Source organism: Macaca nemestrina, chromosome 19, assembly GCF_043159975.1.
Source record: "Macaca nemestrina isolate mMacNem1 chromosome 19, mMacNem.hap1, whole genome shotgun sequence".
NCBI classification, from domain to species: Eukaryota; Metazoa; Chordata; class Mammalia; order Primates; family Cercopithecidae; genus Macaca; species Macaca nemestrina.
The window spans coordinates 11,981,987-12,270,344 of NC_092143.1; the positions used below are offsets into that span (position 1 = coordinate 11,981,987).

General features: G+C 34.8%; 3 long non-coding RNA genes across 3 annotated transcripts; 1 reads left to right on the top strand and 2 right to left on the bottom strand.

Annotated features, from left to right (window-relative positions):
- Positions 1-33,855: 33,855 nt before the first annotated feature.
- On the top strand, positions 33,856-168,362 carry LOC139359982 (uncharacterized). The gene is made up of 4 exons (XR_011616812.1): positions 33,856-34,055; positions 34,442-34,567; positions 54,584-54,644; positions 168,058-168,362. It is a non-coding gene; the product is annotated as an uncharacterized lncRNA (long non-coding RNA).
- LOC139359983 (uncharacterized) lies at positions 36,820-39,705 on the bottom strand. The gene is made up of 3 exons (XR_011616813.1): positions 39,681-39,705; positions 39,382-39,458; positions 36,820-36,946 (listed from the first exon to the last, which is right to left on the bottom strand). It is a non-coding gene; the product is annotated as an uncharacterized lncRNA (long non-coding RNA).
- LOC105476961 (uncharacterized) lies at positions 87,911-158,253 on the bottom strand. The gene is made up of 3 exons (XR_984358.1): positions 158,232-158,253; positions 91,997-92,078; positions 87,911-87,949 (listed from the first exon to the last, which is right to left on the bottom strand). It is a non-coding gene; the product is annotated as an uncharacterized lncRNA (long non-coding RNA).
- Positions 168,363-288,358: the final 119,996 nt, after the last annotated feature.

Genomic DNA, 288,358 nt, shown 5'->3' on the forward strand with positions numbered 1-288,358 from the left:
AATTCCTTGAAACAACATTCCCTTAAGTTCACAGATAAGTGATTGTGTATATATTTATAGATGAGCAATAGTTTGGCTGGATATAATTTATATTTGATCATCTTCTTTCGTTGAATGTTTTAAATATTGGTCCTTTGTGCCCCTTGCTAACACCACCCCCCAATTCTGGCATAGAAGTAACTGAGCAAAGTCTGAAAAGCATCTAATTTTTCTTCCCTTGGATATTTTGTCTGGATATCTGAGGGAAGTTTTCCATTCTTTGAAGACCAATAGCATTATTAGGATATGTATCAGTATTGTTTATTCTGGTTGTATTTTCCCAGACACACATTATTTTCCATCACTAACTAGATTTCAACATTTTGTTTTATTTCAAGAAATTTCTCATGAACTCAGAGTTCCATTTTTTGGTGTCCATCATTGCCTGTTGGAATGTTGTCATGCTTGTTCTCATCTTTGTTCTAATAATAAATCAATGTCATATTTTCTTTTTTGATGCCCATATTTAAGTAGTCAGTTTTCCTAGCCTGTTGAAGGATGTTTGGGTATGACAGTGAGGATGGGCTGGGGTATGGTTTCCTGTGGAAGAAAGGGGCCTTCTTACTGCTGGGGGGAGGGGCAATAAAGGCTACCCATGTGGTCTCCACGACACCATGGGGAGGGGCCTTATTACCAACTGGTAATGATGAAAGTCCTCGCTCCTTATTTGACCATTTCTGAACCCCCCCCCCCCGGTAGAATGTTGGACACTTCTTTATAGCTCCGCAAGGGTGGAAGTCTCCTTACTCAGTCTTTACTGCCATAAGTGAGAGCAGGACTCCAGTTTTGTCTAGCTGGAGTAGAATGGTTATTGTCTCAAAGTTTTCTGTCTTGCCAGTTTGCTCATTTCCCAGTTCTTTGGCTAGAAAAAGCAAGATTTTTCCCCTTCATACATTTGCTATCTTTCTCCTTCATGCATGTGCCGGTTTTTCTAGGTTGTCAATTTCTTCATTTCCAAGTCTAAGATATATTTTGCAAGAAGAAAATTCAGAGAACTCACCACCATGCCATTACTCAGGTTCCAGAATTGCTTTCTGGCCTGCATTCTTCTCTACACATTTTACAATCTTATATTTTATATATAATTCCCAGTGTTTTTACTCATATTCAGCAAAAGAAATAGTAAAAAACGCAACTACTCCATCTTCCCAGAAACAGAATTCTCCCCTCATTTTTTAAATAAACAACTTTGCTGGATTAAAACATAATGCCATTAGTTTAATCAATTAATAATGCCATAAACTCATTAATGTAATCAACCTCAAAGTGGAATAAATAAGTAAAACAGAATTTGAAGAAGAGACAAGAATCAACAAAAGACCAAACAAGAAGTGAACCGGGTAGAAGCAATTGATCCTGGGAACCGATCTCAAATATATTAAATATACATGAAGAATGTTTTCTGGAGAATTTGTTGTACATGTGGCACAGAATAATTTCTTAGTTTTAGAGGCAATTTTGAACAGTAGCCAAGAGTAACAAAGGTAGCTGGAAATACTGAACTAAAAATAGAAGAGATTCTACTCAGGATTAGAAAGGATTTTGTGAGACTCAGTGAAGATGCTGGAATTCACAGATGAGTGCAGGGAGAGATTCTCACTCTCCGCCATTCTGAAATCCCTCCTGCAGGATCGCCAAAGGATACGCTCTTATCTTAAAGCAGACATGTTTTCTGACTGTTTAAATAGCTAAAACAGAACAGAACAAAACAAAACAAAACCCATTGCTATATTTTTTCTCTTTATCTTCTAATATCTATTATCAGTTGAATTTAAATTTCAAAACTGTTTTCTTCCTGCCAGTATGCCTCTTATGTTTGTTAACAATTATTAATATTAACAAATGTATTATTTCTGTACTTATTTATAACTACTGGATTTGTATTCATATGCCTCTTGTTACCAAAATTGATATTATCACATTTGCTTCAATTTTCTATTTGCTGAGCGAATTTCTGGTAAAATTAGTATAAAATCATGTTTAAGTTGAGATTAATTTTATTTTTACTCACTTTTTGCATTAATGTATTTTTTAAAATAATTATTCTCTGCTTTTTTTTTTTTTTTTTGCTTGCTAGGTAAAATGATGTTTGTGCAATACAATATTTAATCTAGAAAATCATTTAGTTTTCTGTGTTAACTGATAATTAAGTGATGCTTCTATTTTCCAAAAAAACAGTATCTGGGAGGCTGAGGCAATGGTGTGAACCTGGGAGGCGGAGTTTGCAGTGAGCTGAGATTGTGCCATTGCACTCCAGCTTGGGCGACAGAGTGACACTCCGTCTCCAAAAAAAAAAAAAAAAAAAAAAAAAAAAAAAAAAAAATTTATGCGAGAAAAAATGTTTATCAAATGAGAGGAAAACAGAACTGTTCTCAGGGGCATAATAAAACATTTCTAAATGGCAGTGGAAGAGTTCAAAGACAGGTATCTTACGATTATGTCTTGCGACCATGAAACGCATTCCTTGAAATGTTTTAAAACATCTTGTAAGCATAAATTGCATTATGGTAAGAATACTGTGAGAATGAAGTTAGTAACAAATAACTCCTTCACATTATAGATTAGAAAACTACAACATACAAAGATTCAGAGTCTTGTGTCAAAGTTTTTTATGTCAGAAACAACAAACTTATAGATCTTTTTTTTTTCTAAATGATAAATCCATTAAAAAATATTTTTGTGAGGATTTAGCCAAACTCCCACAGAGATCAATACATGGACGCTCTTCCCAGCCTCTCTCATATGCACATATACACACACAAAATTGACTAAAATGACAAAGCAATTTTAGAGTGTTCACAATATTTTAATATGTTCTAATACTTGGGATCTTCAATTAAAATGCAGTACAGCAAAAAAGAAACCATAGGCTTTTGTCAAAAGAAAGGAAAGAGTTGAAATTTTCAGTCCCATAAAATACACGGCTGATTCCTCAAGATAAATTTTACCAAGTAAAAATAGTGATTTTTGGTTTTAGCTGATCTTATTGGTTTACTGTTCTTAATTATATCACCGAATCTGCAAATCACTGGTAAGATTAGAACTCTTGTCTGTGGGCATGCAGAAACCAGGTGAAAGCACTGTGGGATTTTTGTAGGCACAGAGACAGGTGCATGATGAGAATTGGATAGTCATTGAGATGAATATTGCTGAAATTCAAAGACTCTTTTTTCCTTTTCCTTTTGTTTTTAATGATATACCCTTTATGATTCAGCAACACTATCATACACACCCACCCGCCTATACACACACACACACCCCCCCTAGATTTTTCAAAGTAAATCTATCATTAAGATTAGAAAATCAATTACTTACAAAGACTCTTTATGAAGATGGAATGTTGTGCTTTAACAACCAATACTAGTAGTCACTTGTCTACAGTCTATTGAAAAATTAGCAAAAATACTTCACTGTCTTCACTTTTACCAACAGTCACAAACAAGTAAATTGTTACCTCTAAAAAATAATGCTGTAGAAGTAAAAAATAGCTTCAACCAATTTAAAATATTATTCGTTATTACATATTATTGGTAATACTAAGCACAGAAATTTCTTAGGCTTTATTTCACTAACATAAAAGATGACATGGCCCTTTCTCAGATAGTGATGACAATCATTACTATTGAAGTCTGTCTGTTTTAAAAGGGGAAATTATTTTTCACAATGGAAATATATGTATTGGGTCAAGAGTATCTTTGCTTTTTTTGCTATAAATTTCAAATGCTAACAAGATGCACGTTAAACATGAGTTTTTTTTTCCACAGTCAAGTCTATGACAGCTATTCTAACCTCTACTTTCATTTCTTTGATTTTTCATCTTCCTTCATAATTATTTCTGGGCATCATGATGTCTTCCCATCATGAGAATAAGCATTCTGAAGACAAGATACATTCCTGATTCATGTTTACATGTAATACCTATGTAGCTAAATATATGAGTGAATGAATGATACATTGATACATTGCTTTACTTTTATACTGTGTACACAAACGTACACTATCCACTTGACCATCAAAAATGTAAAATCTGGCCACGTACGGTGGTTCATGCCTGTAATCCCAGCACTTTGGGAGGCCAGGGTGGGCAGATTGCTTGAGGTCAGGAGTTCAAGAGCAGACTGGCCAACATGGTGAAACCCCATCTCTACCAAGAATACAAAAATTAGCCAGGTATGGTGGTGGGTGCCTATAGTCCCAGCTACTTGGGAGGCTAAGGCAGGAGAATCGCTTGAACCTGGGAGGTGGAGGTTGCAGTGAGCCAAGATAGTGCCACTGCACTCCAACCTGGGTAACAGTGAGACTCCGTCTCAAAAAACAAAAACACTCACACAAAAAATGTAAAATTCATTCATTGTATCCCCTCAGTAGGTGAGGGGCACAAGACCCAGAGCGTTAAGTGCCCCTCAGCTTGCAATAGGCCAATTTAGTAAAGTATTCACTCAGATTTCATAAAGTTTAATCTATGTTCTTCTCTTCTGTCTGTCTGAGGCAGAGAATTGCTTGAACCAAGGAGCTGGAGATCACGCCACTGCGCTCCAGCCTGGGCAATAGAGTAAGACTCCATCTCAAAAGAAAAAGAAATATTAGCCACTTTCTGTCATGGAACAGACAGCTAGGTCTGAAGAAAATATAGAAATCATCACATTTCACCTACCAACTAGAAACATGTCCTCTGTAGATGAGGAGTGGTCACATCCAAAGCAGAGTAAGAGACTGCATTGTCAAACTAAATATTCAAACTTGTTATTTTTCAATTTAAGGCAGAGAATTTAACACCAATTCTAATATCAAACAGTAATGAGGTTAAATCTCTGTTTCAACCGGTTACCGATGTGTGACTTTGACCCAGTGAGCTAACTTCCCTAAGCTTCAGTTTTCTCATCTGCAAAATGTGAATAATTATACTAATTTCTCAACGTTGTTGTAAAGGTATCTCCCTCATTTTCTAGCTCTATCCAGACACTTACATTAAACTGTTTTATTTCATGCAACACTGATCTTCTACATGTCAAGGATTCTACCTTTAGTTAGGTAGAAGTAGAGACTAAAAATGCCTCAAACTATTGACAAAGTGGAAGTCCATTTCAGAAGTGAGGATAGCCTGGGGTGTGAACACACGGCATTCTCCTGGCTCATAGGAGGGAACAGATGGAAACTATTAATGCAGCAATGAGAAGAAAAACTCATGTGGATTATTGTATGGATAAAGAACTGGCCCACTTAAGAAGAGAGGAATAAACTGTCTCAAACACCCTCATCCACCTGTATCCCATTCTACTGCCTCTTTGGGAAAGGGCATGGCCATCTTTCTTAATTCTCCATTCTAACCCTTGCTAAGATATATTAGCTCTTTGGCCTAATACTTTCCAAGCCTTCCCCTTTGAGTTTCAAAGTTCCAAACCTGTTGTAAGACAAGGCAAGAAAAACTAAAATTCTCAATTGTCTTTTTCTTTTTTGAATTCCTCCTCTAAAAATCCAAAATCTTATTCAGGCTTTGTGGGTACCTCTTATCAGGAAAGGTTGTTTTTTTTTTTTTCTAATTCCATAAGGCATTAGCTCAATATAAAACCTCATTCTGAGCATTTGCCTCCTCTGTACACCCTCTCTCCATGTTTTAAAAAAAAATTTTTTTGTTTCTCCTTCCAGTGTTTATTTTTTCAAATATTATAAACACTGTCCTGTCCTTTGTTGTTTTTTCTTACTCAAAAGTACAATCCAAAGATTACTCCCTATCAGTACACAGACATTTTCTTCTTTTTGAGGCTACACAGTATTCAGTTTTATAGATGTCTCATATTGTATTCAACCTTTCCCCTGTTGATGAACATTTTACTTTTTTTAAGGGTTTGCTTTTGGAAATAATGTCATATAAAGGCTTTATTATTTTACACTTCAGCCTTGTTTGGAACTGTTGGCAAACATTTGAAATCTACTTATTGATAAACATTTAAAATCTATTGTCTTAATTTTTCAGAATACAATATATTGCTCTTAACTACAGTCACCAGTGGTAAATCCACACGTTCATCTTTCTCATGCTGTATCTCACAGTTTCTTCACATATGCTTTTATGCTTGAACAAGTAAAACAATGTTTTGTTTTACTTGCTTTGATATTTATTAATAAAGAATATCAAATTGATTTAAATATTTTAAGACATGAATAAAACTCATTTTTCTAGAGTAGCTGTTTTTAGTACTCTGAAATACTGTTTCTATGAACATTGCTGTGCCTGTGTCCTGGTATGTATATGCAAAAGTTATTTTATGGATATCTGTGTATACATGTGCGTATGCAGGTATATGTGTATATATAACATATATAGATATATATGTATTAATAAAGTATTACTAGGTTTTAGGCTGTATGAATGCTCAATTTCAATATCTAATGTCAAAATGTTTGTCAAAGTGGTTGTAAATTTAATCCACAATTAATTTTCCTATTGATAAACATTCTCTCCAATACTGGAAATATTAACATTTCCTGACATTTTTCCAATAAAATTGGCATATAATGACAATGTTTCACTGTAGTCTCAAATATATTTATCAAATTATTAAGGAGAAGAGATCTTTATTCATGTCCTTGTTGGCCATACCATGTGAGCTTCCTCTTCTGTGAAATGTTTTTACGTCTTTTATCTAGTGTTCTACTTTGGGCTTTGTTTCAGACAGTACCTGTATTAATCCATTGTAGGTAATATGGATGTACCTTCTCCCAGTATAGTAGCCATATTTCCATTTTCACTGAATTATCTTCTGATAAAAAAGAATTTCTTGACTTTATATAATCTGCTAATAAAAATTTATCTGATGCTTTTTTATGTCTGTTTAAGAAATTTTTCTATACAGAAGAGATATTTACCTATAATTTTAACAAGTTTAACAATTTTGTTTTCGAAAATTTTGTTCTTTATCTACCTTGAATTGTTTTCTACATATTGTGTGAGATAGGGACCAAATATCCTCTTTAGAATTATAACCATTTTTCCTAACTCCACTCTTTAAAGTGCTTTTACCTTTTACCATTGGTATGCCATATGTGATCTGTGTCACATGTAAGCTGTTGTTTTTCTTTTGCAGGTAGAGTGCTGCTCATTTTGACCTATAAACTCATATTTTCCTGGGGTATTGTCTTCTCTTAAAAGGAGTGCTGAAAAAGGCCATATGCTAGATTGTTTCATGCAAGATGTATTAAAATGTATGAAGGGAGAAGAGTTCCAGAAGGAATGAACCCAGTGTAAGAATAATAAAAATTGCAAAATAATAAAATTTTATTATTATTCCTATTAACCCCCACAAAACAACTCTTTAGCACTGTAAAAAGACACTTTCTAGGTCATAATTGACAGTCCTGGAGTTTTAGAGAAAAGTTGTAGATAAACCTATGTTCGAGGTTTAGTCAGTGTGCACCTGATTTCTTTTATAAAAGAAACTTGGCGGAGCAAGATGACTGAATAGGAACAGCTCCAGTCTCCAGCTCCCAGGCTACAGTAACCAAAACAGCATGGTACTGGTAGCAAAACAGAGATATAGACCAATGGAACAGAACAGAGTCCTCAGAAATAATACCACACATCTACAGCCATCTGATCTTTGATAAACCTGACAAAAACAAGAAATGGGGAAAGGATTCCCTATTTAATAAATGGTGCTGGGAAAATTGGCTAGCCATAAGTAGAAAGCTGAAACTGGATCCTTTCCTTGCTCCTTATACGAAAATTAATTCAAGATGGATTAGAGACTTAAATGTTAGACCTAATACCATAAAAACCCTAGAAGAAAACCTAGGTAATACCATTCAGGACATAGGCATGGGCAAGGACTTCATGTCTAAAACACCAAAAGCAACGGCAACAAAAGCCAAAATTGACAAATGGGATCTAATTAAACTAAAGAGCTTCTGCACAGCAAAAGAAACTACCATCAGAGTGAACAGGCAACCTACAGAATGGGAGAAAATTTTTGCAATCTACTCATCAGACAAAGGGCTAATATCCAGAACCTACAAAGAACTCAAATTTACAAGAAAAAAACAAACAACCCCATTAAAAAGTGGGCAAAGGATATGAACAGACGTTTCTCAAAAGAGGACATTCATACAGCCAACAGACACATGAAAAAATGCTCATCGTCACTGGCCATCAGAGAAATGCAAATCAAAACCACAATGAGATACCATCTCACACCAGTTAGAATGGCGATCATTAAAAAGTCAGGAAACAACAGGTGCTAGAGAGGATGTGGAGAAATAGGAACACTTTTACACTGTTGATGGGACTGTAAACTAGTTCAACCATTATGGAAAACAGTATGGCGATTCCTCAAGGATCTAGAACTAGAAGTACCATATGACCCAGCCATCCCATTACTGGGTATATACCCAAAGGATTATAAATTATGCTGCTATAAAGACACATGCACACGTATGTTTATTGCGGCACTATTCACAATAGCAAAGACTTGGAATCAACCCACATGTCCATCAGTGACAGACTGGATTAAGAAAATGTGGCACATATACACCATGGAATACTATGCAGCCATAAAAAAGGATGAGTTTGTGTCCTTTGTAGGGACATGGATGCAGCTGGAAACCATCATTCTCAGCAAACTATCACAAGAACAGAAAACCAAACACCGCATGTTCTCACTCATAGGTGGGAACTGAGCAATGAGATCACTTGGACTCGGGAAGGGGAACATCACACACCGGGGCCTATCATGGGGAGGGGGGAAGGGGGAGGGATTGCACTGGGAGTTAAACCTGATGTAAATGACGAGTTGATGGGTGCTGACGAGTTGATGGTTGCAGCACACCAACATGGCACAAGTATACATATGTAACAAACCTGCACATTATGCACATGTACCCTAGAACTTAAAGTATAATTTAAAAAAAAAAGAAAGAAAAACTTTTGCTCTTTCCTGGTTTTACTCCTGTGGCTACTTCTCCAGAGATGTGTTCATTGGCCCCAACTTCTGCAGTGAGAGACAGTCAATGATTAAATCAAGCCACAGCTGGTGACAAGGCATGAGCAGAAATAATGATCTTCACTTATCCTCTGCCCAAACCACAGACACCCCGGAGCCCACCACCTCATACTCACAAATGCTGATTGGCCTCCTTACGGCTCCCCTATCCTTCCCCTTGCTTTGTTGTTGTTCTTTCATGGAGGTAATTTCCTAAGTCTATTTTTAAATGAATATTCCAGAGTTTTTCTTGGTGTAGGAGGCCAGTAGCATATGATTATCACTTTAGGAGTAGGATTAATCATCTTTCAAAAACTCATGAATAAAATTGTATATATTAATGCTGTACACCATATTTTGATTATATCTATATATGAAGGAACAGTTAAATCAAATTAACATATAACCTCACATATTTATCTTTTTTGGAGTGGTGAAAACATTTAAAATCTACTCTCTTAGCAATTTTCCTGAATACAATACATTGTTCTTAACTACAGTCACCACATTGCACAACAGATGTCCTGAACTTATTCTTCCTATCTAATTAAAATTTTTTATGCTTTGACCAATATCCTTCCAATCCCCTTGCCCACTTCTGTACCTGGTATCCACCATTCTACCCTCTGCCTCTGAGTCTAATTTTTTTAGATTCTATACATAAGAAAGATCATGCAGTATTTGTCTTTCTGGGCCTAGCTTATTTCACTTAATATAATATCCTCTAGTTTATATATATTGTCACAAATGATAGAATTTCTTTCCTCTTTAAGGCTGAATAATATTCCATTTTGTATACATACAACATATTATGTATCCATTCATCTGTTGATGGAAAGTTAAGTTGAATCTTTATCTTGGCTATTGTGAACAGTGCTGCAATGAAAATGAGGGTGCAGATATCTCTTAGACATGCAGATTTTATTCCGTTTAGATATATCTCCAGAAGTGAAATTAATAGATTGTGTGGTAGTTTGTTTATAATTTTTGAAGAAATCTCCATGTAGTTTTCTATAATAGCTGTACTGATTTGTACACTGAAAACTATTAAGCACTGATGAAAGAACAGCATAGCACTGTCATAAAAACAGACATAAAGACCAAGGGAAGAGAATAGGAAGCCCATAAATAAATCCATGAATGACAGTCAATTGATATTGGACAGAGATACCAAGAACACACAACGGGAAAGAATAATCTCTTCAATAAATGTAGTTTTTGGGGAAACGGCATGTCCCCATGCAGAAGAATGAAATGAGGTCCTTATCTCAAACTGTATGCAAAATGAACTCAAAATGGATTAAAGACTTAAAGACTTGAAATTGCACAACTACTAAAGAAAATGGGAGAAAGCTCCTTAATATTGGTCTGGGAAAGATTGTTTGCCTATGACCCCAAAATGACAGACAATGAAAACAAAAATAGACAAATGGGATTGCATTGAATGAAAAATGTTCTCCACAGCAAAGGAAATGATCAGTAAAATGAAGAGACAAACTAATGAATTTGGGAAAATATTTACAAACCATGCATCTGATATGGGGGTTAATTTCCAAAACATGTAAGGAACTCAAACAGCTCAACAAATAACCTGATAAAAAAGAAAAAAAGGGCAAAGAACCTGAAAAGTCATTTCTTAAATACAAATGGGCACTGCATATCGGCAAAGGTGCTGAAAACATCACTAACGATCATGTGGATGCCAATCAAAACCACAATGAAATGTCATTTTATACCTGCAATTATGGCCATTATTAAAAAGACAAGAGACAACAAGTATAGGCGAGGATGTGGAGAGTAAGGAACCCTTTTATACCTGAGATTAATGTTGTACCTCATGTTTTATTGTGTACATTTTGTATTTTAGTTTACAAAGACTCGTCTTATTTGAATTAAAAATATATTATTCCATTTAAGCTTTTTCTCTAAATTATTGAATAAAATTGACTTTCAAAAGGATGAGATAATTTCATTCTATGATTTAAAATACTGAAACTCATTACAGTAACTGCATCACCATAACTGGACTCAGTAAAGCATTAAGCCCTCAGGAGTCCTTAGTTGAAATCAGCTGATTAATGAACAGTTCTCTCCGTAAAACCACCTAGAATGTCGATGAACCGGACCAAAAAAGTGAAGTTCAGCATAGAAAGGAGAACCTAATTTCTAACCCTATGTGCATTGCTCCTTCTACCAATATAGCCCAGTCAGAAGACAGCAATCCCTCTTCTGGTGTTCTTTGGTGAATTATGTTAAAAATCGTTTATATGGACTGGACACAGTGGCTCATGCCTATAATCTCAGCACTTTGGGAGGCCGAGGTAGGTGGATCACTTGAGGTCAGGAGTTTGAGATCAACCTGACCAACATGGCCAAATCTTGTGTCTACTAAAAGACAATCTGGTGATGTACGCCTGTAATCCCAGCTACTCAGGAGGCTGAGGCACGAGAATCACCTGAACCTGGGAGCAGGAGTTTGCAGTGAGCCAAGATCGTGCCACTGCATTCTAGCCTGGGTGACAGAGCAAGACTCGGTCTCAAAATAAAATAAAAATCCTATACATGAATATAACATAAAAGAAATATTAAAATATACTTAGACATAAATTCTATTAGTACTTTAGAATATTAGATTGAACAGAGGTCTCATTGTTTATAAAGGACTACATATTACAGAAAGAAAATATGCTGTAAAAAGAATATTTTTATGATTGATAATTCTATGGTGTGCCTGGGAAAGTTTAAGGTATATACATTAATTCATTTGAGCTTCATTCCATTCTTATATTCATTCCCATTCTCTCTTAATTTTACAAATAAGAAAAATCAGGAAAGAGATTCTACATCATCACATCGTCAAGATGAGGCAAGAATTAAATGCCTTCAATTACAGGCGTTTGTCCTTCAGGTACTTCATGGATACTCTCACCTAGAAATTTTCGTAAGACTAATTGTGCTATTCATTTCTCTCAGATTTTAGTTACTCTTTGCCAATATCTTGAATTATTTGCCTTATCCCCTTTTTAATGTGAACCGTTTTTCTCTATAGCATTAAAATGTTGAATACTGACATCTGTCATACATGCATCATATCTGATGCAAAAATGACTACAACATCTATTCTCAAATTTAAGATAAAAAATCTAAAGCTACGTAAATAGGGTGACTTTCCCTCAAAACTTCAATAAATTCATCCTATTTATCATTTATAATTAAAATAATCTTCTAAATTTCTGTTGAAAAACAGCATTCCCAGCTTTTTATACAGCATGCTGAATATTTTCAACTGAAGAACTGAAATACTGCACTTCTGAGTCATTGACACATTCATAAAACACACACAATGCCTCAAGCAGAGCAAAAGTTTCCCACATCCATATTTGGTGTTCAAGTTCTGTGAACAAGTTCCCAAGGTAATGAGAGGCTGTAGAATTTGGCTTAGAAATACTTTAGAAACACATGTTCATATTCTGACAACTATTTATATACCTAGTGAATAATTGAAGAGAAAAAGCTAATAGAAGGCCCAGGAGAACATGGTTATTACAATGCAAGGATTGTTCTTGTTGAAAGCTTTGTTCCTTTAAAATTCTGGTGGCTTTCTCATCTATAGCTATCAGTCAGCCTAAGACACAAGAAAAAACCCACAACTCACCACTGTTCCCTTCTCATGTGTCCTTTGTAGAGTTCGTCAGTCATGTACTAAAGTTGATTATCAAGAGACACAGGCAAATTTTCTATTCTGGCACCACTACAAATTATATTATTAGTTTGGTGCAACAGCAATTGTGGTTTTTGCCGTTACTTTTAATGTGGTAAAAACTGCAATTACTTTTGTACCAACCTAATCAATCCAAACAGCCATACCATACTCAAGAATTTTCACTAAACTCTAGGCTACTATTTCATCCACATCTTTTCTGCTGATTTCTCCAATAAATCCTTCTGAACAAGTCAAGAAAATCTTATCGTGTAGCCCATATCTTGTGTTTCTTCAATGTTTTCAACTCTAACTTCTCATTTGCTTAAGTTAATCAGTTCAGTTTAGTTCAACTCGCCAGACATTACTGAGTGGCTGATATACATCAGACGCTCTGCTAGGTTTCAATGAAAGAGCTACACAAAAGCAAATCCCTGTATCTGAATATTCAGACATAGACAAGTGAATACATGCTTTAACTCATCTCTTCTCACTTAATTCATTGCCCCTTTTTTTCTACCACAACCTTGCTCACTTGGAGATGTATAAATGAAAGGCTTCTACACCAAATATGCAGGTCTTATGTTCCTTTATGTCCTTGAGATGTAGGGGGTTAAGTATCTTCTACATAAGATTTGATTGCAGAAGTGCATGGGGCTGTGTTTATTCATAAAGAGAAGTAGAGAGGGAGATACAAAAACCAAAGATGAACTAAACATTCATCACTGATTTCACTGGCAAGTGAAGAAAAAGTCAAGTGACTTCTGAATTGTACTAGCTACCAGTTCTGTTGGGACTCAGTCCCTGCTCTCATACCTACAAGACAATCGATAAACATGGTATTGGTGAAATAATCACGGACTGTTTGAAAAATGGCACCACCATCGCTTCTCGGCCTTTTGGCTAAGATCAAGTGAAAAACAGCACCATTGAGATCAGTGCATATCACAGAAGCCACATGCTAGAGACCAAGCCTTGACTCTTGGTCTTCCTCCTGCTGAGCTGCCTCAGTATTCCTGCATGGGATTCTTCCATCTGGAATTAGGCTGGGAGCCACATAGTCACACTGGGGTTGTGTGGCTCCACCACCCCTCACTGCTCACAAGCTACTGGTCTGTGCAGGGAACACGGGTTGGCTTCAACCCTGCCTCCTAGAAAGTTACTTTCTGGACAGCATGACCCAGAGGCTACATGTAAGATCACATGTTTTAGAAGCTCCAAGTACACTATCACTTATCTCAAATACACTATCACTAAACCATCAATGAAAAAAATATATCCTGATGAATGAGAAAACATTAAACACAGACTACTCATTATATTACTTTATGATTCACATTTACCTGTTGGCTTTTATTTCATTTTTAGGTTCTGATATGTTAGAGCTACATATTCAAGTATTAATAAAACTATATGATGTTAGGAATTTGCTTTAAAATATTCTGGTCAAAAGTAAAAGCAGGTGCTTTAGATGAAACTAGAATGGCAGAATTAACAATGATTGTAAAAGCTGTCAGGCTGGGGTGATGGATACGTAGGGGTTCAAAATCTTATTCTCCCTATTTTTGTGATATTTGAGTTTTAAAAACTAAAAAAATAAATGTCCTGATCACACCAAAAACTGCATTATATTGGGACAAAGTCTGTACTCAAGGTATGCACCAAATCTATTGGATGAGCAAGGAAAGAGTGAAGAATTCTTTTACAGAAAGCCTCGGCCAGGCACGGTGGCTCACGCCTGTAATCCCAACACTTTGGGAGGCTGAGGCAGGTGGATCACAGGGTCAGGAGATCGAGACCATCCTGGCTAACACGGTGAAACCCATCTCTACTAAAAATACCAAAAAAAACTAGCCGGGCGTGGTGGCGGGGGCCTGTGGTCCCAGCTACTCTGGAGGCTGAGGCAGGAGAATGGTGGGAACCCGGGAGGCGGAGCTCGCAGTGAGCCAAGATCACACCACTGCACTCCAGCCTGGGCGACAGAGCGAGACTCCGTCTCAAAAAAAAAACCTCAAAAAAGAGTTAATGTTTTGCACTTTTTTCTTCTCAATGTCTTCTGTACTTGCTTTGACACTAATTCTGGGGATTTTTATTACTATTTTAAAACAATGGAATTTAATTTGCTAGTACTTTACGGCCACATTGATATATGAAATTGATTTATACATGTGATTGTATTCCGTTACTGTGTGTGTCTGGGCTCTTTGTACCAAATGTATTCAGTTTTGAAACTCTAGTCTTGTAGAAAAAAAATCCTTCACATCTATATTTGGTCTCTAGAACAATTTAAAGAACATACAAATAGCATATTTGATCTTTGAGATTTAGTAGAACTCACCTGCAAGATTGTCTAAGTATTCTGCTTTTTTTCTTTTGGTAACAGATTCTGATTGTTTTATCTTACCTTTATGAATTTATTCCCTGTCTTGCTAGGGATACTGTTAACATACAGAAAGCAAATACATTTTTTGTGTGGCATCCATCTGAAATGTCATATAAATATATTCATCCAGTAGGTACTAAATAAACAATGCAGCAGTGCCAGTTTTCATTACTCACAGAAACAACTTCGATATATGTCCATGTATATGTTGCATATCTTTGTAACGTGAACTCATGATAGATATTCTTTAAAAGATAGAATGTAGATTAAAAATAAAAATCTCACACAACCTAACCTCCTGGAAATAAATTTTAATCATTTTATATATGCCCTTTCAATTACATATATTTTAACAAACTTAAAGGTCATGCTGAAATCTGTTAAAAAGCATATAGAGAGTGTATTGGGCAGAATGGTAACACTGAAAGATAAGAGGTCCTAACCCCTGAAGACTATAGATGTTACCATATAAGATAAAGTTTTTGCAGATGTGATTAAACATTTTGAGATAAAATTATGCTGGATTATGCAGGCTGTCTCAAAATGCTGTGAAACGTATCCTTATAAGACTGAAGCAGAGGGAGATTAGTCTCACACACACCCACGGCAAAGTACAGCCAGAGGCAGAGATTGGAGTAATGCGGTCACAAGTCAAGGAAGCCAAGAAATGCCGATAGCCACCAGAAGCTAGAAGAGACCAGGAACACGATTTTTTTCCTGAACTTGTCCCTACGGCCTTCAGAATGAGGCCCACAACTTGATTTCAGACTTCTGGTCTCCAGAACTGTGAGAAACTACATCTCAGTGATTTCAAATCACCAAGGTTGTGTTAATTTGTTACAGTAGCCACAAGGAAAACATACAGAGAGCAATATCTTATAACCTTAAGCTTCAAGTATATGAATAGATGTGTAATAGTCCTTCATCTGTTTTACTATATTTTATTTAATCAACAAATATTTTATTAGGCACTTAAGCTACTTAAAGTTTTTATTTAAAAAAAATTTAGATGAACAAACTTCACCTGTTCTGTATCTCATTAACACCAGCTGCACATTAGATTAAGCAGGAGACTTTAAAACAGCATTGCTGGCGGGGCATGGTGGCTCACGCCTGTAATCCCAGAACTTTGGGAGGCCAAGGTGGGCAGATCACTTGAAGTCTGGAGTCTGAGACCAGACTGGCCAACATGATGAAACCCCATCTCTACTAAAAATACAAAAAGTAGATGGGTGTCATGGCACATGCCTGTAATCCCAGCTACTCGGGAGGCTGAGGCAGGATAATCACTTGAACCTGGGAGGCGGAGGTTGCAATGAGCCAAGATTACGCCACTGCGCTCCACCCTGGGCAACAGAGTGAGACTCCGTCTCCAAACAAAACAAAACAAAAAAACAGTAGGGGTTGGCCCACACCTGCACATATTTTGACCTAAGTTCTCTGGCCTGGATCTAAAACATCAGTAATGTTAAAACTCCACAGGTGATTCTACTGAGCAGTAAGTGAGGACATCTGATCTACCTAACGATGTGTCTTGTGCTAAGGATTGTATAGAACAAAACAGGTGTTGATTGAATACTCATGACTAGCAAACCCATTCAAATTACATAAAATTTATAAATATTGTAGAACTGGATAGAAATATTAAAAATACGTGTAAGATTAACTATATAATGTGATAAACTAAAATATTTTCAAAAATTGTATGACTATGAAACAGATTCTCAAGAGAAAATGTGAGATTTGACTATTAAATTAACATGTTGGCAAATATATCCAAAAAATTACCTTTATATGCCTCATCCACCTCAAGAGTTCCTTAACTTACAGAAAGTATTGCCAAATGTTCAATTCCATATAGCTTGAAAAATCATTATACTTAACTTAGTGCTTTAAATTTTTGTACATCCCAATATTTTATACATGTGTAAACATAGTAATAAGAATAGAGTCAAAAGTGTACTTATTTAGCTATAAAAGATGTAACTACATGGAAGTAATGTTCGTCAACTTTGTAATTTCTTTTTGACAGTATCACATGCACAATTAAAATATGACACTTGGAGCCTTCTATTTCTCTCCAATTCTGGATTTACTGAGAGCAGTGATAGCATGTTCTTTCCTATGCTGGATTGTGCTCATCTGGAACACAAAGCCTAAATGTAATATGGTCAAATGTTTTACACCTCATCAAGTCAAGCATGATGCCAAGTCACTGAAAGTAACTCTTCCAATGGCAGCATCTGCCATCTTGGAACACTAGATTGACTTCCCCACGTGCATTATGTTTGTTTTTTATTCCTTCTCTTTCCTAAAGAAACAAGCATTTCCCAGTTACTTAGAACATTCCCATAAGTCTTTTAGGACCAAAAGTTTCCCATGATGATATAAGACAAGGGCTTTATAATGAACAAAATTTGAATTTCTATGTGATTCTCTCTCAAATGTTAATGTTTTAAAGAGTTTGCATTTGTTCTACAAACATGAAGTTAAAATAAATGAGTGGCTAAAACCTTTATGTTTTTGTTGGAAAAAAAACAGTGATAGAAATAATTATATTTTTGTGGTGAGAATGCTTAAAATCTACTCTTAGTAATTTTCAAGTATACATTTTTATTGATACAGTCACCATGTTTTAAATTAGTTCCCTAAAGGTCTTCTTCCTAACTGAAATTTTGTATCCTTTGATCATCATCAGCCCAATCGCCACCCTGTCTCCCAATGCCACCCTGACCTCTGGTAACCACTATTCTAAGTCTTTGTTTATATGGATTTGTCCTTGTTAGATTCCACAAGTAATAGGCTTTAAAATAGCCCAGAGTGGATTTTAGGTGTTCTCATTACACACACACACACACGATAAGAATGTGTGGTAATGCATAATTAACTTTATTTAGCCATTACACTATATATACATATATCAAAACGGAATTTTGTACTCCATAAATATACACAATTTTAATTGTCATAGAAATAAATTAGAAAAATTCCTATGACATAGCATATTAAGAGCAAATGTGAGACAAGTTGTCAGAGCCATTATAAATTTCAGAAAATTGTATTCATATACTTTTTTTTACTTTGTGGAAAGACTGCATGAAATATTAATTGCTATTTCATTAAAATAATGTAAAATAGATTGAGTTCTTGGAAGGTTGTTAGAGATATTTTCCTGTTTATATAAATCTTTGTCTATATGTATCCAACTCTGAGAATACAATTATTAAACAGTAAAACCTTGCACTGTTACAGAAAGTGGATTTTATGAGTGATATATAATAGATTTATATTTTTAGGTATAATTCTTAGGTGCAAATCCAATATATATATTTTTTATTATAGAAAATTTTAATTACCAACAATTTAAAAACTTTCATAATTCTTTTTTCCAAAAGAAATATCATGTATAGGTCACATCCAGACTGAGAGTTGTGAACTGAATCCACTGAATCCTACTCTAGGGGCAAGGCTTTTTCTCCATGTTCTGCACGTGCCTCACTTGTTCAGAGCACCCATTCCTTGTCCTCGAAATTTATCCATATGCTGGACTTCTGGCTGGATGACTGCCTACAGCAGGCTGGGCTCCATAAATGTCTTTGCAGAATTTCAGGACACACACAAACATCACTTCACACTAAATGAATGATGGCTATAGGAAATCACTATGAGTTAGTGATCCTCATCTAGGAGCAAACAATATGAACAATTCATTACTCACTCAATTCCACATACATGGCATGAGGAAAAATGACGGTTCCTCTGGCAGAGGCCCAGGCTTTTTAACCTTCATCTTCCCCTTCTAGCCTGCACATGGCTTTGTCTTATCTGGTTTCTGGGTGTAGATGTGCAACCCTGTCCTCTGTCCTCTGCCTTCTGTTTTAAACTTAGATCTGTAAACTGTGATCTTGATAGTTCAGTTTCCAGTAAATGATTTCTAATTGAGGAATTCCAACCACAAGAATATAGGAACACATGGAAGAACTTCAGGAGTGTTGGAAACAGAAGCCAACCCTTTCATATCAAAAAACTTTAGTTTCCCAAAAGTGTGAGACTTCCTTGTAACTTGTGTGAAAAATACTTTATGCATGTATGTGAATTTCTTTAAGTAGGAGAGAAAGAATTGGAGGCATAAAATAAAGATTACAGGATGTTCTTTTCATACTTGGCTAAAGAATTTCCCAATTCCTAGTAAAAATTAACATCAGGTTGGATTATCTGTGGAGTATAAAGTAAGAATACACTTTCACGTGGAGGGATTATAAATGAACGAATGTCATTTGTAGCAACAGAAGAAAAAAGGAAGGTACATTGTTGACTGAGGAACTCTAGGATAATCACTAGAATCCAGGAAAAATATGATGGCTAAATGTGACCAACCCTGGAGATCAGTGGAAGAGTGAGAGCTGTCACAGTCACAATTTCTTTTATAGCAGCTTCCCATATAGAGTTATTTAAGATACTCTCACAAAGCATATAGAGAGATGCTCCTCAACTTCTGATGCGTTACCTCCGGATAAACCCATTATTCAGTTGAAAATATCTTAAGTCAAAAGTGTATTTTTTCAGTTATTATATTTTCCACTTACGATGGGCTTATCAGGATGTAACCCCATGTAAGTTGGGGAGCACACTGAATGCCTATCACTTTCATACCATCATAAAGTAGATAAATCATAAATTAGGGATGTACATCATATTATGTATATGCATTTTATGAAACATTTGTATATGCACAAATACATATTTTAAAAGCTTCCGCAATTATATTTCTCTATCTTGCTATGTTTCCATGCAAAAACTCTAAATATAACGAAGTAACACATTGAATTCAGCAACATATTGGTGGTTCCTGGACTGACACTTGCTCCTGCAAATGCACAGTGCAAATGCACCTCTTGCAAGAAGAGCTGCAGCTCCTGCTGCCCTATGGGCTGTGCCAAGTGTGCCCAGGGCTGTGTGTGCAAAGGGGCACCAAACAAATGCAGCTGCTGCACCTGACCTGAAAGCAGTCCTGCTCCCAGATGTATACAGAGCGACCTGTAAAATCCAGAAATTGTTCTGATACAACCCTGGCCCATTTGCTACATATCTTTTTCTATGAAATACGTAAATGAAAATCGAACCCTCTGCCAGGTGCGGTGGCTCATGCCTGCAGTCCCAGCACTTTGGGAGGCTGAGGTGGAAGGATCATGAGGTCAGGAGATCAAGACCATCCTGGATAACATGGCGAAACTGTGTCTCTACTAAAAATACAAAAATTAGCTGAGCATGGTGGGGCACACCTGTAGTCCCAGCTACTTAGGAGGCTGAGGCAGGAGAAAGGAGGCGGAGGTTTCAGTGAGCTGAGATTGCACCACTGCACTCCAGCCTGGGCAAGAGCAAGACTCCGCCTCAAAAAAATAAAAGAAAATAGGACACTTGGCTTGAAAAAAAAAAATACATCAGTATTGACAGGTTAGACAAAAACACAAAGATGTTTTAAAGGATGAAAAAATATACTACTGTAATTTACTACATTAGCCAATTTTGAGGAGAATGCGTATGATGTTGTCTCTAAATGACGAGAACATCTGGCAAAATTTAACAAACATTTCTAACTAAAAAAAAATTGCACAGTTTGCTTGCCGTATCTGCCAGTTCTTCAGGTGCAAATTCAACGAATCACAGATTAAAAATATGTAGAAGCTGAGCCTGATGATGCACCTATAGTACAAGCTACTTGGCAGGATGAGGTAGGAGGATCACTTCAGCTCAGGAGTTTACTTGAGCTAAGCAGTACAAGACCCAGCCTGGGCAATATAGGGAGCCTCCATCTCTTTAAGAGAAATTCAAAATTTTTTAAAAATGCAGTACAAACACCTACACAACATTTGTATTGCATCAGGTATTATAATAGCTTAGAAATGATTCAAAGTATACAGGAAGATGTGCATGGGTTATATACAAATACTATGCTATTTTATATAATGGGCTTGAGCATCCACAAATTTTGAAGTGTGTGGGAGTCCCCAAACAAATTTCCCATGGATGCCAAAGGGACTGTATTTCCTTACTTCGATATAGGTTATATAGCAAAACTCAATCACAAATAATATAACTACTGGAGGATATTAGAATCAGTTTCATTAAAGGTAAGAAAATATTAAAAATGAGTAAATTTTCCTAGAATTCATGCAAATTCAATAACAGTATAAAAAGAAATAAAATGTAAATAATTAGAAAAAATAACCCAAACAGGCATTACTAGTAAATAATCTAATTGTTTACTTAAAAATCCGAGATAATCAACTGAGGCTATCATAAAAATCAGCACATTCAGTAAGGTGAGTACATAACAGACAAAATTATCCTATAAAATATTTAAGTGAAACATGGTGAAATTGAAATCTTAATTGATATTAAATAAATTCAATTGTACTTAGGATTGAATAAAACCAGTAATAAAAACAGCAAAATAAAATTGTCTAAGGCCTTAATAAGATAACTGTAAATCATCATTGAAAGACATTAAAGTATTGAACATAAGAAAAGACATACGGGACAGGTACGGTAGCTCACACTTGCTACCCCGGCACTTTGGGAGGCTGAGGCAGGCGATCACCTGAGGTCAGGAGTTCAAGACTAGCTTCACCAACATGGAGAAATCCCAACTCTACTAGAAATACAAAATTAGCCAGGCATGGTAGCGCACGCCTGTAATCCCAGCTACTTGGGAGGCTGAGGCAGGAGAATCACTTGAACCCAGGAGGTGGAGGTTGTGGTGAGCCAAGATCACTCCATTGCACTCCAGCCTGGGCAACAAGAGCAAAACTCCATCTCCAAATAAATAAATAAATAAATAATAAAAGAAAGAAAGAAAGAAAAGATATACTATATGTATGTGTGGATGAAAAGACTCAACCTGATGAATCTCTCAATCTTCTCTCAATTAAGTTATTCATTCAGTGAAAATTTCAATAGAATTTTTAAGCTGACAAGATGATCTCAAATTTCACTTGCAAAAATAAAAACTATAAGTGTCCTAACATTTGTTGAAATACACTAATTAAAGTTGAAGTGTAATATTGACATAAAAATACACAAAATATCAATGTAACAGAATTGAGAATACAGAAACAAGCCAAAGAAGATACAAAATGTTTTTGTAGATAAAGGTATTATTCTAAGTCAGAATACTTCAATAATGGTATTGGAACAGTTGGGGAGGGAGGAGATATATATGTATATATACATATATAAAAATCACATATATAAATGTGTATATATGTATATATGTATAATCACAGGTGCAAATTAGATCTAATTCACACCATATCCAAACAAATTCTAGTCAGAATAGAGAGTTAAAGATTTTTATGCTCTAAAAGAACTAGAAGAAAACAAACCAATACTGGTATAATCTTACATAGCAGATTGAAAGGAAAAGACATTAACAAAATATTGACAAATTTAAATATATAATATGAAACTCTCATACTACAAAAAACAGTTAAAAAAGAAAAGTACGAAGAACTGTGTGCAACATTTAACAAAACACTGTTATCTATAGTACATGAATAACCTTTAAAAATGCAGGAATGTAACAGCCATTAAGGTAGAAGATTCATAATAAGAAAGACTCAAAAAAGAAAAATTGTCTTAGTTGACAATTTTGTCAATTTTAATTTTAATTTTAATTTGAAAAAGTCTGACAATCAAAAAAATTCATATATTTTGATACACTACATTTACTTTTGGGAATCATTTCTACAAAAATACTCTATACTGTGTACAGTATCAAAAATTTTTAAAGTCATGTCTATAATTAGGAAAATCTTTACATAATATGTTGTAAGCTCTACTATGAAATATATAAAGGGAGAATTGAAATTCATCGTCTACAGCAACATAGAGGGAACTGGAAGTCATTATGTTAAGTGGGATAATTCAGACACAGAAAGACAAACATCGTATGTTCTCACGCATGTGTGGGTGCTAAAAAAGTTGAGTTCAGCGGGGTGTGGTGCCTCACACCTGTAATGCCAGCCCTTTGGGAGGCTGAGGTGGGTGAATCACCTGAGGTCAGGAGTTCAAGACCAGCCTGGCCAGGATGACAAATCCCCGTCTCTACTAAAAATACAAAAATTAGCTGGGTGCGTTAACAGTCACCTCTAATCCCAGCTACTCAGGAGGCTGAGGCAGGTGAATTCCTTGAACCTGGGAGGCAGAGGTTGCAGTGAGCTGAGATTGCACCATTGCACTCCAGCCTGGGAGACAAAGCAAGACTATCTCAAAAAAAAAAAAAAAAAGGTTGATTTCATGGAGGTAGAGAGTAGAATGATGGACACCATAGACATCATAGGCTGGGAATGATGAGAGATTAGTGGGGGGAAAGAAAATGAGTTGGTGAATGGATACAAACATGCAGTTTGATAGAAGGAATAGGTTCTAGTGTTAAATAAAATAATAGGGTGACTACAGTTAATAACATATTGTATACTTTAAAATAGCTAGAAGACAGGACTTGAAATATTCCCAACACATAGGAAGGATAAGTATTCCAGGTGATAGATACTCTAAATACCCTGACTTGGTTATTATACACTCTGTATGTAACAAAATCACATGTACCCCATAAATATATGCAAATATTATGTATCAATAAAAATGAAGAATAAAACTCATTTATATAATGATCTGTAAGATATGATGTAAAAAGTATATGTCTTATCTAGAAAAATATGATTAGTTCAAAAACATGTTAAAATATAACACATTCACTCCATCATCGCCTAATGGATACTATCTGCCCTGCTGTGATCGCTCTCAAACCTATAATATGTAGGAAAAAAATGTCATTAGAGAGGACATGAATGTGGAATTAGGGAGACATATTTTTGTACAGATTTTAAATCTACTGTTACTTACTTTGTATTAGGAACTAAGGCAAGAGAGAGTAAACAAAAATGAGTAATTAGTCATTAGTTCACTCACTAGTCCCTGTGTAGTAAAAACTTAAATTTTAAGAAAACAAAAACAGTTCACAGGTAAGTATGATATAAAGCTGCATGACATGATCTTGAGAGAGAAACCACATACAGGTGGGCTTCTTGAGGGAGATGGCATTTTAGCCAGGGCTTCAGCGATGGCTAAAAATCTGAAAGGCTAGGACAGAGCACGTACAGATTTCAGATGAAGGGAACAGGATGTGCTGAGCTGCAATGTGTCTGGTGTGTAGTTAGAACAGGGTGTTGCCTAGTCCTGCCAGACCACTGAGTATGCGAAGCAGTGGAAGGCAAAGGTACCAAAGGGAGGTTTATGTCCTCTGATATGGAGGGTCACCAGCATTGCAAACATTCACAGCTTAACACAGCAGGTGCATCTAGGAAGATGGCTGTTGTCTTAGCTTAGGATGGATTTAGCAACAGGCAGAGCTTCACCAAGTGGGAGGGAGGGACAGCACCATCAAGTAAGCAGACTCAGCATCCTTTGCCCTCCTCCCCTTCCACAGACACTATTTTTTCTAAATATTTTTCCCACTGATTTTACTTATAAGCACTTAAAAAAAAAAAAACTTCAGCTATGTTTTTCCATATTTCCCAAAAAAACACTTTGCCTATCTCTAACCAGAGTCTTTAACTACCACACAATACCTAGAATAGAATAACTATGGTTTATATGTGTTTTTTAAATAAATAAAAGCCTTAAAGATCATTCAATGCAATCCACTTCTCTTACAGATGAGGCAACTGAGGCATATTTCTTGAAAAAATGATTAGCAATGAGGGTTAACCATCGTGATTTGCCTGAGATAGCAAACAGGTGTCTAGCATTATGTGAGACAAAGTAGCGCTTTTGTTTCATAGGAATTGACTCTGAACTACAGGCAAATGGTAGCTAAGGGTGTGGATTATTTGGGGTTACTGCAATAAAATATAACATTTTGACAAGAGACTTGTTAAACTGTACTGAAACTGAACATCTTGCACCAACTGGGCTTACTAATGCACAAAATACATTGCTTTTTTGGAAGCTGGCTATTTGTAATTCTTCCTTTACATTTAACCCAGCAGATAGTTAATTCTGTAGAAGGAAGAAAAAAGATGCATGGATTATTAATGGATAAAAAGATTAACTCTGATGGCGAGTTCAGTTTCCATCTGGGAGGGCAAGAAAAGGTAAGTTAAAAATATTTATTTCATTGAAAATCAAAGTATTTTATTCAAGAAGAATGGCTTTGTATTAGACTGGCAAAGAATAAAGGATGAGAGGCAATGTATGGTAGCAGGTTTGAATTACAATAAAAATTTCTCAGCTAGATTCACTAGGGAAGTTTTACTTCTTTCAAGAATTTTTAAAATCTTGAACTTGAAAGAATATCAGCTTTTCTTTTTTAAACTATTCATCTTTATGCCCATACCATGCCAAGAAAATCCAATAATTAAGCCCATAGAGGTAATACAATACAAAATCAGAGATTATGCAGACAATGGGTTTGACAACTGAACATTCCATCAGACACATAGTTTGCCTTATCTATTCCCATTCCAAAGCCCAAGGGTTACATGGCCTTGTACAGACACAGGAAGTCAGGACTGTACCCCATCCACTTCACTATGCATAATTGAAATCACACTGCAATATATAAAGAAACTGACAGCTCTGTCTTCTCTACAGATCAGTACACATTTTGAGAATTCTAGTGTTCTTTTGCAGACAATTTCCCCAAAATATAAAATAACTTTGGAATTATAATCCTTAAAATACGAAACTATAAATTGTCATCAAACTAATGGCAAAGATAGACTCATAAAAATTATTCAATGTGCTTTATCATAAATATCTATTTATTAGCAATTACCCCACCTGATTTCAAATAGAATTCAAGGTATTTTATTTATAATAACAACCACACACACATACTGTATGGAAAAGTGCTCCTGCAAATGGAAACATTAACAGAATACAGTAAGATATAATTAAACTACATACATTAACATCGGCAGCTCAAGTAAATGAAAACTGAAAGCACGTAACACTGGTATCAGTAGCTTTGTTTTCCAAGGACTTAGAGTTGCTCTCTATCCAAACAGAAGTTAAATTCTAAATAAGCTAAAAGGACAAACATCTCCTGGGAAGTTGTATAGCATGAAAATGACAGATCCAGAAAAGCTTGTCTATACTTTAGAAAGTATCTGCGTATATCAATTCTATTTTATCTAATGCTATAATTCTTCAGGAAGTTTATATAGATAAACATTCATTTTCTAAGTATTTAACAAGTAAGTACTATGTGTTAGCCAAGACTTAATACATGAAGGGGAAAGGGGTTCAGACACAGAAATAAATCTCAGTTGTAAACACAAGTCCAGGCATCAATGCATTCAACTTCCTTCTCATGCACTATTATTCTTCCATCTTTGATACCCAAGAAACCCAGTAGAATACAGAAGGAAGTCAATTTTTTTTTTGGCAAACATGCTTTCTAAAAAGGCAAAAAATGAAGTAATTTAAGAATAACATTATATTGAAAAATTATTGTAAATGATGACTCTACCTGATTGTTTCCATCTTCAGCTTGTTCCTTAGCTGATCAGTGAGTTATCTCAAATAATATTACACATTCTTTGCAGAATTTGTGGGAATCAAACTTACCCAGAAGGAGGTGGCATCCCAGTTGATGGAGTGGATGCTCCACGTGTGCTGGGGTCCGGGACAAGGAAGCTTCGCAGTCTGAAGTAAAAAGAAAACAGGGAACGTCAAGTCTGCCTTCCTCCTACATTAACCATTAACTACTAATTATCTAACAACCAAAAACCAGCTTGCAAAATTCCTGATAGTTTAAGACCCAGGACGGGTAATTTGTAAAGGAAAAAGGTTAATTGACTCACAGTTCCACATGGTTGGGGAGGCCTCACCATCAAGGCAGAAAGTACAGGGGAAGCAAGTTACATCTTACACGGGAGCAGGCAAGAGAGGGTTTGTACAGGGGAACTCCCATTTAAAAAACCTTCAGATCTCGTGAGACTTATTCACTACCAGGAGAACAGTAGAGAGGAAGCTGCCCTCATTATTCAATGATCTCCACCTGGTCTCACTCTTGACAGGTGGAGATCATTGCAACTCAAGGTGAGATTTGGGTGAGGGAACAGCCTAACCAATCAACCACTGGGCTGTTCTCCAAGGTTGATTTTTGAATCAAGCAATGCTTCCCCAAACTCTACTCTCTGGTGCTGACTCCTTATATCTTTTGTGCCTTTATATGGGTGACACTGGAGGCTGACATTGGAAAGGAAATCTAGTACATTATTTAGAGGTGAAATGCTAACTAGGCATACCTGGAGTTCCTCAGTCAGAAAGATCTTTGCTAACACACTCCTAAGATGTGATGACTGAGACGCTAGCCTCCACTGTCATGACACTCATCACAGAAAATTTCAACTGCATTCTAGGTAGAATAGAGTCTTGGGACAACATAGCCAGGAATTCCCAAGTATCCATAAATATAAAACAAGAAAGAATATCATACTAACAGGACGTGGGCTTTCTGTGTTCTACAAAACAAAATAAAATGGGTCTAATCCTTTAATTCAAACATGGACATGTAATTCTGTTCTTTTTAAATATGTTTATATTTTTGGATCGATTTTTGGCAGAAACATAATTTTGTCAGTCTATGTATAAGCCATTAAAACTAAAGGGGTAGAAAACAGTGATATTACCTTGACTTCTGTTAACAGAATAAAGTGTTTTAGCACATTTTAAAAATAAATGTTATCACTTTTGATAATTTCTGTGTAACCCATTTGGCTTCTATTTTATCCTTGAGAGGTTTTCTGGTACAAATTTATGAGGTACGTGTGCAATTTTGTTACATGCATGGATTGGATAATGGTCAAGTCTGAGCTTTGATCGTATCCATCACCCTCATAACGTACATTGTACCTGTTAACTAATTTTCATCATCCGTCTCTCACTGCAACCACAATTCAGCAATTTTTTTTTTTTTTAAATGGAGTCACCCAGGCTGGAGTGCAGTGGCACAATCTTGGCTCATTGCAATCTCATCTCCCAGGTTCAAGTGATTATCCTGCCTCAGCCTCCTGAGTGGTTAAGATTACAGGCGTGCGCCACCACGCCCAGCTAATTTTTGTATTATTAGTAGAGATGGGGTTTCACGTGTTGGCCAGGCTGGTCTCGAACTCTTGACCTCGTGATCTTTCCACCTCAGCCTCCCAAAGTGCTGGGATTACAGGCGCGAGCCACTGCACGCAGTTGGCTTAGCACTTTTAAGAAAAAATTTTCCTTTAGATTTTTAAAAATTCTAATATACAACAAACACTCATGCTATCTCTGTAAGTCCCAGTAATAGCAGTAAGACACACCACATAAGCTACTGTGAATCAAAGATTCATATCATAATTTTGGGATTTTCTATCTTTATCCTTTTGTGGTAATCAAGTTTTCTGGGCGTAAAATTTAGTTCTTATTTTCAAGTGGTTTTCTGTTAATTTGGAGGATCACTAAACTTCAGATTACTTTTATTTTTTCCTGTTATTTTAAACTTACACAGAGAACACTTTTACTGGGGTTCTGGAACTTGTTTGTACTGGCTGGTAAGAGATGATTATTAAATTATCAGGAATTTTGCGAGCTGGTTGTTAGATACTTAGTAGCTGAAATTGGCCATGAGGGGAGTACCGATATCACAGAAATCAGCAAATCTATAAATTAGGGCCCTCCCCACCCCCCATGGTGCTTAAACATGTACTAGCATGTCACTGACCAATTCATTCCTTATGTGAGATGTTTCATCCAGGCACATCCCTGGAGTAGGAGTTCAGCACAGACTATCAGAATGACCTGCACTCAGGCGCTACCGCTGTAGTACAGGCCACTTTCCTTCCCACAGATACACTGACTCCTCAACAAACTTCTGTATTAGTTTGTTCTCACACTGCTAAGTCCCAGTAATAGCAGTGTACAATAGCAATAGTACATGTTTAAGCACCACCAGGTGAGGGGAGGCTCCAATTCGTAGATTTCCTAATTTGCTAATTTCTGTGATATCAATACTCCCCTCAGGACCAATTCCAACTACTCAGTATCTAACAACCAGCTTGCAAAATTCCTGATAATTTAAGACCTAGGACTGGGTAATTTGTAATGGGAAGAGATTTAATTGACTCACAATTCCACATGGATGATGAGGCCTCTCAATCACAGAAGAAAGTGCAGGCGAAGTAAGTCACATCTTACACGGGAGCAGGCAAGAGAGGGTTTGTACAGGGGAACTCCCATTTATAAAGCCATCAGATCTCGTGAGACTTACTCACTACCAGGAGAACAGTAAAAAGGAAACTGCCCTCATTATTCAATGATCTCCACCTGGCCTCACCCTTGACAGGTGGAGATCATTGCAACTCAAGGTGAGATTTGGGTGAGGGAACAGCCTAACCAATCAACCACTGGGCTGTTCTCCAAGGTTGATTTTGAATCAAGCAATGCTTCCCCAAACTCTACTCTCTGGTGCTGACTCCTTATATCTTTTGTGCCTTTATATGGGTGACACTGGAGGCTGACATTGGAAAGGAAATCTAGTACATTATTTAGAGGTGAAATGCTAACTAGGCATACCTGGAGTTCCTCAGTCAGAAAGATCTTTGCTAACACACTCCTAAGATGTGATGCCTCAGACATTAGCTTCCACTGTCATGATACTCATCACAGAAAATTTCAACTGCATTCTAGGTAGAATAGAGTCTTGGGACAACATAGCCAGGAATTCCCAAGTGTCCATAAATATAAACAAGAAAGAGTATCATACTAACAGGACTTGGGTTTTCTGTATTCTACAAAATAAAATAAAATGGGTCTAATCCTTTAATTCAAACATGGACATGTAATTCTGTTTTTAAATATGTTTATACTTTTGGATCGATTTTTGGCAGAAACATAATTTTGTCAGTCTATGTATAAGCCATTAAAACTAAAGGGGTAGAAAACAGTGATATTTATTACCTTGACTTCTGTTAACAGAATAAAGTGTTTTAGCACATTTTAAAAATAAATGTTATCACTTTTGATAATTTCTGTGTAACCCATTTGGCTTCTATTTTATCCTTGAGAGGTTTTCCGGTACAAATTTATGAGGTACGTGTGCAATTTTGTTACATGCATGGATTGGATAATGGTCAAGTCTGAGCTTTGATCGTATCCATCACCCTCATAACGTACATTGTACCTGTTAACTAATTTTCATCATCCGTCTCTCACTGCAACCACAATTCAGCAATTTTTTTTTTTTTTTTTTTTAAATGGAGTCACCCAGGCTGGAGTGCAGTGGCACAATCTTGGCTCATTGCAACCTCATCTCCCAGGTTCAAGTGATTATCCTGCCTCAGCCTCCTGAGTGGGTAAGATTACAGGTGTGCGCCACCATGCCCAGCTAATTTTTGTATTATTAGTAGAGATGGGGTTTCACGTGTTGGCCAGGCTGGTCTCGAACTCTTGACCTCATGATCTTTCCACCTCAGCCTCCCAAAGTGCTGGGATTACAGGCGCGAGCCACTGCACGCAGTTGGCTTAGCACTTTTTTTTTTTTTTTTTTTTTTTTTTGAGACGGAGTCTTGCTCTGTCGCCCAGGCTGGGGTGCAGTGGCCGGATCTCAGCTCACTGCAAGCTCCACCTCCCAGGTTTACGCCATTCTCCTGCCTCAGCCTCCTGAGTAGCTGGGACTACAGGCGCCCGCCACCTCGCCCGGCTAGTTTTTTGTATTTTTTAGTAGAGATGGGGTTTCACCGTGTTAGCCAGGATGGTCTCGATCTCCTGACCTCGTGATCCACCCGTCTAGCCTCCCAAAGTGCTGGGATTACAGGCTTGAGCCACCGCGCCCGGCCAAGCTTAGCACTTTTAAGAAAAAATTTTCCTTTAGATTTTTAAAAATTCTAATATACAACAAACACTCATGCTATCTCTGTAAGTCCCAGTAATAGCAGTAAGGCACACCACATAAGCTACTGTGAATCAAAGATTCATATCATAATTTTGGGATTTTCTATCTTTATCCTTTTGTGGTAATCAAGTTTTCTGGGCGTAAAATTTAGTTCTTATTTTCAAGTGGTTTTCTGTTAATTTGGAGGATCACTAAACTTCAGATTACTTTTATTTTTTCCTGTTATTTTAAACTTACACAGAGAACACTTTTACTGGGGTTCTGGAACTTGTTTGTACTGGCTGGTAAGAGATGATTATTAAACTATCAGGAATTTTGCGAGCTGGTTGTTAGATACTTAGTAGCTGAAATTGGCCTGAGGGGAGTACTGATATCACAGAAATCAGCAAATCTATAAATTAGAGTCCTCCCCACCGCCCATGGTGCTTAAACATGTACTAGCATGTCACTGACCAATTCATTCCCTATGTGAGATGTTTCATCCAGGCACATCCCTGGAGTAGTTCAGCACAGACTATCAGAATGACCTGCACTTAGGCGCTACCGCTGTAGTACAGGCCACTTTCCTTCCCACAGATACACTGACTCCTCAATAAGCTTCTTTATTAGTTTGTTCTCACACTGCTAATAAGTTCCAGTAATAGCAGTGTACAATAGCAATAGTACATATTTAAGCACCACCAGGTGAGGGGAGGCTCCAATTCGTAGATTTCCTAATTTGCTAATTTCTGTGATATCAATACTCCCCTCAGGACCAATTTCAACTACTAATTATCTAACAACCAGCTTGCAAAAATCCTGATAATTTAAGACCTAAGACTGGGTAATTTGTAATGGAAAGAGGTTTAATTGACTCACAATTCCACATGGATGATGAGGCCTCTCAATCACGGAAGAAAGTGCAGGGAAAGCAAGTCACATCTTACACGGGAGCAGGCAAGAAAGGGTTTGTACAGGGGAACTCCCATTTATAAAACCATCAAATCTCGTGAGACTTACTCACTACCAGGAGAACAGTATGGGGGAAACTGCCCTCATCATTCAATTATCTCCACCTCGCCTCACCTTTGTCAGGGGGAGATTATTACAATTCAAGATGAGATTTGGGTGGGGACACCATATCAGCTTCTTGACATTGTTTGTCAGCTTTTGCAGGACTTAAGAAAAACAATGTGCCTTAAAATCAACTCAAAACATGAGTTGGGACAAATTAAAGGAGGACTAACTTTCCATCTATCAGTCACAAATCTATTATTCTTGCTTCTGCAATAAGATTTAATACAACCATTTGCTCCTGATGGTGTATAAGGCTCCATATTTTCACAAAATACCTTCTCAGTGTACAAATAAATGGAATCATGTTCAATGTCATTTCAGTATTATTTGTATTTTATTGTATGTTTTTGCCAAACACTTATGCATGAACAGTATATGTTAAAATTTAATCACAGATAACTGCTGGATGTATTGAACACAGAAAAAGAAATCATTTTAAGTACATGAAAGATTTACTACCTAGAAAAAAAATGAGGAAAATGGTAGTTTTTCCTGTCCTTTTTTTTCTGGTTTCAAGATGATGTGAGGATGCTAAATTAGGCTTGAGCATTCTATGGTGTAGTTCTGCTTTTCAAAGGTCAGTAATGATTTCTGCCGTGTAAGTAGAGGAGATGACTGAATTCATGTCAACACTTTCCTAGTTCCTGGAAGAAGGTGTAAGTTAATAACCACATACAACCAAACACACACACCCAGAGGAGTCAGGAGCTGGAAATATGTTACTTGTTAGCAGGGGTGTTTAATGACAAGGTCACATAAAAAGTCGAGATTTATATTCCTGTGAGTTTGTGGTAGGAGTCACTTAACTTGGTGATAAAATTAAAATAATGGATACCAACTAATCTCGAGGGTGTTTTATTCCCCAAGTAGTAAATATTTATAAAGGCCTGGGGATCCCTTATTATGAGAAAGGAACTAACAATTATTTATTTTTTCATATCAAGGTGTTCTCTCCATAACAGATATAGCTAAACAAGAAACCACAAGTATTTTATTATTATATACTTGCCTAAAAATAAGTGACATTATAGACAATGAATAATTTTCTTACAACTGAATTTATAATTCTGCTATGCAAATAGGACTGTGTAACAAGAGTAGTCCCAGATTGAATTGTGTTGTCGTTTTTGACTCGGAAAGAAAAAAGCAGCCCCGACCTCCACGAACTGATCTGATTCTCACAGCTAAGTCATGCTGTCTTTTATTGCACATAAATAATCTCACAGAACACCCACTTCAGTCAAGGGCACTGTGAAACTCATAACAACCAAATATCTCCTCTCACACTAAATGAGTGGCAGCTACTTCTTTATCAATCACATCAGTTGCCTCTGCCCTTCCTATAGATAAGATGTATAGAAATGCTCAATCATATTTTTCTGACAACACCCAATCCAGAATGAATTTCCACTTACATGACCCTCTCAAATCACGCAGGCTAGCCCAAATGTGATAAGAAGTGCTTTCTCATGCCCTCTTACTGAGACACCCGATGATTCCCCACGGTGTGTGTTCTTTCTACCTGCAAGGAGCACTGACCCAACTTATCCAACCAAAGGTATATCCTAGTGGTCTTTAGCTGGAAAGCATTGACAGTATTCCTATATATTATTTGGGTGAGGGAGAAGGGACAAAATGGAGGAAGGTGAACAAGACGGCAGTCCCGATTGCTTCCGGGTTCTTCATCACCAACTTTCCCGCGCCGGGGAAAGTGCAGGACAACCGAGCATGCGCCAGGTGACGTCAATCCGAAGAGATGGAAACTTACCCCGCCACGCCTATGGAGACGCCCCTATCACGCCCTTATCCCGCCCACTGCCCTCCTACTTCCAGTACCAATGCATAAAAGTCCGCCGTGGCCGGTATGACTTCCTGGCACCTCTTACTTGTGGACTAGAGAACCTCATCTGAGAGCGCCGGCACGACTTCCCTGGCCCTTTCCCGCGGACCAGTGAACCTCGCCTGAGGGTGTGTACATATTTGCAATAAAAGGCTGCCGCTTTCTTATGTACTTTGGCCTCAAGTTTAATTATTTAGCTCTCCTAAGTTTAATTAAGACATATATAATCCTCATCCAGGTGCCAACAGTTTTCTTCACACTGAGAACATAACGGAAGTGCTTCTGTCATATTAATAAATACAATAATTTCCCTCATTTTCTTATGACAAGAGGACAGGGGTGTGGATATTTGGTTCCAACTTTTGCAAATACAAGCGTCCATTTAAACCTAGATGACGGGTTGATAGGTGCCGCAAACCACCATGGCACATGAATACCTATGTAACAAACTTGCATGTTCTGCACATGTATCCCAGAACTTAAGTTTCTTTCTTTCTTTTTTTTTTTTTTTAAGTCCATTTACAATTTTAGATGCTGAGATGTCCAAAATAGAACCCTCCAGGGATTGTCCTCTCCGCTGGAACACCTAATCAAACAACTATCCACATAAGAAAGGATCTTCATAAGAGCCAAAAATTAGGTGAGCTACCACAGTACCTGCTTTTAACGTCAAAGCAAGGGAAAAGGCACTGAAGAAGGTAATTATGACACCTCCCTTCCCCCTCACCAGCAGTGGCCACATGGTGCAGAGAGAGAATCTATGTGCTCAGGAGGGTGCAGTGATTGTGGGACTTTGCATTAGAACTCAATGCTGTAGCATCACAGTGGAAAGCAACACAGGGCGGAACTCAGCCAGCACTCACAGAGGGATCATTTAGACCAGCCCTAGCCAGAAGGAAATCGTCCATTCCAGCGGTTGGAATCTGAGTTCCAGCAAACCATGCCACCACAGGCTAAAGTGCGCTGGGGTTCTAAATAAACGTGAAAAGCAATCTAGGCCACAAAGACTGCAATGAATGGGCAAGTCCTGGTGTTGTGCTGGTCTTTGAGCCAATGGACTTGGGGTGCATGTGACTTAGTGACACACCGGCTGGGGCAACTAAGGGAATGCTTGTGTCTCTCCCCCCACAACTCCAGGCAGGGTAGCTCCAGGAGAGATTCCCTCCCTCTGCTTGAGGAGAGGAGACGGGAGAGTAAAGAGGACTTTGTCTTATAACTTGGATACCAGCTCATCCACAGTAGAATAGGGTAACAGGTAGAGTTCTGAGGCCCCCATTTCAAACTCTAGCATCTGGAAAACATTTCTAGACACACCATGGCCCAGAAGGGAGCCCACTGCTTTGTTTTTTGTTTGTTTGTTTTTTGCTTTTGTTTTTTTGAGGTAGAGTCTTGCTCTATTGCCCAGGCCGGAGTGTAGTGGTGCGATCTTGGCTCCCTGCAACCTCTGCCTCCTGAGTTCAAGCAATTCTCCTGCCTCAGCCTCCTGAGGCAGGAGAATTATAGCTGAGACTACAGGTATGTGCCACCATGCCTGGCTAATTTTTGTGTTTTTAGTAGAGGTGGGGTTTCACTATGTTGGACAGGCTGGTCTCAAACTCCTGACCTCATGATCTGCCCGCCTCGGCCTCCCAAAGTGCTGGGATTACAGGCACGAGCCACTGCACTCGGCCAGGAGCCCATTACTTTGAATGGAAGGCCTCAGTCCTGGCAGGATTCATCATCTCCTAAATAAAGAGCCCATGGGCCCTGAATAAATATCAGCGACACCCAGGCAGTAGTAGCCATGGGCCTTGGGTAAGACCCAGGGCCATGCTGAATTCAGGTGTGACCCAGCACTTTCCCAGCTATGGTGGCCATAGGGGGAAACTCCTCCTGGTTGAAGAAAGAAGAGAGAAGAGTGGGAAGGATTTTGTTCTGTGGCTTGGGTGCCAGCTCAGCCACAGAAGAATAGAATACCAAGTAGATACCTAAGGTTCCTGAATCCAGGCCCTGGATCCCAGGTGGCATTTCTGGACCCACTCAGAGTTCTAGGGGAGCTCATTGCCCTAAAGGGAAGGGCACAAGTCTGGCTGGATTTGCCAAATGCTGGTTAAAGAGCTCTTGGACCTTGAACGAATATTTGTGGTAGCCAGGCAGTGGTTGTCATGGGTCTGGAGTAAGAGCCAGTGCTGTGCTGGCTTCAGGTCTGAACCAGCACAGTCCCAGTGGTGGTGGCCACACAGGTGCTTGTGTCATCCCTCCGCCAGCTCCAGGCAACTCAGCACAGAGAGGGAGACTTTTTAGTTTGGAAAGTAAGGGAATAGAACAGAGTCTGTCCTGGTAACCCTGGGAACCCTCCCAGATTCTACCCAAGATCACCAAGGCAGTATCACTATGAGTCTGCAAGAGTCACAGCATTACTGAGCTTGAGGTGTCCATAGTGCAGATACAGCTTCACTGAACAAAGATTTAGATCATAACATTCAATTCCCTTTGAATACTTAGAAAGCCTTCCCAAGAAGGATGAATATAAATAAGCCTAGAGTGTGATGACTACAATAATACCTCACTCTTCAATACCCAGACAGTGACAAACATCTGCAAGTGTCAAGACTATCCAGGAAAACATGACCTCACCAAATGAACTAAACAAGGCACCCATGACCCTACCCTGGGGTGACAGAGATAAGTGACCTTTCAGACAGAGTTCAAAATATCTGTTTCACACAGAATAAAGAATTGCTTTGAGCCGTCCACACAGAGGCATGAGGTCTGAAACTGGAAGACAGCAGTCTATTGTGACTGATGTAAAACAAACAGAATCTAGGGGGAAACAATATCAAGACAGTGTTTTGATTCCGGATTTATTTTAACCATTGTGCACATCACCGATTTTCAAAGGGTGGTCCTCACAGGTGGCGCTGGCATCCCCCGAGCTTGTGAGGTATGTAAATAAATGGGTGCCTCGCTGACCTACTTCATCAGAATCTCAGGGGACGGGGCTCCGGAACTGTGCTTCAGCTACTTCTCCAGGTGATGCCTATGCATGTAAAAGTTTGAAAATACGGTATAGACGTGGCTTGAATCTCTCAAAACTTAGAAATCACTTAAAGTCTGCCTCAGATCAATGTATCTACAGTACTTTGTGTACATATCTGAAGTGCCATCAGAGCAGCTAGCTCTCTCTCTCTCTCTCTCTCTCTCTTTCCTCTTTAAATATACCTCAACTGGAAAATATTGAAAAAGTAGCAGATAGCACTGAGTTCTTGATAATGTCATTCTATATTTTTATCTAATTATTTCCTTGCTTAAAAATGAACTATAAAACAAAGGAAAAAATGAGAAACAAATATAAACATATTGTTTACAAAGAAGGTAAATATAAACATATTTTACTTGAAAAGGTAAAGCCTTTACGGCATTTGTTATTTTAAAAAAATCTAAAAATAAAAATGCTAGTGAGAATGATATACCCCCACCTCAGAGAATGGTTTCTCCTGGAAGCAAGAAAAAGAAAAAGAAGTAGAGGATAAGGTTTCAGTTGCATTAGTAACATTTTATTTTTAAAGAAAACACTATGTAAATCAACGTGAAAAAATATTACTTCTGATAAAGTCTAAAAAGTGGGCAGATAAGAAAATGCTGTATCATACTCCAAATTCTTGAAGTATTACGATAATAAACTCAGTATTTTAAAATCCAAAATAAAATATAATTTCCAAATTTAAAAAAAATGTTTATTTTTTAGGACAATGATAAAGTAAACATAAGGAGTCAAACATTTTTAGACACTACTGGTAAGAGTATTAATTGGTAATGCATATTCTGTAAGAAACTATAGTTGGAATCATACAGACATTCCAGAATAGCTTCTTTCACCTACCAATATGCATTTGGGGTTTCTCCATTTCTTTTCATGGCTTGATAACTCACTTGCTTTTAGGACAGAATAATATTCCATTGCAGAATTACCACAATTTATCTATGCATTCACCTGTTATAGGACATCTTGGTTGCTTCCACATTTTGGCAATTATAATTAAAGCTGAAATAAACTTCTGTGCACAGGTTTCTGGGTGGCCATGTATTTTCAACTTCTTGTCAATATTTTGTGTTGTCGGTGTTTTGGATTCAGGCCATACGAACAGGTGTGTGGTGGTATGTCATTGCTCACATTTGCAATTCCCTAATGGCACATGACGTTGAGAGTCTTGACTGACTTGCCTACCATTGTCAATTTTTTTTAACCTTGTCAAATTTCCCTCTTTCAAACATTGCTCTCCCCTGTATGGAAATATTTTCTCCTGAGGTTTGGGTAACTAAATGAGGAAGATAAGAGGAGATCTTATAATGAGAAATTTAAGTAAATGTGCTTGAGAGTATGGAATGGAATGCCATATCATAACAGTTTATGTAATTTAATAAATATAGTTTATGTGCTCTTTTAGGCGTTAAATTCATATACAGAGATTCATTCATTAAGCATTTCTCCCCTGCCTTACCTGAAAACATCATCGATTAAATGTTAGAGCCAAATATCACCCTGTGGGAAACTAACTGTAGTTTGAGAGGTTGTGTTTTTGGCGTTTTGTTTGTTTGTTTGTTTGTTTGTTTTTTGTTTTTGGGAGAAACAAAGAGAGTTACCAAAAAAAATAGGAAGGAGAAACTCAGTGTTAGGTGTATTGTCCACGAAACAAATATATGTGAAGAGTATCTTGTTCTGGTTTCAGTAATTTCATTGTATTTTGCACTAGAAATGGATACCTTCCCGCATGTTCATGGCTTTCAAATAAAAACTACATTTCTTTAACTTATTTGATGATGTATTAGAAACAGGCACATCTGACGTCTTAGAAATATAAGAGAAAATATTTCTTGTTTTTCTACAAATACCTCATCTTTTATCTGAACCCCAAGGTGTAAAGAGGATGAGAAGTCTCCCAGGCACTGACCTGTCTATGCTCACGGCACAACACTGGCACCTCCATATGGACTCTAACCTAGAGACTGATTTGGACTGATTGGGTGGCAACTCATGTGTGTTACTGCAGCAATTCAAGCCTGTGCTTTAACAAAAAGAAAGCTAAACTCAGTACCATTGGATTCACTAAGACTTGATCCTTTTCAAAAAATGAAATGTGTAAAACTAAACAGATAGTATTTCTCTTTGAAATATCAAGGCTCGAAGCAACTTCAACACTCAACACTGATGGGATCAGGAATGATTGACCGTTTTCATGGAAGATAATGACATACATTACTTATTTTCATTGGAGGAATTTATGAAGTGTGGAAAGATTGCTTATCCATAGGCATGTAGGACAGACATAAAGAGAAAAAGACACAGAAGAAAATTGCCTTCTTAGAGGATGGCTATAGGCATTATCAAGAGGATGTTTGCATTCTCAAAGAGCTGAGGGACTGCAGACATTAGCTAGGATTATCATGATGATAATGATTATAATAATTACTTACATTATCTTTAACTGTTGGCACAATTCTTCCCCAGACATTTTCAGATTGAGAAAATCAGAGTATGGGAACATTTCTCCCTGAAAAATGAATGCAACCAAGAAAAATTTCAACTATCTCTAAAATAAATATAGACTTGCCTTGGCTCTCAGCCCACTTCCAGTTGGAAATAAACAAAATTCAAAAACTATTTGACTCCGAATCAGCCTATTTATACCATACCTATCATGTTGGTTGTTTGTTTGTTTGTTTGTTTGTTTTTTGTAATTTTCAGAGTAATTTAATCCCACTCTTCTACTTACATACAGGAAAAGAAACACTTTCTGGGGAAAGGAACCACCTATTTGCCACAATGAAATACTTGCTGTGACTGATACATAGTATATATGGAATAAATATTTGCTAAGTATTACAAAGAGATAAAAAAACACAATGAAACCATGGCTGTATCTGCCAAGTTTGTATAACTTGTCTGTATGTAGACAGGGGAATTCTTACCTGCTCATCTGAAGTGTTCAGGTGAATGCCAGTAGTATACGGAAATTCTCATATTCTGCTGTAGGCATTGTGACATAAGTAAACTCCAATATACTTATGAGTGTTTTTGGATGTGTTGAGAGAAGCATCCAGCTCCAGTTGAAACATTGGAACATCACTCAGTGCTTTTTATCAACTGGGACCATGTCCCCTGACTCTCGGAATATTTTCCCTTTTTCTTCTTGCCTTCCTTCTGAAGGGGTGGCCTGCCCCTCCACACCTGTGGGCGTTTCTCGTTAGGTGGAATGACAGACTTGAGAAAAGAAATGAGACACAGAGACAAAGTATAGAGAAAGAAAAAGTGGGCCCAGGGGACCCGCACTCAGCATACAGAGGACCCGCGCCGGTGAAAGGACACAAAGATAGATGTGTACCCGCCCCCCACCCGCTACACCCTTGTTCTGCTCTCTAATCTTTGCACATACCAGAGATTTCGTAAGTTCTGTGAGTACCTGGTTTTCTGCACGTACCAGAGATTTTGTTTTGCACATACCAGAGATTTTGTAAGTTCTGAGGCAAGGTCACAAGACGTGTTTAAGTAAGATAAACTCTTGCTGCCATAAACCTGCTCTCCCGCCTCAAAGTTTGAACCAAAATATCAGAAATGGCGGGAACCAATCATAGTTAGCCAAATCGCCTTGTTGAAACACTAGCCAATCATATATCTGATTTGTATAATAACTCTATGCCCACTTTTCTTAGACTATATAACACTGCTTGGAGCTCAGTGGGGGAGCTCTCCTGCCCGTCTCGTTTCACGAGCGAGGGAGAGTTCCAGGTTCGAACCTGTAATAAAGATCCTTGCTGCTTAGCTTTGACTCTGGACTCTGGTGGTCTTCTTCGGGGAATAAACGGTCTGGGCATAACACCGGCACCAGTCTCTGAGTTCCCTCGGTATTTATTGATCATTATCTTTACCATCTTAGAAAAAGGGAAGTGGCAGGATAATAGGATCATCCTAGGGAGAAGGTCAGCAGTAAGACATATGAATAAAGATCTCTGTGACATGAATAAGTTTAAGGAAAAGTACTGTGCCTTGATATGCATATGCAAACATCTCCATAAACCTTTTTAGTGCATAAAGAGCAGTACTGCTAGCAAGTCCCACCTTTCGCCCTAAGGCAGTTTTCTCCCATCTTAGTAAATAGAACATACCGGATTTTACACCGAGATGTTCCATTGCCCAGGGACAGGCGGGAGACAGATGCTTTTCTCTATCTCAACTGCCAAGAGGCCTTCTTTCCTCTTATATGAATCCTCCTCAGTACAGACCCTTCATGGGTGTCAGACTGGGGGATGATCAGATCTTTCCCTTCTCACGAGGGCATATTTCAGACTATTACATGAGGAGAAACCTTGGACAATACCTAGCTTTCCTAGGCAGAGGTCCCTGCTACCTCCCGCAGTGTGTGTGTCCCGGGGTACTTGAGATTAAGAGAATGGTGATGACTTTTCACAAGCATATTGCCTTCAGGCACTTGTTTAACAAAGCACATCCTGCACAGCCCAAAATCCGTTAAACCTTGTGTCACCACAGCACATGTCTCCTGCAAAGACAGGGTTGGGGGTAGGGTCACAGATAAACAGCATCTCAATACAGAACAAAATGGAGTCTCTTATGTCTACTTCTTTCTATATAGACACAGTAGCAGTCTGATCTTTCTTTTCCCCACACAGATGTAATAAAGATTAATGATTAGAGTTGGGAATATTATTCTAGAGTATCCCTGAGGGCCCAATCTAATCACATGAGTCCCTAAAAGTGGAAGATGAAGGTAAAAGAGTGATTAGAGAGATGAGATGGAAGAAGAGCAGAGACAGCTTAGCGTCAGAGGAACTCAACTTACGATTACTGGCTTTGGAGATGGAGGTACGTGACCATGAACCCAGGAATGCAGACAGCCTCTAGAAGATTGGATCCACCTCACAGCTGACAGCCAGCAAGGAAATGGGACTTCGGTCATACAACCATATATAAATGAGTTTAGCCAACAATCTAAATGAGCTTAGAATCAGATTCTCTCTTAGAGCTTCCAGGAAAGAATGCAGTCCTAGTCCTAGCTAGAGCAATTGGACGAGAGACAGAAATAAAGAATATCCAAATTGGAAAGAAATCAAATTACCCTTCTTTGCAGATAATATGATCTTATATTTGGAAAACTGTAGATATTCCACCAAAAAATTATTTGAACTGATAAATATACTCAGTAAAGTGGCAGGATAGAAAATCCACAAACATCAAACAGTAGCATTTATATATGCCAATAGTGAACAATTTAAAAAAGAAGTAAAAATAATAATGACATCTACTATAGCTACAAAAAAATTAAATACTTAGGAAGTAACTTAACCAAAAAGTGGAACCTCTGTATAATTAAAACTATGAAACACTGATGAAATAAATTAAAGAGACACCACAAAAATGGAAAAATATAATCATGTTCGTGGATTGGAAGAATCAATATTGTTAAAATGTTTGTGCAATACAAGTAGTCTATAGATTCAATTCAATCTTTACCAAAATACCAATGACATTCTTCACAGAAATAGGAAAAAACTTCTAAACTTTATACGGAATCACAAAGACCCATATAATCAAAGCTATCCTAAACAAAAATAACAAAACTGGAGGAATCATATTACCTGACTCCAAATTATACTACAGGGCTGGAATAACCAAAGCAGCATGGTACTGGCATAAAAACAGACACATAGACCAATGGGACAGAATAGAGAACCCAGAAATAAATCCACACATGTACAATGAACTCATTTTTGACAAACGTCTCAAACACATACACTGGAGAAAGGACAGTATCTTCAATAAATGGTGCTGGAAAAAAAATAGATCTCCATATGCAGAGGAATGAATCTAGATCCCTCTCTTTTGCCACAAACAAAAAAAATGCAAATCAAAACCACAATGAGATACCATCTCACACCAGTTAGAATGGTATTATTAAAAAGTCAGGAAACAACAGGTGCTGGAGAGGATGTGGAGAAATAGGAACACTTTTACACTGTTGGTGGGACTGTAAACTAGTTCAACCATTGTGGAAAACAGTGTGGTGATTCCTCAAGGATCTAGAACTAGAAATACCATTTGACCCAGCCATCCCATTACTGGGTATATACCCAAAGGATTATAAATCATGCTGCTATAAAGACACATGCACACATATGTTTATTGTGGCACTATTCACAATAGCAAAGACTTGGAATCAACCCAAATGTCCATCAATCATAGACTGAATTAAGAAAATGTGGCACATATACACCATGGAATACTATGCAGCCATAAAAAAGGATGAGTTCGTGCCCTTTGTAGGGACATGGATGCAGTTGGAAACCATCATTCTCAGCAAACTATCACAAGAACAGAAAACCAAACACCGCATGTTCTCACTCATAGGTGGGAATTGAACAATGAGATCTCTTGGACACAGGAAGGGGAACATCACACACCGGGGCCTATTGTGGAGAGGGGGGAGCGGGGAGGGATAGCATTAGGAGATATACCTAATGTAAATGACGAGTTAATGGGTGCAGCACACCAACATGGCACATGTATACAAATGTAACAAACTGGCATGTTGTGGTAATGTACCCTAGAATTTAAAGTATTAAAACAAACAAACAAATGAACAAAAAACGAATTAAAGACTTAAATCCAAGACCTCAAACTATGCAACTACTACAAGTAAACATTAGGGAAAATCTGCAAGACATGATTCTGGGCAAAAATTTCTTGAGCAATACCTTGCAAACATAGGCAACCAAAGCAAAAATGGACAAATGAGATCACATCAAGTTAAAAAACTTCTGCACAGCAAAGGAAACAATCAATGAAGTAAAGAGAGAACTCACAGAATGGGAGAAAATATTTACAAACTACTCATCTGACAAGGGATTAATAACCAGAATATACAAGGAGCTCAAATAACTCTATAGGAAATAAATATATAATAATTCAATCAAAAATAGGCAAAAGATGTGAATAGACTTTTCTCAAAAGAAGACATTCAGATGGCAAGCATGACTATGAAAAGGTGCTCAACATTGATCAAATGAAATGAAGATCAAAACTACAGTGAGATATCATCTCACCTCAGTTTCAATGGCTTATATCCAAAAGACAAGCGAAACAAATGCTGGCAAGGATGTAGAGAAAAAGGAACCCTTATTCACTGGAATGCAAATAAGTAAAATCACTGTATATGGAGAACAGTTTGGAGGTTCCTCAAAAAACTAAAAATTCAGCTACCATATGATCCAGCAATGCCACTCCTGGATATATACCTCAAAGAAAAGAAATTAATATATCGAAGAGCTAGTGGTGCTCCGATGTTTGTTGTGGCACTGTTCGCAATAGCAGAGATCTGGAAATAACCGAAGTATCCATCAACAGATGAATGAATAAGGAAAATGTGAGTACGTATACAGAATGGAGTACTATTCAGCCATAAGGAAAATGAGATTCTGTCCTTTGCAACATGGATGGAACTGGAAGTCATTATGTTAAGTGAAATAAGCCAGGCACAGAAAGACAAACATCACATGTTCTCACTTCACTTATTTGTGGAATCTAAAAACCAAAAAATTGGACTCATGGACATAGAGAGCAGAAGGATGGTTACCAGAGGCTGGGAAGGGTAGTGGGGGGATGCGAGGCAGTGGGGATGGTGAATGGGTATAAAATATAGAAAGAATGAATAAGACCTACTATCGGATAGCACAACAGGGTAACTGCAGTCAATACTAATTTAATTGTACATTTTAAAATAACTAAAAGAGTGTAATGAGATTGTTTGTAAAACAAAGGATAAATGCTTGAGGGGGTGGATACCCCATTTTCCATGATGTGATAATTTCACAATGCATGCCTGTTTCAAAACATCTCATGTACCCCATAAATATATACACCTATTATGTATCCACAAAAATTAATTTTTTTGAAAAAGTATGCAGCCCTGGCAACACCTTGATTATAATAATCTGGTGAGACCCGAATAGCACTTATGACTATTCGGGCTGTTTAAGCCACATAATCTTAGGTTGTTACGGCAGGAGTAGAAACCAAATATAGTAGGGAAAAAGGAGTCTATTAAATGCTAAAATGACAAATGTTACAATATTATTTTGAGTTTAATCGTCAGATTATACTTCAAAATTTAACACCAGTGATCAGATTCCATTTTTGTGAGGAACTGATTTCCATGTCACAATTCTATTCTTTCACTTGTATATAACTCTTCATCAAATTAAAATTTAATAGTTGTGAAATACATTAGGAAAACATCTGCATACTGGCATTCTGAAACCTCTATAGTATACTTACAAAATAGTTTGTGGATATATGTCCTGTGCATATATCCACAAATTATCTATCACTTATTTGTGGGCTCCGAAATAAATGATAGATGCAAATAAATGCAGATATTTTGTGTCTGTAGTTTATATACACAGTATATAATTTACATACATAAAGTGCTTATAAAGATGAAGTCAATTATCAGCTGTTGGGACTATGTAGAAATAAATTATGATCTGAAATTGCGTGAGAGCTGCATATCAGTGTGTGGTCTTTGTTTTAATTCTCTGGAAGTCAAAGTAGCTGATACGCTCTCTAAACAATGAAATTTTTCTTCTCTGTATCATGCTCTGAGAATTAGGTTTATTCTTCACCAGTGACATAATTTGGAGACAGAGCGATCGATTTTTTTTTCTGTTTGTAGATGTTGAATCATTCTTAAATAGAGTGGAATTATTCATCAAGCTTTCTTTTTCATTTCTGCACACTCTGGGATTTAAGTTTCGGAATATCTCACTTCTATTGTATGTAAACGACATTCTGGATTTGCGCTGTCACTAAACTCAATTGTGCTTGCTAATAGCTAGAATGCAGCTGCTAAAAACAATAAACTGAGCATAGTCAACTTGAGAAGGAACAAACATATTTTATTTCTTTAAATTAATGTTCTTTCTTAAAAGTGATCCATATTTATCTAACATTTTAATAATAAATACAGTTTTACATTAGCTGCAATTATTATAATATGCATGCATGATTATATTTAAGGTAAGTAAATAATGTAATAGGCTAAAAGAAATAAATTTTGAGTGTTTAAGAACTTAAATTTCATCACTTTTTAGCTTTTCCCCTTCTTTTGAGAAATTTTGACTCCACTTTATAGATACTTAAAAGTGAAATTATTTCATTAAATAGTTATAGAGTGAAGGGTTCTTACTGTACCTTTTTCATTTATCATCAGACCAGAGATTCTGGCCAGTACAAGGCATGGAAAGAAATGAAGGGATAATAACAACTGGAAGAGAATCAAAACTTTCATTACTCATGGATGTCATCATTGCCTATGTAGAAAACTCAAAAGTAACTACGGACAAAGTTTTAGAAATAATAAATTCAGCCATTTTTCTAAGGACGAGGTCAATATACAAAATTTAAGTGTATTTCTATATGCTAATGGGAAACAGATTTTAAAAAACCAGTATCTCACAAATAGAATTCATTAATATCAAAGACTTGGGCATGAATTTAACAAAAGATGTACAAAACCTCTATGTTAAAAAAAATCACACAACATTTGTGAAAGATATTAAAGGAGATCTAACTTAATGGAAGAAAATATATATTCAAAGGTTGACAGACTAAATATTTTAAAGATGTAACTAATAGTTATATATTAGTTATAATAGATTATCCCCCAAGTTAATCTATAGGTCCAAACAATCTCAGGCAAAATCCTAGGAGTTCTTTGGGAGATAAGATCACAGTTAAAAAAAAAATTCTAAATAAGTAAGGAAAAACTTACATTCAACAGTAGCCATGGCAATTTGCTAGAATAAAATGGAAACATTTATACTATGCTCTTGGACTCTATCAATATTAATATCTATTGGGCAGATTTGGCAGGAAGACAGACTAAGAGATGAATACACAGTTAGAGTCCAGAAGCACACATATTCCATTAGATTATTTATGACAAAGTTGACATTGCAGTGCAGTGAGGAAAGTGTGATAATTTCAATAGTTGATGACGGATCACTTTCCCAAATATTTCTTGGACCAGTAACTTATACCCTAACTAAAAATACATTCCTAATAAACTGCAGAACTAAGTACACTGCCAGTACATGTATTTTCAAGATATTTTAAACCTTCCAATAGATGTCTCACATTTAATTTTAGTATTAATTATTTCCCTAATGACAAATTACATTTAGCATATTTTCATGTGCTGATTTGTCATTGATTTATCTTGGTTATGTGAAATGTGGTTTTTTTTTTCTTTATTTTTATCCTTCTCTTTATTTCAGAATCTCTGTCTCTGATTGACAACAAACCCAAATTTTACATTTACTTTTGATGGGGAATGTCTAGTACATTTCCCATACATGTCTAGTACATTTCTTTTCCTGTTTATATGACTTGGTGTTATCTGAGTATAAGCCAGTTTAGAGAAAACAGTCTGTTGCAGTACTCTTTCCTACTGTGTACTCAAGAGGCAAAGTCTTAGCTGCATTGTATATAAGCACCAGACCACATTCTCTAATCTTCTCTGCCTTCTTGCCCAAAGGCAATGGAAACTTCATTGCTAATGGAATAACTTAGTGTAAGATAATCAGGCAGTTTTGGAATGGTAGGGATTACATATTTTGGGGCTAGACGGGGATGTTTAGTTTTTTCCAAAATAAAATTTGGACACTTAATCCTCATTTAATTTGGAAAGAGATTATTCAAATGCAGTCAATTTTATGATTATGCTAAGCCTAACATGCTACCAGATCATCTCGAGCCTTTCTTTTCCCTTCTTCTGCCTATGCTTTCTGTTTCACTGCTCATTATCTTCATCAGTATGTAGACAGAAAGGTCATGGTGATATATAAGTCAATCCCTTCTGTTTTATTTTTGTATCTCTGCAAAAGATTTGGAAGGAGAATAAGCTGAAACACATATGAGACCTAAGGATCACCTGGGAATTTTAATTAGCTGTGTGCTTTTTAAAAAATTATTATACTTTAAGTTCTAGCGTAAGTGTGTACAACATGCAGGTTTGTTACGTATGTATACATGTGTCATGTTGGTGTGCTGCAGCCATTAACTTGTCATTTACATTAGGTGTCTCTCCTTATGCTATCCCTCCCCTCACCCGCCACCCCACAACAGGCCTCAGTGTGTGATGTTCCCCTTCCTGTGTTCAAGTGATCTCATTGTTCAATTTCCATCTGTGAGTGAGAACATGAGTTGTTTGGTTTTCTGTCCTTGTGATAGTTTGCTCAAAATGATGGTTTCCAGCTTCATCCATGTCCCTACAAAGGACATGAACTCATCCTTTTTTATGGCTGCATAGTATTCCATGGTGTATATGTGCCACATTTTCTTAATCCATTCTATCATTGATGGACATTTGGGTTGGTTCCAAGTCTTTGCTATTGTGAATAGTCCTGCAATAAACATACGTGTGCATGTGTCTTTATAGCAGCATGATTTATAATCCTTTGGGTATATATCCAGTAAAGGGGATTGCTGGGTCAAATAGTATTTCTAGTTCTAGATCCTTGAGGAATCACCACACTGTCTTCCACAATGGTTGAGCTAGAAAAAATGCTCATCACACTGGCCATCAGAGAAATGCAAATCAAAATCACAATGAGATACCATCTCACACAAGATAGAATGGCAATCATTAAAAAGTCAGGAAGCGACAGGTGCTGGAGACGATGTTGAGAAACAGGAACACTTTTACACTGTTGGTGGGATTGTAAAATGTCTTAAAAGAAAACCTTCACCAGTTCTTTTTTAGATTCAATCATGTGTTCTCTCATTTTTATGATTAGAAATATATATATATATATGTGTGTGTGTGTGTGAGTGTCTGTGTGTGTGTGTGTGTATTTGGACACAAGTTCTTTAAAATCTCTATGATTTACACATATTTTATTCCAAGTATAGCTTGACTTTTTATTATATTACAATGTCTGACACAACACAAACTTTTTAAATGTGCCTAAGTAAAAGTTATAGATTTATTTCTTTTATAGACCATGTTTATGACATACTGAAGAATTATTTTCCTAAGGCAACATCACGAAGATCATCTCCTATTTATTTTTGTATTTTATAGTTTTACATTTTGTATTTAAGTCTATTACCTACTTGAGTTAACTTTGTGTATGAAGTGTGAGAAATAGCTCCAGGTTCATTGTTTTTCATCTGATGTCCATCATTTCCAGTACTATTTACTGAAAAAAGAAATATTTTAGGCCATTGAATCTTCTTTACACATTTTTCAAATGTCAGTTGGCCATGTTTAGGTGGATCCATTTTTGGATGTTTTATTTATTTACATTGATCTTCATTGATCTGTGTATCTATTCCTTCATCAATACTATGATGTTATGATTACTGTAATTTTATAGTAAAAGTTGAAATTAGCTAATATGAGTGCTCTGATTAACACATGTACCCTATAAATATATACAGTAATTATGTATCAATTAAAAAATTGTTTGGCTGTTCAAGTATTTTGCTCTCTTCACATAAATTAAAAAATCAAGTTTTTCAGATTTGGGTTATGCTGAGTCTAATTTCGAAGAGATGAGAAGTGAAAAAACAAAGATAAAAGAGGCTTACCTGTCATATTCGAATTTTGATTTACCTGACAAATCGATCAGCTATTATTTACTTTTCAATGAATTCAGAGAGCTGCCTTATGCATTCTCTCCAGGGTTTTTACTTGTAATCGGTGGAAAGGATTGAGTGGAGGGTATTTACTTCATCTTAACTGAAACCTGAATTCCTTAACCGGAACTGGAAACTCTTACCACATCTGAGCGACATTACTCAGAACTGATTGCTAGTACGTTTTAATACCACAATAGGCTATAGTTGTTAAAATTAACTTTGTAGGAGGTAGAATTGGATGTGATTATATACTCTTTCTTTATCTATAGTCTTGAAAAACATTATTTGATATCTTTAAGATAATGTAATTAACATTTTCCACTCTGAAATATTTGGCTAATAATTCTTGATTGAATAAAGTTTAAAGAATAAACAGAGCACATGAAATGTCTGGATAATAGGAAGAAATAAAAGGATAGCCAATTTAAATTATGTGTATTATACATACTTATCAAAACCGTCAAAATATATATGAAAAAGTTCTTTATTCTCACTTATTTAACATGTCCCTTCACCAACTGGAGTAACTAAAGTTAAATACTTGATATTGCTCCTTAATTTGTCCCATATCATACAAGTAAAAATTTAAGTACAGTACAATTGGAACAGCTTACATTATTTTAATAATTAAAAATTTTTAATGTGAAATTCTCTATCAACAGTTTGATATAATAGCAGTTTAAATGTCATAATTTTAAAATAAATGATAGAAATTCTATCTTGGTTTTAATGTTCTTAAACAAATTTATTTTAATATATTTTTCTGTACAATAGAAAATCAATAATGGAAGACAGAGGCAAATGTAATTTATAATTTTTAAAATGATAATTGATAATTCAAGATTATATAAGCAACTCATTTACTCTCAATTTTGTATCTAAATCATCTTTAACAGTGGATTCCATTATTTGTTTATTTGTGGTTGTTACTATGCTCATCTTGAACATAAAATTGATATTTCGTTGTGGCTTAAATTTTCATTTAAAAAATTCATAACATGAATAATTATTTCATATGCTTATAGAAATAATTATTTCATATGGCAATTTACTTTTTGGTGGATTCCTATTTGCATCTTCTATTACTTTTTTAATCAAATTGTTGACATTATTCCTTTCTACTACCTAAGGTTTGTACAAATCACAGCGATGAGCCTTTTGCTCATCTTTTATGTAATAAACAATAGTTTCCCATCCATATAAATTTTAATTGTTTATAGTGTCCTGTGAATGAATGTTGTCATATAAGCCCATATATTTTTAAATATTTTCTGGGTTTTTTTTTTTTCTGAATTTGGAAATGGTATTCCTCTCAAATCCAGGGGTATATAATTAGTCTCCATATGAATTATTCTCTTTATGAATATAATGCTTTATTTTGTAATAGAAAGGATTCAAAATTTAAATTTAAAAATAACTGGTTTGGCTTCTTGCCACATGAGTTAATAACTGTGAGATCTTGGGTAAATCACATAGATACTTGGCAGGCAAGTTCCCTCACTCAGCAAACATTTATTGAGTGCCAACCATGTTCCATAGACAGCTCTAGAGTTTCAAGATAAAACAGAGCAACAAATAGACAAGAATTCCTGCCCTTGAAATGCTTCCATGAGTGAATGAATGCCTTTGATATGAAATGGTTATAATAATAGCTATTTAATAGAGATGATATGAGTCATAGATGACAGAAATGAAATCTTTTTTTTTTTTTTTTTAGAAAATAAAGGCATAAGCAGCTGGGCGCGGTGGCTCACACCTGTAATCCCAGCACTTTGGGAGGCCGAGATGGGTGGATCATGAGGTCGGGAGTTTGAGACCAGCCTGACCAACATGGACAAACCCTGTCTCTACTAAAAATACAAAAAATTGTCCAGGCGTGGTGGCTCATGACTGTAATCTCAGCTATTTGAGAGGCTGAGGCAGAAGAATCGCTTGATCCCAGGAGGTGGACGTTGCAATGAGCTGAGATTGCGCCATTGTACTCCAGCCCGGGCAACAAGAGTAAAACTCTGTCTCAAAAAAAAAAAAAAAAAGAAAGAAAGAAAAGAAGGTAAAGCCATACAAGCAGCCTTCCTTTTCTATCCAGAGTGGCCCATTGGTGGGTGGAAGTGGTGTCTTGCCCCTCGTTATCATAAGCTGCTCATAATTTGGTAAAAAATATACTGGGATATTCGTGGCTCTTTAACCTGCAAGTTAAGAATCAATAATAGTAGCATTAATAAAGACTAGTTGTTGTTGTTGTTGTTATAATTACTCATCCCTTTCTAAACTGAAACAGGAGTCTGAAGACCGGCATTAGCTTTGTTCTTCATTGTTCCTATTCGGGGAGTATTAACAAACACAACATGCATGTTTATGGTGGTTTAAGGCTTCCCTTCACCCACTCTTCCTAAAGGTTTCAGTGGATTTCAGGATTTCAAGCAGTCTTTATAATTTGTTAAGGCTAATAATGTCGCACAAGTAGGAGCTGCAGTTTCTAATCAGTGTTTAGAAACCAATAAAAATGTGCCAATACTAATGAAGTGGACTTATGGAAGAACACAACTTCTCAGTTATTAAGAGAACAACACTTAACACTAACAGTGAATGTTCTGCTGGGGTTCAAACAATGCTTTTTGAAGTCTAGTAAAAAGCAGCCAATTCACTATGTGGCTTTTAGTATCTTGCATCAGTACTGATTGAACTTTCATTGGTGTTTTCTTTATACGAGTTGGTGTGTTTATAGCTTTAAAACAAAAAGTATTGGTATACAGCAAAGGCATCTGCATTATTTTTCATTCTGCCTCTTTGAATGGGGGAATAGCTTCTGATCATTAAAATATAAACCTATTTACATACTAAATATTATTTCATTTAATTACCTGAATCTACATTTTATTGTTTCATATCAATTTTAAACATTACCAGTAAAGAACAAAGCAAAGCATTATGTGTTTAGATCATCACGAAAACTTGAACAATATATATCCTAAATTATTCTTTCTCTGTTTCATTTTTGTTGTTATTACAAATGCAATATATGTTCACTATAGGGGAAAACAGAAAATACAAATAAGCTAAAATAAAATAACATAAAATGTCATCCCTTGAATACATTTTTAATGTATTAGTGTATGTTTTTTAAGCTGTCAACACATGACACAAGGACAAAGTTGCTCTTTCTAAAGTTAGGATTGAAGGAAGTAGGGCCTTCAATTCCCAATTCCCAAGTTGAAGGACATTTTATTATTTTTGATATTTGGTATGAATAAAGTGTCTGTAAACATTTATGTTCAGTTTTTGTATGAATATGGGTTACCATTCCACTTGGGTAAATACTTTCAAGTGGGATTATTTGATTGTATATTAAGTGTATGATTAACTTGATGATTAACTGCCAGGTTCTTTTCCAAAAAGGCTGTACATTTTGCATTTCAACCAACAAGGCAGGAGAGTTCCTGTTTGTCTACATATTCAGAAGCTGTCATTGTCAGTTTTTTGACTTTTTTTCTTGTAATTTCTTTACATTTTAATCCTTCTTTTAGGTTTGTAGTGGCATCTTGTCATTTAAGTTTCATTTGCTTAATGACAATGGTGTTAGTTATTATCTGTGTCTCTTCTTTGGTGCAATGTTTGTTGAAATCTTTTGCCCACTTTAAACTGTATTTTCTCTTTTCTTATTATTGAGTTATGAGGGTACTTTCCATACTGTAGACCAACTCTTTATCACATCTGTGATTTGCAAGTATTTTCTTGAAGTACTTTAGTCCTTTTATTTTGTTAAATATTTTGAACAACAAAAAAAGGTAGTTTTAATCTCTGCCTACATTAAGGGTAAAATACGTTTTCCTGAAAGATTTATAGTTATCAGATTTTGCATTTAGATCTATAATCCATTGAATGTTTGTGTTTATGGTGTGAATATAATTTGTTTTATTTTTTACATGTGAATTTTCAATTATTCCAGCACCATTTAATTATTATTCTAGACTTTATCCATTGAATTGTCTTGGCATCTTTGTCAAAATAAATGAACTTTACCTGTGTAAGTTTATTTCTGGACTCTCTCTTGTCTTAAATTGGGTCAACCTGCCCATCCTTTTGGCACTGCCATACTGTCTTAGTTAGCATGGCTTTATAAAAATCTTGATATCAGGAGGCAGTTTAAGTTCTGCAGTTTTAATCCTGTGTTCCAAGTTTGTTTTCGTCTTTATATTTATTTACTGCACTTTATAATTTTGACATCAGAAAGTCAACTTCTACAAAGAAAACCTGTGGGGACTTTAGAAATACATTGAATCTGTAGATCACTTTGGGTAGAATCAACACTTTAACAGTAATGTATTTTCCAATCCATGAATATTTATTGATAAACTGTTATTTCTCTTATCAATGTTTACTAGTATTCAGCTTTCAAACATTTCACATATTTTGTTAGGTTTATCTCTATGTATTTGCTTTTTTGTCATTGCAATGGTACTTAAATACATAGTTTGTTAATTTCTGCATTTTTTCTACAATTCGAGCTATATACATTTATTGCCCTGAAAATGGTAGTTGTTTGGCAGATAACAAGGAATATGTTATAGATTTACAGTAACAAGTTATTTCCATTGAAACATGGACACCGGTTTGTCCTGTTATAAAGATTTGTCTTCTCTTTTATTTAGGAAGAGTTAAATATCTTCCCTTTTTTACATTCTCAGAGTTATAGTCTCATGTTATTTTTTGATGGCTTGTCTAAAATGTATTATGGGAGGCCTTTCCTTCTTGGAAAATTCAACGTAAGAGCAATAAGAAAGAAGGCACAGAGGATTTTCAAGTTAACCTATAAATTCGGTATCACATATGTTTTCTCTCCAGCAAGTCTTAAGTGTAGCTTACATTCCTGAGTGGGATAACAGACTTCACTTCAACTATTGACTGTTGTATATTAACCTTGTATTTTGCAACCTTCATATACCTGTTTTTTTTTTTTTCCAGGAGTTTCTGTCATTTTATTTGGGATTTTCTACATGGACCAGCGTGTCATCTGCAAACAAAGGTAATATTATTTCTTTCTTGCCTAACACTCAATTTTAGTGAAAACCCCTCCAATTTCTCAACAATAAGTATAAGGTAAGTTGTAGTTGTTTAGGTTTTTTTTATTATTTTATAAATCATGCTTTCCTCATTTTGTTTTGCTTATCTGTTTGCAAATTGAAAATGTTTCGTTCTACTTCAAGTTGTTGGGAGTTTTTATCATTAATTAGTTTTGGATTATTTTATTCTTTTACTGTACTAATTAATATGATCATCTTATTTTCCTTCTTTAGTCTGTTGATATAACTGATTACATTGATTAATTTTTTGAATGTGGAACTATCCTTGCATACCTAGAATATAAATTTCACTTGTTTGTGGTTGGTGCACAATGTTTTTATACATTCTTGGATTCACTTTTATAAATATTTTGTAAGGACTTTTGCACTTATGTTTATGAGAGGTATTAGTCTGTAGTTTTCTTTTATTGTATTTATTTGGTTTTGATTGTAGGGTAACTCTAGTCTCAAAAATTTAGTTAGAAAATGTTTGTTCTGCATCTGTTTACTGGTAGAGTTTAATACTTGGAACAATTTCTTACTGAACTATTTTGAATAATTTATAAGTAAAATAATCTGGATTTGGTAATACTCTTTTTGGAAAGGCAATATTATTTCAATTTTTTAATATACAAATATATAATTACTCAGGTTATCTATTTCTCTTGCGTGAGTTTTGGTAGTTGTACATTTTCCTTTCAAGAAAGTAATCTATTTCATCCAAATTATTTAAATTATTGACGTGTGTTGTTAGTAGTATTTTCTTGTTATCCTTTTAATGTCCTTGAGATCAGTAGAGATTATTGATATGGTTTGGCTGTGTCCCCACCCAAATATCATCTTGAATTGTAGCTCCCATTATCCCATGTGTCATGGGAGTGACCGTGTAGGAAGTAATTGAATCATGAGGGTGGGTTTTTCCCATGCAATAAGTCTCATGAGATCTGATGGTTTTTATAAAGGGTACTTCCCCTGCACACGCTCTCTTGCCTGCCACCATGTAAGATGTGCCTTTGTTCCTCCTTCAATTTCTGCCACGGTTGTGAGACCTCCCCAACCATGTGGAACCATCAGTCCATTAAACCTCTTCTTTATAAATTACCCAGTCTCGGATATTTCTTCATAGCAGTATGAAAATGGACTAAGAAAATGATCCTCTTTCATTGCTGATTATGGTAATTTGTGTCATCTCTATTTTGTGGGAAATAGTCAAGTGCTTTTTTTCATAAGATTGAAGCTTAGATTATTGATTTTAGCTCTTCTTTGTTTGTATTCTATACATTTAATTCTATAAATTTTCCTGTACCCCTTTCACTGGATCTCACAATTTTTATTTTTATTTTTTTATTTTCATTCATTTCATCATTTAAAAAATGAAACATCTTTGATCCATGTGTTATTTAGAAGTATGTTGTTAACTTTCAAATATTTTGGTATTATCTAGCTGTATTTATGTTTTTAATGTCCATTTCATTTCCATTGTTTTCTGAAAACTTACTTTTAATAATTTTTGTTATTTTGTATTTGTTAAGATGTTTTATGCTAATAATGGGATCTATCCTGATGAATGTTTTATACAAGTTTGAGCAGAATCTACATGTTGCTGATATTGAATGTACTATCCTACAAATGGTCATTAGATTAAGTTGATTGACAGTGCTGTCCCATTCATCTATACCATTATGTTTAAGTTAGCATTTCCTTTTGATTTGATTTTAGAGTTTCCATTTCCTTGCTTACCTCACCTGTTAGTTCTTATGGCTTATCAATTTTTTTTTCCATTAACAACTTTAACATATTATTTGTAATTACTTAAAATTCACTGATAATCCCAATGTCTGTGCCATATCACTGTCTGTTTTTGATATTTGCTTCGTCTCTCTAGACTGCTTTTTCTTGCATGTGGTGTGCCTTGTATGTTTGGTTGTGTTGTTCTGTATGTGTCATATTGGGTAATATTCTGAGTAAATAGGCCTCTAATGTGAGGATTTATTTTAATCTGGCTAGGAGTTGTGTTTTGCTTCATGATTTTTGTAGTTCTAGATGCCAGACCAAATTTCTTTAGTCTTCTTGTGTTTGGTATTCTCCCTTGAATTTGAACTTCCCTAATTTCTTATTCACAGAGTCTGCATCTTTCCTACTAGTTTATACTCAGCCTTCAACAATTTGTCAAAATTACTATTTAAATGTTATTACCAATTAATTCGCAGATTCATTGCTTCTGCTCTAGTTAAGAATATCTTCATTCCATCTTTTGGAAATTGTCTTTCCAGATCCCCAGTGGTGGTTTGCCCTGCAAACTTAGTTCTCTGGTGAATCCAAGAAAAGTCACTGATTTTTATTTATCCAAGTTTTTCTTGTTTTATGTATGTTACTGACAATTTTTAAGCTGTTTACATCTCTGAGTTGCTATCAAATTCTCCATAGACTTTAGTTGCTTTGTAGCTTATTGTAGGTGAACCACACAGAGTCTAAAGCAGTATACCAGATATTTCAGCCTCTTTAAAGTCTAATCTGTTCCTTCCATGTGCAGAACTAAGAGTGAGCTCTTTTTACTTCTGTCCAAGTGTGTCCTAGCCCAGTGGAAACTAAATGTTACAAATTTTACACTACATAGGATATATCTTAGTGTGCCCAAGTAACAAAGCTAGACTATTTTAAAAATTTAGGCTGAATACAGATATCAAAATAACAACAGCATTCAGACAGTTATAAGATGGTGGTTGAAGAAACTAGTAGCAGATAATTATTTAAATTTATGTCATGAAAAATCAATTAACTCTTAAATTCAACTTGACATTTCGAAATAAAGTAGACTGTTTTACTTTAGTAAAGTTGCATCACCTTACTGATAACAGAACTTTACAGACTTTAATAAATTTATTAAATAATCTGGTAAGCAAAGGAAAAATATTTGTCTATAGACTCTGAGCCAGAAATGAGCATTTCCCCAAAATCACAACCAAAACAAGTACATACATTTTTTGTACCAAAAATATAAGTGTCTCAGCATCATATTCTGAATAGAATATATTTTGTCTAATTGCAAAATCTGTGTTCATTATGTGACATAATTTTATAAAAACTGGAATTTATATCAAAGCTCCTCATTAAACTACTAGCATGGTAGTTATTTTTATAATTCATTATTTTGATGGTGGAACAAGTCTTATTACTCAATTGTTTTCAAAATATTTTGTATCTACCCTAATATTTTTTAAGAGGGAAACTTTAGAGACATTCTTTCAAATTTAAATAAAATTATATTGGAAGTACATTGAATTTGGATTAAAGAAGAATTGTTATTTTAACAATATTGGAACTTTCTCTTCTAAAAAAATAAATCTCTTTCTTCACTCAACTCTTTTCTGAAGATTTTTAAGTGCATAGGTCCTGCCTCTGTTTATTATGTTAGCTCTTGATCTATATTTTGATAAGTTCAACCTTCCTATAATTTGTCGCTGAGTAAATACATTCTTTAGGCTGAAATTCATAGCAACTGCATTTTATCTATTTGTGGCTTTGTTCAGTCATAGGTAAAATACAAATTCCATATGTGTGTGTGTGTATATATATACACACATGTATATATGTGTGTGTGCGTATATATACACACACACTTTATATATATTTTTTCTATTATTAGAAGCCTATACTGGTTTTACCTTATAATCTGTGGCATAATACAGTCTATATAACAGTTCTGTTTTTTCCTATTGTTACATTTTGACCCCTTCTTTTTTCTTTTTCTTTTGCTAGGATTTGAAATCCATCAGTAGCAATCTGTCAATATTATTTTCCTTGGTGTTTTTGCCCTATGAATATGTCTTAATCCTCAATCCTCACACTCTTTTCTCTTGTGAACTTCAGATAAAGTCTTACTAAATATTGACTATGTAATTTTTTTTTTTCTAAAAGATTTATCTGTTTCCCGCTGTGCTCTTTCTGATTGTATTTTTCTTTCACAGGCATACAAGTCAATTTTCTCGAGAGTCAGAAATGGTTTCAAATATTAGAACTACTTCCAAGGCTCTTAACCTTGGGCACATTTCCTAATCTTTCTCGTGATGATTTTCTTATTTATCCTTCCTCTTGTAACTTGTAGGTTCATTACTTTAAAATAGTTAGATATAATTTTACCTGTTATATTTGTAAAAAGCAAATGAGGCACCAACATTTTGTTCAAGAATGTTATGCCTCATTAAAATTACTTAGCATTGTAAAAAACTGCATTCAATCATTTTTATACATAATAATACTCAGGAAAAATAATATCTTAGAATTATTTTATTTATAATGTTAATTAATAATGTTATTGAGTTTGTGTATGTTCTAAAGTGTTTCTATTTTAGAGATAAGTGAAAATGACAGTGACTGTTATACACAAGTATAGGACAAAGTTGTGACGTAAAATTATACAATCAAATAAATTAATATATTATTAATATATCACAACCACTGCAGTGACTTTTATTTCTTTTCTCCAAAGTGGTGAGAGAGTTCAATATCAAGTCACAAATATATGATTTTCTAATTATAGAATTATTTTGTAATGACAAAATGACAAAAAAGTTACATATTTTGTCTATATAAGTAGAATCTTGTTTTCATCATGCAATATATTTTTACATGAACTTAGTGTCTTCTAGGCTCTTCATTTATATATCATCTTGCTCAGTTGTCATTTTTATAATCTATTAGTTTAGGACCAAATTTCATATCTCCCTCCGCTCATTGGATTTCAGTGCCACAATAGCAGGGTCTGATGCCAGTTCTGCTCCTTTTTTTAAAATTTTTTTATTTTGCCTGAAGTCAAAAAAGCATTTTGGTCAGCACAAGGAAGCTGCCTGAAAACCTGGGAAAATTAAGACTCCCAGAGGCAATGATCAGTTAAATGGAATGGGTATTAATGGGTAAACTTCTCACTAATCTTTCAGAGTAAAAATGTTAAGATGCCTCTTGTATTAATACTTAGAGGATCCCTCACAGGAATGGGTGCCATTTGCCCACAGTGGTGGCAAATCAATAACATGCTTTAGCATCTTTTCATCCTGCCCCGTTTCACTTGCCCCATGGTCTCCTCCGGTTCCTGAAATTACCTCCCAAATATTAGACTTGAAACTAAATCCTTGTTTTACACTCTGTTTCTGGGTGAATCAAATATATGATTGTTATAATGGAAGTGGCCCAAGAAAGCCATTTATTGGGTGGAATTCTGGACCTGGATGACTCAGAACCTGCCAGACAAAGAAGACAATTGACTCGTGGTACCAAAGGTGGTGTAAACTGTGGTGCGCTGTAACAACACAAATGTGATGACTTTCCCTATGCTGAATCAGGAGTAGATATAGGTAGAAGAGGAAGCTGTGGCTTATGTGGTTGCTCTAGCACTTGAATGCCATGGAGGTCACAGTAGTTATTAACATTGTAAAGCTGGGTTCTTTATCAACTGCCCTAGAAGCCTTGAAAAACAAAAATATCAGGTTAAAGCCAACAACTATCAACCCTGTGGACACTGTGAAAACCAGAAGGTCTTCATGTAACTTATTTATAGAGACCCTCAGCTCTTGCAGATAGAGAGTAAACAGTGAGGAAGATCAAGCCTAGGATTTAAGTACAAGGATAGAAGAACCTCAAGGGTGAATAAATGTACAGTCTCCAAAAGTCTTCTGCACAAAAATTAGAGCCCTAATATGAAATGAGAAGAAACTTCAGTGTCGGGATGGAAACAGATGGGGGAATTAATCTGAATCCAGATGTACTCTTTAAAATCCTTGGAAAGCCAAAATAAATCCTTCTGCACTGCTAGGGCCAAGAGGGTTCTCATTGCTTGGAGGCTAAAATGCATTCCTCGCAAGATAACACTTGTTTTCCTCAGGATTCTTGCCTGGCCATCATGATTATTTCAGATCAATAACTAGAGTAAGGTTTATGGATAGCTGCATCCAAGAAATACTATCATTGATACAAAAGAAAATAACAATTTATTGATAGATTTTCAGAATTTTCCCCATACATAATGGCATTACTCAGCTTACAGATATTCCAGTGGCAGTTGAAGGTATTAGGCCAGGCCATTGGGGAGAGTTGGGGCTGAGTGCATTAGAAGGCTAAATAGAGAATAATTTATTGTGACAGAGGCTCTCTCCTGTGACTCGAAATTTAACATCCTGAGAAAGACATGTTAACCTAGTTATAATATTACAAAATGGGAATTTGCAAGGTAGAGTACTGATAAGGGGCACCAGAATCTTTGAGAAGTCCAGTAATGGCTGTCCTCTGTAGGCCAGGGTTTCACTGTAGCAGATTCTGATAAAGAACTGGACCTGCTAAGGTCGGTGAAAATGAAAGAATGCTAAATGAGCAGAGTCCAGGTGGTGGCACTTACCTGTCAGAGGCATGGTGGACATAATTACTGACATTGTCAACAAGGTTGGAGTGGCAATGAGTGTGGTCTGCAGGGATCCACGGTGATCTCTAACAGACCTTGGTGTTCCTAGAGGTGATGTAGATAAGCAGCGGAATGGGATGCTCCTTACCTTGTACAAGTAGAACAAAGTAAGTACTGCTACGTAGAACACTTACGTCAAAGTTGTGATTCCCTGCCTGGTTTCTAGACTATCTCAGATGTCAGATTCATGGATCATTGATTGTGACTTGGCTGGTTCCTTTTGAAAAAGGAAACCGAAATACCATTACAAATATAAACAATAGATATTCCTCCAAATGTGACCTAAATTTATGTGTGCACATTTGTCAGCTTGGCTGTACACATGGGGAAAAAGGAAGGCCAGGCTTTTTTGAGGGCAACTGATACAGATAGAAGGGGGCCCCAAGTGCCAGCATGACCATCAAGCTGGAGTGGAATCTTAGGGAGCCCATGTATAAATGGAGTACTGGCTGGAGCCTGACTCACAGCGATACACTCATGATTGCTCTGGTGCTCAAGTGCATAATTGGGATAAGTATACTTAGCAGCTGGCAGGGCTGTTAAGTTAATTTCTTTTCATGTAGAGAGGAGTTGTCATCATAGAACAGGCCAGTTGGATGTCCCAGAAACTGCCCTCTCATGATGGTAAATCAGAGCAATTCCTCATTCCGAGTGGAAATGCTGATAGTGACACTCTCAGAGATAGATTGTTCCTTTTATATCACTCATGTGGCCCCTGCAACTACCAAATGGATTTTGGTATAAGTCCACGAACTGCTGTAATCTTAACCAAGTGGTTGCGCTAATTGCAATCATGGGGCTGGATACATCTTTCCTACTGAGATGAGCACAGCTTCTGGCACTGGACACACAAGTTGATGTGGCAAATGTATTCTTTCAAATCCCTTCAGAAAATAGAATAATCATTTGCCTTCCTGTGGGAAGTACAGCAAGGATATTTTTATCTTTTCTGCTCCTTGTGACAGAATTGTCCATAGGATCTTTGATTGTCTTGAAATTTTGAAGAGCATTGTGAAATCAAGCCAATTGTACCTGCTGAACAGAATTCCCCTTATCCTAGGGAAACACATTCTGGTGGCACTGGTGTCTGAAGGGTGTTTAGTTAGGCTAATTCTGCAAGTCATAGAATAACTACAGATACCAGATGTTACAGACTGAAATGGCTTCCAGGGTGTAACTACAGCCTCTTGTGCCATCTTCCCCATCCGGCCTTATAATGCCCCTTCAGTAGTCTTACTGGCAGAGGCTAACGAGAAGCAAACTGACAAGACAGAAATGTGGATTTGTCCCCAGTTATAGTGGAGTCCCACTATAGTATGCAATAGTGGACTTGGATTTGAGAGAGATTAGCTTAATACTTGACATAACCACGCTGCTGGCTAACTCAATGATGAATACTTTATAGGCTTTATCTGCTTTACTGACACTGTCCCTGTCTTTGTATTCTGGCCTCCTGTATTACCCCCCAAATAACTACCTGTACCCAAGGCCTTGCATTAGTATCTGTTTGCAAGATGGAATGCCAATTAATAAAATAAAGCATAGTACTGAATTCATAACTAAAACACACATACACAATTGCACCATTCATATAAACAAAAATCACAATGAAAAATGCAGTTTTTAGAAAATCACATTTTCCTTATATAATCTTTCATCAATTGTGCCTTAGGTCAATAGTCATTGTTTGGTTTACTTAAACTGTAGTGTGTCTAAAGAGATTTGTTGAAACGCAGTCTTACAGGATATTGAAACTTGTTCCTTGTGAATTGTAATTGAATTGATCAATGATTTTGTCAATTTTAAGATGCATTGAAATGATGACAAATATTAACCTTGTAATTATTGAGTCAATATATAACTCTGAGCTCAGCAAATATTTATAGCAATGCAGAAAGCTACTTCTGAACTTTATCTTTTTCGTATTATCATGTAATTATAAATAATCTATTAAGATATTTATTTACTACAAACTTTCTGAAGAACAAAAATATAAGTAGAAAGCAAAAGTACTTGTGATATACCTAATTTTATGTCATAATTGCTTTTACTATTACAAATGGCCACTGTCTTCCTTATGAATTTGCAATTCAGTAGCTCAAGACTCTCAATATGAAATAGTCTTCTTTGAATCGGTTTTAGCTTTTGAGTAACTTGGACTGATTTTAAAAATGAAGCTAAATTCCTACATTCTGCAATTAAAATTGAATTTTCCTCTTTGAGCTTTAACAATACCACTTAGTAAATTGAAATCTCCAGAGTTTATCATAGTTTTACCAATTTGGCCTTTTTAATGGTGTATTATTTATGCAATTATAGTTAAAAGTTGAGTGGTAAAATAATCAATCACTCAAAAAATATTTATTAAGTGCCTGTCTCCAAAGGCTTATATTCTAGGTCTACCCTAATATTCTCTGTTGGCCAAATGTTTACTTTCATGATGACTGTGATCTGATCTTTAAAAATAATTTTATAAACAAGAGACTGAAATTTTCCATTTGAATGGTTCAGCAATATTTAAAAACACAATATAAATTTCAAGTATTTATCATAACTTAGTATTTAGTAGTTTTATTAAGTCCTCAGTAACTAATATTCTATCAATAAAGATATTTTTGTCTGTGATTTGCTGTTGTATTTCCAGCATGTAGAATGAGACACAGCACACATTGGGAGCTTAATAAACATAAATTTAATAAATAAATCAACACCACTTGGCTTATAAATGAAAATTATTTTTATAAAAAACTGTAGGAGGTGGTCGAAATAATCACATTCCTACATTTTTGTCCCGTTATATCGACCCTGAAACATTGCTTTCTCTTTTTACTTAACAACTTATTCACACATATATAATTAACTTAATATATTTGTTTAATATGTATCTTTTGTTTTTATTCATTTTTGTAGAAGTGTTGCATCTTTAATTTCAGTGAATCATATATGTATTATTATTTATAGAATCATATAATTTCGAAATTTATTTTTAAGGATCAGATCACAGATATGCATACGCATAAGGATTGTTTCTTTTTCACTAACACTGAACTATATCAACTCCAGCCGTGTTGCTATGTGTACATTCAATACGTTTCTGTTTCTCACTAAGTAATATGTCATATATAAGTTGTATATTCTTCCAGATGAATAGTTTGCCTCCAGCTAAGCACAACAAAAAATACAGTTGAACGGGCCGGGCACGGTGGTTCACGCGTGTAAATCCCAGTACTTTGGGAGGCCGAGGCGGGCGGATCACGAGGTCAGGAGATCGAGACCATCCTGGCTAACACGGTGAAACCCCGTCTCTACTAAAAAACACAGAAAATTAGCCGGGCGAGGTGGTGGCGCCTGTAGTCCCAGCTACTCGGGAGGCTGAGGCAGGAGAATGGCGGGAACCCGGGAGGCGGAGCTTGCAATGAACTGAGATCGCGCCACTGCACTCCAGCCTGGGCGACAGAAAGAGACTCTGTCTCAAAACAAAACAAAACAATACAAAACAAAATACAGTTGACCCTTAAACAATGAAGGGGACAGGGGTGCTAATCTCCAGGAAGTCAAAAATTTCCATAATATTTTTGACTCCCCAAAAACTTACCTACTAAGTGTCCTGTTGACCAGAAGCCTTACTGATAACAAACAGTCGATGAAACATCCTTCATATGTTCTATATGTTACACTATATACTTACAATAATGTAAGCTAGAGAAAAAAGAAATGTGATTTCAAAAAATCATAAGGAAGATAAAATACATTTACTATTAAGTGGAAGTGGATCTCATAAAAGTCATCATTCTCATCTTCACGTTGAGTAGGTTGAGGAGGAGCAGGAAGAGCAGCAGTTGGTCTTGCTGTCTCAGGGGTGGCACAGGCAGAATATTTGGAAGAGGTGGAAGGGGAGGCAGGAGAGGCAGGGACACTTGGTGCAACTTTTATTGAAAAAAATTCATGCATAAGTGGACTCGCACAGTGCAAACCCATGTTGTTTAAGGGTGCACCGTGATACTCCATAAATATTTGTATTCATGTCACTTACGGACCAATGAGAGTTTCCTTCGGTGTATTTACGCCAGACTGTAATCGCTGGATCATGGCTATGTGCATACTCAATTTGAATTGGTCATATCAAAATATGAATTCCTACAACTAGGTTTTCCTGATTAACGCTGGGTATCTGTAGATTAATGTCAATTTTCTACTTTCGAGTAGTGTGCCCACAATGTGTCTCATCAAAGTAAAACGAGGTTAGCATTGTTGCATTTTATATTTATTTGATTCTCTTTCATCTAGTTAATCTTACTCATAATGCGTTATGTCTCCTAGGAAAAAATAGACAGAAGATGTTTTAAATAGATATTCTTATCAGACTCATAAATTTCACTGATCTGAAAGTAAATATAAAATTGCTTATTATTCTTTCTTATAAAATAAGGGTAAAATTTTACTACTCGTTTAAAAACATTGTGTTTTTATTTTTTAAGTTTATATTTCTTTTATTTAATGGCTTGTGAGCAAAATAAAGCAAATATTAATGAGCAAAGCCAAGTGGCAATATTTAACTCTCTATAATACTACCAATAATATATTAAAAGTTTGTGAAATCTAATTATTTTCTTGATATTACTTCAATGTGTAAATATAATAAAATCCAGATCTTGATTCATTACTTATTATTGTGTTCTCTATTTATAATTTTTTATTTACTTTCAGTTTCTGGAAAGTGAATGAACATTTTCAAGGTTAATCAGCAGTAGTTATATCATGTATTGTTGAATGTAATATCAGCAAGTTTATGAAACATAGTTTCATAATACAGTTCCTTTTCAGCTTTTTCCTCCATGTCCTCTTTGGGATATGAAGATAATCCACTTAATCTCAGGGCATCGGTTGAAACACCTATTAAGAAGGTGTTATAAGAAATACTTGCCAAAGTCTCATTCATCTCTTACATTTCTTGCATTTCATTATATAGTGGGATTATGTAGAAATCAGTGAATTCCCCAAAAATTAATATACACTAAAATGAAACCCCAGATCTCTGGAATATAAATCCCAGCTGTAATTCATTCAATGAGGTTTTGAGTTAACACCAGGCTCAATATTAGGTGCTGTGGATTAAGAAGTACAATTTAGGCATTTTCCTTGCAGTGACTGGGGGTAAAGCACATACATGTGTATATCTGTATAACAAAGTTAAACATGTAATTATAGAAAAACACAGTTATCTACCTATTCCCAAGTTTTCAGTCTGAAGAACATTGTTTCTTGAATGATGTCAATGGGTGTGCTTTGAAAAAGAATCTATAATAAAAAATCTTGGAGGCACTAGATGAAATAGAATAAGCAAGAAGAGACCATTTTAATAGGTTAAGAGCTTGAAAGGTCATAAAATTACTTTTAGAGGCTTTACTGTACATCAGATAAACTGATTATTATTTGTCATCCTATATTCAATATGCAGGGGTTTTTTTTCTATGAAAGTAATTTAAAAATTATTCTATGTTGATAATGATCATTTTTATTAAGAACAGATAATTTATTTTCTTTCTGTTAAAAACTTAATTGTATTAACAGATAACTTTTCTGCCTAAAAATTCTCCATCTACACCAAATATTTTGTGGGCAATTATTTTCTGATAAAAGTTATAATGATTAAAACAACTGACGTGTTTAAATAATATTATTTTTGGTATCTTATTGTGAAACTTGACCTTGAAGAGCCAACCTTTCTTTCTCTATCAGGATTTTCTCTTCGATTCACTCAGGCAGTTTAATTTACTGCTGGTTATAAAGTATAAGTACATGGCAATTCTAATTAAATATAGCCTTTTATTATTTGACTTGAAAAAATAATTTGTAGGAAATAGATGCTTGGCAATAAATAATTTCTGAAAACTAGGAGACTGAAAGTTACAGTAAGAAAAATTAAGGAAGCCAGATGAAACTAATGAATTAAGCAGAAGATGGGTTTGGTTTTGAGAATGATGACTTTGATTTGCTGGTGAACTGTAACACTTGGATTTGTTTCAGAAATATTTACTGAAAGCATAAATTTAATGAGAAGATATATAAGAATAACTAAAAGTAAAATATTATAATACAGTTAATATAATTGCGTGATATATTTGGAAAGTTGGAGAAAAATGAGAAAAGACAGAATAGTCACCCTTCTTTGGATTATCAAATAAGAGGCAAACATTAGAATAATAAAATGTTATAGTTGGTAGAGATAAATATTCCAATCCTCATAATTTATAAATTAGGAAATTGGATTAATATTTTTGTTTTGTTTTGCTTTCAGTTTTCCATATAAGTACTTTTATTTCTTCCATTATATTTTAAAAATGGAAAAAGTCCAACCTTTAATTTTTTTTATTTTAACTGCTATATTAGATTTATATTGCTGCTATAACAAATTGCCAAAAATGTAGTCACTTAAAACAACATTTTCATCTTACAGCTTTGGAAGTCAGAAATCCTAAAACTGAAATTTCTGGAGGACTCTCTTTCTTCTCCAGGCTCTAGGGGGAGAGCTTTTTTCTTTCTTTCTGAGCTCCCAGATGCCCCCTACAATTCCTTTTTTCATGGCCCCAACCTCCATATTCACAGCCAGCTGTGTAGTATCTTCCAGGCCTTGTCTCTGACTTTGAACTTCCTTTCTTTCTTTATAAGGACATTTGTGATTACATGGGGTCATCAAAATAATCAAGGATATTCTCTCCATCTCAAAATACTTACTAGATACTATCTGCAAAAATCCCTTTAGCCACATAAGGCAACATATTTACCACAGTTTCAAGGAATTAGGACCTTTTTGGGTGGTCATTACTCAACTTTTTACGTCTGTAGTGGTTAGTTAGGATGCTATATAATGAACCACTGTTTATTAAATGCATATTGATTGCTCAATTTTTAATCAAAAGTCTGTTTGATCTAATAAGATCAGAGAAAGGGTAGTTTTGGAAGTGTCTGATAATAAATATTTATGAGTCTATTATGTATAGAAACTCATTTATTATTTATTGGTTCTTGTTGAGAAACTTCCTCAAATTATTTTTGAGTCGATTCATCTATTCTTGTTAATTCAATAGTTATTGAGCAATTGTTGGGTATGGTAAGGGATCCTTATGTTATTGCAAGAAAAATACAATCACGAATCAATCTTTGGGTGTCCCTGAGGCTAGAGGGAAGGGCTCCAGGTATTTTTCCACTTTTTAAATAGTAGTGCATAGTCATGTCGTTGTCTACAGTGAACTAAATCTCAAATTTCCCATGAGGAATTCACTAATATTGCTCAGTTTTGCATAATAATTTTGTGATAAAAGTGGGAATATGATCTTCCTGTCAACTCATATTGTAAACTAGAGTCTATGAAAGTCCTCACATGATCTTCTCTATTTGTAACCTCATCTCTCTTGGATTTTGCTCATCTTGCTATTCTCCAGCCATGCAGCTCTCATTGTTATTCTTCAGTCCTTCAGTCTTGCTCCAATTTCCCTTTCTCTGCCCGAAAAGCTCACGAAGCAGATATTTGAACGGCCCTCTCACATCTGGCAAATCTCTTTTCAAGAACTACGTGATTAAGCATTTCCCGCTGCCCTGGACAAATAACAACATGCAATGCCAAAGGTCCTCTGTCCTTTACTGTACCTTCAATGCTTTTTGATTAATGCCTGTGTTCATGCATCACCTACTTTCTTTATTCATCATCTGACTTTGCTTTATTCACTATTATATCTTTAATGCCTAGAAAAATGCAGAACAAATTTGAATTTAGTCATGAATTGTGTAGTTTTAATACAACTACTTATACTGTTAAAAATGCTTTAAAATATTAACTCATCCAATCCCCAAAACAACACTGTTAGTATCTCCATTTCATCAATGAGAAATAGATGGAATGTCATTATAATATTGAAACGTGTTTTCGGTAAGTCTTTTCTGGTCTGAAATCATCTCTCCATTTTCTCCTGTATCTATTTTATAATAGTTATTATTATGTAAAAAAATTATCAGAGTTTGTTTTATGATTCTCAAAATATCTTTGTGTATTTTTACAAAGTTTTTGGGATGGTGTCATCTTTAACATCTTTAGGGAGATAATCCTTGGGATGTTTGGCATTTGAGTCACTAATTATAACTTTGATTTTTAAATAGATTACTTTAAGAAGTTAAACTTGTCTTCTGTAGCATTATATTTCTTTTCAATTAATGGCCTTCGATCAAGTATTTTTGATCTTTAGGGCAGCATTTTGTAGGAGGCAGAGGTTGATTAGCATTGGCTGACAGAGGGACTTCTCCTGATTTTTAGTTAGCGGCTGTTTCCATTTTAATTGCATCCCAAACTTGCTCGATTTTCTGTTAGAATTTTTGTAAATTCATGCAACCTTTTGTCTGTTGTCAGTTACCCATGAATTTTAAACATTTAGCAGTGGCTAAATTTTGTTCAAAGCTCTTTTGGATAAAGTGCTTAAAAATAAATAGCCAACTATTTTAAATGGAATTTTGCCAGAAATTAATGTAATGAAATTAGTATGATGTTCCAGCTAGGTAACTGTGATATATCATAGTTACAAAATAGCTTGTGTCCTTCTTTTTCATGGAGTTTTTAATTACAAAGCAAAGCAAAACAAAACACACAAAAAAACAAGTGAGCTCCTTTAATGGTGTTTATAATACTGGATTAATATTACCCTCCCTCATATTCTCAAGCATCAAGGACCAGAAACACAAATGCCTAGAGATTTGAAAAAGATAACAAATAAATGAGCCAGTTTGTTGATGCAATATAATTGTGGAAAAATGAAGAATAAAATCCAGAACTCAATTATAGAAAATTATGGTATTATTAAAATATGGACCCATCAATATTGTTCAATGGGTATGAAGTTTCAGTTATACAAATGAGTAAGTTATAAGATCTGCTGTTCAACATGGTAGCTATAATTAGCAATGTGGCATTGTGCACTTTAAATTATTTTAAGGGAATAGATCTCTACTTAAGTGTTCTTTCCACAAAACAGAAACAAATGAAAACACACAAGGATGCATATGTCCCAACTCATCAAAATATAAACGTTAAATATGTGCATTTTTGTAGATCAATTATTGCTCAATTAAACTTAAAGCATAATATGAACTCAGGATTATAAGATTTTCTCATTTTTTTCAAAGAAAGCTTAAAATACAGATGTTGATGGAAAATAGTTTGCAAACTAAGAGATACCCATTGTCAAATGCTAATTAATATAATATGAATACCGTTTAAATTGAATCCACTGAGATAAAAAGTAAAAATTATCCTGCAGAGTGCAAAACTCTTGGTTATGTTATCCTAACCATTAGATTATTTTAAAATGTATACTTTATCTCTTTTTTTACTCTTTTCTGGAAATTATATTTTTGATAGGTTCTTATGTATATTTTATTCTATTACTTCAAAATTTTAAGCAGATATAGATGTTGACAAAGCTTCAGAATATCCATTAATTACAATATTTATTAATTACTAAGGGAAAATAGTAATTTTACAGTAGGGAAACCTGGCAGACATTAGCTCAATCCCAATGACCCAGGTTGACATCCCCAGTAATAATGAAGTATTGGCTTCATGTGCCACTAGATATGGTATACTGGAAAGTACACACTAACTCTGTGGTATTCTTCTCCAAATTACATAACCTCAATCTAATAATGAGAATACATCATACAAACTCGAACTAAGGGGTAGCTACAAAATACCCACCAGTACTATTTATACTTAACATTACTCCAAAGTGTAAAGGTCATGAAAGAGGAGGAAATACTCAGAAACTGTTACAGATTGGAGGAGAAACAATGACTAAATGTAATGTGGAACCCTGGATTGGATCCTGAAATGAAAAAAAAAAAAACCAGAGTAGAAAAAATGGTGAAATCCTACTGTAGTTTGTAGTTTAGTAATTAAATAGTACTCTATCAATGTTAATTTTTTTAAGTTTTGATCACTGTACCATGGTTTTATAAGCAGCTAATGTTAGATGATTTGAGTAAGGGGTACACAGAAACACTTTGTAATTATTTCTGAAATTATTTCAAAATAAAAAGTGAAAATAACTTACAGAGCTATTTAAGTAGATATTAATATATTTCCATTCTAAAAGCAAAGTTAAAATCTCAGTGCACTTAAAATTGGCATTGAAAGGGTTTTCCCACTGCTCGTTTGGAGCATGTTTATCACTTAAATTGAATCCGAATAAAAGTCTGGGCTTTCCAAATTTACTATTAATGAGAGTAAATACACTAAATGCAGGATGCGCCATGAAGATGTAAAGGTTTCATGTCTGCTGCTTTCTTTTGTTCTATTGTGATTTCCAAAATCACTGTAGTCTGCATGCCAATAACAATTGCCTGGCTCAGTCTGGGGTAACATTTTTTTGCTTATGTTCTAGAAAACCATTGGTATTTAGTATGCAAAAAGAAAAGAAATGATCTTTGAATCAGTTCACTGGATTTTAAGAGTAGCTTTCCTCACTGGTGCACATAATTTAAGTTAACTTCCTGCCAGACCACGGTGCTTCATCTGCTTATCAGCTCTTGTGTAACTCATCTTAACAGATGGAAAATGTGGTCAAATGCAATTCATATTTCCTTGGTTAAAAATGTCTGTTAACAGCTCATTACATTTCTTTCTATCTTCACACATCACAGCTACATCCAATTTGTGGTAAATACATTTTTGTCAAAATTTCTACTGAATGTTTTACATTTGTCTGAAGCTGTAGCTGTTATACTTAATTAGGTTGCACTTTTATTGGAAGAGCTGGAGCTTAAAATCAATTTATTCCGCTCATTTAAACCTTGACCCCTTTTGCTTATAAACCAAAGACCAAAAAAACTGCATTTTCTTTGATAACTTTGCAGCTATCATATTAAATATTAATAATGTGAATTATTATGGCTCATAATGGTAAATGTACTCATAATTGGGTATAATTAATCAAATTTGCATGGTAATGGAAGACTTTCTTTAAATTCTGCATCTTTTCCTCTTAAATTATTTAAAGTATAATTGTATTTATGAATCTAAAATTTTTTTTTTCCTATTGATGAGTTAGAGTTGACTAATTTGGTGTGTTAGTTAATAACACACTCACCATAACTGTGTTATGGTTAACACAGACTATAAGGAAAATCTGTCATAGAGGATTTGGTGGCCCTTAGGAAGCACCGTATATGTCCTATTGACACTGCACCTCTGCCAGCCTCAACATCACTATCTTTTTTTTTTTTTTTTTTTCGTTTTTGAGACAAGGTCTTGCTCTGTCTCCCAGACTGGAGTGCAGTGGTGTGCTCTCAGCTCACTGCAGCCTCAGCCTTCTCCTAGGCTCAGGTAATCCTCCTTCCTCAGCCTCTCAAGTAGCTGGGACCACAGGCGGATGTCACCACACCCAGGTAATTTTTGTATTTTCGGTAGAGACAAGGTTTCACTGTGTTTTCCGGCTGGTCTCAAACTCCTAGCCTCAAGTAATTCACCCATCTTGGCCTCCTTAAGTGCTGGAATTACAGGCATGAGCCGCTGCACTCAGCCCAGCACCATGATCTTGAAACTACTAGTGCAACCAAGAGATTCTTCAAGCTTAGAGATTCTTACTGCTAAGACACTGCCTCTCCATTCACTCTACCACATATTTTTAGGTATGCCATCGTAATTTGCCTAACAGATCCTTCTTTAATAAGTTAAATGGATGTGCCCCACATTCCAAGAAGCCCTAGGATCCCAGGTTATCCCTTATCCATGCAGGCATTTATCCCATATAGCTCAGTGCCTCTCTCACTATGAGCCACTTTCACAAGCATTCCTACAACTCCAGACATTCCACAGAGTCTGCTGGAACAGTGGGTCAGTTACTCAGCAAGGTATCCTAAATTTTAATCCCTGATTGACTTTCTCAACCTCTTTTCCTACTACTATTAACACTTGGCTGTCCTCAAGGACATGACTATCCCTGTAAACATCTCCAGTGATGCTATTTTCTATCCCAAAATTCAGATTTCAAACACCTACAGATAGAAGACAGGTTTTCCTTGCACTTGCTGCATACTTAATATTATTTTTCCTCTCTCTTTTCTAAAAGTCTCCAGGGTTTTGCAGCTCCTGTCTTGCATTATATGGCTTTTCTACTTTTCTAATCAGTCTGACATAGACTGATTATTTCAAACTACTTTCCTCCTCTCTTCAAAAACATCCAATGGCTCCTTATCTGTCTCAGAGTAAAATCAAAACTAAAAGGCTTTACAGGATCATGGTCCTCACAATCCTCCGATCTGATAATATTCCCAGCAGGCCCATTCTTGGCTCAGAGCCCTGACAGTTCCCGTTCCTTTGGCCCAGATGGATCTTCCTTCAAATACCCATCTGAACAATCTCCTTGATTAATTCAGGCCTGTGTTCAATAGGTGTAATTTTCTCAGAGAATCTTCATCCTCACTGCCATCTATTGCATGCACTCCCCTCACAGTGCCTAAACCTAGACTGTAATTTCTGTGTAGGCAAGGACTAGTCTGTTTTATGTGTACTTCCGTATTTTCAGAAAGTGGCTAGAACACATTGAATGGTCAATATATATTTGTGAATTAAAAATATTATTATTTCATTGAATAGATAATTTAGGAGATATAAAAAGTAGAACTTTCTGAACTAACAACACATTTTATTTTCAGAAAAAAATCAAGATGATCATATTTTAAATAATACAAAAGCTTTTAAAAATATATACGTATTTAGAGACTCAGATAAAATAGTTAAGCCTGTGTTGAAGTATCAAAATAGACATAGTTGAAGACTGATGGTGTTTTAGAACTGGCTAGTTCAAAGATTATTTAGCCATGTAATTCCATTTTTAAGAGAAATTAATTCAGGACAAAGTATTTTGACAAACATCTGACAATGATCAAATTAAGTTGTATGTCCAACTCATTTATCTCTGTCAGAGAGCTATGGAACTTATCTGAGTAAAAATAAAAATATGATCAGCAAATAAAAGTAGGTTGCTGAGATTTCTAGTGGACCCCAGTATCACGTTCGTTCTTTTTCTATGATAATTCACCTACTATTTTTAGCTGGACGCCTTTCCCAGGTTCTTCTGCCACTTGGTGTGGCAAGGTAACTCCACGATGATGAAAATGCCATAAGTAGAATTGGATTTTGAAGCTTTGTGGACATATCCTTAAAAAAAAAAAATGGTGCTTTTTGCCCTTCTGTTTTTTAAATCTCCCTTCTGGCTAACATGTGGCTATTAACACCTGCACTGGACCAGCCAACTAGTACGATGTGTTCCCATTGGAATAGAGACATGCAATGCATGCTTGGATCCAAGTTAAAATGGAGAACCATGTTAACTTTGGGTGCTGTGTGCTTAATGTGAAATCCAAAGCAACTCCATCTTAGAAGCTAATCCACCATATTGACTTCTGATGAAACCCAGTTCTGGAAAAGACTCTAAGATTTCCAGTTTATCTACTGTTCCTTGTGTAAGGCCATATATTTATCATAAATCCTTCCCTTAGGTCAAAACAGCCTTGATGTTATCCTACTTCAATTGCCCTACACATCTCTTCTGAATCATGTATATTATTTCTCTTATATATGTAAGCCCTGGGTCTGGAAAGTAATGGTGTGGGGATCCACCATCCTGTCTCACTGACTCCCAAGACACGGACATGGACATGGTTTCTGTTTGTAAATCCCAGTTTATATATATATATATTCCCCCCCCCCCCCCCCGAAAAGCCTGATATGTCAGCCTCTTTCTTCAGCTTCTTAATTTTCTTGTTGGGGATAGTTTTACCCACTGAGAAATACTTAGACTTTCAGATGAGAAATCGTTATACTTCCCTTATTCAAACAACTGATACTTTAAATTCCATATCAATTGTAGCTAAACCTACCGCTAATGCAAGGAAAAGAGTAAAACAAAGATGTTAACATAAGCCTGAAGGTAGATATGATGTTAGGTGTATACAGAATATGAGTAATAGGAACAAGAAGTAAACTTTGTATGTTTTTGAATTGTACTTGCACTTTCAGAATTTAAGAATTATCAACTTACCAACAACAAACTGAAGAAAAATGAAGATAAATTAAGCATGTTTTTACAGTATCTTATTTATGAACTAAGAAAGGTGTGGATTCAGTTGATTGTACAAGAATTAGGAGCAATTCTAGGAAATGTGTTAAATTTTAAAAGAAGATAAGTTAGGAAAATGGGGAGAGAACACCAAAGAATGGCAATAACAAAAAAGAAAGGGAAAAATGGATATAAAAATTCTGTACATTAATGAGTCAATTCTGTGTTGATGACTTGACCTTAAGATCTTAAACATTTGTGGAATTACATAATTTTTGCCAAATGTCATAACATTAGGGGTTGGAATGTGTAATTTTTTCACCAAATTTGCCAACATTATTATAGACTATTATTTTATACAGTAAATCACTAAATTAGTTAGAACAATTTCTAACTGATAGGAGTAGGGAAGGGAATTTATCAACCTAAACTGAATGATTTTATAACTTTTTCATATTTATTACATACTATATGTTTATTAGTTTTGTCATTCACTAGCACTGATTATCAGACATATATAAGTAGTTTCTAAATGTTAAAGAAAAATTATGTGGACAATAGAGAATCTTACCTTAAGAACGTTTCTGCTGTGTAAATGTGTAAATGATTACCATTATACCTGGTTGGAAGGCGAACAGCACTGTAATCTATAACGATTATAGAACCCATGTTCCACAACAGGAGAAGTTAAAAACCAATTTTAAAAGGATTTAAATTATTTAGCCAGGAATTTTGGTTACTCTTTGAACTTCCTGTCTATTTTTGGATCTAATACTCTGAAATGACGTTGTTATTCATGAGACATTGTCGGCAAGAAATTTATTCATGCAGTTATTAAGCATTTCCTGAGTGCTTACATTGTAGGACTTATTGGAATAGAGTGAGATAGATTGGGGATACAATCCTATATTAGTCCTAAGCCTTGTTCTCAAGGTACTCAAAATGTTTTATGAGATTCATTAACAGATAATCTGAGATAAGACATGCTGAAATAGACAGCACTTTATTATTAACAAAATGAACAGAAATTAAGCAGGACATTAAATGAAGAGTTGTACAAAATTAAAAGCCATATGATTTGAGTCAAACACTTATTTGCCTTAATTTCACATTGAACAGTATTTGCAAGGTTCTGCGATGAGCTTTATAGCAGATGCAACGTATAAAACACTCATAGATATTTTAGATTTAAGGAAACATTATATGGTTTCCTTAAATGTTGGTAATACTTAATCAATTTTATGGAGAGTGAGGCTTCCAGATGAGATTTAAGGGCAAATGAGAATTGGATATAATAAAATGATCAGTAGAAAGAGAGAGCATTAAGCACAGGTTGGGAAAGCTAGGGGGAATAATGGAAAACCATGAAATTTGTAATGAATATAAAGTAAGTAGAAATGAACAGGAGAATAACCTGTGATTAATTAGCTAGGGCCAGGTCATGGAACACCTTCTATTAGTCACTGAAGAGCCACACATGCTTTTCAGCAAAAAAGTGATTTTTAAAAATACTGTTCTTCAGAAAATTAGTCTAACAACCTTTTAGAAAACAATTTTTGAAAGAATCTGAAAGTGGGATATATAGGAATGGTGATATATGCTGCTGAGGTAAAGTCAACAGAAATTGGCAATAGCTATACATATAAAAGTTACATTAATACTTAATTCATATACAGCAGGTGCTTGGTTTAACTGACACTTCTCCTCCATTTAATAAGAGTTTGCCCATAATTATTAAAATATTTTTCTTTTTAAATGCTTAACAGTTAGAGAACCAAATTCTTTGCTCATGTACAGCTCCATGACTTTGCAATTGAAAAGTTCTCACTATGTGTTTTTATTGTCACCTGTTCAAAACTAAGGCATTTTTATAAAGTAGTTTATAACAGTTAATTGCAGGGAAGAACAACCTCAAACACTGTTTCCTCCATATATTGACATTATAAACTATGAGAGAAAGTGTCTCTCAACTTGGCTGAATTTTCCAGGTTTAGGGATGTTTACTAACTTAAGTTGGTCATTGCATTTCCAAGAAGTCAGAGAGAAACACTATAAAAAATTTATGCCACCCCTTTATTGTAGTCCTGATGTTTGCACTTTCCTTACACTTCTACTTGGACTTTTGTCAATATTTTTCCATCCCTCTGCTTCCTGTTACCAAAACTTGTTGCTTGACCTTATTTTCTCATAAGATTTTAGTTCTCAATATCTATGCCCTACTACTACTTGACATTTTACTCTCTGTGACTCAGACAGCTTGCCTCCCTCCCTGACTTCCTGACCTTTGCCATGTCAAGTCTCCTTTGAAAATTGATTGAGAGTTTCTAAGAGTTTCTTCAATCTTGAAATGTTCCCTATCTTTTATTTTTTAATTTTATTCTGTATTTTGTGAAGGAAGCTCATAGCAACTGTAGACATTTTTTCTGTCTAGATTAACACTCATATGGTTTGGATCTGTGTCCCCACCCAAGTCTCCTCCGGAATTCTAATTCCCAGGTGTCAAGGGAGGGACGTGGTGGAAGGTGATTGGATCGTGGAGGCAATATCCTCCATGTTGTTCTCATGATAGAAAGCGAGTTCTCAGAAGATATAATGGTTTAAAAGCAGCAATTTCCCCAGCACTCTGTCTCTCCTGCCACCATGTGAGAAGGTGCTTGCTTCTCCTTTGCCTTCCACCATGATTGTAAGTTTCCCAAGGCCTCCCTAGCCATGCAGAGCTGTGAGTCAATTAAACCTCTATTCTTTGTAAATTACCCAGTTTGGGATAGTTCTTTATAGCAGTCTGAAAACAAATTAATACAAACATATAATGTTATTAATGATGATTAGCCAAAGTGACCACTGTTTCAATTATTTAGTCAACAGACGTCAGTTAAGCATCTTTAAAGCACATCATGGGCACTCTCAGAGCTAACGGGGATAATGACAAATGACTAACATATAACCAAATACCTCAAGTGTGACACTACGTTATAGAGTAGTTCGAAGTTTTAAATAATATATTTGAATATAAAATGTTACTTGCAAAGCAATGAATTATTGTAAGGTTTATTAGGTGCCTTCCATGATCCAAAAAATGTGTTGAATTCAGGTCAAATAAATATGAATTAGGCATCATTCATTATCCAAAGGTGCTCACATTTTGTGGAAGATACATTGGATATGATTCTCATGCTTTTATGTCAATGGGTCAAATCTCTATTTTTTTTTGAAGTTACATGATATATAGAAAATTTGTAAGGAGGTTTTCAATACACTTAGAGCGTATTAAGTAAAGCAACAGAATACGTTTTTCTTTTTTCTTTCTTTCTTTTTATTTATTTATTTTTTCTGATATAGAGTCTAACTCTGTCACCCAGGCTGGAGTGCAGTGGCGCAATCTCGGCTCACTGTAAGCTCTGCCTCCCAGGTTCAAACAATTCTCCTACCTCAGCCTCCCGAGTAGCTGGGACTACAGGCACCCACCACCACGCTCAGCTAATTTTTCTTTTTTGTATTTTTAGTGGAGACAGGGATTCACCATGTTAGCTAGGATGGTCTCGATCTCCTGACCTCATGATCTGCCTGTCTTGGCCTCCCAAAATGCTGGGATTACAGACGTGAGCCACCACGCCTGGCCAACAGAATATGTTTTTAGGTGGTTTAGTTTCGCCTTATAAGCTTGATTTTCTTTTGTTATAAGAAAGTTTCATTAAATGTCTAACTTGTTTTATGTAGTTGTATTTAAACAGATATATCTAAGCTAAAAAGCAATATTCTATAATAGAGTGTTTTCTTATAGTTGTAAATAAAACCAGAAATAAATGGCTTTCAGAAAAAGAGAGAAGGCAAAATCTTGCACACATTTTTATTAGATTTATTCCTGAAAGTTCCATGTGCTTTGATCATGTTATAATGTTACTTTTAAAATTTGGTTGTCAAGTTATTTATTGATAGTATAGGTAAAATACAGTTGGTTTAAATTTGTTGTGTGTATTGCAAATTTTCTAGACTCACCTAATTCTGCAAGTTTTATGGTATATTCTTCTGGATCTTCTATGTAGGCAATCATGCTAATTGCACTTAAAAATCATTTCATGCCTTTTTTTCTAATCCGTAAGCCAACTGTCTTGGCATTCTTATTCTAAGTATGTGTGTGTTGGGCAAAAACTTGAAGAACTTTTGTTTCTTAAATATTTGAAAACTTGAGAAACATGTTGAAATTATCATCAATTAAGGATAAAACCCATCTTTCTACTTTTATATTTTATGACTTGGAGAACTCCACTTTCTTAAATATTCATAAAAACTGATATTCAACATTTTTATTCTCAATTAAGTGGAATTAAAAAACATTAAAACAATTATCAATCAGGGCTAAAATAGCAAATTACCATATAGTTGATCCAATAGAGTTAAAAGTTGGATTCAAATATGTCTGGAAATACTGAACCAGTGAACAGAGTCAAAAGGTGATACTTTGGCTAAGAGATTGTGGCTGGCCAGGTGATTGCAATTGAGTAGATACTGTCTTAGACTGGACAAAGGAACACTCATCAGAGTCAAATGGCAAAATCTGTTGGAGGAAGCCTAGGACTCTGTAAGACACTGGGCATAAGCAGCTGCTTCAGGACTAAGGAACTACCACCCATAGTGGATATAAAAGCAGGACACAGCATGGGTCAGGACACTGTGGACCAGAAATAAATCAGTTCTGCTTTCACTTCTGGGACTTTCCACCATGGGAAAACCGAACCGTTGCTTTTATTCTCAGAGCAATGAGCCCAGTATTAAGTGATTGTACCTCAGTGACTTCCTGGGCATCAGAGGAGCTGGAGCTGAGGGGTATTTAAAGGTGCTTTATGATTTTCTCTAACTACCAGATAGCTTGATACAATTTCATCTTAAAAGGCCAGAATATTTGTGCTATTCTTATGAAATAAGGAAATTTTAGTTATTACTATAAACATAACAATATTTTGACCTTTACTCTGGTAAGCTTGGGGGAAACTTCACCAAGTTTTTAGGAGTTTGGTGTCCCTGTTTAGAGGAATGTGGGGCCCCATCTTGCCTACATGGTTTCCACATTATATAACTAGAAAGTGCTTTAGTGCTTTAGAGTTTCAACCTTCAGCTATAGTGGTCACAAAAGAGCTCACGGTATTCTTATATACTGCTCCTGATGGTACACATTTTTTTTGGTACTTCCAGGTGAATGTGGCTTAAATCAATTGAAGAAGATTAAAAAAATGAGGGAAGGCAATGCCTGCTTTTCCAACCACTCCCAGTCCCACCCCCAGGCCTGAGCATGGATGGGTTTTAGAAATATCATGCGTAAGGGAGGTCTGGGAATGGTGGAGTAATGGCACACTCCCATGAACGTGTCAGAAGAAATCTGTAGGAGGAACACAAGAGACCTCTCTAACCAAGTGAGGAAAGAAATGATGTTGCAGAGATGTTTACTAAAGTTGAACAGAATAATACTCATAGCGTTTCCTGATTCCCTGTGGCCAACTCATAGTGCCCTGAGATATCAACATTTTGGCACCCTCTGAGTCACAGCTTTACGGTTCTGAGAAGATCAGTCTGCTGGTACAGTGATGAAACTGGGAAGAATCTACAGTGTCTGGGAACTTTGAGATCAGTAGCAATTGATGAGAAAGCAAATTCTAGCAGTGAGTACCACAAGATTGTACCTTCCTCTCCAAAAACGTTTTATATATGCAGTCAAATCTTGGTGGCCACCAGATCTTGGAGCCAACTAATGAGGAGCTAGTGGAAAACATGAACTGAGGACACGTGCTTTTTCCTCACTCTGAAGTCACACCTGTATTTTGGAACACTACCTTAAAGACAGACACTAAAGCATATGGGAGCCTGAAACAGAATTTATGCAAGTTTGTCAAATAAGAGTGATATATACCTTTAGGGACCATTGAAAATTTTGGACGTGATCAAAATTAACTGATTAGAATAAACACATATATTTTAGTTGTTGCTTTCTTTCTTCACTAATTAATAGGATTGAGACAAAAAATAACATCAGATTTCTGAGAAGTAAAACACAGAAAAAACAAACAAATAAACAAAAAGACGAAAACCACAGGAAATACAGGATCTATAAAGTATTTACATAATTGAAAATACTAGCCTAAACAATATAGGGAGATCCCATTTCTAGATTTTTTTTTTTTTTTTTTAATTAGCCAGACATGGTGGCACAACCTCTACTCCCAGTGACTAGGGAGGCTGAGGCAGGAGAATCACTTGAGCCCGGGACGTTGAGGCAGCAGTGAGCCATGATAATACCACTGCACTCAAGCCTGGATGGCAGAGCACGACCCTGTTTCAAAATAAATAAATAAATAAATAAATAAATAAATAAATAAATAAATAAAATACTGTGCAAATATTTTGACATATTATAAAATAAGCAAATTGCATCAACTAGTCTGTATTTTTTTTCCCTTTAGAAGTAATCAGAGGGTGCTTTTCTTACCAAAACTTGAAACTTGCATCACCCAATCGAATATTTACTAAATAAGAAACACAGTCTGTATGTTCATGAAGTTTATGCAGTAGGGAATAAGTATAAAATTTATTTTAGTCTGGCATCCTTTTAATAAGTTAATATAAAGAAAGTCAATATCACCTAATAGCCAATGCTATATTCTTTGTGTCTTAAACTGACTTTTCTAAAAAACTAAACATTTAGATTTAAGGTGGAATAAAATATGAATGACCATTTTAAAATAAAGCATTTTTAGTTGTAAGCATTTTAAATCAGCATACTTTATTGAAGAAAGGTTATATGTGCAATCTGTGAGAAGGTAGAGTTTTCCTAGTACTAAAGATATTGATACACTGTAGCATCTTTCCACTGTCTAAGAGACTTCACCAATTACATTAATTATAAAGGTCACTGGGTGGTTCCATCCTCAGTTCAGGCAGTATAAGTATCCTAGCACCATTCTGTTTAACACTGTTAGTCTCTGAAGTATTATAAATTTTATTTTATTTAAAAAAGAATAGTATATTGAGAATGCCTTTTGAACATAGAGAATGTGCATCTTTAAAATGCACATTGAAGTGTATGATTAAGGTACATGAGGTATAGAATGAAAATTTCCCCAAAGATCTATATAATAGATGTTAATTATTAATGTCAGTTGAAAATAAATATCACTTTGTAACATAGTTATTCATGTTTAATTATTTCTTTCATACTAAATTTTATCCTCCACTTTATCCAGATAATTAGAGAAATAAGCTGAAGAAATAGTTTAGATACCTATTAAATAGAGCAATTAAACTTACTTACTTTGATAAAACCTTATCTCTTGAGTAACTCAGGCTTGCAGTGGAACATAGCATTTAATACATCAACACGCAGCAAAGATATTATACAGGGTTTTAGCATTTAGTTAGCATCAAACTTTAAACTGTAATTTTTTTTCCCTACAAATGCTTTACTTTTACAGCACATTACCTCATTTTATGGAAACTGATCAAATTGAGTGCTATCTATTTCCATTAAGTGAGATAATGTCCCTTAAAATGATAGTCAAATAGTTTTTTATAGATGAATTTTTTTTTCTTTGCTGCCTTTTGTTTGCAATCCCCTTTTAAGACTTTAAATGGGATTTTGTTCCTTACTAATTTTATCATTATCAATTGGAAAACAGTAGCTTTTCCCCACCCTGTGTTTCTAATGGAGCTTGAAATTAACATTGTGTTTTTGTTGTAATTTACTTTTTATGTTTGTGGTGCTGAAAATTGGGAAATGTCCATAGGTTTTTTAAAGAAAACATTGCTCAGTGTTTAAGTATGTCAACTAAATGAGAGACTTTTTTTTTAAATGCTAAACATGGTGGGTAGATTCTGATTTCGATTTATCAAAGTTATTTGAATTGGTTTCCCCATAAATGAAATGTAAATGATAACCAGAAAAACATGAATAGATTGGTCACATTAATCTCTGGGTGAATTCTTCATTAACTTGAAGAACACGGACTCCCTTAAATTAAAAGGAAAATGGCCCCATTGCCATTCCTCTGTTCAGTCAGTCTGCTTATATCTGGCCTAATATGAACATTAACCTTCAGAAGCTAATTTTCTACACTGGCTGTGTTAAGGCTGCTGGTTATAGGATTTTGATTGGTGTGTACTTAGTTTGTGCAGAGGAGAGGAGTCCGCACATTACTGAGTAGATTTAATACTAAATCTACTCCCTTTTCATTTTCTTTCACCTGTTGACCTCCTAACCACTCAGTTTCTTCAACTGCCTTACCCAAAAAGTGAATTCAAAATCATTCTCTATGATGAAGATTCTGATTTATCCTTGATAATGTATTTTTTACTTCTGGAAAATGAGATTTTAATATTTAAAACTAAAAGGATGGAAAGTAAAAAGATGTGGTATTAATGGGATATTTGTTCCTGACTTCTATTAGGTAATGCATTGTGGTCACTAAGTTTAGCCAAAGGTATTTGAGTTTAGTTTTAGTCAATCTTAAGTAATATTCTCAGTCCTGGCTGCTCATCAGATGAGATGCAGTAAATACTCACGCCAAGGTCCCAACGACTAAAAATGTAATTTGATTGATCTGAGATAGGGCGGGTTGTGGCTGACATACGTCCATCCAGCTGTTATCACTACCATGCAGAAAGTTGTGAGAACCTCTATCATAAAATACTAACAACTGTTCTTAGCATCTAAAACAATTGTACTGAATACTTGGCTCAATGTCCATGGATCTTGGTGGTGCAAGGTCAGAGACCTCCATTTGATGGTTTAGGGCCATTTTGGAAAATCTTTCTTTACTATTCTGGCCTTTTTTAAGTTAGAGTGGCCATGACTCTCCTTGACTTGAAATGGGTACGAGGTTTCTAAAGGATGGTAGTTTGATCCATGATACTTTCAAATTGGCCATCAGTTCCTGTTATAATTACACCATCCCCAGCAAGACTAAAACGATGACTTTTGCCCTTTAAATTTATTTTAAGTGTTTACCCAGAGAAGACCTTTATCTGAAGCACTTTGTATACTTTACGGATTGATAGAATGTCATTTGCACATAATGTCATTTGAAGCCTTAAATGAGGCTAATTTTTCAGGCAGATTTTTTGCCTAATGGTTTTAACAGCTGCCCACTCATTACCGACATAGTGTAAGTATACAGGGAGGTGATGATCGATGAGGTAATTAGAGTGAGGGTGCAGCAGTTTCCAAGCTAAAGTAGGTGTCCTGACGAGACCCAAATTGTAGTTAATTACTCCGACCCATCTCAATATGCTAAGTAAGTGAAAATTGATCAAGTGTCCTGTTCCTCTGCTAGTATGCTTGTGCTGTATTGGCAGGGGTAAGGGTAGGGAAGGGCATCTGATGGGTGAAGAGAAAGAGCAAGCAGATCATTAGATAAAACATGAATATGCATATATGATATGGCACACATTATCATGGTTTCTTCTTTAGTAGGAATACCTACCTCCTTTTCAGCCATTCTTGATCATTCTTTGCTTTAATTTTTTAAAACTGTGTGAAACATTCTTTACTTCTGGATATTTTATGTTAACTCTTCTCGGCTACTTCCTTTAATTTTTCTGTTAGTTTTGGAATGTCTTCAAAAAGAATACAGCTATGTCATTCATATATAACACGCTTTTCTTTTCAGTTTTTTAAATTTAAAAATTTCTCTCTTGTCAGATGGAAGACATTTGAAAAGCCAGATTGTATTCCTTACATAAGACATAGCACATTGTCTGTAGTACATATAGATTGCTAATCAATTGGAGCATCATAGGAATACCATAGAAAGAGTGTAGGAATCTGAGGTTGAAATGCTTCTAAGTGGTTTTGTGGTCTGTATTATAGCAATGTAATATCCTCAGCCATTAGATTTCTAATTTGTAAATTAATCTCTTTAGACTCATAATACTCTATTGTGTGTTCAGAGCCACTCCTCTACGATTAGTTCCAGAGTGGCACCTTCTGGTTCTTTTGCAATTATACATTAATGCATCTATCTCAGATGTTGTCAGATGGAAGATACTTGAAAAGCCAGATTGTATTCCTTACATTAAGACACAGCACATTCTCTTCAGTTCAAATAGACTGCAAGATCCACTGGAGCATCCCCCAAATATTATAGGAGTGTAGAAATCTGAGGTTTAAGTACTTTTAAATGGTTTTCTGGTCTGTATTGTAGCAATGTATGAAATACATTAATTAATCTATAATTGCAAAAGATCTAGGAGATACTCTCTTAGAACTAATAATAGAGGAAAGGCTCTGAACACACAATAGAGTATTGTAAGTGAAGCCCATGAGGGAATAGGCATACATTTTTCTGTACAAATTCAGGTTCAAAGAATTGTTGACCCCAAAGTATACATTTTCCATGATTCTGTACTTCACAGCTTTGGTGATTATGAAGGGCATTTGACATTTTCAAACCTTTCCTAATTTATGTCTGACATATGAAGCAAAACAACACCTTTAAAATAAATTTTCACTCACATTTTTGCTAGAACTGAAGCCCTAAGTGGTACTCAAACATTTTTGACTGAGATTCTGAAAACCAACAGAACTTTCCAAAGAACATTTCTCAGGGGCTGGAGCATTCTTTGCATCTTCTCTAGTCACTGGCAGGGAATGTGTTAAGCCATAGAAGAATTTTCATTGTTCATTTGCTGCTTTTTTAAAAATTTTATTTTAGATTCAGAGTCTACATGTGCAGGTTGGTTACTGAATATATTGCATAATGAGGTTTAGGCTTCTAGTGAGCCCATCATCCAAATTGTGACCATTGTATCCAATAGGTAATTTATTAACCCTCTCTGCCGTCCCACTTCCCCTTCACCACCCCACATTGGAGTCCCCAATGTATATTTTTTCCATCTTTATGCCCATAATTACCCATCGTTTAGCTCACTTTTAAGTGAGAACCTGCAGTATTTAATTTTCTGTTTCTGAGTTATTTCACTTAAGATAATGGCCTCTAACTCCATCTATGTTGCTGTGAAGGACAATATTTCATTTATTCTTATTGCTACATAGTATAAATAGTGTATGTATATCATATTTTCTTCATCCAATCAACCATTGATGTACACTCAGATTGATTCCCTAGTTTTGCTATTATGAATACTTCAGTGATAAACATACAAGTTCAGGTTTCATTTTGATAAATATTTTCTTTGTCTTTGGATAGATTCCCAGTAGAAATGGAATGGAGAACCCAGAAATAAAGCCAAATACATATTACCAACTGATCTTTGATAATGTTGCCAAAAAGATTCCCTGTTAAATAAGTGGTGGTAGGCAAACTATCTAGCCATAAGCAGAAGAATAAAACTGAACCCCTACCTCCTACCACCTAAAAATTAACTCAATATGGATTAAAGCCTTAAATGTAAACCTGAAACTATAAAAATCCTAGAAAAAAATATAGGAAAATCTCTTCTGGACATTGGCCTAGGCAAATAATTTATGACTAAGACCTCAAAATCAAATACAACCAAAACAAAAATAGACAGATGGGACTTAAACTGAAGAGCTTTTGCATCACAAAGCAAACAGTAAAAAGAGTAAACAAACAACCTCCAGAATGGGTGAAAACATTTGCAAATATGTATCTCACAAATGACTAATATCTAGAATCTATTAGTAACTTGAACAAGTCAACAAGAGAAAAAAAGTAATCCCATTTAAAAATGGGCAAAGGACATGAACAGACTCTTATCGAAAGAAGACATAAGAGTAGTTTGAAAATCTAAAGCCATTACCTGATTCTGTCACAGCCAGACCAGTCCCACTCCATTAAGTTTGCCTGCTTTCCATGAAATGTGGTGTTTGTCGCACTCTAGCCAAAATGAAGTTCTCACAGCTTTGCTGCTTCTTCACATCACTGACCCCTCATTTGGCCTGGGCTAGACGTTGAGGGTTATGAAGAAAAAGAGTATCTGGTGTTTATTTTTATAAATGGAAAAATGAGTGAGCCAAATAAGTTTGCTGACCATGCATAGGAAAGGATTCAGATATTGGGTGACTATAATGTCCATATCACTTCCTGTAATATCCTATTTCCATCAGGAGGAAGAGTTATGTTTTCAATAATTATGTTAAAATAAAACACGTGATATTGTTTATGAATTAGTTTGTCATTCTATTAACAAAATCTCACCTACTATACTACTTTACTACTTATTTTGATGGCTGGAACAACTTAGGAAAGATTAATTATATTGAAGCAATAAACTTTTTATATCTACTTACATTTAATTAACTGGAACATTCTAAGTTGTATCATATTACTAAAAATATGTTTCTTTGTAGCAATTTAGCTTAATTTATATATATATATATATATATATATATATATATATAGCCACTCCTACAGTATCGATATTTGTCTTCCCAAACCTCATATTGAAATTTGATCCCCGGAGTTGGAGGTGGGGCCTAATGGTTGAGTCATGGGAGCACATCTCTCATGAAGAGATTAATACTCTCCTGGGTGGGGGTGAGTGAGTTCTCGCTCTGTTAGTTCCCAAGAGTTAGTTGTTTAAAAAGAGCCTGCCACTGCTCCCCTTCCACCTTCCTTGATTCCTTTCTGGCCATGTGATCTCTGCACCTGCTGGCTTCCCTTCACCTTCTGCCATGAGTGGAAGCAGCCTGGGGCCATCATCAGAAGCAAGTGCTGGTTCTATGCTTCTCGTACAGCCTGAAGAACTGTGAGCAAAATAAACCCAGCCTTACATATTCCTTTATAGCAACACAAAATGGACTAATACAGTCATCAAGCATAGTTTTTACTAAGATAAATCAAAATTGTTTGACGACATATCATTTTTCAAATAATTCTGTGCTGCTCTTTGTTTTTCCAAATATCATACTAAGGAAAAATATAAAAATGCAATACTTCACTGAACATGAAAACAGAATAACTTTAATATTTTGTGTTATATAACATTCCCCCTTATTTACAATAAAAAGATTAAACATAGCAATTTGTCAAAATATATTATTTTAGATTGAAAGAAGTATGAATTTCAAATCAAATTTCAGGCTATAATTAAAGATGGAGATTACAATATATAATGTCAAATAGTTATTCACATTATGAAGTCGATCCTTTGTTTTTATTGTTTTTACTCAGTAGAACCAGTATCACATTGCCTCTTGGAACTATTTGCACTTCTGAAATATAATGTACATGGTATTTTCTTATGAACATAAATCAGCTTGATTTAGAATGAATGTATAGTGAGTTAAGAAGCATTACTAATTTTTCTTTTGGCAAATTAATACTTTTGACATTTTCTATAAATATCATTCCATGAGGAAATCATTAGAAGTATGATTAGTGAGTAATTTATTTGATTTAAGCTCTTTTTAAAAATCCAGTCATGTATTTGAAGGCTATACAGTAATCAGAATTATTTTTTCTAAAACAAATACAAGTCAAAAAGTGTGTATCTATTTAGGGTATGCTTGAATATTTTAAATCTATGTACAGAAAGGGTATACATATATTTGGAGAATTAGTGTAGAATGAAGCTCCTTAATTTAACAATATAAATATAATTTATTAGACTTTTGCTTATAATTTAGACCCATTGTTTAACTGGCATTGTGTTTTTCTTATATCCTGTACTTCGGAAGTTTAATTGACATCTTGTTCATGTTTATGTGTTCTAGCCAATATAATAAAATATAAACTTTTTGCAGAAGAGAGCATTTTAAAATATTTCTCTTTCTATCTCCATGAGTTCAGTTGTTTTACTTTTTGTTTCCACAAATGAGTGGGAATCTGTTAAGAAGAATCTCACTGTAACACCACAGTTCATCTAAAATTATGACATAGCGTAAAGTCTCAGAGTTCCATAGTACTCTAAAAAAATGTTTACTTCAATGTTTATATTTTAACAATTAAGGCAATTTAGCAAATTGGTAAAGTAATAAATGATAAAATGTTAAATGTGCAAAGATGATAGAGTTCTAAACTTTTATATACTTAATAGCATAGCTTCAAAATAAGTAAAGCAAACATTGACAAGATGACAGGGACAATTTAAAAAATCCTGTGTGGCCTAGCATATTGGCTGGTCATGAATTATTCATTTACATTTATTCTAAATCATAGAAATGTAGCCAGACACAAGTCCTGTTCTCAATGCTGGATATTGAAGCCATTTGACTAATGATAATTGGTAACCAAATGTGAGGAGCAGTGATTTGTACTACCTCTAGGCAAATAATACAACTTCTATCATGCCTTTTCCAGCTTTCTTAAACCACAGCAAAATAGACATGCCACAGTTTCTACAAATTTTTCTGGTTCCCACAAATTCATTTTCTAATCTTTTCCTTAGGAAGGCTCATGGGTACACATATTCCTTTAAATTTTGCATATTTATAACTGATTTTATTGTGCCCTTTATTATTGAAAGACAGCCTAACTGAATCTAAAATCCTTGAGTTACATTTTTCTTTCTTTGACTATTTTGTAAATAATATTTTCTTGCCTTCTGGCATAAAATGTTTCTGTCAGAAATCTGATGACAATCTGATTTTCTTACTCTTAGGAGAAATTTGGGAAGATTTGCTGAGTCTGTGTCTTACTGTTGAATATCATGGGCTGATTTCTCATTTACACCCTCTGCCTTCTTGTATGCATGTTCAATTATTTTTGGTAAGGTTTTAGACAATTACTCTCTTAAGTGCATATTGTGTCCTAGTTCCCTGCTTTTCTGTTTTGGGGACTCCACTTATTAAAATCCATTTAGAACCAGCTTCGTGGGTGTTCAATCAATGCAATTTTTAAGAAACCCATGCTTAGAAGGACCTCGTGCTTGGCATTTGGCTGTCTTTGATGTCTTAATGATTCTGTGTTTTACTTTGTATTGAATAAGTGAAGTCAGACAGGACAATGAAGAATGTATAGGGCCCCTGAAACCTCAGTTGACTCCCTGGGATGGGTTCTTGGCCATCAGCTTCTCCATCTTGCTATTTCCCCTGCACAGCCCAGCCATCTCTACCCACACACCAAGTGACTGATGCGGTCCCAGCACTTAGCAGGGGACTAATCAGACAGAGCAGGATCAGAGAAAGTCAGCATCAGAAACATGCATCTCTGGATCTTGGAGTGTGGCAGGACCAAAAACACCATGGGGCATTGGGCAGGTGACTGGCTGGGTAAGCCTCTTGCCAACCTTCCAAGTTACCCAGTGAGTCTGGCAAGGTGGTAGCAAACTCTGCTGCCAGTTAGAATGACTGGTTATGGGGAAAAGTGATGTCAAGTTGGATTTTCACTACCCACCTAGGCAGCTTATTGGTTCAGCGACTGGAAAGCAGGGGACCCCACCCAATGGACCACTATCAACAAGGTGCCTGATGGCTGCCAGGCGCTGTGAGGGTCTGCTGTGACCTCACCGGCATCCCCATGCCCAGGGGAACATGACATTAAGTAGCAAATAAAAAACACCATCACTGATTGAGAAAGAGACCTCAAGAGAAATGGTAAAACCTTCATGTTATAATACCTGTAACGGTAATTTTTTTCCTACTTTGTGAACAAGGATGTGACATTTTTTTCCTACTTTGTGAACAAGGATGCCATATTTTCATTTTGTTTTGGGCCCCACAAATCATGTAGCCAGTCCTAATACAACCTTCTTTGGCCATCTCCTATATCACTGATTTTTCACCCTGAAGGCTTTTCATTTATTTTTTGCTCATGCTTATTTCCTCCACTTTTCTATTCTCTTTTAGATACCTCACTTTTTATGCTATAAGTTTGATCTTTATATGCCTTTTAGTTTCCACTTATGAAATGTTGAAATTTTTTCATTTCATAGCTTTTCCTCTGAGTATATCAGTTTTCCTTTAAGCATATGTTTCTTGTCTGATTTTCTCAACTCTGAGCCCTTTTGTTTTTGTTATTTGTATTATTTTTCATTTCTCTTTGCTTTTTGGTAAAATTAGTTAAACATTTCATCTGTTTGGTTTCACATTCTTCTTGTATGTTTTTATCAGCTATAGGAGGGTTATATGACAATTGTTTATCTCTTCCCATGCATTACTAGGTGCTTTTACCTGGGCAGAAGAGGAAATGTGAGAGTCTCCTGTTTCAGTGTTCATGGCTCAAGTGCTCTGTCCTCTGTTAATAAAGGCTCTACATTTGGTCTGTCTGGGTAGTCTGTTCTTTTTCTGTCAGCCCTCAGCCAGCTTCAAGGAGACTTGTCCAAGCCCCGTTTCTCCAAGAGAACCACAGTTCCTACTTTCCAAGGCACTGCTTACTTTTAGATATTTTATTTTGCCGTTCCACGACTTTCTGAGATCTTCCTCCTCTGACCTTCTCAGCCTCTACCATTTGAAGATTTTGTCTTTTTTATTCCTAGTTTACCTACTCTGTTAAATCTGGGTCTTACTGGAAAAAGATTTTCTTCAATTTAACATTGGATTATTTGAAAGGGGATATATAGTAGTTGGTTCTCAAAGTCAGATTGCATGGATTAAAAAAATTTCAAAAGAAATTGAACACCAGCATATCAATTTAATCATTAAAAATGAAATAAGCATTTAAAAATATGATTACAAACTACACTCACTACTGGTCACTTTTACAATACAAGAATACCTATGTTCTTGTTCTTCAGTCGGGGAGTGGGGAATCGTTCCCATCTGCTAAAATTATTCTGGATACTTGCAAAATAAGTAGTGTTACTAACATCAAGTTCTTTATAATTTTAAGTTAGTTCTTCAGATTCGACTTACCTCTTCGTTATTCAATATGATCTCTAGCTTGGTGCAGACAATAAAATATTCTCTGCTTGTCTCCTAACTTTCTGGCCATGATCTAAGTACAAAGTACAAAACCATGTTGAAGTTTTTGCTCCTATCCAAAACAAGAAATAAAATGAAGATAAATAACTGTTTGAGGATTATACTTTTTCTATACAATAGACCACCATCTTCACTGCTATGTTGACTTGTAATAGAACTGACTGTGGTACTGAAAAGCACAGAAGGAAGAAAGATGAAGCAATTTCTATTTAAGGGCAACAAATAGAGGAAGAAACTCTGAATTACCATCTAGATGGTGTGCTTCTTTATGGCAGCCCTTTTGCACAGTAAGAGAGATATGTAAATCTAGTGTTTTTAAGTCAGAACAAAATTTTATTCACAAAGCACATTGCTATAAAATGTGATGATAGATACAATATTTTATGTCTCAAGGTTGAACAATGTACTAACTCTTCAAAAATAAATAAAAAATTCCAGTAGTCTTATTTATTTCCTGTTCATAAGCTCTAGTTTTTTTAATCTATATTTTTAACTGACACATAATAATTACACAGACTACTGGAGTATAGTGGTATTGTGATATTGTGTACAGTGACCAGATCAGGGCAATTAACATATTCATGATCTCAAACTTTCATTATTTTTTGATTAGGAATATTTAATATCCTCTTTCTAACTACTTGAAACTATCTTTTCTGGCCTTAAACTATTTTTATATTAATATTTTGTTAATGCAAATTAATATAAGCTTGTATATTATTTAAACTTATATATATTATTTGGACATAAACACAAACCTATTTACAATTAATTATTAACAATGTTACTGACTCTAGACAACTCATACGTGCAAATAAAACTTAATGAATTATGCAGTCATAGAGACACAATGTGGTAATAACGACTGTAACACACATCCCCTTGAGTTTGATGTAACTAGGCAAATACTTCCCACTATGTTTTTTTTTTTTTGCTTGTACTGCTCAGTTTTTTAGTTCGTAGAACTCCTCTTTCTCAAGGTTTGCTCCAAGCATCTACAGAATATAAGGAGGCAGATAAGATGTAAGCTTTTAGGTTGACTCTTAAAGTCATTGTGCATATTCTCTTTGTCAGGTTAATACGTATAACTCTCTTTCCCTCATCAGTGGGAACATTTCTACGCAGTAAAGCATGCCTCAGGCATTAGGGGGATTTCTAAATCAGTATCATAAACACTGTATTAAGGAGAGAATTCTTCAATATTGTATATGGTGAATTTGTTTCTGAAATACCTAGTACAGCTATGGAATTATTTACAATCTATACGTTGTCCTGTATAATTTGTTGAAAATTTAGTGGCAGATGATTGATTATCTTATCTGAAAGTCAACTATTTTTTTATGGATTAATGTGTTTAATAATATTGGAATTAGGGAGTTTTCTGGGAAAAAGAGGTTTAATGGATATTTGTAAGGTGGAATTAGAGAATGTGCATTATCTTACGGTGGGTACCCCTGCACACATTTTGCTGTGGGAATAGAGAACAAAAACTAGTTTGAATATAGCAGGTGTATGCAAAGATAAATTTCTACTAATTTTTAAACTTTAAAGAACCAACCTTAAACCTGTACATTCAGATAAATCTTTCAGAATTCAATTCACCTCTTCTCTGAATCCTTCTCTGCCTGCCAGTTTGCAGATACCTCATCTGTATTTAGACATCTCTGTGTGCATATTATAGTCCTGAGCAAACTGAATTATAATTATTGTTTCACTTTTCTGTCTCTCTCTCTCTCTCTCTGACTAAACAAAACCTGCATCCTAGTGCTTACGCCATGCCTGGAATATAGAAATGCTCAACAGAACCTATTGATGAATAAACAAATGAATAAATTAATTATCTTGAAGTTGTTGGAACAGTGCTATCCATCCTCAACACAGTAGCAGCACATGTGACCTAGGATTAAGTGCAATTAGAAAGTGTGTTCTCAGAACCAAATAGAGGATGAACCTTAACATATGCATGAACAATAACAAATTTGGACCCTTATATATTAAAAATAAGCCCTATCTCCTGCCACTTACTCTTCTTTTCACCTCCCCTAAGACTTCCGGGTTGCTCAGGTTTCATAACCCTGTGGCCTGGTTGATGGGCTCCCAAACTGTCCTCAACTCTTTCATTCGCCTGGGGCCCTCCTCCAAACTGCCAGTCACTCCTATGAAGTAAGCACTCTTGACAAGGAGGAGAAAGAGTGGCTCAGTTCTGACCATTATAGTTTTGTCAGCCTAAGCTTCTCTCTCTTTGGCATATTCTGCCCATTTGCATTGACACAAATACATATAAAACAATAAACTGATTTGGAGCTTTAAATTATTGTTTCAGTGAAATCTTTGATGTCAAGTCTGTATACCATAATGAGGAGAAAACTAGAAATTATTTAAATTCTCCTAATGAGTCACGTAATTAAAAATACACCCAATTTAAAAAGGCAAATATTGTTTTTCTTGCACACTTGTTATAAAATAAGCAAAGATGAGACATTATCTTTTTGAAGGACTGACTGGAAATGTATTCTTGATTGCTTCAAATTTATTATCAATCACTTTAAAACAATTTTGGAGAATAGCAATATATTCAATCTTAAATTAACCACAGGAAATATGAGCATATATGCATATAAGCAACATGTAGATATAGCAATAAATAAATACAATATAATTGATATCTAAAGTCAGCTATTCTCAGCATAAAAGGCCCATAAGGATGATCCTTTGCAGATGCATAAAATTGCCTTAAAGACCTATTTGGAACTTAAATTTTTAGTCATTTTAAAAGGTTGTCACGAAGATTGTATAGCAATTTTTCAAAAGATCACCAGAAACAAAGTTAATAAGTTGCCTGAGGGGTGAGCCTCTTAATGGATGAACATTATGTGTATTCAAATCCAGAGTAGAAATAATCAGGACAATTTGGCATTTCAAAACAGACAAGCTTATTGTAACTGTAACACTGAATTCAGAATAGGAGGACAAAGCAATCTGCATTCTGCGATAATTTAGATGAAATATATATGAATATTTCTCCAGTAGAAATGACTTATAGTAAATATTGGGAATATGTTGTTGCTTTTGTTATTTTATTAACACCTGCCACAAATTAAAGATGGAATATTGCAGAAAAATTGGCACACATAATTAGGCAATGTAATATTTTTTAATAGTTACCTTAGAATTACCTTGTCAACTGTTTTGTGATTGTATTTATGTGGCATGAAATTTCAAAATGGATACCCTTCTTTTTATTGTCATCCAAAAATAACATCAGTGCTAAACCTCTGCCCCACAAAAGAAGATCCTTGCTCTTTTTAGAGACCTAAAAGGAAAAATTACTCTTAAATCAACGACTGTTCCATCAAGCATGATTGTGTGGTAGTCACCATGTGGTATATCAGACAGTTGTAATATATACTTCCTTCTGTGTTCAAGGAACTTACAATCTAGCTAATGAGCCTTATTAAGTTTACCAGAATATCAAATATTATTTGGAAAATGCTAAGTAGCCCAGGAAAAACAAATATCCTTTGATGGGAAAATTAGGCTAAACATTGTGTGACTCCCTAATACAATCACTGCAAGTATCAAGAAGCTACAGTCATATACATGTAGTAACTTTACAAAATATATGTAAAAACCTAATACTTAATATTTTAGGAATAGCATCATTGTTTAAAAAAAATTTTCAAAATATCAGCATTTTTCAATACAGAACTGATAAGAATACAATTATTTTGGTGCAATAATGATCAAGGAGTAATAAATAGTTCTTTATAGATCCAAAACATTTTATAGTCCTAAATCAGTGTTTGGAAAACTATGGCTTATAGGGGTCTCTTTTTGCAAGTAGTTTTATTTGAACACAGCCTTAATAACCTGTTTATGTTTTGTTTGTGGCTGCTTTCATGCTACCGCAGTAAAATTAAATTGTAGCAGAGATAATATAATATCACAGTGATGCCTACAATAGTTACTATCTGTGCTGTTACTTGAAAAAAAAAAAGCCTATCCCTTTTCCTTTCCTAAATCAATATAGTGTATACTAGGGGAACAAGAACAGCAAAAAGAACTAAGGTTGAATTATAATGCACTGCTGTATCCATCAAAATGTTTACAAGAATAATTTCATTTATAATTTATATTGGTTTGTAAAATTTACATTCCTACTGCAGGCTGAACATTTGTCTCTATGTGACAAGCCACTTATCAATACATTTTAGGTGTCCTTTGATTATGAAGTTTTTGGATATGTGTTGTCAAAAGTGGAGTTCTAATGCTTAAAATATATGTACTATTTGTCATTTTATCCCCCACATTGCCTTTTTTAATATACTGAAGACTTGGAATTTTATTTTAGGTGTACCTTGTGAACAATATCCTACTTTAGGAAAATGATATAAGGATCTATTCTAAAATAATAAATGATCTACTATTTTAAATTTCCTAAAGTTGCTGAAAACTGGTCTTGAGAAAATATAGAAAGTTAGAAAATACATACTAACCTTGACTAGCCATCAATGGGATTCCCTACAAACCTGTTCTCAATGGAGAAGAGATTATCATGACATACAGGAAGAAGGGTTTGATAAAGTCATACAAGATGCCCCAACACATTCTTACTCGAGTTTAAGAGTCAAAAAGAGAATTCTATGGAAAAAGCTAAAAGTGATTTATACACAGGGGAGAGGAAGAATGTGCCAGGCTGGGTATCTATAAACATGTAGTTGCTTGGTTTGGACTTTTAATGAGAAGGTTTTTCTGAGAAGAGAAAGGCAAATAAATGAAGTAAAGTAGGCAAGAAGGAAACTTCAAGAAATTCAATTATTATTAAATATAAATAAGAGAGAGACCCAGAAAGGAAAAGTGATGTGGAATCATGTGTTCTTTCGTGACGGGGGGTACATCTCGTATCTGGGGACACACAGACAGGTTTTCAACAGTAGAAAAGATTTGATTGCGGAAGAAAATGCTCAGATCTATATACATTCATGAATTTTCTCCAGCAGCACTCGGTCCGGAACTGCTACGTCTTAACAAAACCTGTGTACTCAGTGTTTACCATTTTCTTCCTGAGGTTCATCTAAAAAATTTCATTATTATTTCTAATATATATCAGAAGATTAATTTTAATTAGCCAGTTTGTATATTCTGAAATTTGCCTTCTATGAAGTTGTATTTATTAGTTATTTATTCCATTTTTATACCTTATTAAAAATCAGAAATGTTGCCCATTTTAATTGTTTTCTATGATCCTTTGGAAGTTTTAAAGTATTTCTCATTTTATTAAATGAAAGGGATGTAAATAGAGAAAGTAATAAACTCATTTAAATGATTCTTTCTAGTGTTTCAACAACCTGGCCTTCGATCACATTGTACCTAACTTTAACCTGCCCTTTGTAAATTTGAGGTAATGGCACCTTTTCCAGGAGACAGAAGCGACATGGATGGTATTAGTTGTAGCCCCAGCAAATAATGGCTCTTTTTGTTATGTAGAGGAGAGATACATGATTTTTTTTTTCTATTTCCTGTTAACTTTTCCTAAATTTCATATAATTAGTTAAGCTTTGAAAAAATAGCTCGGAATCTCTGTGCCTTATTCTTACATGTATCCATTACTCATTCTTCAATCTTCCAGTAGATTACTCAATCTGCCAGTATATTACTCAATCTGCCAGTATATTACTCAAGCTTTTAAAAAATTATAGAATCCCTTGTGTGGACTCATTGGGCTTTTCATATTCCTCTCACTTTCATTCATTACGGAGATTAATTTTGTTTGTATTTTCTGAATTTTGCTTTTTATTGTATTTGTAATTATATCTTCTGACCCTTTATTCAGTTTTAAACCGAACCATAGAGTTATTCTCATTTGTTATCTAAAGTTTTTGATACCCATTTTTCTAAATTTAAGCAAAATGTCTGACTAGACCTTGTGTTTTCTTTCTAAATTTTCATCAAATAATCATCAGTCACCGTGTGTGATTTTCTTCTTTGGGATTGAAGCACTTACGATTCTTAGAGCCTGTCTTTTCCTGTGTATGCTCCTTGTTGCTTGTTCTCAGGTCTGTACTCAAGTACACATGCTTGCCTGTTGGGCTGCTAGTGTACATGGGCTATTAGTGCACACACTCTCTTCTTTTTGTTCTTTGCCATATTCTCCCATTCTCTTGTGACGCTTACATTGCCTGATGATCCAAGTAAGTTAGTCAGGTTTGCTTACCACAGGCTTTCTAAGAACTTTTGATGTCTTCCTGTGCAAAAGGGAGCCAGCACATGACAGAGCATTTCCAAATGAATCTGAAAGGTAGTTCTCTCTGAGAGAAGCAGATTAGCTATTAGTGTTTGCCAAATTCCACTCTGAGAAAAGTGGATCTAGGTGTTTTTCTGGAGTAATCCTTCTCCTAAAGCTAATCATGGCAGATTTACTGAAATCTAAAAAGTGATCATTTAGAAAGGTTCCATTTGGGGGTCATCTTTTAGGAGCTATGTTTCATTCTTCATTATTGTGGTTTCTAAATTTCCTATGAAGTTTTTACATTAATTTTATAATTACCAAAAAAACTTGCTTTATGAACATCAAAATAACATTAGTATAAGGAAACATTTCTTTATGATTTCTTTTTCTTTGTACTTAGGATAACTTTATTATTTTCACTAAGTGTGGCGACACATTCCTAAAGGACAGCCCTCCTTCTACCAGGAGAATGTTGCATTTATACGATAAATAATGGTGATGACTTCCACAACCCATCAACTCAACTCTACAAAATGCAACTTCAGAAATTATATAACAGATCTTAATTACTTTAGAAGCCTCACTTCTTCCAGAAAACAGAAAATGAATCTGGTCACTTCAGGGTAATACACAATGAATTCATGAATTTTCTTTTCTTTTTTTAAAGTTACTGAAAGTTTAGTTATGCCAACTAGAATGTTCTCCACAATCATTCCCTTCTCGGAATTGATCCCAAGCTTCATGAGGTGGGAAAACGTAACCAATGGTTTTGAATTGCTCTGTATGTCTGCTGAGTTGTAAATTCCTGCCTTCTGAAATATCTCTGGGACTATATTCATGTGGTTCTTGCCACCAGGATTAGGTCAGCCTCTTCTGCAAACCCACCCTCACTGTACACATTAAGTCGAGTTCCACTCTTTTGATTTTTAGGAATCGATAGGTTAGTGCTCTAGCAACCATATAATCATAAATACAATCTGTTTTTATTCATGTTTATTTTAAGCTGAGAGACAAAACTGTGTGTACTTACAGAGTACAACATGAAGTTTTGAAGTGCTTAGACATTGTAGAATAGTTAAATATAGCTAATTAGAATATGCATTACTTAACATATTTTTATAATGAGAATATCACACTCTGTTCCTGAAACCCAATGGAAGAATATTCTTTTTCTTCATATTTGCCTTATTACTAGTCCCCATTCCTTCCTATGACCATCTCTCTGCACATGGTGTCTTCTGAGAATTATATTGTGTCTGGCTCTCATCATTGTTTTTAGGGATAAATGCTCTTGATTATTGTTTAGGAACTCCCAGATTGCCACTTACTGTGTGCCAACACTTTTCCCATTGACAGGGGTGTGACCCATTAATTCTATCTTTTCTCCTTTGATTTCTGCATCCTATATTTAAAGCCATGAACTCATCGGGAGATTGACTATAGAGACCATAGCCAGATCTTATAGGACAATAGATCTCTGTCACACAACCTCTGCAGCCAGACTAGGAAGCCAAACAAGACCTCAGTGACAATCAGCTCCAAATTAGCCACCAGCGCTTGAGCAAAACCGGCTAACTTTCCTAGTTGTTGCCCCCATTTCCAACTTAGCATCAGAGAAAACAAAATACACAACTCTAAACAGTCACATAATTTGGCCGGCTCCTGTTAGATAGCCCATCTCCAGCTTCCCCATGCCAACATCTTGGAATCAGGGCATGCTTAAAGCCTTCACTTTTTATTATTCACCTTTAGAACTTCCCCACTCTCCTGCCTGCCATTGGGTCTTTGTCAAACTGAAGTGATTGTGGCTAACTTCCCTGCTTTAGCAAGCTCCTAATAGATAGTCGTCACTTGTTGTCGTGTTGGTGTTCTTTGTTTACTCCCGCATCACAGTTAATATTTCAGCACCTCACAAACTGATACTAATAATGGGAAACCGTACCAGTCTAAGTAGCAGTGACTGCAAATCAGCTCCACACTGTTTTCCTAATTTACTCTCTTAGTTCCCACCTACATTTATTTGTCAAGTACTTGCTTTATAATACAGTTTTAGAAACTGTGTCTTGGTCTGAAAAGGTTGATGTTTGATTCTCTTTTATGTCCTTGTTACTTCAGGGCTGGGGTTGTGTTTTGTCTCCTTATAATCACAGGGACTGGCATTCAATCTGAGTTCTACCTCAAGTGACCATACTCAATGACCACATTTTGAAACTAGCTGCCTGATTACTTTGGATTTAGGAAATTACTTTTTGGTTTTTCCCTGGTACCTTCTATTACTAACTGCCCTCTTAACTTAGAGGTGTGGCTACATTTTGAGCATTTAGATCTGATTATCTGTTTTTCTGTTATGGATATGTATAATTTTGTACTGATTTTAAAACCAACACTTTAAGGTTTGCTCTTTAATCATTTCCATTTCCATTCCTATTTTCTGGTTTAGATTCTCAGGCAACTCTGAATATCTGCTACCTAAACAGTGACATTTTTCTGGCCATTTCTCACTCCACAAATATTTACCTGTGCAATAAAAGGCTTCAACCTGATTTTAAATATCCTAAGACCCTGTATTATTTCAGAGAATTGGTCCGTTACTTCTCAACTTTATGAGCTTATTACTCTAATACAAAACTATTCTTTCTTCATGATTAACTCTTTATAAGACACACTGTTAGTCCTTCATTCAATTACTACTATGGTAAGGCAAGCATTCTAAGTATTGAAAACTTTTTTTTTTAAACTTCAGAGTGAAGTGGCAGTTCTCATGCCAGCTATTGATGACATTCCTTATTTTTAAAAATAATTAAGTTTTTTGCTATTAGACTCCTGTCACTGAAGTTGTCATAGAAAAGCAAACTCTTTTTGAGAATTTATAATATAAACACCCCAAAGTTGTGATTTTATCAGCAAAGTCAACAAAGCTAAGTATAAATATATTCTCTGTCATTTGTCTTGCCAAGTGCTCAACATTCGTGTCTATATCACAACATAAACATGTATGAAGACAAGTATGTGGCTTTTCAGTACTGAATGTTGATTTCAGGAATAATCGCCCTAATTTGACTCCCCAAATGATTTTCTGGGTTGTGTTACAAAGTTTGTTAATGCAAAATATAAAGTTTCTGACAAATCATCTTTCTCTTAAGACAGATTGTAAAAACATAATACATTCAATTTATGATACATGTTAATAGTTATGTGGCATGGATCACCTAAACTTGGTAACTCCAGACATAAAACAATAACTATCACAATAATAATTACTTTAATATTATTATCACAAATAATGGGGATGACTCAATCATTTGGGGGTTGAGTAAACTCAATTTCTCAGTACATACAGTATCAGGAAGGGAAATTATATGAAAATAATGACCTCTTTGATTCAACACTCCCTTTCTTTTTCTCAAAGACGCCCATGTTAAGAAATTAAGCATCACCACATTATCATTAACTCATTGGAAATAGGACTTAATATGTAACTACAACTTGATACTTTGGCCAAAATTAACATTGTTGCATATCAATGGATTTTGTACATTCAAAATATATTTTAGACAATGAAAAACATTACCTAGTGATAAAGACCATAATCCAGAAAGAAGACTTCATTGTCCTAAATATATATGCACAAAACTTTGGAGCACCCAGATTCATAAAACAAGTTATTCTTGGTCAATGAAACACATATACTTACACAATAATTTTGGAAGACTTCAATACCCTATTGATAGAATTAGACAAATAATCAAGGCAGAAAACTAATGAAGAAACTCTGGATGTAAACTTGACACTTGAACAATTGGGCCAAATATACATCTACAGAACACTCCACCCAACAACTACAGAATATACATGCTTCTCATCTGCACATGGAACATATTCTAGGATCAACTACATGCCTTGTCATAAAATAAATCTACATAAATTAAAACAAATAGAAATCACACAAAGCATACAGTCGGAAGACAGTGCAATAAAAATAGAAATCAATATCAGAACGATCTCTTAAAACTATATAAATACATGGAAATAAAATAACTTGCTCCTGAATAACTCTTGAGTAAACATTAAAATTAAGGAAGGAATTTTAAAAATTCTCTGAAATACATAAAAGTAGGGACACAACTTACCAAAACTCTGCTAAAGCAGGGTTGAGAAGAAAGTTTTATAGCCCTAAACACCTTCATCAGATCAAGAAGTCAGAAAGACTTCAGATTAACAATCTAATTTTGTGCCTGTAAGCACTAGTCAAAAAAAAAAAAAAAAAAAAAAAAAGAACAAACCAACCACAAACCTACCTGAAGAAAGAGAAATCATTAAAATTAGAGAAGCACTTACAAATCTGAGATGCAAAAGACTCTTCAAAATATCAATGAATCCAAGAGCTTGTTCTCTGAACAATTAAACAAGATTAGACCTCTCAATAGATTAACAAGGCAAAAAGAATAAAAAAGAGAGAAGATCAAATAAGCACAATCAGAAATGACAATGGTGAAATTACAACTGGTCCCGTAGAAATAAAAAAGATCTTCAGAGAATATTATGAGCAACTGTATGTACACAAATTAGAAAATCCAGAGGAAGTGGATAAATTCCTGTAAACACACAATCTCTCAAGACTGAATCAGGAAGAGATTGAAAGCCTGAATAGACCAACACTGAGCTCTGAAATTGAATCAGTAATAAAACAATCTACCAACCAACAAAAAGTCTAGACAGGTAGATTCACGGTTGAATTCAAACAGAGGAATAAAGCAAAACTGGTACAATTCCTACTGAAACTATTCTAAAAAAGTTGAGATGAGACTCTTTCCTTATTTTGTGAAGCTAGTATCAGCCTAATACCAAAATCTGGGAGAGGAATGACAAAGAAAGAAAACTTCAGGCCAATATCCCCAATGAACCTAGACACAGAAATTCTCAACAAAATATTAGCAAACTGAATACAGTAGCATATCAAAAAGTTACTTCACCACAATGAAGTAGGCTTATTCCTGGGATGCAAGGTTGGTTTAATATATGGAAGTCAATACATGTGATTTACCAAATAAACAGAGTTAAAAGCAAAAACCATATGATGATCTCAATAGATGCAGAAAAAACTTTCGATAAAATTCAACATCCCTTCATGATACAAACCCTCCACAGAACAGACATTGAAAGAACATACCTCAAAATCATAAGAGCCAACAACCAGCATGTATAGAAATTAACTCGATTGATTAAATATTGAAATGTAAAACCTTGAACTATAAAATTCCAGAAAAGAAAAAACTTAGGAAATACCTTCCTTCATAATGGCCTTGACAAATAATTTTTGGCTAAATCGCCAAAAGCAATTGCAACAAAAGCAAGAATAGACAAGTGGTACCTCATTAAACTAAAGAGGTGCTGCACAGCAAAAGAAACTATCAACAGAGCAAACAGAAAACCTATAGAATGGGAGAAAATATTCCAAATTATACATCCAACAAAGGTTTTATATCCAGAATCTATAAGGAACTTAAAGAATTCAACAAGTAAAAAACAAAAAAGCCTATTAAAAATTGAGCAAAGAACATGAACAAATACTTCTCAAAAGAAGACATACAAGCAACCAACAAACATGAAAAATGCTCATCATCGTTATTCATAGGAGAAATGCAAATCAAAATACAATGAGATGTCATATCATATGAGTCAGAATGGCTCTTATTAAAAAGTCAAAAAGCAACAGATGATGGCAAAGATGCTGGAGCAAAGGGAATACTTAGGCACTATTGTTGGGAATGTAAATTAATTTACATGGAAGGCAGTTTGGAGATTTCTCAAAGAATTGAAAATGGAGCTACCATTCGACCCACCAAACCCATTACTGGGTATATGCGCAAAGGAAATGAGATCATTATACCAAAAAGACACGTGCACTCGTATGTTCATTGCAGCAATATTCACAATAGCAAACACATGGAATCAATCTAGTTGCCCAGCAATGGTGGATTGGATACAGTCCATGTGCTGCATTTACACCATGGAATATTAAGGATCCATAAAAAAGAATAAAATCATGTAATTTGCAGCAATGTACATGGAGCTGGAGGCCATAATCCTAAGCAAATTAATGCAGCAACAGAAAACTAAATACTACATGTTCTCACTTACAAATGGGAGCTAAAGTGTTCAGCAAATATGGACATAAACATGGGGACAATAGACACGGGACTACTAGAGCAGTAAGGGCAGGAGGGGCGTTCGGTCAAAAAAGTATCCATTGGGTGCATGCCTACAACCAGGATACAATACAGCTGTGAAACAAACCTGAAGATGTATTTTCTGTATCTAAAATAAAACTTGAAATTAAAAGACACACACACACACACACACACACATACATACATACATACATATACTTATTTGCTATATAGAATGCTTCCTCAAGGGCTTTCTGTGGAGGTAGTTGGGTTGGGATAAAGATTTTTTTATATCTGTAAAAACTATGTGTGTGGCTTTCGGAGATAGTGTTAATTTGTAAATCAGTTATTGCTGAATGTAAATTAAAAACCAGATTGTTGATAGTAAATTATAAAGCAGACAGCCATATGAATGCAAATGTATTTTTAAAATAATTGACATTTGGATGTAATGGAACTTATGCCTATAGACATTTATGCACATTTTTAGTTTATATCAGTTTAAAGTATCTTAGCTTGTAAATCTCTATAATTATAAATCTTGTTAAAATTAATCACCAAATTATTCTGAAATACATACTTTTTGTTAATTCCTTTTTAACAAAAGTACTGCTTTTTATCTGACGGCAAATAAGTGATTTTTCATTGAACAGTTTCTCAAATAGTATGCATTATACTCAAATATAGAAAATTACAGATGCAAATAGATTGCTTTCTTAAATACTCATTTTTTTGTTTTATATGACAGTTTCAGACTATAAAATTAGTACAGTTTGAAGTGTCTGTATTTTTTTTTTCTGAGGTTACACAGGTTTTCTGCTATGCTCATCTAGTTTTAAGTTTCCTAGATCTTAATCATGATCAAGCACCCTCATATAAATATGTTGACTTACAGGTTTTGTTTTGTTTTTTTTTTAATAAATGAGAATCTTTATGATGACATCTCAAATTCAGGCACATGGCTTGACATGGCAAATCCTAAATACATGTCTATGAAATGAAAAAAATGACATGACTCTAAAAGTAATACTTTAATATATTTTCTATTTATTTTATTAATTGCATATGATGAAATATTCCCCTATATTTATAAAGACTACCTTTTTCCTTTTATTTATATTTGCCCAGTCTGTAATTATGTGTTTTATTGGTGCATGTAAATCATTACTTAGATGCCAAGAGCACACAGAAGAAATTTCATTCAGGAAAGACACATCAACTTTGACTGTAACTTAGAAATTATACAGTAGAATTTTGCTAATAACTATAGATATAACTATATATATAACTATATATATAACTATCTATATATATATATATAAAGTTTTGTAAAGGTATAAGTAGCAGAGAGTGTTCTATTATCTGGCCCAATGTAAACAGCACGTACTTAAAAAAAATCTTGAGCTTACCATGCTGGAACAGTAACACTGAAGAGAGAAAAGGAGGGAGAGAAAGAGTAAACTCCATGGGAGGTGTCACATAAGAGCCTCCTTCTTCAGATTTGTTCCAAATTTGTCCAAAGTTCACTTTGCTATTCTTTTTTTTGGTCATAAAGCAATTTTAGACCTTAAAGACTGACATAAATTTGAATTAATAATAACTTTATACTACTTTTATTTTGCCTGACTCAAGTATCTCTAGGAGAATAAGAAAAAAATATGCTTTAGACCTTATTTTTCTAAAGATGTGTAAAGACCTAGCATCGGAAGCAGACAGGGATAGATTTGAAGCAACATGAAATAAGAATAACTAGATGTAGGAGGGAGGGGTTCAAAATTTACAAAGCAAGGAAGCAGGAACTAGAAGGACTGTGTAGAAAGAAAACACAGTTCAGATTGCAAGTTTCAGAAAAAGGTGTCATTATGGAGTAAATCACCCAAACTCCTTATGTTTTGTGATGAAATTAACTGGAAAATTACCAAAGTTCTCTTCATTTTGTTGTGGGTGTACACACATTAAGTCACTATTGGTAAACAGATCTTTTCTAAAATAACTAGAGCTCACAAGTTTAATTTATTCCTGAATAGAACAGTCTACGTCAACCTCATAAGCAGTAAAATGGCATGATTTGATTTGGTAGAAGTCAGGTAGAGAAGCCGACCTGCCCTCCCTCCAACACTATTTCTCTCTCCTTCCTCCCTCCCTCCCCCCCTCCCTCCTCCCCTCCCTCCCTCCCTCCCTCCGTCCCTCAGTTCGTTCCTTCCTTCCTTCCTTCCTTCCTTCCTTCCTTCCTTCCTTCCTTCCTTCCTTCCTTCCTTCCTTCCTTCCTTCCTTCCTTCCTTCCTTCCTCCCTCCCTCCCTCCCTTCTTCCTTCCTCCCTTCCTCCCTCCCTCACTCCCCTTGTCCTTTCCTCCTTCCCTTCCTCCCTCCCTCCCTTCCTCCTTTCCTCCCTCCCTTCCTCCCTCCCTTCCTTCTGTCTGTCTGTGCTTCCATCATTCTTTGTACTCTATCATACGAAGCGTATACTTTTGCTTGAATTGTGCACTTCAGATCACAAGACGTGGGGTATAGAGCGACCGAAATTGAGAAAAGGCATGTATGAAGAAGGTCAGAATACTACAGAAACACAGTTTGGATATTTGGCTCAGGATTTTCATCCTTTTAATCAGTGTCTTGAATTGATGGTTTTTTTCTTTCATCATATTTTATTGTTTGTTCCATTAGGTAAGTTTTCTATACATGAGGTTTTTATCTTAATCATTGTCAGGTTCCAGATATGTTTGAATTGTGTCCATAACACATCAGTGGTTTCAGGGACTACTATGTGCAAAACATTTTCCAAGGTTTTATGAGAAACAACTACAAAAAAGTGTGAAATTCTTTGAATTGTCCTTAATTTAGCAAAGGAGACAGACACAGTCATATAACACAGGTGGAAATACTTGGGAGTTACACAATTCTCTCTTTTCCCAAGGACCCTTCGAATCTTCACTGTATCTAGAAACACCCATAAAAGCCAACATTACTGTGCTGTATATTTAAAAAAATTATAGAACTGACCATCAACATAAATCTCTATGCCACAGAGCTCCTTGTAAACAGCTAATTTAAGAAAAATGCCTAAACTTTGAACCAAACCCAGCACATTATGGTACTAAGTTACTTGGTTGTGTTCTATAGATTTACACTCTGAGATCTGAGTGACAGAAAAGTACTACTTGCACCTGTAATTGCTTTTCAGAAAATGAAGAATTCATTTAAAAACATTTGTCCAGAGCTAGAACTAAATGATTCTGTTTTTGTTTTTACTTTCAGCTAAGATTAAAATGGCTTTGAGTGTAATAAAACTTTAATATTATATATCACAATGCATGACTTTAAAGCCGTGTTCAAAGTAATGAATAAACATTAAAGAATATAGACAATAAAACAGTGGAAATGTGGAACAGTAGCAATATCATTATGCTCCAGCTTTAGTCTTTGAGAAAACATAAAATAGAAAATACATGTACAACTTATTCAGAAAACCTAAATAAAAGTTTATTTTCATGTATCTTAGAAATTTTAAAATTGAATATCTAATATTTTGATAATTTCAGCTATTATATATTTATATCTTTACATCTATTTGTAATGCAGTGGCATGGATTAGGTATAAATAAAGAAGAATATTGAAAAGTGGTGTTAGTAATTTAAAATTTATATTTTGCTGAATAATAAAATTGCATAGGTAGGCAGATATGCACAATGTATTACCTTTATATTTATTTTGATTTCATTACCAGTTGCATTATGTCTCAGATCTATAATTCAATTTTTACATTAACATTTTTTTCATAAAACTAGCTATCTAGAAATAAATGCCAGAAAGACAAAATCTGTGATTTATAGAGAAACAAAAATACATCTATATTTGGCATTTATTTTCCTTTGAAGTTTCAGGTTTTGAGCTTATGACCTTTATTTTTATGCCATTTGAGATGGTTACTCTTTGAAATGTCTTGAATGAATAAAATAGTTTATTTTTAAGGGCTTTCAAAAGTGAGGCTGGACAGTGATATTTCAGAGAATATAAGTTGTATTTTATAAATGTACATTTTAAAGGTTATCTCAGCTCTAGCTTTATATCCACTCATTCAACAAGTATTTTTGATTACATAATTAATAGTAGAAGCATGCCAGTGGTGGATTCTGGATTTATGTTCCTTATGTCTCATAAAAAGAGAGGATGTACAGTAATAAAAATAACCAAAAAGGGATAAAGACCAGAAACAGAACAAGCCCTCCTTAAACTCACCCTTTATATATATGATTGTTAAATTCAGTTTCTCAGTACCGCGAGTAGCCAGATAAACTAGTAAGCTTATTCTTGTAGAAACAATATTAGGGGAACATGTCAAATTCCACACTAAATCTATCCCATTTTCCATGTGAAATATATAGATGATCTGGGATTTTTGGCAAGTCAGAAAACCCAGCTAGAAGTAGCTTGAATAAATGTACGTGTGTGTGTGTGTGTGTGTGTGTGTGTGTGTGTGTGTGTGTGTGTGTGTGTATGTATTTGTTTTGTTTTATTTTAAATAACTGATAATGGCCGTGCTGGATCTGTGAACTAATAGTATATTGTTCATTATATTCTTGTCTGGCTCTCACTCTTACTTTCTATCCCTTCAATCTAGAATCTGTCCCTGTTCCTTTCTGCAGGACGGTCTTATCCTCTCTGCAGATAAACTTTCCCAAGGTGTCAGCAAACATAATTGCAAGTTTGTTATCAAGCTGCAAGACTTCAGTGAAGACAGCTATTTTTCCACTAACCATAAAACATAAAATCCCAGAGAAAGACTCGGTGCTGACCTAGATTAAGTTATATGCTTAATTCTTTGACCAATTACTTTGGTTTATTACCTGGGATTTTATTAATGGCTAGTAATAGGCTGAGCAACCTTTCCTGTGGCCAAAGAGAATGGGAATGATGTGATTAGCAAAACAAATGACATATATGATGAATAGTTTCTCAAACAATACAGGTAATTTGTCTTATTGTGATAAAACCGTTACGTTTTAAATTGAAACCATTATAAACCGAGTCTGAGATAAGACCCCGGGACCCTAGATTTTGTCATTTATCTGGGAAAGTATTAATTAATATTTTTATCTGCAAAGGCAGATGGGCCATAACAAATTGGGCTTGTGACCAGGATGTCTAAACAACGACCAATACCACAGGTCTTTTTCCCTTGCAATTTGTGAACCTGTCCGATAGCAAGCATGAATTCTGAACTGCTGTCTACTGGGTGGAGTGTGTTTGTGCTCTGCTTTGTGATGCGTTGTTGAGTTCTACCAAGTCTCTGTTCTAGATTTAGCCAAGTGAAGTCAGCAGTTTTGATAGTTACATGTCATTTAGGTAAAAGATTATGACCAAATTGCTATAAAATAGACATCAGAGCTGCTGGAGACTCATTCACTGTGGATGCTTTAGCAACCTCATGCCTCATGATGTCCATATATTGTCCATTGGCTTCTGATACAAGAAACTTCCTTTCTTAACTCTGGCCTACACCCCATTACTGTGGCAATTGATGGCCACATCCTAGGCTTCCCTGGAAATAGAGTCTCATACAGACCCTAAGCATGTCACCCTCCATGCCCAGAAGCACATCATGCCTTTGGTCATCTAAGCAGCAACCCACAATCTCAGTACAGCTTCTGAATCCTCCTTGCCACAAGGTGGAGTGAAACCCAGGCCTTCTGGCACCCCCAGTGCACAGAATTGGTGGCCTCTTCTATCCTCAGTCCCTTGCCACAGGCTGACAAGCCACAGAACATCAACCCACTCCCCGAACCCCTGATACCAGGGGAAACCCGTGGTATCACCTGCATTGGCAGCAATGGGAGTTTATATACTTCACAGACACTGTTGTTACTACATGTTATTGAACTCAGTGGAAGCTCCATGCTTTTAATCTTTTGACCAGGATGTGCCTGATAAAGGACTGGGCCTATGGGTCAACACAGTCAGCCAACCTTCAGGCAGTCATTTCAGCACTGGATTCTTCAGTCAAGAGACAGCCCTGACTTCATTTTTGTAAGCTCTTCGGCCATTGCCCAAAAGACGTTTTCCTTCAGGGTAAAGAATTAGAAGAATATTTTTCCTCACCAATGTACAAATCGAGGTTTCACGTTTCCACATAGTATAAGGCTACAATTAAGGCTTCACCAGGTATATTAGTCCATTCTCACACTGCTATAAAAAATACCAAAGACTGTTTAATTTATAAAGGAAAGAGGTTTAATTGACTCACAGTTTTGTATGGCCAGGGAAGCATCTAGATACTTACAATTATGGCAGAAGGCACCTCTTCACAGGGTGACAGGAGAGAGCATGAGTGCCCGGCGAAGGGGAAAACCAGTTATAAAATAATCAGATCTCGGGAGAACTCACTCACTATCATGAAAACAGGATGGGGCAAACTGCTCCCATGATTCACTTTTCTCTGCCTGGTCCTTCCCATGACATGTGGGGATTATGGGAACTACAATTCAAGATGAGATTTGGGTGGGGACACAGCCAACCATATCATCAGGATAGTCCGTATCCACTCCAGATTTTCAGACATCATCGATGGTGATTGAGGCACTCATTTCACTGCATAGAATCCATACTACTGAACTTTTTTTTTTTTTTTTTTGAGACAGAGTCTCGTTCTGTTACCCAGGCTGGAGCGCAGTGGCACGGTCTCAGCTCACTGCAAGCTCTGCCTCCCAGGTTCAAGCAATCCTTCTGCCTCAATCTCCCGAGTAGTTGGGACTACAGGTACCCTCCACCACACCCAGCTAATTTTTTGTACTTTTAGTAGAGACAGGGTTTCACCGTTTTAGCCAGGACGGTCTCGATCTCCTGACCTCGTGATCTGCCCGCCTCGGCCTCCCAAACTACTGAGCTCTTGACCAAGGCATTCAATGGAACTTTCACCGGTCTTACTGGCCTCAAGATGCAGGCTGCATAAATTGCCATAGTAAATTAAATACATTCAAATGCAATGAAATACATTTTAGTGATCAAACATTAGGAGTGAATTATGATAGATTCTGACTCTCTTTTTTGATATCTAGCTGATGCCAGGTTTTAAGCCTCCTCTCTCTCACTTCTGCCCCACATCTGTGAAAGCTGGGTGCTCCTTCCTTTGGCCCCATGGGAGATTCAAATCATGCTAACCTCTGCTGCCCAGGAACTTTTACTCTGGTCTCATACCCTGGCCATGACAAAAATTCAGGCCAATTTCCCTTTTTTGCTCTCTCATGCCATTGGATTCCTACTCCAGAGATTTGCTTTGCTCTCCCCAGAAATCTCAATTCTGTAACTGTTAACCTCTCAGACCTTTTGATATGTGCGATATATCTTTATTCTTTTCTTTCTTTTTTTTTTTTTTTTAAGACAGAGTCTTGCCTGGTCACCCAGGCTGGAGTGCAATGGCACAATCTCGGCTCACTGCAACCTCTGCCTCATGGGTTCAAACGATTTTCCTTCCTCAGCCTCCTGAGTAGCTGGGATTACAGGCACCCATCACCATGCCCAGCTAATTTTTGTATTTTTAGTAATGATGGGATTTCACCATGTTGGCCAGGCTGGTCTCAAACTCCTGATCCTGTGATCTGCCCACCTTGGCCTCTCAAAGTGCTGGGATTACAGCCATGAGCCACCACACCCGGCCTTCCTTATACTTTATACCTAAACAAAACCTTATATAGAAGTCCATTGGCATATGCAGATAATTGTAACAGATAGGATCCTAGAATGTACAGGTATGGGAGTAGGAAAATGAGACAGAAAGGGAGTATAAAACATGCATGACGTGCTAATTAGCAGAATACCACTGCGGCCAACTGGATCTCTTGCTTGCTTACAACATACAGACAACCGTGCAAAGTATCCTCACAGTTGCACCAACTAAGTGTGGAAGAATCAGGGCTTTGTCCACTAACTCGAATGTGCTGTTAGGGTTGTTTTCCTAGCACTTTCAGCTTGTCCTCCACATCGGAGGAAGCATCCTTCATGACTAGAGACGGCCCTCAAGCAGAGTTGCAGATACTCCTGTCAAAGAATTTTAGTGTGCACAGGTATGGTGCATACTGAGGAGACAGAAGATGGGGTACAGCATTCTTCACAGGAAGTGATATTGGTCAAAAATAAATCAACTCCCTCTACACACACACAGTTTTACACTATATAGCTGATGTAAAGAAGAACCCAGCCGGGCGGGCATGGTGGCTCACGCCTGTAATCCCAGCACTTTGGGAGGCGGAGGTGGGCGGATCACGAGGTCAGAAGATCGAGACCATCCTGGCTAACATGGTGAAACACCATCTCAACCAAAAATACAAAAAATTAGCCGGGCGTGGTGGTGGGCGCCTGTGGTCCCAGCTACTTGGGAGGCTGAGGCAGGAGAATGGCGTGAACCTGGGAGGCAGAGCTTGCAGTGAGCTGAGATTGCGCCACTGCACTCCAGCCTGGGCGACAGAGCGAGACTCTGTCTCAAAAAAAAAAAAAAAAAAAAGAAGAACCCTTAGGAGGGAGATTTCAAATAATCTGACAGACACACATTCACATTCATAAAGTTCACTTCAGCTCACATCTTTTAAGTGTTACCAGTAAGATCCCAACAGAGTTTATCTGTTTATTATCTATGAAACATAGTTATGATTAATTGCCTCCTTGCGTTTTTTTGTTGTTGTTTGTTTATTTTTTTTTTACCAAGTATGGTCTCCTTGGCTAGCATCTAGCTCAGAATCTTTCCTTAACATACCAGTACCTCTCTGTCAAATTGAGTGTGAGGTTATTACTATCTCTAGCTAGATTACATACATTATAAAGAGATTCATTTGCATTGCAGAATTTTAGCAAAAAGTCTCCAAAGTACTTTACCCTCCCCTTACAACCATTTCGTTAATGCACAGTTCCAATGGCAACCCTCACCAACTTTAGGAAGATGAGACCTCTTCATTTTACATCCTCATAAGTTTACCCAAATTACCAAGGTTAGTGGAGTGATTCATGAATTACTTTCAAGGAACTTTGAGTATCCAGAATTTAATAATTTATTTTGGAACTAAAACTTTTATTTTAGATCTTTCTGTAGAATTAGCCACATGGCCTCTTGTGAAATCAAACCAAGGATGAACACCTTTTTTAGTGAAATGTTAGTTTATTATTTCTGTTTCCTAACGTTGACTACAGGACCTGGCTCAACAAGCTGTCATTCAATATATGATGTATAAATTTGGGGATATCTTAGGATTCTGGGTGAATCCTCAATTAAGGATAAATGCAATTAACCCATCCCAGGTGACTACTTTTGACAAATTGCTTGAAGCAAATTTATATGATTTGGTGAAAAACCGTGGCCATGAGAGATAGTTCTTGGCATAGAGTTATAAATACTTGGAGGGGAGAGCTATAAAACATTCCATGAAAGAACTCAAAGTGCTTTCTCTCCATTCTTCTAGTGTCACCAGGTTGTGCAGAGAAACTAATGGTGCATGAACCGGGAAAGGATACTCATTAGGGATAACTGCAAGGAAGAAACTGTACTTGTTACCACAGGGCTAATAATGAAGAAACCTGGTGTGAAGAGTATTTGTCCTGTAAAAATAGAATGTGACCAGAGGCTTGTGCTAGGAATTCTTACCTAACTGGGGGTATGTCAAAGCTCCTGAAAAAAATGCTCCTAAATATGCAGAAGATAAGCGTGGGGGCTAAAAGGCACCATTTTCCTGCGATGAATATTGGATCTGAGAAAACGTGTGCAAACAAAAGAAATGCTTTTTTTCTTCCTTTATCTTACTGTGCTTCATTTTGTGCATGTGTGTGTGTGTGTCTGAAGAAAATTCACCTTAAACTTTAAGGAATATACAGGTTACGGAATATATCAACATATAATAGGTTAATGCAATAGATGGACAATCCCGAAATATATTAATACATGCTTTAACTTGGAAAAATTGTGAAACATTATGCTGAGTAAATAAAGTGAGACACAAAAGGTCACATATTGTATGAGTCCATTTACATAAAATTTCCACAACAGGTAAATCCTTAGAGACAGAAAGCAAATCAGTGGTTGCCAGAGTCTAGGAGGAAGGAAGTTTGGGGAGTGAGTACTTAATGTGCATGATAATTCCTTTCGGAGGTGAACATGTTTTAAAACTACACAGAGGAGATGGTTGCACAAAACTGTACATACGTTACATGCCAATGAGTTGTACACTTTAAGGTGGTTAATTCTATGTTGTGTAATTTTTTTCCTCAAAGAAGTACAACTATCACACCTGTAATCTCAGCACTTTGGGAGGCCGAGGCGGGCGGATCACGAGGTCAGGAGATTGAGCCCATCCTGGCTAACACGGTGAAACCCCGTCTCTACTAAAAATACAAAAAGTTAGCTGGACGTGGTGGTGGGCACCTGTAGTCCCAGCTACTCTGGAGGCTGAGGCAGGAGAATGACGTGAACCCAGGAGATGGAGCTTGCAGTGAGCTGAGATCGTGCCACTGCACTCCAGCCTGAGGGACAGAATGAGACTCTGTCTCAAAATAATAATAATAATAATAAAATAAAATAAATTAAATTTTAAAAAGTACAACTAAAGAATGCAGAAGGGAGTCAATGTGTAATGGGAAGACCAACCTGCAGTAGAGAAAGTGGATGTGAATGGACACCTGTCATTAAAAATTGTAAATCTGAGTTATTTGTAAAATGATGGGTAGAGCTTCACCAATAGTAACTGCTCAAGTGTTGAATTATTACTGTGAACTTTTTAAATAAAAAGGCACTGATAGTAGTAATAACAGTTTTTCTCTGATAGCATTTCCTAAATATTCAAAATAGAAAACTTTGCCTGTTCTTTAGAATAACAAAGAATGCCAGAGTTTAGAGACCAGATGTTTGTGTTGCATCACAGAATTCTTTTTTTTTTTTTAATTTATTTATTATTATTATACTTTAAGTTGTAGGGTACATGTGCATAACGTGCAGGTTTGTTACATATGTATACTTGTGCCATGTTGGTGTGCTGCACCCATCAACTCGTCATTTACATCAGGTATAACTCCCAATGCAATCCCTCCCCCCTCCCCTCTCCCCATGATAGGCCCCGGTGTGTGATGTTCCCCTTCCCGAGTCCAAGTGATCTCATTGCTCAGTTCCCACCTATGAGTGAGAACATGCGGTGTTTGGTTTTCTGTTCTTGTGATAGTTTGCTAAGAATGATGGTTTCCAGCTGCATCCATGTCCCTACAAAGGACGCAAACTCATCCTTTTTGATGGCTGCATAGTATTCCATGGTGTATATGTGCCACATTTTCTTAATCCAATCTGTCACTGATGGACATTTGGGTTGATTCCAAGTCTTTGCTATTGTGAATAGTGCTACAATAAACATACGTGTGCATGTGTCTTTATAGCAGCATAATTTATAATCCTTTGGGTATATACCCAGTAATGGGATGGCTGGGTCATAGGGTACATCTAGTTCTAGATCCTTGAGGAATCGCCATACTGTTTTCCATAATGGTTGAACTAGTTTACAATTCCACCAACGGTGTAAAAGTGTTCCTATTTCTCCACATCCTCTCTAGCACCTGTTGTTTCCTGACTTTTTAATGATCGCCATTCTAACTGGTGTGAGATGGTATCTCATTGTGCTTTTGATTTGCATTTCTCTGATGGCCAGTGATGATGAGCATTTTTTCATGTGTCTGTTGGCTGTATGAATGTCTTCTTTTGAGAAATGTCTGTTCATATCCTTTGCCCACTTTTTGATGGGGTTGTTTGTTTTTTTCTTGTAAATTTGTTTGAGTTCTTTGTAGGTTCTGGATATTAGCCCTTTGTCAGATGAGTAGATTGCAAAAATGTTCTCCCATTCTGTAGGTTGCCTGTTCACTCTGATGGTAGTTTCTTTTGCTGTGCAGAAGCTCTTTAGTTTAATGAGATCCCATTTGTCAATTTTGGCTTTTGCTGCCGTTGCTTTTGGTGTTTTAGACATGAAGTCTTTGCCCATGCCTATGTCCTGAATGGTACTACCTAGGTTTTCCTCTAGGATTTTTATGGTATTAGGTCTAACATTTAAGTCTCTAATCCATCTTGAATTAATTTTCGTATAAGGAGTAAGGAAAGGATCCAGTTTCAGCTTTCTACTTATGGCTAGCCAATTTTCCCAGCACCATTTATTAAATAGGGAATCCTTTCCCCATTTCTTGTTTCTCTCAGGTTTGTCAAAGATCAGATGGCTGTAGATGTGTGGTATTATTTCTGAGGACTCTGTTCTGTTCCATTGGTCTATATCTCTGTTTTGGTACCAGTACCATGCTGTTTTGGTTACTGTAGCCTTGTAGTATAGTTTGAAGTCAGGTAGCGTGATGCCTCCAGCTTTGTTCTTTTGACTTAGGATTGTCTTGGAGATGCGGGCTCTTTTTTGGTTCCATATGAACTTTAAAGCAGTTTTTTCCAATTCTGTGAAGAAACTCATTGGTAGCTTGATGGGGATGGCATTGAATCTATAAATTACCTTGGGCAGTATGGCCATTTTCACGATATTGATTCTTCCTATCCATGAGCATGGTATGTTCTTCCATTTGTTTGTGTCCTCTTTTATTTCACTGAGCAGTGGTTTGTAGTTCTCCTTGAAGAGGTCCTTTACATCTCTTGTAAGTTGGATTCCTAGGTATTTTATTCTCTTTGAAGCAATTGTGAATGGAAGTTCATTCCTGATTTGGCTCTCTGTTTGTCTGTTACTGGTGTACTTAAATGGTAAAAAACATACAAGTCATTTAATCATTGTAGGCCTTTATGTCCACTTCTGTAAAGTTAAATATTGCGTTAGGGGAACAATTTGTTTTCTCCTAAAAGTAATATGATAGGATTAAATCCTATAAACTATATGGTAATTAGTTAAGGAGCAATTCCTGTGATGTAGGATTTGATTTCCTAAAAAGAAGGAAACAATCAGGGAGAGAATATTACCTTTGATGTCAGAGATTATCTGGGTTATTCAAGACAGATACAAAATAATTTGTGTCTCGTGTCCCAACTATAGTTGATAGGCAAAAGCCATTGAACCTGGAGAACTGTGCTGGGAAGGACTTTATTATGTATTTATTAATAGCAGAAATGGTGCTGTCATCAACTAGCAGTATCTGTCATGACTGGCAGAGGCAGTGAATGGGGAACAGGCTGAGAGGAACTAGCTATATGCAGGCCATATATTTGGTTTCTCTGATTGGAAAGAAAAAATGGGTGCAAGAAACATTATGTTACCTATTCACATAGATCAATCATAATATGTTGCACCTTATTCCCAAAATTCACTTTAACGAGAGTCTTATTGTGAGAAATTCTAAGACAAAACACAGATTTTCTGTTTTTATTATAGAAATGCTAGAAATTTTATCTGGTTATTGTTTTGGTTTTATCTCTAAAGAATACAAAATTTCATGCTCATCAAAATGTTCTCTCATTTCTACCACTTTAAGATTTGAATGTGAGTATGTGTGCTCGTGTGTGTAAGATTTGGATCTGATTTTTGATTTTTTTTCGCTCTTGTGAGCACAGCTTAAATCCAATAAGACTCAGCAGGCATGCCGAGTCATCTCTAGTTTTTCTTGCACAGTTTGGTGTTTAATCAAAAGGGTCGATGGCATTATGCAGATCAAAAACAATTTTGAAAATGCCATATGGCAACCCCTGCTAAATAAAGGTTTTGAACCACAATGGGTAATAGGATCTCCTCAGTCAGAAAGGAAAGAAATGTTAATCATGTTTGGGGTGATGTGAAAGTTGGGGTGCAATTAGGTGAGAAAACCAAAATGGTATAAGAGTTGGGAAGAAAGGTACAATAATTAGGGAACCTCCCAGGTGAGAAGAATTCTCTGATGTGCTACTTTTCACAAATGTTAAAGAGAGAGGTGAAATTTGTTGGTGTCACAGTAGGAGAAGGATGTGTCAAATTTTCAGGCTCTTTCTCACATCGTAATTTATAAAAGATTTAATTTTTTAAACCTAGGCAAGGTTTGGTAAATTAAGCTTTTTTTTCAGCAGTCTATTTACTTTCTTAAGGTAAAATTACATGTGATATATTTAAGTTAACAGAATAGAAGATTTAAAAGTCACTGGGGGCACCGTAAGATGCAGTTGTATCTCTACTAGACTATTAATGGTCCCCCTAACCCTGGCCTTTATTTTTGCCACAGCCAAAGTGAGATGTTCCTCCAGAGAGAAACACGAGCTCTGAATTTCTATTTCGAGCAGGGATAGAAAGAGTTTGTTTGTTTGCCTCAACCTCAGGTTTAATAATGACTTAGGAACTCATGAAGAACTTGACAGCTAATGATTGGAAACCTTTGAGCATGCTTTTGTGGCTTTAGCTTGAAACTTTGGACTATTTCCCATGCAATGTTTACTTTTTGGCAATTTGACAGCTCCAGATAAGGCATGCCTGCCTGCAGTTGTGACACCCTTTGTTAGTGGAGTCAACACTGAGGCAAGACATACTCAGTAATATTTCACATCTTTTCACATTATCTAGTAAAGTTTCAAAATCATAAAAACCAATACAAGTCAACTTTAAACAATAAATGCATACATATGTAATTAAATTGGAGCTTACCAAAATAAGAGATCTCATTTTTATATTTAAAAAATCAATTTAAATCACATCCCATCTGGGAAAAGAAATTCAACAATTCTGTTGACTCACCTACATGGTCTTGCCCACTCCACATGAGAGCAGCAGTATCCACTATGGCTGGCACGGTACTGTGGTCTGTAATCATGTCATGCTCCCCACTCTAGTGAATTTCAATGTCAAAGCCAGTCACTAGTGTTCCTGTAGTATTATTCCTTCATCTGCACATTTTCTGTTTTTAAGACGATAAATTGCATTTAAAATTTTTATTTTATTTTTTAACTAATTTCAGCAGTGTCCATTATGACTGGCATGGTGCTGTGGTCTGTAATCATGTCATGCTCCCCACTCTAGTGAATTTCAATGTCAAAGCCAGCCACTAGTGTTTTTAACACCTTTCCTGCAGTATTATTCCTTCATCGGCACATTTCTATTTTTAAGGTGATAAATTGCATTTAAAAAATTTTATTTTATTTTTTAAATAATTTCAGCTTTTATTTTAGATTGAGGGGGTACGTACGCAGGATTGTTACAAGGATACATTGTGTGATACTAAAGTTTGGATGACAAATGATGCTATTACCGAGACAGTAAGCATAGTATCCAATAGGTAGTTTTCAGTCACGGCTCCCCTCCTTCTCTTCCTCCTCTAGTAGTTTCCAGTGTCTGTTTTCCTCACCTTTATATCTTTGAGTTCCCAATGTTTAGCTCCCACTTATAAGTGAGAACATGCAGTATTCAGTTTTCTCTTTCTGTGTTAATTAACTTAGGATTACTCTAGCTGCATCCATGTTGCTGTAAGGACATGACTTCGTTCATTTTTATGGCTGTGTAGTATTCCATGGTGTATACGTGCCACACTTTCTTTATCCAATCCACCGTTGATGGGCACCTGGGCTGATTCCATGTTGTTGCTATTATAAATAGCACTACAATGAACATATGAATGCATGTGTCTTTTTGGTAGAATGATTTATTTTCCTTTGGGTATATACCCAGTAATGAGATTGCTGGGTCAAATGGTAGTTCTATTTTAAATTCTTTGAAAAATCTTCAAAGTGTATTCCACAGTGGCTGAACTAATTTACTTTCCACCAACAGTGTGTAAGCATTTCATTTGCCCCAGGATCCTCACCAGCATCTGTTACTTTTTGACATTTTAATAATAGCCATTCTGACTAGTATGAGACCATATCTCATTGGGATTTTGATTTGCGTTTCCCTGATGATTAATGAGGTTGAGCTTTTTTTTTTTTTTTTTCATATGCTTGGTGGCCATTTGTATGTCTTCCTTTGAAAATTATCAGTTCTTGTCATTTGCCTCCTTTTTAATGGGGTTATTAGTTCTTTGCTTGCTGAATTGTTTAAAAGTTCCTTATTGACTTTGAATATTAGAGTTTTGTCATATACAAAATTTGCTACTTCCTCCCATTCTGTATGTTGTCTGTTTACTCTGTTGATAATTTCTTTTGCTGTGCAGAAGCTCATTGGTTTCATTATGTATCAATTTTTGTATTTGTTATATTTTTTGTATTTGTTATATTTGCTTTTGATGACTTATGAATTCTTTGCCAAGGCTGATGGTAAAAATTATATTTCATAGGTTTTCTTCTGAGATTTTTATAGGTTGAAGTCTTTCATTTAAATATTTAATCCACGTTGAGTTAAATTGTGTATGTGGTGAAAGATAGGGGTCCAGTGTCATTCTTCTGCACATGGCTAGCCAGCTTTTCCAACACCATTTATTAAATAGGAAATCCTTTTCCTATTGCTTAGTTTTGTCAGTTTCATCAAAGATCAAATGATTGTAGGCATATGGCATTATTTCTGGGTTCTCTGTTCTGTTCTATTGGCCTATGTGTCTGTTTTTGTACCTGTGTCATGCTGTTTTGGTTACTATTGCTTTAGAGTGTAGTCTGAAGTCAGGTAATGTTATGCCACATTTTCCGCTAAAGAATGTCATTAAAAAGCAGAATAAGAATTGTATTCATTTGACAAAAAGATATAAATACTCATTGGAGAGATTTTATAAATAACTGACATTTTTATTGTGTTCTCCCAGCTTATACAACTCACTCAAATAAACGATTTCATTGATTGTCAAAATGATCTATAATATAGTGGCGTTGATGTAATCACTTATCACATGACATTATGCATATGGGTTTCATCATGAGGCATCCTAGGATGTCAGTAATGATAGAAGATAAAGGAACTTAATCAGGACTAAAGTAACTGCCCCAGCAGCTATAGCATCAATTCTCTAGACAGCCTATTAACTCATAGTCTAAGTTCCAATATCTGAGTGGTGCTAGATTTTATTGTGAACAGTGTCATCCAATAATTACAGATATAGTAACTGGAATTGTGCAGAAGTCTCTGCAAAGTAATAATATTCAAATCAGATGCAGGACATAAAATACATCTGATGGGCCATTAATTTTGATAAAACAATCAAGGATAAAAGGTACAGTATCAAATCATCAGGCAGAGTGACTGTTCAAAAGTAGGTTGACAAGGCTATGGCTAAGTGAGCAGTTTTCAGAAGTTGTGTGTATATGTGTAATATGATATATAATTTTATATGTATATGCACATATGTAATTATTATATATGTATGTATATATGTAGTATTTGACATATTAAGCATTCAATGAAGCAACTGAAACACATATTGAAAAGCAAGGTAGAGCCCCAGTTATGTGAATTGAACAAATGTGAAAGAGATTATAGAGAGGCTGAAACATACTGAATAGGTAGAAAAAAAAATTAATTCAAATAGGCCTCCTCTGTATCAATTACAAAACCCTCTAACTAAAGGGGTTCAACTTTCTATTCAATACATTCAATGCCTTATTAAGAATTGGCTTACAACATGATAAACTGTAACTCTATGTATTCCAATGTATAATGTACATATTATGACACAGATGTTTTGAAAATGGGATATTTGATACAACTTTAAAAAGCCTTAATATTTTTATTATTTTTATGAGTCTCATCTTTTCTGTGAGATCAGCTCCTTTTTAATTGCTTTCTTTGTTGAATATTTTGTATATTGGGTTCTTTTTATGATATATTCTTAAAAAATATCTATCTAATCATGGTGGATATTAGTAATCTTAATTTTATAGTCACATTTTGTATGGATTCAATTTCTATTTTTATACTTTATATGTTAGTGAAAATATGAAAATCATATCTATCACATAACAGAATTACACCCATCCTTCTAATTGCACTTCCTGATTCTCTTGAAATCACATGGTCATTTATGATTGATGGTACCATTTACAGAATGTGAAACTTCACAGCCAGACAAGGAGAGTTAAGTGTTAATATCTTTTATTTTGGACAAAATATTGTGAAATATTCCATTTGTGAAAAAAAGTATATGGATGAAATATTGGGAATATTTTTCTTATTTCAGAATTTTTAATAGTGGAATTAACTGATGGCAAGAAGCCGGCACTGACTATAAAAAGGCAGTATTCTTAAAAACTGAGATTAAACCTAGGTTATGTTGAAACTGGATAGTATGCTAATTTGTAAAAAACAGCTGTAGATGCAGAATAAGCCTATTTTCATATCTTGACAATTGCAACAAATTAGCAACAGAAAATTAACTCAACCTCAAGGTATAACTTATTTTAAAATGGTACCGTATTTCTAGAGCCTTCAGCACTAGGCAACATCAAATCAAAATCTTCTCTGAATAACGATACCTTCATTCTAGGTCTCGAACAAACTCTGCCGATGATTTTTGTAGGACAAGGAGCATCAATACATATTTATATTTATCCACATATTTTCCCCCTCCCATTGCTCTTTATTCCTTCCTCATCTCCCAGCTTGTATCTGGGATTATTTTCTTCCTGCTGGAAGAAACCCTGTGGTATTTATTTCAGTGAGGGCCTGTTGCTTATGCTGTAATGTGAGTCTGCAACTCAGTGAAGAGTATGGTATTGATGACACAGACAAGACTACTATTGAAAAGGTGTAATATATGTTTAATTGGATTTTCAGATAGAGAAAGAAGAGGAGGAAAAGAATGGAAGTATTCTTTGTAGATACAGGGACTAAAAATGTGTAAAAATCTCATGAAAGATATCAACTTACATATTCATAAAGATCTACAAACCTTACTAGGAAAAATAAAAATATGTTTATACCAAGGCACAACATAGAATATAATATGGACCATAGGCATATGCCCCCAAAAAGTAGCAGCTGAAAATATTTTCTAGACATATGGTATTTTCTATAACTGCTCTAAGTTTCTCCATTTTTCTGAATTCACTTTTATTCCTATTCTCATGCTCCTTTAACACTTGGTTCTTAAGAGCTCATGCTACTCTGATGACCTCTAAATTGGATGATAGTAAGTGTGAATTACAGTGGTGAGGATAACAACAAGGTTATACAGTTATGAAGAAACACAACAATCCTTAACAAAACACGTATCTGGATATGTAAATATATTAAATGTGTTTTGAAATGTTTATTTTATGAAAGGAAAGATGAGCGATACCTATATAAAGAATGTTCATGTCAGAATGGTATAATCTATCTAAAACATGACAACAACACAAATTCAGTTCATTCTCAACATATTTTTTTGCATGGTTTTAGTATTACATTGATATGGGAGGGAGGCAATGAAGTGCTGGGTAGAGATGGGCGGGGTCGCTAGCAAGAGCTCCACCCTCAGGCCTGTGCCCAGGACCTAAGTGCAGACAGGCCCTCCTGTTTTTGTGCCCAAATGTTACATTTGCCAAGACCAATCTGGCTTGCCGCAATCCCCATCCTGTGCCCATAGAAACCCTGAAACCCTAGTGGACACACACAGAAGCAGCTGGACATCAAAAGGAGAGAAGGGCACACCGACAGATGCCAGTAGGCCATCTATGGTGGGAAGATGTGGAATTCTGTTGGGGGTGGTCTGAGGAGAGTCTGGCAATGGGGCAGCTGGAGTCAGGGGAAGACCACCTTTCCACTCCATCCCCCTTCTGGCTCCCCATCCACCTCGCTGAGAACTTCCACCACTCAATGAAACCTTGCACCCGTTCTCCAAGACCACGTGTGATCCGATTTTTCCAGTAAACTAAGGCAAGAACCTAGGATACAGAAAGCCCTCTGTTCTTGCGATAAGACAGAGGGTATAGTTGAGCTGATTAACACAAGCTGCCTGCAAAGGCAAAACTGAAAGAGCACACTGTAACAACGCAGGACCACTGGGGCTTCAGGAGCTGTAAACTCTCAACCCTGGAGGCTGCCTTGGGGTCAGAGCCCAAAAATGCTCCCGAGGACCTGCCCGTCTGCATGTTCCCCTTAGGAGTTTGAGCAGCAGGGCACTGAAAAAGTGAGCCACACCCCTGTTGCACACCCTGCCAGGGGGATAAGGGAACTCCTCTAGTTTCAACATTATTCGTGTTCTCTCACGATTTCTGTCCAAATCGTATTACACTTGCTTGATTCTCTTTCTTTCATTTTTAGTGCCAAATTGTAATATTAATATTTAATCAGAATTTAGCCCAAAGTTTTGCTTCAAAATATATTGGATTTTGACCTTATTTGCAAAGTTTAATTAGATCATATAAAAATAAATGAAGGTAATAAGAATCGTTTTATATCTACAAGGTAAGAGTCAGAAACAAATAAGGAGCAGAGTTGAAATGTCTCAAGTTCCAATAGAGCATTTCAGGTTTTTGCCAATCAAACCAATATTAAGTTGTTCAAATATCAACATATTTTCAGATAATTTGGCCACAGCTTTTACCCAGGACTTCACCAATTTCTCACCATCCATTAGCACACAGGACACACCTGCAGATGTTAGGAGACTGCCAGAGGCATATGGGGCCTTTAGAGTACTCTGGATGGAGACGGATGATGTCTAGGCTATGCAGGTCCTTTTTATCGTCTCTGTTTAATGTCACCCCCATTTTGCATTAACAATTCATCAAAACCCACAGATTGGGTGGTTATGAATAACCACAACTAAGTTTATTTATCAGTGAAATTAATCGTATTTGTAAAACAAGGGCTAAATATTATACATTGCTTTAGGTATCTTTTAAATTATACATAAATTCATACTAGTAAAGCTGGAATATAAGAGATGATTAAGGAAAGCATTTAGAGAGATATTTGTGTGACTTTAGTTAGGAAATGTGATTACTATGTGAAGCACAAAAAAACTGAAGTGAATCATAAAATGTATCCTAGCAATGCTTAAAATACTTGCACAGCTCCCACAATCTATTAACAAATCTAGTGTCTATTGATTAAGTAGATAAGATTGCAGCTCACCCAGGTTTATCAGATAATAAATAAATCAAAGTATTTTTAGAAGAAGTTTGTCCGTTGACTATTTCTCCTGACTGTGGTTTTCAAAGCAGTGTGCATATATATCACAGATGACACATATAATAGCATAAGACTGCCATGTTCTAGGTAGGACAGGTTCTAAGGACAGAAATAAACACCAAAGGGATTAGGATTTGTACAGCAACTTAAAATCAAAGCTACCTAAAGATTCGTTTCCTGGATAGCTTCTCGGGCCTAAATTTCCATTAAATCCGTAGTCATTTAAGAAAAATAAATATGACTTTTGGAAAGTTTCATTTGAGCTAGATATGAGTTATCTGGGTGCATTTTTGGCAATATTAGTTTTATTCTTTATATTATGTAGAGAGCCATTTGGGTACTGAAGAAATAAAATACCAGGGAAATAATTTTAAAATATATTTAGGCTATGTGGTGCCCAAGCTTCCTGAAGACTTTGAATTAGGAGCAGTTTTATAAGGACGAATTCTTGGGGAAGGTAATTTTGGTGTTTGAAAAATCATTAAGGAAAAGTTGTATTTATTACATACATACATTTCAGAAATATACTGGCAAGTGCTAAATCTGCTGAATTCTCACAAATTAAAAAAATAAAATAAAATTAGATATTATCGTAACCTGAACACTAGTGTACTTGTAACCAACTTGTATATTGATTTTAGTTTATGAATTATGCATGAAACTGTGAACATTTTATTTAACAGAATCTAATGTTAGTCAATGATTTGTGTGCCAATGATATTTCCAATTCAATAATCAATTATTATTTCAGAGTGACTAAAGATTTAAGTTCATATACATCAATTACATAATACTGTTTTGGGAAATTACACATCATTTATGAATTGCTTCTTTAATAACGTAACAATTTTTTTTCCTTCTATAAATTGAAGAGTTTAAAAACTAGCATTCTCCATCAAAAAACATGATAAATATCTTCTTTATCAGTTTGTCATAAATCATGTAAATTTAGATATGCTTCTTCTCTCGTACATCTGCTATATTTAAACTGACTCTTAAAATATACTTTTTAGGCCGGGTACCGTGGCTCACGCCTGTAATCCCAGCACTTTGGGAGACCGAGGCGGGCAGATCACGAGGTCTGGGAGATCGAGACCATTCTGGCTAACACGGTGAAACCCCGTCTCTACTAAAAATGCAAAAAATTAGCCCGGCATGGTGGTGGGCAACTGTAGTCCCAGCTACTCGGGAGGCTGAGGCAGGAGAATGGCGTGAACCCGAGAAGCGGAGCTTGCAGCGAGCCCAGATCGCGCCACTGCACTCCAGCCTGGGCGACAGAGCAAGACTCCATCTCATAATAAAAATAATAATAATACTTTTTAGTTGGGGTGCTAATCTGCAACTGAACAATTTAAGGGTAAAATAATGTCCCAGATTTACTTTCAAATATTTTGATTTATTTTAGATTTAATGTTATGAACCTTTCCAACACTTACAATATGCTATTAGTAAGCAGTAAGATGTATAATGCAAATTCAGGAAAGTTTTTTTGGCCTATACCATTCAAATCAGTATCTATTTTGCTGCCGATAATTTTATATTCCAATTGTGACATATTTTTCAGGCAAAACAAATTGTCCACTAAATAGCCATTTTCAGATGAGATTAAATAGATACCCTTGAAGTTTTTAGGAAGCATTTTTTACAAGAATTTTAATATGCAAAGAACAGTATTCTAACAATAATAAAACTACAAATATGTTATTCAGTCTTTTAGATATATAAAAAATGACAAATCTTATTTTGTCTTCTAATTAAGGAAATACATATTGTATAAAATCAGAGAAAAGATGGTTTTAAATCTTTCTGTTTATCCTTTGGTTTATAATTTTTAAACTTTGTATTCTAGAGTCCAAATAACCACAGCAATCCTAAGCAAATGAACAAAGCTGGAGACATCATGCTACTCAACTTCAAATTATGTTTCAGGGCTATGGTAAACAAAACAGAATGGTACTGGTACAAAAACAAACACATAGACCAATGGAATAGAATAGAGAACCCAGAAATAAGACTGCACACCTACGACTACCGGGTCTTTGACAAACCTGACAAAAACAAGTAATGCGGAAATTATTCCCTATTCAATGCATGGTGCTGGGATAACTGGCTAGCCATATGCAGATGATTAAAAACTGGACCCATTGCTTACACTACATACAAAAATTAACTTAAGAAGGATTAAAAACTTAAATGTAAAACCCAAAACAATAACAACCCCTGGAAGACAACCTAAGCAAAATCATCCTGGACCTATGAACAGGCAAAGATTTTATGACAAACATACCAATAGCAATTGCAACAAAAGCAAAAATTGACAAATGGGATCTATTTAAACTACAGAGCTTCTGTACAGCAAAAGAAACTATTAACAGAGTAAACAGACAACCTACAGAATAGGAGAATAGTTTTGCCAGCAATTGTACGATTGCTACAAAGAGAATAAAATACCTAGGAATCCAACTTACAAGGGATGTGAATGACCTCTTCAAGGAGAGCTACAAACCACGGCTCAAGGAAATAAGAGAGGACACAAACAAATGGAAAGACACTCCATGCTCATGGATAGGAAGAATCAGTATCATGAAAATACTGCCCAAAGTAATTTACAGATTCAATGCTATCCCCATCAAACTACCATTGACTTTCTTAATAAAATTAGAAAAAAACTACTTTAAATTTTATATGCAACCAAAAAAGAGACTGCATAATGAAGACAATCCTAAACAAAAAGAACAAAGCTGGAGGCATCACGCTACCTAACTTCAAACTATACTACAAGCCTGCAGTAACCAAAACAGCAAGGTACTGGTACCAACATAGATACACAGACAAATGGAATAAAACAGAGGCCTCAGAAATAACAACACACATCTACAAACGTATGATCTTTGACAAATCTGACACACACAAGCAATGCAGAAAGGATTCCCTATTTAATAAGTGGTACTGGGAAAACTGGCTAGACATATGCAGAAAACTGAAACTGGCCCCTTTCCTTACGTCTTATATAAAAATTAATTCCAGATGGATTAAAGACTTAAATGTAAGACCTAATACCATAAAAACCCCAAAAGAAAACCTAGGCAATACCATTCAGGACATAGACATGGGCAAAGACTTCATGACTAAAACACCAAAAGCAATGGCAACAAAAGCCAAAATTGACAAATGGGATCAAATTAAACTAAAGAACTTCTTCACAGCAAGAGAAACTATCATCAGAGTGAACAGGCAACCTACAGAATGGGAGAAAATTTTTGCAGTCTATCCATCTGACAAAGGGTTAATATCCAGAATTGACAAAGAACTTAAACAAATTTACAAGAAAAAAAAAAACATACAACCCCATTAAAAAGTGGACAAAGTACATTAACAGACACTTCTCAAAAGAAGACATTTATGTAGCCAACAAACATATAAAAAAGATCTCATCATCACTGGTCATTAGAGAATTGCAAATCAAAACCACAATGAGATACCATCTCACGCCAGTTAGAATGGTGATCATTAAAAAGTCAGGAAACAATGTATGATGGAGAGGATAGGGAGACATAGGAATGCTTTTACACTTTTGTTGGGAGTGTAAATTAGTTCAACCATTGTGGAAGACAGTGTGGCAATGCCTCAAGGATCTAGAACCAGAAATGCCATTTGACCCAGCAATCCTATTACTGTGTATATATTCAAAGGATTAAAAATCATTCTACTATAAAGACACATGCACACACACACATATGTTTATTGTGGCACTGTTCACAATAGCAAAGACTTGGAACCAACCCAAATGTCCATCAATGATAGACTGGATAAATAAAATGTGGCACGTATACACCATGGAATACTATGCAACCATAAAAAAGGATGAGTTCATGTTCTTTGCAGGACATGGATGAAGCTGGAAAGCATCATTCTCAGCAAACTAACACAGAAACAGAAAATCAAATACCAAATGTTCTCACTCATAAGTGGAAGTCGAACAATGAGAACACATAGACACAGGGAGGGGAACATCACACACTGGGACCTGTCAGGGGGAGCGGGGGGCAAGGGGAAGGATAGCATTAGGAGAAATACTTAATATAGATGACAGGTTGATGAGTGCAGCAAACCACCATGGCACATGTATACCTATGTAACAAATCTGCACATTCTGCACATGTATCCCAGAACGTAAAGTATAATAAAAAAATAAAATACATGGAAAAAGGCTTAAGCATATATGATTTGTGGATAGTAAGGAGATAGTAAAGAAAAAAAAACTATACAGAATTAATGACTGATAATTTATTTTTAGAGATATTTGAAATAATTCTGTAGGATCCAATGGGGACCTAAACACAGAAAGAGAGATTAGCCATAGACACAACCACAGGGATAAAGAGAATAAGATGGTAAATAGCTACATATTATGGTAATAAATAAATGAAACAATAATAATGGCGACATTTATGACATGCCTACTCTCTATATTATTTTTGAAAATAGTTTAAAATGTCACCTGTATTTTATGCATATGATAACTGAGGCCTAACAAAGTTGAAATAGTGTATTGTATAGAATACAGCTGAATTCAGAACAAGCCAACTTGATGTCCTTTTTTTACAACAGCCATGATATACTTTATATTTGTAGATTTGAAGATTTACAAGGCCTAGTTATCTTAATAATTTATTTTCACCTTGTGAAGTAGGTGAATCAATTTGCTGACTAAAAGAGATGTAGCCTGAATATTAAGAGTGGAAATTATGATCAATGGAAACATAAACTTCCTAAGTACACATATCCTACTGAGAGTTTGGTGATTATCAATTTATAATGGGATATTATTTTCTCTAGAAGCAGAAGTAGATAAAAGCGTAGAGAGAACAATAGGTTAGAATCATTGCATTTTTTATCCCCAGAATGAATGAGAAAAAAATGGGACCAAAAAATTAAGACTATTGGCAAGACAGCAGTTGAAAATATAGATCATGTGATCCAGGTTGACAGAATCATGTGTTCAGGTAGCTTAGGGAAAGGTTTGAAGAGTGGAAGAGGCTAATGGAGAAAGGATGGAATTAAAACAAAGGCTCAATGGATTAACTTCTCTAATCTGGCTGAGTAGAAGAAGTGTAACTGAACAAGTAAACAGGAAAAATAAAATAATGGAAACAATAAGAATAACAAAATGATAGCAGTAACAATAATAATGTTAAATAATATTATAAGTGACTAACATCTCTTTCTAAGTGCAAAATTGTCAAAGTGTTCGGTATCTAAATTGATAATTTTACATGTAGAGCAACTCAGTTCATCGTAATGGAGTGAAGGATGTAGAACTGACGTGAAAGACAACAGATTTTAGGAAAGCAAGGGAGAGAAAGTCCAGAATATAAACTGTTAATAATTAGGTACATTGAAAATTGCTTAAATTGTACAAGGATTTGTTGAGGAGTGCAAAACTGGTTACTATTGTCTTCAAAGACCAGAGGTCAAAGGCTGTTACCAAAGTCAATGAGTCACCATTCTGTAAGAAACTCTGGTATCATACTTGTCCATTCAAAGAATGCAATGTTTCCCTACAAATATTACTTTAGGTTTATAAAATAAGGCAAAATTACACAGCAATACAAAACTTTTGTGTTGTTATTGTCTAAATTCAGAACCTTATTTAGAATGACAACCAAGATTTAAAAATAAATCTTCAAATTTATGAGAAAAAATATTTTGGAAAGATAATTTATGCATGAATGGAAAACGGTGAAGTACAGGTGCCATATAGAATGACATAGTTGATATCTCTAATGTATTCTTCCTAAATAATTAATGATATATTTGACAATGACAATGAGTAGCTATTGTATTAATTCTTTCCTGATAATATCTATATTGTCTTCCGCTATCATTGGTTTTCGTAATTCATTTTTCTTCCTCTGTTGCCACCAATCTCTGTCAGACCAGGTAGTTAATTGTTTTAGGGCATTTTTAGTAGCTGGTTATTTGTAATCTGTAGTTGTTCAATGAGAAACTTTAAACTTATAGGTCTTATCTACTCTTTATACAGCTTCAGCTAATGTTTCTAATTGCCCCCTGGTACAGAATGTAATGCAAAATCTTATATTGGTTTACTCTTCCCCATTTTATTCTGTAAAAATTGCTATGAATGGCTTTTACCAGAAACACCTCTAAATATTAAGATGAAAATATTGATATGTACAAATGAATAGTTGTTACCTTATGAGAACAACTTGTATACTAACTTGAAATTATCTCTTCCTACGCAAAGGCTTTTACTCTGCATCATCTTATGTAACATTATCAACTCGCACACCTGTATGTAGTCACCTGTTTCATGACCATTTGCACCATATCACTTCAATTTCAAAATCTTAAACTCAGTAGAAACAAAATGAAATGTTAAATCCCTTCCCTTCACACCTCCTCATACCTCAGACTTTTTCTTGTCAGTTAACAACCTTCAGATCACGTTGTCAATTACATAAAAATCCTAAGGCTCACCTCATTTCTTGTTTTACAGTAAACATGGTTTTCAAAACAAAGACAAATTCTGTGACTTTTTAGATACTGGCACTACCTCTTCTTCCACTACACTAGTCACCCCCTCCATCAGGCCGCTCCCAGATTCCTCCTAAGCTCTCATGACCTTTCTAAAGCATCACACAGGTACGTTCTTAGCAGGGCACATCAGATGACGCTACCATCATTTAAAAATTCTGGAACAATTTTCTATTGCAATTGTTTATACCATGCTAAGTAATGACTCATGATTACCTCTCTTATGTCTTCTGTAGTGGAATATTTTCTTTCCCGTAAACAGGGAATGCTTGTCCAATTCTCAGAGCTTTGCACAAGCTGGATCAATTGTTTGGAACTCTTTTTACCCAGATCTCATGTATAGCTTATTTTCATTATTCAAGTCAGAAATCAAATGACACCTTCTCACGATGCCTTCCAAATGCATAGAAACTGATTTCACTCATCCTGCTTTTAGTTATTTTTTATTTGACTCTATTTTATTTTTTATAGATTTTATCATGAGAAATAATATTTTTGTGCCATTTAAAAAATTTTAAGTTCCAGGGTATATGTGCAGGATGTGCCTGTTTGTTACATAGGTAAATGTATGGCACGGTGGTTTGCTGCACCTATCAACCCATCACCCAGGTATTAAGTGTGGCATGCATTAGCTATTTTTTCCTGATGCTCTCCCCACCCTCCATCCTCCTACAACAGGCCCCAGTGTGTTGTTCCTCTCCCTGTGTCCATGTGTTCTTGTTGTTCAGCTGCTAATTATAAGTGAGAACATGCAGTGTTTTGTTTTCTGTTTCTGTGTTAGTTTGTTGAGGATAATGGCTTCCAGCTTCATTGATATCCCTGCAAAGGACATGCTCTAATTCCTTTTTATGGCTGCATAGTATTCCCTGGTGTATATGTACCACATTTTCTTTGTCCAGTCTATCATTCAAGGGCATGTGGGTTGATTCCATGTTTTTGTTATTGTGAATAGTGCTGCAACAAACATATGCATGTTGTTTATATAATTATTGGCTGCACATTTCCACTAGAGAATGGTTATGATCATTGACTTTTTCTGACCAATTTATCATGATCTCACAAAAGCATACAGGACTTATCATATAGTTAAATGTTTTTCACATGGATGATGAAAATATGTTTCTGAGCTTGTAATTCAGAAACTAAATAATTTCAAATAACCTTTAAATCATACAAATGTCTTTTATAATGAATATATGCTTTACTCTTTCAAAGTTAAATACAAGTTGTATACCATATATAATAGTGCTGTCTTTAAAATAAAATTTTATATCATAATTACTCCTCTAAACTAAAAAAAATCAGGCATTGAAATATAATTAAATGATGACTGTATGTATAGAATGTTTTCAAAATCACACTATATTATCAATTTCCTTTTGCTTGAAAGTCAGATGTGCAATATAGACTATATGTTTGTAGGGATGTGTGTCACTTCTAAAATGTGCATAACATTTTCTGCTTTATATGGTGATGATGTGAGTTAGGATATTTTTGTTTCCAAATGGACACATTTTAGTTAAAAAGCACTTTATAGTCTATTTAGAAAAATATCACTTAAATATTTATGAAACCATGGAGGATTTTAAAAATTTGTGGTTAAGAATTTTAACTATTCTTTTTATGATGAAACATTTCAGACATAAGAGGTATGATGCATAACATCGTAAATACCCATGATAAACACTCATCTTAAGAAAACGATTATGTGAAGAAACTCATTGGTAGCTTGATGGAGACGGCAATGTAATACAAAAATTAATTCAAGATGGATTAAAGACTTAAATGTTAGACCCAAAACCATAAAAACCCTAGAAGAAACCCTAGGCAATACCATTCAGGACATAGACATGGGCAAGGACTTCATGTCTAAAACACCAAAAGCAATGACAACAAAAACCAATATTGACAAATGGGATCAAATTAAACTAATGAGCTTCTGCACAGCAACAGAAACTACCATCAGAGTCAACAGGCAACCTACAGAATGGGGGAAAATTTTTGCAATCTACCCATCTGACAGAGGGCTAATATCCAGAATCTACAAAGGACTTAAACAAATTTATAAGAAAAAATCAAACAATCCCATCAAAAAGTGGGCAAAGAATATGAACAGACACTTCTCAAAAGAAGACATTTATGCAGCCAACAGACACATGAAAAAATGCTCATCATCACTGGCCATCAGAGAATTGCAAATCAAAACCACAATGAGACACCATCTCACACCAGTTAGAATGGCGATCTATTAAAAAGTCAGGAAACATCAGGTGCTGGAGAGGATGTGGAGAAATAGGAACACTTTTACACTGTTGGTGGGACTGTAAATGAGTTCAACCATTGAGGAAGACAGTGTGGCGATTCCTCAAGGTTCTAGAACTAGAAATACCCTATGACCCAGCCGTCCCATTACTGGGTATATACCCAAAGGATTGTAAATCACGCTGCTATAAAGACACATGCACACGTATGTTTATTGTGGCACTATTCACAATAGCAAAGACTTGGAACCAACCCAAATGTCCATCAATGACAGACTGGATTAAGAAAATGTGGCACATATATACCATGGAATACTATGCAGCCATAAAAAAGGATGAGTTCATGTCCTTTGTAGGGACATGGATGCAGCTGGAAACCATCATTCTCAGCAAACTATCACAAGAACAGAAAACCAAACACTGCATGTTCTCACTCATAGGTGGGAATTGAACAATGAGAACACTTGGACACCGGAAGGGGAACATCACACACCAGGGCCTGTCTTGGGGTGGAGGGATAGCATTAGGAGATATACCTAATATAAATGATGAGTTAATGGGTGCAGCACACCATCTTGGCACATGTATACATATGTAACAAACCTGCATGTTGTGCACATGTATTCTAGAACTTAAAGTATGATAAAAATAAAATTAAAATTAAAAAAAAATGATACGTAGAACAGAAGCACTTTGTATGCATCTCTACAATCACAACTTTTCCTTATCCCATAGAAAGTAGGCATTATTCTCAACTTGGTGTCTCTTTCCACGCTAGCCTTGTAATTTTAGTACCTATGTACCTCTGAACTACTTATCATACTATTTTGCATGTTTTTAGATTCTTCGTGTCTATTTCAATTTGCTTTAGTTTCTGCTAAAATATCAACGATTCATATTATTGATAGAGCTATAATCCATTCATTTTCACACATCATAGTGTTCAATGCTATGCATTTAGCAAACTTTATCTAATTTTATAACTAAATATTAACGGACATATACATTTACTTCATTTTTCAATGTTACAATAATGCTGCTGTTAGATTTATTGTATACGTTTCAATCACATTCTCAAGATTTTCTGTAGGATACAAACTTAGCAATGTCTTTACTTGCTTGATATTTCTGAGTTGTTCTCCAAAGTGATTCTAATTTACAACTTCATCAAAAAAGTAATAGATTTTCTGCTCCTCTACACTCTTGGGAAAAAAATGTTATTTTAAAGCTTTAAAAGATGTGCCTTCTTAAATTTTTCAAATGTATCACTTTGTTAATTAATGTCTATTTCCTGATTACTAGGGAAGGTAAATATTGTATGTATGCTTACTGGCATCATATTTCTCCATCTATAAATTGTGTACTTATATATTTTGCTTAAATTTGAATTGAGTTATATGCCTTTTATATTAGTTTGCATAAGTCCTTTATATGTTTGAAAAGCGACTTTTTGTTCATTAGTATCCCAAGTGTAATCTAATTTGTCATGTATCTTTTTAAAGACATCTCTAAATGAATGGAAGTTTCCTCTTCATACAAGAAAACTAAGTTTAACAATGTTTTCCCTTATTTTGTATGTGCTCATTAAAAAACACTTTTGTATTTGTTATCATAAGGATAAGTATATGAGAATATACTTGAAATTGATTTTGTTTGTGGTATGAAGTAATAATTCAATGTTTCCCCATATGGCTAATAAATTGTCCTGGCTTATATTCTCACCCATCTGCAATGCCTCTTTTCTTATATATCAAATAGCTACACTTATATATTATGGTCTATCTTGATGTCCTTTATTGTTTCCATCTGTTTATTCATTTATTTGTGCATCAGCCACGGTTTTAGTTGACATACAATTAGTCTGGATATCTGGAAGGAAATATCATGTAGCATTAAATTATGTTCAAAAATGTCCTGGGCATTTTGAGCTTTCTGCTCTCCCATATACATTTAAAAATAAACTTATCAAATTCCACCAAAACAAAACAAAAACCCTAGGAGGTTTTTTATTGAAATTTTATTGATTGACTTGGAAACAATGAAGTTTTGTGCTTATATTTGGCCTTCCTCTTTATTTAGAGATATTTAAAAATGTGTTGTTGTAGCTTTTATCTTTTTCTGAATACATTTAACTCAGTTGTTTTATTTTATAAATGTAAAATTTATGAATGTTAAAGTTATAATTTATTTTTATATTAGTTTAATATTTATTTTTATATACTAATACATAGTCTTTGCTGCCCTATCATTATTTTTAAAAATTTGCCTTTATAGTCTTTTCAGTTTTGTGTCAATATCATATTTTATGTGACTAATTATTGCTTTTCTCTAATTTCCTCATGGTGAAATTCAAACACATTGTTTTTTATTGTTATGCTTGATTATGATGCTAGCACACTGTTGAAAAGTAATCATGATATTAGATATGTGCAACTAATTACTGACTTTTCCAGTCAGTTTCTAACACAATGCAACACAACCCACTGCAGTACAATACGATTAAAACAATATGTGCTATATTGTTTGGTAGCTTATCTATATCATATTAAATAACTTCTTATGTATGTTTTACTTTTCTTTGCTTATCATAAGTTGAGTTGGAATTTTATTTATTTCTTGTGTTAATCGCCATGATCAAATAATTTTCCTCTTTCTCCTATCACTGTGGTGATCAGTGTTAATAGATTTTTCTAACAATGAACCAGTCTTAAGTTTATATGATTTTCCCCAGTTTAATCTTTATACTTTTTTTAAAAATTTCAAGTCACAAGATTCAATTTACTAACACTGTATTCAGAAGTATTGCATCAAAGATATTGAATAAAATTAGCTTGTTTTTTTTTTAAATTAGCATCCCCTTGTATGGCTTTTATATTAATATTATGTGAGATTTATAGAATAAGTTGGTGGGATGGCCTCTTTATATTCAAATGTAGAATTTATAATAACTTGGACATATCTTTTCCTTAAATGGTTAGTATAATCATCTTGTAAAATTTTATAGACCTGATGTGTTTGCATGTCTGTTTTAATCTTTTCAGATTTTATACATCTAATTGAATTTATTTTTTATCTCTTTTTAAAAAATATATCTTAATATTTCAATTATAGTTTTTCAAAGACCCTGATTTTGGTGTTATGAGTGTTGATTTTATTGGGTTATAAAGTAATTGAGTTGATTCTTTATCTGGGGGTATATCCTGAGGCTTATTAAATGGTGTGTCCCTGCAGAAACTCTGTGTGTGTGTGTGTGTGTGTGTGTGTTTGTGTGTGTGTCTTTAGATTTTCTCACACTGGCAATTTAGCTTGTCTACTTTTTGTGAGTATATTTGTTTGGATTAAAGCTAACATGCTAGAGGGCAAAACTGGATATATTTTTCCATATCAGATTTATTTTTCCTTCACATTAGTGCTTAGACCACATCAGAGTCATTTCCTGTTATGTTAGATGGCTTTGGACAGATTCTGTAGTAAAGAAGATTTTATTTGGAGGCTATATGGGGAAGTATCTATTCTATTGTTTTCATTTAATAATTGAGAAAACTAAAACTCTGAAAAATCAAATGACTTATTCAATATAAATAGCATGTTGTGGTAGAGCCGTACCTGAAATCCAAAACCAGTGATATTTCCAGAAACATGTAAAGCTTTTTATGCTAAATATATCTTTAACCAGTCAAACTACCTCATTCAATCACTGTATGCTGTTAAATGTAAAGGTCTGTAGATCTCAGTATGCTTTAGCTGATAAAACAAAACAAAAATTCCTCTTCTTCCTTTTTTTAAAAGCTGCCCTCATTTTATTGTGTTTTAAAATCTATCTTTAAACATAAAAAGGTGATGACACCTCCAAAAGAAAATAATAATTTTGCAGTAACAGACGATAATTATAAGTAAATAAATAAATTGTCAGGAAAAATTCAAAATAATAGTCTTTTGAAATCTCAGTAAGCTATAAGAACATACACATAGACAAATCAATAAAATCAGAAAAAAATTCATGATTTGAATGAGAAACTCAAAAAAAAAGATGCCTTTAAAAGGAATCAAATAGGATTCCTAGAACTAAGGTATTATATAAAATGTACAACTGAGAGCTTCAACAGCACAATAGACCAAGCAGCAAAAAATTTCTAGGCATAAATACAGGTCATTTGAAATAACACAGGTAGACACCAAAATAATATAAAAAAAAGAATGAAAAGAAAGTCTACAAGATTTAAGGGACACCCTTAAGTAAACATATGTTTACATTACGGAAGTTCTGGAAGGAGAAGAGAAGGCAGAGGTTTGAAAAACATGTGTAAGGAAATAGTCACTGAAAGTCTTGGAAGAGATATGAACACCCATTTTTAGGAATCTCAAGAGAACATAAAATAGATTCAACCTAAACATGTCCTCTCCAAGGCATATTATTGTCAAATTGTCAAAAGTCAAAAACAAAGAAAGAATTATAATTGTGCTAAAAGAAATGTGATAAGTCACATTAAAAGATCTTCATTAGACTAAGAATTGATTTCTCAGCAGAAACCTCACATGCCAGTAGAGAATGGGGTATTCAAAGTACTAAAAAAAAAAAAAAGAAAACCAAAAAAACCTGCCAGTCAAGAACATTATATCCAGGAATGCTATAACATAGAAATATAGGAGAAATAAAACTTTTCACACACAAGCAAAAATAAAATTTATTACTGGGATTAGGGTTGGGGCCAGGGTATTAAAAGTAAGTATTAAATATTTAGAGGCAAAAAAGTACTGAGTCAAATTTATATTAATAAATGACTACATCAAAAAACTAGAAAGATTTCAAATAACCTAATGATCCATGTTGGGAAACTAGAAAAGCAAGAACAAACAAAATTCAAAATTATTAGAAGGAAAGAAATAATAACAATAAAGTAGAAATAAAATAGAGAATAAAATAATTTAAAAGATCAACAAAACGTTTTTTGAATTAACAAAACTGACAAACCATTAGCGAAACTCAAAGAAAAACGGAAATTTCATTAATTCACACAAATGAATAAAATTAGAAACAAAAAAGGAAATATAATAATGAATACCACAGAAATACGAAAGATATTCAGAGACTATTATGAACAACTTGTACAATAATAAACTTGAAAACCTAAGAGAAATGGATAAATTCCTGAGTACATACAACCTATGAAAATTTAATGAAGAAGAAATAGAAAACCTGAACAGACTAATAATAGGTAATGAGATTGAATCAGTAATAAAGTCTCCCCAGAAGAAAAGCCCAAGACCAGTTGGCTTTATCACTTTTACCAAACCTTTAAAGGAGAATTAATACCAGTGCTTCACAAACTATTCCAGATCATCGAAGCAGAGAGAATTCTTTCTAACTCACTCTATGATACCAGAATAACCCTGATGTCAAAACTAGACAAGGATGCAGCATGAAAGGAAAACTACAGGCCAATATTCCAGATGAACATAGATGCAAAAATCTCCCAAAGAAATTTACTAGCAGATTTCATCCAATGACACCATGATCAAGTGGGATTTATCCAAGAAAGCAAGCCTGGTTCAATGTCATATATCATATCAATAGAATGAAGAACATAAAACCATATGACTATCTAAATAGATGCAGAAGAAGCATTTGAAAAAACTTAACATCTCTTTATGCTATAACTATCAATAAATTAGGTATAAAAAAGTACCTTAGCATAATACAGACCAAATATGACATTCCTATAACTAACATCATACTGAATGGGAAAAAAATCTGAAAGCTTTTCTATCAAGAACTGGAAGAAAACAAGAATGCCCATTCTCACCACTCTTACTCAACATAGTACTGAAAGTCTTAGCTAGACCAATTAGGCAAGATAAAGAAATAAAGAACATCCAAACTGAAAAGTAGAAAGTCAAATTGTCTTTGTTTGCAGATGACATAATCTTATGTATAGAAAACTTAAAGACTCTACCAAAAAACTAATAGAACTGATAAACAAATTCAGTAAACTTGCAGAATATAATGTCAATATGAATAAAAATCGAAGTGTTTCTATACATCAGCAATGAACTAACTGAAAAAAATTCAAGAAGGCTATCTCACTTAAAATAGCTACAACTAAAATAAAATACCCAGGAATAAATTCAAAAAAAGAGGTGAAAGACTTCTATAAGAAATATTACAAAACACTGATGAAAGAAATTAAGAAGATATATACAAATGGAAAGATATCCCGTGATCATACAGAAAAAGAATTAATATTGTTCAAATGACCATACTACCCAAAGAAATTTGTAGATTCAATGCAATTCCTATCAAAATACCAATGACATTCTTCACAGATATAGAAAAAAAAATCCTAAAATTTGTGTGGAACCATAATAAGCCCAAATAAGCAATGCAATCCTGAGCAAAAAGAACAAAGCTGGAGGCATCCCACTACCAGACTCCAAAACATACTACAAAGCTATAGTAACCAAAAAACATGGTACTGACATACAAACGGACACATAGACCATTGGAACAGAATGGAGGACCCAGAAATTCATGCATATAACTACAACAAATTGATTTTTGCAAAGTTACCAAAAGCAGTCATCAGGAAAAGTACAGTCTCTTTAATAAATGATGCTGAGGAAATTGGATATTCATATGAAGAATGAACGTAGGTCCTCACATCTCACCTTATGTAAAAATCAACTTAAAATGGATAAAAGACTTAAAGTAAGACCCAAAACTATAAATATATTAGATGAAAACTTAGGAGAATTACCTCAGGCCATGGGTCTGGGAAGGAATTATGAAGAGGACCCCGAAAACATAGGCAACAAAAGAAAAAATAAAGATAAATGAGACTATATCAAACCAAAAATATTCTGTACAGCAAAGGAAACAATCAGCAAAATGAAAAGGCAACCTACAGAATGGGTAAAAATATTTGAAAACTACTAATTTGACAGGAAATTAATATCCAGAATAACAACTAACTCAAACATCACAACAGAAAAAAACCTGATTTTAAAAATGGGGAAATTATCTAGACATACATTTCTTAAAGAAAAGATAAAAATGGCAAACAAACATAAGAAAAACTCAACATCCCTAATCATCAGGGAAATCCAAATAAAAACCACAGTGAGGTATGATATCACTCCAGTTAGGATAGTTATATCAAAAAGATAAAAAATAACAAATACTAGTGAGGGTGTGGAGAAAAGATAACTCTTATACACTCTTGGTGGGAATGTAAACCAATACAACCACTATGGAGAATAGTATGGAGGTTCCTCAAAAAATTAAAAAGAGAACTTCATATGACTCAGTAACCCCCATACTGGAATTTATACAAAGGAAAGGAAATCAGTATATTGAAGATATATTTGCACTCCTGTGTTTACTGCATCACTATTCACAATAGCCAAGATATGGAATCATTCTAGGTGTCCAAGAACACATTAATGGATATAGGAAAAAAATACACACACACACACACACACACACACACACACACACACACACACACACACAATGGAATACTATTCAGCCACGAAAAGAAAAAAAATTGTCATTTGCTGCAACATGGATGCAATTGGAGAACATGGTCAAGTGAAGTAAGCCAGGAACAGAAAGTTAAGAACTGCCTGTTCTCACTCATATGTGGAATCTATAAAAAGTTCATCATAAAATTTAAAAGTAGAACAGAGGATACCATAGGCTAAGAGAGCCAGTGGATGGAGGACAGAGATTTGTTAAATGGTACAAAATTACATCTAGATAGGAAGAATAAGTTCTAATTTTCTATTATCTTGTAGAATGATTATAGTTAACAATAATATATGAAATAGTTTCAAATAGTTAGTGGATATTGAATGTTCCCAACATAAAGAAATAATAAACATTTGAGATGATGGATATGCTAATTATAGATGTATTGAAACACAAAGATGTACAATTATTATGTGTCAATTTAAAGCAATGTTAAATGGATATAAAGATATGAATAAACCACTTACAACATGCATCTAAAATATAATTAAATACATTCTACCTGTCAAGAGAAATAAATTATTTCACATTGTATCTCACTAAGCCTATAGTATAAGGAGTTGCCATATTAAATTTTAAGTTCGCTAGTGGTCTTCATTTGTAATGACAAAAGATACTTTAAACTACAAATTATATATAATGGTCCTCAGTATGGGACCACAGAAATAGATATATTTCTGACTCCCTTGGTTCTCTGTCTGCCTTGCTGTCAGGCTTAATTATTTTCAATCATCCCTCAGTTCAACCTAATTCTCAGGAGAAAAAACAAACAGCAAAAGTGTAATGAGTGATGAGCAATGTTGTATTGGTGGGGCCAGGGGAGAAATAAGCCCTGCTTTAAAAATACCACAAATGTTTAGCTCTTGTCTTACGGGTACAAACCTTCTCTTTTGGCATGACGGTAGAGATCAGTGTTAGGAAGAATAGGCTTCAGCTCTTTGTAATTAATCTCTGTGTCATATTCCAAATTCTGTGCTCTCAGTTTTGACACATAATTCTGGCATTTCCATTTCTCCCTATGTCTATGTCTATAAAACAACATTACTTCAAATGGGTAAAGGTCTCAGATAGTTACATCTACATATTTTGCCGTCCAAAGAGCCTTTCTGTCTCTTCTCTGTGAAAGCACAGTTACCTTAATGAGAGACACATTTTGTTGTTGTTGTTTTTGTAGCTAAGCATGCTGGCTTATGTATCTAAAATCAATCCATGCTGCAAATGTTTACAATTCAGACTTTTCAATTTGACATAATAAAACTTAAATTCTCCACACATCATATTAAAATTAGGAGTAAAAATAGCTGAGGAAGTTAGGATCTAATTACATACCTCTTAAATACTCATGGGAATCCTAATAGTAAGATTATGAGAATAATAAAAATAAGGTGAAGCAATAAAATTAAAAAGTTTGTATTTTTACAGTTTTATTATTATGTGTAAGGCTTGTGTTTCCTTAAAAATATAGAATATTGTTATTGATTATAATTGATTACTTTAGGCTATAAAAGTAGTTATTTGATATAACCAGAACAATGATTTCTAAAACTAACTTGTCTAATACGCTTTTTATGAGACTTCAAATCCCACGATTGTTGAATTTGCAATTCCGCTTTCATTTCACTCTTACTTGCCCTTCTCCCTTCAGGTCAAGAATAACCTGTTTATTCTTAAAGTACAGCTATCTACTCATCTAGCTAGACAGAATTGTCAAGATTGTGGAATAAACTTATATTTCCCAGTACTCTCTCCATTATAATCCTACTTAGGGAATCAGCTAGCATTTGCATAAAATGTGGTGGTATTTCATACTGTATGTCTGTTCTATTCTTTTTATGATAAATTTCTTCTTGTAAGGGGAATGACATTAGCGATGTTTTATTTCTAGTTGAGGAAGATAGAATACTTTTCTTCATACAGCATTTTTGGTTCTTTATTCCTGTATTAAAACATAAACAACAAAAACTATAAAAATACATTTGAGGAATCAATGCTACATCATCTAAAAATAAATTAGTTTAGTCAATGTAATAAAGTCTATAAAACATTCTCTGGTGAGAAGAAATTGTAGCTGGAGCTTTGGTATTAAGTGTTAGAAAGAAATTACAACAGGACACAATTCATGCTACACAATAGTTGAATGAGTCATTTTGACTTAGTAAACAGATGTGTTCCTTACCTGTATCCTTGAAAACCTTTTTTTGGGTGAATGTTTGGAGCTTTTATAAATTTAGAGGCATCATTTTGAGTTTAAAAATCTCCTTTTTTATTTTTTCAAGTTATTGTGGAAGTCCAGTTTTGTTGTCCTTGCATATTTTCATAAATATGATTAACTATGTCCTTCCAAATTACAAAGTAATTGACTACATTCATAAAGTTTTAAGTAAAGAAGGGGCTAGAAGTGGGATATGTAAACAGATAAATTATCGGGCAGAGCTATTTCTGTAATGGAAATGCAAAGTTGAAGTGTTTTTGCTGTGAGCTTTCAAAGATGAGTTAGAATTTGACGAAAAATGATAGAGCTTTCTTGACGAGTGCGGTGGCTCATGCCTGTAATCTCAGCAATTTGGGAGGTTGAGGTGGGCGGATTACCTGAAGTCAGGAGTCTGAGACCTGGCCAACGTGGTGAAAAACCGTCTCTACTGAAAATACAAAAATTAGCTGGGCGTGGTGGTGGGCACCTGTAATCCCAGTTACTGGGGAGGCTGAGGTTGGAGAATTGCTTGAACCCAGGAGGTAGAGGTTTCAGTGAGCTGAGATCGTGCCACTGCACTCCAGCCTGGACAACAAGAGCGAGACTCTGTCTCTAAAATAAAATAAAATAAAATAAAATAAAATAAAATAAAATAATAAAATAAAATAGAGCTTTCCAGACACACCAATAAGTGTGTGGGTTGAAGACGTTTAGAAAGGCATAGTTCAATATGAGGGAAATACTTAAGAATTTCAGTGTCTATGTAACTTCAGGGGCAGTGGTAAACTGAAGATTAGATCTATGTATATATTAATTCCAAAATGAGTTGTCAAACTTATTTTTAGTACACAAATTACCAAGAAGCAAATGTTTTAATCTTTTATGATTATTAAACATAAAATATAATACATCATTGAAATATGTATCTCGATAATATGGAAAGGGTTTCTCCCCCACAATTTTTGTATTTGTAAATATTAGCCTAAATTTCACTTCCAAAATGTACGATATCCACATCCTCTAACCTTACTACACAACCATTCGTCTCGAGATACTAAAAGATTATTCTATTTGATTTTCTTCCAAGCTCCTGAAACCCTTTCTGCAATTTTTGATGCTGCTGCTCTTAAGTTAATGCCTGTGCAAGCAGTGGCATCTTCTCAACAGAGCATTAAAAACACCAATTGTTAAACAGATCCCAATTTTATCAGAGGTGAGAGAGTTTTCATTGACAGTTGGCCAGTAAGTGATTCAACTCCTAATCTTATTCTTGGACCACTCCTGAAACAACTGTCTTGGTGAAACGGGACAAGTTTCCTTATCCCCCTCACAGTGTGCAATGGGAGTGTGGCTTGCTTTTTTGGTGCCCTGCTGCTCAAACCTCTAGAGGAAGCACGCAGAGCGGGCAGGTTCTGGGACTCCAACCCCAGAGCAGCACGTAGAGTTGAGTGTTTAGCTCCTGCAGCCCCAGTGGGCGTGCGTTAGTGAGCTCTTCAAGTTTAGCCCTCCGCGGGCAGCTTGTGTTCATCAGCTAACTTGGACCCTCTGCCTTATGGCAAGGACAAAGGGCTTTCTGTATCCCCAGGTTCTTGCCTTAGTGTACTGGAAAAATCGGATCACTCATGGACTTGGAGGGTGGGTGCAAGATGTTTTATTGGGAGGTGGTAGCTCTCAGTGAGGTGGACGGAGGGGCCAGAAGGGGAATGGAGTGGGAAGGTGGTGTTTTTTCTCCGTGGTGTTTTCCTGGTGGATGGCCTGCCGCGTCTGCTGGAGCCTGTCAGTGTGCCCTTCCACTGGTGTGTGCCTCTTGACATCCGGCCACTTATGTCTCTGCCTGCTAGGGTCTTGGGGTTTTGATAAGCACAGGATGGGGGTGTGGTGGGCCAGGGGGGTCATAGAAAATACATTTAGGCACAAAAGCAGAAATGCTTGTCCTCATCCAGGTCCGTGGGCACAAGCCCAGGGGTGAATCCTTAGCCAGCGACCCGCCCTTCTCTACCCAGCACTTCCCCTGCTTCCCTATCATTGGTTTGAGTTCCCTAAACGTAAAGACTATGTTGAAGGTTCAGGAACCCTGACTAGCCTCAGTTGATCCCTGCAGAACTCTGGAACATGAATTGCTCCAGAATTGGTCTCATTCTCTGGCAAGTTCTGGCCTTTTCTTGTCTCATGTCAGTTAGCTGAAAACTGCCCCAGGAGGGGTATGTGTGTGTGTGATAACCTCTGGGTGATGTGACCACAGAAAGGGAGAGCTGAGAACTCTGAGAAGCCAGCACTCCCAACAGCTTGGAGTGAGTGCATAGGCTCAGAAGAATGGGTCTAGTGAGGCCACAACAGTGTCCTTTGCTGTGAAGAAATACAATTGAGGATATACAGCATTATTTATTATGTTTAACAGACTTTATCCATATGAATATGCTTGTTATAGCAAGAATTTTCAGCTATAACAAACTGAACATTCAGACTGTAATGTAACTCTATTTTAAAGTAAAACGTAGGAGAAAAAATACGTACTTGTTTTGACATGGAAGAAACATGAGCTAAAAGATGGATTTCTCAATGGGATGATTTTCATTAAGTTGACAATTTCCCTGATAGTATTTGAGAAAATAAGTATCTCAGAAGAAATACTGTTGACCTTAATCTTCTGTTGGTAAACTGTCTTAATTTTTCCCTTTTGGATATAAAAACTATATGCATTATGGTTTTATGTTGTGTTTCCCTGATTACTAATTTTGTTTAATGATGCGTTTTGACTATGTTTCTAATACAATGTTTATTGTTTTATTTCTTAATTTTTTTAATTTTTTATTTCTAATTTTTGTGGGAACATAGTGGGGGCATATATTTATGGGTTGCTGAGATATCTTGACACATTCATGCAATGTGTAATAATCACATCAGGGTAAATAGGGTATCCATCACCTCAAGCATTTATCATTTGTGTTTTAAACAATTTAATTATACCATTTTAGTTATTTTAAAATGCACAATTAAATTATTTTTACTGTAGTGACACTGTTGTGCTATCAAACACTAGGTATTATTTATTCCTACTGCCTTTTTGTACCAATTAACCATCCCCTCTGCCATGCTCCCATCCCTGAGCACCCTTCCCAGCCTCTGGTAACAATCCTTCTACTCTCTATCTTCATAAGTTCAATTGTTTGACTTTTCAGCTGCCACAAATAAGTGAGAACATGCAATGTTTGCCTTTCTGTGTCTGGCTTATTTCATTTAGTATAAATGACCTCTAGTTGCATTCATGTAGTTGCAAATGACAGGATCTCATTCTTTTATGTACTCCATTGTACGTAAGTATTACATTTTCTTTATCCATTTCATCTGTTGATGGATACCTCGGTTGCTTCCAAATCTTGGCTATTGTGAATAGACCTGCAACAAACATCGGAGTGCAGTTAACTCTTTGATACACTGATTTTCTTTCTTTTGGGTATATACCTAGGAGTTGGATTGCTGGATCACACAGTAACTCTATTTTCAGTTTTTTGAGTAACCTCCAAACTGTTCTCTACATAGTGGTTGTATTAACATACATTCCCACCAACAACATATGAAAGTTTCCTTTTCTCCACATCCTCGCCAGCATTTGTTATTGCCTGCCTGTTTTTATGTTTGTTTGTTTATTTTTTTGAGGCAGAGTTTCACCCTTGTTGCCCAGGCTGGAGTGTGATGGCATGATCTTGGCTCACTGCAACCTCCACCTCCCAGGTTCAAGGGATTCTCCTGCCTCAGCCTCCCAAGTAGCTGGGACTACAGGCACCTGCCATCATGCCCGGCTAATTATTGTAATTTTAGTAGAGACGAGGTTTCACTATGTTGGCCAGGCTGGCCTAGAACTCCTGACCTCAGGCAATCCACTAGCCTTGGCCTCCCAAAGTGCTGGGATTACAGGCATGAGCCACCATGCCCGGCCTTACCTGCCTTTTTGAGTGGGGTGAAATGCTATCTTATTGTAGTTTTGGTTTGTATTTATCTGATGATCAGTGATGTTCAGAACCTATTTGTATACCTGTTTGCAACTTGTATGTTTTCTTCTTTTGAGAATGTCTATTCAGATCTTTCGCCCACTTATATATTGGAATATTAGGTATTTTCTATAGAGCTGTTTGAGCATCTTGTTTATTCTGATTACTAATCCCTTCTCAGATGGGTAGTTTGCAAATATTTTCTCCATTCTATGGGTTGTCTCTTCACTTTGTTGATTATTCCCTGTGCTATGCAGAAGCTTTTTAACTTGACGTGATCCCATTTGTTCATTTTTGCTCTGGTTTCCTGTGCTGTGCCTGTATTGCTTAATAAGTCTTTGCCCAGTCCAATGTCCTGCACAGTTTCCCCAAAGTGTTCTTTTAGTAGTTTCACAGTTTGAGATCTAAGATTTAAGTCTTTAATCCATTTTGATTTGATTTTTTTTGATTTAGTGAGAGATAAGGATCTACTTGTATTCTTCTTCATATGGATATCCAGTCTTCCCAGCACCATTTATTAAAGAAATTGTATTTTCCCCAGTGTGTGTTCTTGGCGCCTTGGTCAAAACATGTATGGATTTATTTATGGGTTCTGTATTCTATTCCACTGGTCTATGGGTTTGCTTTTATGCTAGTATCAGGCTGTTTTCATTATTATTGCTCTGAGGTACAATTTAAAGCCAGAATGTGATACCTCCTGTTTTGTTCTTTTTGCTTAGGAGAGTTTGGGATATTCTCAGTCTTTTGTGGTTCCATATGAATTTTAGAATTGTTTCTTTTATTTCTGTGAAGAATGTCCCTGGTATTTTGATGAGGATTGCATTACATCTATAGATTACTTTGAGTAATGTGGCCATTTTAACAATGCGTTCTTTTCAATTTATTTCATCATAGTTGTACAGTTTTCATTGCAGAGATCATTCATTCCTTCGGTTAAATTGATTCCTAGATATTTTATTTTATCTGTAGCTGTTATAAATAGGATTTCTTTTTTATTTCTTTTTTAGATTGTTCACTGTTAGAATATAAAATGCTACTAATTTTTGTATGTTGATTTGATATCTTACAACTTTACTGAATTTGTTTATCTTTTCTAGTAGTTTTTAGTTGATGTCTTCAGGTTTTTCCAAATATAAAATCATGTCACCTGCAAACAAGGATGATTTGCATTCTTCCTTTCCAATTTGGATGCCCTCTATTTCTTTCTCTTGTCAGTCAGTCCAGGAGACTAAGGTCAGTCAGTCCGGTTTTGCTCTCTGCTGTACAGGGCAGCACCGAATTCAATGCAATGTCTCACAATTGCTGTACTCTCCCTCCCCCAAGCACAAAGATTCTCTTTCTGTGCCACCAGCTGCTGCTGGGGAAGGTGAGAAGGTGACGTCAGGGATTCAAGACTTTTGTTTTTTTTTTTTTTTTCCTCTTCAGTGCCTCTTTTAGTGGTATGAAGTTACAACTAGGTACTGAGAGTGCTCACCTGATTTTTGGTTCTTATGAAGGTGTTTTTTGTGTGTAGATAGTTCTTAAATTGGTATCCTTGTCGGGGGACAATGGCTGAAGCATTCTATTCCACCATCTTGCTCTGCCTTCATCTATTATTTTCCTATTGATTGGAGAATTTCTTTCTATATTTTGAATACGAATACCTTTTTGCTTATATGTGCTATAAACCTCTTACCTCAGCTCCTGGCTTATCTTTAGTTATGGTAAATTTTGATTAACAGAAGCTCAATCTTAATATATTTATATTAATACATTTGTATTTATTATTCATTAATTTTTATTTTAAACTTTGTTTAATCCTATGAAATCTCTTCCTGCTCAAAGTTCAGAACATCAGGATGTATTTCTAAACCTTTTAAAGTTTTTCTGTCATATTTGTAGAATATTTTTGTATGACTGTAAGTAAAAACAAATTACCACATTCTTGTGTAAAGAAAATTAGGTACTCCACCATCCTATAGTAAGTAATTCTCTGCAACATCTATCAAATTTCCATTTACTTATTGGTCTGTTTCTGTACTCTCTAAACTGTTCCAAAGTTCAATTGGTTTAACTTCTAATAGTGCTCTCCTCTCATGTGATAACACTAAAATTAGATAATTTGGTGTCCAGTGGGAAATGCAACATTTACTTGGAAGTCACATAGATATTACAACCAAAATTGCTGTCAAAGATAACTACAAATGAGGGTGATTAGGGTCCTTCTAATTTTACCTGACTTTCAAATTCATTGAGTAAACCCTCCTTTCTTTTCAGGCCTTGTATTTTTACCAAAGGTTGGTACATACAGAGAGTTTTATTACAAAGGATAAATCTTTAGTCAGGAAACCAAAGATCAAATATACTGCCAGAGACTCAAGACCCTTCTTTACAGGAACTTGCAAATCCTCAGTTTTGGCTTGTACATCCGAAGCAGAGCAGGTCACAAGTACTACGGGATCACTAAGAATAGGTTTAGAAAGAGTTTCTGTTGAGTCATTTTTGCTACTGGTGTAAAAGCAGAAGAGGTGACTTAAAGCACCACAGCAAATAAGGTTTTCATACTTTGCACAATATGATGGAGCTATTGAGGAGAGAAAATAGTAATAACAACTTGGTTGCTGAATAGCATGTTAAATTTAATAGTATAAGCTTTACAATTTGGGAGATCCTAGAAATGTAGTTCTCTATATAATATATTGAATTCTAATTAAAAAGCAGAGTAGCAATCTCATCATAACACTGTTTTATTAAGAGTATTTTCTCACAAAATATCTCAAGACTTTGGTATCTGATATTTCATTTGAAGTTTAACTTTATACCAATATTTTGAGCATAATTAAGATAAAAATGACATACAATTTACTGTCTATACTTGACTTTTATAATTTGATAATTTTTATATAAGTATACTTTCAAAAAACCCCTGCCACAATAAAGATAATGAACATATCCATCAGCCCTAAAGATTGCCTGTGTCCCTTTGAATCACTCTCTTTTTCAGTTGTTTACCCCACATTCATCTTAAGGAAAATATCAAATGCTTTCTGTCAGTAGAGATTAGTTTGCGTTTTCTAGGAACTTACATTTATGGAATCCCACAGTATGTACTCTTGTTTTTTATTTGTCTAGCTTCCCTCATTTAATGAAATTATTTCAAAATTTATTCATATTTTACCATACTTTAAAATGTATCCATGTTTTACCATGTATTGATGGCTCATTCCTATGAATTACATAGTAATATTCTATTGTGTGAATATCTCACAACTGGTTTATCCTTTCAACTGTTAATAGATATTTAGATTGTTTACAGTTTTGAAATACGACAACTAAAACGTCTATGAACATTTGTATAGAAATCTTTGAATGGGCCTTCTTTCATTTCTTTGGGGAAATACTTGGAATTAAGTTGATAGATCATACAGTATATTAAGAAATTGCCTGTAATCCCAGCACTTTGGGAGGCCGAGACGGGCGGATCACAAGGTCAGGAGATCGAGACCAGCCTGGCTAAATACGGTGAAACCCCGTCTCTACTAAAAAATACAAAAAACTAGCCGGGTGAGGTGGCGGGCGCCTGTAGTCCCAGCTACTCCGGAGGCTGAGGCAGGAGAATGGCATAGACCCGGGAGGCGGAGCTTGCAGTGAGCTGAGATGCGGCCAGTGCATTCCAGCCTGGGAGACAGAGCGAGACTCCGTCTCAAAAAAAAAAAAAAAAAAAAAAAGAAATTGCAAAACTGCTTTCCAAAGAGGCCTTACTCTTGCCAGCAGTATATGAGAGTTCGGTTCCTAAATAGCCTCAATGACGCTAAACATGGTGTATATTTTTAATTTTTAGTAGATAAATAGGTACACACGGGATCTTGATGTGCTTTGAAATTAGACATCTCTAATGACTAAGACGTTGACCATCTTTTCATGTTCTAATTTACTATAGGTATAATTTCTTCTGTGAACTATCTTTTGCCCATTTAAAAAATTTCATTGACAAATACTTTTTATTATTGAATTTACAGAGTTATTAATATATTTATCAAACAAGTCTTTTATCGAATATTTTATTTAACATTTCTTTTTCTCAGCCTATGGATTATTTTTATTATTTAAACTGTGTTCTTCAAATAGTAGAAGTTTTTTTAAAATGTGTTGATTTTAAGCCCAGTATTTCCTTTTTTGAATGGATTGTTTTTGGTGTCACATGTAACAAATGTTTTTGCCTAATCCAAAGTTTTTGCCATTATATTTTTCCATAGAAATTTTAGGTTCTACATTTAGATAAAATCAATTTTGAGTTGATAATTAAATTATGATGCGAGGTGTAAATCGAAGTTTATTGTTTTAAATAAGTGTATCCAATTGTTCAAGCACCATTTATTGAAAAGGCTATTCTGTCTCCAGTGAATTACCTTTTCATTTACTCCCTGTTCAATTTCATTGATCTGTTTGTCTGTCTTTATGCCAATACTACGCTGTAGTTGGCTGTGACTTTTTAACAAGTTTTAAAACCAGGTAGTGTTAGCTCTTCAAATGTATTCTTCCTGTTCAAGGTTTATTTGGCTGGTCTAAGTACTTTGTATTTCCATATGAACTTTAGAATCACCCTGTCAATTTTTTTCAAAAGCACCTTCCAGAATTTTTATTAGGAATACATTTAATTGACTGATATATTTTTGGGAGAATTGATATCTTCAATAGAATAAATTGTGCCCCTCCCAAGTTCATGTATTAAAGCCCTAACCCTCACTGACTGAATTTGGAGATAGGGCTTTTGAGGGTGTAATTAATACTAAATGGTATCATCAGTGGAAATTCACAATACATATTTGAATGGAGCCATAATCTAATCGAATCAATGTCCTCAATATGAAAAGGAAGAGGCGTCAGGGATCTCTTTTTTTAAATTCCACAGTTCTCTCTCCACACACGCAGTTCAGCAGAACTAAGTACATTCATATTGTTATGCAACTCTCACTGCCATCTGTGTCCAGAACCTTTTCATCTTCTGAAGCAAAAACTCCTTATCACGTGAGGATACAGCAAGCATGTGGACATCTCAATCCAGGGAGACAGGCATTACTAGAAGCAATGGTTCAGGCATCTTGATTTTGGACTTCAAGCCTCTAGAACTGTGAGGAAATAAACATCTCTTGTTTAAACCATTTAGGCTGTAGTATCTTTTTACTGCAGCCTGGTCAGACTAATATAATATCTAACAATGTTGAACCGTTTAACCATGAACACTCAATTTTTTCACTGCATTACTTGTCCTTCTACAGATGTTTTATAGTTTCCAATACATGCCTTTTGCATCTCATTATTAGATTCATTCTGAAGAATTTCATTTTTATGCTACTGTAAAAGCATTTTAAAATTTCAATATCTGTCCATCACTAGTACACATAAATAAAACTATTTTAATATCATTTTTTCTTTAATGTTACAACTTTGCTAGATTCACTTATTAATTTAAAATTTTTTATAGTATTCTATCAGATTTTCTACATAAACATTTATTTCACTTGCAAATAAAGATTATTTCTTCTTCCTTTTCAATCTGGATGCATTTATTTCTTTTCCATGTCTAATTGCACTTGTTAGAACTTTCCAGTGCAGTGATAGAGGATTTAAAAGAAGATATCTTGTGTTATTCCTGACCTCAGAAAAAAGGCATTCAGTCTTTTACCATTTTTTATGATGCTATATGTAGGTTTTTCACAGTTGACCTTTACTAGGTTGAGGATTTCTTTTTTTAATTCCTAGTTGGTAAGAATTTGTATCAACAGTGGATTTGGGATTATGTCACTTACTTTCCTGCTTGTGTTGAAAGGATTATATGGATTTCCTTTATTAGTTTGTTAAAATTGTGAATTATATTGATTGAACTTTGAAGTGTAAGTCAACATTCATTTCTGTTAAACCCTATTGTATCATGACATATTTGTATATGTTGATGAGTTTGATTTGGTTTTTATTTATTTGAATACCATCTTTATGTTTACATTTATTAGAGTTGTTGTTCTGTTGTTTTCTTAATAATGTCCTTGTCTGGTTTTAATGTCAGGATGATTTTGAATTCATAGAATAAATTGAAAAATATATCCTCCATTTCAATTTTCTGGAAGGTTGTTAAGTGTTAATATGTTATGTTTAACTTCATCTTTTCCCTTTTGGTTTCTCTTGTGACCCATGGTTTAAAATAGGTTATTTAGTTTTAGGTTATTTTAACCTATTTAAAATAGGTTATTTAGTTTTCAAATATGTATTGTGAATTTTCAGATACATTTCTGTCATTGATTTCTCACTTATTTCCATATGGTCAAACAAAACAAATAAAATAGCTTGTATAACCTGAATCATTACAAATTTATAAAGACTTTTCTTAGGGCCCAGAACACAGTCTAGTTTGGAAAAACTTCTATGTGGATTTGAAGAGAATGTGCAGTTTGTTCTTTTTGGGTTGGAGCGCTAGTCTGAATGTCAATTAGGTAAAGTGAGGTGGGCATTTTGTTCAAGGCTTCTATGTCCTTACTTATTTTCAATTTATCCTGTCAATTATTAAAATAGGGAAATGCAATCATATTAAAATTGTGAATTTTGTTTTAGTTCTAAGAGTTTTATATTCAAGTGTTTTGAAGTTATGTCAATAGGTGCTTTTTTCTTTTTTTTTTTTTTGACGGAATCTTAGGCTGTCGCCCAGGCTGGAGTGCGGTGGCGCCATCTCGGCTCACTGCAAGCTCTGCCTCCCGGGTTCGCGCCATTCCCCTGCTTCAGCCTCCCGAGTAGCTGGGACTACAGGCGCCCGACACCACGCCCGGCTAGTTTTTTGTATTTTGAGTGGAGACGGGCTTCACCGTGTTAGCCAGGATGGTCTCCATCTCCTGACCTCGTGATCCACCCCCTCGGCCTCCCAAAGTGCTGGGATTACAGGTGTGAGCCACTGCGCCTGGTGTAGGTACTTTTAACGTTTGATTAGTGATGTCGTCTTGATGGATTGACTGCTTTCTCAAGATAGCTTTTGTTGTTGTTTTGCTGCTTTTATTATCAAAGGCAATATTTTTGTTGCAAAATATACTGTCACTCTAGCCTACTTTTGATTGTGTTATCATGATATAACTTTCCTCATCCTTTTATTTTTCTTTTTAGATAGTTTTAAAGGACAATTAAAAATTGTATATATTTATGGAGTACAATATGTATTTTGATATATGTATACATTGTGGAATGGCTAAATTAAGCTAATTCATTCTTTTGCTTTTAAACTATTTGTGTCTTACTAATTAAAACGTGTTTCTTACGTGCAGCATATAGCTGGATTTTGTTTTGTTATCTAACCTGATAATCTCTACATTTCACTTAGGGAATTTAGGCCACTTAGAGTTCATGTGATCATTAATAGAGTAAATTTTAAATTCATATTCTTGCCATTATTTGTCTTTGTTCTTTGTCCCATCTTTCTAATTTCCTATCTTCTTTTGCATTAATCATACATTATATATGATTCCTTTTCATTTCTAATATTGCCTATTTAATGATACAATACTTGTAGTTGTTGTAGCATTTAAGTGGTTGGTTTAAAATTTAAGTTATGCATCTTTAACTTATTACAGTCTGCCTTTTATTAATAGTGTGCCTATTTACACACAAGATAAGAACTTCACAACAGTATATTTTGATTTTCATCCCCCTGATTTTATATTATTCTCATACCTTTATTTATACTTATGTTATACATATCATAATATATTTTATACTTTTAAATAGTAATTTATGTTTAGATAGATTAAAAACAATAAAAAAATTCATATATCTGACAGTGTATTTCACATTTCTGGGTCAATGTCAACATTTTACATCTGCTACAACCTTCCAAAGCAGTGATTTGGCTCTGATGGATTGAAGATAGCCCCAGAAAAGTCAAATTATAGATCCTTTTGGTTTGTCCAGTTATTTTGCCATGTAACTGGATTTGTTGATCTTAGGATTCCTAGGCTTTTCAATTTTTTAAGTAGTTCTATTTCTATGTTACGTTCCCAAACAAAACTAAAAAATCATTTGTCTTTGCTTCACTTCTGTAAGAATTTAAACCTCAATAATCCTACCTAAGTAATTTTGGCTCAAAATTTATTCATAAGTCTTTTTCTCTAGTATTTACAGTACATAAAAAAACATATTTCTATATTCAAGCTATTTATTATTTCAGGGTATTAGCATTCCATGGGGAAGGTTGAATTGCTGAGCAATTCATTTTAAATATTTATAGCTTAAATAGAAATTAGTCTTCATTTCGATACGTAGTAGGAGGAGATGGTCTTCCTAAAGGGAGGAGTGATTGTTGCCCAGAATCTATCCAAAGCTTAATGTAGGGTCATTCATATACTAAGAATCACTTTTGCCTTCTTTGCCCACCATATCCTGTCCCATTTATTAAAGTCTTTTAAACATTTCCTTTCAATATATCAGTAAGATACAGTTTTATCTTGCTGTTAAAGAATCCTCTGTTCATTAGATTTTAATAAGGTAATATAGTACTAATTTTAAAATTAAATCTATGGAAGTAAATAGATACATGAGAAATGATGGGATCATGTAGATGGAGCTAGGTGGGAATTTTGACAGAAGAGTTACTGAAGTAAACCATTTTTAATAATCTCATTGCTCTGAATATGGAAAAATATTTTATACGAATCCTTTAACTATATAGTATATTCAGTTTATGATTAATATTCACTGTGAGCATATTGTAGTTTCGTATGTAAAATTTTTAGATGCAAGAGCAGTATTTCTATTACCCATGACTCACTTTTGAAACTAATGTCCAGTGGTTCTTGAATAGCATTGTAAATTACTCAGCAAATCACCAATAAAAGGATAGAAGATAACTTCATAGACTAAATTATACATTTATGATATTTCAAATATGTATCGGTTACCTTATATGGGAGACTTTAACGTTAATACATTTAAACAAAAAAAAAATGGAGTTTTCTCCATGCATATAAATTGAGAAATTACTTTTTGACACTTCTAATTTACAGGAGTCCTGGCATAAAAGTGAGAAATGTGAATGTCTCTTTCTTCCCACTCTTGAATCTACATAAAGATTAATCTTCCTGCTAAGTAAGGTGGAGTTATCAATCATTCATGCCTCCAAATGTCAGATGCTAAGAACACACCAGACAATAAGATTAGATTCTTTTGTTGTTTAAAATAAAATAAATTTCATCTTTTTGAAAAAAGAGTAAAAGAGAACTTTTGAATTACATTTCTTATTACAAATTATTTAATAATAGAATAATTCCAAAGATGATTATGTAATTCCTTCACCAAAAAATAGATTTATCAAAAAATGTATAGATGGATTAGTTCTATGATGTTTTGTTATACAAAATTAAGTTTGAATTTTGATTTTCAGATTATTTGCACATTTGGTTGATCATCCTCTTTGATCTTTCATTTCTTTACTTTTGTTCACATTACTATAACATGTATATATTTAGCTCTCTGATCTTACCTGGCAAATATTTGCAAATATTTGCAAATATTCCTTCTGTAACCAATGGTGCTGGCTAGTTTTATTTGGGCCTTTTACATAACTAAATAGAAGCTCACCAGGAATTTAACTTTCTATAGATATATAAGTTCAAACACCTGCTCTTCTCCCTGTCCTTATGGACTCCTGCTAACAAGGGACTTAACTTTGATAAGGCAGAAATACCAAGATCTTGATTATAACTTGATAAGGCAGAGATACCAAGATCTTGATTATTCATGGAGAGGTCACTGCACTGTTCACTAGGAAACAATAGTTTGCTAAATTTGGCAACTTTAATATGAATAATTGCTTTCTCTTTTAATTTCCTTTTATCAGTCTCAGTATTATGAGGTATTATTTGCCACCATTTTTAATTTAGATATAATCTTATGTAACCTATGCCTAATATTTTCTATATTTTAGTTATCTAAAATAGATTGGTATAAGACCATGAGTTTTAAGATTATCTAGATTCTGTTCAAATTCTGTTAAAATCTTTTGTTGTTTTTACAAATCTTGGTAAATAAAAAAAATCTGAGTATAGTATCATTTTGTACCAGATTATCAAGCAACCTAAATTGCTCATGTTTAGTTTCTATCTAAAGTGGAAAAATTCTGATTGGCAATTTTAAAAGTTTCAAATTGACAATAAAATTAGGAAAAGTCCAATGCAGACATGATGCTTTCAGTTTCGCATTACGGAATCAACCCGAGTATGATACAGCAACAATAAGCTCTTACCTCCTATAAGAGTGGACAGCTGGTGTGCCAGAGACTTATGCAAGAATTATCAATCCAAAAAAGAAACAGAGCCAGAATAAATGCAGATATCTCGACAATGGTTTTCTTTTTATGCTAAACTCTTATGGCATGTCATGCATGCAAATCAATCTGATTGTCAATCTTAAAACAACCACAATCAAATTCAACAGCTAGCAGAAGACAAGAAATAACTAAGATCAGAGCAGAACTGAAGGAGATAGAGACATGAAAAACACTTCAAAAAACAATGAATCCAGGAGCTTGCTTTTTTTTTTTTGAAAAGATTAACAGAATAGCTAGACCGCTAACCAGACTAACACAGAAGAAAAGAGAGAATTAAATTGACACAATAAAAAATGATAAAGAAGATATTACTACTAATGTCACAGAAATACAAACTACCATCAGAGAATACTACAAACACCTCCACATATAAACTAGAAAATCTAGAAGAAAAGGATACATTCCTGGATACATACAGCCTCCCAAGGCTAAATCTGGAACAAAGTCAAATACCCGAACAGACCCATAGCAAGTTCTGAAATTGAGGCAGTAATTAATAGCCTACCAACCAAAAAAAAGCCCAGGACCAGACACATTCACAGCTGAGTTCTACGAAAGGTACAAAGAGGAGCTGGTAACATTGCTTCTGAAACTATTCCAAGTGACAGAAAAAGAGGAACTTCTCCCTAACTCACTTTATGAGGCCAGCATTATCCTGATACCAAAACCTGGCAGAGACACAAGAAAAGAAAATTGCAGGCCAATATCCCCGATGAACATCGAAGAAAATCCTCAATAAAATACTGGCAAACCGAATCCAGCAGCACCTCAAAAAGCTTATCCACCATGATCAAGTGAACTTCATCCCTGGGATGCAAGGCTGGTTCAACATACGCAAATCAATAAATGTAATCCAGCATATAAACAGAACCAAAGACAAAAACCACTTGATTATCTCAATAGATGCAGAAAAGGCCTTTGACAAAATTTAACACTCCTTCATGCTAAATACTCTCAATAAACTGGGCAGTGATGGAGCACATCTCAAAATAGTAAGAGCTATTTATGACAAACTCATAAGCTGCTGTGTTATTGTTAGTGTTAACCTTCATGATGATATAAAAATTGACTACTCACTTCTACTTCTCTCTTCTCCCATGAGGAATCAGGCTTGATGCTGTTTTACCTGTCTTACCTTTCTGCAGGGTCAACATTGCTCATGCTACCAACTCTTCAGCCAATCTCAAGGTCCAGGATTCCCAACCATTCCACCCTGTCAACTGACATGATTCCAGGATTCCCCTGCCTTTACGTTAATCTATTGGAACACCTCTCTTAACTGACACTGCAGTGCAACCTCTTCTTCAGACTTCCTGCCACCATCAAGCATGAAAGGGAATCCAGAAGAAACACAGAGCTATTTTTTGCATATTTCTCAATGGTTTTAACTGAAGGAGATTTGGTTGAACGTTTTTGTGTGTTTACTATTAGACAAGTAGTTATTGGACATACATTATGCATAAGGCACTGTGCTATATAATGATTAAACAAAACAGATATGCTCCCCTTTTTATGAAGCTTATAATTTAGTAGGGAAAAACTGATTTTATAGAGCATAACTTTTCATTATAAAACAGGAGCTTCAAATATAAAGGGAATTCAGAATGTTATTCACTTCTCCAGTGAAAAATTATGTCGTAATATTGAATAGGATGTCTTGTTTTGCTTATTTTCATGCAGAGACCTTTGCCCTCACCTACTCCCTTTTATGAAACATAGCTTTTAACAGTCCACCTTGGCAATTACTGTAATTAGACTGTAGTTATCTCCCAGGCAAGGGGATAAATTTAACCATTATTTTATATGCCACCTCTTAAGTTGTTGGAAAATAAAGTTGCCCAGAATTCCTCCCTCGTTTTAAGTGCTAACAACTGAAGAGTAACATTAAGTATTTGTGACTATAATAAAAGTCATAATATCTAACTTAATCACCAAATGGATTTGATTTTAACAGACAGGGTTCTTTTCTGGCACTGTATTTATTTCAACATTTTATTCATGATGAAAGCAAATCAACATGTATAAAAGAAAACACTTTCAGAAAGTTAACTGCAAATAGGTAATATTGAACTAAAATTATATTAAAAATTCCTGAAGCTTAAACATTAATTGATACTATGCATAAGTAAGACCAATACCTGGTAAGTGAAAACCAACCTAAACACTGATGTTCTGCATTAAACACTAACCATGACTACAATTAGCATAAAAAGTGATTTTGGTAAATCAACCTTCATATTTCCCAAACTGATGGAGTTATAGATCATACATTTTAAAGTTTACAGAACAAACTTTTATTCATTGAGTAATAATCACAAATCCAGCCTTAGCACCAGAGAGCTTAAAAAATTGTACTTAGTTGTAAAAATTATGCCTTTACCATTTAATCATGATGTGACTTTAAAACAATAAACATAATTAAAAATTTGAGTGAATTTATAGAAATATACATCCATAAAAAAAGAAATCTAACTCAAAAAGTACACGAGAAATACAACTAAAAGAAATTGACATATTAATAGACACGACACAGTAGGGTGATGCAAAATACACAAGGTAGAGTAATTTTGGAAAGAGAAATAAAAAATGAATACATGGGCAGAAGGACTTTATGGTCTCTATTGTTTAATATAGAATCTGATTATTCATAATAGTCTTATGGCTATAATATTCACTTATTAACCATGTGATATAGCTTCAAGATATGGAAATGATATTATTAGAAAAACAGACGAAAGTAGACATAAACAAAATAGTTGTGAGACAATTAAGCATATCTTCAGTCATTGACAGAGTAAGCAGTGAATCCACAACCAAATGGACTTGAATGTGATGACCTGTTTGTAGATAAGAGAAGCCTCTATCATAGTCTGTGTTGTCTAAATTGTTTTGCACAACTGTTTTCAAAATAAAAAATGATAATTAAAAAATTACAGTTAATGAAACCAGAAATAATAAGGCTATAATTTTATTATTAAAAAATCAGTGAGTCTTAATACTAATACATGTTAAGAGCAAACAAGAGCAACAAAAATAACAATAAATATCCTGATTATATAAGAATTTATAAAGTAATTATTTTGGATCAGAAGAAAAACATAATTAGAGAATATTTTGAAATTAATAATTTGGATACTACAAATGAAAATGTAACAAACATCACAAAGGTCAAATTGACAAAGGTCATCTAACAAACATCACAAAAGTCAAATTTTTGTAGCAAATAAGTATATCCACAGTAAATTAAATACTGAGTCAAATTACGTGTAATTCAAAGCTCTATGTCATGCCACCTTCCTTCTTCAATGTTTACCTTGTTCTTGTATTGATTTTTAAGTTTAAAAAACACAAGTTTGTAAAGCAAATAGTTAAATTGTAGGAAGTTAAAAAGTCAAATATATTTGGTTTCTGTTCAGAAATGTTTTAATCGACATATGTAATACACACATAATGATATTACCGAATTCATGCGTTTCACTGTGTAAATTTCAGACTCTTTCATGCTAAAATCTCTTCACAGGTGTAGAAGCTGAAATCAGCACAGTTCTGATTATTTAAATGCAACAAAAAGAATAAATACATAAAGATAATTTCAAGAGGCTTAAAACTGTTTCAAAGCTCACTCTGATTTGAAAATTTGAAAATTAGTTTAGTTAAAATAAACTGAAAAATTAAATTAAAAGTGTCATATTCTGAGTGGGAGATCTGAGATACAGGAATTCATGAGCATATTTTGGGAAACAGAAAGCCATGATTCCAGCAAAATCATTTCAAATGTCAACAAGTACAGAAAAGCATACTGCAAATTCACTTGACTACTGAAGTGAATTTCATACAAATGAATCATAGGAATTATTTTATAAATGCCATTCAGAAATCAAGAATAAGAATGTTTATGGTGATCCCTTTTAATATTTCAAACTTAACAAAGATAGCATTTTACTAGACTTGGATTAACCAGTGAAACAGCCTATTAGTGTGCCATCAACATTTAATTCTTGATGAAATCATCTAATAATATATGGCCATTATTTAATTATTGATGCTTTCCAAAGGCACTTATTAACCCAAAGTGAGTTTCTGAAATTGAATATTTAACAACACAAAAATAGACATTTTTATATTACATCTTGGGAGCTCGTCTCCCAAATACTTCATTATTTCTGCAGTATTTTTCAGTACCCTGGGCTTATCTGTTTCTTTCTTGATTATTTTTGCTTGCTTTTTAGCACTGGGGAAATAATTTCTCTTCTATTTACAGCAGTTCAAAAAGGGTGACATATAAGACAGTAGAAAATAAAGCTTAGAAAAGTGTATTCAGTATAAGTATGTAGTGCTACATTAGAGAACAAAGAGTAAAAAGTGTTATTTTATCTATTACAAACTAAAGAAAGAGAACCATCCTTTAAAATTATCTGTTTTTGCTAGAGAGTTAAGGAAAAGCAGAAGTTCTCACATGGGACACAGAAGTCTTAAATTATTTTAAGGTTTTAGTTAATTTATTATAAAAAAATAAAAAAGGTTTTTAGCTCTATTCTTGGACACTCCACTCATAGATAAAATTTCAGCAGTGCCTTGGTGTCTAGCTCAAATGTTACCTTCACAATGCTCCATCATCGTGGCAATTATTTTATTTATTTTTAGAACTGGTATGTTTATAATTCTATATTTTATTGTGTTTTTGAGCATATTAAGCCTTTTTATTTTAAAATCATACTTATAATATGCTTACAGTATGAACACCCTATGGGTGGTTTATATTGCTTGTCATTTGTCCAAAGTTTTATGTTATCTTCTCTCTTCTATGCCTGGTTATTATTACTTTGGTGACTGATGTTCTGAAAATAATTTTGAAGATCACTTCAGATGTAGGGTAATTTTTCCCCTAGTTCCGTAGTTTCTATCTATCAGCTGGAGCAACTTGGGTCATGGTAACAAGCTCATTGTGGTGTCACAAGATGCTTTCAGCTTTTGCAAGGAAGAGCAATTTCTGACAGGTGCAGCACACATTACTAGTTGGAGTTAATTATTTCCTTAAACATTAAATCTCACTCAAGAGCTTTAATGTCATCTTATGTTTGTAAAGCTTTTGGGTAGTTGCCATGAAAAAAGATAAGCATTGTACAAAAATCAGTGTGAAATGGGAAATCAATGTGATGACATTTATAATGACTCCAAGGTTTAAAATGTGCTGTTCCCACAGGAAATACCATCCAATTAGTATACAATATTGTGATAAAATATAATATATATAATTAAAATGAATAATTCATGAGAAAATAAATTATTTTTATAAAGTATTTTTTATTTTAAATTTGTGTATTCTTTTTTCAAATGAATATTTTTATTATGGCATACATTTTTAAGTTTTTAGGACCCAACTGATAAATAAGCGAGACTGTGAGTTATATATTTTGACCTACGAGAAACATGAAATAAAAAAATAAAAGTCAAACAGTAAGAATTCTCTGAAGTAAAAATGCTTGGGAGCCTTTGCTCTAGCACTTTTAGTCTACCAAAATCTCTACTCAAGATACTTCAGTGAGCAATTACAAACACACTTGGAAAAATTAAAAATTAGAAACTTTCAGCAAAGAATGAGAAATTCTCAGGAAAGAAATAAAAGATATAAAATTGGACCAAATCAAAATACTATAACTGGAAAAGAGAACAACCTAAATAAATGCTGAAAGGATGGGCTCGACGGTAGGATAAATGGAATAGAGGAAAATATCAGTGAATTGGAAGATAAAACAAAGACATTAATATGATCAACAAAGAGGAAATGGGCTAAAAAGATGCACTGAGCCTCAGGGACACGCTGGACTTTAACAAATGATCTAATGGTTATGTCACTAAATGCCTAGAAAGATAAGAGAAAGAAAGCAAGACTGAAAGTTACTTGAAGATATAATGGCTGAAAACAAAATTGAAAATTTGGCAAAATACATACATCTACAGGTTCAAGATGCTGATTGAACCCCAACAGGATACATACAAACAAACCATGTCAAGACAAAACATAATAAAAATTCTGAAAAACAAAGCTAGAAAGAAAAAAAATAAGCTTGAAAGCAATCAGTTAAAATAACACCTTTTTTACAGGGGTTAAAGAAAAATGTGAATGATTGAGGATTTCTCAGGGAGGGAGAAAGGAAGCAGCACAATATTTTAAAAATACTGCAGTAATAGAAATGTCAATCCAGAATCTCATATTGAGTAAAAATATCCTTCAAGAGAGAAAGGGAAATCGAGACATTCTTAGATAAAGGAAAACTATGAGAATTTATCACCAGCACATCTACTGTAAAAGAATGGCTAAAGGAAGCTCTTTAAATGGAAAGGAAACTACAGAAGAGTAGGAAGAAAGAACTAGGTAAGCAAAACAGAAGGCATATCTTTCCTACAGTTTTCTAAATTATGTTTGAGGATTGAAGAAAATTATATCACTCTTTGGGTGTTGTTCTGATTGTATGTAGAGGAAACATAAAACAACTATATTATAACTGGAGGAGAGTAAAGGAATGTAAAGGGAATTTAGATTTTCAGATTTCGCTCAAACAAGTAAGTGGTAATATAAGTAGATGATCATATGCTATGCACACATAATATAATATAGAAATATAGATAAATAGTGATAAAAAGCTATCAAAAAGATACACTTAAAACACTGTAGAGAAACCAAAATGTAAGTCAAAGAAAATTCATGTAATTGACAAGAAGACAGGAAAAAAAAACCACACAAAATACAGAAATTAAGCATTAATTTACATTTCAAAGTAATGCATTGATTAAAGAAGTTGCAATGCAAATTAGAAAATATTTTGAACTGAATAGTAATAAAAATGCAGGAAAGTAAAACTTAGAAGAAGCATCGAACTCATGCTAGAGGAAAATCGATAGCATTAAAGGCATATATTGCAAAAGAAGAAAGACTGAAAATTGATTAAGAATCTATCACAAGTTAGCTAGCATTCATAAACAAAAAAACTAACTCAAAGAAAATGACAGTAATGAAAAGTCAATGAAATGGCAACCAGAAAAAAAGAGGATCATCTAATCTTAAAGTTAGTTGTTTATAATTAATAAAATTGTTATAATCTTGGTAAAATTGATAAAGAATAGAAGACAAAATGCTGAAGTGATAAATGTCAAGACAAAAGGAGAGCATCAATACAGAATCAATACACATATTTTAAAATTCTGTGTTTAATAGAAATAATTCTGTCAATGACTATAAAATGTAGAAGAAACAGCCATATTCTGGAATAACACAAGTCACCCAACTCACCAAATGGAAAATAAAAAACATGAATATTCATACAATTATTAAACCTAACATGTATGTAATTTAAAATATTTCCAGAAAAGTCATATTCATTTCAAGGTTGCTTTACCGCTGATTTCTATCAAATATTTGAGAAAGACATAACATTTATGTTACATAAAATTATTCCAGAGAAAAGAAAAAATTGGAAATAGTTCTTAATTAATTCTGGGAAGTCGTGCCCTAGTTAACAAAAATATGACTAGATTTTACATTATAAATACAAGTCAGTGAACTAATAAATGGCATTGAAAGAAAATCCTAAGGAAAACATTAGCTAATTTAGTAAATCAATACATTAAAAGGATAAACATAATTAATTTGTGTTACAGAAATAAAAAATTGGTTTGACATTGAAAAATAAATGAATAGAATATAGAAAAAAAGGATCCTCAATAGATGCAGAAATGATATTTGATAGAATTAAATATTCATAATATAGTTGTGTAGCACATAATGACATTTCAGTCAATGATGGACCATATAGATGATGGGGGTCCCATAATATTATAATACTGTATTTTTATTGTACCTTTTCTATGTTTAGATATGTTTAAATATACAAATTGTTACCATTGTGTTATAATGGCTTACAGTATTCAGTACAATAACATGCTTTACAGGTTTGTAGCCTAGAAGGAGTAAGTTGCACCAGCTAGCCTAGTTGTGTAGCAGGCTGTACCACCTAGGTTTGTGTAAGTTTATTCTATGATGTTCCTACAAGGATGGCAGCTCCTAACAATGTGTTTCTCAGAACATATGGATCTCTAAAATGCAATGCATGACTGTAAATGTTTATTTAATAAATGTTGTTTACAAAATTAACATAGAGCAAGCAATTATTTTTAAAGACATAGTGTGAAACTCCTCTGTCTAAAATCAATAACAAGGAAAAAAATGCCTATTTTTGTCATACCTTTTCAATTTTGTATGGGAGATCCTAGCAATTGCAGTAACACAAGAATGTGAAATAAACACAGATTCTGATTTAGTTGATTTGGAGAATAAGTTGGGCATTGGAATCTACAAGAAGGGCTCCCCAGGTAATTCGACTGTATAGCCATGATCAAGATTCACTACATTGTGTACCATCTCTTGGGTTTTGGAGGAGCAGGTAGAATGAAACTGCATGCCCCCCTGGTTTCCTTTTTTCCTGCCTATCCTATAGGATGTCTGTGGCTGCTGCTTTGATTTTATTATTAAGGATGCTCACCCTAATATGCTGATTAAAGTTGATCTGACAAAGCCTGGAGAGAAAAGCAGAATTTGCACCCACCCTCCAGTTCATATGAGTCTTGGTCTTTCTGAGAGTTACACACAATTTTTTCTGTATCTGTGTTTTCCTTCTCTTGTTTCCTGAGACTGAACATCAGTCACTACTGATTCAGCATCTTGAGAGAAACATTAATATATTATTCAAGCCTAAGGTATAGAAATTATAAACTGTCATAGAGATGTCCCAATATTAGGTGTTTACCACAGTCAAGTCATGACATACCTATGCTATCTATGGAATTTTCTTATTTTTCATTTGTATTTTCTCAACTTTTCCCTCATTCAAATATGTTTATATGTGGTGTACTTTGTAAAAATGGAAAGACATCTAATTATTTATTTTAAAAATAAATACTTTAGCTTAGATAAATTTCATTTCTTGATAGCAGAAAGGAGTTCTGCAAAGAAATTCATCTTAATTGGTTGAAAAACTCTAAAAAATACTTCGTCTCCTCTATTCTAGCCTATTTAATTGAATTATATTTATGGTGTTTCAAAATTACATTCAGAGTATAAAAGTATTTCATTCTAGCAGCATAAATGTTAGTATCTACAAACATATCAATGTCAAATTATGATTAGCAAATAAAATATTGCAAGTGATACATGCAGCATTTTTAAAATTAAGTGAACCAGAGAAGATAATTTTCCACCTAAGTGGGTTATTATGGATGAAAATGATTGAAATTTAAAGATTAAAAAGTCCCATTAAAGGTAATTTAACTTGTAATGGCCCTACAATCTGAGAGGAAAACTAATTAAAACAAGAAATATTATCATCAAGATGCTTTTGCAGAAAGTTTATTTGTTCTAGTTGTTTTGACTCTGTTTATTTTAACCTTGCTTGGGATGATTTAAAAAGAGCAGTTATCTTCAAGCTGTTTGATAATAACAGATGTTTAAGTGTTTAAACCCTCAGAGAAAAAATACTAGATGATTAAATGTCACAATAAATTTCTTGGAAATGAGTGAATTTAAGTTCCATAGGTAAAAAAAAAAAAAAAAAAAAAAAAAAATTCATTTAAGTTGATTGAAATAATTATGTTATGATTTCAGTCTGGATTAGCCAAAATAAATATTTGTATTTTTTAAATGCTCATTTAGTAAATCTAACATGTGCTTATTTTCTATTTTCTTCAGAGAAGGAAAAGGCCATTAGAAGGAACTGCCTCTGAAGAATTAGACCTCAGCCTCACATTGCACCTTTTACACCCGAATGCTATTGCAATGAGAATTTCAATGGGCTTTGTTAATAAGGGAAATGAATTTTCTGATCTAGAAGTCGTACATTAAAAAGTAATAAATAAATTCACTCTTCATGAAGCAGCTAAGCAGGTAGAATCTACACACCCTCTGATTTTCTTTCTTTCTTTCTTTCCCTTCCTTTCTTCCTTCTTTCCTTCCTTCCTTCCTTCCTTCCTTCCTTCCTTCCTTCCTTCCTTCCTTCCTTCCTTCCTTCCTTCCTTCCCTCCCTCCCTCTCTCTCTCCCTTTCTCCCTTTCTCCATTTGTCTCTTTCTCTTTTCTTTCTTTCTTTCTTTCTTTCTTTCTTTCTTTCTTTCTTTCTTTCTTTCTTTCTTTCTTTCTTTCTTTTTCTTTCTTTCTCTTTCTTTCATTCTTTCTTTCTGTCTTTTTTCTCTCTCTTTCCTTCCTTCCTTCCTTCCTCCTTCCTTCCTTCCTTCCTTCCTTCCTTCCTTCCTTCCTTCCTTCCTTCCTTTCTTCCTTCCTTCCTTCCTTCCTTCCCTCCTTCCTTCCTTCCCTTCTTTTTCAGATGAGATCTCACTCTGTCACCCAGGCTGCAGGTTCCAAGCGATTCTCCTGCCTCAGCCTCCTGAGTAGCTGAAATTATGGGGCACACCACCACACCCAGTTAATCTTTGTGTTTTTCATAGAGACAGGCTTTCACCATGTTGGCCAGACTGGTTTGGAACTCCTAACCTCAAGTGATCTGCCCATTTCAGCCTCCTAAAGTGGTGGGATTACAGGTGTGAGCCAATGCACCTGGCCCACACCCTCTGATTTCATGTTACATGCTCCTGAAGTTCACACTAACAGGAATTACATCCAGCACAAGGTCAGGAGTCATGAAGGATCACACCAGGTCTGGAGATTTCCTTTGTGTTTATTGGGTCCCAAGGTTAATAAAGTCCCATCAGCACCTTTGAGGTTCTGAGAGAACCTTTGCCATAGTATTCAGACTTTACAATAGATAAGTTAAAATAGTTTTAAAGAATGCCATTTCACTTTACCTGAAAACACATCGGTTATAAAACAAAACAGGCAAATTAAGAGCCAAGTAAACAGTAGTTCTTACAATTAATTCAGTTATTTATTCACTTCACAAATTTTTATGACTTCACATAAGCCAGACCCAGGGCTATATGCCATTTTTTCTTTCATTTCAACTTTTATTTTAGATGCAGGGAGTAAAAGTGCAGTTTTGTTACATGGGTACATTTACGATACTGAGGTTGGGGTTACAAAAGATCCTATCACCTAGGCATTGGTCATAGCATCTAATAGGTAGTTTTTCAGCTCTTGCCCCACTCCCTCTCTCTTCACTCTAGTAGTCTGTAGTGGCTATTGTTTTCATATTTATGCCCATGTGTACCCAATGCTTACCTCCCATTTATAAGTGAGAATATGCAGTGTTTGATTTTCTGTTCTTGTGTTAATTTGCTAAGGATAATGTAATGCACATTCCTACTTCTTATGAAATGGCCTATGTGACATGATCTCTCGGGTTATCAAAAGTGTATCATTATTTTAACAGCAAAAAGAAGCAACTAAAAATGCATACGCTTAGATGCATGAAATATTCTACCAAACATTATAAATTTATTAGTTTTAATGTTTCATATTTACTTTTAAGTAGCTAGATGTCTTTCTACTTCTTTCCTTATAATTAATTGTGTTAGTAACTTAGCAACATTCCTCATGGGAAATATACCAATTTCAACTGTATGCAGAAGGATGACATGTATACATAAGGAAATAAATAACCCAATTAATTCAATCACAGGCTTGATGATGGAACTAGATTTCATCATTTAACAATTTAATCAGCAGTTAACATGTCTTGTATTAATACACTGTTTCTAGGCACACTGATTAGTTGACTAAAGTAAAGCCAATTATTTTGGGGTTATTTACATTTGTCTGTCCCATGGCACCTCAATCTTGGTACCTTCCAAACTACATTTGCTCTTAGATCAAGTATGGTCCCACCTTACCTTCCCAGTTTTCATATCCTTTCTGATCAGAATGTGTCCTGAGTACCCACATCACGAGCATCATCAAGGTGCTTCTTTAAAATACGGGTTAGGTTTGTCCCAGGTCTAATATGTCAGAAATTGTAGATTATCCCAAGGTAATAAGTATGTACATGAAGGTTTGAGAAGCACCAGTGTATATGTCAATGAATGCTATGAACATTGCCCCACTGTATACACCAGAAATTTAGGTCTGTTCCATGAAAACTTCTCTTGCTTTCCTGCTTTAACTTCTTTTGATTCTACATATCAAATTCATTGTCTCCTTCTCTCTCCACAATTGGCAAAATCTATTGTCTTCTTTATTTTAGTTCCACTACCATAATCCCAACTGAAGACAGGTCACATTTGCCTGGTTCCCATGGGCCACTTTGATTCTACATTTTCCACTCTCTGAATTTCTTCTATACACATTCATCACAGTGCCTTCTTCAAACATATATCTCATTCCCTCTCCTCCAGTTCAAAATATTTTAGTGTCAAGCCATTGTTTATACGATTACGACAGCAATTTACACCAGGCGCGGTGGTTCACGCCTGTAATACCAGCACTTTGGGAGGCCAAGGTAGGTGGATCACCTGAGGTCAGGAGTTCAAGACCAGCCTCACCAACATGGTGAAACCCTGTCTCTACTAAAAATACCAAAAATTAACTGGCCGTCGTGGTGGATGCCTGTAACCCCGGCCACTTGGGAGGCTGAGGCAAGAGAATCGCTTGAACCCAGGAGGCAGAGGTTGCAGTGAGGCAAGATTGCACCACTGCACACCAGCCTTGGTGACAGAGACTCTGTATCAAAGAAAAGAAAAAAAAAACAATTCAAAATATGGCCTGCGATAGCAAGGCCCAGTGGGATCCTGTCCCTGCAAATGCAAAATTTTCAGAGAGGTTTTCTCTGGTTTCAAATATAAAATCCACAAACATACAAAATAATCCCTCTGGTACATTCTGTAGCAATACACTAAACCTTTATTTCCATATACATGAAACGATTCATGATTGAGTATTTGTTTCCCACAGCAGATTGTAAACCGATGGCAGCCATGGGTCTAGCCTCATCATTTTATCCCCAGTGCCTTGTATGAAGCACCCTCTGTCCACAGTTTAGGCATGCAATAACTACATCTCTTCTCCATTCTCTTTTATATAATTTCAATTATTTTATTTTTCAACATCAGAGGCAGAACCTAAATATGTTTCTTATAACCTGACTATCCTACCAACTTTTCCTGGGGCTACATTGTAGTCCTGGAAGGAGTGAATGGTTCTAAAGCATAATAGGGAAAAGAGATATATAGATATACATATATACACATATATGCACACGCACACACATACATTTTTAGTCAAGTGTCCACTGTCATCCAGGAAACCTGGTCTTTAATAAGCGATGCACAAAAACAGGCACAAAAAAATTGACCACTGGAATCCTTCCCACTTGTTGCTCCCCCTATTACTTTATGATCAGCCTTGGGAAATCTGAATCCTTTGTTTCTTTGTTTCCAAGCCAAAGCATGACCTCTCTTTAAGGATATATAAAGATATATAAAGTTTGGAATTATTATGCAGCCCTTTGCTCCCTTGTGCCTTGCTGGGGTGCCATTGGAACCCCCACTTGTGTCACTGGGTTTAGAACCTACACTTACGTGACTGGTTTTATTATCTCCCTCAAAGTAGACTGTAATTAAGGATCAAAGAATCAAGGATCAGAGTTCTTGGACCATTACTCTACAGTTTACTTCTGTTTCCCACCTCTGTTCTGTCCTCCCCAGAACATCAGGGCATCGAGGAATCTTATCTTTCCTCCTCATCTGGGAAGTAGGTTCAAGCTGCTGTTCTCAAATATTCTGTTTATGTCTCCCAATTCCCCTTAGAACATTCGATTTTGGAAAACAAACATTAGTTTCAGACTTCTTTTCTCTCTGCTCTGTTATATTCTTCCACTGTTTAAAATAAAATTTCAAAACAAAAACAAAAACACTGGAATGGCTTTCTCTGATTTGCAGAATGTCTCAAGTAAGAAATATTATTAAACCAGAAGAACATTAAATAACTTGTCTTAACCTCTGAGGATGTTCTAAATGATCTAGGGGGCTTTGTGATGGGGGGATTTCAGAGGACATTTTTCATTTCTCTATGTTGGTCAGCTATGGGAGAAATCTGTATCCCAGAACACTCATACCCTGTAAACTGGCTTAGTAACTGTATCAACAAATCATTCAGAAGGCAAAGAATAGAACTCTCACCACAGCTTTCTTTTCTCAGGAGGAGACATTAGATGTGACATTTGTGTTGAGATTGTAACCTGATTTTTTACTGACATGTTCTGTTCATTCAGGTCTGTTAACTTGAGACTATTCTAATTTTCATGTTCACTATAAAATGACCTCCTAAAACTGGGACACATTTTATTTAAAAATGCAACATATGGAAGCAAAATTGTCACATCTGTAATTGTTCACAATTAAAGAAACATGGTAACAGTGGCAAAAATAGAACCATATTTCATTTGGTGGGAACTATATTAATAAATTACTATGACTTTCAAGATTCCAAATACCTACACGTAGTATATATGAAAATACACGTATTTGTGTGTTTCTATAGCAGTGAACAATTCTGAGGATGATCTTGATAAGGCTCTAATGCTAATGGATAACATATGTTAAGTATCTTAATACTAGTAAATGTTTCCATTTAAACATTTTATCTCCTTTTCTTTTTTATTTTAAAGGTCATTTTAAATTCTGCCCTCTGTGTATTTGACTTCCTCTGGAATGGGTTATGCTAATAAAATGTTCTAACTGTTGTAATTAGTGTCCAGTTGCCAGTGTAATGCAATAAAATGCTACTCTCAATTAGTCACCAGAGTTACACATTGTCCCCTTGAGTGCACTGCATAAAAATCCAACACTTTGATCTCTTTATTAAAAAATTCTCTAGGGTTAGAGAAGCATATTAAAATTACTTTATTAAAGATGCTTTTAGTCTACCTAATGTGTTTTGCCAATCTAAAATGCAAAGTAAAAAGAAAAATAATTTAAAAACTTTATTTGTTGTTAGATTCGTTAAAAATACAATAAAATGTAACTCAATTAATATTTATTTAGCAACTATTATACATAAGAGATTCTTTCAGGCACTGTATAAACTTTAAAAATGTAATATTTTGTTTCTCATCTTGGAAACCTTATAATCAAATCGTGAAAAAAAAAATAACTTATGGGAGTACAGGCATGACACAATCTAAGTAATATCAAAAAGCCATGGGGACTCAGAAAGTAAGACACATTCCCTCAGGGTATACAAGAAAGCATCTCTATGACAGAAGGTTTTCTTTTCATTTTGTCACTATTTTCTTTGCTTTTTCTAATTTCAAAAAACTACTGGTTGCAATTCATAGAGACTTTATAATACATTTTTCTTATGTTTTAAAAAATATACTTAAAAGGCAATAGACCACTCTGTTCTCTTAGAAAAAAATACTGCTGCATATTTCATGGGGGCTTCATATTTACTAATATGAATATGCTGTTTAGCATACAGTAGTAGAATTATGTCTGTAATGTCATGTGTCATGACAATGCCATGGAGTTGGAAAGGAAAGGAGTGAGCAATTGTTTTCTGATACAATTATGTAATATACACACCCATGCTCATGTTGGCATACACATGTTGTGTAATTCTGAAAAATACATTTACATTATGCCTTCAAATAATAATATATCCTAATTAATGTCTTTCACACTCTTTATTAGCCTTAAATATCCTATTATATGTACCAAAATACTTCCAAAATTTTTGTCTGTATGTGTGTGTGAGTGAGCAAAGCATTCAATCTTCTTTACAAAATTAGATACAAAGTACATATAACACTTTTTCAGAAAGGATTGGACATTTTAATTAATTATTATTAAGATTTACTTTCTTCCAAATATTTCAAAACAGTATTCATCTTCTTAATGTTAAAAGAGCAACTTTAGACACATTAAATTTAACAGAGTTTATCTGAGCAAAGAATGATTCATGAATCAGGAAGCATTCAAAACCAGGAGAGGTTCAGGGAGCTCCACCTGGCAGGGTGAGCAGCGAGCTTTTACAGGCTGGATGCGGAAACAGAGCAGAGAAATCAGCTGATTGGCTATGGCTGGGTGATTACCTTATTTGGCCGTTGTATGAAGAGTTGACTGCCTGTGATTGGCTGAAACTTGGCTGTTCGTTATACTCTAAGTTAGTTAGGCTTGGGGTCATTTATGTACTAAGCTTGTAGTTTTGTTATATAGGACCTCCAAGTACAGAGACAGCTTCAGGCTAATATTTTCCTGCTTATTTACTTTAATACTAATGTGTTTCTAATTTTAATGGATACTATGATACTTAGTAATTTTTAAAGAACAACTCTCAAATTTTACTTAATTCTGACATTTTGATATAAACTGATTTAAAGTTACACTATTTATAGATTAGATATGTAAAATCCATGTAAGAAAAAGAAGCATAATTTTAGGAGGGGTGGGAATGAACTGAAGACATTGCCAGGCATGAAAGAATATTTTCTGAACCAGTACACGAAATATGCTGTAAGAAAGCTACTTGAAAATGTAAATGGAATATAAATAACTAGAATAGGAAGTCCAGCTTTAAATACTTACAACAATGATAATTTACAATGGTATTCAGCATCTTATGAGGTCTGTTATAGTCCTCATTTCTCTTCACTAAAACTTCTTGATTTATAATATTGGGGACAATTATGCTATTACCATATATTACCAGTATAAATGTAAGTCAGTGGCTAAACGAGGTTTGCCTTACAGAGAATTATTCAATAAATAATGATTCTGAAAATGTTCTACCAAATTGAAAATTGCATTTGTAATCACCAAATCACACAATCTTAATGTTGGAAAATAACTAAAAATGAATCTACATTAGTCCAACGTGTCAAGTGCTAGACTCACGTCTATCACTCATGGCTAATGTGTTGTTTATGTTTATTCTAAAGTCTGATTCACTCAGTGCCCTCACTGCCCCCCTCACTGCTCATCTCATCTAAGGCAGCACTGAACAGCACTGAATACAAGAGTTTGGCTTCTTTGCATAAATAAAAATTGGTCTCCCTCTAAATTTCCATCCAAGAGCCTTTTTTGGTACTTTGTTTTGTTTGTTGATAATTCTCAAATCAATATAGCAACAATGTAATTTGTTTTCTGTGGTAAATGTATATTTAATTTCCTATATTTTTATCACAAGGCAAGGGCAAAACAGCATTTTTATTCCAGCATCAACAAATATCTTAGGAAACTGCTGTAAAGAAATGCAAAGGGCTGGGTGCAATGGCTCATGCCTGTAGTTCCAGCACTTTGGGAGGTTAAAGTGAGAGGATCGCTTGAGGCCCAGTGCTTGAGATCAGTCTGGGCAACATAGCAAGACATCATCTCTACAAAAATAAAGAAAATTTAGCCACATGTGGTGACGTGTGCCTCTGGTCTTAGCTACTCAGGAGGCTGAGACAGAAGGATTTGCTTGAGGCCAGGAGTTAAATTACAGTGAGCTATGATCACATCACTGCACTGCAGCATAGGCAACAAAGGGAGCCCTCTTTCCAAAAAAAATGTTAAAAAGAAAAGCAGAGATGACTAACAATACCATTATTTTTAAAACTCAGCACATAGAAGTGTAAATTATTAATCATGTTGTGAAATAATATTGTGAGTATTGTTTTAATGTTTACATAGGCACAAATTTCTTTCTATGGTGGAAAGAAAAAAAATGCCACCACAAACCCATCCTGGTACCATAGATGTAATGTATGACCCAACTTGTTGACACATAACTGATGACCAACTTCTTCAGAAAATCAAAGTATATTGTGATACATTCCATACTGGAAAAAACTCTCATTATGTAAAACTTATGCATGAGAAATAACTGGACTTATAGAAAACAGACATTTAAGTGCTAGGCACTTTTGCAGTCAGTTTACTAAAATCTACTTCAAAGGCATTATTGAAGTAGTGAAACCACAAGTACATAGTAGGTAAAAGAATTCTAATACATTGTATATTACTAAATGTTCACATATACAATGAACAAAAGGTCATATACTATATGTATTCAATAGAAAACTCAGAAAAAGTAGAAAAAATGCCAATTCACAAAAGATAATGTATAAGTAGTCAAAAAAGTTGCTCATTTTTATTAGTCATCAGAAGATACATATTAAAACAACACATTTTAAACTAAAATGAAAAGGCATAAAATAGGAAGTATCAGGTACCTAAAACAGTTTGATCTCACATACACATTACTGGTAAAGTATGATAATTTCAGAACATTATTGAGCAGAACCCACTGAAGTTGAATAAATCTATATTCCATGGCCAGCAATGTCACTCCTAAGCATTTACCTATGAAAACATGCTTATAAAAGTTTATTAATGACTTGTAAAGAATGCCAATTAACAATGGAATGGAAAATAAATGAGAATAATTTGGTACAAAGGAATATTACACACTCTGCATATATGAACTGCTGATTCATGAAACAATATAGGTAAATCTCAGAGTCGTAATGTTGAAAGTGGTAATATAACAAGATCTGTGTTTAAGAAATATCTATGTTCAGGGACGGGTGCGGTGGCTCAAGCCTGTAATCCCAGCACTTTGGGGGGCCGAGACGGGTGGATCACGAGGTCAGGAGATCAAGACCATCCTGGCTAACACGGTGAAACCCCGTCTCAACTAAAAAATACAAAAAACTAGCCGGGCGAGGTGGCGGGCTCCTGTAGTCCCAGCTACTCGGGAGGCTGAGGCAGGAGAATGGCCTAAACCCGGGAGGCGGAGCTTGCAGTGAGCTGAGATCTGGCCACTGCACTCCAGCCTGGGCGACAGAGCGAGACTCCATCTCAAAAAAAAAAAAGAAATATCTATGTTCTATTCTATACACTGTAAATAATTCCTTTTAGTACATCACTTAAACTTTATGAATGTCAGTTTTTTAATTCATAAAGTAATTTCTTATCTGTCCAATTTATTAAAGTTATTTTAAAGATATGTTTTATATATAAGTGAATTATTTAATTTGAGATGAGGATGGAAATGACCAGTGAAAAAATTGTTCCAACTGAAGGCTGGAAATTGGAGCAGAAATTAGCATGTATAAAGGAAGATTTGACAGGATATTTTGGATTTTAGGCTCAGTGGAAGGACTTAAATGAAATGCTTAAATAAAAATAAAGCCACCCTTAGTCTTGTTTGGATCATATTAGACTTACATAGTTAAAATTAAAAGAAGCAATGTAGTGTTCTAGAAAAAGAAGAGGAAATTCAGTTGTTGAAACATGGGTTTAAACCCTAGTTTTGTCTCTTCACACTGTGGATTTGGAGTAAACATTTCTTAAATTGACAGATAAAATTGTATGTGCTTATCATGTAAAATGTGATGTTCTGAAATATATATACACGTTGTGAAATGGCTATACCTAGCTTACTAATATATGCACTACCCCCAATCTTATCATTTTAGTCTTTAGCATTTTTCAAGAATACAATATATTATGTTGAACTCTGATCACCATGTTATGCAATGAATCTCTTGAGTATTTACAGTTAAGAGGAATCAGTTCAAAAGATCTATTCTACAACATGGTGACTATAGTTCATAATAGTATATTTTATTCTTCAAAGACTGTAACTGTCTACCCTTTGAACAACATCTCCCCGACACCCACTCTCCCCGCCACCCAGCCCCTGGTAACCACCATTCTATGAAGTAAATGTTTAAATGTTTATAAAAGTAACATATCTTTGCAGGTGATTATAAGTGTAGAGTGCGTACCATGCCTGGCCTATGATTAGTGTCCAGTGAAAAGAAGATTTTATGCAGAGAAAGATTGTGACAGAGTGCTGGGCACCTTTTTGCTGGTAGCTCAATCTTAGCTATTGTTTTTCTCCTACAGGGTTTCAATTAACATCCTGTCATGTGCATGTGTCACTGTATTATTTTTATTAATTTAAGCAGTGTAAAAAGATTGATGATTGTGATCACTAACCTGCTCATTTTCCCATCTGATTCTAAGTATGAGATATTTGAAATAGGAACTTCTTGTTTAAACACTTGATTTAACGTGTAATTTACATTTTGAGAGAAGAAAGTGCCCTTGGCATATTCAGATGATTCAATTTCTTGCCTCTTTTTTTCTAAAATATTACTAATTGATAACGTATGAATTTTATCAACTAAGCGTGTAAAGAATATGTAAAAATTTGTTGTATGTATCAAACATGGTTTTTGTGAGAACTTCTTAAATTATATACTTTGTTTAACAATAAATGTGCATTGTTCACTTGTAATCTCCTGTTGGCATCAGAGTGTTCCTCTAAAACACAGGAAGCTGTGATCCTTCCTGGTTCTGCTATTGGTCCTACAGAGCTATCCCTTTTTAGGATATAAAGATGAAGCAACTGCTGAGACCGAAATCAATTCTGAGCTATAAAAGTCAACATGTCTCCTTAAACAGCAGTTTTTTCTTCTTTCTGCCAGTCTGCAAAACCGTGGAAGATTGCAGTTAAACGTTGTTCTGGGTCATTTTAAAACATGTCACAGTGTCGTGCATTATATATCATTCCAGTCAATTGGTTGAAGTCATATCTGGCACTACAAAGCTCACCCTTGGAAAAGAAAAATGCAGGTCAAATCTGCTTGTATTATATATACAAGATACATTTCTTTAAATGCATGTTGCATATCTAGTAGTAAGGAGACGCTACCTCCATTGACTATGTAAAATGACATCTGTACCTCAATTTCCCCATGTGTCTCTTTGATATGGGAGATTACTTTTAGAAAATGTATGAGCACAGATTAGAGAATTCTAAGGAAAACGTCAGTAGTGATTATCTCTTTAATACAACTTTAAAGATAATGTAAAATTAATATTGAATCCCTTAAACATGTATTTTTTATAAATATGTGTATTTTACTTTTACAGATTAAGGTAAACAGATGGCTCAAAAAGCAAACTATCGCAAGAACTGTAAACCAAACACCACATGTTCTCTCTCATAGGTGGGAATTGAACAATGAGATCACTTGGACACAGGACGGGGAGTATCACACATCGGGGCCTATTTTGGGGAGCGGGGTGGTGGGAAGGATAGCATTAGGAGATATACCTAATGTAAATGACGAGTTAATGGGTGCAGCACACCAACATGGCACATGTATATATATGTAACAAACCTGCACGTGGTTCACATATACCCTAAAACTTAAAGTATAATAATAATAAAAAAGTTCAATGAAATAGGCATGTTTTCCTTCTGATGTTATGATTGTATTCATATTACATGATTTTTATGTTCAAGAGGGTAGACACCAAATACTATCAAACATAAAGCACAAGCTTTAAGTTATACAAACCTATACAAAGAAATATAATTGTCCTTACCAAGAAATTTGTTTTCTTTTAAAATCTATTTCCAGCATTATTGGAATAAAAGCAACAAATGTAACTCCTGATGTGCTCCTAGAGTGTAGCAACTGATTATAAACACCTAATTACTTTTTAAACTGTATCTTTCTACTTTAAATATATTTACTCTTTTCAAATTTACATTTTCACATGGCTCAATTATGCTATTTTGATTGCATGTATAATCAAATATATATATAGTAAGAAAACATGTGACTTGATAGAATGTTCTATAAGTAATGTATGCATACATAGCTCTGCATCTATTTTATGCTGTGTGAGTAAGCTGTAGGTAAATATTTAAAAATCTTTCAAAAGGTGACAATATTTAAGGTTGTAAATGATCCAGAAACATTAATTACATAATCGAGAAAGGAAATACCATCACAAAATTTGATGTATGGTTATGTGTGCAAAATGTTAGGAAATCAAAGTACTTTAAAAAATTACAGCTCTAATTCAAGTAGAGAATTTTCCAGGATCATCATGAGTTCCCCATTGTCAAGAGAAAGCTCATTAAAAATATCTAATTGCACTCTTATAAATCATCTATTATCAGCAAAATAACCTATATAAGCTGGACTATGAAAGTGAAGAGAGAGCTAAGATATTCTTAGAGTTCTCGTAAGACTTTTGCAAGATTGGCAACAGTGATTAAGAAGGAGAATATTTTAAGGATTTATGATTTTTATTTTCTTTATTTTCATATAGAGAAATATGTAAAAAAAGTTATGGGAAATTATTTACTTGAGACGTTAATGTAAATGATGGAGCTCAAACTTGCAAGTAGACACCAAGAGCACATGAACTTATGATCCACATTTTTATTGGTTATACCTGAAAAACAAAACAATGAATCCTGCCAATTATCAGCACTCAAGATTGTTAAGTGAGATGATTAATCCCTCAAATGACTTCATTTTTATTTAAAATTGAAGTGCTTTCCAGTTCGAAGTTACTTTTTACATGTTTATAAGAATGAAAAGAGAAAACAGGCCAGGCACGGTGGCTCACGCCTGTAATCCCAGGACTTTGGGCGGCCGAGGCTAGTGGATTATTTGAGGCCAGGAGTTGGAGACCAGTCTGGGCAACAAGAAAAATTATCCAGGAGTAGTAGTGTGCACCTGTAGTCCCAGCTACTCAGGAGGCTGAGGCACGAGAATAGCTTGACCTCGGGAGGCGGAGGTTGCTAGAGGTTGCCATGAACCGAGATCACACCACTGCACTGCACTCCAGCCTGGGCAAAAGAGCGAGACTCTGTCAAAGAAAAAAAAAGAGAGAGAGAAAAAACAAGTAGATACAACTTCTAGGAGTTAATGAGCCTTTAGGACCCTGAAGCCCATGCTTATTAGTCTGAGGGTTTTATTATTATTATTATTATTATTATTATTATTATTATTGTTATTCAGAATAGATTTGTAGAAGGTACACTTTCTAGATTTCTCAGACGTATCTATTATTCTGGAAATTCAAGTTTTTAAATCATTTTTGTTTAAGTCCATGAAAGTATCTATTTTGAATGTGATTCTTATCTATTCTCTATTATTGAAGACATGGTCGGTTTATTGCATCTATTTGATTAATTTTTTCTGATTGCATATATTCTACTGGGTTTTATTTAGTGTCAAGCTACAATGTGAAATAAACATGTTCAATTAAAAAACCTGTCAGTCTGATAAACACTGATATATCAAGACACAATTGAATTTCCTTTTTCCTTTTTCCTCTTTTTTTTTTGGTCTGTGTTATGCAAACTAAAAGGTCTGACAGTGGTAAATTTTACCCCATCAATCTACTTTACTTAAAATCCTAGACAATTTTATTGAGTTATCATCCTAAGTGAGTTGAGGAACACATTTACCTTATATTTGAGTAGGATGGAGAGGAAATCTCATTCACTCCTCCAAGTCATACACTGAAAAATATAAAAACCAAAATAAATCAAAAGATGTACTATATAATATAATAGAAAAAGGTAAAGGTAGGAATGCTTGCAAAATTGATTTATTCGTTTAGTGGTATCTAGTCAAAGTTTCCCAGGTGACTTTATACGAAAATATATAGAACTATTATAAAATGTATCTGAGAGACCAAATGATAGTGCAAGATAGTTTAGTGAAAGAACAAAGCAGAATGACTTCCGCTGGGAAATATCAACCAGTCATACAGCTACAGTATTGAGACAAGAAGTTAAAAAGAAGAAAATTATTTATTAACAATTCTATTGTTACAAAAAGAGGTAGACACATTTGTGACTCTGAAAAGAATACATTTTCTCTAAACGATATGTCACATGTTAACAATTTGTCATTTTAGCTTTTCAATTTTGTTTTGTTTTGGTCATGGATTCAAAATTGTAATTCAGTCCTCTGTCCACTACAAATATCACAATAGCCGATCCTCACTTTATCAAAGAATAATCAGTGTTGCCTTTGTTTTCAGCCACTTAAGGTTAGACTCAAGTCTATTTTAATCCCTGCTCTGTATCCATCATCTAAGGGAACTTCTTGCATATGTTTAACCAAAATACATGTTTTGAATATAAGTTTTTACTACTTTTCTATGAAAAATGTATGTTTAATTCACACAATAATTTAGGTGCTGAAACTACCAATGGCTTTAGTTACAGAAAGGAAAACACTGAGTTTATCCATCAAGGAAAGTATATGTCACATATAGAATAATATTTTTATATATTTATTAAGATTTTAGAGTGTGGTATAAAAATTTTAAAAGTTCTTGCTCATTATAAGGGATATGTATTCATAAATACACATAATCTTTCTCTCTATATATCTATATACACACACACATATAAAATATACCTCATTGTCAATGTGTTGCTTGCTTTACATCCCTTAGTATCTATTAGTTTTATTTTTCTTAATGCATATTGCAGTGAGGGGCCTGGTCAATATTTATATTTCAAAGTATAGTGGAAGATATCTGGAATGCTGACACTATTCTATTTCTTGACCTGATTTGTGTACTTTATTTATTTATTTATTTATTTATTTATTTATTTATTGAGATGGAGTGTCACTCTGTCGCCCAGGCTGGAGTACAATGGCGCGATCTCAGCTCACTGCAACCTCCATCTCCTGGGTTCAAGCAATTCTCCTGCCTCAGCCTCTTGAGTAGCTGGGATTACAGGCACGTGCCAACAACCCGAATAATGTTTGTATTTTTTAGTAGAGACAGGGTTTCAGCATATTGGTCATGCTGGTCTCAAACTCTTGACCTTGTGATCCGTCTGCCTTGGCCTCCCAACACTTTATATTTCAGTAAGATGTATATTTAAGGTTTGTGCACATTTGTTTTTATTTAGTACAGTTTAATAAAGTTATTAAAATTGAAAAAATAGAAGATGAGTTTTATTTGTGAAATCAGTCTATGAAAACCTCATGTTATGGGGAAATTGAATCTGCTCATTTACTTTCTTCTTAATACTCATCTTCCACATATTTTGACTCTAGCCAATCTATTTGCACTAGAATTGTATTCTAAGATAAACCCCAGTTTCATAATTTGCATAACTATAGAAAAACAGTGATGGTTACATTTTATATGGGCCTGCATTTGCAAGTAGGCACTCAATAAACCACAATACCCAATACTTTGTGACTTTTCATGGTCTGTTAGCTTCTTCTTTTGCCAAGGTCAAAGCTGAGTCTCTACCTCAGACTGCTCTGGGATACAGTGAGACTGTCTTTGGGATGATTACACAATCACAACTAACGAGTGATACCAGAGAAGCTTTGAAATGCATTAATATAAAATTAGGAATATACACACACACACACACACACACACACACACACTTTCTCTTATTTGTTCTTTTATTTCTACCAATGGTTGATAGGGATGTTGAGGACTACATTACGGAGGAACTGATCTTCCTACTGTCATCCTTGAGCTGCTGTTGCTTGATCCTTTAGCTGATGTTGCAGGGGAAAAGACTTTGCAAGAAACGTACCACAGTTAGTGGAAGAGCATTCCTCCCATTAAAGTTCTATCGTTTTCAGCATTCCTGTTTTCAGCTCATAGAGAAAAATTAAGGAAACAAATCAGAGTCAACAGGTGTTCAAAGGAATAGACTGAGAATATTGCAGCCAGAGAAGGGGCAGGAGAAAGAGAGAACAAATAAAAAGAGGTAATTTACATGTCATTACATACAAGAATGAGAATAAAGACAAAACAGAACAAAATAAATAATTAAGGTTATAGTGGCTGAGAAATTTCAGACGTAATGACAGACATCAAACCACAAATTCAGAAAACAGAGAAATACACACACACACTCACACGCAGATGTATCACTAAAAATGAAAGACAAAGACAAAATCTTGAAAGAAGCCAAAGGAAAAAACACTTTACCCATAGAAGAATAAAGATAAAAATTAAGCAATAATTCCCGTTGGAAACAATGCAAACAAGAAGAGAATAAAGCAAAATATTTAAAAAGTGTTGAAGGGAAAAAAATCTACTTGTAATTTTATATTCAGCCATGTTATCTTTCAAATTAAATGAAAAATAATATTTTCAGGCAAACAAAAACAAGAAATGCATTGTCAGCAAGCTTGCCTTCCAGGAAATGTTAAAAGAACTTTTTCTGGCAGAAGAAAAATGTTGTAACTTAGAAACCTCTATCTACATGAGAGAAGGAAGTGTTTCAGAGAATAAATAGAAGGGCAAAATACAATCTTTTATTTTTCTTGTTCTTAATTGATTTAAAAAGAATACTAGGAGTCAGCTCCAAACCCAAATCCTACAGAAGATGTTTCTGGCCTGACAATAAGTTTTCCCTGGCAACCTGCATGAGGAAGCAGCTCTTTACCAAGGTACTTGGTACAGAGTCAGTGTGTATTGCAGCCTCGGGAGGTGGTTGCAGTCAGGAAATGGGCTTCCCCTGGCTCCCCATGCTCCTACCCTGATAGGCACTTCTAGCCTAAGTGCCTCCATTCAGTCTCCTTTATGAGGTGGGACCTTAGCTAAAAATTGACTCAGGTGTCTCTGTGGAGGCCCCTCTCCTCTCTGACTCAGCAATCAATATTTTTCCTCTCTTATCTCTTCCTCTTCTGTCCTCCATTGACCCCACACTACCTGATTTCTATACTTACTATAAAGCTACAATATTCAAAGCAGCACAGTGTGGGCCAAAGAGAGACACAGATCCGTGGAACAGTACAGAGGGCCCCAAATGTAGACATTTACTACCAGATTTAAGACTTATCATTAAAGCGGCAGTCATCAAGCAGCATGGTGTTGTTGAAAGAATAGACAAACAGATCAAGGGAACCGAATGAAGAGCTCAGAAATAGACCCACCGATCTTGACAAAGTCAACTGATCTTGACAAAGACAATTCAATGGAGAAAGAACAGCCTTTCAACAAATGGTGCTGGAACAACTGAACATCCATATGCAAATATCTAAAACCTAGACGCAGAACCTATATTTTTCACCAAGATTAACTTTAAATAGAACATAGATCTAAATGTAAAATATAAAATAATAAAACTTCTGAAAGAAAATATAGGCTGACTAGATGACCTTGGGTTCAGCTTTCAGTTTTTAGATATAACACCAAAGCATGCTCCAAAAAAGAAAAATAAATTTAAATGATAGTTTGAACTTTATTTAATTAAAGACATCTGCTTTGCAAAAAACATAGTTCTGAAATAAGAAAATGAAGAGACAATCCATCCCTTTGTAGAAAATATTTGCAAATCAAATATTTAAGAACAGATGTTTCTAAAATGTATAAAAATTCTTAAAACTCATTAATTAGAAAAAAGGCAACTCATTTTTTAAATGGACAGAAGTTATAAGAAAACACTTAACTGAAAAAAATGTAAATTTCAAATAAACATATGAAAACACATTCAATATAATTATACTTAGGATATTGTAAAATGAAACAATAATGAGATACTGCCACACGTCAACTAGAAAGGCTAAATCCAAAAAACAAAACAACAAAACAAACAAACAAGTGCTGCCAATACCAATCACGAGGCAGGATGCAGAGCAACAGGAACCCTCCCAGCTTGCCTTCTGGTGGGAATACCAAATGTACAGTATCTTGAAAGACAACTTGGCAGCTCCTTACAAAGCTTTGCATGTCCCACTATATGACCCAGCAATCATGTCCCTAGGTATTTACTCAACAGCAAAAATAATACCTTTGCTTGTACCCATTAGTGTACTTCTACACACAAAAAAACTGCACACAAACATATATAACAACTTTATACATAGTTGCCTTGAACTGGAAGCAACCAAGATGCCCTTCGATGAGTGAATCAATAAACTTTCACATTCATACAATGGACTATTATCCAGTGATAAAATAACTGATTTATGAAGCCATAAAAAATGAGTCTGATCCTTAAATGTGCATTCCTAAGTGAAAGAATCCCATCTGAAAGCCTACATACTATATCATTTCAATTATATAACATTTTAGGAAAGGAAAATCTACAGAGACAATAAAAAAATCAGAGGTTCAAGGATGTAAGAGAGTCTGAATAAGTGAGGTATAAGAAATTTTTAGGGTGGGGAAATTATAAATTATACTGTCATTGTGAATATGTGACACTACTGTCCATTTGTCAAAATCTATTGAACTTTTCAACACTACATGTAATCCCTAATATAGACAAATGAACAAAGTCATTAAGGAGGTCAGAAGAATCCTAAGATAAAGTGCAGGATGGTATAAAAGAATCTGACTCTATTATAAATGTATGAAAGAATATCACTGAAGGAATTGGGGGGAAGAAAATGCTCACTTAAGTAACTTCAGAAATGAGCAAAGTCTGTAAAACTAAAAGCAAAATAAAAATAAACAGAACAGTTGTACATAAACACTCTAGTTGATAAATCTGCTCCCTCACTCTGGTGTGGGTTAACAGTTCTGATGGGTACTCCTCTTCATGCATACTGGAATTGAATAAATGGATGGTGGATGTTGGAAGCCAGATTTCTCACTGCTGGAATGAGGGTTTACAGCTAAGCAAGGGGGCGGTTAGAATGACTCATGTGATAATGGATTAGAATCAGATGCATTGGTGTGAGCTCATGTTTAGCTTAATAGAGACATGAATATTTTCTGATAGAAATGTTTGTATTTATCCATGGGGTAGTATACCACATATATTTCCTTGTTCTGTCTGCTAAAAGGGCCTAGAAAAAAAAAAAAAACACCTTCATAACAACCAACGCTCATAGCCCACATCTTGATTACTAATATCACTTCACAATAAAAGAACTAAGGCCTCTTTTAACAATGGCTGATTCTAAGACTGGGACAGGATCTATACAAGATGAGTGTGAAGCATTGTACAGGGTCAGGAAATATGGAAGTACCAAAAGCAAATATGCATACAATGGAGGGGTGTCAGAGAGATATGAGTGCCAACTCAGAGAGCTCCCATTGGGCAAAGCTGAAAGAATTTGACCAAAAAAAAACAAAATAGTATCACATTATAACCCAAAGCATACAATGCATATCGATGTGTCTATATTGTCATATACTTACCTAAGTTATTGAATAAATAAATATATGAGAGAGAATGGACAAAACTCTCCTGCAACAGGAGTCCAAATACTCTATGTAGCTATTCTGCCATGAAGTGAGCAGACCACAACTCCCTAATCCTTAACTGTGGACTGCGCGCAGTGGATTCCTTTCAAAGAGTACAGTGTGGAAAGAGGAAAGTGGGAAAAAGTAGCCTTTGAGTAGAGAAACCTAACACACCATAGGCAGGTGTTCAAGGTCAATATTAACAGTGGCAAGTCACATTGATTGTACGTTCTCTTGGTATGAAGAGATGATAGTGGTACCTTACCTCTGAAGTCTTCCTACAAAAACCCAAATTCCAGTGTAATTGTGAGAAAGCAATCATGTGAAACCAAATCAAGGAAAAGTCTTCAAAATATGTGACCAGAACACATGAAAATTCTCACGATCATCAAAACAAGGAAAGCCTGAGAAACTTTCACAGAGAACCAGAACACCTGAAAATCCTCAAGGTCATCCAAACAAGGAAAGCCTGAGAAACTTTCACAGCGAACAAGATCCTAAGCAGACATAACTAATGTGTAGTCTTAGATGGGAGCATAGAACAAGAGAACATTAGCTGAAAACTATGGAATTCTGAATTAAATATGGACTTTAGTTAACAAGAATGCATCAATATATTGGCTCATTAATTGTAACAAACATTCCATTTTAATGAAAGACTTTAATAATAGCAGAATCTGACAGGAATATGTGGAGATTTGGGGAGTATCTTTGCAATGTTTCTGTAGTTCGGAGACAATTTTAAAAGAAAGCATCTATTTAAGAACATACACACAGCAAAGCAAAGAACAACTATAATATATCTCTACAGATACATAAAATCAGTCACATCAATTTTGATTCATACGCCATGATTCTAACTTTCTGTAACAGAGTAAAGATTCTAAAGTTCTCATGAAAATAGGAAAACAAGAAAAGAGAAAATGAGCATTGTGTCATGGAGAAATACACCACAATCACACACTCACTACTTGGCTCTCAGTCTACCATTCTGTTCTTTCCCTTCAGTTAAGTCTCACTTTCCAATGACTGCTGGAAATATTTTATTCCTAATAAACACTACCCCTTGCATGATGCATACAAATCCCTTCAAATATGGCTTAACCTAAGGTGAATGATCAGTAAGTGGTAGCAATTATAACAAGGGGAATGAAGTCAATGTGCAATATTAAAATTCCAATGATTGTCTTACGATGATGATATATGTGATCACAATGCCGGGTGTAAAATTTATTCAGACTAAATATTGGTCTCAGGACTCTAGTTTTCTAGTGTAATCAATTAAAACAAGCTTTATTTTTTTCAAAATCCCACACCATGGTTCCTTTATCTTCAGAATGTGTTCATGATAAAGTTAGTTTTCTATTTTGCTTTTCTGCAGATGATTAGGATATTCTTTTCCTGGGGGAACTCTGGCCATGAGGGTAGGGGCAATGTTGGGTGACATAAGGCTTAGCAAAAAGAGGTGTGATTCCAGCAAATTAAAGGCTGAAGAAAACACAGGACTACTTTGTAAACCTGTGGGTTCTGCCACACTGGGAGGCCCCTGGGAGACAAATCTTTGGAGAAGAAATGAACAACCTTGTGAAACCCAACAGCAACATGGCAGTAAACCAGTAGGGCCATTGGTGGGGACAATGGAGATGCTGGAGTAAGAGGGCACGAGAAGGAGTTTTGTAGTAACTGTACTCATGCAGGAGACAAACAATTATTAAAACAAACAAACAAAAAACCTTACAATTTGTTTTGAGGGACCTTGATGTTCAGAAATGCTCAGAAAATTGATATAAGGTGATACATTTAGGTTACTGGGGCTTGTTTCTTTTTTTTTTTTTCTTTTTGATGAAGTCTCACTCTGTCGCCAGGCTAGAGTGCAGTGGCATGATTTCGGCTGTCTGAAACCTCTGTCTCCTGATTTCAAGCCATTCTCCTGCCTCAGTCTCCAGAGTAGCTGGGACCACAGGCACCTGCCACCACGCCCAGCTAATTTTTGTATATTTAGTAGAGACAGGAGTTCACCATCTTGGCCAGGATGGTTTCGATCTCTTGACCTCGTGATCTATCCTCCTCGGCCTCCCAAAGTGCTGGGATTATAGGCATGAGCCACCGCGCCCATCCAAGTTACTGTTTTTTCAATGCAGCCGAATTTATAATTTCATCTGTGGCCGGGAATCTAGACAGCCATCGCGTACTCTCAGCTTTAGACAGATTTCTTCCTGACTCTACTTCCTTTTCTTAGAGCATTTACTTGAGAAAACTTGTAATTTTAAATCCTTTCTATAATCCTCTGAGATGTAATTTATTTAAAGCTTTGGCTAGTTTTACAACCTAGGGATGTCTTTCTTAAAAACTTGGGGGCCAATTTTTTTTCTACAATGCAATCAAGAGCAGTTTCCCATCTGCTAGTCTCAGTGAGTGCCTTGTTCCAAGTTATCAAGCCAATTAGCAAACACCATGTCCCTCTTTACCCTGGTTTTTAAAACCTGCTGCCTGTTGTTTCAATAGAACTGAACTCAGACTCAGTTCTGGCGTGTCTCCCCTGTTGTGATAGCCTTAAATAATGTCTCCCTGGATTGTTTCACATTGTCCGGTGTAATTTTTGCTTTGACACTGGAAATATTTTGATGATGGATAAGATAAATGGCATGCCATGATGTTGACAAATGTGTACTGGATCAAAAATTGAAATATATGTGTCTGGTTCTGAGTGTATAATTTTCTTTTTATTTGGCCTATGGCAAGTGACTTGTACTCTTTGAGCTTCAGGAATTTCTGGTGTAAAATGCACTGTGGGTCGACAAACTGTATTGTCCCATCTGTAGTTTTTGATGACTCCCCCCAGTGCCAACTTGGGACAAGCAATGGATTATGTAGCTTGATCATATTCTATACTTTTCTCATCCTGTCACTACTTTGGGGCAGGGCCAGAATTATCTCTAAACCTTAAATCCTTCTGTTATAGGAGGTACAATTAACAACATCAACAAAAATACTCTTGCTTCTACCCATTCAATTCGTGAGTTAACGCTCAGCAATTTGTAGGATATGTTTCTTTCCACCGAAAAATGATTTTGAAGTGTTTTAAATTGTGTCTATGAAGAACAGCCCTTAAGGACAAACTTGAGCTAAGGTTGTTAAGTCTGATGCCAAAAACTATGGCCCCTAAACCGATTTCTCTTGTACGTGCAGCTACACAAGCCAAAGAAACTAGGCCCTAAAAAGGAAATGCTGCTGTTTCTTTTGTGTAGAGACACGAGTCCCAACATCTCAGGTGGAAATGAGACTTTCTCAGTGTATGATATGCTGGCCTTTGTGTTTGTAACTCCCAAGAGACAGAAGGCCTTTTTTTCTCTGTCAAGTTCAACATTTGTAGGGAATGGTTCTTTTCTATAGAATTTGAGAAAAAGGATGAGGGAAAGAAAGATAAAACACCACAAAAGGAAGAGAAGGGGGAAGTAAGGGGAGTGGGAAAAAGGGAAAAAGGAGGAACAAATGAAGAAAAAAAAAGGAGGGAGGAAGAAGAGAAAGAAAAAGAACAGGAAAACAACAGTGTGGTAAAGTATGAATTGAGACAGAATTTGTGTTAGTTTAAGCAGTATATTTCTTCATCGATCAATTACTAGAGCACATATTTTGAGATGTGTATCTGCACAACCCCAAAAACATTAATTAGAAATAGAGAACTACTTTTGGTATAGGAAATACTTTTTATATTATTAAAAATAATATGCTGTAGACAGAAATAAAAAATTTACTAAGATGAAAAAGAAAAATCACAGCCCTGCAAGTGTTGACTGGCAAGTGCATTCTCTGCGGGCATATAAATAGTTGGTCATCTCTAGAAAACCTCTGGGTGCCTTAACAAAGTGCTGGAATTTTCCACAGAGTATAGCTTTTCTTTATTTTGTACTTTTTATTGCTGTCTATATTTTACTATAGGGTATCTGTGGGCTTTTTAAGAAATGAAATTTAAATCAAAGAATGTACTAGAGAAGAAATTGCATCATTCCCCACTAATAACATGCTTTAAATTCCTTTCCTCTCTGAGTGTAAGCTATGCTGCAGGCTTTAGAGCACCTAGTCTTATCAGAAACCTAGGATAATATCAAGAATGAGAGGCAATCACGAAAAAGACTTCAATTTCTTTTTTTATGAATTTATTTTTAGTACATGTGGAAAAGAAGAAAAAAGGAAAAAAGAAATGTAGTATTTTGCTTCACTGTGCCTGTTCCTTCAAAAACGATTTTATATTTTTTGCTATATTTTAAACCCCCTTTTTTTTTTTCTGGGAGACAACCCTTTTCTGAAATAGGTTGCTATTTCAGAAGAAAAAAAATTATTTTAAAAAGAGAAAAGCACTTCCATTGTATGGGATTCTCATAACTAATAGCGTAGCTTTGGAAAATTGTGGCAGTGTAATAATGAACAGTATTATCTATTAAAGAGTTAAATTCAGTTCTGGAACCACAATTTCTTCCTTTGCAATTTTATATTGTAAATTTTATTTGCTGTTCTTCTTAGCTTGGAATTTAGGCAATGCATTTGTTTTGAGGATGCCTAATGCACGATCCTAGAAATATGTACAATGTTTACGTAAGTTGTCAAAAAGCTCAGAAAATGGTAAGAATTGCCATAATTGGCTTTCTTCTCCTAAGCATCATGATAGCATTTTTTGAACTTAAGGAAACATAAAAGTCAAACAAAGGTTAACAATAATTTGGGCTAAATGTACAGAGCTTACTTTATTTACATTGTGTGCTACGTTGCTGGTTCAGACTCCAGAAAGTTTGCTGTCCTTGTTAACCAGGAAAAAAGAAAAAAGTTAATGAGCCAATTCATTCAGTTAATTCGTGTGTGTGTGTGTGTGTGTGTGTGTGTGTGTGTGGTGTATGTGTGTGTGTGTGTGCGCGGCAGTATTAGAAGTGCACTAAGTATCTAATTTCCTTCAAGGATTTATCATTTATCAAGTCGACATGGTTTATATGGATGTTTAGAAAGAATTCTTTGACTAGTCATCTAGAATCTATCATTGCAACTAAGTTGGAAAAGGCAAAATTGTAGCCTGTAACTCATTAGCTTAAATAACACCTTAATATTGTTTTATTCTGATTGCATTCTATATTGCTCATTTTATCGGTTTTATATTTAGTATATTCAAGTCATCATAGAGAAAATTCTGTTAATAAAGTTATTTGGCTCACTGTATTTTTTTCTGTTGAAACTTTATATATAAAAACCATGTTAATATGTCATTGTCAAAATAATAATTTTTTTCTTTGCATAATGTACAGTAAGACAAGTTCAGAATCATTTCCATTATTTTTATTGACATTTAAATATAATTTAATAACATGGATATGTATAAGAACTTCTAAAAGTTAAAGAATAAATCAAAGCTATAAGACAATAATTAGCATTTTAAAATGCTTATATGAATGGTGATAAAATTATCTTTAATATCTTAAAATATGGTAATGCCTACTTTTGGGGAAAATCAGATGAACAGCAAAAAATATCATCTCACTCAAAGCTTCCCTTGAAGACTATCTAGACAAACCAAGCTGAGTGAAGAGTAAATTAGGTTTTGAGTATATTCAATTCCTATTGCTTGAAACAAAAATTTTAAATATATGTATTTTTTATTTTGAAGAAAAGGGCTTCTGGCAGATTTAAGTGCAGGAATTCATATGAATATGTATTTCTCAGACCCCAGAATATAAATTACGTCATCCTTGACATAAATAATTACTGATACTAGGCTCTTCTAACAGACTAGATAATTAAAGTAAAATATTAGGTTTTCCTAAATTATCTCTACTGTGCCTATGGAGAACTAAACCTTTCTGGTTTTACATAGGCTTTGAAAGAATAATTAGAGGAGTAACCCAGTAGAAAAAGTAAAGGAGAGTCCAGAGAAGTGGCAAGGAGAAGTTTGGGCACCTCTGACTAATTAGAGTGGGGTCTGGAGTGCAGGGAAATCATCAAAGCTTGATGCCCAGCCAAGTCTTCTAATAAATTATCCATAATTCAGACTATAATATCATTGAGATTAAAATGATATTAAAGTGGTTTAAAGCAAAAGTCTCTGGAAAATTTGAATATATGTCTTGCAAAGCTATCATCACCCCCATGACTGCCATAACCAACCAGCACAATGATACTACTGTTAATAAATCTGTTATTATTAATTTCTTCATAGCACTATATAACTCTGTCAAATATCTTTCTATACACTTTAAGAAAACACATGACTTATATTCTATTATTATACCCTGTTTGTGTTGAAGAAATAGAAGCACAAGATGTAATGTACTTTGATTAAAGTTGCACTAATCAGTGATGGAATCAAGAGTTGGAACAAGGCACAGAATGACTCTAGAATCTATGTTCATAGACATCGTGCTCTCCTAATTACAGATGTATGAGACATCCTTGAGGTAAATTTATGTTTTATATATACAGACAATAATGGTAAAATGAGTCAAAATGACATATAATTTCCATAAGATACTTTGTTCAAACCCCAGTAGGAATCTAGCAACTTACTTCAACTCTATGTCAGCAATATTTGCTTGATTTATTTAACCAAGTGCAAGGATAACTTGTTTTAACCAATTATTCCCAAAACAAATTCAATTCCCCACTGTGCTGATAGAGAAAACGACATCATTTAGAAATGAAACAAGGGGAGCCTGAGATAACAACATGGAGAACACTTGTCTCCACCAGTCACTGAGCTAACCCTAACACTTTAGGACAGCAGCACAGTTTAGCTTTCCTGAAGGATTTACAGGGTACTTGCTTACAGTGCTAGCTGAAGGACAGGCTGCAGGTCACTCACTACTTGGGAAACATTGAGAGGCAAGAATGAAGTCAGTGTCTACATCCCATGCGCAATGACTGGCCGCCTTTAAATGACCATCTGTTGAAAATGTCACCGAACAATGTCTATAAGCCTGAGCATCACCCTTTCTTCTTTGTGTGCGAGACATTTTTGTTCTGTTTGCTTTTTTTGATACTTGAACATATTTCATTTATTGAGCAGAAACAGAGAAGCAGTCTTGATCTTGCCTAGAGACAGTCACAGGATCATGCTTTTAATGCAATATTAGGTAATAATTTCTAATAATGAATATGTTCCTTAAATAAGAATGTATAGTGTAGAAAAAATAAAAATATCTCAGTCTTTTACTTATAATTATATGACACTGGCTATGTGATTGTAATACGCCCAGAACACATAAAGTCCCAAATAACTAATGCAATGAACATTTTTATTTTCAAGAGAGTACTTAAATTTTTTTCTATTTTCTTTTTAACTTTATATGCTCCAAAATTCTATATACAAACTACACCGGAATCCATGAGAAAAAAATGACTACAAATTTACATTATAAATAGTACTGAAATGGAGGGGTCTTGTTTTTATTCAGCCTTTTTTAACTTAAAATTTTTTTCCAAATATTTTCATAAATGCATTTAGTGGTAGCAAAATTCTCTACAAGAATATTCTTAATATTCAAACATTTTCATATCTATTGATTTTTTATAGATTAAAGAAGAAATATATTCTCATACCGACTTCCATATTGGTGGCAATGATGTACATAGGATATTAATTTGTGCATCAAAAAATTACCATTGAGTGACATGGAAATGCTGAGTACTTATCATCATTTTTTAGTCAAACAAAAGTGATTTTTGATATCAGGTAGTAGTAAAGAATATGTTAAATTTGTTATTCTACACATGAAGCACTTGTTTTATCCAACAGTAGAAAATGAAGGATTTTTTTTCTTTCAGGTTTATGATGCAAACACCTGTTTACCAAGCCTCTAGATGTCCTCTAAAGTCCTGCCTAGCTCTAACTTCAATGATCATGACTCGACTGATAAGAAAATCAGCTTTTCACACATGCATGTTTATCTGCTTCTCCATCTAGGTTTTTTTAGTTTAATAAGGCTATCTGGACTATCCATGTTTATAATACCATCCCTATTGTACAATATAATCAAATTATAAAAATTCACTATATATATATTTATATATAGTGAAATATATATATATATTTATATATAGTGAAATATATATATATATATTTATATATAGTGAAATATATATATATATATTTTGGAGAAAGGATGTCACTCTGTCACCCAGGCTGGAGTGCAGTGGCACGATCATAGCTCACTGCAGCCTTGACCTCCTGGGCTTGAACAATCCTTCTGCCTCAACCTCCCAAGCAGCAGGAACCACAGAGGGGCACCAACATTTATTTGTTAATAATCATTTTGTTCATTTATTTTGTTCTAATTTATTTTGTTCATTTTTTTGTTGCCACAGAATATTGCTGTGTTGCCCAAGCTGAGGGACCTTCCCTCCTGGGCCTCCCAATGTACTGGGATCACAGGCATGAGCTGCCACTCCTGGTCCATGCTAAATTTAATTGATTATGTGGTATTATGTGATTACATTATGTACCTAGAATTAATAATATAGTATGTTTCCGTCACCTAGATAACTACTGAAATGCATGAAGATAGAGCTGTGCATGTGCAAAGTGCTGATCGTGCAAAGTTAAGCACTGCTTGGAGAAATGGGCTGAAAAAGACCTTAATTTACACAGGCTGTTCATCCCTTAGACTCCTTCATAACTTCTCACTCAACAGGTCTTTAGAATGGGCCTCTGAGACGAAGGTAATATTCCATTTCTTGATCCAACAACTAGTTGCCCAATTATATTTACTATATTGTAAACAAATTAAAAATCAAACTGAACTCTGATGTTTTGTTTATTTTCCTGTAAGTATGCTTTAAAGAACTGATAGAACATAGTTCTGTTACTTGATTATTTAAGCTTCGTTTAAAAAGTTGATTAAAATATTATTTAAACTGTCTAAGTCATTGTGACTTCATTGAAAGCAATTAGTTGCCATTTTCTAAGATAGGGAAGAATATGGCATATTTTCGTATAAATAAATAAATATAATCTATTTATATTTAGCAAAATAAAATACAATATTAGCACAATAAAATAAAATAACTAAAATAAAAGCTATTGAGTAAAGTTTCCAAGTACAGAGACGATTGCTTTGAAGTACTTTGTTTTACAAGGGGACATTTTTTCTTCTGAGGGAGTCAATATAATTTATATCTCCAAAAACAAAGAAATCGTATGTTTTCCACCCACCATTTTATGTGTCTATATGTGTTCATATTTTCTATTAATATTGTCATATGAAACTAATCTTTCAATTTCATTTTGGTACTGTTCTATTGTATGAAAATGCAATAATCTACCTCTTTACTCTTTGATTTCATTGGTTTTGGTTAGTTACTTTGCTATTTCAAACAATGCTGCTATAAACATTTGTTTTGTATCTCCTGATACATGTGTGCAAATATTTTCCAAACATATTTGTGAAAGAATAAAAACACAGTGCAATAGGATAGCACTTCTTTAAATTTACTAGATAATGAAAAAAACTATTTCTAAAGTCTTGGGTAAAGCCTGAGTTCTACTAGGAGTGACTATGAGGAACATAATAATTCTTTTTCCTATAAATTCTTGTCAATAGTTCGAGAGGCTTTCTGAGATGTGTGCAGCAGTATCCCTCATGATTTTAGTTTTCAGTTCCCTGGTTAAAAACTTGGTTTAGAATATTTTTATATGTTTTATTTGCTAGTTAGATACCTTATTTTATAAAGTTCTTAATTAAGTATTTGAACATTTTTTCCATAGAGTTTTCTGGCTTTTTCTCACCAATTAGTGAAATCCTTTGTATGCTTTGAGTAAGAACCTATTGCAAGTGTCAGCAACATTTTCTGTAACATGTTAGATGGTGAATATTTTAAACTGTTTGGTCAAGAGACAAAATCAAGGCTATTATTATATAGGTGCCTACGTTAAGAAGGAAAACAAATCCCCTAAAGACTTTTTTAAAATAAAATTAAAATACATATAATAACACTATAGTATTTTTGTTTTGTAACACAATTTATTAATGAGAAGAATTAACTTCTTTTTGGAAGGAATAACATTTAACTAAAATAGGGTATATAGTTAGCCTTTGTTATTATTAAAATCTTTTGCAAATATTCACCTTTTAATGGTTATCTGTAATGAGATTTTTCCATTGTTCATCATTTCATCTTTGAAAATGCCTTGTTACACAGATAGGTACTGTTATCAGTATATGAGTATATGATTTTAATTTATGATATGTACCTACTATCAGTTATTTAGAAGATTCAATTACATCCTACTCTTGATATTTGCTTTAAGCATATAATTCCATTGCTAATTAAACACCTAAATGAAGATTAAGTAAATGCTCTTCAATTGCAGATAAATATTTTTTGAAATGTGGAAAATATATTTAAATTTGCACTGAGGTCTAATAAATGTGTTGGACTATAATTTTATCTCAGAAAATGTTTCTATTAAAAATTTGTGTGAGAAGAGGGATCTCACGTCATGTTTTCTCTTTTGACAATACAGGAAACAGATAAAGCAGTTTGACAGTTTGGGTCTGAAACTGTTATTTGGTGAAATGATTTTACTGCAATTTAATTTTCATACAAAATGCTGTTTTACCTTGTAAATTTAATTGAATTAACTAAAACCATTATCTTGTCTGCAGAAAAACCTACTTTTCAAGACCACTTAATAATCAATAGTATACGACGTTGGTTCTTCTTTTTAAGGAAACAAAAAAAATTCAGCCCTGAGCTAAAAGAATCACATAAAAGTTTACTAATGCTATCAATGTAACTGAAATGCAGTAGGCAATTCAGAAATCCCATTTCTATATCTGTCAAAATACAAGTTACCATAGTTAAATCTCAGAAACAAGGAAGACTGGCGTTGGTACTACTGGTTCCATAACACAAGACAGATTCTAATATTTACTGCAAAAATTTAACATCACGATGTATAATACAATATATTCATAGTCTTTAAACATCTTTTATTTTCATAAGATTTATAAATGTTTCAGGCCAAGTGGGTGGCTCATGCCTGTAATCCCAGCCGTTTGGGAAGCTAAGGGTAGGGAGTATGGGTCACTTGAGGCCAGGAGCTCGAGACCAGCCTGGCCAACATGGTAAAACACCTTTTCTACTAAAAGTACGAAAATTAGTCAGGCGTGGTGGTGGATGCCTATAGTCTTAGCTATTCCTGAGGCTGAGATGAGGCATGAGAATTGTTTGAACCCAAGAGGCAAAGATTGCAGTGAGCTGAGGTTGGGCTACTGCACTCCAGCCTGGGTGACAAAGTGAGACCCTGTCTCTAAATAAATAAATAAATGAATAAAAGTATTTCCAGTGAAAGCTTTTACTCTTCTCTACATTTATTTACCATCATCAAATGTAACACATTTTAGCATATTCCACTTCAGGTTGTACCAAATCTGGCTTTTCATAGCATCTTTGAAAATATTCTCAAATGTAATTTTTCTAAGCAGGTATTCAGAGAAGTTAGTTATTCCCAAGAGGCAAGTATTGACTCCTCACATAGACTACAAGTGAACATCTGCTAATGCATCCAGATCTAAGGACAAACACTAAATATAATTTGTCTTTTTAAAAAAGACTATTAAGTTACCCACAACATCCTAAACTCTTTGAATATCTATTTTTACTAAAAGGCTAATAGTCATAAACAAATTGATTTTCTCTGGGCACATTTTTCAGCTACTATAATTAGCTCACTAGCAATAAATAGGCTTTCCCTGCTTGGTCAACGAATAAGCCACTTGCAAACATACTTTATTTGCAGCTCCATTTTTGCTTTATATTTTTGTGAGGAAATTCTGCTGTTACAAAGTATTCCATTTCAAACTTTCTAATTTTCCCCACTGTTTTTTTCCTGCAAGGTGAGAATATGGTTACGACTGCTTAGTCTAGTAATTTCAACACATATTGCATCCTATTGTCATTTAATTAGTGTAATTGCACAGTAATCACAATGTTTTGGCCTAATATAGTAGGAAATATTTCACACTGTAATGTCTCCTAAAAATGTGACATTAATAATCCAATTTTCTCTTTATTTTTCTTTTGACATGATAGATATCCTCTGGTATTAAAATAGGTAAATAAAACACCTATATAACGATATGTGGCACTCACAACACTGTTCATTTATACATGCATCCTAGTGATTTGTGGTGCTCTGAGGAAGAATGTGGATCCCTAGAGAATCACATCAAGTCTCTGATGAAACTATTCAATTTTGCCAGTATAGTTCAAAAAAAACTGTAGATAACAACTATAGATAAACAAATGAGTATGGCTGTGTCCTTCTAAAACTGTGAAATGTGAATTTCTTACGATTTTCCTATGCCACAAAGTATACTTTTGACTTTTTAAATCAATTTTAAAATGTAAAACCTTCTTAGATTGCAAATAGTAAAAAAAAAAAAAAAAAAAAAGGCCGGGCGCGGTGGCTCAAGCCTGTAATCCCAGCACTTTGGGAGGCCGAGGGGGGCGGATCACAAGGTCAGGAGATGGAGACCACAGTGAAACCCCGTCTCTACTAAAAATACAAAAAATTAGCCGGGCGCGGTGGCGGGCGCCTGTAGTCCCAGCTACTCAGGAGGCTGAGGCAGGAGAATGGCGGGAACCCGGGAGGCGGAGCTTGCAGTGAGCCGAGATCGCGCCACTGCACTCCAGCCTGGGCAACAGCGTGAGACTCCGTCTCAAAAAAAAAAAAAAAAAAAGGCAAAATGGCAGTGACCAGATTTGGCCAATGGGTTGTAGTATTTTAACCCCTACCCTATATTGATTATGTAACAAATATTTTCTCCAAATCTGCAGGTTACCATTTCACTCTACCCTAGTGTCTAGTGCAAAAAGAGCAGCATTGTGCTAGTAAGTCCCACCTTTCGCCCTAAGGCAGTTTTCTCCTAGTAGGGAGAAGGTCAGCAGTAAGACATATGAATAAAGATCTCTGTGACATGAATAAGTTTAAGGAAAAGTGCTGTGTCTTGATATGCATATGCAAACATCTCCATAAACCTTTTTAGTGCAAAAAGAGCAGCATTGCGCTAGCAAGTCCCACCTTTAGCCCTAAGGCAGTTTTCTCCTTTCTCAGTAAACAGTTATACCAAGATGTTCCATTGCCCAGGGACAGGAAGGAGACAGATGCTTTTCTCTATCTCAACTGCCAAGAGGCATTCTTTCCTCTCATACTAGTCCTCCTCAGCACAGACCCTTCACGGGTGTCAGGCTGGGGGACTATCAGGTCTTTCCCTTCCCACAAGGCCATATTTCAGACTATCACATGGGGAGAAACCTTGGACAATACCTAGCTTTCCTAGGCAGAGGTCCCTGCGACCTTTGGCAGTGTACGCATCCCTGGGTACTTGAGATTAAGAGAATGGTGATGACTTTTCACAAGCATACTGCCTTCAGGCACTTGTTTAACAAAGCACACCCTGCACAGCCCAAAATCCGTTAAACCTTGAGTCACCACAGCACATGTCTCTTGCAAGGACAAGGTTGGGAGTAGGGTCACAGATTAACAGCATCTCAAATACAGAACAAAATGGAGTCTCTTATGTCTACTTCTTTCTACATAGACACAGTAACAGTCTGATCTCTCTTTCTTTTCCCCATATTATTTTTTCTTAGTTAGCTTGCTTGAGGTTTATGAATTTTATTGACTTATCAAAGAATCGCCTTTTATTTAGTTGATTTTCTCAGCATTTTATTCTGTTTCCAATTTTACTGATTTTTGTTCTTTATCACATATTTTCTTTGTTTTAGGTTTAATCCATCATTTTTAGTTTACTTAGGCATAAGCTTCTTTATTGAACTCAGATGTTTCTCTTTTGTAATCTATGCACTTAATAACACAAAATTCCTACTATCTCTACTTTCTCTGAATCAAACAAAATTTCACAAGTTATATTTTATATAGTTTAAAACATTTTGAAATTTCTTTTGAAATGTTTTCATTGATACCAGAAATTTTAGGTTTGATTTTTTAATTATCTTCTTAATGATGTTAAGTTTGACTGTGATATAACATACTTTGTATAATTTATATCACTTCAAATTTGATAAAGTGTCTTTATGGCACCTTAATTTATATAATTTATTTAATGATTGTCATGTACATAGATATATTGCCTATTGGTTTTGTTTCTCTGGACACCCCTGGCTAATATTAATACATTCTTGAGAGCCTATGTCTGCTACTTTATAATCCTGTTACTCTAGTTAAGCCCTGTTGTGACGTAAGATGTGAGTGAGGGGGTCATTCTAAGCTCCTCCAATTAAGTATCATTATTTTATCAGGTTTGTGTGTCAGGCCTGTGGTAAACAGGATACCATATTGCACTATATTTCTAGATCTTTTTAATCCACACTATAGTAGCCTTTATTTTATGGTTTTTGCCTTTATTTTATGACTTATAGTTTTATTTTTGTGTTTGATTCACTTTGTCTCCCACATTTTGATTCTTGATACTAAATAATTTATAAGTGAACTAATTACTATGACTATATTCTAATTTTCTGTTCCCTTTGACTTTAGTACTTTGGCAGCTACTCATAGGTGATGGAATTTAGGGACTCTAACACTTTTGCTTTTGATATCCCACTCTCCCAGTGAAAATTTTCAATTGCTTTTTTTTTTCTTGCTGAAGAATATTATTATAGTCATTTGGTAAGAGAAAGTTCAATAGGTGCTTCTTTCTGTTGGTGTCAATAGTGTTCACTTCCAGCACGAAATGCAGATCTATCTTTCTACTCAACAAGTTCATAAAATATGGCATGAAGGTCTCCAGAAACCATATGATGATGGGTTGTAAGACTTTACCTGCTATGTAGTGTAAAGAATGTCTATTAAACAGTTCAAAACACCCCACAGTCTTTGTATTATTCTAATTTCTGTGTGTCTCATTGAGTTGCCATGAATATGACCATGAGAAACCTAGAATACATGATCACCAACATCAAACACGTACCAGTGGCTTGACCTCTTCTGCATTTACATCTCACGTGCTCTTTACCTAAGATTTGCTTTACTCTTGACATAAACTGATATTCACATTCAAGTTTTAATTCAGATGTCTTATGTTTTCAATCTTCAGAAACATTTTGTTTCCTTGCCAATAATTAGTGCTTACATTCAAATACCTATTTTTCTTAACTGAACTTATAAAGAGTCATTGCAATAGTTATTATCTGTTTCTTGTTCTGATTATTATTTGACATCTATTTGTGGCTTATAGCAATAGGTAGGGCTGTTTTATATACCTAGAATTTAGGTTGAGAAAACACCAAAATTCCAAAAAATATTCAAAGAACTAGGGATTATTCAACAATGTTATGACAGTGTTTGAAATCTGATGTTGAGATACATTAAGACCTAGATCTAGTCAATAGTTGCTGTTTCTTAATATAAACAAGGGCATACATGATTTCCATTTACATTTCACTGGCCAGAAAATGCACATGGTCCTGACCTTTCTGCAAGGAGGACTGGAAATAAAGTCCTTTTAGGTGCTCAGGAAAAAGGATTTCTGAAAATCTCTTCCACTTCTGTCTCATCCATGAGGAACAAAAATGAACACCCAAAGATTTAATCTACTGAATAATGCACACTTTAACAATGATACAGGAAACACTCACATTTTAATGCCCTTGCTATCTACAAAAAACAAAAATGTCACTACTCCCTCTAACAATTTCACATGAGTATTTTTAATTGGTGAAAACTAGTTGGCATTCAGATTACCATCTGCAGTGGAGAACCAGAATAGTATGGAATGTGGACGAGCAAATTCAGTATGTCTAGCACAAGAAAGAATAAGACCCTAAACATTTCTGTAATAAAGGAATGAAACAACAGTCACAGACAGAGAATCAGGAATTGAAATAGCTATTATGATTGAATAGCACACTAGATCCTAGAAGACAATATATTATATTTTAAAAATTTGTAGTATAAATTAGTGTCAGTCAATATTCAGACAAACTTCAAACTGAAAGAATAGAATAAAAATAATCTGGACTTTTGAAATAAAAATTCCCATTTTGAGTGATTTCTAAGAGTTACCAAAAGTGTGCTCTTGCAAAGTGAGTGAATAGATTTAAAAAAGTAAAACAAAGAGTAAGGAAAGCACATGGTACAATATAGGAGAAATATGAGCAATGGTGAAAGATTGTCTTAACAAGACTGATAGCACTGGTATAAGAGAATTTGAAAAATCAAGAAAATAAAAATAAAATTATGATTACTTAAAGAGTGTGATTATTTGAAAAGTTTTTATATTTCTACTGGAAAGTTAGACAGTGAAATATTGATACATGGAAAGCCAAAAAAATAAGGCTGGGAACTACATGAAAAAAAGTAAACAAAGTGCACTCCAAGACTGTAGTGTGAATAAGCTGTAAGGGGTTAAGGTAAGTGTAAATACAAAAGTTTTTTTAATGCAAATATATTAGGATAATGTGGTAGATATAGAAAAATTGTCAACTTCTATACCAGGATGTTATATAATTCCTACCTGAAAATTTAAGAAAGAGCAGTTTCAGATTGTCATTTGAAGATATTAATACAAATAGCAGAAGAAATATAAAATAGTGAAAAGTATTTGATTTAGATAACATACGTGTGGACTGGAGGTCAATTTTAAGATAAGACTCTTTGATAATCACAAGTTTGGACTGGAGATCAATTTTAGGATGAGACTCTTTCATTATCACAAGCCTTGCACTTAGACACTATTAAATGAATGCAAAAATATGTGCATCATAATAAATCCTGCTGATTTGATATTGAAATATACACAACTTTCTGGAGTAGTCTCTATTTAGTAGACAGTAAAACTGTACACCATCTCACCCTAAATAGATCTCAAGCAGAAAAGATCAGAAAATATACTAAAAACAGCAGTAGTGATGTTATATAAAGGTTGCAAGTCATAAACAAAGACATGGCAAATATACTTTTTAAAAATAATTACAGATACTGAGATCAAGTGTGAGAAAACAAATAGTGAATGCACAAGGACAAATCACCCAAAATGTTAATGGAAGCGTTACATGACAGTTTCATTTTGGAAATTAATTGAGCAAAATTGAGCAATGTATACCAACAAATGTGTATCTGTGTGCCATCAACAAGCAATTCCCCTCATTGGCATTCATTCTAAGAAGATGAATTAGTAATGCGAATAGAGGTATGCAGAGTGATGTTCATCATGGTGCTGTTATGCTATTGAACCTGGTAAGGAAAATCTATGACATAAACAAAATGAGAAATAATGTGTCAAGTTTCAAAGATCACTTAAATGTATGGTCTAGAATGACGTCTGCAACATTTTGTTGCATAATAGATTTCCATACACATAATTGTATGCATAAACATACATGTATCTATCTAGGTAGACGTACTTAAAGTAAGAGCAACAAAATATTTGTGACTGTTTCTTATTGGTGAAATTGTAGAAGAATTTACTGTCTTTGTCATGATATTTTGGTGTGCTTGGAGTTTTTTTAAAAAGGGAAAATTCTCATACTACCAGAAATAGAGGCTTTTGAAAACTGTGCCATCTATGAAAGAAGAATAGGACAATATTTATGTCGAAGTCTGAATGTGAAAACATATCATGCTCAACTTACAGACATAAAAAAAGTTATCTGATATGATTTCCTAAATGTGAGTGATGCAGATGGTGACTTTTTATAGTTTGGAAGCAGATACCCATATGGTCATCTCAAATAGTGAAATCTCTTTTCCATTGAGTATTTTCTTTCTCAGTAGTTGGCACCATGATTCTCCACTTCACCCACATTGGAAACTTGGCAGTGGATTTTGACAGCTGCCTTTCACCCATCTCCCTCATGCAATCACTCACCATGTTCTGCAAACTCTCCTTCCTAGTAATTCATAAAAACAATCCTTTTCATCCTTACTCTAATTTGCCTGCAGGGTCACGGAATTGGGTGAAAACACTATGCTTTTTGCTTCAGAGGCATGGAGTTTGATTTATTTCTCATATTGTGATAGCCTTGAAAAAAGTCTTTCTTGCCTGAGTAACTTACCTGTTACAATTTTTCTTCGACAACATCAAGGAAAATTAAAGTGAGAAAGGAATAGGTAACTGCATTACAATTGTTTGGCAGCTTTAAAGAATTTGTAGGGTTTATAGCCATAAATTTTAAGTAGAATCAATTAGTGGTCTTGCGAGTTTTCCTCCTCTCACATTCTACTGAAAGAGTCGCAGGCGCAATGTAGTGGAGAATTTAATTTAATCAGGTTTGGGATTTAATTTTTTTTGACTCTCCCCTGCCCCTCCCTGCAAGTCAATATGTAAAAAGAGAAGAGGTGAAAAGCTGGGCAATGAGGAAAAAGAAACTACCAAATGAACAATAGTCAGTGAAAAGATGATAGGCTCTATCCCAGAGGGTTTGAAATATCTTGGAATCCGAGTGCTAAAGAAAGTGAGCTGAAAATATAGAATATAATGGTGATGAGGTGGTATTACAGAGCAGGTGCATCTAGTGGTAATGACCAGACCCAGGACATTTATTGTAGAAGAAATTAGTTGTCATAGGATGGAAGAGAAGGACAAAATTATTAGAAGAAAGGAACTAAAGGGGAAAAAAAATCAGTTGCATAAAGAAACATCTATGGGTATACTGAATTTGAGAAGAATTAAGAAGGAAGTAAAAAGGAAGACAATGAAGAGAGTGATTGAGCCAAGAGATACAATCTTTAAGAAATGAAAGGTCTGTGGATTGCAGCTTAAATCATGGTATACACAACTGATGACCCGAGATTCAACCTGATATATAACCTGACAGTATGAGATTCAAAGCTTGGTGGTTTCAGAGAGAAAGTCTGGGCAGGAGGTAGGAGAGGGAAATGACCTGGAACAAAGAACAGGCAGTATACCTATCCTACCCCTCCACCCAATGGTTAAGAGAGGAGAATGTTGATGAGCCATTAATTCTTAAACAAAACTATTTTCCTGCTAATGAACTATTTCAACATAAAAAAAAAAACCAAAAACTAAACTAAATCCCCAAACCACCTTCCCATTACCCACGGAGCATAAATTAATAAATAAGTTACATGATTTTTCATGACTGAAGCTCACAGGTCATTTAGAGCCTTCTCTGGAAGGCTTCTTTCCTCCTGAAAGTTTGCTGGGTCTGATCTTGATCTTGCTGGAGGGCATCTTCTGCATCCCTTTTGTGGAAAAGGACTGAAACCCCGCAAACAAACTGAAGTTCAACCTAATGTGCCTGGCATCATTTCCCAGTCATTTGCCTGCAACACTTCCAATGGATTTGTTAATAATGATAAAAATGGCATTTACATTTTTCTTCAATTAAAGAGGTCTGTAGGATAGAAATATTTTGATCTTGTTTTCTTTTTTAATCCGCTGATATCTAGATGGGGATTTGATGATTCAGATTTGAAATACAAGGCTTATTCTGATCAGCACTTGCTAGCAAATAATCATTACGCTTCTGTTGGCATTTCTCTGTACGGTGTTCTAACTGTGTAACAGAATAGTGTTTTAAAATTAATTAAATTAAAATTGTATTATAGTTAGCTAGCCACAGCTCTCAGGTAATCAATGATCTTAATTAACCTACTTTGAGATTGAATATATTGTCTTCCATGGTGGCCAAGGCAGCATGAGGATTCTTTCCATTAATCATAAAAACGTGGGTTATGATGAAGCTTTGGTCTGGGCTGCCAAAAACAGAGAATAGGATCTCTTGTTAGCTTTCCTTATGCTTCAGACTCTGTGTCTATTTACAGAGTCAATTCTTAAGGTCAAATCCAATTTTCCTTCCTTTCTTTGGTAAGACTTTTCTCCTTTCACCACTTCAAACTGAGGACGGGTAGGAAGTCATCCTGATATTAATTTGTCATCATTTTCCATCTCCTCTGTTTTCATGTTGAAAGTGCCTTAGCAATTAGGATTCATAGACTGAAAGACAATCTTGCTTATGGTGGCAATTTGTGGTAACACTAAAGGTACAATTATCAAATCAGACTCACACTGATTTGAATAACAATATACTGTACTCTGTAACATGTTTTATTAACGATTCAAAGGATTCAGGCAATCACATGGCACAAATTACTCTGATCTGTGACCATCTAATGCATCTCCCCACAGTGTTATTTCTCCCATATTAGGACTAAACATGTAAAGTTTATTTTGAGTAATGCATGAGAATATATGGCTAACATAAAAAGAACAACTTTAGTTACAGAATATCTCCATTTTTTATATACCTTTATTTACACAGTTTATCAGTATTCTCCAGCTAGCTAGGCTTGCAAAATTTATACATAATGCTAAAAGCATTTTTACTGATAAGGACTCTCCATTTCCAGTTTGGTAGGAAATAGCATGTGTATATTTACCAAAAGGTCTTATTACTAGGATGTAAAAGCAACAATTTGACTGGGTCACTCATTTCCCAGATGTCCTATTTAAGAGAAAGATTAGATTACAAGCTTCCTTTCAATGTTGTCCTTCACAAAAAGGCATAGAAATAGCTATTCACTATTATATTGCATGTCAAGTAATGAGCTGTCTATTCATTAAATGATTTCTCATATTCTTTAATTTTTCTGTGTGTCAAATGTTGTCCTATCAAAAGTGATACGATTTTGAAGCTGTAATAATCTACCAATGTATGTTCCTGAGTGATAAATATTTCTGTAATTTTTTTCTTTGTATATTTTGACAGTCGTAGATTAGGGCGAAATGTATGTCTATTGAGCGAAATCATTTTCATGGAAAACAAATTGATTTCTATCTGCACGATACCACATGCAGACACTCAAACATACACAGGGAAGTGCACCTGCATTACCATACAGTCTTACAAATAAATGTTGAATATTGTCTGAGCTTGATACATAAATGATTTCTTTTTAACCTCCTACAGCATCATTGGTTGCACATTTATTCTTTTCATGGTTTATTTTTTATTTTTTTTTATTTTTATGGCTGTGAAGTCATGCAATCACAATTCAACTCAATGCCAGTCCTTAGTTCATGCTGGTTAATCAGCTGAGTCAGATCTCAGCTGGATCCTCTTGCATACTTTGATTTCACAAAATCATTAATCTCATTCCCAACTGAGTCCAAACATTTCTAAAGTCGGTGAAACTGTGCCTTTCCTTTCTAAGACAAAAATATTCGTGTTTTCTTCTTTCTTTTTTCCTTTTTTTTTTTTTGCAGGGCATTGAGAGTGCAAAAGGTTATCATATAGAGCAGGTATTTTCGTCCCTTAGCTTTAAAAATCTTCCTTAGTCATCTGTGGGTTTGATTATTCTGCAGCCTTGATCACTGAGTAAAATTTTTTTATCACTTGCCTTTCATCTTTTCTTTAATTTACATGTCATATAGATGTGGTGATCCTATGAACTGTATTGCTGCTAAAACAAAAAAAAAACTTTTTTATAGGATCTTCTTGTATATATATAAAAAGGTGAACCATAGCATATGCTTGACAACATAGAAACAACAAGCATATCCACACATCTTACATACACCCGCATATGCCCACATACATATATATATATATACACACATACACATACATATGCATATATATTTAAAATTTTAGAAAATAAATCTATAAGAATGTAATGTTATTTCTAGATATAGCCTTCATAGATTTTTTTCTTTATACTTTTCAGAATTTTCCAAGTCATTAACAATATATTCATATTGTACTTATAGAAGAAATGACACCTATGTGGGATATTAGTATATCGTCATATTATTCTCATATGATGTCATACAATTATGGCATCTGATGATTTGATTTCTCAATCCTGTGATTTGAATATGAATCATAAATGTATATTCTATACGCATTTTTATAAAATCACGGGATTGTAACAGATGAAATATGTTTTTAAATTTTTAGTATAAGTAGAAAAATAAACTCGCTATAATATAGAAAACCTAATATGAAAAATTACATATCCATATAGGTAGCTAAAATACATATTATAAATGTCAATTATAATAATATAATTTACTAATCCATTAGGTGAGTCTACATATTTATCAAATACCTAGCATTAAGAATGACTTTTACAGCGTAAATTTAATTTTCACAACTATCTGCCAAGGTAGGTAAAATAACCTCCAACACACAGCACATTTGAGACCCAGATAATTTAAGTAACATGCAGAAAATAACGGAACCAGAACTGAAACATAAGCTTGTGTGTTGGATTCTTTATGTGTTTTAAATTCCAAAGTTATTTTTTTTTCACCTCAAATTATTGATGTTTCTTGTCTACATATCTTGAGGTCACTAGATAATACTTTTCACTTCACATTCCTATGTAGAGAAGATCATACAAGAGCATGTTGTTATGTGCAGATAGGAATTAATCCCAGATGACCAACAATGCTGTTGCCCAGCACGAGTTAGTAAACTGTGGCCCTCAGGGTCCAATTCACTAGCACCCTGACCGTAACTGCTTGTGCAATTGTAGTCTTGTTGCAATGAGCAGATTCATTTGTGTATTTGTGTACGTCTGTCTTCCTGATGCAGTTGCAGAGTAGTTGTGACATAAACCATATAGTCTATGAAACATAAATGATTTGCTGTTTGGGAATTTAATAAAAGGTCTGCACTTTCTACGTGTATTTAAGGTCATTTGTTTTGTAATCAGACAATTCAAGTTTCGAACAAAGATATAACACTTTACAGTTTTATAACCATAAACAAATTATGAGGTTCTTTAAGTTGCATTTTCTATATATATAAATTAAGAATGATTATAATACCTACTTCATTGAGATGTTTAGAAAATGAAATGATATGAAGACAATGAAAGCATGACAAAATGCCTGATAATAAGAGAATACTTATCATTATAATTCGCTAACATTTGCCATATGTTTTCAATTTTATTTGCTTGAGATTATGATAAGTAAAGCATCAGAACTCTGCTTCTATGAAAATGTCTACTTATTTAGTATTATTATTATGTACTTCAGCAGGGTCCTCAGAGGAATCTCCTTCATCCAGAAACCATTTTCTAGGTTTATGCTGTTCTAGTCAATCCAGATTCTTGCTGTATTGAATATAAGTAACATAAAATACTTGACAAATCCAGAGTTTAAATATAATCATATCCTTTTTACTTTTCTAAATAATCTCTTCAATACTCACCTTTTTTATGTGTAGGAATTCCAGTGCCACACGCTTGACATTCTGATACTGAAAATTGTTCATATACTCCAGGGAGTGTTCAAATAGATTAATTTTATTTCCACAATAGGCTTATCTGGCCAGCACTGTTTTCTGATGCTTACCTATACCCTTGAAGCAGTTGCTAAATTCTCTGCTGGGTAAAGACAGAGGAACCAGCTAAGAAAAGAAACTCAAATGCAATCTGTGTAGCCCACTTGAAACAGGGCAGTGCATAATTCCAACTGTTTCTTAAAAAATACAAATTAGAAGAAATAGCGACTTTTAAGTCATCTATTATTAACAGCTAGGTAGCTAGTAGAGTTGTGGCCATGAAGTACCTCTTATAGACATCAAGTATTTTACATTTTTTCTTTAGGCATATCCATATTTAATTGCTTTATTACATCATGGATTTAAGCATAGTAAATCCTCTCCTTTTGCAGGCTGCTTTTCTTTTCTTTCTGTTTTTTTGAGACGGAGTCTGGCTCTGTTGCCCAGGCTGGCACGATCTCGGCTCACTGCAAGCTCAGCCTTCCCGGGTTCACGCCATTCTCCTGCCTCAGCCTCCCGAGTAGCTGGGACTACAGGCGCCCGCTACCATGCCTGGCTAATTTTTTTGTATTTTTAGTAGAGACGGGGTTTCACCGTGGTAGCCAGGATGGTCTCGATCTCTTGACCTCGTGATATGCCAGCCTCGGCCTCCCAAAGTGCTGAGATTACAGGTGTGAGCCTCCACATCCGACCTGTTTGCTGCTTTTCTTTAAAAAAATTCTAATTTCATTAATTTTTAATGTAATAACAATGTTACATCTACCAAGTAAACAGGGAAGTCAAGCATCACATCCCAAAATATAAATACTGTTCTAAAAAATCCAGGGAAAATGCTTTTAATTATGTATGTCAAATGCTTGTCCATGTACACAAAACTTCAACTTCATTTGGTCTGAATATGCCATCTACCCAAAGATACAAATTTGGAAAATAATTTGAAGACATATATTTAAAATAAAAATAATTTAATAATAGTAAACAGGAGCCACGATTTTCATTTGCAAGTTACCTACTACCTCCGGTCTAAGCAGTGATTGTGCTTGTGTGTGTTAAGAAGTAGCTGTGCTAGTTCAATATAATATTCGCTAGACCACATGATATTTCTCTGGTTTTATATTGATTTCTTTCAAGCCTTGGGCATAGTTTCTTCCTGGTTCTATTTATCCTAGTTCAGCCTTTTATTAGTATTTTGAGAAATACGAAGAATTTGCAGGAACATTGTTTTGCTGTATGTGTTTTCTCTAATGCAGGATAACTTTCTACATTCCTAGAACTTACTAAAAGAAGACAATGTTTATAAGTAATTCCTCCTAAAACATCATAATCTGATACTGGCATAGAAATAAATTTGGGAATAAATAACTTGCATAACCATGTCTTCTTGTTCTCAGAGTATTTCTATATTATAATAGAAAATGTCTTTTTATTTACAATGTATTACTATCCTTTGTTTTCTCTGTGTTTGATTGCACAACTCTGGATAATTTTTACTTTATTTTTTGTTTACAAATAAAATCACCATCAGCTAAAAACAATATGGCTAGTTTTTCTTAATTCTAAAATAAAATTTTAATAAAATATATAATATTCAGAAGGCTCATTATATGTACAAAATATATTTCAATTATCTCTTTTAATAAAATATATGTAGAATCTTATTTTGTTCCCCAATATCTTCTAAAATATAGTAAAAACAATCAAAGAAATGGTTTGATAATGCTACAGTATCTGTCAAAATAAGCCACCCATTAATACGACAGTGATTCAGACATGCTTTCTGGGATGACATTGTGACTAGTAATAACCATGATTTTCCATATGCAGGGCATGCAGCAGGCCTCTCATTTGGTGTTCACACAACTTACGCTATGCAGAAGTTTGGTACACAATTGAAAAGGCTTACCTCCATAACACTTATGGATTGAGGAGTACAGCAGAGGGAAAAAACTGAAAAACTGTGATAAACCCTAACACTAATGACTTCCTAGACATGGTAACACCACCTTCTTATGTTATTCAAAGTGCATAACACATTTTTGTTCTTTACTATGTCAGGTCAATTTGAATATATTCATAGGTCAAAATAAGTAGATTCTAGTTAAGCTTCATGAAATGAATATATGTACCTATCTAGCTATATTCTGGAAGCCTCCTAAAAGCAACAGTAAAGGTGGGAAAAGATACAAACTCAATAGAGAAGAACAACAAAAACAAGAACAGGTGGGACGATCACAACATAGGAGACATCTGACATTTTTGAAGATGAAAGTAAATGGGTTTAACAGAAGAAAAAGGCCCAAACGAAAGCACTTAAATGAGAGGCCAAATGAACCAAACCATTTCCAGTTGAAAATCCCAGAAAGTTCTGGAATTAAAGGCACGAATCATTCATCTGGGGAAAAAAAGGAAAATATAAATAGGCTTGAACATTAATATAAATTTAAACTAAATATATAGATTGTTTTAACTTATTCTACTTAACCATGAAGCTAATACTCTTTTATCATAAAATTAAAATTGGAATTAAATCAATGCTTAAACTACTGGAATGTAAATTTTAGGATACCAAGTACACAGATTGAGAGGATACCTACTGAAAAAGGAAGGGTTAAACCTAAACTTGTTTTCTAAGTAGTGAGACCTCCCAACACCCTTTGCATCCAGCTTCCAGCATCCTATACATAAAATATATTATGTACATATATAGTATATTATATTCTATATATTTTATGTTTTCAAAACTACACATTGAGAAAGGTGTAATGCATTAATTTTACACTAACATTTATCACATAATTGCATTAATTTATCATTCACTTTGAAAAATTCCAGGATTTTTTTTTGGCAGAAATTAGCTATTGTTTAAAATAATTTTTATTTTTTTTCCCTAGTGGAAGGTTCATACCTCACTGCAGCCTTGAATTCCTGCCCTCTAGTTATCCTGCGGCCTTGGCCTCCCAAAACTCTGGGTTTGCAGGAATGAGCCACCACATCTGGCCCTAAAACAGTTTAGATTTTTAGTAGAGAAGTGTAAAATTCTTTTTTTTTTTTTTTTTTTTTTTTTTTGAGACGGAGTCTTGCTCTGCCGCCCGGGCTGGAGTGCAGTGGCCAGATCTTAGCTCACTGCAAGCTCCGCCTCCCGGGTTCACGCCATTCTCCTGCCTCAGCCTCCCGTGTAGCTGGGACTACAGGCGCCCGCCACCACGCCCAGCTAGTTTTTTGTATTTTTTTTTTTAGTAGAGACGGGGTTTCACCGTGTTAGCCAGGATGGTCTCGATCTCCTGACCTCGTGATCCGCCCATCTCGGCCTCCCAAAGTGCTGGGATTACAGGCTTGAGCCAAGAGAAGTGTAAAATTCTTAAAGGAAAATTAAAATTAACATGTTTTTAAAAAGGAAATTAAAATATTAACCAATTTAAATAACTGATTATTAAAGTGTTAGAGTAAATTTATGTAATTATAAATTATATTAAAAGACCACAATAATTGCACGTTCACTTAGACTGTATCTGTTTCCTCAGCATGAATGGAACAGTACAGGTGCAGCTTTTCAATGTGAATTTACGTATATGTATAATAACTGCAGTGAGAATTAATTTTGTTATATGTTAATCCTAAAGATATGTGAACTGTATATACACCATAGTGGGCGAGTCTGTTTGTAGGCATTATCTTTATGTCATTTAATAAGCACTGAATTATCTTACTGGGAAGTATTCAGATAAAAGAAATACAAGTAATTTTCAAGTTACAAAATTGTCAACTTATTGTTGCTGTTTAAACGGCTAGTTGTGGAATAGCGGGACTTTAATTCAATAATATAAAACTGTAATTCTTACAACCCTTTGTAAAAGCCTGGATCCCAGACGTTAGATAGTATTTCTTTTCTTATTCATTATTTTTAGAAAATATTGATTGTCTGCTAAGCAGCAAGCATCTTCCTCGTCATTGGGATGCAATGATAAATTAGATTTAGAAGAATGTTCACTTTTACATTACTTTTAGATATAACCCCAAATAAGCTTTTGACATAAATAGCTTGATTTGTTTCTTCTCAACTGAAATGGAACACTTTTTTTTTTTTACTTTGTTATTTGCTCATGTAGGCACAGCACAATTAATTATTAGATTTAGAATAATGTATTTGACATTTTAATATGCTTTCTTTATTATTGTCTCCTACACACAGTGAAAGACAATTGTGTCTTATCTATAGAATGCTTGAAACATAACAAACATTGCCAAAAATAAAAAAGAATCAAAAGCATAACAAAATTCACAGCACATTCATGAATACCAAAGTTTCTATTTGCTATGGCAACTGAAGTAGAAATTTCCCCTCGATAGGCATTAAGTTTCTGAATGTCATAACTTGTTATTAAGGCCTTGTAAGCAACATCAAAGATTATTAGGAATGTCAAAATCTATGTTTCAAACGAAGTGTTTTTATCAGAATGAATGGTGTGATGTCACAGCTTATACGTTCTCCAGTGTCTACAGCTGAATAAAAAGAACACAGAAAGGCAAACAGCTACAATAAGAAGCAGGTTTTGTTGGGAATTAGCAAAAATGTTTTTTGGAGTGCAGCTGTGGTTCCAAGATAGGGGGCTTAGTCGTGAACAACAACTTATCATTCAATGACTGTCAACATGTTTCAGCCAGTGAGGCACTTAGGTCTGTTTCACTGCTGAACTTCTCATAAGTCTATTTAAGAAAATGAGAATCCGTATTTTATTTCCATGGGCTTTTCTTCTGTGATATGCCCACTTATCGATTTTGCCTTTAATAATCTTCCAGGAAGTTCTATCCACAAAGAAATATCAAAGGAAATCCTTTGGTCAAATGTGTTAGTGCTGTGTTCTGCATCAGCTCAAATGAAACATCAAAACTTTGAGAGAAAAGTATAAAATGTGGCTATTTGCATACCAAAAACCATTTGTTGAGTGGTAAAATTAAAATCTTTTTTATTAGATTTCTATTGGGAGACAATTCTCCAGGGATCTTTCCTATTTTTTTCATGCATGTGAGCAGAGACACTGACAACAGATTTTGTTGTCGAAATGATATCTTTCAGTGTTTTTAGAGTAATCAGCCTAGGAAGACATCTCCACCCAGAGCAAAGGCCAAATCGCTCTGCTTTTCAGTGTAATGAAGTTCATGTCTCCCCCTTGATGAGGGTCAGGGTAAGTTTGTTGCAGCCTATTACAAATGATTGAGATAGTCCTAGCCAGTTTAAGTAGCTCTCCACTCAGCCTCCTGTAACCTACTATATTACTTACTTACTACATTTATAATCTGTCTCCTCCTTACCAGAATGCAAGTTTTGTAAGCACAGGTAGTTTTAGTTTTTAGTTTGCAAATGTGTTCCAAGTATCTCAAGTGATGATTGGCACATATTAGTCATCCAATATTTGATGAATAAGTTAATACATTATAAATGAATTATAATTCTTTACTTTTTAGTTTTTCAATTAGGGTATGAATTTTTTTATTTCTCCAAATTAATCTATTTAATCTTCAGTCTTCATGTATAAGCACAACATCCTTCAAATTATGCCATAATAGTGAAAAAATTATGAATAATAATTTTTCCAGAACCTCTTTACATTCTTACCACATGGATTATCAGTGAAGATTTACCATTAACCTCTTCAGAAACAGTATTTTTTATCTATGACACGCCTCCTTTTTTCCATCAGAGTTAGGAATATAACTGTGAATATATTAGGAATCAGTTTTCTCTCTAGAATGATTTCTGACATATTCTACATATGACCTCTCCCTAGTCATAGTACCTTTAGCGCTACTAAAGTTCATCTTCATTTTCGAAACACAAAATGTTTTTATTGATTTATTTTTAATTATTTTTATTTTAAGTTCCAGGTCTAGTTAAGGTGTTAAGAATGAATTAAGTTACAAAATTATAACCAATAGGGAAGATGCTTTAACACCCTTATATAATACAGGGACATATAGTCACACTGTTCAGTCTTATGACAAATGATTAAGCATTTGACAAAAATTTGCAAAACTATTCTATTATCCTGGTACATGCCGAACCATTTTTTAAAATATTTTATACATTGATTATATCAAATAAAATTCAAAAATGTATATGTATTTGAATATTTAATGATACTAAATTATAAATTTAATGTTTAATAGCTTTTAAATAAGAAATACATAATATTCTTTGTATTTTAAATTACGTTAGTTGACTAACAGGTGATGAAAATATAATTTCTAAGTGTTTTTATTGTAATTACAATCTCTGGGAATTATTTGGCCATGGAATTAATACCAGAGGATCCTGTGTCTTCTCCACAGTCTCTATTAAATTTGAAGTAAATCATCATGCTTCATCCTGACCAATTTATTTTAAAAAGAAACAGATAAAGTTTTGAAATTTGGTTTATTTACTATAGAGTGACTATTGTTAGCATATTTTCTTGGACTGGGAATCTTATATATGATCCATAGGTATATATCGGTAGGAAACATTGAGTAAATTTTATTATCACACACTCTAAGAAAGGTAGTCCATGTCATTAGTTTTAAGACAATATCCTTCTTGTGGCACGCCTTTTCTGTAACCATCTAACGTGTAGAATAGGGCAGCTGTGCCATGCCACACTGTAAACATATATGTAAGATTGGGTTAATGAAAGAGACTAGAAATGGCATCTGACCTTGTTTAATGTTTTGTGGGAGCGGTGAGATGGCGAGGTAAGCAAGTGTATTCAGATGCAGTCTTAGAGCTACTTTAAAGATAGTTCCCTCAGAACACCCCTGTTCACACACTTTCCTTCTGTATTTTCTAGTTTTTCCAATAAATGTTGTATCACCTACCTGCACCCAAACTACAGATCTGCTGCCCCATTGAACTGATTTTCTCTACTATTGGTACATTATAACTGTTTTCTCAATATCAAACAACACCTTCCTCCAAAAATACTTTTAAAAAATAGGCATAGATAAGTGCTATTTTGTTTTTAATGTTGACTAAATTAATGAAACATTTAGTTTTGTAGTGCCCACATATTAATAGCTATTGCTGCCTGGGCAACATCAGGGTTGTATATTGAAGAAAACTATGGTAAACACTTGTGTTTGGTGAAAACATTAATTCCGCAGAACAATAGAGTAGCTGAGGCAGTAATTGCACTAAATAACTATAGCAGATTTCAGGGGGGGAGTTTAAATCATAGGTGTTGTATTAGTCCATTTTAACACTGCTGATAAAGACATATGGGAGACTGGGAAGAAAGAGAGTTTTAATTGCACATACAGTTCCACGTGGCTGGGGAGGCCTCACAATCATGGTGGGAGGTAAAACGCACTTCTTACATGGTGGTGGCAGGAGAAAATGAGGAAGGACACAAAAGCGGAAGCCCCTGATAAAACCATCAGATATTGTGAGACTTATTCACTACCAGGAGAACAGTATGGGGGGAACCACCCCCATGATTCAATTATCTTCCACTGGATTCCTCCCACAACATGGGGAAATTATGGAAGTACAAATCAAGATGAGATATGGATGGGGACACAGAGCCAAACCATATAACTTCACCCCTGGTCCCTGCCAAATTTCATGTCCTCACATTTCAAAACAAATCATGCCTTCCCAACAGTACCCGAAAGTCTTAACTTATTTCAGCATTAACTCAAAAGTCCACAGTCCAAAATCTCATCTGAGACAAGACAAGTCCCTTCTGCCTATAATGATTATGAGCCTGTAAAATCAAAAGCAAGTTAGTTATTTCCTGGCTACAACGGGGGTACAGACATTAGGTAAATACATCCACTGCAAATGGAAGAACTTGGCCAAAGCAAAGGAGCTACAGGGCCCACACAAGTCCAAAATCCATCTGTGTAGTCAAATTCTAAAGCTCCAAAATTATCTCCTTTGACTTCGTGTCTTACATCCAGGTCATGCTGATGAAAGAGGCGGGTTTCCATGGTCTTGGGCAGCTCCACCCCTGTGGCTTTGCAGGGTACAGCCCAGATGCTTTCATGGGCTGGTGTTGAGTGTTGGGTGCTTTTCCAGGTTCACAGTGGAAGCTGCCAGTGGCTCTACCATTCTGGGAACTGGAGGAAGTTGGCCCTCTTTTCACAGCTCCAATAGGTGGTGCCCAGTAGGGACACTGTGTGGGGGCTCTCACCCCATATTTGCCTTCTGCAGTGCCCTAGCAGAGGTTCTCCATGAGAGCCCCACTCCTACAGCAAACTTCTGCCTGGGCATCCATACTTCTGAAATCTAGGCAGAGGTTCCCAAACCTCAATTCTTTCTCTTTTTTTCTTTGAGATGGAGTCTCACTCTGTCGCCCAGGCTGGAGTGCAGTGGCGCTATCTTGGCTCACTGCAAGCTCCACCTCCCGGGTTTATGCCGTTCTCCTGCCTCAGTCTCCTGAGTAGCTGGGACTACGGTGCCCGCCACCACGCCTGGCTAATTTCTTGTATTTTTAGTAGAGATGAGGTTTCACCGTTTTAGCCATGATGGTGTCTATCTCCTGACCTCGTGATTTGCCCGCCTTGGCCTCCCAAAGTGCTGGGATTACAGACGAGAGCCATCACACCCGGCTCCTCAATTCTTGACTCTATGAACCTGCAGGCTCAACACCCCATGGAAGCCATCATGCTAACCCCAAGGCTTAGGGGTTACATGCTCTGAAGCCAGGGCCGAGCTCTACATTGGCCTTTTTCAGCCATGGCTAGAGTAACTGGGATGCAGGGCACCAAGTCCATAGGCTGTGCACAGCTTGTGGTCCCTAGACCCAGCCCACAAAACCACTTTTTCCTCCTAGGGCTCCAAGCCTGTGATGGGAGGGGCCGCCGTGAAGGCCTCTGATATGCCCCAGAGAAATTTTCTTCATTGTCTAGGCAATTAACATTTGGCTCCTTGTTACTCATACAAATGGAGCCGGCTGGAATTTCTCCTCAGAAAATGGGATTTTCTTTTCTATAGCATTGTTGTCAGGCTGCAAATTTTTCAAACTTTTATGCTGTTTTCTGTTGAAAATTGAATGCTTTTAACAGCACCCAAGTCATCTCTTGAATGCTTTGCTGCTTAGAAATTTCTTCCATTGCTCTCAAGTTTAAAGTTCCACAAATCTCTAGGGCAGAGGTAAAATGCTGCTGGTCTCTTTGCTAAAACATAACAAGAGTCACCGTTGCTCCAGTTTCCACCAAGTTCCTCATCTCCATCTGAGACCACCTCAGTCTGGATCTTGTTGTCTATATTGCTATCAGCATTTTGGGAAAACCATTCAACAAGCCTCTAGGAAGTTCCAAACTTTCCCACATTTTTCTGTCTTCTTCTGACCTCTCCAAACTGTTCCAACCTCTACCTGTTACCCAGTTCCAAAGTCGCTTCCACATTTTCAAGTATCTTTTCAGCAATGCCCCACTCTACTGGTACCAATTTACTGTATTATTTCATTTTCATGCTGCGGATAAAGACATACCCAAGACTGGGAAGAAAAAGAAGTTTAATTGGATTTACAGTTTCACATGGCTAGGGAGGCCTCAGAATCACGGCAGGAGGCAAAGGCCCTTCTTACATGGTGGTGGCAAGAGAAAATGAGGAAGAAGCAAAAGCAGAAATCCCTGATAAAATCATCAGCTCTCATGAGACTTATTCACTACCAGAACAGTATGGGGGAAACCACCCGCTTGATTCAATTGTCTCCCACAAGGTCCCTCCCACAACATGTGGGAATTATGGGAGTACAATTCAAGATAAGATTTGGGTGCGGACACAGAGCCAAACCATATCAGATGTATAAGTTTGCTAGGGCAGTCTTAACAAAATACCAACAACTGAGGAGCTTAAGCAACAGAAAGTTATTTCTCACAATTGTTGGACCTTTTGGAAGTCAAGGTCAAGCTACTAGCAAGGTTGCTTTCTTCTGAGAACTTTCTCTTTGGCTTGCAGAAGGCAGCCTTCTTCTTGCTTCTTCCCACATCCATCCCTTTGTACATGAATGACCCTGGTGTTGCCTTTTGTGATCAAATCTCCTTTGGTCTTTCTTTTTCAACTTTTATTTTAAATTTGGAGGTACATGTGCAGGTTTTTTGTTTGTTTGTTTGTTTTTGGGTTTTTTTGTTTTTTTTTTTGAGACGGAGTCTTGCTCTGCCGCCCAGGCTGGGGTACAGTGGCCGGATCTCAGCTCACTGCAAGCTCCGCCTCCCAGGTTTACGCCATTCTCCTGCCTCAGCCTCCCGAGTAGCTGGGACTACAGGCGCCCGCCACCTCACCCGGCTACTTTTTTGTATTTTTTAGTAGAGACGGGGTTTCACCGTGTTAGCCAGGGTGGTCTCAATCTCCTGACCTCGTGATCCGCCGGTCTTGGCCTCCCAAAGTGCTGGGATTACAGGCTTGAGCCACCGCGCCCGGCCAGATGTGCAGGTTTGTTACGTGGATATATTGCATGATGTTGAGGTTTGGAGTACAAGTGACCTGTCACCCAGGTACTCAGCATTGTACCCAACAATTAGTTTTTCAACCTTTGGCCCTCCCTCCACCCCCAGTAGTCCCCAGTGTCTATTGTTGCCAACTTTATGTCCATGTGTACCCAATGCTTAACTCCCACTTAGGAGTGAAAACTTGTGGTAGTTGGTTTTCTGTTCCTGTGTTAGTTTGCTTAGGATAACGGCCTCCAGCTGCATCCATGTTGCCACAAGGGACATTATTTTATTCTGCTTAATAGGTGCTTAGTAATCCCTAAGGATACTGGTCAGATTGGATTAGGGCCCATCCTAGGAAGTTCATTTTAACTTAATCACCTCTTTAAATGCCCTGTCTTCAAATACAGTCACATTCTGAGGTACTGGGATTACGTCTGGGACATATACATTTTAGAGAGATACAATTCAGCCCATAAAACGTATGGGAGCCTAGGATCACTTCAGTGAGTGCTTCCCCTTTAAATATGGCTTTTAAAAATTCCTGTTGCAGTTTGAAAACTACTGGCCATGTTACTTCTTCTTGCACTGTGGTGTATGAATATTTTCACTTTATTATTTTCTATTGGCTTGCTATAATGAGCAATCGAGATTTCATTCATAAATTATTTTCACATTGCTTTCCCTTTTTCTCCAACTCATAATTTGAAATACAGCTTTAATTAACTTAGGGAATAATTTAGGAATAAGCAAACATATTCTAGTTTTCTAATAGTCTGTCTGCCATCCACACTATTTCCTACAAATTGCTCTGTATCTAGGTTGTCAGATGATACAGTCACTAAGTGCTTTCCTTAAAATCATAATTTTGCTTTCATTCTACAGGTAAATATATTTAATTATCACAAACCACCTTAATGTTAACATTCCTCTACTCATTTTTGCTGTCTGACATTCAATCTCTAGTATCTTCCTCATAAAAAGACTCACAGAACATGACTTTTTGCATGGTAATAATAGTTTCTGACCTTTATACATGAAAATAATTTCTGTTAACAGGTAGTATACTTGGCCCACATTTTGTCTCACTCAATGTTTTAAAATGTTACTTCATTGTGTCTTTATATATGTTGTTTCAAATCTGATGGCCATTTGATTTTCTATTATTTTAGGTGAATTAATCATTGTATCCAAAAGTCATAAGGATTTATTATTTTTCTTTATTGTTCAGAAAATTTGCAAAGGATATGTACTAATATTATTTGTTTTGGTCATTTTCCCCCAATTATGTCATATGATTCTTTCAATAAGAAGTTTTAGGCCGGGCGCGGTGGCTCAAGCCTGTAATCCCAGCACTTTGGAAGGCCAAGACGGGCAGATCATGAGGTCAGGAGATTGAGACCATCCTGGCTAACACGGTGAAACTCCGTCTCTACTAAAAAATACAAAAAACTAGCCGGGCGAGGGTGCGGTGGCGGGCGCCTGCAGTCCCAGCTACTCGGGAGGCTGAGGCAGGAGAATGGCGTAAACCTGGGAGCCGGAGCTTGCAGTGAGCTGAGATCCGGTCACTGCACTCCAGTCTAGGTGATAGAGCAAGACTTCGTCTCAAAAAAAAAAAAAAAAAAAGTTTTAATTTTCAGAATTTTTAATGTCAATATTCATATCATTTGTTCATTGCCATTCACTTGGTTTTCTTCTGTAGAAATTTCTTTTTTCCAAAACATCATGAAGCTGGCATAAAGCTGTAGAAATGTTTATCTTACTTACATAGTTTCTTCCTTACTCATGTTCCACATCTGTTGTTTCCCTCTCATTTTTAATTTCTTGCATCTTTATTCCCTGATTTTAATATCATCCTCCTTTTAACTTCTATTTCTTAAAACTTAATATACGTAATGTTAATTTCCTCTTTTCTTCCATGTTAGTTTAGTCTTTATTTCTGAGACCTTTTGTGTTTGTTTCTAACTTTTTTTTTTTTTTTTTACTTCTATCATGTCATTTGTTCATTTTTCTAATTCTGATTTATGGTGTTCTTGTTATTTTTATTTATATTTGTTTGATTTGGTTTTATGAGAAATAGATTATACTAAACTTACTGATGTGTGGTCACAGTAACTTTTCTGATATGGTTCTAGAGCTAACTCTCTCTACTTTAGTTTTTGCAAATTGATTTTTAAAAACGAAAAAAAAAAAAAAGTTTACTCTTATATCCACCTTATTGTCTGCCCTCCCTAACTTCTGTCTGGGCATTCTTTTTACATTGCTTTTGCTTTTGTTGTTGTGCTAAATTTGGATTCCATTCCTAGAGGAATTTCTTTAGAAAGTGGCTTTGCTTTGAAGGGAGAATTTCACTTGTTGTTTAGGAGAGTTCATAATGCTTAGATGGTGCCAAATTTTTGTATTTACTTATGAATTGAAATGTGCAAAAATTGTAAAAACATGAAGAAAACCATACCTTTTTCAGCAGCTGTCCCCACCTTCTTCTGCCACATCTGATAGAGAGTGTCATTGGTGATATTCCTCTGCTTAATGCCATTATTTTCCTGTTATTCTTTGGTGGTAAAACAACAAGTTTTCTCAGAAATTTAGGAAGTCTAGGAAAGTCATTACATGTATGAAGAGATCAGCCCTGCAAAAGTCACATTTTAAGGTGCTTTATGCTTAGGGAATGTTTGACTTAAAAAAATAAAGCCAAGGATTCATGAGTCTGTGACATGGTGAACTCTCAATAATATTAATTAATAGACTTGATAAATGAGATGCTCTTCCAATAATGTTAAGTCAGTTAAAATTGTGGAGACTACTGAACTAATCTAATTATTTATAGCATCTATAACTCATGACTTTCATATTATAGATTCTTGGTGGAGCTACTGGATAGCTTTGTGCTATCCAATGATCCAACAAATGTCAAAAATAGTAGGGGTCTACAGAGTGTTTTGAATGATTTATTTTTCTGAATTTGAGCCCTAGTTTCAGGGACTTTGAACCTTGATAAAAGAGAATTAAATATGAACATAGGTTTTGAGAAACAAAGTGGTCGCAGCATTGACTGTATTATTAACCAAAATAAGAATACTTTGTGGTAACTATAATAGAAAATTTAGATAATAATTAGGAAAGTTAGCTCATCTGAAAGTGAGTATTCTATTGTTTCTCTGGTTTTCTTTTTCTTTTTTATTGATTCAAGTGTCAGAAAAAAGCTGAGGTGTTAATGGGCTCTCTTGGGAAGAAATCTCTACAATATGGATATAATAAACAAATAAATATTTTTACTGGTTTTTATTAAGAGCAGACTGTGTAGCCTAAAGATTTTTTATTTAAAGGGTTGATTCTCTCCTCATCCAAAGTACTAATTGTTTCCTCATTTAAAGTATTAATTTTTTTCTGTTTATCATTTCTAAATATCTTAGGCATAATGAATTTAACATGCCCTTGTTTGTGTTTAAAAACACACCTTCAAATTTATAGCAAGAAATCTTTATCATTTAAAATTCTCAATTTCAGCTTGTTTTAAAACGTAATTAACCTTATCAGATATTATAAACACATCATATCTTGAATTTGCTGCCTTAATTGGGGATGTAGTAAATGTAAATATAATTTTAATAGACAAAAATATACAAACAAAAACTGATGTATTGTGGTCTAGTGCTTTTGTGTATTTTATCTTGATTACTTTAATCTATTTGGATATCATCTAGATTACTATAATTTATAATTAATTCATTCAATTTAATATTGGTCTAAGTCTATAAAAGATTTTGGAAATGATATTTAATGTGACATTGCAGAGAAACACATTTTTTGACATCAGAATTCCATCAGAGAAATGGCATTCAAAGATTTACTTAGAACATTTAAGTTCAGTACTAAGTGAAAAATGATTTCAACACCATTAGCGAAAGTTCCAAAGGAACCTATCCTCAAGCTGTTGTTGAATACATACATTTATGTTACTATAACCTTGAGTACTCTGGAAAGAATAATAACTTATATGATCCATAGATGCTGCATTTCCACATTGCCTTTATATAATAAAGGAGGTTCAGAAGTGTTAAGAGACTTAATAGAAGTGTTCCCAATAAAGAATGCCAGAGCTGGGATTCAAATCTGATCTAACTGGACCCAGAGCCAGATTTTCTTGCACTTCACCACACTATGCACACCTAGTGTGCCCATGTTTGATCATTTCTGTATGACAGGTACAAGAGCTGTAACAGAAGGCAGAGCAGCATCTTGATCAACCCCAGCTGGGAATGTTTTGCCACTCTGAGCGTATCTGGAAACAACCATGAAAGTACAAGCAGTATTGAGTTTGTTGTTACAAATAATTTTTAGCAAATAGGCAAATTTACAAATCCAAATCCATGAATAGTGAGGATATGTCATAGATAGATATAGAAAACTAAAGACATAGATATTGACATAGGCACTAGATATTGGATAGATATCTATATATAGTTACACTTTAAAATACATATATATGATAAATATATATCATATACATTTAATATGTTACCATCTACTTAAAACAATATTACACTGATTTGTGTACAAGGTAAGTCCATTATAGCAGTGTACTTCCAGTGCCTTCAGCATACACTTTATTTTCATTATATATTATTTCATATTTTTTATGCTTAACTGAGTATATTTCTCTTTGCTTTCATTATTTTCATATTTGCATATCGAATTGAATTGAAAGTGGTCAATGATTCATAGCAGTACTGGTAATAATCGCCACAGTTGATCATTTGCTACCTCTCAGGAATTGCAATGGTTCACATGTACATATTAACTCAGCATTACAATCCATGATGCAAGGACCATATCATCTCCATTTCACAGATGAGGACACCAAGGAACAGAAAGTTCAACACATTTTTATAGCTGTACCATAAAAAAATATGGCATTTTACGGTGAGACAATCTGACTCCAGAGCATATGTTTTTTATACATTAAATTATAACACCTTACAAGCAGTGAAACCTATTTAAACCCTGTCATTAGTCATCACTCTAATGGGAGTCTGACCATCTTATGACTGTGGATAAGTCCTTTTCCTTCTAAAGATCTTAGTTTTCTAATCGACAGTATTATGACAAATGCGATCTGAGTGGTTTAAGGTCCCTTCTAGCTGTAGTATTCTATGTATGTATCCTTGTTTAATGTGTCTCTGATCATCAATTCTTTAATTTTTGAACTAATAAAAATATACTTTAAATATTAGGAGTCATGACAAAACAGGGTGATAACTAGTTGAATACGTAAGGTTGTACAACACTTTTATCACCACTCATAATTTCTAATGAAGGTCTAAGAAGCACAAATTGCAAAATAATTTAAAGTTACAATGAGATGAAAGAAAATTGGAATAACACCTAAAGTGTATAGCTTTTGTTTACAGTGATAGAGGAAATTCTTCTTTTTCTCCCTCTTCTTTCTTCCTCTTCTTCTTTCTTTCTCCTCAGTCTCTTAGTCAGTGTGTATTAGACACTCATTGTGTACCAGTTCATTACATGTATTTGTTCAATTATTTATATACCATTTGACTAATGTTAGATATTTGCTATGTTACATTCATATTTTTTATTTTATGGAAAGGTAAAAGGGCTCAGAAATATGTCCTTCCACAGAAATCACATAGTTAGTATGTTAGTGTAAGTGGAAAGTCAGAATTTCAAATCCAACCAGAACCATCAAAGCCCTCTCAAAAAAAACAAACAAAAAAAAACTGGTGACTTAAAGTTCAAATTGATAATATACCAAAAGGATTACTAGAGAGGTAGTTTGTGATAGCAGAAATCAAAAGGTATTCTTCCTCATTTCAAGTTGATTCCAGAATTTTATAGAGTATATACCACATCCTTTCTGACCCCATCCTGAGGTAACATAACCTGCATGATTCAAAACATCATGGGGGTCAACTTGTGGAAACAACTCTATTTGTGCATTACACTGTGTGCTCAGGGGTAGAGTTTCCTACATTTACTTCAAGGTAGGTAGGTGGTCAGATTTTATGCAAAAGAAATAATGGTAATACAGTCTTTAGATGTTACTTCTAATGGATTTTTAGCTTTCATTTATTCAGTGATTCAAGAAAACTGGTATCTCCATCTCCAGACGTAGCTTCTATATTTTTATGTATTCTTGTTCTTTCTTCCTTTTTGACCACCCAATATTCCTCCTTATATCCTTTTCTATATATTATGGGAAATTTTTTCACTCATTCTTTTAGAGTACCTCTGCTAGTCAAAAATTCCTCTTGTTTTTGCCTTGTATGAGGACATTTTGATTTCACCTTCATTCCTGAAAGATATTTTTTGCTGGATGTAGAAATCTGGGTTGACAATTATTTTCTTTCAGCACTTCTAGGTCCTAGAATTTTATATGATGAAAGATTTTTTTAATTACTACTTTTTAATCTCCTAACTCATTATTGGTGTGTTCAAATTGTCTATACCTTCATAATTCAGTATTGGTAGGTTGTAATTGATACGTATGTAAAAATTAAACAACATGCTCCTGAATAATGAATACATCAAAGAAGAAGTCCAAAAGGAAATTTAGAAAATGTTGAAGCAAACAAAAATGGAAACAAAACATACCAAACCTTACAGAATGAGCAAAAGCAGTTTTAAGAGTGAAGTTTATGGTGATAAACACCTACATAAAAGACAAAAAAAAGTGATATGGTTTGGCTCTGCACCCTCACCTAAATCTCATCTTGAATTGTACTCCCATAATTCCCATGTGTTGTGGGAGGGACCCAGTGGGTGATAATTTGAATCATGGGGGCGGTTTCCCCCCAACACTATTCTCACAGTAGTAAGTCTCAAGAGATCTGATGGTTTTATCAGGGGTTTCCGCTTTTGCATCTTCCTCATTTTCTCTTGCTGCCACCATGTAAGAAGTGCCTTTCGCCTCCCTCCATGACTCTGAGGCCTCCCCAGCCACGTGGAACTGTAAGTCCAATTAAACCTCTTTCTTTTGTAACTTGCCCAGTCTCTGGTATGTCTTTATCAGCAATGTGAAAATTGACTCACACAAAAAGATATCAAATAAAGAATCAAAGGAGCAAATGTTACACCTTCAGAAACTAGATGAAGAACAAACTATGTCTAAAGTTAGTAGAAAGAAATAACAAAGATCAGAGCAGAAATAAATGACATAAAGATTAGATAGGTCGTAGAAAAGGCCAATAAGACTAAGATTTTTTTTGAAAAGATAAACAACTTTGACATTTCGCAAGATACAGAAAAAAAGAGAAGAGACTCAAATGCATAAAATCAGAAATGAAAGATGAGACATTACAAATTATGCCACAGAAATAGAAGCATAAGAGAATACTAAGAACATTTACATGTCAACAAATTAGATTACCTAGAATAAATGAATAAGTTCTTATTCTCTCTGTTCTTGGTGGTTTTAATCAGATGAAATTCTTCTAAATGAGATTTGGATGCTTTCATTTTTACCTTATTTTAAGGATGTCATTTTGACTTTACCATCTCATGAGGTCTTTATTTTCCAAAAAGATCAAGAGCGAGCCAACATGCAGTTTCCTAGGAATATAAATGGTGAAGTGTTATTTAGGGTTGAACCATCATCTAGTGATTCTTTAGAATATTCTGGAGCAGAAGAAAGAGGTGAGAAAGAAAACCAGAGGGTCACAATTATGATGCTTTGCTTTGTCTATGGAAATGAAGAGTTTAGGCTTAAAGGCTTGTAAAGGTATAATAAGAAATCATAAATTTAAAGGAATATAACTAGCCTGTGTATTCAAAGAGGTATACAAAGAAGCATCAGGGTTAATTCCAATTCATAAATATAAAATGGTGCGAGAAGCAGTGGTACAATTGAAGGTACTGGGAAATGCGAAATAGCTCCAGTGATGGGAAAATATAATGATCAAGGGATTTCTGCTTGTTTATTTTCCAGCTAGAGAAATTTAATGAAAATCAGAGGGATAAATCTAGAACTGCGAGTGCAATAATTCTTTCATTTAATATAGGCGAGTTTAGAAGTAGATGAGCAGAAAATAAAAGACAACCTAAGAGGCTCACATTCAACCCACAGCAAAATCTACCACATGAAATAATTGTCCCTTTTTACTTTCCTGAAGATTTCATATAACCAATGTTGTTTTGGTCACATTTAATTATTTATTTAATCAGAGATTTGCTTGATTTTTATTTATACATTTCTAATTTCCCATGGAAAAGTTAACAATTCAGGTGCTTTGTGCTAAGTGCCTAGAAATACACTTTTGAAGTGGGTAATTTTAATCAGTTACTGAAAAAAATTCTGAGCATGTTTTTGTTTTTTACATGCTTATATAACATTGTAACAAAAACATTGATTGCCAGTTCATGTTTACAAAACATCTGTACGTAGGGGACTATTTTGATCCAGCATGTTTTATATAACTTATATTTAAGGTATGTCAATATTTTCCAAAAAAATACATAATGCAACTTTAAAATGTGCAGGATATATTACCATCATCATAGTTAAATGAGCTAAAACTCAAAACATGCAAGTACTTAGTACTAAAAAGTCTAAAATTAATATTATTATTTTATCATTAATACTTTTCCCTGGTTTACACATTACCCCAATATTTTCTGTCTATTATACATTTATATACTCTGGTATCTATTTCATAACTAACCTGTACTAAGAAAAGATGACTTGTTATCTAAACGAACACTACATTATTTTGGTTTTCATAACAGATAACACCTTTAATTTATAAATTAAATAATAGGGCATATCAGTTCTATTTTCCATCTTGTTTCTGAAACTAAAATATATGAATAGATAAACAAGCATTGAATATCAGAAAATTTCATTAAGCAGCTGCATATGATGATTAAGAGGTACTCACAGAGTTTTAAAGCTATTTGTCAACCACTAAAATGTCCCTAAGCTGTTAATTATAGAAGACAGTTATTTCACCAGCAAAAGATGCCTCATTAGAATAACAAGAGATGGATGTTTTCATTATCCGCATCTTTGTTTTGAGAGCTACTGGCCAACTCTTGTCTCTTTGATCATAAATGTTCACGGCAAGTGAAAATTTTGCTTAAAGTGTGCTCCCTATGTCATTTTACATAGAATTTGTAGAACTAATATTTAGAAAGTAAACATTTTACATGGAATTTATAGAACTTTACTTAGAAAGTAAAATGTCATATTGTGTCAAGAAAGAATGTTTATTTGAAAATTTATACTGGTTACAGAGTAAAAAGGCAATGTATGTAAAGCTTTTTTAAAAAATAAATACTGCCTAAATAGGAGGGCTAAAACAGGTGAAAAATAGTTAAATAATAAATACATCTATAGTATAGGGAGAATTTAATTATCTTTGGCACAATGCTGTGTTATTATTAAGTTATTAGCTATAGCATAATTTCTTACAATTTAATCAGGTTAGAATTGTGTGAAAAGTCCAAGAAAAAATAAACATTTAGTATTTTGAATCTTTTGTTTTTCAATTTAGTACTAGTTTATACACTATTCTAGACTTTACTTAACTCCTAAAGTTGTCAAGATTCACTTTATGACCTAGAAATAATATTGACCTTCTTGTTTAATGTTCCATGTACATTTTAAAGTAATGTGTCCACCACTGTTTTTGGTGGAGATTGCCATGAATATCAATTAGGTCAAATTGTTTAATATTATAGTTCAGGCCTTCTTTCGGCCATGAACTCTCACATCCGCATGAAAATCACAGAGCCCTTTCCAGTGACGGCATCACTCGCTGCCGTTCTCAGCCTGCAGAAAACAGGACACCAGAATTTCTCAAAGAAAATCTCACAATGTATTTCTGAATTACTTAATCGAGGACATGTCCTTTTGCCAGGTATCCTCAGAAGGCGCTTAAAAAGATCACATTATTCTAAATATATTCTAGGATCCCTAGTCTATAAGCTTTTGGATTCCTTGCTCTATGTTAACGTAAGAAAATTTTTACTGCTCAAACTGATATAATGAATATCATCATTGAATCCAGGCTTTACTCGACCTGTTGATTAAACTCTAGTACCGTTCCCAGATCTTCAGGTTACACATTTCATTCAGAATATCTGAAGTGCAACAATATGAACAAAACTGGTTTATTCATGATTTTACTCTTTAACTTCTCGTTTATTGCTTTTGAAACAAATTCCCCCAATTTCTGCCAAAGTAAACTCTATTAATCAGGCTCTCTTGTGGTAATGAATAAACTCTAAAATTAACTGGGTAAATACAATAAAGGATATGTTTAAGTCCTGTCACAGCCTGATGTAAATGAAGTGGGGTAGTTTTCCTTGGTAGATCTGTTCCATGATTTAATTCATCCATGCCAATGCTTTCGCTTTCCAACTTGTGAAAGTGTCATTTTAAATATATCAACTTGAAATTTGCTTTGGAACAGGAAGATAAGAACATGGACAGTGTGCAGATGGTTTTATGTTTCATCTTGGAAATAGTACACATCACTTTTGCTCACATCCCTTTGGTCAAAACTTTGTATCATAAGCATATCTGAAAGGAAGGGCAGGTGGAAAATGTCTTCTGTACATACACAGAAGAAAACAAAATGATATAGGATTAACTCTTTACATTGCATTATCTCTGCAACAGTTGCTCTTGTTTTTATAAATTACAAAAAAATATATAGAACACCCATAGAGAGCCAATGGTGACCAAGGAAGGATAAAAATATAGCCGTGCCCACAAGTTAGTAAGGGGCAGGATCTCAGGCTCCAGCAGACAAGAGTGAGATTCAAAGGGACACTCTTAAGCTAATTCACAAATCCGCCATGTCAAATACTCACCATTTTCGTGGTGAGAGTAGTTGAAATTAACTCTCAGCTACTTTAAATTGTGTAATACTTTACTACATTCACCTTGTAGTGCAATATATCTCAAAGGAAAAAAAAAACTGATCTTCTGCCTAATTGAGGCTTCACCCCATTTGACTGTGACTGTATTCATAAATCATAACATCATTTTTACCCCATAAATATATACAACTATAATATGTCAATTTACAATTAAAAATGAACATTGAAGAAATAAACATTTTTAAAAACCCCCAAATTTTAAAAAGACATTATTTAGTTTAGTTACAGAGAAAATATGAAGGAAAAATAGTGCCCAGAGATGCAATAAAAGAGATCTTACAATTTACCCTTATTTACAAAATCAAAATTTGATCTGCTAGTTGAAAAATCACTGAACAATTGAAGCCAGGCAAACTGTGGAGACTGTTGTTTCTGTAGCATGATTTTATAGATGTTATTTAAGAGGACCCATTGTTGTGGAAAGAAGGGCAGGAGATGGGAGACTGGGGAGGCTGACTAAAGTAAGATTTGTCTCCTTGGAGTTCCTCTCTCTATATAAAAGACGTTCTATCATATTCAAATAAATGACAGTAGACTTTTACTGATTTTCAGGACTAGAGAGTTCTATTTTCCCTCTTTTAAGATTTTCTTGTTATCTCAAATTGACTTAATCTTCAAATCTCATTGTTAAAAAAAGCATTTATATATGAATGTATACGCCTTGTTATTTTTTGCTTTTTGACATTCCAGAAAAAAATGTATTTGTAAAATGATGAGTATACAGAGGAAATAAGTAGAAATGACCAAGGAACAAGTAAAAAAAAAAAACTGCTATTATGTGATATTTATTACTTTTATTGCCAACATTTAGGTTATTACTATCTATACTTAATATAAAATGTTGCCTTATACCCGAATCAAAATATTATACTCTCTTTATTTCATCTCATCTCAACATTTATGTTGAATGCAGATTTATGCTCGAATTAGTACCAGACTCTGATTTTTTTGGAAATTCAACAGATTTTTGACAATAAAATTATTAGATATTTCTTGTTAGCCTTACCAACAAAATTGTTAGATTTTTCTTTGCCCTCTCCCACTGCATTCTTAAGACTCTTGGCAATATTTTCATTATTATTATTTTGTGGACAATTTTATTATTGTCCAAGTCTCTTGTTCTATAATCTTCTAGGTCTTCAGGAAGATCGGGTTCCTTCTGGGAATCCAACGATACAAACATCGGATCTGTTCATTATTTCTCGTGGATCTCCAGAGCTTTATCCATTTCTTTTTCATTCTCTTTTCTCTCTTTTGTTCACATTGGGTAGATTCTATTGATCTGTCTTCGAGTTTACTGCTCCGTTCTGTCATCTCCACTCTACTGTGGTGCCCATCCAACAAGCTGACTGTTCCCATTATTGTATTTGTGAGTTCTACCATCTCCATTAGGTTCTTTCTCCTAACTTCTATTTCTGTGTTAAAATTGTTGATATCTTCATTATTATTAGAATTATTTTATGAAAATATCTTTAAATTTTTTTAGATAATTTCAATCTCTGATTGATCTCAGCATCAGTGTCAGTTGACTGTTCTCTCATTCAAGTTGTAATTTTATTGGTTCTTCATATAAAAGGTGGCTTTCCATTGTATTCCGTACATTGTGTCTGTTATGTTAGGAGACTCATAGATAAGTCTTTATTTTAGTAACACTGTTTAGTTTTCTTTAGCCAGTAACACTGTTTAGTTTTGGCATGAAGGGCCTGACCTACTCTTCTGGGCTGTATCTCCAGTAACGGTTTAACTCTTAGAGCCTTTGTATTTTTGGTCTGTGTGATTTATCTTATATCACCTGGGCTCCCTCGGCTTCCTCCTGGTGATGCTGGAGGGGGAAGGAGGAAGGTCAGACCACCTGTTGCCCATCAGTGTGTGAAGAAAGTCTCTGGCTGGTGGAGATAAAATGCGTTTCCCCAGTCAGGTTCTTGTGGTGGTGGGATTCCTGTAGACATTGCCATCTGCTGCTGCCCCATATCTCTGTGCTAGAAGGGGAAGATCTCAGGCCCAGAGCAAGGAAGAGGCTTCCAGCTCTAAGCACTTCCAGGGACAGGATCCTCCTAGTGCTCAGCCACATAGTATTCCTGAATGGGAGAGAGAAGCCTCAGATTCTGTGGTTATGGAGAACACCTGCCAGGCCAGGTGGTATTGTGCTGGGACTCCCTCGACAGTGTCCTCTGCCTGCCATGCTATGCTCTTGATGGGAAGGTGGGGGATTTGGGGTCTCAGTCCTGCTGGAGAAGTGGTGCTTTCTGCGGCAGATGGCTGCCATGTACTCCTCATTGGCTTCTCTTGGTGACTCACCTGGTGAGTGATGGCAAGATTCCTATTCAATCAGGAAAAGAATGAGCCTGCCTAGGCAGCCTATTTTTGCTAGATGGGAATTTGAGAAACACTGGGACTTGGTTTGTTGGGGAGGGATCATTTGTAAGACAACCAACTGATGTCCTGTGTTCCCGAAACAGTTTACCTTTTTGTTCTCAACTTTCAGTTATCTTTTATTGTCTCTTGCATTACTTTCATGGTTTATAGTCATGATTAGTTGGGGAGGAGTGGAGAAAGAGAGATGAGTCTAGGCTATTTTGTCAAGACCAAAAGAGCTATCTTTTACAAGATTTAGAAAGTATCAGTGGACATTATAGGTAGCCCATTAGCTCCCTTCATAAAATCATGGTGGAATCCTCTATGAAAAAAGTGAAAATAGCATTCCATAGAGGAAAGGACAGGAAAATTTAAAAGATTTAATTCTTTAACCATGAGTTTCAATATTTTTCTCTGAACGTGTTACTAAATTTAATGCTACATCCCAAATTGACTGTGGTGTTAAACCCGTATATCAGCTTTTTAATCAAAGTAGCACAAGAAATTGTCTTTTAATTTCCTGTAATCCAGCTGTGTCTAACCAAATACCATTATATGGTTTGGCTTTGTCCTCACCTAAAACTCATCTTGAACTGTAGTCCCCATCTTTTCCATGTGTCATGAGAGGGACCTAGTGGGAGGTGATTGAAAGATGAGGGTGGGTCTTTCCTGTGCTGTTCTCATGATAGTCAATAAGCCTCACAAGATCTGATGGCTTTATAAAGGGGAGTTCCCCTGCACAAGTTCTCTTGCCTGCTGCCATGTATGATGTGACTTTGCTCCTCATTCACCTTCTGTTATGATTGTGAGGCCTCCCCAGCAATGTAAAACTATGAGTCAAACAACCTCTTTCCTTTATAAATTACTTAAACTTGGGTATGTCTTTATCAGCAGCATGAGAACTGACTGATACATACCATAACAGCTAGGGATAACAGAAAAGAATATAAATAAAAAAGGAATTTATGACTAAGTATTTGAAGTAAGTAAGTTCTTAAATCTCCTGGGACACAACCCCTCTTTATGAGTTTGCTTCCTAACAGTTGTAAGAATCCACTTGATTTATCCTTTAGTCTACCATGTTTAAACAGCAACTATCTTTCGCACATACTTGGGGTTATTATAGTGAAATATTTATAAATTTTTGCATTTATATCCTTCTTGAGCAACAACGTACATAAATTTAGTAACCAAAGAGCAGGTCATCTTTGTTTGACTTAATGATTTTTATGTGTAGACAGCAATGTAACTAACACTTAGATCAAGCCAAAGACAGTGCTACATAATGTTTCTGCGTCAATTTTTCTATATTCATTGCCACCAAAATAATATTTATTCTGACTTTAAAAGAAGACTTACAAATTTAAATAAATGCAATCACGGTGTACACTATTTCATGTCAAGCTTCTTTCACAAAATTTGATCTCTCACAAATAATTCATACTGTTGCTCATATCAGTAATTCTTTTTATCTGTGTGATTGTCCATTGTAAGAACATATAATTGTTTCAGAATCAATAATACATTAGATGGCCACTTGCATTGCTTTCTGGTTCTGACTATGATGATCCATGAATTTACTTACACGGAGTGAGAACATAATCAAATGAGTCTCTGAAACTCAATAACGAATAGTTCAAAGGTTTATTCTATAATGTGTATATATCAAGCAGAACATTGTACCAGTGACTGATGCCATGGGAGGACTCCAACTACAAGAACAATAGCAAAGATCGTCATTGTGCCAACCACCAGGAAGATAAGTTAAGACACTTCTGTCCCTGTATCTTGGTATCAGAGTCCCCAAGGAAAACACAACAGAGTCAAGCACTGGGAGAACAATGATTTTACTCATTGCTATGATCTGAATTTTTCTGTTCCCGCAAAGTTTATGTGTTGAAACTTAATCGCCAATGTGATAGCATTGTTGGGTGGGTCCCTGGGGAGGATCATGAGGCAGAGCCCTCCTTATAGTGGCTGTGTGGTCTCTTTATATCTTGATAAGAAAGTGTTCCAGGTCTAAGACCCATTGGTATTAGGTCAAGTATGAAGTGGAAAAAAGCCGTGCACATGAGATTGCCTTTCCTAACAGTATACACACACACAATTGCACACAGTGCCTAGAAAATAATATACCTTCAACAATTACCAAACTTTTTTTCTTCATTTTACCCTTTGTAAGGTTTTTAAAACAAACAATAAAACAACATCAGTATTACGTGTTTTTTGTTGTTCCAAGAATAGCTTATTTTTGTCATACCAAAAAAAAAAAAAAAAAGCCATCTCATGTCCATTTGAGGAATACATAATCTGCAGAAATTTTTGCACTCAAAATCAAACTATTTATTACAAAGCTAAACATAGTCTATCCATATGATCCAGAAATTACAATCACCACTTTCATGTCCAAATAAAATAAAAACAAATCTGCACATAACTGTATCTAACAGCTTTATTCATAATCAATACTGGAAGCAAGCATGATATTCTTCAATGGGCAAATGCAAATGGATAAACAAATGGATACAGTCATACAGTGCCATATTATTTAGTGATTCAAGAAATGATCTATCAAGCCACAAGAAAACATAAGGGCATCATAAATGCATATAGTAAAGTTGATAATCCAAAAAAACAAGGTGTTTTGTGATTCCAACTACATGACATTCTGGAAAGGGCAAAACCATAGATAAATGTAAAAAGGTCAGTGAATGCTAAGGGTTTAAGAGGTGGAGAGGGATAACAAAACAAAGTGAATTCTTAAGACAGTGAATACTGCGAATGGTAGTTATGATACTGGAATAGCGGAATGTAACATCTTGCATTTTTCCAGACCCATAGAATTTCACAAAACAAGAGTGAACTCTGATGTTAATTATGGACTTTTGTTAATAATGATATGTTAATATTGGTTAATCAAGTATAACACATGTATCACATTAATAATAATTGTTTAAGAGGAAACTGTAGGAGTTTTGGACAGAAAGTATATGCTAACCCTATACAATTCCTGTTCAATTTTTCTGCATCTAAAACTGCTCTTTAAAAGTCTATGAAATATTTTTTTTCCTGCTAATTTGTATGAGTTCCTTGTAGATTCTGGACATTAGTTCTTTGTCCGATGGATAATTTTCTCCACTCTGTAGGTTGTCTGTTCACTCTGTTGACTGTTCCTTTTGCTATGCAGAAGCTCTTTAGTTTAATTAAGTCCCACCTACTTACCTTTGTTTTTGTTGTATTTGCTTCTGGGTTCTTGGTCATGAAGGCTTTGCCTAAGACAATGTCTAGAAGGATTTTTTCAATGTTATCTTCTAGAATTTGTATAGTGTCAAATGGGCTAAGGACATAAATAGATGATTCTCAAAAGAAGATATACAAATGGCCAGCAAACAAATGAAAAAGTGCTGAACATCACTAGTGATCAGGGGAAGGGAAATTCAAGTCAAACCCAAAATGTGATACCATCCTACTAATGGGAATGTAAACTAGTATATCCACTATGGAAAACAGTGTGGAGATTCCTTAAAAAACTAAAAGCGGAACTACTGTTTGATCCAGCAATCCCACTACTGGGTATCTATCCAGAAGAAAAGTAGTTTTTATACCAACAAGATTCTTGCACACACATTTATTTTTATCAGCACAATTCAAAACTGCAAAAAATGTGGAACCAGCCCAAATGCCCATCAAGGAGTAGAAAAACAATCTATGATATATGTATACATATAAAGAATGATATACTTATATACATACACGCATACATATATATGTACAAAATGGAATAACTACCCTGCCATAAAAAGGAATAAATTAATGACATTCGCAGCAACCTGGATGTAATTGCAGACTACCTTTTTAAGTAACTCAGGAATGGAAAACCAAACATTATGTGTTCTCACTCATAAGTGAGAGCTAAGCTATGAGGCTGCAAAAGCATAAGAATAATAAAATGGATTTTGAGGACTCGAAGGAAAGGATAGGAGAGCAGTGAGGGATAAAAGACTACAAATTGGATTCATCTATACTGCTCAGGCGATGGGTGCACCAAAATCTCACAAATCACCACTAAAGAAATTATTCGTGTAGTGAAAAACCGCCTGTTCTCCAAAAGCCAATGAAAATTTAGAAACATAAAAAATAAAAACAAAAATAAATAAAAAATAAAAGTATATTAATTGTAAGAAATCAAATTAATGTGTAAAATTGTAAGAGTGCCCTTTATGGTGGAAGCGAAGCCTTAGATTATTGACGTAATCTGTCACTGAGCCTGCAGACAGAAATACTAATAAAAATGCCCTTAAGGGAGGTAGTATTTGGCAGAACTGCAATTTGGTTTAAAAAGTGTTGTCAGTGAGAGTGTACCGTTTATATATATATGTAGTATATATTCAGTATATACCTCTTCTATCTAATCCCCAATATTTGTATGATTTTATCTACATACTTGCCTGCAGGAGGTTGTATTTCATTGAGTATTTTTTTCTTGTAGTTTTCATACTCACTTTATAAGTATTTGATCTATTTGAAATCATATCTACTCACTAGTGGTGGAGCAATAAAATAAAACTTCTTTCAATAAGTTTATGTTTCTCTTATCTAAAATTACCCTTTTTAAGCAAATGTCATGCTTTACTCCCTAGAGTTAAAATTTAATATCAGGACATCTTTAATTATTTTCATAACACTTTAGGATGCTAAGAGAAAAATGGCTTTTAGCCAAATGGTTATCAGTATTAATTTGAAAAAACATTAAGTTTTTATTATGACACAATAATATCATGAGCAGCGACTTTCCTTTCTATTTATTTTAACTAGGCAGTCAGGCTATGAAAAGTGAGAATGGGAAATAGGACAAAGATCTGAAATTCTCACATTCCTGACTGTAACTTAATGTACTTAAATAACAATGTGTCTTTAGAGTAAATAGGTAAAGAAAATATATCTGAAGTAACAATCACTTTTAATAACTTAATTTATCTTTAACACTCTTCAAGAAACATTGGGGAAAAAAGTGGTGTTTTCTGTGTGATGAAAAGCTTTCTGTCTCTATGTGTACTTGAAACTTGAAGAAAATTTATTGAAAATAATAAACACCTACAATGTACACTATAATAAATCGTTTAGTTTTTCAAATGTGGGGTGTGATCTGCAATAAATCCTATAAGAAATGAAAGAATAGAGAAGTTTATGTGACCAGAAAACATTTTGGAAGATTTGGTTAAGCCCGAAGATACACGTAATATTCTCTCTCTCTCTCTCTTTGGACTGTATGCACTCTCACAATTCAGGTATAGTTCTCTGTGGACACCTTTTGGTTTCTTATATATTCAAATGAACTGATTACTTTAACTGAAGAAAAAGAAAGTCCACTACCTCCCTCACATTAACCCTATCTCGGTTAATTTCACTAGTTCCCCTGCCAATTAGCCTTAGCAGTATGTTTTCCAACTCCAGGCTTACATAGATAATGATATCTATGTACACCAACATGGCACATGTATACATATGTAACAAACCTGCACGTTGTGCACGTGTACCCTAGAACTTAAAGTATAAAAAAAAATACAATAAACATAGTATACATGTAGCATTGTGCTAAATATCAAATTGTTTCTTCTGCTGGAAGAAGGGAAAAGCATTGTTCAAATATTTACCATTTTTTCTTACCTATGGTGTTGAATTATTAAAACCATGCAAACCTTTTTATTTATTTATATTTTTTTTCCACAACTTCATTTTGTTATTGCAAACTGATGTTAACCACTCACCTTTGCCAAGCTAATGACTTGAGACTTAATTCTTCAACATGGAAGGTGTGTAGAAAGTATGTTTGAGAAATTTAACAATCCTAATGTATTTTCAAACACAGTTAGCTATCATCTTATTTAATGGTGTTTGAATGGTTACTTTCTCATATCAGTGATTTAAAAATGGTATTTCCTTTGAAATATGAGACTATAATTCATGTGAATCTTATTTTACTAGGAAATCAATCTAGTAATTAATCATTTATTAATTTGCATCCTTTCTTTTAACTGACAGAAAATTAGAAAGCAAATTTTATGTTGAGAAAAGGAATTATATATCCTCTCTTCTTGTGAAACAATGACTATGAAAATATTCCTCCCTCTCAATTCTGTTTTTGTAAGGAATTGAAAGAATTCATTAGTATTGAGGTAAAGAGTTGAAGAAGAATGAGGACTGGCATTGTCAGTTCCAAACATCAGAGAGGAACATTGTGTTTCTCTTGTGTACATGCTGCATGGTCAGTACAATCCTCCAAAAATGTAACTTAGGAAAAAAATATTTAGGTGGTCATCCAAGTAGAAAGGTTTTCAATTTCTAACAATTACTTGAGCATTATCAGCATTAAATTTGGGTGAAATATGTGATCCAATTTGGCTGAGATTTTCATTTTTTATATTGGTGATAATTTAGGTTTATGCCATAGACAAACAAGGAATTGCAAAGACCATTGTCCTTAAATCTGAGGTTATTTTATGTATTTTCTATTTTACATTTGAACTTAAAATAAAACTTCTAAATCTTAGCTCCCTTTTTCTTAAAAATAATTTGATAAAAATATCCTGTAGTAATCTTATTTTTAGTGAATAAATGTGCAAATATTAACACATAATAAATTTGCAACTTAATTATGTATTTCTAATAAATGCATTAAATTACATGTATTATGTACTAATTCATGATACGTTTGCAACTTTATACAATTTTTGAAGAATGAAAATTATGGTGCAAATTAAAACTATTATTTAAGATGATGCTATTAAAAAAATAAAAGATAATTTTGTGCCAATAAAACAAAGTTAAATTTCAAACAAAAATACTGATATACTCATTATCAGAAAATATCTCATGTTAGTATGAAAAGAGCAGACTCTCTTGAACGGTTTAATAAAATGGGGGGTGAAGGAAGAATGGATAAATATTATATGTCTTTTTATTTGTGAATAGAGAATAATAAGCTCTAAGAAAGATTTTCAATAATACTTTCTAACTCTATATTCAATATTAGAGAGCTTGATTAAAAAGATGTGTCTTGAACCTCATGTAATTTACTTGAAAAATTGTATTAATATTCAGTTATTAATTAAAATAATTTTTAAAGAACATTTTTAGGGTAAGTTTAAAAGAAAGATATGTTGCCAGCAGTAGTTGATTTGTTAGTGTCTGACTTATGTCAAATCTGTAAGAGTAGGATATCGTAATTACTATTTTGGTGTTTTCTATTTAAAAATTACAAATTTCTTCTGAACATCACTTATGTATCCAAATGATATTTTCTTCTCATTTTTAAAAATCCAAGCTATTAGTATCAGAAATTAAAGCTATGTTATGCACAGTTGTTTTACCTAATCTTCATGCTGGAGAAATCAGAGATAAAATTTTATAATACATACCTTTAAAACTATAACATTTTCCATGAATTGTAGAGTATATAGCTTTTTTCACATTTTTAATAACTGTATTTAGAATATGTCCTATGAATGACATATTTTACAGTGTGTTAAACAATAATTGGGAGTGTCATTTATTTTCTAGTGAGAAATAAAGAATTTGTGAAGATATATTATATGACATTATATATTATATAACATATGACAAATATTTGAAATATATATGTATTTTATATTATGAGCAGGCATATGTGGTGATAAAGACAATTTTTATATAATACATTTATATTTTATATAAATATATATTAAATTAATACAGTCAATAAATCTAAATATGAACTAAAAGCTAAGCAGGTATTGCATTCTTGTGATACAAAAGACAGAATGTTTAAAGAATTGTTATTTAGCTGAGTTTGAGTAATGGCAAACTACTTGGAGTTATTAAAATACTTGATGTAGGTAAAATGTGAACTCTAATAGCACATTTTAAAAATGGTTTAAAGTTTTTTAAAAAAATATTTTTAAAAAAAGATTTTAATCACTACTCACCTAATTTCACCAATAGTCATCTTTTATTCCCCAAATATGTCACACAGTGTGTTCCTGCATGTGGCTAATTCCCCAGATGGCTCTACTCCAGTCAAGACCAGAAATAATTTAAGTTTCCTACTTCAGATAATTTCTTGACTCCACCCTTAATTTATAAATTCTATGATAACTTCAGATGTTGCTTCAAAGGAAGCTAGAAATTTATTCTGATGACTGTATTTCAAAAACAAGTAGGCATCTTAGCTCACCCATATTTTAAATGATTAATATCAAATATCTTAAGTATAAGTTTTAAATTATCTTGTTCCCATCCCATCATAAAATGGTGAGTATATACTTACACAGCAACACAGCAGTTGACTTAAAAGGTAAGGGGTAAAAGGCAGAAAATTGTCCTCAGAACTTCTTTCAATACGTTATTTTATATTAGTCATGGATAATTGATACATTAAGGCGGTGGTGTGGACATCTATCACTGGTTTTCCAGGGCTCTGGGGTGCATATGAGAGTGACTTACTATTTAAAACTAGAATATCCCAGAAACACTTTAAAAATGACTCTCATCATGGAGACTAAGAGCCAATATCGACTTTGAGAGGTTTAGGCTTACATTGAGGGATTTAGACTATAGCCTTCACAGTGGACTGTAGAATATAAAACTGTTGGATTTCAAATAAATAAAGGTCTAATACTGCTTCAGCTTGAAAAGTAAAAAATAAAATTACCTGGCTCCCTGTCCCAACCAAGAATCATGATGACTCACTTTAAAACATATTTTAACTTACCTTCCTAGGTGTGAATGTTTAATTCTACCACCTTCTTGACTTGTTGCTCTTAAAATAATAATAATAATAATAATAATAATAATAATAAATTATAGAAATATTTTATGTGATTATTCAATGCAATTTTCCTTTTCTGAACATTATTTAGTATGCATTAACAGACTCTTTTAAATTAGGAGGCAATAATTGAGACACTATTCATTACAGAGGGGCAAGAGTATGTTATTCAAATTGCTATTATAAGATCAATAATAATATGCATTTACTTCCAAAATACACAAAGCTGGTTAATTAATGTTATGGCAGTTATTTTTTCTCATTGTGTCTGTTTACTCTCACTTACATCCTTGAACATTAACTTGTTAAATTTCTGTAATTATGTGTTTTAACATCATTTGCTTTGGAGCATGATTAAAAAGTCAAATACTATAGAGCTTTGGGGAAGTAAAGACTATAAACATGTATATAACTGTGAAGCTTATTCCTGCTCAGTGCCACATGTTGGTCATCTAGAGATATTTGTTCCTGAGCAAATGTAGCAAAGAAGTGGATGAGAAAATATCCTTATCATTAAGGAAAATACTACATTTCCTGTCTTTTCTCTGACTCATTAAGGATGCCCTCCTTCTGTTTCCTGACTTTTTAATGTTTGCCATTCTAACTGGTGTGAGATGGTATCTCATTGCGGTTTTGATTTGCATTTCTCTGATGGCCAGTGATGATGAGCATTTTTTCATGTGTCTGTTGGCTGCATAATTGTCTTCTTTTGAGAAGTGTCTGTTCATATCCTTTGCCCCCTTTTTGATGGTTTTTTTTTTTTCTCTTGTAAATTTGTTTGAGTTCTTTGTAGATTCTAGATATTAGACCTTAGTCAGATGAGTAGATTGCAAAAATTTTCTCCCATTCTGTAGGTTGCCTGTTCACTCTGATGATAGGTTCTTTTGCTGTGCAGAAGCTCTTTAGTTTAATTAAATCCCATCTGTCAATTTTGGCTTTTGTTGCCATTGCTTTTGGTGTTTTAGACATGAAGTCCTTGCCCATGCCTACGTCCTGGAGAGGATGTGGACAAATAGGAACACTTTTACCCTGTTGGTGGGACTGTAAACGAGTTCAACCATTGTGGAAGACAGTGTGGCAATTTCTCAAGGTTCTAGAACTAGAAATACCATTTGACCCATATATACTGGGTATATACCCAAAGGTTTATAAATCATGCTGCTATAAAGACACATGCACGTGTATGTTTATTGCAGCACTATTCATAATAGCAAAGACTTGGAACCAACCCAAATGTCCATCAATTATAGACTGAATTAAGAAAATGTGGCACATATACACCATGGAATACTATGCAGTCACAAAAAAGGATGAGTTCATGTCCTTTGCAGGGACATGGATGCAGCTGGAAACCATCATTCTCAGCAAACTATCGCAAAGACAGAAAACCAGACACTGCATGTTCTCACTCATAGGTGGGAATTGAATAATGAGATCACTCGGACACAGGAAGGGGAAAATCACACATCGGGGCCTGTTGTGGGGTTGGGGGAGAGGGGAGGTATAGCATTAGGAGATATACCTAATGTAAATGATGAGTTAATGGGTGCAGCACACCAACAGCACATGTATACATATGTAACAAACCTGCATGTTGTGCACATGTACCATAGAACTTAAAGTATAAAAAAAAAGTAGAAAAAAAATGATAATAGTTTTCTCTCCCACATTTAATAAATGGAATTTTGGTATTCTCCAATAATTCATATTAAAGCTCTTAATATGAGAAACAAAGATGTTCTCCTTCCACTTGTTTTTAAGTCTTCATAGTTTAATTCCTTTAAAGGCTTTACCAAGTACATTATTAAAAACTAATAAATTTCAAGTTACTTATTAGTCAAGCTTGAGGGGATAATAGGGATTGCATTCCCCAAGTCTATATTATATACCAGTGAGAATTCAGCTGTTATCATGAGAGTCTGTGGCTAGTTCTAGGACACGGTCTCAATTAGGCAGGCATATTCAGACGGAAGAAAAAGGACATGACTTTTGTTTCAAAGATAAACTAGATTATTTTCAGTACTACTTTTAAATCTATGCTAAAACTTGAGCTAGAAAGCAAAACAATTAAAAATATTATTCTATTTATTTTCAATTATTTATATTGCATTTCTTACATGACTTGATTATATAGAGACCATAAAATTATTGGAAGAGAGATTTTTAGGGAATAGCTTCTAATTTAAATAAAGATAATTTTTGGTTTTGTTTTTACTGATATCAGTGAAATCATTTAGCATGTATTAATTAAGTAATTATAAATAAAGCATCTATAGTACTTAATATATGACTTCTCTCTAAGATACAACAATATACTTGAAGACTGAGCTGTATCTAAAGTGATGATTACATCATGTCATGAGAAATATTAATAACTTGGGACATGCAGAAAATTTTGAAAGGAGCATAGACCAGAGAGAGTGTAGTTCAGTTAGGAAAACAAAAGGCTCCTGAGACAGAGAAATTTGTCTAAGTCCAGAGAGATGAAGACGTTTGCCAGATTAAGGCATTCTATTGGGGGATTCCTTTTTTTTATTCCTGGGTAAGAAATTACCACACACAGAGCTGCTTTAGCAGCACTTTTCTATTGTACCACTGTTCTGTAGGTTGGAAATCTGGGCCGCCTATGGGGGTTCTCTGTTTAAGGTTGGACAATGTCAAGTGTTGTCTAGGCTGGTCTCTTCTTTGGAGACTTGGAAGATGAATCAGTTTTCAAACTCTTTTTTGTTGAGGTCTCCATTCTTTTGCTGGTCATCAGCCAAAAATTGCTCACAACTCCTAGAGGCTGATCTCTAATCCATGCACATTGTCCCTCAACCTTTGAGCCAGCAGTGCTACATTCATTTTTTCTTCTACTTTGAATAACTCTAACTGCCTATACTACATGCAGCCAGAAAAACTATTCCTTTAAAGATGTATGCAATTAGAAGCCAGGCATGGTGGCTCATGCCTGTAATCCCAGCACTTTGGGAGGCCGAGACGGGAGGATCACCTGAGGTTGGGAGTTCGAGTCCAGGCTGACCAACATGGAGAAACCCCTCTCTATTAAAAATACAAAATTAGCCAGGCATGGTGGCACATGCCTGTAATCCTAGCTATTCAGGAGGCTGAGGCAGGAGAATTTATTGAACCTGGGAGGTGGAGATTGCAGTGAGCTGAGATTGTGCCATTGCACTCCCACCTGGGCAACAAGAGCAAAACTCTGTCTCAAAAAAAAAAAAAAAAAAAGTATGCAATTAGATTATGCCCACTCATATAGTCCCTATTAGAATTAATTAAATGATTAAATGTTAACTGGTGACTAGCCTTACTTACATCTGCAAAATCCCTTTTTATGTTCCATAACAACCTAGGGCATAACTAATGGGGCACAAGGCCTGGGGCCATCTTAAAATATAGAAAGTACAGAGATGATAAGACACAAACATTGCCAATACATTTGCATAATTACAATTTGTTGAGCATTTTTCTGAAATTGTTAGGCAGGGTTGATTGGCGTGGGGAAAGAAGAGAAACTCTTGAAACTTCCCCATATTTTATATTGGGTTTCAGGTTTATCTGCAGATGAACTTTACCTGCATGCTGGGCGAATTCACTAAGATTAGGAAAGATCAAGGACCTACAACTCTACTTTTGAAGGTGAATGATGTCAGGCTACAGGTTAGCAAAGAGGAGGCACACTCAATTTCTATTTTGCTTATATCTTCTAATATTTTGAATTGAATTGGTATAAGAAATATTGGCATAAAATGATTGAAGCAACAGCTGCTTTATCAAAATTAAATGTTGACAAGTCAAATAGTATTCCAGGACACTGAAAACATGTATATGTGATATAATACTGTCAAATATGTGAATGAATTAATAAAAAAGAAGTTTATTAGTAAATGAATGAAGTTAGCAAGAGCACAAACCAAATAGATGTTAATTAGTCATATAATTAGAAATGGTGGCAAAGAGTAGAAAGAGCAAGTGAATATATTTCATTGAAGGGGGAAGAGGTTGGACACCTCAATTTATGTATCTGAACATGGCACCAATGTGCAAGTAAAATTCATTGACCAAAAAAATGTTGAGAATCACTCATCAAAAATCTGAAATCTGAAATGCTCCAGAATTCAAAACTTTTTGAGCACTGACATGATGTAACAATTGGAAAATTCAACACCTGCCTCACACAATAGGTTATAAACACACAGTTTATTCAGCATCCCCAAGGAAAATAAGATCCTCCCAGTCTCCTTCATTGGCTGTATACATTTCCCTCGAGCACAAGCACACCCATAAAGATAATAAAATGGCATATGTGTAGGCCAAAAGTGTCGATGGCTGATTTCCTAAAATGTCTCACCTGAGGTCAAGACCTACATGCATTACTCATTGTACTTTTTTTATTCTCTGTTCGTTAGTGTAAAGACATTATTGAAAATGTCAAAAAGTACTACAGATACCCTTATGCATAATAGTGATAAGAAAAAGTTAAAACATTTATATTTATCTATAGCCCAGTAAGTCAAGCTTTTGGATAAACAGGACAGCAGTATAAATGTGAAGTTTCTTAAAGGAGACTATGTTGTTGGAATACCACCAGATATGGCCTGATGAAACTGTTGAAGTTCTAAGCTGAAAGTGATTAACATGATTTAATAAAGAAAAGAAAAACACCCCAAAGAGAGACATGAACATCTTCAGCATGTATTAGAAGAGTCAACCTGTCAGCATTGCTGTGAACAGATAGCACTTAATGATATGCTGACCAGAAAACAAGCAAAGGTCTATCACAATGAACTGACAATTGAGTAGAATTGTGAATATTCAACAAGCTGGTTGCAGACATTTAAAAAAAGGCACAGCATTAAACTTGTAAAGATTTGTTGTGATAAAGCATGCACTGATCATGACACAGTGAAGAAATTCATTGATGAGTTTGTCAAGTCATTGCTGATGAAAATCAGACAGCAGAAAAAGTAGAAATGCTGATGAAACATCACTGTTTTGGTGTTATGGCCCCAGAGAGACAGCTGAGTAGACAGACCCTACAGGAATTAAGTATGCCAAGGACACAACAACTGTGCTGACGTGTGCTAATGCAGCAGGCATGCATAAGTGTAAACTTGCAGTGATAGGCAAAAGCTTGTGTTCTTGCCATTTTTGAGGAGTCAATTTCTTACCAGTCGATTATTATGCTAACATCAAGGCATATGTCACCAGGGACATCTTTTCTGATTGACTTCAAAACATACCAGGGGCTCATTCTTACCGCAGAGAAGCTGGACTGCATGATAACTGCAAGATATCATTATTTCTTGACAACCGTTCTGCACATCCTGCAGCTGAATATCTCATCAAAAATAATGTTTATGTAATGCATTTCCCCCCTACTACAAATGTGGCTTCATTATTCAGCTAGGTGACCAGGGTATTATTTGTTCAATGAAGAGTAAATGTAAAAGCTCTTTTTTGAACACCTTGCTAGCAGCAGTGAGCAGAAGTGTGTGTCAGTGTGTGTCTGTGTGTGTGTGGAAGGCTTTAAAAATGAGTTTTTCGTGAAGGACACTGTATATGCCATTGCCAGCACTTGGAGCAGAGTGATTAAAGGTGGTTGTACATGCCTGGCACAACCTCTGGCCTGTGGCTATGTTTAATGCTGATGATGAGCAAGGTGGTAACTAGAAGGATTTCATATGTCAAGTGAGTATAAAAAATGATGTTTAGTCTTCTTACATATGCAAAAATATACCTTCAGAGTCCATCTGGAAGAATGGACTAAGCTGGAGTAAGCTAGAAGAAATGAATAAAGAACAAGATTTTGGCTGGGCGTGGTGGCTTATGCTTGTAATCCCAGCATTTTGGGAGACCGAGGTGAGTGGATCATCTGAGGTCAGGAGTTGAGACCAGTCTGGCCAACGTGGTGAAACCCTGTCTCTACTAAAAATACAAAAATTAGCCAGGCGTGGTAGCGCACACCTGTAATCCCAGCTTCTGGGGAGTCCTAAGGCAGGCAAACAGCTTGAACCTTGGAGGCACAGGTTGCGGTGAGCCAAGATCATGCCACTGAACTCCAGTCTGGGTGACAGAGTGAGACTCCATCTCAGAAAAACAACCACAACAAAAAACCAAGATCTTAACATTCATTATGAAGCTCCAGTTGTTCATGCATTGATTGATGATGAATGAAATGGTTTGGAATCAAGATGATTGCAATAATAGTGATAATGAAGATGACATTGCTAACACTTCAGAAACAGTGCCTGTCAATGACATGGTGAAAAGGTGTGATGAGCTTATTGCAAAACTAGAACAGTGTGCATTCATAGCAGAACAAGAAGCCATGTCAGTTTACAAAAGCAAAGAGAAACACCTAAGGCAAAAATTGTTGTTAATGAGGCAGATAACTGTGGAGGAGGTATTTTTAAAAGCCATCCAGCAGAATGTGCCTCATTCCTAGAAACATAGCCCTACAAAGGGTTACAGTTTGTCCTTACCTTTACAGTATCAATAGTATTGACTTCATTAAGATGAAAATTATTTCTATCAAATTAATTGATATAGCACAGCTTATACAGACAGTGAATGCTTTTAATGATCATATAGACAAATTAAATCAACTATATATATATGTAAATTAAAATTATGGTCTCAATCTACTGAAATATGTTAATAGAAATAAGTGCAAATTCCAGCACTGTAGTTTACAAAACAGTAATTTTACAACAAGAGTATAAAAGGAATGCATACAAATTAAATCATTTGTTGAAAATTACGAAGACATTTTCTAAGTTTACATAGGGTTTACTCTTTCAACTCCTTTAAGCTTTTCTAAATGATTCTAAGTAGCACTACCTAAATACCCTTTTCAAAATTGCAAACATTTTCTTTTTTTTTTTTTTTGAGACGGAGTCTCGCTCTGTCGCCCAGGCTGGAGTGCAGTGGCCAGATCTCAGCTCACTGCAAGCTCCACCTCCCGGGTTCACGCCATTCTCCTGCCTCAGCCTCCCAAGTAGCTGGGACTACAGGCGCCCGCCACCTCGCCTGGCTAGTTTTTTGTACTTTTTAGTAGAGACAGGGTTTCACCATATTAACCAGGATGGTCTCGATCTCCTGACCTCGTGATCCGCCCGTCTCGGCCTCCCAAAGTGCTGGGATTACAGGCTTGAGCCACCACGCCCGGCCGCAAACATTTTCTTTGTCACTCCAGCACAACTCTTCCTCCATTCTTTTGGATTATTTTTTTCCTGTAACACTAATCACCTTCTAATGAATTATAAAATTTAATATTAATAGTTTTATCATTCATCATCACCCATTCCAACACACCAGAACATGTTTCATGAGGGCAGAAATTTATGGTTTCTTTTACACTGACAGGCACAAGGTAGATCCTAACTAAATATAAGTTTCATGGTTAAATGAAAAAATGGATTAATGAAAAGAAGTATTTGGTTGCATTTTCTGTGCTTAAGGAAAGACATTAACAAACTTGACGTAAGCCAGAAAATGGTGAATAATCTGGAAATATTACATCATAAACAACTAGAAGAAGGAATGTTGTTATATTGGAGATGCGATTTGGCAGAAGACATTCACTATACTTTCCTTTCAATATCATTGTTGAAATATGGAAGAGCCATTAAATTATTGTAGTTGGTTGGAGGTTCAAAGTTTTGAAAGTTGAGTAAAAATTTTCTCAATATGTATTTTGCTTTAATCCAAATATTAATTAACCAAAAATAGAGTTATTTTTGGAAATGAAATTAATTGCTTTAGGAAGCTCTTTGTCCCTTTTCACTGGAATTGTTAGAAAAGTCGCCTACTTGAGGTATTGCTGTGGGTTTCGTGCAAGGGTCTACCTGAGCTTTCATACCCTCAGATTCTCTAGAAAGAAAAATACTTGTGCATAAGAATGAAGGATAAAAATTGTGGTTCAGTCTCAGAGTATACAGTAAAAATGTCTGGTTAAACATTATAGTGGAATTGTAGTTGCAATAACACTAAATTTGATTGTAGTTTTCAAGTGCAAGAAAATAACATTTAACAATATCATAAAAATGAATAGCTACTCACCATAGATACTTTCTCAAACAACTAGTCAGACACTCTCAGACACATGCTATTAAAAGAGAGAGAGAGAAAGTAGTGTACATTCTATTACCCAAAGATCCAAATGTAAAATAACAACAGAGCCCAACAGAATATTTTTCTTTCTGACTTCCATTTCAGTTTATGAAACACACACGTTTTATTTTAATTTCCTGGGTTATTTTTGGCAGAATTAATCTATATCAGATGAAAATGAGAAAATAGCGGAAAGAGATATAAAGATAGAAATAATGACAACTGAATTATATTCAAGATTTTGCCTCTTAGTGTAAGATCACTGGAATTTAAATTAACTTCCATGCATTTATGTTCTCCAACTGTCCAGAGAAAAGCATAGTTATATAAGTCTAGAGGTCTTTGCACTGCTAAGGTTCTGTGACTCTGTATAGTAAGCACATAAAATTAAATATACAGCCTATCTTTCTTAACCTCATTTTATAAGTCTAAATTTATGGATGTAGACTAAAATAATTCCTGAGGTTTTCACTATCTTCTGTATATTTCCAGTGTTTAAACACATTTAGTTTTGACAGTAGATCACTAATAATCTTGAAAGTCTTTATTCATAATTTTATCTCTAGGAAATGACAGAATTTTTGGATGCTAATACATGTATATAGCTTTAGATAGTATTATGTAATGCATATAATATAAATGGAAGTAGACAATAGAAGAATTATGCACTTGATAAAAATCATGCAAAGTTCGGAAAATAATTATTCTTCAATGTCCGGTACAGATAAAACTCTGCACTTAGCACCTTACATATTTGGTATTGTCTTCATGTTTTAATGGCATGTGTATTAGATGAGGAAATGTACAGGTTGATGCATTAGTCTTATGCAAAATGTGAGTATATTGTAAATGAAGTGTAAGTCTATATTTTAGATCTCCAAATCTATGGAATATATCAAATCTAATCTTCCTCAATTTAAGTAGATAAAAGAATAAATAAAAGGAAAGTTTAATTTTTTCATTAGAAAAGATCTTATATTTTAAAAGTAAGTTAAATCCTATTGAGATCTTATCTCAAAAAAGAAAAAAAAAAATTAGCCAGTCATGTCACCTGTAGTCCCAGCTACTTGAGGGACTGGGGCAGGAAGATCACTTGAGCCTTGGAATTCTCGATTGCTATGAGTTGTGATCACACCACTGCACCCCAGCATGGCTGACAGACTGAGACTCCATCTCTATTAAAAATAAAATAAATAAAATAAAATAGACTAGGCACAGTGGCTCACAACTGTAATCCCAGCACTATGGGAGGCTGATGTGGGCAGATCATATGATGCCAGTAGTTTGAGCAAAGACGAAAGCCTGGCCAACATGGTGAAAATCCAAATCTACTAAAATGACAAAAATTATCCAAGCGCAGTGGTACATGCCTGTAATCCCAGCTATTTGGGAGGCTGAGGCATGAGAATTTCTTGAAACCAGGAGGTGGAAGTCGCAGTAAGCCAAGATCACGCCATCGCATTGCAACCTGGGGGATAGATCAAGACCCTGTTTCAAACAAACAAACAAAAAATCTATTAATTTTCAATTATGAGGGCAGAGTACAGAAAGATAGATTTTGATGGTGTGGGGTGATAGAGTCAAAAGTAATGCCTAGGAAATAGATGGGATAAATTCTAAAGAATGAGAAATTCGGAGTTAATTGGTCCAGTCAAATCTGATTTAGTTTGAAATGTATGTATGACATATTATAAGTCTATTTTAAGGTGTATGTTTTTGTTTTCATAACAGTGATCAGTAATACAAGTGTAATTTAGAAGAAAACAAAACTATGTTTTTTTCTCATCTCATTCTTAATAATGAATGCATCCACTCAATAAATGTATATTGGGTACTAAACTGCTCACCAAAAGTGAGAGGGAAGTTTCAAGGCCAAACATGTTTCAAATCTCAGCTACCGTCACATTTACTATTTCTCCATAGACCAAAGAAATGCACATGGCAAATCCTGAAACCAGGTTGTGAGGTATCCTTGTAAGGATGTAGCTAAAGGGAATAAAATTACCATTTTTACCATTGCCAACTTTCCTCTTTCTAATCCAAAGAAATCTTTCATGCTTTTGTAAAAGTTTTCTGAGTTAATGGCAGCAACAGGGATGCGGTGAGCTTGAAAGAAAAAGAGATAGGAGAAGGCTTCCTAGGCTTTTGGCTTGAAGGGCGATCTGAAGTAGTGAAGTTATCCATATATTCTGCCACTGAACTGCAAGCAGTTTTTAATGGACTACCACAGTTATCTGCAAAACCTTGAGAGGGCTACAGGACTTTGTTTCTTTATAAACTGTAAAAAGTGTGAGGTGTTTTTATATAGACTTTTAAAAACATCTCTCATGATACAGGGTCAGGAATCTTAGAAATTTATATCCTTGCATTCCTATGTTTTACTGAGGCATTCGGATACTAACCATTTTCTGTTCACCAAGTTAGATAAGCATGATACCATCAATATGATGGTGCAGTGGGCTGTTTCGCAGAATGTAAATATGTTGTGAAAGCAGACGAGTCAACATTGCCTTGACAACATTGCCTTGAGGCAAGACAGTGAGATTACTGATATCCTTACCTTGAAGGTAAAATTATATGTACCCTCTTGACTAATGAAAGAAAACATTCACCAAATCACGGCCACATAGTAAGGCTATTTTTCTGCTCCAGTGGAGATGCCAGATCTAATCCAGCCTCTGCCATGATCCATATGTTTCCTGCAGAGGGAGGTGAGATGACTCCAGCTGTCCCTGGCTTGTTTGGCCTCCTCATGCCATTTCCACACTGAAATGAAATGTCAGAGAGCCTAGAATGTTCAAACCCCAAGTGCACGGGAGTTAACTTCCTGTAGAATGGGCTTTGGCCAAGGAGAAATAGAAGATGGAAGAGCGTAACGGATAAATTCTATGTCCTTTCTCATTCCCGTGGCCTCTTCTGGGATGTGGCTTACGGGACAGCCTGTCTGAAGACAAGCTCTGAGACGAACTGGACACATCTGTGGTATCTGTTTACATTTTGTGAAGTAGTGATGCCACGTAATAAATTTCTTTCCATTTATCTCATCATCTCTTCCTCATTTTTCTCCACCTTCACTCTCATTGACCTAAATTTTCATCTCCTAAATAAAATGTCCACAATGTATTTGTGCGTCCGGCTGTGTTTTCTAACGCTCTTGAGACATTGCCAATGTTAGCAGTGTGGAAGCTGAGAGGATGCCAGAGGAGTTCAGTGATCACGTGTACATTACGGGCACAGCATATGTTCCGTCCAAAATTGTCTTTGATAATTTGTTAAGAATTAACTATCTCTTTTGGGAGATAGAGAGTGCATATCACCCATTCCTGCTCTCTATCTCTTCCAAATGCATTCATTAGACGCCCGATAGATAAAACCCTACAGACCTGCCAAAAACAGAGAGAAAATCAAAATAGGGAGAAAGCAATTACATTTCTTTATCTCTATTTCAATCCCACATTTCTCCTTATCTCTTTGATGCCATGCATACTCAATTATTTCCTGCCCTATTAAAGGCATTCACTTAGACCCATCTCACCCGCTCTGCTACTCCCACTAACTTTCAGAAAATGCTGTTAATATATTTATTTTAATCAACGTACTCAGTGTCTTTGTAATCATATTTGCTCAATCTCATCCACTTTAATTTTATAACATAGTCATCATTGCCAACTTTCCTCTTTCTAATCCAAAGAAATCTTTCATGCTTTTATACAAGTTTTCTGAGTTAGTGGCAGCAACGCAGATGCGGTGAGCTTGAAGGCAAAAGAGATAGGAGAAGACTTCCCAGGCTTTTGGCTTGAAGGGCAATCTGAAGTAATGAAGTTACCCATATATTCTGCCACTGAACTGAATTCTAAAAATATGCAAGTTTAGTAAGACAGAATATATGGATTGCTTCTGCATCTACACAGTAGGGGAGGAATAGTTGCTGTCATAAAAAGAAGTCAGAAGAAAACAATTAAATATTCATGAATTCTTAAAGGTTATATGTGGGCCAGTTTACTCCCTGAAAATAGCTGAGAACTTCAGAATAATTGGGGATGACACTCACTCTCAAGATCTTTTTCATAGGACTCCACCAATGCCCACAAAAAAATGGGAATATATATATATAACAATACATATATAGAATATAATGAATTAATATAATATAATAATTAATATCAATTATTATATATTATTATATATTAATTATTATTGCAACATATAATATATTATTATATAATTATTACAATTAATTGTTATATGTGCAATTATTTATTGTATGTTTTATATATATATATAGAGAGAGAGAGCAATTGAAGTCATCATCACCTGAGAAGATGAAATCTGAAGTCCAGCAGGTTTTGCTGGGAACTGAACGGGGTAGATCAGCAGCTTACTATTTAACACATTAAGTATGGATACCTCTTATATATCCAATAAGTGACATACAATAATGATGAAAAAAGCCATGGGCTGAAAATAGACATGTGGAAATCATTAGCATGTCCAGGCTGTGCCAAGCCATGAAAGTGGATGAGATAATCTGAGTAGAAAGTGTTGACAGGAAAAAGAAAACAACCAAGAAGTTCCCCAGTTCCCAAAACTTAGAGATTTAAAAGTCAAGGAGGAGCTAGTAAAGCTGTTGCAGAGTGAGTAGTGAAGAAGGACTGACAAGAAAACCTAGCAGCCCGGAAGTGAAGTGGAGAAAAAGACTTAAGAAAGAAGGCATGATTCTGAACCTCATTGATGACCACACTGAAAACGATGAGACACTATTTCTAACATCTTCTTTGACAGGTATTGAGTAGTCTGATGAGACTCCTGGTAGGGAAGATTATTGATCAGAGGGAGTTTGAGTTCATTAACTATTGTGAGAAACAATGTAGCTGTTCAAATCAGACACTGAAGCATCAAAATGCCTTATTTTTTCACTTTCTCTGTTTCTAATCCTTCAGCATGATCTTTCATTCTTAGGTTAAATATAAATGGAAATATTTACATCTGTCTGAATTTTTACTCCTGTTCCTCCCCTTGGGCCACCATCATTGACTGCAAATCCTTTTTTAATGCATTTCATGCTTCTCCCACTCCTGGCCCCTCTAAAGTTACTTCCCCAAAATCCAGCAAGATCTTTTAGAATAGAACTCTTATCATAATGCACCACTACTTAAACTCTGCATGAATAGTTTTAATTTCATTTTGAAGAAAAATTCTAGCTCCTTATAAAGGGCACCCAAATTCTCTGGGGTCTGATCCCTGCCTGTTACTCCAACCTATTTATATTCCAGCCTTTTCTCTTCCTCCGATTAGACAAACCACAGTGCTCTGTTTTCAGATTCCCCACTGTCCCGAGATTCTCTTACTTTCAGATTTTCTCTCACGCTTGTCTCTCTGCCAAGAATGTATCTCTCATACTTTCTTCATGACTGACTTTCATATCTTGGCTTAGTTTATTTCCAGTGCACCCCTCAGGGGACTTATTTAAAAGTTTCTCCTCCTATCTGTCTTCATTGGGCAAGTCCCATTATGTGGGGCTTTATTCAAGTGTTTCATTCTCCTACTAGACATCAAGCTTTATAAGGGGTAATATCCCTTTTGATTCTACACATTAAGCATAGAGGGACATAGTTCCTTGGAAAATAGTTTAAAACCAATAAATATTTGCTGAGTTAATGACAGAGTCAAAAGTAGCTAGGTGCATAGCAGGGTGAACATTGAAACACTGATGCTGATAACAGACAGTGAGAAAACTGCCTATGTGAAGTGTACGTCTTAGATCCCTTAGCAACTTTTTTGTCTGATAGTTTCTGCTAATAGGAGCTAGTTTCTTTTCAGAAAAAAAAAAATCAAACTGGCTAAGATGGCAGTAGAAGATGATGGGAACCCCCAGAACAGTGTTATACAACAGAGGAGGCCATGGAATCAAAAGAGAAGTCACATTACTAAGTGTAACCATGACACTATCTCTAATGGACATTCAGTGATTTTTATCTTTGAATAATGTCAGCAGTCACCTCGGACTCAGATACCCAACTGGTAGGGAAGTTGTGCTCCTTAAATATGCTTTGTTTATTTTTTAAAAAGTTCTGGCTGGGTGTGGTGGCTCACACCTGTAATCCCAGCACTTTGGGAGGCCAAGGTGGGTGGATCACCTAAGGTCAGGAGTTAGAGACCAGCCTGGCCAATATGGTGAAACCCTGTCTCTACTAAAAATAGAAAAAAGTATCTTGACATAGTGGCGGGTGCCTATAACTCCAGCTACTTGGGAAGCTGAGGCAGGAGAATCTCTTGAACTCAAGAGAAGGAGTTTGCAGTGAGCTGAGATCATGCCATTGCACTCCAGCCTGGCCTACAAGAGTGAAACACCATCTTAAAAAAAACATGTGATTGAAGAACAGGAAAGCATCAAATAATTATCAAATAATGACTTATTTGAAGTTCCCTCAAATGTCCTCTCATTTGTTATACTGATTCAGCAAACATCAATAATATGTAGATAATCTATTCATGTACAATTAATAAATAATATAAAGAACATGTAAGAAAATCAAGTAACTGTTATGGCTATTTTTCATGGCCTAGTCATTATAATTCTGCAAAATCTGGCCCATAACAAAAGAGAATCGTCAAAGATAAAACAGGAGCAATCTAATGACAAGTATATTTTGTGTAGAAAGCTTCTATTTCAGCCTTGTTTTATCTCAAATATTTCATAGATAGGAATGCGCTTACATAATACCATTGATTCTTCTTTTCCATTTATAGTTTTAGCTATTAATGTGTACAGATATTAAAGAAAATCTGATCAATGGGAAATCTTGTGCATATAAAAATGTTAGGTCATTTGTTGAGCTGTCCATATAGCTTTAAACATCACATTAAACAACAGGAATAATGAGATCAGTAGTAAAAACACAGATTACTGGGCTATAATATCCTAGAAGGCACTGTGCCAATATGAATGCTCAGCTCAAGTTATTTTTCCTTTGTTCTCCCATGAGAGCATCTTGAAATATTCCAGGAAGGATTGGGAGATTGAAAATATACCCTATATAACTTTTATTTATTAAACTATTTGATGCATTTATGCATCAAGTAATCCAAGGGACTTTTTCCCTTTCAAAAATATTTATTAAAAATCTAGTATATAGTACATGTTATTATCTGTGAATAACACAAGCGCACCCCTACCCTTCTAGAGTTTTTATTCTGGCAAAACGCATGATGGGTAATTAAGATAGGTGTAAGCTCTAGATGCTCATATAAAAAAACAGATGACCTCTCTAGTCTGTCTGCCCTTCCTTCCTTCTTTCCTTCCTTCCTTCCTTCCTTCCTTATTCCCTTCCTTTCTTTCTTTCTTAATTTGTTCAACATATAATTTTGAGCACCTCTTATGACTTAACCACTATTGTGGGTTTTAACAGTACAAAAAAGAAAAATGCATTTTTACATACTAGTAGGGATAAAATAAATGTAAGGTACGTAAATAAAATAAGCGTTTAATCATCTTAAGGTAAGAGTGATAAGTGCTAAGGAGAAAAGTAAGGCAGTGAAAGAAATACATGGGAGTTGCAGTTTTAGACAATGGTGAGAAAAAGGTCTCACAGAGTTAGTAATGGTGAAATCCATTTTATCCTTTATGTGTTACACATAAAGGAGTAAGCAACATAAATACTAGAAATGAAATTATAGAGAAAAGAGTGACAAGTCCCTCAGCTAAGAGGAAGCTGGCACGTGTTAGACATAGAATTAAGACAATTGTAGCTGGAGCCTAATGAAGAGAAGTAGAAGATGAGGACCAAGAGGTTACAGAAAGAGCCAGACTGTGAACATCCTTGTTGGCAATCAGAAAACAACGGCAGTCACTAGGGCTGATCTGAGAAGTCATCTGAGAATCTTCAGCAGAGGAGTAACAGTATTGTTTTGGCTACAACATTAAAAAGAGGTAAGGGTAGAAAGTGGCTAATCTGTTAAGAGCCCATGACAATAATCCAAGTAAGAGATTTTGATTATGTATTTAAGCATAGTTGTTTGAAGAAGATGAAAAATGGTTTGATGACGGGTATATTTTAGAAGTAGTCTTCAATGATTTTATTTTTATTTTTCTGAAGTGCATTTAAAATGGAGTTGTATTTACTGAAATGTAAAAACTTATATGAAGACAAGTAAGATTTTCGGAGAAAAGGCAGACATAAAGGAAGGGGCAGAGTAGAAAATCCTGCTAAATCTTCTGCAAATCTCATTGATTTTCTCCGAATGCAACAGATTTAAATTTTTTCTTCTTATCTCATTATCGGTAAATGTTTAGCTACTATCCTGTCATCTTTGCAAACCTGGAGAGGAAACCTACTGCCATTGACCTTCTGGGCTTTTTGTTTGTTTGTTTGTTTTTAGGACAAGAGTTACAATTGTGGGTAAAATGACTTTTCTATTGTGGTAAAGACACGTAACATGATATATGCCTGGTTAACAATTTATTGTGTTTTGCATTTTATGAGTACATAGTAGGTGTATGAATTTATGGGGTACATGAACTATTTTGACACAGGCATACAATGTGTAATAATCACATCAAGCTAAATGGGGTGTCTGTCACTTCAAGCACTTATTCTTTCTTTGTGTTATAAACAATCCAATTATATTCTTTTAGTCATTTTAAAATGTACAATAAGTTATTATTGACTGTATTCACCCTGTCGTTCCATCAAATACTAGATCTTATTCATTCTAACTATATTTTTGTACTCACTACCCATACTTACTCTCCCCAACCCTCTCCCTTTCCCAGCCTCTAATAGCCATCATTCTATGATCTATCTCTGTGAGTTCAGTTTTAAATTTTAGTGCACATTACAATGCTGCCTACTAAATGTACATTAGTATATAGCAGATCACTAGACCTTTGTCATCTTGCATGACTGAAACTCACTTCCCCTCTCTTTTAAGTGACTCCTGTTTACCCAACAGGGTAAATCAGAATAATTTTAAGATTCCATGTGATTTAGAACAAGAACAGGATAAAGTTATAATGCACCGTGGTTAGAGAAATGTTTGTACAACTTCTTATCCCTTTAGTTTTTTTAAACAAATAAAATTTCATTCCTCAAACAGCCTTTTCCCTCAATCACAAGAGTTACTACTCATGGGTTTAGAAAAGTGAACAATAAGCATCACCCCTTTAGCAGAGGCATACTATTTCTTTGGTTCTGATTATACAAACACCATATATATAGGGCATGGTAGGTGTATGTATTTATACATACACATTTATACATTTTTATTATATATATATATATATATATATATAGTTTTTTAAAAGTTCATCTAAAATGTTCTCTGTCTTCTCTAGGCTTTCTGAATTTAGCTTAAAGCATTCCCACCCTCCTCTCCAGTTCCATCAACCATCGCTTTTAGTTTAGTGACAAATATTGTGATGTATTGTGAGATATAGAAGATATAGATTTCTTGGATTTAAGTCTTGCCTTTTAATTTTTAATGTCTTCAGTTATATACATGACTGATTCTCTTCCATGATTAAAGATAATGTATCAAGATCAATATTTGATTATGCAAATTTTTGCCAATAATACATAGAGCAGTCCCTTTCCCCTGGTAGGGATTATACAGCGTTGCTCTTCAAGTGAATGAATGAATAGATAAATGGCTTAGATAAGTGATTAGTGAACTCAATGAAAGTTTTAGTAAAATATAGAAAATCAATATCTAAAAAATTGAATCAAACCACTAAAGGGCATAGGAAATATGAAATCAGTTTCTTTAAGGAAGAGTTTAAAAAATTAAAAATCTTACATTTTTTGAATTGGAAAAATCTTGTTAATATCAGATTTGTTAAAATATAATGTAAAATATCTAACTGGCTTTTTAATATGATTGATTTATCAGCGGTTATTCTATTTTATATTAAAAATCAATTTAGTGTCATCTGGAAAATTTTTCTAGCCTGATTTAAATATTTGGAACATACACCCTTTATGATTGGATATAAATTTATTTGAGTAGAGATCTATTTAGATCTGAACATATAAAAGGTTTAGATCATCTCAACTATTCTAAAGAATGTGAAAATAGATTGATACGTCTTGCAAAATCATATGTCTTAGAACATAGTGAGATTTGAGATTTTATAAAAACATTTTTATTAAAAAGAGCATTTTCATGTTTTATTAGTTTTGGGTAATAAATATCTCACATAGTGAAAATGGTGTTTTAGAAGATTTAAAACTAAAGGAAACAATTATTTAGAAACACATAATATTTTATATATATGCAGTGATCAGTTTCATATGAAAACACATGCTCTCATATGATACCACAGTAGCTATGTATCACAACAATTCAAGTCCATGTGTAACTATGTTTTTTTCTGTAGTTTCTCATGAACAACAAACAAGTATTATATCTATGAGCTAAAAGTATCCTTATGAGAACTTCTGAGTATTTGGCAAATTTAATGAACTCCTTAAAGCAAATGAGCATTACATTAAAAGTGCCTCTGCCAGTTGTAGACTAATGCCCTTCTTTATCCAAGAAATAACCAGCTTCAAAAGGCAAGATTAAGCTATTAAATTGTAAATGCTTATTCAGATTCATTGTGCAGTTTTTTAATATGTTTCTAGATTAGGTGAGCATACTAATTTAAGTTTGAAGGAAACCTGTTGTAATATTAACATGGATATTTTCAATGCATTATTCCTCTTTAGTTGAGACATTACAATTATCAAATTTGATATGCACAGTGTCAATTATGCATATGTATTTGGTAAGAATTAAGTACATTCATATAAGTTGTACAAATGTCAATCAAATTATAAGGCTCTTTCCAAAAAAAACTTTATAAAATGCAAATAAATTCTCTTTATTATACTTTGGAAGAACAGTACTATAGCTGCCTTTATTGACTACATGCAGTCTGATTGTATCACTCCACTGTTCCCCTTCAGTTCCATACTTTATAAAGCCCTCCAATAACTCAATAAAGAAAACCTCTTTTAACCTGCATAAATACATTCAACATGAAATATCTATTAAGGTTATTAGATGATAATTGGGCTGTTTCATTAGTTGCATAATAGTGTTCTAGAACTTTTTTATTATTCAATCAGTTGTCTGATTTAAAAAAAAAAATCATAAGCCTTGGTAGTCAAAATCGAAAGAGGTAAGCCAAGGATGTATTATTCAGGAAGATTACTAGTGTGGTACATTTTTGAGATGAGCAGTTTTTTTTCAGTCTACTAATCAAAGAGTCTTTCTTTGCTGTCAGGGAAACTAACTCAACCAACCAGCAATTGCAAAATCAAATTGCAATCACTCTGACTTTTATGTGATCATGGGCAAAGGAAATGATTTAACAGATGGTTGTCTTAATGAACATAGAATCAATGCAGGCCCAAACTTATTATATTTAAAGTTTGAGTGGAAATCAGGAAAAAAAACAGCACAATGTTGTGATATAGGTATACTTTGTGAGATGACTAAATCAAGCTAATTAACATATGAATTAACTCATATGCTTATCTTTGTCGTGGGAACACTTACAATGTACTCTCTTAGCATTTTTCAAGTAGACAGCATATTGTTATTATGTGAAATATCATGTAATACACCAAAAACACATATAATTTTTGTCAATTTTAAAAAAAGAAAAACAACAGCAAAAAACAAGCAAACAAACGTATCCCTCCTTAAAAAGCCCAAACAAATAATAAACATTGTCATAGTTTAACAAGTAGCTGCTTTTATTAATGAAAGATAAGTGTTCAGTCAAAAGTTTAGAGCTTACAGATTATCTGTGAGAAAAGATTTTGCAGATGATCTACCACCCACAAACGTTACCAAGACTAGAATTAAATAACTAGATACATATTTCAATTTTCTTTCTCTCCTGGTTTTTATCACACAGAGTCAAGAATACAAAGTGAAAGACCAGAATAAGCTTTGTCCTGTGGGAGAGGCATGCTAACATTTGCAGTCGATTTAACTCATGTAAGAAATAGGCAGTTAAAGAGTAATTTGGACATTTATAGTCATTTATATCTTCTTGTTCCCCTAGTCCCTCTAAAATTGCTATATTTATTAAAAATGTGTTTATCAACAGGGACAGAGAAAAAAAAGAGGAGTCATCACTCTATTATGTTTCAAAGGTAAAAGTTGAGAAGCTTACCATGATATCAGTGTGTGGTAGCAGAGCCACAAGGAGGACATTAAAGGTAGAGCTAGTCACAAGACAAGAGATCAGTCTTTAAACAGAATCAATCCATAAAGACTAAGTATTTGGAATACACAGAGCTGGCGAAGACACACATGAGGGGCAGAGCTGAGTATATGGGGACTGGGGGTAGGTGTAAATCAAGAGCAATTGGCCAGTTAGGTACTCCTGTGGTCTGAGTGGTGTGTCTTCCCAAATTCAATATATTCCCAAATATATTGAAAGCGAATCCCAATAAGTGGGGCCTTAACAGGTGATCAGATCATGAGGGCAGATCCTTCATGAATGGAATTATTGTCCTTGTCAGCAAGGCCCCAGAGAGGTCCCTTGCTCTTTCCACCACGTGAGGACACAGTGACAAAGTCCTTTTCTTTGAACCAAGAATCGGCCTTTGCCAACTATGGAGACTTCCAATTTCTTGACTGTGAGCTTCTTAGCCTCCAGAATAATACAGCTAGATATGCAGATCCCACAGACAATAATATGGATTAATTTGTGAAGAAATTATGTAGAGAAAATACTTCAGTTGAAAAACAGAAAAAAATTATAGAGAAAATACTTGAATATAAAATAAAATAATAATAACTATTGTGTTATGAGATAAGGAAATACTGGTTCAATGTCTCCTCATTCTTTATTAAATCCAACTAGTAGACAAGGTCCCAAAGTTCAATATCTCAATGCTAAATGTTAAATTTTACTTGGAAAGCTACGAATCACAAGTTATGGAAGAAAAGCCTTGAATATAAGACAAGGCAAAAATAAAAAGCCCTCACAAATAAAGAAAAGAAATCTTTAGAAAATAGAGACTACGCATCAGGCAGAAGAAAACCTTACAATAAAATGCTACTTAGAGAAGTAAAAGAAAACACTGAATACGTTAAATCAAAGCAAGATGCCACAAAACAAAAATATCAGCAAATAAGTTCTTTTAAATGAAAAAAAAAAAAATTTCAATTAAGGACCTTACCTTGGCTTTCTGTTAGGTTAGAATAAAAGATTTGGAATTACTTTCAGTTTTAAAAAATTTTTTTAAACTTGACAAAATGTATAAAACAATTTTTGTTTTGGGAGAGATCAGACATCAGACATTGTAGGACAGATATTTATAGAGGAGAAACAAACACAGTGAATCTTCCAACTGCCTCAACTGGAGTACCTGGAAAGAGTTTCAAAAACAAAATCAGCGAGGGAATCCAAGCATTACGTGGGTTCCCTTTGAATGAAGTACACAAAGTTAGCATCTGAAGTAAAGGCAGCTAGATAGCGGAGGGCAGAGTACTAGAGAGGAGAGGGGTGCAGAGACAGCACTCCCTAAATCTGCAGAGTCTTCCTTACATCTTATTCTGATCAGAACATGCATATAAGGAAAATAACTGAGGCTGGCAGAAGATCCACCCTAGAGGGGCAGAGAAGAAAACTGCTGGAGATCTTGCTACCAGCCAAAGTAGAAAACCTTACAAATCAAGGGCATAAGGTAGAGTTTTAAAAAGCGTATTTCCTCAAGAGTGAGGCAAAACTAATTCTAGAATATGGGCTGCACTGGTTAAACTTATTATCACATACAAAAAAAAAAAAAAAAAAGCCTCAATATGTATGATAAACCTCAATTGAAAACATAAACATTTAAATCCTTAATAAGAAAATACAGATTTGAATTAGGCCAAGATTTCTCAGATATTACAAAGAACATTATCCATAAAAGAAGAAATCAATACACTTAAAACTTCTGCTCTTCAAAAGAAACTAAGAATGAAAATACCAGCCACATACTGGAAAAATATTTGTGAATTATATATCTAATAAAGGAGTTGGATCTAAAATATATACAAAATTCTCAAAATTTAAAAATAATAGCTAAACAGTTAAAAATGAGCATAATATTTGAGCAGAAGCACCCCTCAAATAGATATGTAGGTAGCAAATAAGAACATAGAAAGACATCCACATCAATACTTATTAAAGATATACAAGTTAAAATCACAATATCACTACACACCTATTAGATAGATGAAAGTATAAAGCTTGTTGAACCATGCCAAGTAATACAAGAGACATGGAAAAACTGCAAGTTTTCTGCGTAGAGGACAGAAAGGTCAACTGGTTTACCACGTTGTAAAGCATTTTCCAGTTTCTTAAAAAAGAAGGATCATCTGGCCTGTGATTCAGAAATTATTTCCGTCAATATGCACCCAAGAAAATGAACGCACGTCCATACAATGACATGTCAAGGAATCTTATTGGCAACTTTATTTGTTATAGTACAGGGATGAAATCAGCCTGAAATTCTATCAACCAATGACTGAATAAAAAATCTGGCATATTTATACAATATCATTCTATTTAGGTTTTGAAAACATGTATGATTCATGATTATTTCATTCCATATACAGATAACATCCTGAATAATTTCCCATTAATAAAGAATAAGTGTGCTTTGTGTAAAAAAAAGGCAAAATGAATGATTGATACAAGCAACAATATGGATAAACCTCAAAGTAATTTTGCTCAGTGAAAGAAGTCAGGCAAGAAGATTGCAGTCTCTGATTCCATACATGTAAAATTCTACGAAATATAAACCAATGTGTAGCTACAGAAAGTGTATCAGTGGTTCCTTATGAATAGGTTCCAGGTATCAGGGAGTGATTGCAAAGAGGCATTAGGAAACTTTTGGCATTAATGAAAAACTTTATGATCTTGATTGTGCTGATGGTTTCTTGGGTATATACATATGTAAAAATTACAAAGTTGTACACTTTAAAGATATATGTTTTGTTATGCATCAATTATTCATCAGTAAAATGAGTTAAAATGAAAATGAAGGAATCAGATAATAAATGATTGCCAAATTATTAAATTACAGCTTTATACGTTTTCTAATAAATGACAGCAGGAATAACAGAGTGATCTGACATAATTTGGTTAATTGTTTTTTATACAAATTTCACAGTTCCCTTTAGTGCATTTGGAGCACTCCATTTAGATACGGATGTGCTTTTCCTAAAGTAAGAGGGAAGGGACTTTTTAGTTCTAGCTGTATACATTGTATAACTGATTTTTGTGTTCCAATGCAGATATTTTCCTGTTACCAAGGATGGTTTCTTTTTTTCTGTCTTCTAATTCTGTTTCCCTGTTCTGGGCAAAACCATAACTCCCAGGCAAAAGTGAAGGAGAAGGAAGAACAATTTAAGCAGCAAGCCAACAGAATTGCTCAATCACCAAGGAGAGTCACAAGGGGACAAGAATCATAAACATCCACAGTAGCCCCTTCCCAGTTTTCATCTTGCACAGAAATGATGAAGAATATGAGAGAAAACAAATGAATAGTCACAGAATTTATAACTTCCACTGAAATCAACAAACATCATTGGGGAAAATAATTGGGCTCACGGAAAGTCCTGTGTCATTTAAAAACCCTCTGAAGCATGCAATTTTTGGTTCATTCTTTCTTTACACTTGTCAGCATTTCCTACTGATTGGAACCTTCTGGGGACTAATTACCTCATTTTCTTCAATAATCTTACCTAATTTGACCCACTTACAGCATGAATAGCTCTGATTTTAATTTTTTGGATATTTTCAGATTACAGTGTGACCCCTTGCCCAAAATATCAGGAAGATTTCATGTATAATTTCAGCTTTCTTTAAAGTCATAAAATCTTCTTGGTTAAGCAACTACTGTATTTTGACTTGCTTCATTTTTTCATAACACACAAAATCCAATATTATTCAGTTTCTCCTGTTTTAGACGGACTAGAAAAAAGTGAAAGTAAATGAATACATTGGTTCATTTCTGCTCTTCATTTTACAATTATATTTCCTGTTATAATTGAAGAAAGTCACAATGAATATGCTTGAAAAGCCTTCTGTTGTTAAATCTAACAACAGAAATGCTGCTGCCCCAGTAAAAAGCAGTTAGAGAGATTTTATGTAACAGACATTTTGGCAAAAACAAGAGGAACAATACTTTGTAAGTCTCTACTCTCATGTAGCCCTATGTCATCCTCATTTTAGGGCCTTCCACTACAGGATTATTAGTTCTGACAGGGTTTTGCCTTCTATCTCATTAGAAACAATAAAAAGCCTGCTGAGGGGCACACATAAACACATGCTATATATATGTGTGTGTGTGTGTGTGTATATATATATGAACACAAAATCCTGTTGTTAATAAATATTATAAACAGGAAAGCTCCATGATATATTTACCTTCCTTTAAATGAAAGTCATCTGGCTAGGTACAGATCTCAATGGGTCATTAATATGGATATTGGAGAAGTCTGACATACTGATCAGACTTAGAGATTTCTAATCTCTATTTTTCTCTGCTCCAAACTTTGACTTGTTATGAGTATAAGATTCATTTTATCAATATAGTGATTGGAAATCTCTAAGTCCTTTTTAGATTTTTGAGCAGAAAGTCCAAGTACAACACATTGGTCTACAAGCCTTGCATGATAGGCTCCTTCTCCACTGCCTTGCCGATAATACATTTCACCAAGATTTTCTACCCAGCTCTTGTCATGCTGACCCTGTTGCTGTTCCTCAAAACCACCAAAAGGGTTTTGTCTTGGCCTTTTTGTGACAAAAATGTCCCCTCCAGGTATCTACACAGCTGACTCTTTCATGGCCTTCTTCAGATGTCACCTCAACAGACATGCCCATTCCAGATAAAGTCCACTTTTCAAAAGCACATCTCCTCTGCCCTTTTCTAATACATTTCTCTTTCTGTGACTATGGCCACCTGAAATATATTTCATTTATTTATTTTTCTGCACCCCGCTCCATTAGAATGGAATGGAATTTACAGAAGGGCAGAGATCTTGATCATTTGTATTCAAAGCTACATGCTCAAACCCTAGAACAGGGCCTGGCACATAGCATGGGCTAACTATATATTTCGATTGAGTGAATTAGTACATAAAGCAAATGTAAACTTAAATCCATTTGAATTTTTGAGTAAAGAAAGTTTTACAAGACTGAAAAGTATTCTTTCTGTACTATCATTTGAGATAACAAATGGTGTCACAATTAGACAACAACCACCACCATTTCCAACCAACTGATAACAAAACAAAACAAAGAAATCACAAGATGGAAAAAATAAATGTTTCCAAAATGTGGGGTTTCTTAAAGTAGCTTTCACTACTTATGCTTCAAAACATAAATATTTTATTTTGTTAAAATTCTGTCATTAAAAGTCTAACCTGGTAGAATTTCAAGTGTAGTTTTTCGAAGGCTGCATTGTAGATAGTGATTTATAAGAATACAACATTAAAGTGTACATATTTGAACCTCACATTCCTGAAATTAGTCATGGGAAAGTTTTACTCAGAAGCAGTTATGCTAATTGTCTTTCATCTTTTGGATCATTGTTATTACCCATATACAGCATTGCTCTAACACAATATATACTTGTAATTATATAAAACCTATAGCTAACATTATTGTGAACCATTCAATAATCTGATGGATGAACAAAAATGCTTGTTTGTTTGGGTTTGTTTGTTTTGAGATGGAGTTTCACTCTTGTCGCCCAGGCTGGAGTGCAATGGCACGATCTCGGCTCATTGCAACCTCTGTCTCCAGGTTCAAGTGATTCTCCTGCCTCAGCTTCCCTAGTAGCTGGGATTACAGGCATCAGCCACTATGCCCAGCTAATTTTTGTATTTTTAGTAGAGAGGGGGTTTCACCATGTTGGTCAGGCTGGCCTCGAACTCCTGACCTCAAGTGATCTGCCCACCTTGGCCTCCCAAAGGGCTGGGATTACAGGCTTCAGCCACCGCGCGTAGCCCAGAAATGTTTCCTTAACAGCCTATGCCTAAAATTCACAATTTGTGGCATAAAATCTAATGAGAAATATAAAATCAAAATTATGTAGTATATGACAATTACCTGGATTTATTAGCTATGAAAAATATAGAAATTAGAAGACCTCATTTTCCACCTCAGTTAAAAACATGTGTACGTATTTAAAAATGGAACAATAAATATTATAAATTTGATAAGAATTAGCATTAACAATTTTTGAGGTAATGACATTAGATTTTACTTTTCTTACATATGATTTGATTTGTGGCTTTTCCATTAATTTTTTCCCATAAACTTATAGAATATTTTTACTGAAGTATTGTACACATCCAAATACATGACTGAATCCTAAGTATAAAGCTTAATGAAACCTACTCATATTATCAGCATTCATCATATCAAGAAAGAGATCATTACCAGCATGTGAAAAAGCTTTCTGATGCCATCTTTCATCACTGATTTCCATGAAGGGCACACAACATTCTAACCTCTAACACTGTAGATTATGTTATTGGCTTCTGAATTTTATTTAGATAGAAGCATAGTGAATAAAAAAAATTGTGCATTAAATCATCTATACTGTTACATGTAGTTGTATGCCATCCATTAATTCTCGTTACCCACATGCTAAATTGTATTTTAAATGGGTCTATATATTGTAAATGGATAGATAGCAAATTATTTATTTATGCATCCTACTGTTTTTGCACTTTTTAGATTGAACCACTTTACACAAAATAAATTTAATTTTAGATGTCTTTTGACAGTAAGCTTAAATAATACATTACTGAAGAGGTAAATATACTTTCAGGAAAATGATATGGATCCCACTCTTAATGTGCATTTGGGTAATTTCTAGTTTTGACTCATATAAACATTGCTGCTATGAAAATTCTTGTGCATGTATTTGATGGCCATGCATTGCCTATTCCAAGTACATAATCTCCTATAATTCCTTCCAAAATTGTATTACATTTTATTTGTAATTGTTTATTGTATATAGTGTGGGGTAAAATCATGATAACTCCTTTTCCATATGGATATTAAGTTAATCTATTTCCAGTCAGTTACTGCCACAATAATACTATATTTAAAACAAAAAAACAAAAAAACAAAAAAACAAAAAAAACACCCAAAACTCAGTTGTATGCAACAACAGTCATGTATCCCTTGCTCTCAATGGTGGTCAGCTGATCAGCTCTGCTCCAGATATTCTGGTAAACTGCCATAACTTGTCTCCTTACACCCCTTAATATTCTGGTACCATTGGGATATTTGGGACACATTTTTCTCGTCGTGACAACAGAAGCACGAGAAAGTGCTTTTACTTATTACCTATGAGAGACCTAAGCTAGTAAGTGACATCTGTCATTGTATTCACCTGGCATTAGTCAAACAAAGTCACATGGCCAAGCCCAGGATTAATGTGATGAGGAAATACACTCTAGCTCCACTAGATTTTATGTTGCAAATATAATAGAGGACCGCAAATTGTAAGAGAAAAAAATATTCGGTCTAGAGTGAAAAAAAAATGCAATCTACCAAAACTATGCAATCTCCCAAATTCTGCCCTTTCAGTCAGAATTCTTCAAGTGTTACACAAATTAAAAGTGCACTTACCACCTGTGAAGACTCCCCCAAATCATCATTCCATCAAATCATCAGACTCAAAGTCCAGGATCTCATTATTTCAGTGAGGTTGAAATATAGCTCCTTCTGATCCAGAAACCTACGAGCCAAAACAACACATTATCTGCCCACCTCGTCCAACTTCAAGCAGCTGATTAATACTATAGATGGGGTAATTATGTACATTTTACAAATATATGAGAGCATACAGCTTATTTGATTTTGCTTATTTTTCACTGGAAAACCTAAAGTTACCTACTTGACTCCTACTAATTTCAAGATCAGACTAGAAAATTAAAACTAAAAAATAAATCGCAAGCATCACATGTTAAAACTAGTCAAACAGCAAAATAATCATGCACACACACACACACACACATTCATGCACATGAAACCTGGACGTGCATAACACTGAAATATAAAATGGTGAAGTATAAATCACTTTTACCTGTTTTTCCATTGTGAAAAAAATTGAAAACAATAAAGAAAACTAGAAAGTATAACATCCACCATCCTTGACAATATTAGAATACTGATGTAACTGTAAAAATCATGCCATATCTATCTTTTTTTTAAAAAAAAATGATAGAAGTTTTTGAGGTAGAACACAAGAACATGCCTGCTTATTCTGCACATGGACAGAACCAGCAGAGCAGAGATTTCTCTAAGATTGTGGCAAAAAAAAAACTAATTAGTTTATTTAGAGCTATAACATTAAGGTGCAAAAGTAACGCGTGGGCCTGATGAAAGCCCTCTGACATTGAAGAATAATGAGAAAGGTAGGCTGTGGGGAAGTGGGTGAAGAAATTTCAGGCATACCACCCTTGGAACCCTGTGCAGGATGGGAAGCTATTGAGTGAATAAGAAGCACTGCAGAGATCAGCATTTCCTATTTATTGAAAACAAAAAGAAACAAGGAAAACCTCCAAACAAATTGCAACCGCGATGCACCTCAGGAGTTACACTGTGCAGTAGGGGTCTTCCTGACAATCGACAGCTTTGCTTTGGATAATTTCCCTTACTGTGTTCATCAAAACAGAGCCCAAGAGGAAATCGTATCACTTTGAAGTAAATATTAAGGAAATAATTCTGCATAAAAAGAGCATGACCCACCAATCTACTGACAATGAGGATGTGACATTTTGGAAAAAAAAACCAATCAAAATTGGTTGATACATATTAAAGAAAAACGCTGTTGTAAAGGAACAAGATAAATCTACAAAGTTCAAGTGAAAAAAAAAATTTGACACAGTGAAGAACCAATATGTAATATATTTGAAGTAGCAAATGGGATAAAAATTCTTTGAGATGACAGTTGTGGGCATGGTCCATGGAAACTGCTACGAATAAAATCTAAACTGAAATGGAAATAAACTGATCATTGTAAAAAGCAAAACCCCTTTCTTTTTTAAATGATATTTACGTTTTTCTCATTTGATTCTTTAGACTAATTGTCTATCGTTTTCTACCCTGTTTTTCCCCAAGCCTTAATGTCTGATTTCCATGTGGATTTACCAAATGGGAGGAGGTGAAGGAAGTGGAGGAGGAAAAGGAGGAGAAGCGGGAGGAAGAGATGGAGGAGGAAGATGTTGGGAAGCTGTGATACCTATTTTACTCAGTCTCTGCTTCAGTAATGTTTCTTATAAAGAAATATGGAGAATCACTTTAAGAAAATATTTAAAATATTAATAAGAAAAATAAGGTATCTGTTATTCAGTAGTAAGTGTCAATATTATAACAGTAGTGTTGAAATGTATCAAAATTATAAAAATATCAAATATCCATTTACGAATTTATTATGGCTTCTATAAAAAAAATCTGATTTTCCTTTGAAATGCTGCACGCTCTCTTAAGGTTCGGATAGAAAATGCAAAAAAATTAAAAATATCAGAAGATTTTTGGAAATTCTAAGTAATACATATCAGTATGCTTTATCTGTGATGTCTAATATACTATAGAACTATAGTAATTCAAATAATGATATATTGTACATAGACATTTCAGCAGAAGCAGAGAGAAAGTCAAGAAATAGACAAATATATATATAGAATTTCAAATTATTAAAGGAAACATGGATTATAAAAAATGTGTACTAGGTACAATCAAGAATACTACATAGCCACATGGGGAAAAATGCATATATGTCCATACCTGGGAAAAATACATATATGTCCATATCTGGGGAAAATGCATATATGTCCATACCTGGGAAAAATACATATATGTCCATACCTGGTTCTACAGATAAAAATAAACGGCCAAACAAAATAGATCTGTCTAATGAAAGTAAATTTAAAAGATTATTTCAGTAAGAAAATATTTATAAGCTTTGTAAGCATAATACAATAAGCAGGATAAATCAATAAATTATAACTGATTATGGGAAAAAATTTTAAAGTCATGATAAAAAATATATGTATGAGAAGCAATTTCAAAGAGCAAAAAGAAAACTAGAAAAATTTTAAACAAAATGTATGACATACAATAGCTTATTTTTGTGAAAAACATTTAAAGAAGTTATCAAATACAAGAAAATAACCAGCAGCCTAACATAAAGTATATGAACCTAAAAAAAAAGTTCATATTTTTACAGGAGGTAAATACAAAAAAATTAGCCAGGTGTGGTGGCGGGCACGTGTAGTCCCAGCTATTTGGGAGGCTGAGGCAAGAGAGTCACTTGAACCTGGGAGGCAGAGGTTGCAGTGAGCCGAGATTGCGCCACTGCACTCCAGTCTGGTGACAGAGGGAGAGTCTGTCTCAAAAAAAAAAAAAAAAAAAAAAAGGCTGAGGTTACAGGCATGAGCCACCTTGACCAGCCTGGTTATATCTTAAATGAGAAAGTTAAAATAATAGAAAAAAACCCTTTTGGTGGTACCTATAGAGATATTATTAATCTTTTCATAGGTTTAATTAATCAGAGCTGCCTACTTTTCAACAGTGCTTCTAGCAACCATTTTAAAGCATCAGGTAACAAAAGTATGTTGAATGAGTCATGATCCTTACTAAAATGTAAATTTACACGAATTTCCACTTCAGAAGATGATGTGTCATATTTTGCATAAGATGTTTTGATATAGGGGAGACTTAACATTTCATTGTCAGAAACTAAAAAAAAAAAAATTAGAGGCCTTCTAAAATAAAAAAATCTTTTACAGAACACACAAAACTCATGGACTGAAACTGAATTAGGTATTAATTCTCTATTTAACAAAAAGTCTCCTCAATCCACTTACAATTACAATTTTAGCACTTATTTTTTCAGGCAGGAAGGGTTTCCCCCCATAAGGTAATAGAGAGTATTCTTTGTTTTTGGAAACTTTATGCCATCTATTATTTTTACATGATTTATTAGCATTTCAGATGATCGTTTATGTAATTCTTTTGCAAACAATGCAAATAACATTTTTGTTTCTTGTTTCAGACAGAACCAACTTTCTATTGTTATGAATAAAGAACTGTTTTAAGTATTTTATCAAAACCTTCATTCGGACTGAGGATAGTGATCTATTGTAGTATATAAGGAGGAAAAGTTTAAAATATCTTACTTTGTAAATAATAAAAATGATCCCATTAGTAAAGTTATAAGAAAGTCAAATTAGAAAAGAAATTTTTCATGGCCCAGAAATTATATGAATTTGTAGTGGCAAGACAGATGAGCTGGGATTTCTGTGAAAGCAATAAATATTTCCAGAAGATGGTGATGGCTTTATAGTATAGTTCAGTAAGTTTAGCATGTTTAGTATAGTATAGGGTAGTACACTATGCTGTACCCTTGCATAGTATGACATCAGTTCATAGAGATTTGTTTGCAAATATACCGGTTTAAGGTAGAGGCTTTGGTGCCTAGAATTATCTTAAGAGAAAAGCAAAATTTCATTTACAAAACAATCAGAGTCTAGGCAAAGATTTATTCTAGTACTTGGTGACTTCTCAAGGACATTTGAAAAGTTCTGTTCATATGAAGAATCTAGATGCTGGTTGAAGATACATTTAGTGGGCAACAAAGCAAATTTACTGTGCCACCTGGAGATTAGCCAAAGGTTTCCTATGTTTCCCAATATTTAGTGAGAGTTTGGTCCTAAGTCCAGCTGTGCTTCATCTATTAGTCTAGAATTACAAGCAGAATTATATATTGTCCTTGTTTAAATCCCTCCTCACTCCAGTATTTGGTGAATTATGTCCAAGACTTAAGGCTTTGCTTCCAAAGTCTAATGGATTCATAATACTTTACTGTAAATTATTTCAAGTTAAATGTTATCACTTAGAAAATTTCTGATCTTAGATGCATTCCTAATGCTTTATATTAAAATGACTTGAACTTTAAATAGAGGAAGGGCCAGTGTTTTCTCTTCATACTTTTTTTTTTTTTTTTTTTGAGACGGAGTCTCGCTCAGTCGCCCAGGCTGGAGTGCAGTGACGCAATCTCGGCTCACTGCAAGCTCCGCCTCCCGGGTTTGCGCCATTCTCCTGCCTCAGCCTCCCGAGTAGCTGGGACTACAGGCGCCCGCCACCTCGCCCGGCTAGTTTTTTGTATTTTTTTTAGTAGAGACGGGGTTTCACTGTGTTAGCCAGGATGGTCTCGATCTCCTGACCTCGTGATCTGCCCGCCTCGGCCTCCCAAAGTGCTGGGATTATAGGCTTGAGCCACCGCACCCGGCCTTCTCTTCACACTCTTTAGCATGAAAATTCAATCCTAAGAGATTCCCTAAACTACTTCTTTTGGATGCAGTATGATTTCTTTGCCAAGCAGCAGGAAATGAGAAGTAGAGTATGCATTTTATGAAGTACTTGTTAGTCCTGGCATGACACTTTAGGAAGAATTACAAATATCATTAACACTACTAAAATAGATGCTTCAGTTTACAGTTGTAGTTAATTACTTTACATATTGACAAAATTATCACAGCTGGGTATTTCAAACATCACCCTTGATGTACAGTACATATAATTTTATGTAGCATATTGGCTTTTCAAAAACAGTTTTATGTTTTTTTCCTTCATTAACATTACTAATACTAGTCACAAATTCTTGCCAGTATTTGTTTGCTTTACTTTTATGTAATTCTACTGCTAAGAAACTCGGTTGCAATATTCAGGGAGAGTCCAGTAAACTTTGGTTCAAGTTGCCTTGACTGTTGAAATTCCAACAGAGAGGAACTGTACCGTCAAGTACAAGGAGCTAAGGTATAAAATTCCACATGTGAGGCCAAAGGTTGGACTTCTTTTGCAACTGTTTCTCTTGAAATTATGTCTGTTGTTCCAAATTTTACCTGTTCCTTAGATCACGACAACAGTCCATAAAAAGAGATAAGTTACAGTTGACAAAACCCCCTGCGTGATTTGAAATTCTGGCTAACAGCCTCTCTTCATTTTAATGCATGGACAAGTTGTTAGTCTGCTTCTCTTGAACTTTACTTAAATCTCCATGGTACGTTATCAGTGCCTTTTATTTCAAATTTATTTTTAACTGTCTCAATTATCTTCAAAGCAATTATTCTGTATTTGTCATCATTTAATTATATCAAATCACCCAGAATTAATTATATTTAATTAATTAGTTTCATAAAGATTTATTCACTACTAATTGTGTGTAAAATATTCTAGGCCTCAAAGACTATAAAGTGATAAAAGAGATACAAGTGGCTTATAAACCCAGTGCATGCTTTTCAACTGTTTATTATTCAAGGAGGAATTTCAGAAACATTCACATTGAAATTTTCTAACAACAGAGTTACTGAATTCTACTAGAAAATTTAAATGTTGTTAATAAAGACAGCAGGACTATAACTGTAAGTTCCGTAACTATAGTTCTATAGAGCTCTGTATAGTTCTGTAGTTCTAATTTGTCCAGTTTATTTTAATTGATACTGTAGAAATATTGGTGGGCTATAGCTGTCTGACATCCTTTTTAGAAGTGGAAGTTCTCTCTATTTCATTGCAATAATATTTGAAAATTAAAAAAAAATACGAAGAGTTACTCTTCTGTATATTCCCAAAGATTTCATAAGGAACTTGAATCCTTTCCTATCGTAAATCTGAAAGTTCCAGTCAAAAAATAAATATGAAAACACTTAATGGGCTCAGCACTGCACTTACCTTAGAAGGATTGCATATTTAAAACAAAGAGTTGACTGTATTTGTCAAAAACTAGTAAATACACAAGAATGGTCTGTGGATTGTTCTGGAATCATCTGTGTGAATATCGTTATTTCACTGTGAATATGAAAATTTTTTTTAAATGGATAATTGATATTCTTTACATAGACCATCTAAATAGTAAGCATAACTTAAAACTATGAAATGAGAAGAATCCAAAGAAAAGCCTTTTCATGATTTAACCAATGTCATGAAAATGTCTTTCATTCATATGAAAATATCTAACCACTGCAAAGGAGTAGCCTTAATTTTCCTACATGCACACACACACAGAAACTGCAGATAACACTGTTAAAAACAAATCCCTAATGTTTCATCTATGGGGCAATAGGTATTTTCACTTTCGTTAAATAACCAGACTCTTTAAAATATTATTAAATATAGATAAGTTTACTGAAATGGAGATGGAAGACAAAACCATGAATGCAAGTGTCTGGAAAAAAATTGTTATTCAGAAGGTACCTCTAAAAAGCAGTTACGTTGAAAGCACAGTCTATCATTTTAAGAAGAGTAATAGTTTTAGATAATGTAAATGAGTTTCTTTAAATTACATGTTGTCACAGCGAAGTTTCAAATATCAAATGTTTACTAAAATGGAATATATGGAATATTTTACTAAGATTACTTCTAATCACTTATAAAAAATGGATCAAAAGCAAATTATAATATGATGAATTAAAAACTATTGGGGAAACACTCTATCCTCCATCTTCAACTAAATATGTAATAAAGTGCAAAGACCAAGGGCAATCATTTTGGATGACTGAATGGATATTTAGGAACTGGGTGATAACAACATTTTTTTTTTTTTTTTTTTTGAGACGGAGTCTCGCTCTGTCGCCCAGGCTGGAGTGCAGTGGCCGGATCTCAGCTCACTACAAGCTCCGCCTCCCGGGTTCAGCCTTCTCCTGCCTCAGCCTCCGGAGTAGCTGGGACTACAGGCGCCCGCCACCTCGCCCGGCTAGTTTAGACGGAGTTTCACCGGGTTAGCCAGGATGGTCTCGATTTCCTGACCTCGTGATCCGCCCATCTTGGCCTCCTAAAGTGCTGGGATTACAGGCTTGAGCTACCGCGCCCTAACAACATTTTTTGAAACTGAAACTATCTTTTAAAAAACACTGTAACTTTAATTACTTTATATGCAGCTGCAAGGAAAGCCCTTTATTTGTCAGTTTAACATAGAATTCTCTTTTTTCAAGTTCTATAGTTCTAATGAATTAGAGGAACATTGTACATAATAATTATTCTAAAATCTAGGTCGGATTTTGTTTAAGCATTTGAAAAAACTCTAGCAATTTGAAAAATACATATATATTTCATTCTGATCTTGCTTAAATTTTTATGCAATGCAAACAAAAAGTTACAATAATTGAAACAACAGTTTTATAATTATTTTATACAAGAAAACTATTTATAGCCAGGCATGGTGGCTCATGGCTGTAATCCCAAAACTTTGGGAGCCTGAAGCAGATGAATCACTTGAGGCCAGGACTTTGAAACTAGACTGGCCAACATGGTGAAACCCTGAATCAACTAAAAATACAAAAATTAGCTGGGTGTGGTGGCACGCACCTGTAGCACACCTATAGTCCCAGCTACTCAGAAGGCAGAGGCAGGAGAATCTCTTGAACCTGGGAGGCAGAGGTTGCAGTGAGTCAAGATTGCGCCACTGCACTCCAGCCTGGGCGACAGAGTGAGACCTGTAATTAAAAAAAAAAAAAAAAAGCTGTAAGCTGCTTTTAAAGTACAGAAAATTTTGAGAAATTTTAGTTTTCGTTTCTTTTTTTTTTTTTTTTTTTTTTTTTTTTTTTTTTTGAGGCGGAGTCTCGCTCTGTTGCCCAGGCTGGAGTGCAGTGGCGCGATCTCGGCTCACTGCAAGCTCCGCCTCCCGGGTTCCCGCCATTCTCCTGCCTCAGCCTCCCGAGTAGCTGGGACTACAGGCGCCACCACCACGCCCGGCTAATTTTTTTTTTTGTATTTTTAGTGGAGACGGGGTTTCATTGTGTTAGCCAGGATGGCCTCGATCTCCTGACCTCGTGATCCGCCCGTCTCGGCCTCCCAAAGTGCTGGGATTACAGGCTTGAGCCACCGCGCCCGGCCCCAAGAAATTTTAGTTTTCTAATGGCCTCAATCGAAGCGGTTCAGAATCTGGAAAAAAAAATATTGATTTATAAGATAGAAAAGATGTGTAACAAAGTGGGTACTATACAGCTTCCTTAGAAATACAACTAACTTGCTCCAAATAACCACAATTGACTGCATAATTTCTGAAATTCTCACCAGAAAAGTCACTATTTTGTGTCAGTTAAATTATTTGCTAAGTAAAGGTCTTTAGCAAAAAGGAAAATGAATGTTGCCTGAGAGAATTAACACAATTATTTAATGGAATGTAAATTCAAAGTAAATTTCACAGCTATTTGTTCCTTTATCAAATACATTTCATTTATTATGTATATGGCATTGAACTAGATGCTGAGGTGACAAAGAATAAAACTCAGTTCCTGACTGAATTAGCATCCAATCAGAATGAATGAGAATTTGACAATTATGCAAATTTTTTTATTTAAAATTGCTCCTCCACTTTGCAAGTAAAAGACATAAAAACAGAGAAAATATGAAAATTAATAAAGACTTTCTCAATGAATAAAGTGTTGCCAGAGTCTAAGAGAAGTTTTACCTCAACATAATACCGTAACTTGGATGGAAAAAGCATGTTTTGGGGCAAATACTACTCCAACTGTAAACATAGTGATCTTATGCATGTAAATGAAGTCAAGAAAAATCTCTGCTCTGCCTTAATTGACTGCTTTCTGGCTCAGATTTGCAATATTTCAAAAAAAAAAGTAGGACAGGAAAACTATTTGTGTGCATGCATCGTGTCTAACGTTTAAAACAGTTAGGGTGTTGTCATCAAAGGGAACTACTTGTGGATTAGAGAATGTCACCAGATACCCACCAATTTTAATTATGATGGAAAGAAAACCTTTATTTTATATAGTGAATAATTTTAGTCAAAATATAAATGTGAAATGAAAAAAAAAACACTCAGTGTATAGCCAGATTGCTGACAAAGTTAAATCATAATGGTAAAGCTGGTCAATGGCTTCTTGGAATTTGCAATGGCTGACTTGGCTGTATTTAGACCTGAATAAGAGACTGATGTATAATTTGAAGAAGAATCTGAAAAACAGAAGAAGAAATACTCAAAAGATTTTAGGAAGAATAATGAAAAAAAAAAAAAATGTGAACAAACTATAGAGCAACGCAAAAGGAATACATTGAAATGTGAATGTGGCCGTAACTGGAATAGCAATCCCACAGTGGGAACCAGATGAGAATTAGACTGGTGAAGCTGGGGGAAGGCTGGAGTGTTTACTTTCATACAACAACAACAAAAAAACTGACTTTTTTGTTGATAATATCTGTGAATTACTGAGTAGAAACATCTAATACACTGCCAAAGATAATTTAACCAGAACTCAGAGGAGACATGAGGGCCAAACACATATGGAGGAGAGCTGACCGTGGCAAAATGGATCTGTTTCAAGAAATAAAATGAAAGAGGGAAACAGCAGCACCAGAGGAACTGGCCTTTTGGAATGTCCACTGTTGAATGACAGAAGGAATATGCCAAGGAGATTGAGAGAAAATACGAGAAACTGAGTTAGAAATGCAACAAGAAGAATGGATCAAATATTGTGAGGCATTCAGATATAAAGCATTGAGTCAACTTTGCTGATCACAATAGTTTCATTAAGAATTCTTTAAAAATCACTCTCTGAGGTCTTGGTATTTCTTTACCTTCAGCGTTGGTTAGAATAGACCTCGTTTGATGGCGAGGTAAAGGACTTGGACTGCTTTGGAAATATCGATATATGGAAATATTAACCTTTAATTGTATGTTGAGAGAAATGCTCACACTGTGACAAACACAAAGGAACTGAAGGGGCAGAAAATACACATCTCCTCTGCGACTGATGTTGAATGCTGCCAAGTCCAAAAAAAAAAAAAAAAAAGATACTGGTTGGTTGTCAGTGGTTCAGGGAGGGAGACGGTGAAACTATTCTGTATGAGAGTGCAAATGAAAGACAACACACTGCATTTGTCAAACACTTTCAACTTTAGGGCACAGAGTGTGCCTTAATGTATGCAAATTTTAAAAAATTCATTCATAAGTTTTCAAGATCCCCAAATTGAATGCAAAATGTGAGAAAAGAGTCTTTTTTTTTTTTCTTTTTTGAGATGGAGTTTCGCTTTCACTCTTGTTGCCCAGGCTGGAGTGCAATGGCGCGATCTCACTACAACCTCCGCCTCCCGGGTTCAAGCGATTTTCCTGCCTCAGCCTCCTGAGTGGCTGGGATTAGAGGCATGTGCCACCACACCTGGCTAATTTTGCATTTTCAGTAGAGACAGGGTTTCTCCACGTTGGTCAGGTGGTCTCAAACTCCCAACCTCAGGTGATCCGCCTGCCTCGGTCTCCCAGGATTACAGGCATGAGCCACTGCTCCCGGCCAAGTCAAACTTACTATAAATGAATGAACCAACCTGAATGGAGCAGGCAGGAAGAACAGTAAGAATGTAAATAATTTAGCAATGAGTAGAGCCTGTAAAACTGAGGCAAAATGAGCTATACATAAACACTGTACTCTAGTTGATCAAGTTGCTTTCTACAAAAGTATGGGCTCACAATTCTGAATTTCCTGTATGTGTGTAATGTAATTGAATAAAGTAAATGAAAGTGGTTTGTGTGAATCAGGATTTTCACCATTGCAGTGGGAGGTTATAGATAAGCAATAACTAGAACGATCCATGTGTTATTGGAGACATGAATATGAACTCATATTTAGTTTAATAAAAGCACAGACAGTTTCATTAAAATTTCTAGACATATATTTAGACAGTCATTAGTATATGCATATATTTCCTTGCTCTGTCGGCTGAGATCCTAGAAGCAATAATACCCAGTGGCAACCAGTACCTTGATTTCTAATAATGTTCTCCTGTAAAAGGATCCAGAGCTCTTTGCAGAAAAAAGTTAATACTAGGACTGGGACAGAAAATATATGATATGCCTGGGGTATTTTACAGTGTCAGAAAGTCAGCAAATGTTTAAAAACTAACATACTTAAATACATGGATGAATGAATGAATGAATGAATTAATGGGGGAGAATAGAAGAATCACCCCCCTAGAAGGCTTAGCTGATATCAATGTGTTGTATAAATATAATCATGCAACAAATTATTTTTAAATGTATTGAAGTCAACGAACCTCTGAAATTTAGACTTTCTTTTATATGTAACTAATTGGATATTGGTCAATAAACACTCCCAAATCACACCTAACCTTTACAACTCTTGTTCAAACATTTCTATCTTCATTAATCAAGGTTCTTGGTTGCATGTAAAAGAAATCCAAATCAATATGGCTTAATACAGCCCAGGGTAGATAGATTCACTTCAGCCATTGTAAAACAGAGATGTTGTCATGATATTAGGAGTCAATATTTTCGCCTTCTATCTCTTCCTTCCTTCACGTTAGTTCCTTTATCATGAATGTTTTACTTGGTAGAAAAAAATGCCAGAAGAAATTTGTTTTTTTTCATTCTAATGGACTAGCAAAGCAGTCTGTACTAGTTACCCTAGGCCTACCATGATAAATTACCACAAACTCAGAAGCTTAAAGTGATAGAAATTTATTCTCTCACAATGTGTGGAACAGAGGTCCAAAATCAAGGTGTGGCTTTTTGTTGTTGTTGTTGTTGTTGTTGCAGGCATTGAGGGAGAATCTGTCCCATGCTTCTCTCTTTGCTTGGATGTCCTAGGTTGGTAGATGCATTACCTCAATTTCCACCTCAGCCTCAACAGCCTTCTCTTCTCTATCTTTGACTCGAACTCTCCATTCTGAGGACATCAGTTACTGGATTCAGTGTCTACCCTAAATGCAGAATGGTCTCCTCTCCAGATTCTTAGCCTAATTACATCTACAAAGACACAATTTCCAAATGAGAGTACATTCACGGCACCAGAGGTTAGGACTTGGATGCATCTTTTAGAGGGCCATGACTTAGCCTATCTCCACCATGAGTTAGGGGCATCAGTTTATTCCAAAATATATGAGCGATGAATATCATTTGCTCTCTAACCCATTTGGACCAAATGACCACTCAGGAATCAATTATAGTTGCCAGAGAAAAAAGTACATTTATCAGCCAGGTAGGGGGCTCTTCCCAATCCAGGATTTGCTTCATTTGTCCCATGTCAACTGAGCACAGAGGGGTCATTCATCAAAGGAGAACTGGATGTTGCTACCGCAATAAAGAATGTTTAACAACTAACTCACAGATAAGCACTATCATATCTGTATCTTTGGATGATCATTGTTTACTGGGTCAGTGAATTTTTGCAAGTTATAATAATATAAGGAAAATGTAATTTTGTAGTTTTGTTTTAGAACAAGTTAAACACAACAATACAGAGATAATTTTATTTTCTCTCACATTTGCAATGATGTGTCCTTATGCCCTGGTGCTTCAAAGATGACTTAATTGCTTTCTAAAATATCTTAGTAAAACAATAATATTGTATCCTATTTCTGTAAGAATATAATATGAACATACTAATAATGAAAACCTCAAGTAGCTACAAAATAATTGGAATAAAATCATAATTCACATATTTATAGCTGGCATGATTACATTTTAAAATGTATTTTGAAAGCAGTGGGTCATATTTACTTTCTGAAAAGACAGCTGAGAATTCATCAGTAGATTACTCAAAAAATTGATTGTGCTGAAAAACACTCAAATATTTATTTCATTACTTGTAAATTTTCAAAGGATGAACTATTAAATAATAATAATAATAAACCAGAAGACCATGAACTTACACTTGAATGGTTTATACCTGGTTTACATGCTGCTTAGCAACACACAGGAGTTTGTCATACCTAAATCAATCAGAAAATAAAATTCCACTAGATAATGTTACCCATATCCAACATGTATTATATAACCTTTCGGGAAGCAGTTGTTTTTGGACTCTGTGTTCTTAACCCTTTCTTTCTTTCTTTTTTTTTTTTTTGTTTGAGACAGAGTCTTACTCTGTCACCAGGCTGGAGTGCAGTGGCACGATCTCGGCTCACTACAGCCTCTGTCTCCCAGGTTCAAGTGATTCTCCTGCCTTAGCCTCCCGAGTAGCTGGAATTTCAGGTGTGTGCCACTGTGCCTGGCTCGTTTTTGTATTTTTAGTGGAGAAGGGGTTTCACCATGTTGGCCAGTCTTGTCTTGAACTCCTGACCTCAGGTGATCTGCCCAACACGGCCTCTCAAAGTGCTGGGATTACAGGAGTGAGTCACTGCATCCAGCCAACCCTTCCTAATACTAGAGTTATTCTTAATAATATAGAGCAGATATAAAAGTTATTAGTGATATGGTTTGGCTCTGTGTCCCACCCAAATCACATCTCCAATTGTAATCTGAATTATAATCCCCACTTGTCAAGGAAGGAGCATGGTGGGAGGTGACTGGATCATGTGGCAGGTTTCCCCCATGCTGGTCTTGTAATAATGAGTGAGTTCCCAGGATATCTGGCTGTTTGCTAAGTGTCTGACGCTTCCCACTTTCTCTCCTTCTTTGTCTGTCTCTCCTGCTGCCATGTAAGACATGCCTTGCTTCCCCTTGGACTTCCACCATGATTGTAAGTTTCCTGAGGTATCTCCAGCCATGTGGAACTGTGAGTCAATTAAACCTCTTTTCTTTATGAATTATCCAGTCTAGGATATTTCTTTATAGTGGTACGAAAACAAACTAATAAAATTAGCAATATAGTCAAATCTCCACTAGGAATATTTTGTTGCTTGCATGAAGGTTGATCCAATGACTGCTGCAATTCCTGAAGATGGTAATAGAATTCTAAGATGTCCTGAAAGAACCCCATCCCTAGGCATACACATCTTACATAACCCTTCCCTTTGATGAGGGTAGGATCTATGACTATGCTGGACTTCCACTCCTCTCATTATGTTACCTTATATGGCAAAACTGATACAATTTGTCAGGTGTAATGAAGGTCCAAAGTCAGTTGATTTGACTTAAACCAAAGCGACATTATCCCAGGTGGGTCTGATTTAATCAGATGAAAATGTAAATGAGATAGAACCCCCTGCTAAAGAGGTCAGAATTGAAAGCAGTACAGGCTTTCTGACACTGGCCTTGAAAAAAACAAGCTGACATAAACGCTATAGTCACAAGAAAATGATTCCTGCCAACAGTCAGGTAAACAGGTAAACTTGGAAGCAGAGCCTTCTCCAGGCAAACTTCTACATGGCAATGCAGTCCAGCCGACACCTTGATTTTAGCCTTGAGAGACAGCGAGCAGAAGAGCTAGCTTAGCTGTATCCATGCTTCTGCCACAATCAAACTGTGAAATAATAAATGTGTGTTGCTTTTAGCTGTTAAATTCGTGGTAAGTTGTTATGCAGCAACAGAAATTTAATTAAAAAATAAGATAATAGGACTTACAAATGGCATTTTCTGTGTGTTACATTTTCTAGACTACTACCTCCAGAGGATATGTATTTGTGCACTGAAGTCAGAGGAAAATATTTTGATAATAAATAGCATTCTAATAGAGTAAAAGCTATCCTCACAAGGAGGGAAGGTTAGAGCCAGATACTCGGGAGGCTGAGGCAGGAGAATGGCGGGAACCCAGGAGGCGGAGCTTGCAGTGAGCCGAGATCTCGCCACTGCACTCCAGCCTGGGCGACAGGGAGACACTCCGTCTCAAAAAAAAAAAAAAAAAAAAAAAAAGAAAAGAAAAGAAAAGAAGGAAAAGAAAAAAATAAAAAGAAAAGAAATAAAAGGAAATTCGGACGAGATACTACTTAGTAGGATTCTCAGGCATATTTTTCTTAAACAGCATGATTTTTGTAATCCGATTATGATTTTGCTTTAGGATTATAATTTGGGGACTGAAATGCATAAAATGTTGGGATAGCCAGATTCATAGAGAAGCTGGAGATGGGCTCTGTGAGGTATCAAAACTAGAATCCAAGCACTCAAGAAAAGTATAGAAGTATGAATAGAAATAGAGAGAGCAATAGAAATATATACATGCATAGATATGTATATCGACATAGAGACAGATGTATACGTTCATATGTGTAGTGCTTACCCTGTTTTCTTTAATAAAATTATGTTATAGTTTTATAATGTAAAGATTATTGTTTCTGAAGAATTTATTTGAGGTTTAGTAAAATTATGCAATCTGGACAGATATGAGAAAGTTCAGGCAGCTAGGCAAATTATTTTAAACAATCTTAATTATCCTCATGTCTAATTCTTAATTACAAGCTCAAAAAATAAATCTACATATGAGAAGGTCCTCAAATTCAGCCACCACACTCAAACACATTCTTCAATTAATCTTATACTTTCTTTCCTGTTACAAAGGAGCAAAATCTCTCCTCTGTGGGCTCCTAAACCTTCACATGATTCTGGTTTCCATCCTTTTTACCTCTTTAGGTCCCCAGGCACCATTCATTATGCTTCTTTTTTTTTTTTTCCTTAGATTTGGTGTTTTTCTTTTTGTTCCAAACATTTCCCACCAGAAATTTGATGTGCTCATATTTCTATCATAGGCTCACTCTGTCATATGGTTTCCATCACAATGTGGACTTGCTTGGATGCTACCCATAGCTACTACGTTCTCCTTCCACAGACAAAACACTCCTGAGTTTACTGTATGGATGGTTTCCTACCTTTTCCTACACTATGCATTCCTCAAGGCAAGATAAGAGTTCTGGCTCCTCTCACTCCACTGAAACTCTTATTCAAAGGCACCAATGAATCAGACCTGTAATCCCAGCACTATGGAAAACTGAGGCAGGAAGGTTGCTTGAGCCCAGCAGTTTGAGACCAGCCTGGGCAACAGAGTAAAACTCCATCTCTAATGAGAAAAAAAAAAAAAAAAAAGAAGATACTAATAAAATATATTATCACTGTCTCCTATTTGGATTCTGACATCCACTCATCTAGTATTTCTCTTATCCACCATTTTCGGTTGACTCTTCCTCCTGTTTCCATTCATTTAATATCTGTGTGACTTGGAGTTCTGTTAGGGCCGAGACAATTCTTTTTTCTGTCTTTATCAGTAAGAAATATGGATCAAGAACAGTAACAGCATGGCCCCATTCAAAGCCCCCTCCCACCAAGAATGCTCTTCCTATTTGTCCCTTTTAATTTTATTTATTTTATTTTTGTTTGTTTATTTTTTGAGACAAGGTGTTGGTCTGCAGCCAAGGCTGGAGTGTAAAGGTACAGTCAGAGTTTACTGCAGGCTCAACCGACCTCCTGGGCTCAGGTGATCCTCCCGCATTGGCCTCCCAAAGTGCTGGGATTACAGGTGTGAACCTCTTCTACTGGCCCTACCTGGCTCTTGAATGACCTCTGGCTAATAAAAACACAAGTAGTATTATGTAATTATTGATAAGTACTCCATGACAACATCACCATTAGAATACTCAAAGATATCTTACTACCAAATTCCTAGCTAATTTTTGTTTGCTTTGTGAGAAAAAAATTAAATTTTTATTATTACAAATACTATGTTTAAAAAGAGCTTTTTCTTTTACCTAAAACAAGCAACCACTGGTTGTGTAGTTTATAGCATTCAATGATTTTTACCTCTCATTTATAAAAGCGTCTCAATTTTCAAAAAATATAGTGTACATACTCAGACAAACTGAGTTAGATTTCCAGAACCTTTTGTATTTATTCCCCGGGTAAGCAAATTTATAAAGAAGGAACAATTGATCTTTAAACTCTTCTTATTTTCATTCTCTCAGGGCCATTATCTTCCCCAGTTCATGATCCATTGCCACTCTGCTCCTTTTAATGACTCCAAACACACTTTTCTCCTGCTACTAAACAAAGTACCTTTTCAGAAGATTTTCCCCGCATGGCCTAGAAGGTAATTGCTTTCTTTTTTTTTTTTTTTTTTTTTGAGACGGAGTCTCGCTCTGTCACCCAGGCTGGAGTGCAGTGGCCGGATCTCGGCTCACTGCAAGCTCCGCCTCCCAGGTTCATGCCATTCTCCTGCCTCAGCCTCAGGCGTGAGCCACTGCGCCCGGTCGGTAATTGCTTTCTTAATCCCTGTCAATCTCATAAAGATAAAATGTTACTGCTAGAATAATTCATTTACTTAAGATTATTTACACTTTTAAAAAGTATTGCATAAAATATCTCTTTACCCAAAGGAAAGAATCCCTCACAGTGAAAACTGCAGTGCCTACACTGACAGCTTGGTTTTTAAATTTGGAAAACAGGCACTTCAAACCATATCTTCAGGTCTAGTTCATAAAATAGTAGCCCTTCATATATCTCTCAGAGATTTTCTTTTTCATATTTTGAAATGTTCCTTCCTCTACTTTCCGTTGTTAACTTCCATTCTATTTCC